This window comes from Struthio camelus, chromosome 24 (genome assembly GCF_040807025.1).
Source record: "Struthio camelus isolate bStrCam1 chromosome 24, bStrCam1.hap1, whole genome shotgun sequence".
NCBI classification, from domain to species: domain Eukaryota; kingdom Metazoa; phylum Chordata; class Aves; order Struthioniformes; family Struthionidae; genus Struthio; species Struthio camelus.
In genome coordinates this window covers 5,798,837-6,029,283 of record NC_090965.1, presented here as the reverse complement: position 1 = coordinate 6,029,283, position 230,447 = coordinate 5,798,837, and the positions used below count along the sequence as shown (strand labels likewise).

Sequence of the window (230,447 nt, the reverse complement as noted above, 5' to 3'; positions counted from 1 at the left end):
CCTTGGGCTGCCAGAGCTCGAGGCAGCTTTGCAGCTGCTTGCGAGCAGAGACGGCACTTTGCCATCAAAGCCACCCCCAGCCTGTGAAGCCCCCTCCTGCAGCACCCCGTCCCCTCGGCCCTACACCCCATTCCTGATCTTCCTCTGCCCTCTAGTGGTATCCCACCCCCAAAACTTCTTCCCTTCCTTTCCACCCTGAGGTCTCTGCACACCCAGCTCTGCAAACAGCACTCCAGCACTGCCCAGAAGCGCAGCCGGCTTTGCCTGCTGTCCCCAGGGGTTTCTGCAGACACGGGGACCAGTCCCTCTGCTGCTGCAACAGGGTCCCTCTGCCAGGTCACCATGCAACAGCCCAAAGTGTTCAGCAAGGACTGACAGATGGGTCAGGTAAATATCGAGTTAAGGCAGGGAAATCTCTTTAAGGCCACTGTGCAATCAAAAAAATATCTAAACCAAGGAGGTTTTTGTGGGTTTCATGGTAACAGAAGCAAATCTATAGGAAGTGAGAATTTCTGTAGAAGGCAACAGCAAAGTATACGGTTTCATCCTTGATTGGATGAAAACCTTAAAAGAATCTTCAGGGGGCTTGGGGGACTCCAAGCAGAGAGGGCAGAAAAGAGGTGGATTGACGAGAGAGTTCAGAGAAGAACAAGAGCGATCCAAGCTGTCAGAAACACAGTTTAGGAGGGAAAATGAGAAGAACTGGGGATGGTTAGTCTGGTGGGTAGGAGACTCCTACGCGTGGTAGGAGTCTTTGCGTACAAAGCAAGAGAAAGGGCTTCATTCTCTGTGTTCACAGTGGATACAGCAAGGAATGAGGGATTTAAATAGCAGGCAGACTCAGACATTAGGAAAAGCTTTCCAATGGCAAGGATATTGCAGCACCGCAACAGGTCGCCCGGAGAATGGTGCAACCTAAACTAGTTAAACTTTAGACTTTACATAGGAACCGGATACTACCTTGAGTCACTGGGATAGATTAAGTGACCTCCTGGGATCACACTCATCCTATTTTATATGATGCTATGATTAAAATCCATACTGATCCTCTGCCCAAGATGCAGCAAGAGGACAAACTTTACAACTTAGTGACCAACTAGGAGGCAATCTGGAAGCTGTAGCCCTTCTACTACCATGCTAGGTCCTATACAGCCATCTCCTCATGATATGTCCTGTCCCAAAGAGCTCATCTCCTCAAAGGCAGGACCTCCAATGGACATGGTAAATGCAGATGCCATGGGAAAGGATGAGGCATTGCAATGCAGCATAGCTTTTGGCTCAGTTTGTGGACAACCAGTTGCAGAAGTTGAAGTAATTGCAGACTCTTGGGATTTGTTCATAAGAGAACCAGTGCATTCCTCCTCCTTGTTACTGAGCATCAAGTGCCTGATGAGAGAGGGATTTAGGGAAAAGACAATGCGGAGATATCTAATACAAAATGATTAGCCAGAATGTATTGTTAATAAGCTGCTTATTCGTATAATTGGAAACTATTTGCAGCCAGGGTGTCTGTACAGTCTTTCTGCACCGCTCTGATGGAGCGAGGCAGGTAGGTCTGGCCCAGGGGACACCACTGCGAGCACATCCTCGGCGGGTGGGAAGGCGGTGGCTCCTATTCCTGCTTTACTTCTTTACTGCCACTGGCTTGAAGGGCAGAGAAGGGTATAGGGATTTCAGGGGAGGTGCAAGGGAATCTGCCAAGCCCCACTGATTGTTTCCCAGTATGGCAAGCACAAGGGGACATATCTGCAGGGCAGAGTGGAAGGACAGACAGTGTCCTTACAAGGGGTAGAATGAAAATAAGGCAAAGAAAGCCTGGAGTCAAGACAAATAAGACCTACAGCCTGCTTGGGCTTCCCAAGGCCGCTACCGGAGCTCGAACGAGCTGTGGAAGAGCCATGAGCGAGTCAGCCCCCAGCAGTGTGACAGCTATCGCCACAGGGAGACTTTGGCTGCGACTATGATGCGCACACTGTGGCCTGACGATTGAACCAGAGGTTTCCAAAGGTGGATTTGCTCGCCTTGAGGAGAGCTGGCTTTCTCCTGATTTCCAGGAGGTGGAATTCCCCTGGGAGGTCAAGGGAAAGGAGAGGAAAAGCTACAGAAGCCATTCCCCATTCCCTCCGTTAGCTCTGCCCAGTGCGTGCACAAACTTTGCACCACCCACATCTTTCCTTCCCTCATCTCCACTGCGGTTGAACTCAGGCCTGTGAAGTATCAAAGCTTAGAATCAGCCACATGGGCGTTCATGTGCTTCTCAAAACTGAAACTTTTTACCATTTTTCTTACGCCAAGGGCTGACTGATTGTAAATGATTTTGCTAGTGTGAGTGTAAAGCAGTCTTACTGAGTCTATCCCAGCTTTCTTCCAGGGACCACACTAGAAGTGCAGTGGGACAGTGGAGTGTGGCTTCTGTTGATGCAATGGGGAGAAGTGGACAGCTTTTCCCTGAACTCTATCTAATGCCTCTGTGTCTTCTGAACTGACCAAGCTCTGTTGATACGGACAATTAAATTATACAAGCATCAATCTGGTTGTAAAACAGCAGTGAAGGATTTCTGCAATGAGCCAAGTGGTAAGCCACTAAGCTCAGCCACTTCCTCCTGCAGTGCCAGTGTGGGACAGGAGGGTACAGAGAGAAAAACCTTACTAATTCTCTGTTCTGCCTTCGACACTGCCCTTTCTCTGGTCTCCAAGACATACATGGAGCTGAGATTCCTCCTGCTTCTGCTCTTCTTTTTTTCAGGTAAGAGAAGGGGTGAGGAGGTACAAGAGGCAAGAGGAGTTCGGGCACAATATTTCTCCTGCGTTTATCTAAGGTCTTGCACGTGGCATGATATTCCAGCACTGGGAGAGGAATTTTCTGAACGTTTTTTTTACCACCAAAGCAAGTTTCTCCTCAGCTGGAGAAACTCTCTTCGCAGCTGGGAAAGGAAATGGGCCAATTCCAGCTCCTATCACCTGGAGACTCTGGCTTGTCCAGGCTTGTAAGCCAAGCCACTCTGAGCACACAGAATTTCTTCCTCAAAAACAGCTACAAGTGTGTCATGCATTCAGCACTGCCTGGCTCAGCTCCATCATTCCCAGAAAGGACTCTGTAGTCACTGGCTCAGGGTGTGACTGTCCTGGTGGGGATTCCTTCTCTGCACATGCAATATTTAATAGAAACCATAGCTATTTAAGGAGAGGCTAGATCAGGGTGAATCAAGATAGGAATACCTTAAAGCATTTATTTCATGGCTGTTAAATGACACTTATGAGTCGATAATTAAGATGCATCTGCAGGATCCCAGGAACTGAGGCACACCAGACTAAGTGCACAGAGCACTGCACCTTTGGTCCAGCACAAAGAGCAACTCTGAGGGCAAGGATCCCTATAAAAGCCCCTATCCAGGAAGAGGAGAGACTTTGGGAGGCAGCAAGGAAACACAAATGCATGTTAAAGAGCTGACAGCAATTCTGGAACAGGGATCATTCAAATGGCAGCAGTGTAATAATATTTACATGGGCCCCAAGAAGGGTCAATCCAAGAAGGATTGACTATGACAGACAGAGGACTGACATCCTCTTCCATTTCTTCGCCAAGCCTTTTATATCCTCTCTCTTCTGAAGCCTCTGCAGAGCCAGTTCAGGTCTATTAACTATTCCATAGCAGGAATATAATTCCATATATATTTATGTTATCTGTATCTCTAGACACAAAGCTGGAATAAGTATGAAAAGATCTGTCCCTGAGCACAGTTCTAAGCTGTAACCAAAACTAGCAAATTCTCCATCTTTCATTGTCCACTGTTTTCTGCTTGATCTACACATAGTCTGTTCCCTCCCTTTCTCTCAAACACACACAGACCCCACCAGCTATCCTGGGGACCTGCACAGAACTACAGCAGAACTGGCGCTGAGCCACACAGTGTGATTTTTCTGTCGGTCAAGGGACTACTTCTAAATCATGCTAAAGTAAGACAGACCAAAACCAAGAAATTCCCCAACGCTACAACACAAAGAGCAGTTTCTACACCAGATTTTCAAATACAGTGTCAGCACCCTTTAGTCGGGTAAAACTATACTTTAGTGCAAAACTGTGATTTTAACCCAAAAACCTATTTGCTTCCTATGAAAGATCTAGTTTTTGACTTAAAAAGTAAATTTTTATTATCCTTTGATAATATAGTGAAAAAATGACTTTGAAATAAGGAAAAAACCCCATTTTCCTACTAGCAGTGCAGAGTGACTAGGAGATAGAAAGTTCCTTCTGTTCATTTTCAGTGGAGGTGCTAAATGCTAGAAAGGTTGAAAACACAGCTGGGAATCAGCCCTCCTTATACAGCATGTCACACCCTCTTGATGAAGCAAATGGTCATAAGCTAGTAGTGAAACAACAGTATCTCCACTGCCAACGTGGTGGTTATCCTCTCACCAAGCTCGTCGTGATGCTGCGTGGAGCATTGACCGACTGCTGCTCGCCACTGCAGAAACACTGCAGAACTGGCTTCTGCAAATGCTCCACTATCCATTCTCTTTACACTCCTTTTCCCTATCCTTTTTCTGTCTTATTTACTGCAAGATTTGCACTGGCAAACAAGTAGGTGGAACAGGAATATCTAATGCTTATAAAAGCTATGCATATGACAAATAAGACTGCATGAAACCTGGGGGAAACATTTGAATGACACATGGAGGAGAAAAATTTAAGTGTGGAGGAGCTTAGACAGGCACTGAAGAAAGGCAGGCTTGGTCTGACCCAACCCTTCCTTACACCTTTTGGTTTTGGGGCTGTCCATGAAACTCAGGAATCAGCACTTAACAAAAAGAGGCAGGCACATAGAAACAGCTGTCCAAAGTATTGTTCCCCCCTCTAGTGACTCCCTGGAGAGGATATTTTTGTGATAATAGCAACGGCTAATTTTTTTTTTCTTTAAGTCACCCACTCATTCTGCTAACACGTGAAAACTTTTGGTATACAAACATCCTGCAGCAGTAAATTCCACACCTTACGCATGCATGGAGAGTTTCCTTTTCTCCTTGTCTCTATAAGAAGCAGGGTACCTGCTTGTTATACAACAGACAGTGAATTGTTGTTCCTGTTCTCTCTCTACCTGCTACTCCCAATTTTATTGACTTCTGGTATATCACCCCATGTCATTTCCTTTCCTGGCTAAGAAGTTATTTTAGTCATTCCTTGTACATAAGGTGCTCCTGATCTTTGTCTTAGTTGTTTTTCTCTGATCGTTAACTCAGCTCACCAATTCAGACCAAAGAGTCCTAATGTTTCCGTTAAAATAAGCTTTGTTTTGTTTAAGGAGATGATTATATTATCCTAAACTCTCCTCAGAAGGACAGCATATTTTGGATTTTTTTTTTAAACTCAGTACTCCAGTTCAGCCCAGCCCTGTAGCTAAAATACATGTGAATTGGATTATAATATTGTGCCTATTCCAGCTGTGGGAAACTGATTTAATTGGGCTTGTTAGCTGAATCTTACTGACCAGTTTTGACCTTTTCCAGAGACCCAAGGATATACAATTAGGGAGATGCAGACTTTCTCTGGTGTGTGCCCATATAACACACAAGATTACGGGGCTGTGCAGAAAGCCTGGTGCAAAATGACAATTGGGAAAGAATGTGCTGTCTTGGTCAATGCAGAAAAGACAAGCAATCAGTATAACAATAAAGCTCAGCAAGGAAGATATAGCATAAAGGATGACACCCAGAGGGGACTTGTCAGCATCACTATGGAGAAGCTCACAGTACAAGACGCTGGAGAGCATTGGTGTGCCATTTATGATCATTTGCACCTCTTCTGAATAATGGAAATCAAGCTGGCTGTTTTCGTAGGTGAGGGGTTTTTTTTGTACAGGAGAAACTAGTTTCTCCTCATTTCCTTTGCAGGAGAATGCACTCTCCAGGCTTGTTGCCCCACCTTCTCCACCCACTGTCTCCTCTCTGTACTCCTCAATTCATTTTATTTACTAGGCTACTCCTGAATCCTAGTTCCCTCTCTCTATATCTCATCTCCAGTTCCTGAGTCATACCAAGAAACCAAAAGGATGCAAAGCCAGGAAGCCAGGTTCAGCTGCTGCCCATTTTCACAATGAGCCAAGAGTCAGCCGTGTTACGAGTTGCTTTCCATGGCTTATTTCAGTACTTCTGTATTGTTTCCCCTATATTTAAAATCACTTCAGTCGTGCCTGTAGGGACGTTACGGTCAATACACCACCTCAGAAGCTATGCACTTGGCTGTCCATGCTGTTCTGCTTTCTCTCCTGCTGCTGAAAAAGTCAATCCTTCCTCTGAATGTGTTTTATTTGCAGATGAAACACCAAACACCTTTTCTACCGGTTACGCAACTCTTCCCTTTAACTCCTCTGAAACAACAACTGTCAGTAAGGAGGAAGAAGCAAAACGAAACAGGTGAGTTGTCCCTCACTGCCAGTAACAGGGGCAGCACAGGCCGGTCTGAACTCCAAAGGGCAGAAAAGGGCAAGTTCTGCCAGGGAACGTCCTCTTTTCCTCTAAGCAAGGAAAGACTCCCCTTAGCTTGAAGTGAATAAGAGGGAATTTGCTGACCTAATTTATCTCATGTTTACAAAACTACTTGACAAAGTCCTTCACAAAAAGGTGACTAAGAAGCTGTGACATTATGGAGCAAAGAGAATATATTTCTCAGACTAGAAACCGGCAAGCAGAAAAGAATAGGAAAACTGTTAGTTCACCGCACATGGCAAAAGGCATACCTACAGCTGTAACGATCCTGTCCCAGAAGTATCGCCAGAGGGAGTATTTGGCTGGGTGCATTTGTATCTTCTCATAAGACAAAAAAAGGAAACAACAAAAACGTCAAATGTAATAAATTCACACTGGTAAAAAAAAACCCAAAAAACTCTTGATTCTTACTGGGAACCTAGGCTTCTGAAATAGGAGGGTGCCTAGATCATTTACTTTATTTAAGGTATAAATAATGTTTCTAAGGCTATTTAACAAAATGATAGTTGCCAAATAAATATCTGCTACCTTCCTTGCACACCACGAGACAATGAGTCCTCACATGTCCCACGTTCAGTAAAAATCTCAGCACTGTTTCCCGTTCTTTATCCTCTTCACTGATATAAATGAGATGTGAAATTCACTTCTTTTAGCAGTTTTCTATATGGGGAAGATACTTCAAAAGCAAGCTGCAGTATACAAACTCCTCATGGTTTGGGGAGCTATAAATCTTTCCTACTGCTAAACTGGCATCAGCAGAATGATGCTTGGGACAGATTTACATTCCTTTTTGAACTCATCTGGAATCTCATCTTGAATACCAGTTCCTGCTGGATTCTCCTTTTGGATGAAGAAAGCACTTGTGTTCCTTGAAATCCTTACCCTCATTGCAGAAACCCTCCATCGGTCCAGGCCAATTCTGCATCCCTTTTTTCTTGTGTGTTTTGTTTGTTTGCTTGCTTGTCTGCTAGGTTGCAGATCATCCTTTGGTTAGTCATTGGAATCGTGACCAGCAAGATCCTGGCCCTAGTGATCCTAGTGTTCCTCGTGAGAAGGAGAAATTCCAGAATGCAGGCATCTAGATGGTAGTAAGAAGCAGCAAAATTAGTCAAAAACAGAGCCAGTCCTTTCTCACTAGAGCTTTTCCACTGGGGGAAGGTCATGAAATTGAATCCTGCTCAGAGAAGCAATGAAATAGAGTCAGACTAGACACAGACACCCAGAGGCATGCAGGGATTGTGCCCCCGAGCACAGTGGTGAGAAAAGGAAAAGGAAGAGAGGGGTAAAGAGGCCTGGGGGAGAAAATTGTGCACGGCTGGGGGAGAAAAAAGACACGGCTTCCCGACTTTTTCCCTAGTGGCTCTGAATGCCTCGAAAGCAACTCCCCCCACCACATGGCTCTGGGTTGGTGCGGCTGACCCCTAATATAAGGCCTCCCTCTCACAAGGCTCAGCTGGCAGTTTGTATAACCAGTCGACCTGTTCCCTGCTCCTGGGAGTTTCTACAATGCTGTAAAGCATAGTAAGGTGTTTTCCCCGCTTCAGGAAACAGTAGCCTTCTCTTCTCCTCGCTGGAGTGAAGTACTTCCCTACATATAGATATTTCATGAAAGACCTTTCTGTCCTACCTTTCAGGGCAGGAGATATCAGAACAGGAGACAATTCTGAGAAGAGCTCGTGTGACACCCTGCAGCAACAGCATCTCTGTGCCCTGGCTCAAAGAGATCTCTTCCAGAAAGCTGGAGAACAAGCAAGCTGCTGCCCTCTGCCAGCATGACCAGAAGCAAGCCCTTACATGCCTTTCTGCATGTAGCACAGCAAAGCCAAAACCAACTCTGATGGAGGGGAAGAACAGCTTCGTTTTGCCTTAATTTTTGCTCCTTTTCCTCTTGCTCCGTCATCGCTTTCCTTCTCCAGCCCAGCCAACAGCCCTACATCCTCATTTACTCTTGAAAAAAGAGCTAAGGAGATGCAGGCTGAGAGCAGCGCACGGCTGGCATCTGCTGCCCGAAGCTGCCCTCAAAGCCTGGCTGGCCTCTGCCACCGACAATCCCAGCCACCAGGAGGAAGCACGACACCGCTTTGTGCCTCGGAGCAGCTCCACCAGCTCAGCAGGGCAGAGGCTCACGCCGCACCAGGGACCTATGACATTGCCTCACCACAAATAAAACATGCAAAAGCCAAGTGGTTCTGGTTTGGTTTCTTCAGCCAGGCACTCTGGGGGGAGGCACCCGGCCGTCTCTGTGCATGGCAGAGCACGAGGCACAAGCGGACTGGCTGTGGTGGTGGAGCACTAGGACTACAAACAGCACGGCCTGTGGGAGGCTGCCCGTGGACGCAGCCCTGGCCTGCTTGGCACTGTGCCTTTGAGAGGCCTTCCCAGCACAGCCCTGGGCAGGGGCACTTTGGGAGCCCAGAGAGAAGGGCTAGGTCAGACTAAAGGGCCTGCTCCGTCTCCCATGGCTCAGGGCAGGGAAAGGACTGCTCCGTTCCCACTGGTGCGGGGGGAGAGCAGGACAACGGCCACGGAGAGCAGCACAGGGCCCCACCCAGCGGGACGGGCCTGCAGAGCGGGAGAGCTCTGCTCTCAGTCACTTCCCCAAAAGCACCCTGAAACTAATCCTGATGCCAATCTTGTTGCAAAACATGGTGAAGGATTTCCGTGGGAAGGCAAGACCTCAGCCACTTCCTCCAGCAGCGTCAGTGAGAGGCAGGAGGGTGCACAGCGCAAGTGCTTTCCAACGGGGCCCCTTTGGGCAGCTCCCAGCAATGCCCCTTCCCTGGGCTTGAGGACGGCCATGGAGCTGAGAGTCCTCCTCCTGCTGCCGCTCTGCTGCCCAGGTAAGAGAGGGGCTGGGCATAGCTGAGGCTTCCCAGCACACCCTGGAGGAGCGGGAGACCCTTCCTCACCCTGGCCGCCTGGGGAGCTTTGCAGACCATGGGAATCTCACACCAGGATGACTCGAGCTGGGGAACTCGCTGCAGGGATGGGAAGGCAAGGCGACAGCCCTGATTCCTACCGCTGCACAGCTCGCTCCAGCGGCACCAAGGCATCCTGGGAGCACAGAGCTGCTGCCTCCAAGCAGTCACCAGAGCCTTCCCCAGCTGGCATTTCCCATGGCACAGCCTGGCCCTGCTCCGCTGCTCCCAGCAAAGGGGCCCACTGTAGTCCCAGCCTCAGGACAGAGCTGCCCTGGAGTACCTGCCTGCCTCTCCTGCCTTCCCAGCAGAAATCACAAAGCTCTCACCCAGTAGTAGCTTGGTGAAGTGGGGCAGGAAGGTCACCAGCTCCTTATTTCCCTGGCCAACAGCTTGTTTGTCTCTCGGCGCCCAACCCACACACGGCTGTGTACGCACAGCGCTCTGCGCCCTCCACCTGGGCACAGAGGAGCTCTAAGGACGACTCCACCAGGTGGGCTTTGCTCCCCTCTCCCTCTTCTTCTCCCTCTCCCTCAGCAATTCCCACCTTTCTCCCAGCTCTTCCGACCTGCTGAAACCTCTGCTGGGATCACTCAGCGCTAGTGCACAAACTCTTTGGTGCAGAGACTGCCTTTCCAGGCTCCCCTCAGTCGCTGGGCATCCTCCGAGGATGCAGTAAGGAGGGAAGCACAGGCTGCAGGGAGCGCAGCCTCAGGCCCGCCGGGAACACGGGTCAAGCTTTCACCCCCATGGCAAACACCGTCCCTGCTCCTTCCCTCTCCCCCGTTCCCACACCCAGTACAGTCGGCCACCCCGCTGCTGGGAGACTTGCCTGTAGCTCCTCCAGGGTGGCGCTGAGCCACACCGATTCGATCCCCCAGATATGGAGGGGTTCGGCCCCCATTTAGCCTGGAGCGAGAGGCACTAACAACGGTGCTGGGCTGCTGGGGCAGCTCCCAAGCACTGCCCCATGCACAGCACTAGTCTGGCTCTAAGGACAGATGCTTTTAGCACCTGCAAGTCACCAGGTCCCACATTTACCTCCAGAGGAATACTGTCATGTGAACTGGGTTTTAAACCAAAGATACTGGGTTTTAAACTGGAGTTGCGATCCCAGCTCAAATCTCAACACTTCACACCAAGCACCAACCTTCCTGTTTCCAAGATGGTGCATTTGGCAGGGCGAACAAATCCCTCTCTTCTCGGAGCCCCTCCAGCCACCCACTCCCTCGGAGGAAGGAGGGCAGAGTCTGCCAGGGCCCATCGGGAGGTGGTGGGCAGCCCTGCTTCGGCTTTCCTCTCCCTCACCACTCCTGGTGTTTGCAGGCCTCCAAGCCCAAACACCTCTTCCTGAGGAGAGCCGACGGGAAGGAAGCACTCTCACTGTCCTGTGTCCTTACACAATACAGACTGGCTCCCCTTCACAGAAAGTCTGGTGCCGGCTGAGGAATAGATTATGTGAACCTTTAGTAGAGACAACTTACTCAATGTTTTATGAGTACCAAAACCAGGCCACAGAGGGCACAGTTACAATAGAGGATGACATCGAACGTGGGACCATTTCCATCACCATGAGAAACCTCCAGGTACAGGACTCAGGCAAATACTCCTGTGGTTCCCATCTTAACACCGACAAATTCTTCCCACTAAAGACAATCTCACTGAATGTTTTCAAGGGTGAGTACGTTTCTCTCCATACAAACTCAAGTCTTGTCAAAAAGGAACATCCTTCCCTCCCCTGTGCCATCCCTCCTCTCCTACCCCAGTTCAATGGCTTCCCCTGAACCCCACAGTCCCCTCACCCTCCCCAGGCCTTGCTCACTGCCTTCCCCACTCACACAAGCCCAGTGTGAAGGAGCCCCACAGCCCCAGCTGGCCCTGGGGGCTCACGGCTCTGAAATGTCCTGCTCTAACTCACCCCTTCCCTCACTGCCCTGCAGGCCCTGAGCAGAGCTACCCCAGCGGAGATTTGGCCTGGGTGCCCAGCTCAGTCAGGGACACGGCCGCCCGCGTGCCCACGGCCGCCTGCCGGTGACCAGATTTGCTGTTTCACAGAGTTCCACAGTCAGGAGTTGGACACGCTCTCTGTGCAGTGCCCATACAGCGCCCAGACGTACAGCACAACAACAAAAGCCTGGTGCCGAAGGGAAGGTCACACTTTGTGCAAAACCATGGTCAGCACAAATTACCCATCCACACGGCATTACAGCAAAGCCCAGCAAAACAGAACCTCGATCCAGGACGACACCTGGGACAAGACTGTCACCATCACCATGCAGAAGCTGCAGGAACAGGACACTGGCGTGTACTGGTGTACACGCAACACATACACAGGTCCCATCCGAATAATGGAGGTCAGGCTCACCGTGTCCAAGAGTGAGTATCTATTTGAGGGGAAGTGCAGCTGCCCGCAGGTTTCAGCCCCATCTCCCCTGCTTGTTTTCCCCTCCCGTCCTGCGCCAGACCACCGAGGAGCCCAGAGCAGCCACCACCGGCAGAGTTACAGCCAGGAAGGGCTCAGCCCATGGCACATATTCCAGCCGTGGGGAGGCGATGCCATTATGCCTGTTTTGGGAGCTCACCAAACACGCCTCATGTTTTCCAGGGACTCAACAATACACAGCCAGGGAGTCAGACATGCTCCATGTCCAGTGTCTGTACAGCTCCCCAGACTACAGGGCTGTGACGAAAGCCTGGTGCAAAGTGGGAGCTGGGAAAGAATGTGCTGTCCTGGTCCGTACAGATCAGCAGCCCTCAGAGCATCACAGAACAGCTCAGCCAGGCACAACCACGATCCAGGATGACAGCCGGAGGGGGATTATCACCGTCACCATGGAGAAGCTGCAGGCACAGGACTCTGGCGTGTACTGGTGTGCGCTTTACGAACACCCACAACTCTTCCGAATAGTGGAGGTTACACTCGATATTTCTAATGGTGCGTATTCATCCGTAGGGAACCATAGTTGTCTGCAAACTCCAGACCCACTTTCCTGCTCTCTCTCCAGTCACTGTGCTGCCCAGCTTATATCACCTCCTAGGTTATACGTGGATTTTCTTCCCTGCCCAAACCCCACACAGTTTTACTTTCTCACACTTAGGATTGTGTTTAATTGCAAGAAGGATTGTAACTGGACTGCATGGATATGCTGTGTTGTTTCTCTTTTACATGAGAGAAGCTTCAGCCATCTTTACAGAGGTGCTTCTTTCACTCATGTTCTCATGCTACCAATTCTGTCTCTGTATAGTGTCTGACCCCTTCGCTTTCAAAGACTCTTAAGATTTTTACATTTGTTTGCAAAGGTGACAAATTCCATGCCTTTAGACCCATATTTTAAAGAAGTTGGACTTCTGTTTTTTCTTTCAGTGTGATGTTTAACAATAAGCGATAATATTTGGCCACCTGATTGTGGCAGACCAGTGCCGTTCTTTGCCCTGCCTTTCAGGAATTTGGCAGAGCAGTACTGAAGGGATACGGCAATCCAGGAGTCCAAAGGGGATGGCATAGTTCCTATATGAAAATCTTAACACTTGGGACTGAACGCACTTAAGTGAGCAGGATACTGCATGCACAGTCTCCGCTGGGGTACAGCAGCAGTCCTGGAAGCAATTCTTACCGCTGAGCCTTTATGCTCTTTGCTTATTTTTCACAGGCTTCTATCTGCTTATGCACAGTGTTGTTAAATACTTCATTGCTACCTGTAGATCTGTGCCTACAGATCCTATCCGCCTGCACCTGTAGTGCATACCCCTGCCACGTAGTGGGGAGGGAACACAAAGTAGGGCTCCTGTTGAACGCCTTCCCCCTCCCTCACACATTTTGATCCTTATGTTGCTTAGTCTGGATGACACTGGTTACAGCCTGGGCAACTTGTCCATGTTGTGTGTCACAGCATGAGTGGATTTATACCAGTGGTAGCAATAGCAGGAACGTTTAGCTGCTAAATGCTAAGTAGCCCAAGAATGATTCTTCTTCTCTTCATGGTTCTGACTGCAGGTTCAGATGAAACAACTTTGTCAGTTACTGCAAACACGAGTCAAACAACCCCTTCTGTCAACAATGCCAGTTTTACAACCACTGCACCACCAAAACGGTAAGGCCTAAAGAAAGTGTCTAAGTTTGAACACAAATAACAGTTATTAATGTCTCATCCATGATATGCCTCTCTTCCTGGGGCAGGCAATCTCTGGGCATTCCAAAGATTCCTGCTTAAAGAGATGTTAGGTTTGACAGGCATCCGTTCAAAAAGCACCCTCTCCTCTTCCAGCTCCTGTCCAGAATGCAATTACAAAGGGAGAAGTAAATTGACGAAATCAAGTCACAACTGTTCTGGGAATGTAGCTGCCTTTCCACTCTTTAACTATTTGGGTGGTGCTCTTTGCAGCAATAGAAACCTTCAGATTCTGCCCCAAAGCCTGCCTTGCCTTTGCTCATTCCTGGCCATGAATAGTTAACAGTGAAATAGTCTTCAGCTGCTATTGCATCCTTCTTCTATTTACCAGCTTATTAAATGTAAGGGATTTTCTTCCCCTTTTGACATCTGCTGTCATGCACAGGACAGCAACACCTGAGAGTATAACCATATATTGGCTCTCAATGTGCCAGGGGCAGAAAACCACAGGAGGTAAAGATAGTTCCTGCTCGAAAGAGCTTCGAATTGCACTTTGAACCTTGAACACTGGTTTGTTTTAAAAATTCAGAGAGCAGTTTAGCTCAAAAGGCACAGCCAAGTAATAACAATCTAGACAGCATTGCTCCATAAGAACTGGGCTCTCCTCCCAAGTACATAACAGCTATTCCTGCCCTGCCCATTGCTGGTCAACTTTTGGCAAAAGGCCACGCCAGCATCATGCTGCGCTGCCATCTAACACTGATAACTCCTTTGCTCCCTTAACTTCAGCTCCAGTGTAAATATCTTCATCCTCCTCTCTGTGTTCCTGGGCATCCTGCTCATCCTGGCACTTACCAGCGTGATAACACTGTGCATCAAGAAGCACAGGCAGCCGAGACAAGGTATGTGGAGACTGGCGATGTCTCCCATGTTCTAGTCAGTACTAAACAGGGTTGTCTCTGGCCATCAATTTTCCACTCCAACTGAGCTTATCCCCAGCTCACAATGCCCTGGAAAATATAAGACAGGTGCAGCCTGGGACGCCTCAAGGCAGGCTTAATGCTGTGATCTCCTCTCACAATAAATCAACCCCCTGCTCCTGTTTCTCCAGACTCTCCACAAGACACCTCCTAAATCCAACCAGGCTGCACGTTCTAGGGGAGAAGTAAAGTGAGAGCAACATGTTCACTGACAGATTCAGGTTAGATGGTCCTCACTGGCACACTCATCCCTCTCATCACGTCCATCCCTAGGCAATCCCACAGCTTCCCCCTACACTCCTATAGCGTAGTAAATGCCCAGGCATTCCATGGACTTCTCTACTTATAAAACCTCTGATTTTGGCTCATTCCTAAGGTAACAGACAAGCAGAAGACATCTATGACAAACCAGAGGACACAGCACAGGTAAGGAAAACAACAGATTTCCCATATGGTACCTGAATCCCCTACCAATAGCCTGTGAGGAGCTAGCTGACCCATGTGATAGGAAACTTCGTGTTCATTTTTGGTTTTGAGCAGGAGGGAAGGGGATATTTAATATGCCACCAGAGAGAGGAACGTTCTTAGGTGAACAGAAAGGGGTAACGTTAGGAAATTCCACTGGAAAAAAGGCCACTGGAGCAGATTCTATCAGTCTCTGAGAAATAACTCAACTACTTAGACTAGAAGCAAAGGTCGGAAGCTGAAGTCGTAATATGTATCAAGAAAGGAGCTGAAGGAAAGGGTTTGCTCTTCTTCCACCTCTGCCATGACAAAAGATAACTTTTTATATGACTCCCTTTCTTTCCCTCTGAGACAATTCCCTCTGTTCTTTTGACAACCGCTGTGGCCTGGCACTGAATCATGCTGAGAAGTGTTTTCCCTTTTTTTTTTTTCATAGTTTCAGAGCACTGAAAGAATGGAAAGTCCTGAGAACGACAGCAAAGACCTAAAATACGTTACCCTGAACTTTATAAACCAGCTCAGCCCTGAGGAACCTCTCTATGCTAATGTTGGACAAAGTCAGGCTGCCGAGAAACCCAAAGCTGAAACTGTGGAATATGCTAACATTGCACTGAAGCAATTACCAGCGAACAACAAAGGATGATGCACAGGACACAAACAATCCAGAAATGGGAGAAAATAAATGGAACACAGAGAGGGAATGGGGAGTAGAAGGCATCTGCAAGGACATGGGGAAAAGAGCTGAGGTTTTGCTACCATGTATACCCTGCATATACATTTTAAGGCCTCCCTCCTATGGGAGGCCTGTAGCAAATTTTGTCACTGCTGTGCAGATTCTTTCAGGTCAGAGAGAAGTGCTGGGTATCCCTGAGTGTGCTCAGGATCCCTTGCACATCAATTTTCTTGTATTCTATTAAAACGCAGATTCTTTTGGAGAGGCAGGTATGGAGGAGTGACCTTTTTAAAAAGAGCAGTACTTGCTTGGCCAAGGATGGGTCTGGTATGTCAACTATGTTCACTGGTAGAAGCCCTGTCCTGCTCCTAAGGGTTCAACAACTATGGCCGAGAAAACCCATCCCAATGCTGCTGTGACTGGGTTCATTTGCCACATAACGGGTCGGGGAGGGTATCAGCACTGGAGTTACAGGAATAAGCAGAACCAGCATCTGCCTAAAGGGAAATATCTAGAGGGTACATGGTAGCAAGCTGAAATGCTGCATTGCAAACTTTACAAACTGAGAAGGACCCTGTATGAATCAGACCATCAGAAAGTCTTCTAGCTACAAAACAACTGCATGTATGTACAAATCCCTGAACAGCCTAAATTTATCAGTCTGCTTAAGTAAGAGAAACAAGATGGTAAGAGGCTTTCAAATAAAAGTAAACTATAGCTGTAGCGTAAGAAATAGAGCATGCACACAGAAGCTTGGGGGGAGGAGAGAAAGGTAGGTGGCAATGTGATTTCTGAGTACACGCACAAGTATCCCATTATGGAGTGCAGAAAGTTGTGGGGTAGATTCACTGCACCTGCTGTGGATAGCACTAGTGAGAGCCTCCAACACTGCACCCTCTAAACAACTCAATTATTTCCAAATTCAAGGGCTGAATTTGCACTCAGGCAGGGTTGTCCACAGCTACAGCATATTTATGCAGTCTCTAAGGCCTGTACAATGAAAACAGAATGAAGCAGTGAGTGAAATCTACTCACTGGCATGGCTTCCAGTAGCTTGTGCAGGCTGCCCCATCCTTCCACCACCTCCTCAAAGGGCCTTACTCTGTTCAACTACTTCTGGCTGGTGTCCTGGCCTATACCCTCTCTTCCCCTAGGATGCAGAAATTGGCTGCTTAAACCAAAGCACTGTGGAATAAAAACAAGGTAGGGAGAAGAAAAAAATGATTATTTCTGAAACAGGAGGGAAGCAGCATGCAGTACTGCACAAGAGGAGCAGACAGGGCACAGGGACTTTCTGAATGGAATTTGCCTTACTGTGCCAACTGCAAGGACAAGTCCTGAGACAGATATGAGGAAGGTCTGTACAGACAGTGGTGCAGAGCAAGAAACTGGCAGGCTGAGCAAAGAAGCTGCAGGAAGTATGACAAAGACAGAAGAGGAAGAAGTATGAGCACAAGAGGGCTGGTTTCAACATCAGATGGTATAACAGAAGGGAAGCAGCAGTTTTTAAGAGTGGATTATTTACAAAAGTAGACATCCAAGTGGGTCAGACATGCAATACATTTATAGATCACCAGTGGAGGCAGGCAGTCTCCAAGACTTGCCACAGGAACAGAGGACTGGCAGGAACCTCATCAAATCCCTGCTATCATGAATAATCTTGCCACAGACTCTCAAACACCTTTTCACAATGCACTCAATTTCTTGCCCTCAGTGTTGTGAGACATCTCTGCATCTCTGCAGGAATGTCCACTCCAGCCAGTCTCAAATGAAGCTCTGTTTTCTTTTGCAGCACTATGCTGTAATTTTAGCAGCTCTTCCCAGACTATCCACCAGTGCAGCTGGAGAAATCCTGCATGCCTACTCCCAGCTTTTTTTTTTTTCTTCTTCTTCTTTTTTGGCTACACTTTAGGAAACTAAAAGCAAGCTGTTGTGGCTTCTTGCACAGTCGCAGGAAACCAGAATGCAGGCAGGACTTCATGGGAGAGCTCACTAGGGGTCTGGACAGTGGTATATCATTACCGCCCCAGCTCTGCTGGAAATACTCCACATGATACATTTGCTGCCTTTATGTAGTAATCATCTGGTAAGCAACGTGAAACGAGTTTGCTGGGGCTCAGCCCGGTTTCCCCAAAACACAAAAACCTGACACTTTATTTGTCCTCAACAAGCTCTGCAGACCCCACAGATAAGTAGCGAATTAAAGGGCCTGAACTACCCTTTCCCCACAGGCCAGTCAAATCCAGCTTTCCTATAGACCTCTCTTGCTATGGCTGCGGCAGGGAAGCCGATTTATTCTTTGAGGTTTTCAGAGTTGACACTTTTAACTTGAAATAAAAGAAGGAAAAAGAAAACAGTTCCAGAAATCTAACCCATGATTCCTCCCTAACTCTCTGCCATTCATGCAGTCAGTTACAGTGGGTCAAAATGCTACTAATCATCAAGAAACATGAGGTACGAGACAGCAGAGAATAAATCTTCTGATATACATGAGGGTCAGAACATGCCTGAGAGTGGAAGCTCAGGGAGAATAACGAGTGGGCAGACTCTGCAAAGCTTGAAAATGGAGCTAAGAGCAGGACTTCACTGTAATTTCAGAGTCCAAAATTAACTGAAAAATCCCTTACAGCGGAAAATGACTTTATGACAAAACAAGACTTTTTGTAGAAAGCGCCAATTTTGGTCAAGAATGTTTAGGTGTGCTTGCAAAGGTGAGACCATGGAACAAAAAGAAATAATTAAAAAAATTAAAAGGGGGGGAGGAAAATATACTTTCCTGACCAACTCTAACTGTAGCTCAAATGACACTCCAAAAGAAGCAAGACTTGAGAGAAATCTAGAAAAAGCACAGAAAGCTTGGGCAAAGTGACCAAAATAAGACAGTGGAAGAGTAAGACTAGAAGATGATTAAGTGGAAGAGATACATTTTCAGGGAGATAGTTCCTTCTGATCAAAGAGAAGCCAGATTTGTGCCCATTGTAGCAAGAACGAACACAAGCTGGAGTCAGTAAACCCCACAGAGAATTTCTGGATGCTGTAAGGGACCATTTCCTTAAACATAATTTACCAGAGAGAAAAAGATGGCTCATTTATTAATGGGTAGATCTGCATATTTATCTGCTTATTCCCATATGTTAAGAAGCCAGGATCCATTAGTACTTGCAGGGAAGATCTCCAAGAAAATATATTCAACCAAAAAAAATAGCAGCTCCTCCACAGTCTACCAGTTTGCTAATGCTTTAGAAGGCACCCTTCAGTGCAATCCTAACTTCTGTGTCAGCATGGCAATGACCACCGATGCAAGTTAAACCAATGCCCTGATCCCTCTTTCTTCTGGGTACAAAATAAAGATGTTACCTCTACTGCCTATTCTGCTTGTCTAGAGCACCTCACAGCTTCACCTCAACACAGTGCTCTCTTCCTGCCCTCAGTCATTTGTCAAATAGCAACGTCTCACACACAGTGTCTTCTAAGTCATCTGAAGATGACCTCCAAGATTATGCCCCTTCCTTCACTTCACTTTCTGGATGCTGACTGAGATACCTGGCAGCATCTTAATAAGCATGGCCCTTTACCTTTTGGCATTCCAGAAATTTACCCCATGCAAATCTTGCATGTAAAGCCTGGACTGATGGACAGGCACCACTGCTGAGCTCAGAGGGACTCCCAGTACCATGGTTTCAGGCCATCACATGATGCTCTCTTTCAGGCTGTCTAGACTAAATTCTGGCTGTGACTGGGCAATGCTGATGCCTGAATTTTCAGCCCGCAAGACAAATGCCTGCCCCTGGTGAATTGCTCAATGCGCAGGACGAAAAAGATGCCAAGTTCCTGCGCTCATTCCTTCCGGCTGAGCAAGAAGGGGGGAAAAGAAAGCTGCTCTTGGGCAAGAGTCCTTTTTACTTTTGTTCAGACTCCACTCTTGTCCCCTGCTCTGTTGGACAGACATGGAAAAGCTTGTGCACCTCATCTTCTTGGTTTTCTTGTCAGGTAAGAAAGCGTACAAGGCCTTGGGTTTCGGTTGAGGGAAAGGGTAAAGGACTGGTGCAAAACTTTATCTTTTCCTGCACCTAGTATGAGGTACCATAAGGCTATGGGAAAAGACTGCACAAGCCTTGAGACAAAATAGCTCGTTCTGGATGCAAAGATAATAACTTCATTGTAGCATACAGTTCTTCAGGAGAGCAATACAAACACTTACTATGGAAAAGAGTCTTGCTGCCTGTCAGCGCACTGCAAGATCCAGTGCAATGCAAACAGAGGGAAACTAGAGCATTACAGTGCATTTAGCACCCTAGTTATCCTCGCCAGCTGAATTACAGCAATATCAGACTCTTTCATCAGATTTGGTTCTTTTCCCTTGATTTAACGAAGGGCCAGTGGCGATCCAAGCGCTCTGCTCTTCTCACAGGAATCCTTTGAGTCAAAACAGGAAATAGTCTTGACAGAAGTCTTGTGTGCCTCCTCAGAAAGTGAAATTGCAAAATCCTATTTGTCTGGCATTTGTAGGGGTTTGCATGTAAATTGCAGCAGCTAGGGTTTAAGCAGAGCAAAACAAAGCTCAAAGAAGCAGGGACATCTCTGAAATCTTGAGGACAATGAAATGAATCCTTTAAACTGGGGAGCACATCTCTGTAGAGCATGACTCTCCCACTCGGAGAGCAACGTTCATCTGAAATGAGAAACGAGGCACAGGATCCAGCTGGTATTCTCAGCTGACACCTTTCTTTCTCCAGCCTCACTGTGGAGATCCCAGATACTTAGAGCAGTGCAAAGAAAGATAACAGATTCAGGCTTTGAGAGCACAGAAACCTGTTTCAATTACGACAACAAATCTGAATGAGTTCAGAAAAAGAAGTTCACTATACTTTTTTCAGTAGTGAAGAACATGGCAGGAAAAATACAAATAGTAAATGGCCTGTCAGCAAAATTGCTCAGCAATTTACTGACACAAAGTTTTCCATGGGGTCATCAGCAAATCTTTAAATGCTATGATTCTGATCAAGAGATTTTTGCAATGCTGTTTGTGGTTAAAAAAAGAAATACCTGGGGCCATCCCATATCAGGAATGAAGAATCTGGTAGAACTAGGGGCAGGGAGGGGACCACAATAGAAATAGGAGAAGGAGTTACAATGTTGTGATGGATTACACAGGACTGGACTGGACTTGCAGGGCTCAAACATATTGAAGACTTGTAGCTGTTGGCTACTTGGAGAGCAAAGACCCATTTTTATGCTTTCCTCTAGTCAAGCCTGAAAATCCTTTTTTTTTTTTTCCTTCAGTTTACAGTTCACTCAGAATGGTTGAAATTATTTTAAGAAGCGTTATTAAAAGGCTCAGCCAGCCCAAAGTCCTCATAATAACCTATTTTTCAATTTACTTGTTTTTAGCACTACCTAGAGTTTCATAGAAGCCACTAGTGCCTGAATTGTTTTCCCTTGAAATATAGAGATTTCCATAAATACCACATTGCATTTCTCTCTGGAAGTATTACTAGTTTTGACTGTCCCTTCTCCATTTGTCTACCGTAAAGCGGAATGGAAATTAGAAAGAAGGAACTAAGGCAAGAAAGCAAAGCAGCTGAACACAAGTTGTCAACAGGACTAAAATTAGTAGGATATTAAAAGATAGGGTGAAAAAAATTGCAAAGACCTAGCGTTAAACATCAAGATTTGGATTAGGACTTAACCTTTTAACAACTAACCGGACGCTGGTTTGTAGTTGTCACTTTAATTCCAGCTTTTGCTGGGGCTGTGTTGCTTCTCCCTGGCCCTGTGTAAAGAGCCTTAAAGTAGGGATAAAATTCATGGGCATTTACTGCAAAGGATATTTTCAGCAGCAGAGAGTACTCTCTTTTCAGAGCCAAATCTGCATGTACGAACATATGTGGAAGGCCACAAGGCTGCAACCTGAAGCAAGCTGCCTTGCCTGTATCCAAATAAGCAGCTTGGATGCTGCAAAGAAGTGGTGTGTTGTGACAGCAAGAACATGTCTACCTGAGAGTTACTCAGAAAAAGTTTGACGTTATTCGGGCAACCCATGTTTTTATGAGCTGCCTTGTATAAAGAGCTTTTGAAAAATCAAGACAACTTGCCTGGTCCCAAGACAATATACTTGAATGTCCAGCTTCATGCTCCTCAGGACCAGTGGAATACGCAGGTTTATATCTAATCCTTTAGTCAGGCTGACAAATTGCCTCCTCTTACTGGGCAGGATCCCAATAGCTACAGAAACCATGGCGTGGCTGAGTTCCAGACTGCAATCCAGGGCAGGCATCACAAGGCCAGAAGGGAAAGACAAGAACCAAAATTTGCTGAGCTTCAGAAAATCTGCAAATATTAATGAGGACGATACGTCCACCCTCCTTTAGTCCCTCACAAAAGAACGCCTTCCTGGCAAGAGCCTAATGACATACCCATTAGAGGGATCAGTGTAGAAATATTTCAAGAAAGTCTGAATAAAGACTCTGAATCTGGACACGTTCATCTTTCACAAGGGAGGTGGACAGGTGTCACAGCCCTACAATAAAGATTCTACTGTAGATAGCAGCCATCACTAGAGCTGTAGAAGAGGAAAAAAATATTTGTTTAGCATGAACATAGTGATAAGAGATAGGCATGAGAGAGACTTGGCTTATGGCTTCCTCCTTCTGTCCCAGCACCCTGTGCTGCAGAGAACATCACTGTGGTCTATGGAATGGAAGGTGGGACCGTTTCCATCAACTGCACCTATAACCCCTGGCAGCAGCGGTGGAGAGAAAAGAGCTGGTGCAAGCAGGTTGATGAAATCAAGTGCCAACATGTGGTGAGTGCCCGCCGCTTCTGGCTGCAATTCCTGAAGAACAGGAATGGCACCACTTCCATCAGTGACAATGTCCATGAAGGGGTCCTGACAGTGACCATGAAGAGACTCAAGAAGCAGGATACTGGGCTGTACCACTGCAAAACTGACTACTTAGGAGAAACAAAGACCTTAAGGAAGGTGCAAGTGGAAGTGCTGACAGGTAGGTCCTGGGGCTCTGAGTTTCATGAGTTCACAAGTTCCTACTTAAATTTCAGGCATGTCTGCAGATGCCAGTGCCTCGCTCTGGCAAACATCTACTGTTGTCTGACCTGTCTCTGTACTTCATATGCCTCTTTCTAGTACCTGATTTACAGCAACATGACCTCACTGTTGCAGGACATCCAATGCATGTCTCTCCCCTTATCAGCACCCAGATTAATCCTTTGGCACATAGCCCAGTGCCCAATCTCACCTTGGTTATCTATGCCTAGCTGAGATACTGGAGTTGGTAACATCAATGCATATCACCTTTAAACACTTGCAGACTAAACTTCTCTGTTTTCTAGTACCAGGTATAGTGCAGACTGAAATGCTAGAGGAGCCTAGTGCTGTGCAGAGCATCTCCAGGTAAATCATAAAACTCATTCTTATGCTGTGATCTCTAACCTTCCTAGGGCTGAAACAGATTAGCATTTGCACCTCCTTTGAAGCTGAGGAGAATGCACCATGTCATGTTCTCTACTTCTTCCTAATCCATGAAAACTTCCAGACCTGCTGTGTGGTTTCTAAGTAGCAGCTGTTTCCTAATCCTGAAAAAGCACCATTTCAATGCCAGGCAAAATAATTCCTGCAGATCATAATGAATCTATATGTGAAATCTTACAGTTAAAAACTATTATATTTGTTCTAACCTTCCAGATTCTGTTGTGCGCAGGTAGGGCTGCCTAGCGCAAGGGATGTTATTATCTTTGCATTGTATATTGCCAAAATGCAAGAGTTTCTTTAAAGGTTGAACCATGCCCTTCCTAGTTAAGCCTCACTGTTGTATTTATGGTTCCCCACAGCATCCCTCCTGAAGCTGATTTCACCGTCTTCTATGTCATTACCGGATTCCTGGTTACTAAGTTCCTGGTGGCTGTGCTGATCTTTACTGTTGCCAGCAGCAGGAAAAACAGAGACACCGACACAGAGGAGAAGAACCAGAGCCTCAATGAACAGCAGATCCTCCCTTTCCCTGCTGGCCTGGCTGAGCATGCACGGGATAGAATCAGCCCCTCCTGGCAAAACACTGCTTAGAGTTGATCCAAAGACAACAGGGAATTGCACGGCAAAGGACGTCAAACATTCACAGGCAAAGAAAGCTTTGCCACCAGCCATAAGGATCACCTACTAAACATAGGTAGCAATGAACCTATCACTCTGGTGAGGGAATGCCAGGACCTGCCACTTTTTCTCATTGCCTCTGACCCATATTTTTTTCAACACAACAGAACTGAAAAGATGCTGCCAGTAACCCCTGAACCTGATGGAAGGAGACGGGAGCGGGGGCTGGAGGGGAGGGATTATATAAAGTATTTCTGCCAAGAGATCCAGCACAGACTTGCCTGCATGCAGAAATGCTTCTGCAGGAACAGGAAAGGTGAGAGCGCACTTCTCGGTTCTCCTCTAGCCCAGTGCCAGGCCAGATAAACCTTTGCTGCTCTGCACAGCTACTGACAAATGCTTTGTTATAAATTATTACTTACAGACTACAGACACATCAGTGACTATAAACAGAAGTTCAAGTGATGCCTCTCAACCACCACATGTTTTTGGGAGCAGTTCACAAGCTCTGTAAAATACTCATCCATAAGATGTAAGAAAGGAAAAACCTTACTGTGTCTCAAATCTCCAAGGAATTTTAGATTAGTGTTAAAGAGCTAATATCTCTACAAAACCCCTGAATGTTTCCACCCAAAAGCATGAAATATAGCCAGTAGTGGATGGTTTGTATAAAAAACTAATATTACTATGTGTCTAGAAATCAGCTTTGTAACTGAGATTCCTCCCTCTAAAGGCTGAAGCCATTATCATAGCGATGGCAATGCAGTTCTGCAGAGGCGCCAGGAACTGCACCATACCACAGGCAGAGTTATTCCAGATGGTCATCCCTAGTATCGGTCCAGTAGGGTCTGAACAGAGACCCATCAAGTTCATGTCATCTCAGAGTCTTCAAGGTGTTGAATGGACTCGCTCCCAAAGATTACCTTGGACAGTGTGGATCTTTGCTGTATAGTTGCTATGGAAAGGCATAACGAACTGCAAAACATAACAGAATGAGATGTGAAATCTACACTTAGCTCTGAGCCTGCTTCCTAGTTTCTCAAGTGATTTTGCAAAGAATGAAGTGTTTTGCTGTATTTCTCCCTGAAATTTTTCCACTCGCTTAGGGGGATGTTACCAACATGTGATCATTGCTCATCGCTCCCAAAAGAGAAGCTACATTTGGAGCTACCAGGAAGAGTTCTCATTATATAATGCTGAACTTCACAAAAAAATTAAAAGTCAACAAGCATTCAACTAAGCCCACTTTTCTTCTCCAAACCCACATGTGTGCATTCACACTTCTTTTCCCTACATTGCTTGCAAAGCTAAATAAAATCAACTTTGATTATCCTGCTTCGTGTGACTTCATGATAAAGAGCTGGAGTTCATCAGATCATAATATATCAGCTACAGAAGAGGTAACCCTTAGAACACGCTGGTGTGTTTATAACATACAGATATGCTCTGAGACACCTCTGAGCAGCCTGACACATCCAACCAGCTCCATTTAGCAACATGCAGAAACAGCAGCTCAGCTGCTGTTCAGGGTTGTGTTCTGCCTAAACTAATTCCTTTGGCTTCCAGAGGGTAAATTAGCCCGTATAGAGTCACACGCCAATGCAGCTGTGCTGCCAACACAAAGCTAGCTTTGGTATTCCCAGATGGTACTGTAGTGCCCAGCGTAGACATATGCTATAAGACAAGGGAATTGCTCTTCTAACCAGGAGGTCTGGGTCCTATTCCCAGTTTCGATCTGTTGAGAGACCTCAGGTAGAGCCATTCACCACCTCTGCTGTGGCAGCGGGCATAACGTTGGTTCTCCACCACCACACAAATGCTTTGAGAAAGAGCGGTGGAAAACTTGCATGGAAGTGCAAAGCTGCAGCAATGAACAACATGTACAACTGAAAGCTGCTCTGTAATGTGTTAAGGTGGCACTAGAGACAGAAAGTGCCTATTTCTTTTCCAGCCATACAGCTTGATTGCTAAATATGGCTATCTAGACAGTGATACCTTTAAAGTGAAAAGCAACCAGTAAACATTACGCAGCCTTCCCACACTTAAAAGTATATTAAAATTGTGGTTAAAAGATCTTCTCAGCAACTCCCAACTGGCATCATCACTCTGGGGCAGCAGATGATAGTAAGTGACAAAGCAAATTAGCTTCCTCAACACTAGAGAATTTCTCAGTGATAAAGAAGCTGTGGGCTACATTTTTTTCCTCCATGACCTAAACTACTTTCTGCTTCAGGATGGGGGGTTTTCCAGCCCTGCTGCTCTTGCTGGCACTACCAGTTAAGGCTCAGAGAGCATCAATTTTCTTCTTTCTTTAGAAGGATCACGCATGGCAGGAGAGGACCTGCAAGTGTTTCTGCAAACAGAGGGAGAGTCCTTCAAAACTAACTGCTCATCTGACATGCACAAGAGTTTACATGAGATGAAATTCTGGTGCAAGGAGCTATCAGAGAAATCTTGTCCAGTCTTAGCCTCGAGTTCCCCTTTAACAGAAAGGATGAACCTTAACCATGCGCTGCGTCGTTCAGTCGACCAGACAGACATTGGACGTGGCTGGATTTCTGTGATCAAGAGAGCACTTCGAAGAGACGATTCTGGCATATGTTATTGTGAGGTTTGTGTTGATCTGCAGAATAATCTACTGCAAAGAATACAGATGATGGTTTCAGCTGAGGGTGAGCTATGAGGTCAATGTTTCTGACATGACTGAAAAACAGAAAAAATCACAAGTATCTTTTCTCTAAGAGATTTCATTTCTAACAGCATTCAATGCCCAAATAAGCACCTCAGTTTTCCTATCTTTTTCTCTAAAATGGTATGACCTTTCATAGCTTACTCTATCTCTTCTAAAATACTTGGCTCCTGCAGTAGCTGTCCTTTCCCTCTGATCTGTTACAGGATCCAAACTTGTAAAGGAAGCAGAAGCCAGATCTAATTTGTCCCTCTGGCCACGATATAATCATTGAATAGTTAGGTTTCCAAAGCATGATTCAGCCAAGCAGCAAATTTTTTGCAAGACTTAAAAAAACATCAGAGGACCACAACCCAAAGGATAGGAAACTGGATTCACATTATGTGCATTTTTGTCCTAACCCTGCTACTAGCCCTCTGGTTGGGCTTGCGCTAGATGTTCTCATTTAGACATTTGATAACAGGTACTATTCAACAACTTAAAACTCTCAGCTCTTTCCTGAGGAGCTGTTTGATTCCATTCAAGTGGCTCAACTGCATTAATAAAGATTCTTCTTTGGTAAATAGTAAAGGGTGAACATTCTTGAGCAGCTTCGCAGTTTCACGGCTAACAAGCAAGCAGCAACACTGGAGCATCCTGCAAGCCTCCAAAGCAGGATTTTTTAGTATGAGGGAAAGTCACCAGGGATGGAAGTATGTGGGAATGTCACCTGCTGTTGTGTTTTTTCAAGGGGAAAATTGGAATCTGGATGCAGATTCAGAGGCCATTTCATTTCCCACTAAGAAGTGGGGGACTGCCAAGCCCATAGATGAGAGCAATATAGACCAGCGGTTAAACAAACAAACAAGCAAGCAAACAAACAAAAATACACTGCAGAATTTGAGTACTCCTCAAGTACTATGAAAATCTGTAGAAGGCTCTATCGGTTTCAGAAGCACTAGTTGAGGCCTCAGCTGAAGATGCTCAGTTTGACCGTGTTCTTCCTTTCTGCCTACTTAAAAAGGGATGACTATATGGCCCATGCAGCACCGCAATGTCTCTGCCTCTTGTACGAGCAGCTTAGCCTGAGACCAACCCCAACTGAACAACATAGCAGGTCAGATGAGAGTCATTACCAAGCCTGATCAAAGGAGACCCTAACAGTGATCCTGATCAAAGACAGACCCTGAGAAGGGCTACTGCATCCTGATGAGGGATGCCTTTGAACTCTAGTAGCACTTCAAGTGAGTGCAGGAAGAGAATTTGAGCTCCCGAGTGCTCCTCAGACTTGCCACATCCCAGTTGGGCATGATCCTCTGTGGCAGTAGAACACTGCTGACCTCAATGGAACCATATCTGTTAGGGACAGCAAGAGTAGTATTTGCATGCTACATTTTTATCCTGGAACCATAATCCTTTTTCAAACACACAAAATCCCCTCCCAAATCAACCTAGTCACCTCTGGTGCTGTAAATAGTAATGTTGATATCATGCCCTTCCCTGCAGGAATCTTTATGCTGTCATGCTGCTGAGTTCCCTCCTGGCTACAACTGCTCTAATTGCTACTGTGTAGTCCTTGCCACCACTTACATCATAAGGAAAAAGGCAGGTAAAGCTCCCTAACCCTCTTGCCTAGTTTTCCTACCTTTAGGGGTTGTTTTCCCACCCCCCTGAATGTAAGGAAGGTCTATTCATAGGTGTCATTGTCCATGGAGGCAACGAGACTGAGCTGAAAGCAAAACGCAAGATGCAAGTTGAACATAAAGGGAGGGAGAGGGGGGTATTCACTTTTAAAGTGAAAAGGTAAAGGTGTGGTTTTACAATCAAAGAACATTCTCTCCTTCCTGCCAGGAAAAGGGATGGACTTTGAGAGACCTCCTGCTATCAGACAAGCAGCGCTGCAGGTAAGAGGGCATCAGAATTTCCACATTCTTTGTGCTTTGTTTCATCTCTGCCATGCGTAGTTAATAGACATAGAAGGGAGAGATGGAAGGACAGCGAGAAGGATTCCCATTGTCCGTGCTCACTTTTGCCATCAGTAAAGCAGCTATGCTCTGCAGTCTGAGTTACAAGGATAGATGTATCCAGCTCATTCTGGTCTAGCCAAGCTCACTGAATAATAGCAATGATGCTGGGGTCCTGTGGGCTTCACCTTGAGCTAGCCTTGCCAGCTCTGCGTTCACCACTCAGCAGGTGTTATAAAGCACGGAGCAGCATGCATCCTACAGTGGATGCATTGCTATGAACACTCAGGCTAGCAAGACTGAAGTTAGCTGTCTATACTTGTGATCATCTGACTTCTGGCTGCAAAGTGGACACGAGCTAACTCAATTGCTTGAGTAAGTCATATCCCTTCTGCACATCTTTATTTATATTACCCAGAAAATAAATATAATTACAAATAAATAACTTAAACATTTATTGGCCTTGGATCTTCAGTAACATCAGCAAAGTTTCATATCAAAGGAAAACTTCACTAGTTGCAATCCCCCTAAATACACAGTGTGCTAACTGTTGCTGCACCTTTCTACCCAGGCCTTTAAATATTAGGGAGCAGAGCGTTGTCTAAAAGAAGTTCTCTGAACTTCTCTGAGGATACTTTCCATTTTCCCAGGCATCCTCTCCCCTCTTCTGCCGTTTTAGGATATAAGGAATAAATATTTGTATTTGTAGATAAACTAAGACTAATAGTTGGAAGCAAAAAAAGCTAAATTTCTTTTTAACTTCTCATTCTTCATGATTTTTTAAAAGGATATAAGAAACAAAGCAAGCAGAATGCCAGATGGGGAACTGAAGCACAATGTAGTATATGCTGTGATAAGGCACCAACCTCAACCAAAGTCTGAAGATGTTATATACATCAACATACAGCCTTCCCCAAAAGTTTTCTTCCACCTTCAAGAACCACCAGGCAACTCAGTTTCCTCAGGGCCTGTGGAATATGCTACTGTTATTTTTCGAGCCACAACTTCTCATTCTGGAACCGAAAAAAAACAAACAGGTCCACCTAAACAAAGCAGCACGAAGCCTTGGACTTATTCATGACATTTTTCTGACCTGTGCTCAGAAACAAGCTATTTGTAAGCAATTGCTGAAGCAGGATACAAATGGAGTGCGAGGCAAAAGGCAGCAGAAAGGATGCAGCACACAGATGTACAGAATTGCCCTGAAGAAAATAACGACACTTTTCTAATTGCACAGCATCACAGTTCAACTGTTGATAAGCAAATCCAGTGGAAGGCTGGGATATATTTGCTTTCTTTAAATTGCTCTATTTTTAAACAACAGGCAACTATAAACCTAAATACAGGAAAACTGGCTTTCTCTGATACCAACTGCCACAATGTCCCAGCCAGCAAAGGACAGTGAGATATGGGAACACGATACACTTCCTTTCATGCTTGCAACTTCTCCAACAGCTCACTTACATATACATATATAAAATGTTAATCACCCCCCACGCTCACAAGGCCCAAAATAGCAAAGTATTAAGGAATCTGCTTAACTTCAAGCAGGAGTTCTTTGGCTGATTTCAGAAAGACAATTCACACAATCGACATGTCTTCATAAACAAGTGTCTTGTTGAAAAACATTTGTTTATATTATAATATCAAATGTCTTAAATTTAAATACATGGGTACAGAATTACTGGTACTAAGCATATAACTTTGTATTTCCGTAGACTTTGGTGGTTGCTGTTTTTTAATGTTATTTCCATGCTACAATATAAATTATCTTGACTTTATTGCAAATTACACATATTTTGATCAAACAGCTGAATCCCATTATCATGGTAATAGGTGCAAACATCTGTGAAGGATTACAGATCAATCTGAAAATTCATCTGACTGAGATTCTCATCTTAGCCTGTGAGTTGGGCCCAAGGCTGCTGAATATGATACAAAAATGCCCTTTTTGGGTATTAAAGATTAGAGGAAGAGTCCAACTTAGGTACTGGGTGGCATAGAAGGAAAGGATTGTGAAAACACAGAGAAAAGCAATCCATGAATTATGTAATTTGTGTACAAACTCCACTCTGCTCATGAGTTCTCATGCAACTCTGAGGAAGGAGGGAGGAAAGAAGGGAAGAGGGCAGGACGGAGAGAGAGAAAGAGAGAACCAACAAACAAACTTCTGTTGCCTGGGCTGATGGGGCTGTCAACATCTTTTCCATTTCATCCGAGATGGTTGTCTGGCAAATCATCCTTATCCATAGCTGATGTTGACCCTCTATTACAAACTCTCTGAAAACAAAGCTAGAAATAACATTACTATAATAGCTGAAGAGGTCAATTTTTGGCTTCCTAAACATAGAGTCTCGCATGATTGCATTCCTCACTTCCTGTCCTAACTTCCTATTTTCTGTTCTTGTATACTGCTATTTCCTTCCCCTCCCCCCCCGCATCACTGCATTGACCAACTCTGGAAAGAATTAATGACTGACACCCTTGTGCTTGGGGCCTTTTTGTGAGATGGCAAAACCGTTTGTGTGGGGACCATAACATTAGGGTCTGAAATGATACCACAATAAGAAAGAGCAATGGTTAATGTATTAGGCTTCAATACCCAAATTCAATTCCTTATTTAGTGTGCTTGCCTCTTTGAAAGCACCTAAAACTCCACGTACCCAAGTTGGTTATCTGGATGCAATGGCATACACAATAAAAGCTCTGAGGTGCTCAGATTCTAAGGCAATAGGAGTGAAATACCTAAGTCACAACAGAAAGGCAAAAACCAGTATACACCAGTAAGTCTACCAAGCTGAAAATTCACTGTCATATGAAGCTAAGGATATATCTAGGGGCAGTTTACCTCTATTGATGGCATCAGTTCTCTACCACAAAATCTAAATATGTAACTGCCTGTTCTAAAACAAGAGACACAAGAAATATTCTCAAGTCTTTCTCAACTTGAAGCATCTTACAAGTATTTTCCTCCTGTTCAAATGATGGAGATTTGCTAGTAACCTGAACAGCCTAAAACGAGGACAGAATTATCTGAAGACCTGGCTTAGATTTGCATGTTTGGTAGTTAAGATAGGAAAGCATTAGTAGCCCATCCAATCCACTTTTTAGACGTGGAACTGCATTCAGGAAAGCTCTAACTTACCTACAAGGAACCTCTGGACATCTGGGGCATTACAAACCTGCCACGTCCTCAGATGAGCCTGATGGATACAGCTAGTTGGTGACCTAGTTCTATATTGGCTGTCTGAATAACAATGTAGATTGGTGTCTGGATAATGTCTCAGAACTCTTCCCAGCTTATCCTTCATTTGATGGTACTGGAAATAAATTTGCAGTGTTCTAGAAACTGGGCACATGACATGGACATGGCACATCTAACAACGTAAGAGGACAGGAGATTTTAGGAGATCAAGGCTATTGGTCAATACACTTCACTCTAGTGCCTCCAGACATCTCTGTCCTTTTACAGGATGTAGTTAAAACTCACTCTAAATCTAAGCATTTTCAGCAGCCTTTGCTGAAATGTTAATCTGTTTCTTCTTTGTCTCCCTTCAACAGCAATACACAGTAACAGGACTGTTTTCAACTTTAATAGGCAGTAAAAGTACATCCATACCAGTAATGGCTGGGCTGCTACATCTTTTACCACCTGCTGAAGGCAAAGAGTTCTTGCCCTAAGTAGACTACAAAAACAAAACAATGATACAATAAACTACACTCTATAGATTCTGCAATACTCGTTGTTACTGTCATCTGAGTATCTTCCAGTAGCTGATTTGCAAACTGGGTAAATTTTGCCACATGCATAAGAAACCATAGAGACTTGAATAAGAGATACAGAGATGGAAAAGACAACGTTTTATTTGCCACTATATAAATCATCCAATTTTGCTCCATGTCTTCAAAGATCCAGAAAAAACAAAATGGGAAAGTAAGCTGCATTTTGGATCTACTGCCTGGGAACAAAATAATGGAGACCAAGGAGTCTCCTGCTAGACAAAGGAAAGTTAGCCCACTCCTCTTCCTCTGAACGGCACCAAAACTCGAGAACGTTTTTGGAACAAATGTTTGTCAGTAACTCCTTGAAGTACAAAGAAACCCTGAAGTTTTGTTGCATGGGGAACCTAAGGAACAGAGAAAAATCCATCACTCACCAGGCCTAGTTACCTCACATTAGTAGCACAGAATTTTATTCATTCTATTCACTTTTGAACACCTGATCAATTGTTCTCAACTTCCTGCCTTACTTCTCCCCCATCCCCAGCAATTGCAAAATATTGATTACCGAAAAACAAAACTAAGCAAGGACAAGATCCTGGCAACCGTGACTAGCTCAGGATTAGCAGATATAAGAACTTCTCTCCAAAGTAAGGGATCGCTTTAAATTAGTCTGCTCCTGGTCTTGTTAGGGAACTGAAAAGAATTTCAAATTTAAAAAAAAAAAAAAAAAGCTGTAAAAAGCAGTATCTGAATGACTTTGTAATCAGATAACCTATTATGATCAGAGGGCATTCTCTCCAAACCTATGATGCCTGTTTATTCCCTTGGGCACTGCCGTTTATGCTCTTCTGCATTCATGAATCTTCAGCTGTGCTGTCCTTGGGGATTTATTCTGCTCTATTTGCCAACAATCACATTTCCAGTATTTCTGCATTTCACCATGACTGCAGAGCTGCCAGCAATTCAGTGACCGAAAACCTGGCCAGCTTTCTTCAGGACCCATACTGATCATCAACTTGTGGGGCCTTTGCAGCACATAACGACAGTGTCTGAGTTAGGAGGCTAGACTGCCTTCTAAGACTGCCTAAGAGTTCTATATAGAAGATAACCCCAAACAGCGGGATCGAACTGGAAGCTCTGAACAGCCTGCTGGACGAGCTTCACTCCCAACTCCCCTAGAGGGACACTATCCTCTTAGCTTAGGCACTTAAAACCAAGCTGTTTTACAGATAGGGTAAAGATAGGCTGCTCAGTTCACTCTGAAAACACTATTAAGGCATCCACTGCAGGAGAGAGAAACACAATGATACTGGGGACACAAGTTTTCTTTTTTGTAGTCTGCTGCCAGCTGGTGATATTCAGGTAGGCTCTGAACCTCTGCTGGTGGAGAGATGATTTTTGCATCAGCAAAGGCAGAACCCAGCTCTAAGAACAGCAATAGCGACTACCGTTCTTTCTAAAGCGTATAGCTACAAATACCTGTGAGGTTCAACGTATCCCTTCTTGCAAGAACACAGAGAAGAAATTAGGTACAGCATGATGTTTTGTTTCTTACACAGTTGCTTTTATCCCAAAGAGCTTTAAAACTGTAAATACACACAAGAACTATTTCAATAATACTCTGATAACATACAACTACTTTCTAACACACAAAAAGACTGCCTAACTGTGCAGGACCTCATTCTTGATAATAGTATTTATCATATTCTTAATGTTTCAGTTACAATACTGCCAAGAGATCCTGAGCAGCATGCGTGGAAGAAATAGCATGCCCAAGAGGGATTAGTAGACAGACACAGAAGCTGAGTATCTCTTAAACCTTTGAAAGCCTGCCCAATCCTCTTAAGAGGAAAACTTCCTTTTGTACCAAACCATAAGAAATAAGGCCTTTGTAAGGGTGTCCATTCAGTTATATTTGGACAAAGAGGTAACAACATGATATTGAAGTTTGAGGACAAGAAAAGACGCCACCTTCGTGGAAGGTAACAAAGAACATAAAGGTAGGAATGTCTTGGGGGGGAAAAAAAGGCATTGGGGTAACAGGCAGTTCGACTGCCTTCGCTTACGCTTATGTGACTCTGAACAGATGCCGTTGCTGCACCAATTAGGCACTCCCTATGCTCCAGGGAAGCTTTCTATAATCACTGGATCCTCCTGCAATTCCTCCTGAATTATCCTTTCAGGGATAATTATTCAAGGTGTGCAATGAGTCCTCCAACAAAAGCATACACAAGATGGAATTGCCACCCCGAGGCACTTGGGCTGTTAGGCCAACGGATATCCAGAAGATGGTTAGCTAAGGAAGGGACATGCTGTGAGTACTGGGCACGTTTCTGTTATGAATTAAAATGTTAATTTTTCTTTTAAATAATAATTACAGCAGATCCTCTTTCCTCTCTGCCCAAAGACTCACCTAATGTTCATTTTCCCCACGCTCGGGCAGACACGTGAAAGCAACGTTGGCCAGCTTGACGCAGCCTTCTTTCCTCCCCCAGCTCAGCAAGGCCATTTCCTCAGCCAAGGGGGTGACAGCAGCTGTCCCAGCACCAGAGCAGTGAGGTCTGCAGAGGCCAGGCCTGCTCTCACCTTCCCCGGCTCCTGCCACCTGCCCAGCAGCCGCCATCTTGAGGTGCTGCTGCCCCAGCCTGGGAGGAAGAGCAGGGGGCCAAGATGGAAAACGGGCCTCTTCACTGGCCAATCAGCGCTGACCTAGGTCAACCCCCACCCAATGTGCATTCGTGGCTGGACAGCCCAGCTTCCCTCAGCCAATCAGCTTCCACTGCTCACTCACCAGCAGCCAGGCCTCGGGGGCAGAACAGTTGCCTCAGACACCACCTCAGGAGCGGGAGCTGCCATTTTGCTGCTGGAGAGCGACAGAAGAGAAAACAAAAAGGTATGTACCGGCTTCTGAAAGATGTCCAGGCCCTTCCTCATGGGGCATGAGAGCAGCTGGCAGCGCCCTGCGGCCCCCTTCCCCTCCCTGGGGTGAGGGAGGGCGGCAGAGCTGGAAACCGGCCTGCTGGCGCTGCCCTCTCCCTCCGTGCCGGCACTTGACTGGAAAGAGCAACAAGACTGGAAAACAGAGTTCAGGCTAGTTCTCAGTTTATAAATTTTTATTAGCTGGATAGTGTACACAGTACTTACAATTGCATCTATTAAAGACCAAAATACACTTGAAAAAATGCATCATATAAAAAAAATTATAAACTTTTAACTATATACAAACTTTGCCTTACATTATGCAAATCTCAGTACCCCCCCCCCCGTTCACAAAGTAAGAATTTTTTTCTCTCTCCTTTTTTTTTTTTTTAAAGCATGCAAAGCCTTGAAGCCATTTAACATCATCACACCCCATTCTTTACACTTGTATAAAACTGGGTTTTGATAGGTTCGCTGCTCCAGTGCTCTCCGGGTCAATCGACCAGGTTTTTTATTCTCCCCAAGACCATTCTTTTATCCTCATCACTCTTTTATGCACCTCCGAAGTGGAGTTTTTGCTCAAGTGTAGCCAATCCATGAAGAATTCTCATTTAATTACTAGAGGTTTGAACTTGGTGATGTTTCCAATCTTATAAATTTATCCAAGAAAAGAAAGACTTTTTTGGTAACACGGTATTGACTAATATCTCCAATCTCACCAAGCAAATACTACTTTTAGAAGTGAATACACGTAACCCAAAGTAAATGAAAAATATGACAGTAGCACTCAGGCTTTCACATCACTATTGAAAGTATTAACGATAAGACTTCCTACGTAACACAAATCCATAGGTCTTAATACATATTCTACAACAACAGATCAGAGAACCTATATATGAAGGGCTTACTGGGAAAAAAGTTCTAGATGTTTTGAAGAAGTTTACAGGTTAAGAAAACAAGTAATTACTCAGTTTAAAAAAAAAAAAAAATTCAGAGCAATAATCTCTGCTTCCCTAACTTCCAACTGTCAGAGGGGGTTCCTTCAGGACAGAGACTAGCTGTCAGGTGAAGAGCAGAAATCTTATGGAGATGCTGTCTTACTCCAGCACAGAAATATTCCTCCAGCACATGAATACTTTAGACTAACAAAATGTACAGATGCTCTTAAAAAGTATTTACAATAATGTCGTAAATTCAACTAAAGCAAAAGTTTCATTATTCCTTCACTAGAAGAGAGCTACATTTTTCCTGAAATGGGTGACCTCACATGAAATGCTAGGTGAGGATTTCATAGTCGCCAACTGAAGAAAATAAGCACCATGCTCTAATTGGCCAAGTATTTTAAGGCGGAAGCAACCAAAGGCACCAAAGATGCCAGCAATGCAATGGAGGTAACCAAATGCCTTTTGACTAATTAAAAAAAAAAAAAAACTCAAAATGTAAGATTTGTGAATAGAGTATTAGATTACTAATCTAATTTAAGACAAAATAACAAGGTTCCTTTATCTACAGATAGGACAAGGTTTCCACCTCCTCCCATAGCTGCAGGTCTCACTTGTGTGTAGAACAGCTTCTTGCTCAGCTTTAAGTTGCAATGTCAACTGTGGTAACGCTAAGAACATGAAACTGGAAATTCAGCAGAGGAGATCCTGAACTTAATTTAGAAAATCCAGCGGCCTAAACACACATGCCAAATCTGCATTTCTTCTTTGTACTTTCAATGGCAAGAGTCTGAGTACCTTCACAGATGGCTGACCTAAACATTGCCTTAACATCTAGGCAGGCATACTCTCCCTCCCAGAATGCAGCATCGTACATTTCTCCCTGTTCCTGCTTCCTGCTCTTGCATTCTATCCCATCTGCTTTTACTCTTTTAGGTTTAGTATTTTTGTCTTTTATCCAAAGTAAATACAATTTTGATGGCTCTGGTTTTTTGTACCCTTCCAGCCTTTTATCATCTGCTAATTTTTCCTCCAATCTGCATGAATTGTAACTTTAGCCGTAAGCTTTCAATGAATGGAAAAAAAACATGACCAGTATTCTCTCCCTCCTATATTTTTCCAGATTGCATTTGCTTTGTCACTTTAAGCAGGTTTTGCTGAATTTAAACTAGTCTCTCCCCTCTCTAGCTATTTTCCTCAGTAAAACCTCTCCCTCTGCTACTTTCCCTTTTCAGATTCATAATCTCCTCCCTCAGTCACAAAGCCTCGACATACTTCCAACTCCATACTTAACTGTAGTGATGCAGTTTTAATTGCAGAACTCAAAAATTGAAAGAGATGGGATTACAGCATGCAGGTGATATGTAGCCAGTCTACATAACTCATTCAAGGTGGGAGGAAATGGACAGGGAAAGATGCACGTACCACCTGTTAGGAGGCTTAAGAACTACAGGTTCCATTGCCAACTTTCAAGTCGATAAGAATGGACCAAGTTTAAAATTTGTAAATTAGCTACTGAATTAAAGACAAAGATTATGTATTGTCAAGGTATTCATCCAGAAGCCAGCTAAAGGTCATGAAAAATGCCTTTTTAAAAAGCAAGCATTCTTTCTTCATTCTTTAAGTGCCACTTTTATCTAAAATAGGGTATTCTGTTAGAAAGCCTGACAGGTTCATCAATATCTGCCTTCATTTGTTTAACAGTCCTTCAATTATATCAGGATGAGCTCAGTTGAATTGTACTGTGTTTCTGCTGTCATGAAACAATCCCTCACTCTGTGTAGAATCAGAGAATTGCAGAACTGGTATCAGGAAACACAGTCTCAAAGGTGGTCAAGTCGTATCAATTTGAGATTGCAGATTTTACTTCTTTTAGAAGAACCAAGCACTGCACTGGCAACTTAGAAGGAAGATTAAAAAAAAAAAAAAATCTTTAGAAGAGACTCGCTTAGAACATTTGATCCTTTTTATATTAGCATCTGCTTTTTCTTCCAAAGTGTCAATTACTGGCAATAAACATATCAAAAAATACCTATGCAGACTGCTTTTTCTAATTATATTTTCATACTCACATCCATGACCTTCTCCCCGTTTATTCCTTGAAACGGATATGCAATAGATCAAGTCTTGTAACAATCTTGAACTATTTCTATCGTTTTGACTGGATGGCTGAACTTTTCCCAGAGAAGGGCTTGCTGTTTACATATTTCACAGGATGGAGCTTGAAACCCCCTTCAGTTTTGCCAGTTTCAGAAGTGCAAATGCAACAGCAGTAAACAGTTCAGCTGACAGTAAGTCCAAAGTTGTAAGGAGTAGATGTAAATAACAAGTCTCTACTGGGAAAACAAAGCACCGTGGTGAAGCCATGTCAGTGCTGGTTGCTATAAACTGAATTATGTCTCTGTACAGAAGGGCCATAACTCCAACAGGTCTTTGCTGGCCCTGCTTCAGCATGCCAGAGTTATTGCTGATCATCAAGTCAGCGGCACTCTCACCCATGGCCAACCTTAATGCAAGAGATTACAAAAAAAAAACCCAAAACAAGGTATGAGCAGTCAGACTTTGAAATCCCTGCGCTGGATCAGAAGAGTATACCAATGAAGTCATTAAGTTTCTATTTGTTGAGTCCACTGCAGTTAAAATCTCAGCCACATACTGAAAAAGTGGTGTTTGTTCTGTAGAAAAGGATAGGCTGTGATATGGCGATTGTCCCATTGAAAGACTTGCTTGATACACTGGTAAGGTAAGACAGACTTGCAGAAGGGACAGGAATTGTATTCAGTTATTTTTTTCTTTAGGTAGTGGTTAAGAAACTCTTATCATCTGTGTCATTGCTTCTTCATTGGCCTGAGATGGATCCTACAGATACAAAATACATACAATGTTGTAACTTCAGCAGTTTTCCATACAGAATCACGCACAACTCCCTTTATCAAAAGATACATCTACTCTCTCCCTTGATCTCTGAGCACATCACATTTTCAGCTGGGTTTTATAGGTGAGTGGAAGAGAACTGGATTATATAAATCTTAACGGTTCCTAAGAACGCGTTGTTTCTGCTACCTGGGAAGACCTAGTATGGACCAGTATATGGAAGGATTTCACTTCAGAATAAGAAACATTCATCTGCTAGAGCCACAGGAATACTTTAAAGCACGAACGCACAACAGTATTTGCTATTTTCACTCTGTTATGTTCCCTCCTTTGAAAATTTATCTTGTACATTTTACTTAAAACAACATGCAACTAAGAATCAAATATTCACATTTTTCAATTTTTCATCAGATGCAAGGCAAGTTGCCTCTTCCTTTAATTCAAGTCCTAAGAGAAGACTTAATGGTATCCAATCAAAAAAGACGAGCTGACTGTATTTCTTAGGACAAACAACAAATACAAGCATTCTCTGTTTGTAAACCAAAATGAATAATTTTCTATTAAAGTTACTTTAATCTAACTGCTCGAGGCAAATAGATGCTTGGTCTCTACAAGAAGTAAGAGATAAGCTTTCTTGACAATGCCTGAAACAAATCCAGATGCAGAGAGGGACAAGGACCAGCAATCTAGCCCAAAAGAACAAAAACAGTAGAAAGACAACCCTGAAGTGTATTATTAAGAACTGAACGTGTCAGCTGTCCAAAGAACAAAGGTCTGCTTACCTGCATATGCGGACTGTCTTTTTCCTTTGGTGAGAAGAAACGTCCACCTTCTCCCCGCTTCCTGGCCATGGCATGACGATGCCGAGATTCGTGCAAGTATTTCTGTAACAATATGGAAGAAAAGACTAATGAAAGACCAGCCTACTCTTTCAAGTTCAGTACTTCCAGTAAATGAGACCATGGAAGAAGTTCCTGACCAGTGAAAAAGTCTGCCCAGTGCTTCCAGTAAATGCCTTATTGCAATGCAATACATACACATTCATACATATATATTCAACAATTAAAAGCAAGGAAAGCAAGCAGGACTGCCACTAAGGGACTTAATAGGAATTACTCTGATGTAGCTTATGAACACCACCACCGCCACAAACTGAAGAACACTTAAGATTGCAATCCCCGTTTTTCCAGCAGAGGTTTTCCATGTCTTCTCCATGCAGTATTAGATCTCAGTTACAGTCTCACCCTTCTTTCCTTGGGAATTTTTCCCTCGGCTTCCAGCTTAGCACGTGCCTGCCTCCTCTTTAAGATCCGGTGATACTGTTTGGCATTTACGTAGAGTGGCTCTTCTTCAAGCATTTCTGCTCCAGGCAAAGGTATTCTCTGGATAGCTGGTACCGATCCAGCTCCAGGTACCATCTGTACAGAGGAGAAGGTTTTTAGTACCTGTGGCTCAGAACAAGCAAAAACTACTACGTGCAACAATAAGTTAAAAGTTACATACTTTCAATTTTACTTCAGATAATGCAACTCTACTTTAAGTTAAAAGCTGTAATAAAGTTGGTCTCAAAGCAGAGAATAAATTTAAACAAATCAAATACACATAGCTTATGCTTGCTTTTTCCTGATAATGGTAACATTTCAGCACAATATACAGTTCAATGACCACATTACTGCTTCTTGTACAGTTAGGCATAGAGGATATGCCTATCTCTTCCTTTTCTGTTTGGTTAGCACTTATTTCATTTATATGATTATTTCCAAGAATTCCTTAAGCAAATACAACTTACAGAACTGCTGACATCTAGTGGAGATGAAAAATAAAATTCAAGTTAAAAATGCATCTCACGACAAAGAAGTAAGAACTTATGCAAAAAGCCTTCTTATGAGTCACAAAAACAAATACTAAGGCATCCTCAAAAAAGTAGTATTTTATTCAGTCTTTTCAAACCTCTGCTTATCAGTTAACAGCTTATTTTACTTTTCAGTTTCTAGATCTCTGAACTCCCTAATCCAATATAGGGAAAAGTACAGAATACATAGTTCACATTAGGAAACAGGTCATTAAAGCTGAAAGCATACATTGTTTAAACTTTAAACTAATGCTAGCTACTGAGAAGAGCAGCCGTCCTGAGTTGACGCGGATCTCAAACAATCATTTGTGCGCAGACATCTTAAAGCTCAACCTTTATAAAATAGAAAGTTAAGAACATACCATAACCATTCCACCTGAATTGACAACATTTCCAGCAACTGGTAGCGTCACTGTCACAGTCCCTTGTCCACTGCTGGTCGTATTGGTGTTGGCTCCCGTCTGGACAATTTGTGCTCCAGCCAAACTGGCTGCTGGAATGGTGATCATGCCTGTAACAGGGACTGTAACTTTAAGAAAATAAAACACAAAAGAAAAAAAAAACAAAAACACGCACACAGAAAGAAGGGAACACCATTAGTCCCGCTTCCATTTTCACTCATTCACCCTTCCATAACATGGAATAGGATTTTAAAAAGCATTGCAAATTATTAGTTGTTATTATTTATTACATCATCTGGTCCTCATAATTAAAAATTTTTCTTTTTTGAATTTTTGTCATCTGAACAATAATCCCAGCCAAAGATAAGAGATCACATATTCTAAGGCTCAACAGCAAACTTAAGTGCTTCTATTCTAATAGCCCTTGCTAGAGAGAGGAATTTTTTAAAATTATTTTTCTGTGGAAAAGAACTTCCGTATTCCGTTTAAAAGCTGGGAGAATAATGTAAACATTTTTTCTTCCATTCACTATGCCAACCTTTGGCCTGACAACAATCGTAGCACAGTCAGCACTGCATCTCCATTTTTTCTTTGACAATACATACAAGGCAGTAAAAACCTACAAAACAAGTATTAAGAGGTCATGATCTTTTTGACACCAAAGCTCATACCTTGTTGAAGAATGGTCCCATCAGCATTAACTGGCTGATAGACTATGGTCTGGCCTTCAGCTGTCTGCGCTACCTGTTGCCCTTGAACTGCTATTTGTTGCTGGGTCTAAACAAAACAAAGAACACAGTAAACTTACTAATTGCTTATTTCCCAAATTTTACAGTTCCTGTAAATTACATACAGTGTTTAAGGTGTTTCAGGCACGTATTTCTTTTGCTGTATTACCAGCATAAAGAAATAGGGTGGAACACAAGCCAATCGAACTGTAGATTAAGTACTTGAACAAACTTATTTTAACAGTGTGGTATTTAATATTGAAAAAAAAAAAAAAAACAAGTAAACAAGTTCGAGGTTTTGTATCTCACTACATGTTTGTTAAAGGAAGGACTGTTCTGCCCAAAAACTTAATTATGGTCCTGAACAGAAGAATCAACAGAAAACCCTGGTATGACTAGATGATTTCACAAAATGTGGGAAATATAAAATTAGCAGTACTTCATGTCTTTAAACTTCAACAAATAGACAAACAGCCATGAACCAATAATACAGAGAAACACAATGGATAAAAACATGCAATCTACTTATTCTGCCCCAGAGTTATGCTTGAAAATACCACAAAAATATTAATTTTATTCTCAAGTTCTCCTCAATATTAATAAATTCTTTTTTTTTTTCCTTTTTACTTAACCATATCTTAAGTTATTTGTCAAGTTTCTCTTCCTATTCCTCTCAAGAAAATCCTTTCATGCTGGTGCAGTTACCTGTGTCTGGCCAGCAGTAACTGCAGTCTGTGGCTGCTGTATAATGATCTGCTGGGTCTGGCCCTGCTGCCCCTGTACCTGCACAGCCTGCCCACCTTGAATCTGAATCTGACCTGGCTGGACCAACTGAATCTGTGGAAGAAAGAGTCAGAAAGGAACATTAACTATGCCTCTTGTTTCTCCCTCCTTGGCCTCAGCGTTACCAAATCATCTGTGAGGACGATTTACTGTTGCCAAGAAAAAGCAAGCACTGGTTCTTCTCTTTTTCTATTTTAAACTGAAAAGAGTTTTAATTTATTCCTCTCTGTGGCACAGTAATCACTGATACAACAGCAGGCAGGACCATACAGAATAGAGGAAATATAACATGCTAGTGTCATCATGCCCTAGCAGTTCTCCACTGCTTACACAATAAAACATTCAAAAGAAATAAATTATTCACATGAAACTAGGAATAATAATACCCAGGTCAGAGGAAGAAAAGAGGACTAAGATTTAAGGTATCTGTAGAGTGTTAATTATCCAGGATACAGAAGTAGCCATATATATGTATGCACCAAATCACTGTGTGTGTGTGTGTGTGTGTGTGTGTGTGTGTGTGTGTGTGTGTGTGTGTGTGTGTGTGTGTGTGTGTGTGTGTGTCTTCATATAAATAAAAATTATCTTCAGCTTTGCAGAGAAGTGTTTCCACCAATTTGGAACACTTCTTAGATAAAAAGAGAAACTGAAGTTTGTTTTGCAGCTTCTGCTTTAAAAAAAAGCAGTTATAAGCTTTCCTCCAACAACAGGCTATATAGAACCTAACACAAAGAATATTGTCTTTCAACCAAGGAAATTTAAACAATCACTAAATAAGCCTCTCAGAACACCAAGACATCATGTGCCTTCCTTGACTGTGCTGAACTTGATTCCTAAATCCCATTCTCAAATACCAGAAACACTTTCATTACGACACTATTATAGTTTGAGGAACACATATCGAGCACTTGCTCAAATTTAAAAACTCTCTATTAAATCAATGTTTCAAAATAATTACTTCTAATAAATCCATCATATATCTTTTTAAAGTCTTATTTTCTGCATAATGGGAAAGTTTAAATTCAGCTCCAGCCAGCATGTATTAGATGAACTCCAACACAAAAATTATTTTTAAGAAACTTTCTTTTTAAAAAACATCCTCTTTAGCGAGCCATATAGTGTAATAGCCAGTTAAACGCACACAAAAATCTCTAGTTGTATTTTAATGGACTACTTGTAAAAGGTTTGCACCATCCCATAAAATACAAAACTAAATACAGAAGGAAATTTAGTTTAATTTTGAATATGCAGCTCACTGTGACACTTCCATAGCTGGAGAACAATCATTTTTATCCAGCCTATTTTAACAGTGCTAAGGCGAATATAGTCTAGCTGACAAGGTGAGAACTTCACAGTTCATTCTTTTGTGATTTATCTTTAACAAAATTTGAGTTATCTCACCTGCTGCAGTCCTTGTGTTCCAGAAACCGGGACTTGCATGATTGTCTGGCCCTGACCCCCAGGTACAGCCTGCACCATGATGGGCTGACCAGTCGAGGTGATCAGCTGACCTCCGCTTACTTGTACCATTAATGGTTGACCCTGGACCTAGAAAACAGGAGAAAAAACAAACATAACAATGAAAAGAAGTCTGGTGACATGAAACCACATCAGGCTAAATGCTCACCTATTTTAATGCAGTCACCAGAGAAAGTGAGCAACAGTCACTAAACTGGTTTCATAATCAGCATCAAATATCTTTAATTTCTAAAACTTTCTCCATGTTATGCTGCTGGATTTTGTAAGCTATCTTTTTCTGCCACAGCCTAACCAAAACTTCCAAGTCCAATTGCAACAAAGCATGAAATATGTGGCTAAACTGTCCAAACACAGTAACTATCTTCATGCACAGCCTGAGAGTAAAGCAAAGTAAAAGAAACTTCATTATCCACATCACTATTATAAATCTTTAATTGGGCTTCTTAAGGAGAAAAAGCTCTAAAGAAGTTATCCTGACAGAGATTCTGAGGTAGCTTCAACTTTCTCCAATTACATTCTTGCAACATTTCCGTTTCCTAACTGATATATAGCATGTCACGTTCATAAGGAATCTTTTCATGGTTATGAAGTGAAATTATTAACGTTAACAGCCCAAACTGTAGTTCAGTAAGGAAGACTGAATGAAAACCAGCAGCAACCACTTCCTGGACCAGCAAGGTTTACAGAGAATTTATAAATTCAGCGAAACTCATTCAATAGTGTCTGCAATCACTCACTAGGAAAAAGGCTCATGAAATAAATGGCAAGAAGAAAATCCCTCCGTTTAAACATCCTTGTCTGCCAAGCCCCAAACATCCCAAAATACATCTTTGAAAAGAGTATGGAAAAACCAAACCTCCACAGCTTAAATGTAAATGATCTTATGAACTAGGCAATCACTCTTTACTATACTCTCCCTTATTTGGAAACAAGAGAAGACGAAAGAAAAGTCACCGAGCTCCTGGGTTTTCTACCTGAAAACATCAAGAGTATGCAATAGCCAAAGCTCACTCCACAGTCACCTTCATTACAGAACACAAGTCAAACTAAATATCAGTACAGATTTTCAGCATACACTGAACTACCTAAAAAAAAAAAAAAAAAAAAAAAAAAGCTTCACTTTGCATAGGTCAAAAATCATAGTGAATTATATGCTAACACATCTAAGGAAACAACCACAATGGTACCTCAATAATCAAGGCCCTAAATAGAATATTCTGGAGTTTACAGGTCACCTAATACCCCTGCTAGACTGTTTGGTTTCCCAAACACGTGAAAGCCACTAACATAATTGGCAGTACGTGTTTTGAATTACAACACAAGTAGAAAGATATAAGCATGCTCATGTCAACCACAGAGAAGCGCAGTCAGCAGTACAATATCCAGTAAGTAGAAAGAAAAATGATAAATTCTAGGATTCTTGTTAATGTATTAGAGCAAGCGAAAAGAAAAAAAAACAAGGAAAAGCAAACATTGCACTATGGGACTAGGAGGCCACAGAGCTCCAAGCAATCCACGTCAGCCAGTTTTTTCTATTTTAACTCTGAACATAAAAAATGCTGTGTTCAATTGTACATCTGGCAAGACCATGCTAGCCTCTCAGAACTTCCTTCCTCTGAAGAGTTTAAACAAACAAATACACAAACAAAAACAAAATACCAAGTGAAGAAAGCTCTACTAAATTGCTATGACTATCCAGGGTTTATCAACTCCTTTAAAAGCCTCCTACATGAGCTAATGAGATGAAGTTTGCAAGAGACAGTACTTCACATCAGAACCAATCAGGGTTTGAAATAACCTTGCATTTCTTTCCAATTTGTGACATATTTACTATTAGGATAAATGGCTCTCCTGGATTTTCCTGTTTTGTCCAAATATCAATAAGAAATCAGGTATCTCAATCCCACAGGATCTAATAAGGGGCTCAGTTGCCCTTTTTAATCACAGATGAAAAAGTTTCACTCTGCAGGCTGGTGGGTCACCCACCGCATCTCTGGCTTCTTTCCATGCAGCGAAGATACACAAATCCTATTCACCCTGGGTATCAGAAATCTCTTCTCCTTGAAACCGTACAAAAGTCAGTTTGTATCTCTTGAGTTATATCTCTGGACTGCAAGATGTTATTTCTTTTTGAGTTTGAGTTCCATTTCAATGACTATTCACTTTCGTAATTACAGCAGCAGAAATTCATGAATGCATTAGGGTTTCTGGCATCCATTTGAGATTCAATGAAAAGCTGTAACCTGTTCTTCATGAACAAACCCTTCAGCTAGCAGAAAAGCACAGCTGCTTTTGGCCACAAATTGTCCTGTCCCTATTTCAAACCCTGGTAGAAACACAGCATTAGATATGTGGCGACGGGGAGAGTCATGCAGTGCTCACAAACACAATTAGAGAGATCACCACTACCTGGAGGGTCTGGACTTGCTGGCCTGAGGCGGATGCCACCTGGGCCTCAGTCTGCAACTGGACAGCAGTGACACCACCCTGCTGCTGGGAATAGGAACAGGAATAGCTTGAAACACAGAAATGCATAGCTCAGACAAGAGACAACCACACTTTGCTGGAAGAGGATGAATTTAAAATTCATACACACTGCTCTTGAACATAAGGTATGCAAATATGTTTAGCAAACCTAAGAAAGGAATACGAGCAAAATTGCATATGCACACTGGCAGCTTTCACAACCCTAAACAAAAATCAGTTACAAATAGCATGATAGATTATTTTTCATTTTAGAATGTGCTACCTTTCCACTTGTGCTTTCCTTTCACTGTCCAAGCTTCTTATTGTGAAGGGGTTTCAGATTTTGTCTGACCTGTTAGTCACAATGAAGGCCATAAATTCCTTTATGCCCAGAACAGCAGCACAGATAACTGCAGACTAAGATACATCTAGGTCAGCTCCGCATCAAAATATTCCACCACTGACCTTGAAGGACAATCTTGAGAATTTGAAAGAGCAGTTAAATCTAAGAGCCTAGTCTATTTTTAGCCTCTTTAGCAAGAGTACTAAAACAATCTGTTAACTGCGTTAGCATTTTGGAAGATGAAGGACATCTCTAAAAACTGTACTACAATTGGCCGATTCAAAAGTTTCTCTTAGAAAAACAACTGTTTCGTGTATAATATAACACAGGCTTTGAGAGCACATACTACAACTGAAACAAGTCAAGGTATGTTTTTACCTCCCTTCTTGTTAAAAAAATACCAATAGAATCAAATACTTTATCTTTGGTCACCTGCTGGAAGCAGTACCAGAATTTTTGACAATTCTTAAATTGTAATTTTTTAACCTCAACTATAACCTTGTTCTTGCTGAAAGAGTTAACTTCCACTAAATTCAGCGGGAGAAGAACGCTGGTCCTGGCCTGTTCCCATCAAACACTCAAACAGACTAATAACAAAGCAAGCATAATATCTTATTACAAATATAACCCGCAGCATGTCATTCATTTGCATGGCTTAAGCAAAGAAACTCCTCTTGTCCTGAACTAAAACAAACATCAGATGCAACAACCCCAAATTCAGCCACAACACAGCTCATCTGAAAATACCTAACAATACGTGAATGGGTGTAACGTAATACCAACCAAAAATATATAAGCCCTTTAAAAAAAAAAAAAACAAACAGCTTTACTTGTCTGCACGTTGTAACACATGAACTAGAAATCTCTTTTCGGAATGAATTCACCCAAACTTTTGGGGTGAAGTTTTGTTGCGATTCCAGTGGTGTATGTTCATTCTGATCCATCTCCAGTAACAAAACAACAGATTTCAATAGATACTTGTTTTGAGAAAGTTGAATAAAGCCTCTCTTTGCTTGGACAAAACCTACTTCAATTTTGCGAGGGATCTACATTGTTCCTTGTGGAAAATCAACTATTCAGATTAATATTCTGTTCCCTCCATTTTCAGGATTTTTATTTGCCTCATGTCACTATCAGTTTATGAAGTCCCTACTCCACCAAAACTTGGTAACTTGCATACCTGTAATTTTATTAAATTAGATTAAAAAAATATTTACTCAGACTTCAATGACAAAACAAGACCACTGATTAAGTGACAGAAGTCAGGTAAACACGTATCCAGACAGCATCATGAAGCATTCTGCTGGCTCTGCGGAACGTATGGGCCGGGGTGGGAAGGAAAGGAAAAAAAAAAGTACAAAAAGGTTTATGGCTAAGTATTGGGAATGCCAGCTCACCCTTTATGATAACTTTCCATACCTGCTGCTGAATCTGTCCAGCCTGCACAACAATCTGCTCTGTGGAGCTGTTACTATTTGCTGTGTACTGCTCCATTGCTCTTCAGTTCCAATACTGTACACGGCACACCTCAGGCTGTGTATCTGACAAGACAAGAAAAAAAGCATGCGATTATTTTCCCAAGGTTTCAAGATCAGTACTATCTTGCAGTAACTGAAAAGCAAACCATCAATTGACACTGAGATGAGATGCCTTGGTCAGAACCACACAGTAAGCGCAGCTGTTTAACCTACCTCTTTCATAATGTCATCTTACTTTCATCTAGGAACAGATTTTTTGATTTCAGTAACACGTACCTTGACTGAGAATCAAAAGGACCTCAGTTTCAGTTCTGTCAGTAATCCTCAGCAAATCAAATAGAAGCTATGAACCTCTTTCTACTCCATGACTGTTTTATCTCGAGTGCACATACTCTGGGCTACGGGCAGTTGCCTTATGGGCAGTTGCCTACTGTGATTGGGAAGGGTCCTCTAAAAAGCTCACAACATACAAAAGTTTAAGTGTAAAACCAAGCTACCTTTCAAGAATTCAACGAGGCTAAGCGAAATAGTCTCTCCTTCCCAAGTATGCAGCACTCCTACCTTGTATCTCTCCCCTCTCCTCGCACTTTTGTATAATTTGAAAATAGCCAGCAGACTTCTCATTGCTTCTATCCTTTTACTACCTCTCCTTTCTTGGACCCTTGCCTAGACATATGAAGAACACACTGCTGAAATAAAATACTTAGTTCCATTACCTCTTTCTTCCCCACATTTCTTCTCTTCTTAGTTGAACAACAAAGAAAGAATTCTTACCATTACTTTTAATGAGGAATTTGATTTATGCTACAACTGGAAAAGTACCCGTTACACTAGTGAAAAAGCAGTCTTTGACCTTCATCTTCAAAGTTTAAAGCAATAAAAAAACAGGTCCTTTCAGCGTTCAAAGAAATGCATATAACATTTAGCCACAACTTCCACTAACCGTAATAGTTTTTGTGGTTACTACTGTAATGACACCTCTCTTACTTCCTGCTCTTTAATTTTAAAATATCCTTTGTACTTAAGTGTCTTGCATTCATCTTAAGAACATTTCAGTTTTCTCATAGAGTTATTCCTCACTGCGACCTAAGAAAACATGCTATGTTTTTACATTTCATTGATTTCTTGTTCATTAACACAAAGTATTGTTTACTCACAAAAAAAAAAAAAAAGATTAACCAATATGTATCAGGACAGATCAGAAGCAAGTTCACTGCAGGACACACAACTGCCATAATAATGTAAGCCTTCTCGGTCCCGATCAGGTATTTTGTTCAGAATTAAGATGCAAGAACACTAAAGCTGGAAACAACAAAAATAATCTGAGTCACAGCACAGAAATTTTGCTGCAATTTTAACTATCTTTGACCCATTAGCAACAGTTTTCCGCAGAATAAGAGGAGACAAATATTCTTTCTGAGTTGCTTCTGTCTATCAAGGTTTTCATTGCGCCCAGCATACTTAATCTCTTCCCTAAAAGTGTGTTGGCCTGTCAGAAAACAGCTCCCACATTTCATTCTTCATGGAAGCATTTCCAATAGCAAGCTCGGGATGCCACTAAATTACATTGGCCAAAACTTCTCTGGTTTCCCCAACGCCACAACCAGTAATTAAGCGCAGACCTACTTATATCCCAGAATACTTCTTCTCAGACCCTCACATCAAGCCCCTGTCCTGTTTACTTAAAACATAAGTAACATTGCAATCCTAAGGGTCGTAGCTAACCCGTCACAATGGAAGATTTCACATGTACTGGATCGCAGTCCTCCACAGGATTATGTTTCATTCTCTTCATTAAAACAGAGTCAGCGTTGCTCTGTCAAAGTTAAATTTTAAAGATCAGCGACAGCACGCCCCTCCCACAGCTGATCTCACTAGTGAGCTCCCTCCACATGCCTTACTGCCAGGCCCTTGTCCGCACTGGCCACGACTTAGTGCTCTAGTTCTATCAGTATATACATATATACACTCATCTACACACCATCCTAACAGCAGCTACATCGACAGCTCCCCACATGGATAAGCTGTGCTGAGACATTGCTCGTGTGATAATCTATGCCAGAGCTTGAGTTAGCATGAAAGCATCATTTTAAACTGTGTCACACCCTGAAGCAACATTACTAAACTGGCAGAAATTTCTAGGACGGACCCTGTCAACCTACCCCCGCGATCACTGTCCTCAACGGACAGGACACTCGCACAAAGCCAAGAACAGGATTTCACTTAAACAACAGCGCAGACAGGCCACAGCCTTATCTCCTGCTGTTCAACAGGAAACACCACGAGGTGTCCGTCTCTCGTTCCTGACCTCCTTATCAAACTTGTAAGTCGGGGAGTTCACCCAGAGACGTTTTCATTTTATTGCAGAGCCAGAGACGGGAGAATTTTCGCTGCGGGCAGAGGCCGCGCCGGGGCGGACGAAGCAGTGCCCCGCAGCCCGCCGAGGGGCGGCAGAGGCGGCGCCGAGGCCCCTCGCACCCGCAGCGAGGCGGTTTCTCCCCGCGGCCGGCGGCATTTGGCATCCAGGTCCTTTTCGCGATGGCCGGGGGGGGGGGGGGGGGCGGAACCCGGGGGACGCTGCCCCGGCGGAGGCAGCGACCTGCCCTTGGCGCACAGGCGGCGGCTCCCCCCGCCCCCGGGCACGGCGGGCGGCGGGGGGGGGGGGGGAGAGGAGGAGGAGGGGCAGCCCGGGCCGCCCGCGGCCCATCTGTCAGCGGGGCCAGCGGAGAGGCTCGCCCGCCCCGCTCCCCCCTCCCGGCCGCTCGAGGGCGGAGCCCTGCCGGCTCCCGTCCCAGCGGCCCCGCACGGGCAAGGCCAGGCCCGCCGAGGGAGGCCGGGCCCGCTGCCGCGCATCTCCCCTCAGCAGCCCGGGCCGCCGCAGCCCGCGGCGGCGCCTTCCCCTCCACGGCTGCCGCCCTTGGCCCCGCGCCCGCACCGCCCGGTACGCTCGCCCCGGCCCCCAGCCCAGGCACTCTCCTCCCGCGGCCCGGCCCACCCCGGCCCCTCTCCTCCCGGTTCACCCCCCCCCCCCGGCAGGAGCCGGGCCCCGGCCCCTCGCCTCCCCCAGCGCCCGGCCGGCCGGCCCCGGCCCTGCGAGCGGCCTCCTGACTGGCCACTCGGCCCCGCCAATCCCGGCGCTGGGGCCGGCGCTCGGGGGCTCCATATTGGCTGCTCGCACTCACCGTGCCTCGCTCCCCCGGTTCGGGTCCCGCGCTGATTGGCTCCGCTACCGGTCCCCGAAACCCAATCAGCGCCTCCACTCAGCCGCCGCGCAAAATGGCGCCCAACCCCGAACAAAGGCAGGGGAGGGGGCGGGCACGCGTTGCGCAGGCGCACCGGAGCGCCCGCGCCGCATCGCCCCGCCTCTTTCGTCGAGGCCCTTCGTACAAGGCACCGCCCACCCGCGCCCGGCCCCCCACCGCGACTACTGCGCCTGCGCCGAGGGGAGCGCGCGCGTCTCATCCGGCCCCTGCGGCCTGCAACGCGCACGCGCTGGCTGCTGCCCCACCCCCTCTTCTTGTCTTCTCCCTAGGCTCCGCCTCGGATCGATCTGCGCAGGCGCCTGTGGGACGGGTAGGTTGGCTTTCGGAATGTTCTCGGCGAGCATCATAGAGAGGGCGCTCCTCCAGCCTGCCTAGAGAGACAAGCAGGCAGGGGCGGCCATTTTTGTGTGACGATGAGCCTGCCCCAGTGGAGAGTACGGGTTGGTTTGGCTCATGTGGGGAGGACTGGGGAGGCTGTTCGTGGCACAAGGCCCGGCCCGGCGACTTCTTCGTGCTGTGCCTGCAGGTCTGGCCTACTGAAGGGCTTCCTGAAGAGGCCGGGGTGGCTTGAAGGAAGGTGCAAGGCCTGTGGGTGCTGATTATTGTGGTAACCCTAGGCTGGGGCCTGCCTTGCACCTCAGTAGGCTGGAGCTGTGGGGCTGCAGCAGGGAAGCTGGCTTCCTTTCCTCTCTCTTCCCAGGGGCTGTTTTGTCTGCCCCATGTATCCCATTAATAGGCAGTCTCAGCCTTGCGCCTTCTATCACACCAGCTTGTTTCCCAGTTTGGGGTTCCTAATAACTCTCTTTCTCTCTGTCATCTTTTCAGCTGAAGGAGTCTTCACCATAGCCCACGTTACCATGGCCACCCACTTCTTCAAGGATCAGGGGGAGAGAGTGCGTAGAAAATGGGTTATTTGAGCTGCTGTGATGTGTCTCTTTGTAAAGAGTCCTTCTTGTCCCCTAATAACAGGGCAGTTGTACCATGTTGCTTTTGTGGGGAAAGTGGCTGATATTAAAGTAATATATTGTCAACTTTACAGTGCTCCTGTGCTTGTATCGGTGATATGGATGATGTACATTAGCACAGAGCTTATCTGTTTAAGTAAACGTCTGGGGATATTGGGCACTGATGCACTAAAAGTGTGCTGAAGATGTGCACCAAAACAGTTGCGCTCTGTGTTATATCCTTTTCCTTATTCAGCCTTGATTTTGTAAAGTGAACTGAGTAGCTGGCTTGTGATACTTGTGACTGACTTTGTAGAAGAGAGCTATGTGTTGGGTTCATAATCCATACTAATTCATTTACTTGTAAGCGATCTTAATCTTACCCTCCTTATTGTACAGGCTTGCCCAATTCCAAAGATTCTCTTACCTGAATCGGCACCTGCCTTTTTTTTTAAATTCACCCTGGTGTTTGTGTTGTTTTTCAGATCAAGTGTGTTAAGGGGGACCTTTTCTCATGTCCCCAGACGGACTCGTTGGCTCATTGCATCAGCGAGGACTGTCGCATGGGTGCAGGCATAGCTGTTCTTTTTAAGAAGAAGTTTGGAGGTGTACAAGAGCTGTTAGATCAACGTGAGTGATACGCGTGTGATGGACACGCAGGACCGGATGGGCAGGCGTTGATTTCCAGCAATAAGAGTATTCCAAGCTACTTGGGGTGCAGGGGAGATTAGGTATTGACTTTTAATTGTTTTAAAAAGATCTTGTTGTTCTTCACTTTAGAAAAGAAAACTGGGGAGGTGGCAGTTCTACAAAGAGACGACCGATATATATACTACCTGGTAAGAGATGTATGCAACTCAGGTGTTTTCTTGTAACTAAGCTATATTAGATGTTATGGTGAGGGCAATAATAGCTGTGTTGTGTGTGGTTTTTTTTTTTTTGGTAGATGTTCTAAATAAAGTTTTTGGTAGACATTATAAATACGAAGTGTGAGATGGATTCAGTCTCCTTAGCTGATAAGAAGCCAAGCTAACTTGTGTACATGCATTTAGACTTTTAGTTAGTAAAACTAGCTGCTAAATTATGCTATTTTAACCTATGGCACGTAATTATTATTCCAAGTAACCATTTAAAGTAGCAAGTCTGGGTTTGCAGTTTTGGGGTTTAGTGGAGTGTATTTTTCAAAAAGAAAATATTTTGCAATGATCATGCCTAAAGCACGGTTGACCTTCTGTGTTTGTACTTAGATTACGAAGAAGAAAGTTTCCCACAAACCAACATATGAGAATATGCGAAAGAGTTTAGAAGCCATGAAAACTCACTGTCTCAACAATGGAGTTACTGACATTTCCATGCCTAGGTAAGAAAATTAGGTACTGGGATGTAAATATTTCAGTGTTTCTAGGGCAGAAGAACGTTTAAGAGATGACTCTCTAGCATCAAATAAGAGTTCAAGTATTTGCTTTGATGTAACTCTTCAGTTCAATTGTGCAAATACAATTTGTGTTTTTCACTGGAGTTAAATGATAGCACAACATTCAGGCTTGATTATTTCCACTTTCTCGCTGCCTTTTGTTGCTTTGTGGTGAGCTGAGTTAGTGCTGTATAAAATCGTAGCTGTTTGAAGGGCTGGTTGTTTCCAGTATGCTCCAAAAGAGCTCACGATAGCTGTTTTGGTGTCTTATTTTCCAGGATTGGATGTGGACTTGACCGCCTGGACTGGAGTAAAGTTTCAGCAATACTTGGGGAAGTGTTTGAAGACACAGATATTAAGATCACAGTTTACACTCTGTGATCAAAAGATTGTAAAGATAGCCTTATTTCCCCCGCTTTCAGGAGCGTCAACTTCTTAACCGGTCGGGGGAAAACTGCATGCTGAGCACATTCTTCTTCTGAGCATAGCTCACTGTTGTGTTGTCAGTGGCAGTAACTTTAAAAAGATAAAACCCAGAGCAGCTAGTTTGGAATGTAGTGTTTAGGGATCCTGTGAAGAAGGCGGGGGTCTTGTGGAAGCCCTTGGGGAGCTTACAGTGTGTCCTAGCAAACCACCAGATGTCACTGCTCTTCCACCAAGCACCTGCCTACGCCAGAGCCTCTGCTGCAAAGGTGGCAGTCCCCTTGTGGAGTGAAATTAGGGCTGTCTAGTGCTTAGGTGAATGTTTGTTGGTTTGTTGTTCTGGTTCATAATGATGAGCTGTGGAGCCCCTGACACTTTTGTTTTAAAGTTTCGCAATGTTCATATAAAGAACAGAGTAAGTAACCTGTATTCTGTAAAGGATTAAAAATTAATTTTTTATCTTCTGGGCACAGATACTTTTTTTTTTAATGAGATTGTACTTACTAAGAACTATGCTGTCAATATTAAGTAAATAGCTTTTCAGTACTCTGCTGTCAGATCAAATCGCAGTCCCTTGTGAAAAACCATACCTATGTCTGTACTTATTGTAGCTGTATTCTAGAGGAAAGCTGGGTTTTGAAAGAGAAAGCTGTAGATGTGGGGAAAATGCCTAGTAGGTGCATATAATTGGTGTAGTCTGCAGAACTCGCTTTGCTGAGAATCCTCACTCATGAAGTATTGATGTGCTGTAAAAGGTTGCAGTACTGAATATATGGGTTGGTGTTCCTATGGAATTTTTTACTGCCTTTGTAGTTTAGCTGTTATATGTGGGTTGGTGTCTGATGTTACCGAACTGCAAAAGCAAATCAGTTAAGTAGCACACTTAATGCATCAGACCATTGGTAAACGTTTGTTTCTTTGAAAAGTTTGGTTTCAGTACTGAAGAGCTGTCATATAATCTTACTATCTTTTATACTTGATTCCCCCCTACGCTGCCATAATAACAAATCTTCTGACTCCGTTATGCTCAATGCCTAGAAAAATGCCAGGCACTTCCAAATATGTTGAATAAACCTAACAGATGAGACGTAATGGTTAGAGAAGTTGTTAGCATAAAAGAGTGTTCCTAATAATTACTTCTCACTAAACGTTAAACGTATGGAGCCTTTTTTTTTTTTTTCTTAGCATTGTGGGTGAATATGTATTGTGTGTTTTCTTTGCTGATGTAACTCTGCAAATTCTGTTGGTGTCTTTAACAGCTTTGTGTTATTTCTCTCCCTGTTCATTGACCGTCCTTTATTTCTTTGTAAACTTGTTTTTGGTAGATAATTTCTGTAGCAGATATGCAATTGTAAAAAAAAAAAAAAAAAAAAAAAAACCTGAGTAAGACAAATAGGAGCTTGAGTATTGAGTTAATCAAGGATGGGCATCAAGACTGCTCATTCAGTCTCTGTACTTACTTATATTTGTTTTTTGCATCTAGTGGCAAAGAGATTAAATCCACAATGGCTCCACAAAGGTGCTCCCATTGCAGCTTGTTTTTTCTGCCTTGAAAGTTTATGCCAAAATTTAGTGCAGCTGACTGAGGTGAGAGACAAGTGCGTTCAGCAGTTTTGTGTGTGTCTGGCACCATTCAGCTTGTGACGATGCGACAGAAACTAATGTTAAGGACTGGTTGGAAGAGCAAACCCTATCTGACTCAGTTTCTTAGCTAATGAGCTTCCCTGTGATGTTTGTTTGGTCTGTGTCTTGTTTTCTATGGAAAGTCATATGCCCATATTTTCTTTCCCTGTGTGTCTCCCACGCTTGTACGCACTCCTGAAATTTTTTTGGCGTACAGTAATTCTCCCTTCTCATCACACTGCACTTCAGCTATGAAATATTTCATATGTGGCTGTCCCAGGATATCTTGCTTGTCAGATTAAATTTAGGACCTCCTTCAAAAAGAGAAGAAGAAACGCACTGCTATGCGTTTTTGCAGTGGCTACCAATTTTATTTCACTCATTTTACTTCCCCAGTTTTATATTGCAGAAATCTCTGAACAAGGGGAGAAAAGATTTGGTGTATTTTAAATCAAGTGCCTGTGTTACCCAAAGGGTTCCATCATAATCCTCTGCACTGGAATAGGCCAGTTAACCCTAATTTAAATCCCAGTTCTGAGTTTTGGGGATGACAGGAGACTAAATCCTCTAATTCTCTCCTTTTAAATCTCTTTCTCTCTAAGATTTATGAAGTACACACTTTCTAATTATTTTTTTTTTTTAAATTGGCAGCTTTGCTCCAAGATCTTTTTCTTACAGTTGTCCCAGTATGTGAGACCCACACTCTTTCCTGTAGATCCACTGCAATCCATTTAATTCAAGGATTTAACCACACAGTGTATTGCTTTCTCTTTTCCAATCAGCAGAGGCAATGCATATTTGTTTGGGAAAAAACAAACAAACAAAAAAACCCAAATCCTAAACACCAGAGAGCTGTGTGGTAGATGTATTTGTAGTTCATTAGGGCCCAGTTTTCCAGGAGTTGGTACTGCAACTGGCTGGAGTCAAAGCTTTGAAAAGCTGAAGGAGTGTCCCAGATGTCCAAGTCTGTCACATCTCTCTTCACAGATCTTTTCTAAATAGGTCCTGGGGGAGGGGAAGATAGGCACATTAGAAGCTACAAGTGCTTCCATATTTTATGACTTAAAATAGGTGACTAACCTCTTGAGAAAGAAATTCTGCAATGATGACTCTGACCTCCTTTTAGTGTTTCTTAGAGGGCTAGAATTTGGTGGTGGGGGAGAGGGAGAGTTTCCCCTTTTCTGTACGTTTCTCCACTGCTTCCACCCGTGTTCCGAGTGCTGTGCATGCAGGGAGCAGTGAGCATTCTTGTTGCGTCTAGTGACCCTGTGTTACAATTCTTATTCTTGGAGATGTTTACTCTGGGGAAAAAGAGCTCTGAATCCCTTGAGTGCCTGCTGTGGAGGAGCCTGTCCTAGTGTTACTCCCCTTCAAGGGGCAAGGCACTGCTAAGGAGAGTTTAGATATGCAGATACTAGCAATCCCAGCCAGGTACATATGGGAGCAGCAGTAGCTGAAAATGACTCCGTGTTGTGCCTTAAAAAACCTGAAGATAGAGAGGGGTCTGTAATACTAATGGAAGGAGCTAGGTGAGCAAATGGAAACGGTCACTCACGTGAGCTTCAGTGCAGAATCTCATTCAATTTTTCCTCGTAATACTGGAAGTTCTCTTGAATGTCCTCCCATGGCACGAAAGCCTTCGCTTCCTGTCCTTCCTCCTGTTCCACAAAGTTCTGCCAGACATACTCAAAGTCTTGAGGCTTCATAATCCTCAGCTTGCAGCCAGCTGCCTTCATTTTTTTCAGGGCAGCCTGCATTTCTGGCTCTTCCCACATGAAGAGGCGCCCTACCATGATGGTCAGACGCAGGTTCTTGTTCTTTCTCAGGGTCTCGGTTATCCGATCAGCACAAGTCACGCAAGGACTGGAGGAGACGTACCAGGTGATGTTGTAGCGGACGCTTGATTCACACTTTGGCAAAATTGTGTTAAAGAAAGCAATTTCTGCATGCGCTGCTGCATGTTCATCTTCCAGGTAACCCCGAGATGTTACTGACTCTCTGCCTTGGGTCTCCACAACATAACACAGGAAGGTTTTGTTCCTACCGGAGCTGTACTCCACATTCCTGAACTGGAATTTGAAAAATATGGCTGGGAGGCGTTCCCTGTAGAGAGGAGAGAATTATCTCACAGGCAGGTAGTAAAGGGTTATAACATTGTTTTAGTTCCTGTGTGATCTTGGACAAGTTGCTCAATGTACAAAGGCCATATTTCTCCATGTATTGAAATGAGATGCCTTCTCTGGGAGGACAAAAATTACATGAGAAGTTACAAAACGCTCAGCTACTTCTGCCACGGGGTGAGACTTCCAGGCCTGTTCTCACTTGCGAGTCTCTTTCACTTATTTTTGACAGAACTCTACTGGGAGTTTTTAGTACTATATATTCAGGTATTTGAAGAGGAACTTGCTGCTTAATAGTGTTTCTTGAGACTGTGCTATTTACTGTTGTCATGGTGGATCAGCAATTGGCTTTTTTCCAGGTTTAATGCACCTGAGGACTGAACCGCCCCTCTACTATTTTCTAGGCTGTTAACGCAGTTCTGCCACTATGTTGCAACGTTAATTTGCAGGATCTGTTGTTGTAAATTGCTAGGATGATAACTCTGGCATTGCCAATTTATGTTACTCTCAGTGCTTTTGCAATCTTGATTTCCTCTGAGTAGGGGCAGATGTGACTGACTATTTGCAGTATATGTGTGTTCCAGTTTTATTGTTCTACTAGCAGTTGAATACTAATATTCAGTAGAACTGTGTTCTGCTGGTTTAATGTGAATATCTGAGATCAAATTTAGCTTTGCTATGAACAAGTGTATTTCGGACTGAAGTGTGATTGTTTTCTCATGAACACTACTGATAAGTTTTGGTCACTTCTTTTCTGCATTTCTAAATTAGCATATTCCAAAGTAAAACATTGTTGCTATTAGTAACCTGTTTGCAGTCCTCTTTCACCCAAACTAGGTGGTCTGCTGTTATTTAGGGAAGTTAAAATTAGTTCCTTAAAATACTATGTATAGCTCTTACTTACTGTTGAGTGAAGACATTAACAAGGAAAGCTGCATCATCTCCTAGCACCTGTTTCTTTCTAATGGAGTACCAGGCTTTCCTGATTGGGCCCCCCCCCCCCCATAGCATCTAACTGGAGTTTCATCAGTACAGGAACTTGTGCTGAAAGGATGTCAGATGGAAAAATGAAAAACACACTGCTGACGAGGTGCCTTGTGACTTGGTAAATGCTACAAAGGATGTGAATGAAGACGGCACAGAGTAGCCAAAGCCAAAGTGAAATAATGAAAAGTAGTAACACTGCATTTCATTTATTGCATACTAGTAATCTTCCGGCATGTTGTACTCCTCTCATCTGAGCTTTAGGTGGACCTATAACCTTGATATTCCCAGGGAGGCAATAATGAATCTTTGTAAAACAGTAAGTGTCTTATTTGTCCCTGTCTCATCTCTAGTCAGATTATCATGTCAGGCCTCTCCAGGGGGTATGCTGAGCAAAGGTCAGGAGCGATTCTCAGACTCTTGGAAATCTTAATTGGGGAGAACAATGAGGCTGCAGGAGTCAGTGGTAGCGCGTTGTCCTGCTGAGAGGAAAGAATAATTTGAACTGCAGAATCTCACAAGGTGTCTGCAGAGCTCGTGGAAGTGTTCGGTATAGAAAAGAGTGAAGAGACTACAAAATCAGTACGTTATGCTCACTTGGTAGTGTAGGAACAGCAAGCGTACTGTGTATTTGGTATGGGAGATCCTGTTTTGGGTCACAGTGAAAATGTTGAGGTGGTTGTGGATCAGAATAAGGACTGTCCATGGAGGGCTGAATCTGATGCCTTTTAAAATTAGTGGGTGTCTTCCTATAGAGTACAATAAATAAGGCTGTGCTAGGACTGCATGAAATGTCCTAAACAGCATGATACTCTGGGCAAATCAGGATGATTGGCCGCGACAGAAAGACTAGCATGGCGAACAGCCGCTTTGGCGTTCTTCACTAATACCTAGTTGCAAGTATAGTGTTATATACTGTAAGCAAATGGCTTTTTACACAGAAAAGGATTGACAACATGTGCTTTCTCAATACATAGTTTGGAATAACTTACAGCTATCATCAAGCTTCTTTTGCTATGTTATTTTAAAAGTGTAAATACGATTTTCCATAAATGTTTAATTCCGCTTACAGAGTTTCAGGAATTTCTCGTTCCTATCTGTATGTTCCACTCTTGCCTTCTTAATGCAGCGAGGAATTTTCTTGCTGCCAAAGTCCTGTGGCATTTCTGGCTTTTGATAAGTTAAAACATAGAAGAACATCTTCCCTGTTTAATTTTTATGGTGCTGCAGTAGTATCTAAGGGTCCATTTGTGCCTGCTGCAAAGATTCACAGTAAAAGGCCTGGAGTTATAGTTCACAATTCTGGTTTGAATTTCTCAACAGTGTGATTTTACAGTCAAACAACTTCACTTAGAATATCAGTGTTCTATACCAGCCAAATGGTGAAAGTGTTGATGTGGCTAGATTGGCCAAGCTATACTTTGTACTGAGTGAGGAAGATCATCAGTCTTCCAGATGCAACAAGATAAATGACTCAGAAAATGTTGTTCTTTGAGTTGTATCTACATCAGGACTGTGTACTGCTGCTGCCAGTCAAGGACCACCATAATTCTTTGCAAGTATAATCGATTCATGGCAGTGAAAGTTCAGAGTATAAGTCTGGCTTTAAAATTCTGTTAGGAGCAGGTTTTCAGCTGTTTGTTAAACTATATTGTTAGCCCTTCTATTGTGCAGATCTTATCCAAGCAGAACTGAACAAGACAGGAATTAAACGGTAGAAAGCCTGTTTGGGAGCCTTGCATGCTATCACTGTTGTAGCTGGCACAGTATTAATGGGGTTGAGAAACAGTTGTAGATACAGCCTTTTATTTTGATTGATAGGCAGAGAAATCATACTGTTTTGGTATGTTTTTTATCTATGGTTCCCTAGTTTGCGCTGAGAGTTTGCACAAACCCCGATAATGGAAGTATGCACTGGCATGCACAAATTCTAAACTACCCAGCAAGACTACTTTTAACATCCTTTTCGTAGCATTTTGACCTCTCTTCCCCTACTTCAGATGACTTAAGTTACCTGGTAAGAGCTAGTCTTTTTTTTTTTTTTTTTTTTTTTTTTAAAGATGAATTGCAGAATTTCCACTGATTTCATTAAAGAGCATTGGAAGACTATAATTTAGCATAGTATCTCTTTTCCCCGAACTATGTAAGGTTCTTTCCTCTTACTCTTTGAGACTAAAAAAGTCTATATCCTCCTAAGAATAGCACTCTTTTTGCTTTATGTCCTAGATAATTAATGATTCTCTTTGAAAGTCCAGCTATGTTGGGTTTGACATAAGCCACCCATTGCGCTCTTTCGAAAGTAAGTTTGAGGCTGCAATCAATTATTTTAAAATAATGTTATATGTTCAAACATAGCACATCAGTCGCATGGATGTTCATTCCTAATTTAACTCTCTTGACTGCAGAGCAGTTACATTAGTGAGGAAATTGGGAGTGTTTGTTTTGATGAACTGTTTAAACATGAGTGATCTGATCCAGGATATATTGTCTCAATGGTGTGTTTAGTCAGGCCTTGTAGATAGATCTTACTGTTTATCATCTAGGCATCTGTCTAAGATGTCCACCTAAATCTGTCCTAGTGATATGGAATATGCATCAGCTCAATTAATAAGATTCCAATGAAGAAGACGGACAAAGCTAAGGGCTCTTTCCAAGCCTTTGAGTAGCTGGCTAAGAGCTTGGAAACTTTGCTGATCATGGATACATGAGGCAAACAATGAGCAGTATGTACTAGTCCACAAGAATCTGTTTAATCCCACGTAAACCAGAGCAGGGAGGACATTCCACTACAAGTGTGAATTGTAAACATCTGTCCTGACAGGACTTAGTTAAGTTCTTGCCCTGTGACTTGCTGCCTCTCTTCTCAGCAGTGGGTTTTTGGATGAATTGTCTCTGTCCCTCTCAGAAGCTGGACGTTTCATCCCATAGCTAGTGATTCAGCAGTGAAAGGTTGGGGAAGAACAAACTCTATGTACCGTAAGACTGCACATATACTTAGATGGTGTGTGTTGCGTAGTCTGGCCTTAGAGTTACAGCAGGTGATCCTAATGACTGATTCAAAAGCGAAGTACCACAATTGTAAAGTGTTTTTATCTACCCAGATGAACAATACAAGTAACTGAGCAACCTCAGTCCTGAAGAATGCTACTGGACTGCGCAGATAATGTGCTTTCAAGTTTGTTGCAATAAGGTAGGCTGGAGGAAGGCAGCAGCTGCCAATCTGTTCTGCCCAGCATGTCCCTCATGCTATTGCATTCTGATGGGAGAAGAGAATGAGAGCTTCTAATAACAGAATAAAAACGTGGAATTGTCTAAAAGATGCTATAAACTAGTAGGACGTATTCTTTAGATTTCAAGAGCTTTTTAAACCATTTATTTTTTCAATGTGTATTTGTACTGTGGTGTTAGGTTATTCAAGCCTATAAAAGCGTCCTCCTTTTGCTTGCTCTTTGACAGCTATTCACAAATAAATACGCTCATGGTGGGCTCATTGGTTATAGAAAGTCTGTAACGATCAATTGTAACAGGAGCCAAGGATTTATCACTTCTAGAAGGAGCCTCGTTTACACCGTGGGAGAAGTGTAAATAAATGGGGGGAGTGTAAATAAATGCGTCCACTTAAATGGCATGAAATTGGCACAAGCCAGGATTTTTATTTATCCAGGGCTGAGTTGAACCAAATGTTGACAAAAAGGAGATTAATATTCTTAAACAGGATGATTAGGTTCCTGCCGTTTTTTGTATATGCTGGACTCCTTAGAGCCATAAGCAACATGCTGAAAACTTGGCTGTGTGTCATGAAATGCTCATAATCCAAGGGCTAAAACTGAAATGCTTGAATAGTACATGGTGTAATTGAATTCAAGTGCTTGGAAAGTTGGAAGGAATGTTTTTTTCTCGTAATTCACATAACTGACTTTGTTGGCTATAAATCTCTAAATAATTAGAAAATCCAAACATTGATTACACCAGGTCAAGGCAACAGTCTATAGTCACAAGGTACGTACTAAAATGAAAGTAGAAATTGTTGGATTTTTCTGTACCTCTTAAAGGGTCCTTTGGTATTTCTGCTCTGCTTCCTCATTTCTCACCTTTAGTAGCTGGCATATCAGTAACAAACTAGTCATTAGAGGAGAGTTAGTTATGACTACTGCGGGAGTTCACCAGGTATCTGTAAGCAGTTTCCAAATAGATGTGATGAGCGCGGTATAAATACCCACGTACTGACAGCTCTGTGGTCCCTCACCAAAATATCAAAGTACTTTCATTTCAGCAACTTAGACTCCCCTCTAGCTTGGTATCAGTATATAGAATGTGAAAAGCAGCTAGTGCCAGCTTAATGTATGTAGATACCAAGTCACGGACTTTAACTCTTCCCTAGAAAACCTTATCTGAGACTTCCTAGCGTCAGCTTCCACTCTTAACTGTAGTACCTGTGCCGTGGTGCAGTTCCAGTAGTGCAGCTTACAGCTCCCTTCTAAGTCTCAGCAACTTTAGCTTTCCTGTTGTTACCCTTTCCCTCTGCAAACACGCATCATCCTTCACGTTCTCGCTATTGCCTTTCCAGAGTGGAAAGTCCTGGCAAGTTTCTCATCAGTTCAACAAATATTTTAATCAAAAGAATACACTAAAAGTTGTTTTCATGCATGATTAGCACACCAATTCCTACCCAGGTCTTTGAGGTTAGTAAGGAAGTTTGAAGATAACTCCCCAATTGCTTTGCAGTTCTAATAGTAAGCTGAATGCTACAAAGCTGAGCAAAATAATTTTCTCACCAAGATTCATTCAGTACATGTCAACAGCGAGTAGAAGCAGTCTCCATATGCATTGTTGGTCCAATGGCTAATATAAATGATTTGGGGGGGGGGGGGGGTCTTAGCTCAGTTCCTAGCAGAGGGGTGTGCTTTTCCTAAAAGTCACTGCTCCAGCAGGCATGTGTAATTTCCATGACTGTCTATGACAGTTACAGAACAAAGGCTGTGAACAAGTCTTACCCTAAGAGGTGGTTTCCAGAACAGCCACGTTTTAAGAGAACTGTTTTGTCACCCCTGCCAAGGGAAGTAACCCAGTTGTGAGAGAGGGGAGACGCAGGTGCTCTCCTGCTTTATGCATCGTTCTCAGATTTGTCAGCGAAGTTTTTTGCAGTATCTGTCTTATTGGTGGCAATGTCACAGGCAGAAAGTTTCCAAGCGGGATTTAAGAGTCTGGCCTGTGGTTTACAGCAAAGGCAGCTGGAAGAAATCACGGTCCTGGTTTGTGAACTGGGAACATTCCCTTGGTGACTACTGAGGGAGACCAGAGGGAGGAACTACACAGGGCATCTTGATACTACTACAGTGAGCATTTTGAAATGCTTAGAGATAGCAGATTATACAATTTTTTTTCTAGTTGCAGCTGTCCATTATGTGTTATTAGTGCACATTCATTCGTCTGTTGGCTAATAATTATTGAAAATAATCCTGTTATCGGTATGGTCCCTTGTATTAGAATTTTGTGAGAAGCTTTTAGGCAGGACTTTTCAGGAGGATTAAGAATTCACAAATGGGGCCAGATTTCTCAGAGACTTCAGCTTCCTGCTAGATCTCTGTCATATCTGCCTCTTTCAAAGGCCAGGCTCACTGGAACAAAAGGTGCTGCTTGCTGCTTTTCAGTCTTGAAAAATACCTATTGTTTGGGTGCCTTTATGCATGTTAGGCTCTTTTGAAAGTCATGTTCCAGCTGTAGGTGCGGAGCCCTTGAAAACATGCACTTTTAGCTCTCGAAAAATCTACCCTTTAGGTCCATAAACCAAATCAGCCGTAGCAGGGGTATTTTTCTAATCTACAGATAGAGAAACTTTCAGATGAGAGCCATTGATTACCCCAAGAAATCAATATTCAGTGTACATCAAGGGCCCATTTCTTCTCTCCTGATATTATCAGAAAAGGGATCCCATTGCAGTCAGTGCAACTACTTGCCCTGTAAGAGAGTTAAAACAATAGAAGCAGACCTGCTTGTATAGAACAGATTTAGCTGGCTGCCTGCCTGGTGCGAATCCATCCTGCATGAACTCAGTGCAACTTTTAACAAAATCTCACAATAATGAAAGCCCGTACTGAACACTGTTTAAGAATACTCAGAATTGCACTGGCTTAAGTTTTCACCTTGAATTACCTAACATTAGAGCTGAGGCAGAGACCCCTGAAGATCTCCACTTCAGTCCCTTGCACACTCTTTATAGCTAAACCTCTTACCCTGTCACAATTTCAAATGGTGGCAGGTCTTCCCGCTTCACCTTCTTCTTCTTCTTTTTCTCCTCGCTTTCTTCTGCGTTATCAGGTTCGCCGTTCTGGGTGTTGCTGGGCTCCTCCTGCTTTTCTGCCATCTTCTTAGATATAGGGATACTCGGTTACGGCCACTGGGAAAAAGAAAGAGCAATTTCTGAGAGCTCTCAGGGAGCAGAGGCAGCAGAGGGGGGCAGGGAAAAAACAGAGCTGGGAGTTCCTGCACTAGACACAGCTGTCAGGAGCTAAATATGGAACATAGCAGCAATGATAGAGATTGGATGGGGTAGGATGACCCAGGGCTCTCAGATGTTGCCTCCTTGCCTTGCTTTTGCTAGGACTTTTTAATGATCCTCCTTGCTCCCCTTTTAATTTAAAATTAAGTGACGACTTCACTGTGGGCGGGTTAAGCAAAGGATGGAAAATCCTGGAAGCATAAGTACCTATTTATCCATTAGTATGGCAGATAACTGGCAAGATGGACAGCCGGCAGCTTCTTCATCTGCCTTCATTTGCCAGTTTATTACATCGCTGACCTTGAAGGACCACTGTTTTGGCCAGGGCAAGAGGAGGAAGGGGCGTTCTCCGTTTGTTTTGTTGAAAAATCCCCCTTGTTGGTGGATTTAGCCAAGCTGAATCCTAATAGAGTCACCTGAAGCTTTTCAGCAGTGGTGCCCCGACGAGCAGGAAACCTGCCTTTCCTTCCACCCTGCTCTTCCATGAGGGGGACACTGAAAACAGGGCTTGAACAGGATGAAATCCTGGGCTTGTTGGAGTTAGCGTCACAGATCCTATTGATGTAAATGCAAGCCAGAACTTGCAAGTACTTTTAAGTTAGGCTTACAATTCACAGAGGGGCAGTATTTCTGGTGCAGGGCCATTCCAGTTACGTGTGCTGAGCATCTGCCCATTGTTCTCTATTTTTTTTCTCTCTGTTGCCTGAATGTTTGAAAAGCACACAGCATACTGGGGGGCGGTAGCATAAATAAGAGTAAGCATTTGGAAACTGCTCCGTTTAAGGACTATGGCAGTATTTCTTTGTTTCTTTTTGTTTCTTTCTTTGCTGTTGCTGAGGATTCAGATACTGGACAAACGATTGCACTGGGGCCAAAGAATCGGACAGATAGGAGCCTGTGCTGGAGGTGTGATGAGAAGTGCAGCGTGTGTGTGGACCTGAAGGTTATGCAGTAGTAACTGGGACTGGTGTGTGCAGTGTGCTGAGGACAGAGTACTGGAGACATTCTGGTAAGGTACTTATTGTGACTTGCCTGAACTAGTGTGGGTGTGGAACGTGTCTCTCATACAAAGAGAAATGAAATAACCATTAGGGGGACTATAAAGATTTTATGGACGCAAGTTTGGGGTGTTCGATTTGCTCGGCACTGAATCAAGCAAATCTCTGAAAGAGGCTGCGGTAACTTGGAAGGATACTCCAGATTAGTTTAGGTTTTACATTAGTGCTATAAAGGGGTCTATATATTTGGGTTTGGGGTGGTTGTATCCAGCATTGTGTGAAATCTTTCCAATTTCTCGCTCCCAATTTCAATCACTTAAAATTCATATAAAACCCCTGTGAACCAAGCTTAATGAAAACCTGAGTAAGACTTTTCTCAGAGACTAATCCTGTTATGACATTAGGGTGGAACTAAATGGAAAGCGTGTAGCCGTGCAGAACTCATGTCCTAGCCAAAGCATATTGGAAATCAGACTTCCAATATCTTGGGCTTTGCACTAATCTCAGAACCCACCATCATCATGGTTTGGATAAATATGAAATATTAAACTATACTTGGTTAAGTATTCAGTCTATACTTACTGGAAGACCTGCTTGTTAGTTTGAGGGGGATAGATTGTATTCCTCCTAGAAATCAGAGAGGCACAAATCCCTGCTTTCAGGCAAAACTCGTTCTTTATGATGTCATTGTAGCCAGCTCTTCTACAATTTTAGAGTGGTCCACGCTACCAAAAAGTTAAATAAACTTGTGCCTTTGGGTAGATAATTTGTCTTCTGGCTACTTGCTCTAGCCGCTTTGCTAACAACAGCCTAACCTTTCTATGTTTCTATGAGAATCACAGTTCCCTTTGTAGCTCTTCATTAGTAGCATCATTGAAATGCAGTTGTCCTGGGGACAGAGCACACCATCCATCCCCTTGCTCCCACACTGTTTACTAGTGATGAGAAGTTGTTTATTTGATGATTGACACAGCTGGCATGGGGAGTATTGTGATAACAGCACAATCAACGATTTGACAAGTTCCGAGACATCCTATCCATGGTACATATATCTTTCCTTTTCATGGTGCAGGAATTTATTTATTTTTAAGCTTAAAATACTTTTCCTGGAGGGCAGGTGTAGTGTTTTTCCTCTTGCCTGGTAACTATGCTCAAATTCCATCTCCCATGTCCAATTACTTTCACCTTTGACATTTCAGGCAGTGACTTGGGGGATGGTGATCCTCTCTTAATGGGTAATGGCTTGTCTCCTTCTTCCCCCTAAAGTTTAAAAAAAAAGCAACCCAGCCCCTCCTCAGTCCCTCTGACCCACTTTTCTTTATTTTTGGAAGCTCTTGACTGCTAGGGTCCCATCTTTCCTGCAGCCTTTAGCTTTCACTGGCCTGGCCTCTCTGCAGAGTTCTGTGCTGAGCTCTAATCTAATCTCCGGAATGTGGCACTGAGACGCTGCCTCTACCCAGCCATTACCCAGCTGCTTCACAGCTCCATCTAGGGCAGTGCACTAAATAGTCATGATTCACCCCCCTGCAGCGTCTGCCTACGCCAAAAATATAAAGGGACACCACCAAGTTGCTGTCAATCTGACATTTTGCATCAGGGACGAAAGCTTTGATCAATTTTGTTCAGTTGTTTTTAAATGACCCTAGTTCCCCCCCAAGCGGGTGCGTGTATATGAGAGTGTACATGCATGGGCCTAATGGCAGAAGCCAGTAATGGAAATTTTTTTCCATCAGCTAGTTCAGGGAAGGAGCTAGGGTACGGGTGCAGAGAGGTGCCTGAGAGGCAGCTAGTCGCACGTAAGGGCTTCCCAGTGGCACTTGGGTTAACTAAAATCATTGCACTTGCCAATCAGCATTCTCATAAAGGCTTCCTTCCACCCTGCCCCTCTCCCCACAGATTTAATGTTCTATTTAGTTGACTATGAATTTTGTGCTGCTCTGAGAGCAGTGGAATCTCTTTAGCCACAGAAGAGGCACAAGAGATCTGCATGCATGTCAGGTCTCGCGTGGTGAGAATGAGAATGAGCCGGCTGCCTCTCACCGGTTGTTCCCCCTGCTGCCTCTCACCGGTTGTTCCCCCTGCTGCCTCTCACCGGTTGTTCCCCCTGCTGCCTCTCACCGGTTGTTCCCCCTGCTGCCTCTCACCGGTTGTTCCCCCACAGCAAGGGCTAAGTCATGCTCATTTACAGCAGAACCCTGTAGCTTTTCCCTGTGACCCAGCGTGCCGAATGCAGCCGGTAGCTCTGAACTCTTCCCCAGTAGGTAATGCTGTTAGGCAGCTGCACCTTGCGTGAGGTAGCCTCCAACAGGAGGGACCAGGACCCTGCACTGTAGCCATGAGATGGGCCATGGAGCCACCTCCCTCTCAGTGGCACAATTCCAAGGTGTGGTTTCCTGCCAGAGGCTGTTCTCCCTCCTGTGACAGAAGTATCCTGCCACATCTGGCAGGCTGTCTCCCTGCCACGTAAAATGCTTGAATCCACTGTATCAGGGCATCATGGCCAGAATGCCTGAGCAGAGCTAGATGAAGTATTAGGGAGGGGAATGGGTAGGCCTCAAAGACACCAAATCTACGGTAAGACTTGAAGAGCTTTGTCTGCAAAAAGTGGGAATGCTGCCAGCAAAGTGCACCAGCAGGGCAAAGCTAAGATGGCAGCCTGTTCTGGGAAGACCTTTCTGGCTTTGTTGCGTTCTTGGATATTAAGATCTGATCCTGCATCCATCCTAAGTCCAGAAAGAGTTTTTCCACTGACTTTAGAGGCATCTTCAAACAATCTGGTGACTTGTCTCCTATCTTAAATGAGTATTTCCTGTAGGAAGTTAAAAACATTGTACCTCATTCCCTTGATCTATCTCCCAGCATAGTCATCTGCTGGTACTCTCCTAATTGCAGGAGTTACTTTCCTACATGCAAATGGTTGTTACCCTGTCCTGATCACAGAGCGGGAGTAGAGGAGACCTGGCTGCAAAAGTCCTTGCTAGGAAAGGGAGGCTTTATTGCATTCTCAGGCTGGAGGAACATTTTTGGATAGAGCCAAGAATGAAATAAGATACTGGCTGCATGAGTCATGGCTCAGACGTGCTCTCTATTCCAAGGGGACAGCTGGTGGCAGTAACAAAACATCTCCCTAGATACATTGTCTGGCAGTGATCCCCCTCCTGCTTTTTCCAGCTGTAACTACCGTTACGTGATAAATAAATAAACGCTCTGACAGTGATGTGCAGAGGCAGCTTTCCTTCCCTCAGCCCTGTAAGCCCTTACCTGCCTGTTCTACCCCTTCCAACCCACCGCAGGACCATAATGCCAAGATCTAAGAGAAGGGATAGGAAAACACTGCTTTCAGGCGCTGCAGAATCCAACAGGTATGCCCTGAATAGTGCGCATGTCCCCTTTTGTGCTGGATGTTAGTTCTCTGCGAAAGGCAGTACAGCAGAGCTGAAGTGAGTTGCGGTGCAGGGAGAGATAAGTGATGCTCTCACCTCCTTGCCTTCCTTATCTTCACTGCTAGAGCCTGGCCTCTCTGGCCCTCGATTCCCCAGTGCCCAACACACACACACCCATTAACCACACTGCTGTAGAGCAGGGACGGAGTCCATTCTGTTGGCAGACACTGCTGGCTGTCTGATTAATTGGAAGCCCAGTTTAAAGTTAATGACAGCTCCAGGCAGCACAACTGCCTTCCTGTTGAGTTTCTGCTGCTGCAGTTTTACTGGGAGCTGTTCAAGGGTAAGGTCAGCCCTAGCCATGCTGTGGGTGCTCAAAGCCACAGGAATGCATTTCTGCACCACCCAGTGCTATCGAAAGGGTAGCGGGGAGAGCTGGAGGCTTAGTTGGCAGTCTTCAGCTTGCATATGCACCCTAGCAAATCCTCTCTAGCGTTTAACTCTACGTTTTAACATAGCTCCACAGACATCAGCAACTCAATTATTAGGTTCCTTACCATTGGAGCCAGGGTGTTTTCTGAAACAGCTGGTGAATTATTAAGTGAGACAAGGGTTAGGAAAATAAGCTGGATTTTAAGTCAGGAAGATTTTGTTTATGCACAAATATTGTGTATCCAGCAGCCGGGGGTGTGCCCTTTGGGCTAAGATCAAGTGTACAATCAGTTTAATATCAGATATGTTGTTCTGGAAAGACTGGCTGAAGTTAGAAGAGAGGGATCATCATTAGACACGGTGTCTCCTCTCTAAATGCCACGACTCTGTGAAAGCTGTCACCAATGCATGGCCTTTGTCTGAGTCACTGCTGGATCACATGGACCACGACAGGTCCCCTCGTGGGTTATGAATGTTTTCTCACACAGGGATGGGACATGGTATCCACTCCAGAAGCTAGTCTAGAGGGGGCTGAACCAACACCTTGTGTGCCTGCTAAGGTGATAGGGATCCACTCAGCCAGCCGCCTGGTTAGTGCTGGCATAAGTGAAACTTCCCAGTGCTCCTTCTGGATTCAGTGGGAAAAAGAGCCCTTCAGAAAGACAATGTACAGCAGGGAATAGGGCCCTGAGCTCACGCAGACGAGACCTCAAGTGAAATACTCTCTCTCACAAACAGGCAAAGTTTCCCAGAATTCGATGAGCCAGGGTCCTAACCTTGAACTGGATTTCTAGCACCTCTCTAGGCCTTTCTTTCCTCTTCCATATTGTCTATTTGACTGTAGCACAGGGTCGGATCCAGGCAAGGTATGCAACAGAGGGCCGCATGGCCACGCGCTTGTTCCAGGCAGGATGTCACCGGGAACACGAGCCATTTCATGTCGCAGTAGTGGGAAACCTGGGCCCCTGCAGTTGCACTGGGGCAGAGACGCTCTTGCTCTGCACTGCACAATATAAATAAGAAATGTTCTAGATGGCTGACTGTGAAATGCTGTTAAAGTTATTTTAACACAAAGAGTTTTAGTATCTGTTTAAATAGCAAGAATGCTAGACAATGCTTTAAATATTAATGCAAGAGGGTGCTTTGTGGAATTTAGATTTGTCAATTGATTTTAGGCTATTGCCTATATTGTACATAATGTTTAGGAACATTTGCTATTTTTGCTGCCTGCAAGAAAGTGCAAATTGCAAAGAAAAACTCTCTGTAGATTTATAGGTGGACTGGAAGGAAGAGGAACTGAAATGATGTCAAGAACAAGTCAGCTAGTCGCACTGGTTGGAAAAATGGGGAGGTAGAGAGGGCAAGCATGAAAAGTTCCCCAAAGATCTGTTATTCTTAATTCAAGGCTTTACTTTACCTGGCTGAAAAAATGGGAAGAAGGGGAGAGAGGAGGAGTGTATGAAAGCTGATCACTTATGTATCCATGTATTTAATTTGGAATGTTATTAAAATATTGCAGATTTTAAGCAGATCTAGAGTCACTTACTGACTTAAATGTGATTTAAATAATAGCTTTCCCATTTTAGAAGCAGAGAACCGTATACAGACATGCATTTTTCCTCATGGCTTCACTAGATGGCTCTGCTTCTCTCTAGTCCTCGTGACTTTGCCATGCTAACTAGGAAAGGACAGGCATACCAGATGCCCTAAATCATTCTTAACTCCAAAGAACTGAATCTCCAGTGCAGATAGTAGTTTCTTTTTCAAAAGAGATAATTTATGTCTTCCTGTCCTTTGGCATGTGGCTCCCTGGGAGATACAAACTAGACATTACTATAAATAAGCGCAGTGGTAACATACAGCCATATAAAGCCCTGAGATATATAGGTGGGTGTTTTTGAGTAGCTTGTGATCTTTCTAGTGCTGTTTGCTGTGCTCAGTGCTTTATAGCCCTACTCCTGCTTACAGTCACATCTGTCCAGGGGCCTGTTCTTACGTATCCTTTACTTGGGAGATGTCAGCAATGTGCTTGCAACAGCAGTCCTGAGTAAAGGTGTCCTGTAGCCAGAAGGGAAAAGTAATGGATGGGATCAAAATGATAGAACAAGATATAATGCCAAATTTTAAAAGGATGCCACAACTTTCAAGTGCTCTGAACTATTGGTATTTGTTTCTCTTGGGCCTAGCTTTCAGCCATGCTGAGCACCCAGCTCTTCCACTTACGTTAGTTGGACCTGGGAAGATTCAGCCTGGAAATGAGGCTTGACATGACTCAGGAAGAACCTCCAAACCCAGAATCAAAGCTTATCAAAGGGACCAGCAAGAATTAGCTTCCTTAACTTAAACTGTGGATGAAGTATAACAGAGAGGCCTGTTATGGGGATGCATCCCCAAGTGAGCGTGTCTCTGCTCTGCAGGGGCGCTGACAGAAGGAACACTTATGACCTTTAGGCTTGAAACCCCACAGCTTTGCTCCTAACATGCACTCAAGAGTTTGGCTGCTGGAGCCGAGCCCTGCAGAGCCTTGTTGCCAATCCCCTTCTCTTTGCAGCCAGAGCACAGGCCATGGACTCCAGACAGGATCCCTTGAGCTTTTTCCAGTCCCTTTTGCAAACCTAGTGCCACACTAGTAAAGCAAGAATAACTTGGTTTTATTTATTTTCCAAACAAAAATGTCTTATTTTTATTAAAAGCAAATACAACTTATTTTACATCCCCAGCTAAGCCACCTCCCCCTCCCAAATAAACCTCTTCCTTTACCTACCCACCTTAACCTACAGTCAGCTGCCAGGAAGAAGATCCACTTACCACTTTTCTTTACATACATCGCTTCTTTCAATTAACAAAAATATTAGTAAATATTCCCCCAATAGACAGCAACATTTAAGTCTCAGATCTAGCAAATGCAAGGGCCAGAATAAAGGATGGAAAAGAGCTAATCCTTTCACCTTTTGTGTATGATTCTGTATCACGGGTTGGTCACATTCCTCTTGAATACTATGTATAGTTTAATCTTTCCTGATTAATTCCTGATTTCCTGATTAATTTTTAGGAATGGAAAGACTCTAGAGTATACCTGTACTGCACCTGACAGACTTTGCATGGGGCATTTGACAATCATGTAATTACAACCTTCAAGACAAGGTTAGCAAGCTTTTAATTTTACAAAAGTTCCTGTGTTTCAGTACTTAAAAATCTTTTAAGTATTTTTTCAAAGGCACTGATGTTAGTTTTTCTTTTCTGGTGAGGAATAGCACACAGAGGTAGAAGAGAGGAATTTCCTCTTGGGACAAGCATTTGCATTCTAATCATTGTTGCTTTATCCTGGAGCATGAAACTCAAGAAGTGTGATACTCCACAAATAGAAGAAGTCAAAGCGCCCAGTCTCCTTTACTGGCACAACAAGACAGAATTACTGCTTGCTCAGTAGTTGTCAGATAAAAAGGTAACGGTAAAAAGCGCAGACCAGAACGAAGCAACAGCAAGGATAGCAAAAAAACAAGTAAATTTTTAAAAATTGGTTTGCACGAGTGAAGGGCATTTTTGTTTGGTCCCAGAAGAAGAGATAAGATCTACTATGTGTGTGAACAAATTCTGCTCTCTTGGGGACTGGCAGCAGTTCTGAGGGGTTTCACTGATTCTAGGATTGCTACTCTGAATTACACTGGTATAAGAGATCCTAATTTGACTGATGGAATTTCACCTGGTACAATTAAGGTCACCATACAGCTGTAGCCCCCAAGCCTCTACAGTGCTGGAGGAAAAAGTTCCCAGGTTAAAGATGCATGGTTACCTTAAAGGAACACAGAGGTGCATGGCACAAACTTTTCTTTCACCCGGCCTTGATGAAAGGAGAGGAGGAGGTATGTTCTGATGCCTGTCCTAAAGTGAATGCCCCCAAATTATTAGATCTTGGTTCACATCAGCATAGTTTAATTTCACCGAATGCCTTCATTTCTGTCCAGGTCTTATTCGGTCTTTCCTGGTTTTTGCTCAGGGTTTTCCTTCCAGATGTGGATTGTCAGACAAGTCGCCATGGCCAGCCATCCCAAGTAAGGCACCATCAACAGCGTTGCTATCTTGTTAATGCGGTACCACGAGCACATCGTGCCTATCACCAGTCCATCTAAGCACAGGATGTCAATCAGTGCCTAGAGAGCAGAGAGAAGAAAATTACTCTGACACTCACTCTTGGGACCAGACCATAAACACTCCTACTAAAGGCAGTGAGGTAAAATAGCACTCAGGGAAATTTAGCACTGAAAAGCCACTTAGACTGGTCCTAAACCCCAGAACCTTGGCTCTGAACTTGAGTCAGTGAGACCTGAATGCATCACACCAGGAGGCAAGACCAATGTTAGTTGTTTTTGTGGTCAAGTTCCACAGATTAACAGACTGTTTATGATGATCGGTGGCCTCTCCTGCTGTTAATGCCTATGCAGACAGATCGGCAGCAATTGCTTATGATAGTACCAATAGCTGTTATCACTTAACAGACTTTCTAAACGTATCTTTCTTGCACAGAGTGACGAAATTCGGATGGAAGCATAAGCCCCACTTTGCGCCTCCATAATCCCCAGGCCTTGACACCTGAGCTAAGTGCTTTTTGAATACACCACCGTGTTAACGCCATGTCTTTCTTTGGTGTGTATCCTCCCACTGGCTCCACTAGGCGCGTTGCATTGTATTGCCCGATAAGCCACTCACAGCTAATACGCCTCTCGAGAGACCCTAACTTTGCTGCTTGCTGGGGCAGGGTGTGACTCTCAGAGAGACTTATCTCTAACCCTGAATCCTTAACTAGGAGATGCAGCAGCTGGACTACTGGCTCCCTGATCTGCCGCCCAGCTCCAGCAGAGCCAGCTATCTGAATGACAGAAACAGAGTGAGAAATGCAAGGGACTGATACCATTGTCTGGAACCACGTGCAACATGAACTATATCTGAGCAAAAGCCCTTCTTTGCAGCTCTGTTTACACTCCTCAGTTATATAATGTTAGTTAGAAACCCTCCAAACCCCCAGAACAGTAGTAGGGACTCCAGCAAACAAGCAGATCAATGTATGTATAGATACATTACCATCTTTAAGTTATGTATACCGAAGAAGAAGGGAGGCCAAGCCCAGTTCAACGCCAGCTGAGCCCCATAGAGGCCAAGCGGGATGATGGCTTTGCTATTGCAGCCACCCAGGTCATTCCAGATCAGATAAGAGGCATAGCTGTGAAGAGGAAAACCCACATCAGTATTTTGCTGTCCTGCAGTCAGTTCTAGCTCCCAGAGATTGGAATTACTGGAATTTAGTATCAGAGGGCATTTTTCACCTCTTTTGGACTAAGACAACTCTGAGAATGTGACTACAATGCTGTCAACCTCAAATTACATAGATTTTCTTTTCATGGAAGAGTGTCTTGCAAGGTGGGTTTGTATGAGAGTTTTATGTGAGTGAAAGTCTATGTCCCTCACTACTCTCAGACCCATGGTCCATGTCATACCCATGTGGCCCACCTTTTCCCCAGGACAGTTAATGCTTTTAGTATGTGCTCACAGTGGTAAGTGTGGGCTGCATCCCTGGCCAAAAGCATAGCCTGCAGTGTGACTCTGAGGAACTCAGCCCAGAAGTGCACTTCATCTGCTGGGAATAAGTATACGTGACATGCCTTGCTGATCCAGGGAAAAGGAATATCCCAAAAGTGAATGAGCAAAGAGCTTGAAATAACCGCTCTGTTAGGGATCAGAAACAGCAGGACGAGAGATGAAGTGGTATGCAGAACTTACCCCATGCCAGTGTACAGGATGGTCCAAGCAACAGGGAATACTTTGCGGGGTGGACACCAAGAAGGTTTCTTCAGCTTCTCATACCAAGTAGACACTTCTTTGCGATTAATGAACCAGCCAAGGAATCCTCCAACATGAGGCAGGACAATAAAACCAGCGGTATAAGGCCACATCCTTCTTTGGTGAGTTGAAGTAGCCTTTTGCCTGTTTGCGAAAGCAATAATTGATCATCACTGAAAAAGAGCATTTTTTTCCCATCTTAATCTTTCAAGCTTTCTCTCTAATTGCCTGTATTTCACTTTAGTGGCTAAGCCAGAAGATAAGTATTTAATGTTGTATTTAGCTCTGCCCCTGACTCCCCTCTGCCTAACTGTGACATGGGGGAAATTATTTTTGTCATGATTATATTTTCTCCTTGATCTGCTAAGCAAACTGGCTCCTCCCTGCTATTTTATCATTTCTTACAATATATGTGTGACAAGGTGCACCTAAGGTGGTTATATCCTTAGAAGACGAGACTGCAGTTACTTTTATCATTCCTCTTCTGAGTCGGCATGCAAAATTTAATGTGCATTCATGGAGGCTACACATCTCAGTAGAGCTGTTATCTCTCCTCTGCCTGCTACTCTGAGTATGGAAACTCAGATCATGGCCAGAAACCCCAGTCTCTTCTGACTTCAGCTAATTTTTCACCATGGATTTATATTTCAAATGGGATCTGTAGTAAGACAATGTTCGTTCACCAGAATTTAAGTGCTCTATGAACCTTGTCTGATCCTCTCCACAGTCCTAGCAGGCAGAGGTGAATTCTTACCTCTTTATCACAAATGGGTAAAACGAGGCACAGCAGCAGCTTCTTGATTTGCTCACAGTCTTACAACAACTTCATTGCATAAAAGGAAGGAACATTTACTTTAATAATTACATTATGCTCCCAGACAAAACAGTGGTGATAAGGATAACATCTAGCATTTCATTCTGTCCCATATCTTCCCCTGCCATCATCAATAGGCTTCTGAACCTGTTGGTGTTGTGTCCTTCCTCCATCTGTCACTGTATTGGCCTTCCCTTTGATCCATTCACGAACTAAAGCTGAATTAGCATTCATCTGGGATAATACATGGGATTCTGCAGGAGTGCAGCAGTTCTGTACTTGCTGTCAGCATCAGCGCAAAAGGCATCTGAGCACATGCACTTGGGAAAGAGTGTTGTTTTTAGTAATGCAAGAACGGAGAAGCAAACTCAGAAAATTCCCTCGTCCAGAGAAACGTCCCTGGGAACCTGATGGCTCTGAACGCTGGTCAGAGAAACAGAGAGCAGGAAAGAACTGATATGCATAGTCATCTCTGTCTGGGATTTGAATTCACAATTGACACATTGCTATATCCTGTGCTAATTATTATGATTATCATCATGCTACAAAGCATTCATCTTTAGAAACACACACCAGCAGTATAAGCCAATTTACACATCAATAAGGGACAAATACTCCAGACACCATCTCTCACAACTCCTTTACCAAAAAACGTATAGTACTATTAAAGTGTCTATGGAACCAGAAAATTCACCCTACACTGAGCAAAGCAATAGCTGTTAGTCCTGTTTTTAAAGGGTAAAACAGCATTTTAGTATAGCATCTATAGAAAAATAAAATGGGAAAAGTAGACTTTTACCCCCTCCCAACTCCTTTGTAGTTGCCGGACTAGCCTGATGGAGGCTGTAGAAGTAACCAAGGGTTGAAAATAACACATTATGATAACGCTCTCTTTTTGGCTCACAGGTGTTGTAACTGACAGGGTTTGAGCTACAAAAACCTTACCGTCTGTTACTGCCTTTCTCTCCCTTGCAAAGAAAAGGGGTTGGCTTTCCAAGGCCGGCTTCTGTCTCTAATGCTGGTGCTTCTATACAGTGAAGAAATTGCCAGCTGAGTTTTACCTAAATAGCAGAAGAAAGGGCGTGTGTGTGTGGCTCTATCAGATTACACAACAGAGCCTGAACTCTGCAAGAATTACAGGGGATCTTTTGGTGGTGATTGAGTAACCGTCTTCAGAGGGCGGATCCAGCTCCTCTGTTCGAACACCACATCGAAGGAACACATGAGGCTCTGCCTCTTGGCTTGGTTTGCTGACAAGCGTTTTGTCCGTAGGTCAGAGGGTGACTGTAGGTGACAGAGCAGCACCGAAGTATCTGGCTGGGAGTGCATCGCATGTGAGAAAGTATGTGCTGAAGTGTGGCATGTACAAATGAACATGATAACTGGGTAAGAGCTTGTGTCTAAGGAATGGTTGTATGTCAGGTCCATAATAGTATGACTTCTGTGCATGTTATAAGGGTATCAACAGAGCTCTACTGGCTTACTCCAGCTGAGCATCCGGCCCAGCACACGTGTTTATCTATGGCTATGAGTAAAAGACAGAAAGAGCCAGCTGGGTCTATGAGACTGTCTGCCATTTCAGTCCCCAGCGCATTGTTTAACAGAACATTGATTAACCAGATGCTTTCTGTGGTCTCCTGTACGCTAGCCTTTTGGCTAAAATCACTGGAAACCAGCAGAAACTAAAATAAAGACATTACATGAGCACCTTAAATGAAAAAGAAAAAAGCTAGAAATCAATTTCCATTAGTAAGCTGTCTGCAAGGAATGGGGAATTAAACACTAATTTACTTCAGTTATGGGTCATTACCTGAATTTCATGGCCAGAGGCAGGATTGCTGATTCCTAGCAGAACATAATACTGCTGTTATAACATAGAACCAGTGTGATCTTTTATTTTATTGTACTCAGAAGAAAATTATTTTTTGTGGGAAGAGAGAGACAAAAAACTATGTAAAGGGCCAGATTTTCAGTTAGCATAAAATCAATGTACTGTTACTGAGATGATGTGTTTTTATAGTGTAATTGCCACTTTGAAATAACAGATGCAACACACATTAGTCAAGCAGTAGCCACCTGCATATCCTTTCAGAGTCTGTTGTTATTTGCAATTAGAAACTCCTGTCATGCAACAGTGCAGCTACTGTATGTGACAGAGTGGTTTCCGTCACAGTCAGCCACTTCACTGCTGACTGGCAACTGAAGTAGTATTCATGCAGATTGCTGGTTAATATTACCTTCATGAGGCCTTGGCAACTTTGTCAGAAAGCAAGCAATTGTACAGTTTTTAGCTGGTAGTTTTTCCTTCCCTGGGCTTGAGTGCAACACCATGATTACTCAGTGGCATACAGCAGTGAAATTTCCAGGACATTGTGGCGTTTAATATGCTAGATGAATTAAAAATTAAGGGTCACATCACAAGAGTCTTTGTAAATTGGTGAAATTGGGGATGATACTTCCTGACTGGGGAATAGCAAATGCAAGGAGGAAGAAATGACAGAGACAACTACAGGCCTAAAAGTCACTATCAGTCTTGCTTGAGCTTTACAGCAAAGGAAGGGGTAACTGAAGACCCACGGAGGTACGTTGAAAAATGGAGTAATAGGTAACCGATCTGCCAAAGGTAGATTACGGAAGACTAGATCACAGCAGACTAACCGGACGTGTTTGCCTGGACAATGAAGATGAGAATGTTAAAAAGACAAGGATCAGGTTTTGGGAAAAGTCTTTGCTGGCCCTGACCAAGGATCAGTCCTGGGATCCAGACTGATTTTAAATATGGTTTGAGCATGTGCACGGACAAACCAACACAAGTGTGTGTACATACCCAAGGCCCCCCTTTTACATATTTGCACATTATTTGCAAGAACACTCTTGCAATGAACCGGAAAGACTTTCTCTAACACAGTGTTGTTTCTCTTTTGTTACCACAGGTTTATGTCTCAATATTTCCAGTTTGAATCATTTTACAGTAATACAAGATGAGGTAATATTACCTCTTAGTAAAATAGTTTCTATGCTATATGAGGCTACATTTCTACATATTTCAGTAATATTGGTGCTGCATTTTAGATCACTACCATATCACTGCAATATGTTTTCATGAAAGAAAAGAGAGGGAGAACTGAGTTATACAACTGTGTTTGTTTTCTTCTTAGCATCCTTTGCATATTGTCCCAAGAGGTTTTCAGTCAATGCAAGATTAATTTCTCAAATATAAAAGCCCTGTTAACCTGAATATATTATTGAAAAACAGCATATTTCAATCTGCCCTAGTTTTGAAAATAGAGATGCCAGGTCAGCTCTTGGCATAAATCTGCAGTACTCCACAGAAGGCAGCAGAGCTTCTTTGATTTACATCAGCAATAAACCTGGCCTGTTTTGTCTACCTCTGATCAGAGAGTATGTTTGCAGAGTTGCCACAAAGGACACAGAGGTGGCCACGGAGAAACCTTTGTGACAATCACCATGCATCTGAAAAATTCAAACCTGCTAGTGTTGACATTGCAAAATAAAACATTTCAGTTTTCAATTTGAAAGGTCTTTTTTATATTTTTGAAAAAAAAATTGCATTGAAAAGTTTTCCATTGTGTTGAAATAATAACTTTAGATAACTTGAAATGATTTAAGAAGTTTCAGCTGATCAATTGTTCTCTTACCTCCTGGTTGAGGTGGCCCTGGGGGATTGATACCCGTAACCCAGTCCAGTTCCACCTCTGCAATTAAGGGTATGAAACAGGCTGCAGAGAAACATTAGCCCTTCTGCCAGCCAGCGCAAGACGTCAGAGTTGCTCAAAACTTGGATGTGGATTTCTTGACCACCAGTCCCTTGCAGCTTGAATTTCCACCCTCTCTCCACTAGAGGGAATTTTAAAACAGACCTTTCTTAGGATCATAGTGCAATTTGCAGTGTGTTAGGAAGTATTACCTGCAGGACTCTTGTCTGTGTACAGCTTGGGCGCTATCTGGATGTACAGGGACACTTGCCCTTCTGTACGGTGTAAGCCCCTTTCTCTCTCTGCTGATTACAGCTGGTCACAGGAACAAACTCTGTCGTGAGATGAATAGTGGAAAATTCCCCTTCCTTTTCAGGGCTTGGCTTTTGATTTCTCATTGCCTGCGAGGAGGACCAGGCGTGCCCTCCTGGCTCCCACATCGCAGCTCTTCAGGGCTTGCCTGACACACTCCCATGGCTTGGGACTCTGCGTCCTCCTGGGCGAAGGGGCTCTGTTCGTGGCTAGCCGGGAAGTGGAAGGCCAGACTGAGTTTTGAGGTAAGTTTTGAATATTGGGGCCTCCCGTAGCATTGCTTGTTTGTTAGTAACATTCCTAGTGAAGGCTAGAAGGCTGCCCATTTGTGATAACCGTGAGTGAAATGGTTCAGCCTTATCTATATGCAGAAATTGCACCTCAGTAGCCAAAAGAATGAGTTTTAACAGATACAGTTCAACCCCTTCTTTCATTTTAAGAGTAGTTTAGCATGGGGATAGACAGATTACAGTAAAGAGTCAAATTACCGCAGCTTAGCAAGTTAACTGCTCTCTAGCCAAGCATCTTTTGATTAAACCATGTGCACAGACATAGCCCAGCACTAATGTGACAAAATATATCCCTTCAACTACCATAGCCGGTAATAACTGCTTTATTAGAATACTTGGTAGTGCTTCACTCAAGTCAGCAAGTGCCCATAACGCGGTGACTCTGATGTCCCTGACCACGCTGTGCCCTGTCCCTCACTAGTGCTGCCCCAGTGCATGGCAGGATGCTGGACTTCTGACACTATGAGGATACTACTTTGTGGCCGGGGGTAAAAGGGCTGACATTTTGTCTCTGAGCATGCAGCCTTTGCTTAAGAAAAAGCTGCAGAAGTGGCAGAAAGTCACTGGCAGGGTGCTGTATTGCAGTGGGTGAAGAGAGTTATCACAGCTCAGCTGCTTAGCCATGTCTCACTAAGTCATGGTCTCAACCATTGGATTTATGTTGGATCAGGGGTATCAGGTTTAAAGGGAACACCAATAATAATGATCACAAAGGATTTTATATTGTCTTAATATAGCAGTATAACATGCATTTCAAGGCCTTTCCTACATGCAGAGTTATTTGAGAAAAAGCTATTGCAGTTTCAAGTGATGCTCTGACTTAAATCGAGTTCACTTTCACATGCTGATATGCCCTAAATTATATTGGTGCCAAATTCTAGCTTGGGAAGACATTGCAGTAAGAGCATGATGTTTACCAGTTAAAATATAAATTGAGGTGGAGGTTTTCCTGTTGGCCTTTTCAGAGGACAGTCAGAAACTAAGGAACAGTACTTACCTCCCTGAGGTCTTAAAAAAGCAGCAGGTAACCTCTGGACCCTTAGCTGTGTTTTCTGCAACTTAAAGGAAAGCTCTCAGATATTTCCCCTCAGAGGAAGTTCAGGTGCTGAACTGGGAAGCTGCAACAATCATCAGCAACAGGGAATGAATGATCAACACTAGTAGACTGAACGGCTCTGTTTATTCCTAGTGCAGGATAGCATAACTCTTCCTATCGCACCTCCCGGCTAACCCTGCCTCCTGGCTGCAGCTGCAACATACCTTTCACTCCCGCTAATGCAGCATTCTAGGGCTGACTGCAGGAGAGGGGCCAGGATCCCGCTCAGGAGCTCATCCAGGCCTGAGAGCTGTACCAAGTTCTTGATCTGCCTAGGGCTCAGTAAGTACAGAACCTGGAGGCAAGGAGATTTGTTTAGGTGTTAGGGAGGGTGCTACTCCTGAAAAGTTTTTATTGCTGGTGATAATGCATAAAGAGGAAAGGGACCAGCTGGCTTGGATTTTCAGTGGAAGCAGGTGTCTACCCTAATTTATTAACGCAAGGCTTCCAGATGACCTGGGAAGTAACATTAGCTCTAAATCTGCATTTATTGACTTGTTATAGTTTGGGCAAAGATTAGATTGGCTGTGAAATTTATGTCAAAGTATGTTTGTTTTTCTTTGAATGAAAACAGCCTTTCTGCTAACAGGGAAACTTTAGTGACTGTTTCTTTTTTTGTCTAAATAATTTCACTGAGAAACGTGGATTTCTCAAAGTGTATCAAAACAATGCTTTCAGAAATTTCTGTTGGGATAAAAATAATTTTTCCCCATGTTTCTTTAATTTTAGCAGAAATAAAAAGTGAAAAGGTCATGGGGACCAGAAGGAATTCCTAGCAAAGGGAAAATAAAAGTAAAAACTCCACAGAAAACCAAGGTTTTATTAAAGAAAGAAGGAAAGAAAATTTTTGAATGTGTGAATTTTCTTCTTCATTTCTTCTTCATTTCTTATAAAGTGTGCATCCTTTTCTTTAGCTGAACAGCTCTAATCCTGGTTTTACTATTATTTTGGACCTCTGCTTGGTTTTTATTAGTGAGTCATTATAATTCTGTCTCTTTTTTTTTTATAGCTTTTCCAGCTGTAGAGATGTATGAATAAAGTGAATATCGCCTCTTGTGGAATCCTGGAAAAAAATGCCTTTTCCAGAAAGCTGCAGACACTTGTGAAGGAAAGTGGATGTTTCACATCTGAGCAACTTCCAGTCAGGAACAGTAATTGGATCACAGGAGAAGCGCACTATCCTTTCCTGATGCCCTTCTCTGGTGACTTTTAAGGTCGGTTCCTCAGCAGTTGGGGGAATTGTGGGTGGCATTTACTGTGGTTGCCTTACTCTTGGCATGATGGCCTACATGAGCCTGTCACAGCCACAGGCCTCTGTAGGAGCACAGTCTTCTATGTTCAGCAACAGAGGAGTTGCCAGCTGTGAGGTCTGGAAGGGACAGAGCACAATGCTTTGCTGGGAGTGCTGCTCAGTCACGTTTTCCCTCTGAAAACGTGCATCAGTGAGTAACAAAGATAGGGATGCAGCAGGAGTAACACTGTTTGCAAATAACAAAATGAGCATCTATAAACTACTTTAAGGACAAGGCTCACAGTCTGAACAAGCTGCAGAGTGCCAGAATTTTGCTGTCTTGGTGGGTCTGCCTTTCCCTCACTCACATATGCCAGCTGCTAAACATGACTCATTTCACCTCAGAAGGCTGTCTTGCTGCCTTGGCAAAGCCTTACTGCTTGGTACCTTGATGGTAGGGTTGCTTCATTTCTTAAGGAAAGGAAGCTGAGCCATGGCCGTTACATTTGTTGTTCTTGTTCAGCTACAGAGAGATTTTTTCAAGAAGTTCAAAAGGAAAAAGGGTTGTGAAACATCTCGTGCTATTTTGTGTGCTGCTGTAGAGCTCAAAAAGCGTCATCTGAGCTGTCTAGTCCTCATCTAGTTTCAGCTTTCTGACCTTTGGTCCTGGTGCTGCAGAGTAAGTGTAGAATGACCCCACTTCAATCACGGGTGTAAATCCCCCCAAATGAGCACAATTAGCATATGGTAAATGCCAGGGTACTTCCCTCAACTATTCTAGTGAACGAGTTGACTGGCAGTGACCTGGTGCAAGCAAATGTGAGGGCATTTTTGCAGAGGGGGAGTTATGAATTAGAAAGATAACTTGTATAAACACAGTGTTATGGTTTGGTCTCCTTTAATGACTGAAGTAAGGAGAAATGTGAATCTGTTGCTTGCTTTGTGCTGAATCAGGTCTTCTAATTTTAGTGGAAGAGGTTCCTCCTTTTACACCAGAGGTCCAACCAAGGGCATTGAATTACTGCAGTATCCCCCGTGGCCATCTGGTAATAGGAGTTTGTCTAAATGGTATATTGCATGCAGACATGCACTTGCTCTGCCAGAGCTCTTGATATCGGATATCTAGACCAGCTTTAATTGAAAAGCTACGTGACTGTCATGAAAGCAGAGCAGAATCCAACTTCATACATGTCAGCACCGTCATGTCTGCTGGAAGAAGCACACCTCAGCCCGTGGTATGCCTTATAGACATACCTCCAGGGTTGCCTTCTCTTGAATTTGCCCAGACCACAATTCATCAGGGAGATTACTCAGTGAAAGTCAGTCAGATTTGGGAACAAGGAGTAAACTGGAGAAGAATCTGGATCTGCTGGCTGCCAGTTCACAGGATGGAAGAAACACTGGCTTAGTAAACAGTTCACTGCAAGTTATTCTCACAGCACTGTCACAAAGGCACTATTGCTGTCAGAGATGCTAGTGAGAGTGCATGTCAATCATGGAGCTTTACTGCTGCACGTGTTCCCATTTCAGCTGGGAGATCAAAGTCTCTTTCCTTCAATTCATTTGTGTTAAGGCAGCCAGCTCCCATGTGAAATCCTAGATATCAGTGGTAGAAATGATGCACGAGATAAATGAATGTGAGTAAGCCCTCGGGAGGAAGTGTATCCCTGACATTGTAATGACAGTGTGCTGAGTTTTAGCCAAAGGGTGGAAATCTTGGAAACATATACTAAATGAAGGAAACCTGTCTGAGAGTCAAGTCTTTATATTTAAAAAATTATGATGATAAAAGCAAGTGTGATGCTGGAAATTAACTAGAAAAACCCTTATTTCCTCAAAACTCAGGGTGGTTCAGAGTTTGACCCAATTTTAGAGACAAGGTACTTGTCTTAAATACCAGATCTAGACTTAATTTGCCACCAGATCTTGGATTCTGGTTTATGGTCAGTTCTATATGAATGGCCAAAGGCAAATGCCTCAATAAAATTGTGGCCTTAATTTTTCCTGCTAATTTAATTAGGAGCTTGATTTAGTTTTGGGGCAGGACACAAAGTGGATTACAGGAGCAGCTGGCTTTTTAATTAGGGCCATTTATCTTTTGTTAAAGTTTAACCTTTACTTGCACAGAGAGAGGCAGTGACAGTGAGGGGTATAACTTCAGCAACGTGTGTTTGTGTGCAGGCTGTCTCTGTCAGGTCAACTAGGTATGCGCAAGACTGCGTGACTGGGAGCGCGAATCTCACTGCAGCGATCCCAAAGCACCAACTGGCAACTGTGCGATATGGTTATTTATAGAAGCCAGGAACTAGAGGGTAGAGTATTTAGTTAGACTCTTGATGCTGGCTGGTTGTGTGGAAAGCCTGAGCCCCCACCCTTTCTGCAGCAATTTATAACTAGAACCTTAATCTCTTCTCCTTCTCCCTCTGCTCACATACACATTCCCCAGGATTAATTCTGCTGAAAAGGGGCATGGCCTGGGTTCAGGCTCTCCGGCACCTTCTGGTCCCAGATCATCCCAGCAGGTGCCATCCCTTAGCATGCTCTGCCCTTGGCCTCTCATCCTTTATTTTAACAGAATGGCATTCAGAGATAGAAATCCTACACTCCTAGGGTGCGTGAAGGGTAGTGGGATGAAAATGCCATTGCTCTGATGGATAGATAGGCTTGTTTGCAATGACGTAGGATGGGACAAAGCAGTAGATGGGAGTTGTTGAGACACTTGGATTCATTGCTAAATTGGTTGAAAGATGACAACTGTGCTGTTCTGCCTGCTGACAAGGTACAGCCATCCCTACTGAAAAGCTACCTCTGTTATACTGCAGTAACTCTATAAATCCTGCCATCCCCCACTCCCTTACTTTTTTTTTAACCAGTAAAACAGATCTTTATCAAAGGAAACTGGAAGGATGCTGTGTGTTCATCAGCTCGGTGCCTCTCATCACAACCAGCAACTAAGAAACTCGTGCTCCAGGAGGAGGTTCCTCCTAGCCTAAATGTGGGAGCTGTAGCAACACCATGTGTTCTACTCCGGAGACTGGCTGGTATTAGCAGAAGTGGCTGCAGCCTGGGATGACTGGGTGGCAGTTAGCACTGGTGGGATGTATTAGCACTTGTTCATGAGGCATGTGCTCGTTAACAAGGCACACAGCCCTACCTGTTGCATCTTGTGGAATGGTTTTAGCGCACCATGTCCCTGTACTCTTCCCCCCCCCTCCCCCCCCAGCATCCCTTGCTTGCTCTCACCCATTATGGACACTGCTGGGGCCCTGCATCCCCAGTAGGAAGGACTGGGGGAAGCTGGCATCCAGGCTGGTCCTGTAAGTGGTGAAAGTCAGGTAAATGGCAAAGTTTGTCTCTGAGCAATAGAGAGTAGCGTGGGAAAGAGAACAAGGTCCTTTGTAGGATGGCTTGGTATGGGCATGTATACTGTTTTGGCATGTGAAAAGAGAGGGGTTAAAAGCAGCACAGCCTAGAGATTTCGTCTGGTATTTGGGAAAGGCAGTCTAGGGCAAACAGTGACTATTGCAGAAGTACTAAAGCCCCAGTTGCCCGTCTCTTTGCCAGCTGTAGTTCGGCTTAGCAGTGCGGCTTCTCTATGCAATTGGTGAGAACAGTTAGACAGCAGCAGGCATTGCTGTCATTCTAATCCTTCCGATCCAGGAAGGTAGTAGCACCTCCCTGTCTTGTGTATGTTGGACTTGTCTCTGATAAGAACGCAGGCCTTTTCCTTTGCTGGAGTATTTTATATGGCAGTTGAGAACCCTGTTGTCTGCCTCTGTAATGGATTTTTCTTTTGCAATTTCCTGTCCTTGTTGCTTCCTGCCAGGGAGAGGTGGACGCATCAGAGATAAGATCCTTAACTTCTGGGCAGGTTGAGCAGCTGATGGGACAGCAGATTTCCACAGGTGCCTCCTCTTCATTCCTGCAGCATCTGCTGTCAGGGCACTATCTCTCTGGGATGGCATGCCAAGGTTCAAGAGCAAATTTCTCTCTCCATCTTGCTCTTCAGCTGGAAGAGGTGTAAGAAGGTATCCCTATACTAATGGGAAAACTGAGGCTGAGACTAAGTAGCTCGTTCAAATTTGTGCAGGGGAACTTATCCTGCAGCCAAGAGCTAACTATAGGGCACCATGCAAAGGGATATATCTCCTGGAAGAAAATCCTCAGCACAGCCAGGCAAAAAGCTTGCACTGTATGTACCTTTTTATTCTCAAATATATATATATATATTACATCATTTTAAAACAGAATATTTGTGAAAGAAACTTTCTTCTGGTAAAAGCAACACACTGTGTTCCACACAGACCCCTTGCCTGCTGTTTAAAGATGGCTTGCACAGGGGGAGGACTGGCTTGCAGACAGAGCTCATTCCCCTTTTCCTCATCACCACTGGGACCACCTGGGGTCTACTTCCTTCCTCTCCTCCTCCTCCTACTGGAAAAGAAAGGCATTTACCAGTCCCTCCCCTCTGGAGTCAATGCAAAGCATGGTTTATTGTTCCATCATGTACCCTGTCCTCTTCCTGCAGGGCTGGGTGAGACAAGGGATTGCTGGAGGAGCACAGAAAGGAGCTGGGGAATGAGCTGTGTGGAACACCATGGACTTTCATACTGTGACAACAAGCAAGGCAGAACCAGAATTAATAGTGACAGTATGACTTCAAGTATACATGTAAAACCTATCACACACTCAGAGCTTCACAGAAGGGTGCCACCAGTCCTGACCACTAAGAGACTGGTCTCTCTTGGGCAGCGCTGGCCCCTGCCAGCCAGAGCTCCAGTACACCCAGTGTTTGGCAGGGATGGCTTGGCTCTTGTCTCACAGCATGAGAAATGGCTATAAAGAGGTGGAGGGGGCAGACAAGCAAACTCTTGGCTCAAGCAGCTTCCTCCATCCAGAAGGAAAGAGCTGGGAGAGAGTGGGAGTATAAAATGCCCTCAACTAGGCTCAGTAAATGAGACCCTTCAGACACTCATCTCTCTTCTATGCAATGATTATAACCTTCTGAATTAGATTCCCCCCCCCCATCCCCTTCAAATCACATGCACTTCTACTTGAACCAACAGTTTTCTGGACACCTCCCTGCACTTTGTTCCCTTTATACCTCTCCTGGGGTAGCCACTGGCACAGAGAAATCCTCAGCTGACAGGAACCCCTCTTTTTCTTCCTGCAGTCCTTGATGTGTAGGGACTCAGCAGAGAGAGCTACAAGCAACAGTGTGGGCATGTGGCCTCGAGTGGGGATGCCCTGACTTGCATCCATTTACAGCTCCTCCAGGGCAGAGAACTGCAGAGTGGAACCACCCGCACCCCTCTCTGCTGTTTCTCAGACACATCCCAGCCTTCGCTGGGCACCGGGATGCCAAATCCACCTCGTGTAATGGATTCTGGGAGTAAGAAGAGAAGGGAAATAGCACAAGCCTTTGGTTCCTCTCCCTTCCCAGAGATGCTGGTACCAGTGGGTGCAGCTAAGCTGTGAGCATCCCAGAGAGCCACTCCTTCCTTAAACACAACCCCAGCTTGCTCACTGATCCTAGCAAAATGGCATGCCTGTTCAGCAACTGTCCACTGACCCATTAGTGATTTAGGTAGCCTTGCTCTAAGTGGGAGTGCACTTTCCTTCCAACCTAAGTGATTTTGTGAACCGTCTGGGGTTATCCTCTCCTCACGAACAACCATGGCAGAGCCTTCTCCTCATCTCCTGCCCTCATTTTCCGGTTGAGGGTTGCCTGCTGCTGTTTCCCTTGCTCGCCAGGGGAACGAGCCAAAGCCCCAGGGGCAGCCATGCCCCAATAGCACCACAGTGACTAGGAAGGTGACAGTAGGAGAGCCCTGCTATTCAGTGCATCAGATGGTCTAGTTTTTGTACAAGGTGCAATATGTGATGAGGTTGATGGTTAAACCAAGTGTAGGTTGGATGAAAATATTATAGTTGATCAGGTCTTTATCCCATCCCTGTGAGGAAAGTCTGGGATTATTCTAAGAACCTAGTTTTATCTAGAGCTCTTATTTCTGTAGCAGAAACACTTTTTTTTTTTGTAAAAGGAACGCCTGGTTCCGTTCCCAGAAGTGAAAGCCTTCTGCATATAGTCAAGATGGCCTAACGTACCTCATCCAGGCCCCCTACCTGAACTCTGCCAAGTGGGGCTTCGAGGTAGATACACCTTGTGGCTCTCTAGAAAGGGCTCACCAACTCCTTCTGACATCATCAACTTCTGGGGAGAGCCAGGCCTTCTCATCTTAGTCTGCCTTGGGCCCACCAAATCCAGAGGGGAAGACCCTGCTTTAGCCTGTTCCTGAGCACTTGGTACTTTCCCAAACAGCAGTCAGATGCAAACCCAGTGATACTCCCTTTGCTGTGCGTCAGAGCACAGTGCAAGCTGGGTCGGAGCAGTAGAGCCCACAGCTGGTGAGCACCAAGGTCATCTGGGCAAAGAGGGGGACCTGCACAAGGGTTTGCTCCTTCGGTGAGAGTTCAACCCCTCTGCCCCTGGGAGCCAGCACCTGGGTGGCCTATATCTGCAATGCTGTTGCCATCCAGTGACAGGACACAGTACTACAGACTAGTCACCACATTCCCAGTTCAAGCTTTTCTCCACTTGGAAACCAGTGCCAGGGAGGGTTGTCCACTTAGGCTAGGAGAGGTGAGCAGAGCAAGACAACATGCTGATGTCCTGAGATAACCCTCCCTGCAAATCCCCTGAGAAAATGTGTACAAATGGAACCTTTCCTTTGTTACAGCACTTATTTTTAAAGTTTCCTTCTTCATTCTGGTATCATAGACTTTAGCAGGGCTTGATCATTTAACATAAAGCTGGAAAATTTCCATTTTTTTGAAAGTCTGCTAGCCTTACATCTGAATTTGGTTGGCAAGGTGAAACACCTTGTCTGGAAGATGACAGTAAGTTACAAGCAGCATGGCTTTCCATGGGAGCAGAAGTTCCCTCCAAACCGTTAGAGTTCTTGGAGTGTGTCAGTAAAGTAGTGAATGAAAGGACACGCTGATGTACTTCTCTTTTTTCTCTTTCCAAAGGCTTCTGACAAAGTCCTGCCAGAGACGACAGCTAGCCTAGAGGACAGTGGCATGTGTATAACGGGGCTGATTAAGAGAAAAGGAAAATAACTAGCAGTTCACTTTTGTTGTGGCAAAAAGGCTCCATCTGGTGGTGTTTTCACCCGGACCAGAAGGTAAGCTGTTGGGATGGGAAACTCTACAGGTGACACTAAGTTACTTAGACAAGTTCAAACCAGAGAAGAGCTGGGAAATCTCAAGACCTGTTAAAGACAGCTGAATAGGCAGCATGATGATAAATGAAGGGGTGTGTGGATAAATGCAAAGTAATGCACTTGTAAAAATGCAAAGTAATGCACTTGTAAGGGGACAAGTGAAATATGTGGATGGATGCTTTAGTACTCAAAAGTATCAGCCCAGCTGCAAAACCTGGGCACAGACAATCCACTGGAGATTTGTGCTGCTCAGCACAAAGGTATAGCAAAGAAAGCAACCGAAACAAAGAGATACATAGAAGAGGAATATTAGAGCAAATATTTTAATGCCTTTCTAGTGAGCACAGTCTGGGGCACTCCACCGGGAAAAGGGATACTGCAGAAACAGTCAGGGTCAAAAAGATAAGCATAGAAAGACCCTGGTACAGAAAAAGGCTGGAAAGTTTGCTAGTCTTATGTTAAAAATGGGCAGGAATGTGAGGGACATGATAAATGACAGAAAGTTATGGCTGGTCCTGCTAAGCCTCTGCAGCTGCAAAGAGAAAGGAAATAAGCTGTACTACATGTCCTATCCAAGCCCAGTAATAGGACAAGTTTAAACTGAAACCACGGATAGACATTGAGGAAAAATCTGCCTGAAGGTAAAGATTAAGGTAGGAATCAGTGACATACAGAGGCAATATTGGAGATTTTTAAAAATAGGTTAGACAAATGTCTATCAGGAATGCCTTTTTTACAGCGGGGCAGATGGGCTGCTCTCAAGATCTCTGAGATCCCCCCCCCCCACCTTTGCCCTTGGGATCTTACAGCAGTCATGCAGCAGGTGTCACCAGGCAAGGTGGGACTGGCTCTGCCCTGGCTTGGTGATCCCCATGCCATGGAGATGGTCATAGAGCAGTGTCAGTTGCAGTCATCCAGCCCACTCTGCAGCAGAAAAACCAGGCAAGGCCCCCAAAGGCAGGAGAGCTCAGTCTGTTTAGGGTTATGTTACTACTAGTCCCATTTGCCCAGTTCCAGGTTAGAAGTGCTCTGTCTGCATTTGGAGAGGAGGCCAGGCATTGGGCCACTGCTCCTTTCCTACTTCGGAGGTCCCCCTGGCTGGCTAAACTGCTTTAGGAGCACAGGGGTGCAGGAATAGGGTGAGTTTGGCTTAGACAGAGCTAGTCACAGTTTCAAACCTTACACAGTCACCTGGAGTAAGAAGAATAGACAGAGCTGAATCACATGTTTCACACTGGGACCTTCCCCCTGTTTTGCAAAAGTCATAAAGATTTGGGATGAGAGAGGGGCGCCTGCTTCCCTCCCTCCCCAAAAGTCATGTTCAAGCATCAGTCATGACCAGGACAAGGTCAAGTCACTTGCCAAAGAAACCATCCACAGAAGGGGCCGCATGCTGCACCCTGCTGTCTGTGCAGCTCAGACACTGCAGCCCTGAGCTTAAACAGGGCACGCCTGGACCATCCAGCCCAGCTAAAGGCAGAGCTGATGGAGGGATTGGATGTAATTCCAGTGCCTGCCACTGAGAGCAAGGGAGGCCAACTGTTCTTGCTCAGGCTGCTCTTTTGCCAGCACACCAGTCTGCTGGAGGGAAGGTGTGTTGCCTGCACTGGCTGTTAGTCACCCCAGAGCTTTTTAGTGTTTAGAAACCTGCTGGTGCTTCCTAGGCCTGCTTGCATGCAGCCTCTGAGCTCACAGGAGGGCTGAGGAGCAGGCAGTGGCCCCAGTACCTGTGTCAGCAATGGGAGAGCTGCAGGTCTCAAGTTCAGGTTGTGGAACACCTGCCTGCCAGCATTGCCAGATATTACCATCATTTGTCAGACGACAGGTAGTCAGCGTGTTTCTTTCAAAAGGGGCAGGGTTGCTGGTTAAGAGGAAAAGAGAAAGCTCAAGTATTTGGGCTCAGGAGCAGAGGGAAGGTAAAGGTAAACCCCTCACAGGTTTTCTGATGCTGGCTTGCCCCTCTGGTGACTTGCAAACAAGAATTGCAGAAACCAAAGCTGCAAACCCTCTTCAAATGCAGGCAGGGCCTGGGCTACAGCCATCAGCAAATGTATCAGCTCTACACCTGCCCCAAGGAGTGCTCTCAAGAACAGCACAGAGTGGACAAGACACACGCACACACACACATACACACAAACATTATCATAACGCATTCATTCCTCCAGTCTCTGCACTGGAGGAACCTGTTCTCCTGACACTCCTACATGCTAGGAGTGTCATAAAGATGCTCTTTCCTCAGCAGCTAAGTGAGGCATAAAACAGATGACAAAGTCAGACTTCCCCCCTTGCTGCCTCTCTCCGTAGCTCCTGGTGGTGTCTCCGTGAATGGTAGAGACCCTGGGCCCTGTGGTGGAAGGGTCACAGGTCCAAGCTGCTCTCTCTCAGAGGTTCTGTGAATCCCCCCCCCTCTTGGGAGACATCGTTATTGAAGAGCGGAGATTTGAGAGAGAGCTTAGCTGGACCCCCCAGCCTCTGTCCCCACGTCAGTCAGGGCCTGAAGAAGCGTCGTACCACTAAATGCCCCACCATGACCAGGGCCACCACTGCCAGCATATACTTCATGTAAACATTGTCCAGATCGAGTGCAGCCACCTGACAGGAAAAAAGAGAGTTACCAGAAAATCCATTAAATGCACCTGCGCTCTGCCTAGGCCAGGTTTCTCCTCTGCTCACATCAGTGTAATCCCACCATCCCCAGCATTACCATAGTCCTTGGTCTGCACTTTTCACCAGCTGACTCTCCTCACCCCTGAATTTCCCTGGGGCAGCCTGTGCCCCAGCTCACTCACCCATCCTCCCTGCTGAGCGATCCACCGGGCAATGCGGTTCTGGAGCATGAAAACCGCGACGTAGCGGGCGATCCGGCGGAGGAAACCTGTTATGCCTTGCTGATAGACGTGGATGGCCATGCGATAGCCAAAGCCCAGCAGTGCAATCACCCGGCCCCAGTTAATGCCACTCTCGAACAAGCTGAAACAAAGAGATGGTCTGCTCAAGTAACACGTCTGGAAAGAATACCTTGCCGTAGCTGGCTTGGACCTCCCTCGGCCCTCCATCCCTGCATTGCCCAGGCTGCCAGCTCCGGGGCAGTACTAGCTGCAAAGCAGGGCCTGGGATGCTGCACTGGCCCTTAAGCCACACTGACAAAGGAGTGATTTTGTGGCTAAGCAACACATGGTCACGAATAACAGGCTGTGCTTTCAGAGCAGAACAAGCATAGTCTCAATCACAACCAATTGTTGTTGTCACAAGCCTCAATTAGGTAGGTTAGAGCTATCCTAGGAAAAAGGAAATCTCCAAATCCAGTCTATACAGCTGCTGTCTCCAAATCACTAGAGTAGAAGCTTTGGGGTGGCTTTTGTGGTCCTGCCACTCTCCCATCCATGCTGCCTTTCCATCAGGTCCCTGCCTGAATCTGCAAGGCACATCCACTGCCTGTGGAATATCTCCTGAGCTACCCATGTTTTCATGGGCCAGGGTATTAAAACAAGTTAAGCTGGAACTGGTGCCAGTTTAAGCCATCAGGCTGCAGACTACAGCACATTCAGAGGTGCTACATGTGCAACCAGGAGCAGGAACTACAGTCCCTCTGTCCCACAGCATCCCTTGCTTGTGCAGTCATACTCAGAGGTCAGGAAGTTTAAATATAGGGCCCAAGTGTGTTAGAACAGGATCTTCCCTTTTCCAGCATAGACAAAGCCCTCCAGGGCCGAAACCTGATCTTGCTTTGGACTGACACTTCCAGGAAGGGCCAGGGGGCCCCCCAAATATGCCTTGTCGATACCTACTGCTCTGGATTGGGTTCTGGTTGCTATGGGCACAAACTGCATCACCAGGTGCAGGTCTTGCACAGGTTTAGCTAGACAAGTTTTTGAAGGTTTTTTTTTTTCCCTGTTTTTCAGCAAGGCAAAAAAGAAGAACAACAACAAAAAAAGACTAGACTCAGGCCCTATGTTTTACTCTGGTGCCCTGTCACAGCTGTTCCTGTCTGCAAAGCTGAAGGGAACTGTCTTCTTGGCAGAGCCTATGTGGGGAGCTGTCACCAAAGTGCATGTCACGCAGGGAGAGGAAAGTTAGAGCCCAGGGAAGGAACAACAACGGAACAGGTGGCACAAAGAGAGGGACAGAGGTTAATTTACCTGTTTGCGGTGCGTTAACCGCCTCAGGGTGGCAAAGCGGTGAAAACAGCGCAGCATGGCTTCCCAAGGACAGGGGAGCAGGAAAAGGACAGAAGAGAGGCAGTTAGACAACATACACCGAGCAGAGTGTGCACGGGGATGGGTCTGGGTCAGAGCCAGGCATGCTCAGAGGAGCAGTGAGGACTTGGGCCAAGGGTGCCACGCTGGGAACCCAGAGACGCAAGTTTCTCTCCTAGCTCTGCCTGAGGTTTCCTCGTGACCCTGGACAAACCATTTCATGTTCACCGTGTCTCAATTTCCCTATGGACAAAACACAGAGATGGAGGTGAGGATTAAACCCCTTGGAGCATAGTTTGACCTTCCTTGATGGAACCAGTGTGAACCTGCTCAAGACACAGATCCAAGCCTATGCCTCAAACGAGCAGGGCAAAACTTCTCTCTTTGTCTTCAGCCTGTTGCTGTGCTTCAGGTGAGAAATCTGGGCAGGCATCGCCTACGCTAGACAGCTGCAGACTCTGCAGGTCTGTGTGAGACTGCATCCTGAGTTAGTCTGATCCTGTTCTTAGCAGATAGTGTCAAGGATAGCAAGTACTGCCCCATGTCCCCACAGCCACGTTTTCTGTGTGCCTCTGGAAAGTCTGAATCATCAGGACTTCCTAGCTGGTAGCAGTGGGAACAGCAGCAGGTCTGTCTTCATCCAAGCTTGGTTTTATCCCTGAATGAGAAATGGGACTCTCACTTGGCTACTGATGTGCAAAGCCACATTTTCCAGCCATATCCCCCAAACTTTCTGACCCCAGTCAACTTGTGCAAGGACTGCTGCTATGCAGCCAAGATGATTTCCATGTGAAGACTGTCCAAACAGTGTGCAGCAGCAGGAGCAAGAGCAGACAGGCAGAAAACACAAGAACTGTAATGGTGAACTTATTTGAAGCTTGACCGAAGGGCAGGGGATGAAGCTTGAATTGACAGGCAGAGTCTGAGTGCTGGGGCAGAGTTTGGAGAGCGGCTGCTTTGGGGAGTGGCAAGGTTTTAAACAGACTACCTGGACACTGCTTTGTGCATTGCCCACAGTCTCACTTTTCCTTCTCGCTTCTTATAGGAGAAGGTGTCCTGCCCGCACCAAGGCAGCTGGCAGCCTTACCTGGAGGCTATCCTGGTGAAGTACTCATAGGCGTTTTCCTTGGTGGGCTGCAAGGATTTCAGCATGCAGCGAAACTCCGCGTCATACCGCTCATTAATGTCATCACCAATGATGGCCAGGCGTCTCCCCACCAGGCTCCCCGTGCTGCCAAGAGACAGCATAAGAGAGCAAGGCCAGTAAGCAGAACGGAAGGATGGGTCCATAACAGAGCCTGTCTCAGGACAGGGTTTAGTCAGTATCGGGGTTTCACCTGCTCGGCTCCTGCTGAATCTCCGCAATCTCTGGGTCCATGGGCACTTCCTCCCCTCTCTCTTCTCTCTCCTGTTGGTAGCGGTAGAAGGCATAGCTCCGAAACACCTCCTCGGTCTGCTCAGCCACCTGGTCTTCTGAGAGACAGACAAGGGGCAACATCCAGTGAGCAGCTTATCTCCCCACCCCTTCTCCAGGTCAGGAGGAGACCATTCCTTCATGTCCAGCCTAAATTTATGCTGTTTATACTAACATTGGCCTTCTGCTTAACCAGCTCTTAACTCCCTATGTATCCTTGGTGGTCCTCCTCTCCCTTTACTGCCTTCCTTCTGCAGGCTAATGAGGCAAGCTAATCTAGTGCAAGCTACCCCCACCCAGCATCCTTGCAGCTGGACTCTGCACCTGCTGTTAGACTTCCCCACGCTCTGCAGGGCAACAGGACCCCTCCCATCCCCACAAATTTCGCACACCCTTCCCCAGAGAGATCTGCATCCTTCCCCTTGCTGTGCAACCCCACGTCCTGCCCCCGGCCCCTCTCTCCCTGCATGAACGCCCAAAGAGTGCTCACGTTTCAGGCAGTTGCAGCTCTCATCAGCTGGCAAGACCCTTCTGCCAGGGCCCAGCTGCACAGCTTGGTGGCATTTCAGAAGTCACCAGGACACGTAAGAACTGCAGCTATGATTACCAGTATTTCTCCCCTTGCAGTTGCAGAACAACGCTTGGGGATGATGGCTCTAAACATTTGAACAGTGGAAGGTAAAACAAACAGAATCCAACATAAACTGACTTCAAACTGAGCTTTTTGAGAGCTAATCTTGATTTTTAGGGGCAAAGGCCCACATTTTAGATCCGTTTTTGGCAAGACAGTCCTAGGACTGTCATAAAACAAACCAGATGTTCAAATGCTTGCACTTGGCAGCTCTTTCCACGTGACAGCACCTCTTGGTAAGGGAACACCTCTGCACAAACATTTTCAGAAATCATAGAGCCAAACAAACTGGAGGCAAAGCTCAGTCCAGTGCAGCCCATCATTCCCCAGCAGACAATGTGGGGTTGTTTCCTATGGGATATTTCCTAACAATCTGGTCTTCTTTTTAAATATCTCCCATGAGCGTGCCTCTGTGAGTCCCACAGGGAATTCTTGCGCGCCATCAGCAATGATGTGGCAAGCAGAAGTTACGTTGGTCATTTTAAGATATCTCACTCATTCGATTACACACTGTCAGTCTCACATACACCCATCAGCCTGGCAGCAGCAGTATCAGGGCCGGGTCTGTGACTTCTGCACGGTCTATGGCAGGGACAGAAAGGACACGAGCTTTTGAAATAGCTCGTCAGCTGTGAGCCCCAGAGAGGTGACTCTCCATCCAGCCCCTTGAAAGCACATAAACAGCCAGGTGATGAGATTGGACAGAGTGCCCGCTCCTCCTCCAACACACCCGCCTGTCGCCGCTCTGCATGAGCGGACACCTAACTCCCCTGCTTTGATAACAAATATAAGTGGAAGCAATAAGCCCCTGGCAGGGCGCAGCGCGTGGAGGTACGAGGCTGCAACCGGGGCAGGGGGCGAGCTGGGGCTGTCGTGGGTGAGGCTGGGGTTGTTTCTGCGAGCCATGGCTTCCTCCCCTTGCTCTCATAAACAACTGAGGCTGGCACGCCAGGTATTCAGGGTTCAGCGAGGGAACGCGCCCGTGCAGTAATGTAACCCGGCTCTGACAGCGCGCGAAAACAGACCTGGCTCCGTGCACAAGCAGGAAGCGAGTCAGAAGGAACCAGCATCTGGCGTCAACAAATCTGAGACTGTCTGGAAACCGCACGCGAAGGGCACAAGGGCAAACGCTCCAGCGCAGACAAGCAGTCAGCGTTTCCCCTGTGCCCGCACCGCTGTGTTCTGCAACAGGGAAGGGAAAGGCCCAGATAGGTGTTTCAGTCCCTAAGGTACCATGGTGACAGACACCTTATCAAACTCATTACCTAGTTCTTGGGGAAAGTACCTAGGCTGTCATGTGACGATTTTGATTAGAGGTCACAGTTACTGCAGTCCTAGGGAGCGCAGCCTGGCTCGAGGAGCAACCTGGCCTAGAGCCAAGGCTCCTGACCAGTTGGCAGCCGGGCTACGTCACCTCGCAGGAGTCGGTGAATCAGCTCTGGGACTGGGAAATGAATGCAATTCTTCCTGGTCTCTTATCCACAGTGCAAAAGTTGTAGAAGACAGAAATAGCATGGACATATCACAGCCCTGCCCTTTTGACAGGGTATCCCCATACAGGGTGTAGCCCTCATGTTTCACAGACATTAAACAGGGTGCAAAGCACTGGGCCTAGGCCCCTTAAATGAACTAGCTACTCATGGGAATGTTGGAAGTGCACGGCCCTGCGGACCCCATGGCTTTGGGTGATCATCCTGCAAGGTGTGCTGGTAACATGGCTATGGCTTGAAAACACACGGCAAGCCCTGATCCCAGGCACCCATTACTGCAGTACAGCCTAGTCAGAGATCAGGCCTCGTCCAGAAACGTTTCTGGTGCAGAAACACCGATTGCTTCAGAAATGCTGGCTAGCACACGCGCTGTGCTGACATCGCTCCATTGGTATAAAGATATCTGCAGATCTGTACCAGCATCGCACTCTAACAGCAGTGCAGCTTATTTCAGCAAGCCCAACTAAAGCCCCTTTCCTAGCATCCCAGTATATCCACCCACTGGCACCAGCAGCCCCAGCCAGACTGGCTGTGCAGCTGCAAACTGCATTTCCAGCTCAGAGATGCTCCTGTCCAAGCTATGTCCCAGAGCTGGACCAAGCAGATCTGGCCTAGCATGCACACAGCTGTCCTGGCAACATCGCCCCGTAAAACCCTGCAAGTATCCAAAACATGCCATGCCAGCCACCGTGGAGTTTTTCCGGAATAGCCGCATCTACATGGCCCGTGTACGACTCCAGGGACATGGGCTTGGCCTCGGATGGGCTGCAGGAGCAGACCTGTCCTGCGGAGAGTCAGGTTACACAGAGTTCAGGTTGTGTAAATAAAGGTGAAGGGAAATGACAAGCCCTGGGACGCTGTGTTTTCAGGGGACTGTTTTTTTCTGTTTTGCAGGAACAGGTTTATTTGGCGGTAAACAAATCCCACCTTATGGAGGAGCCAAACGTGGAGCCTGTGAGGCTCCACCGAGAGCCAGAAAACGAAACCGACTGACTCACAGTTTCAGTGAGAGGCAGAGGAGTAAACAAACTGCAAGAACAAAAGAGGAAACGAGTACAAAAAAATCCCTGTTTTTGATAACCCAGGTGTTATTTTTAGTGACACAAGGACAGGAGAATATACATCTTTTTCCCCCAAATGCTAACCCACAGCACCTACTGGTACCATCTCTGAGTCTCTCCCTCTCCAAGAAAGATGCTCTGGATCAAGATTTGCCTTGTGGATTCCCAGTGCCGACAGCAGAGTGGGGGAAAGTGGAGCTCTGTTGGCATCTTTGTGCTCTGTGTGGGATCATCAGGGCGGCGTTAAGGTGCTCACAGGCTGCTTGGTGCTGCAGCACGGGATGAAACACCTGCCTCGCAAGGGAGAACCTGCTCCGTTCCCCAGCATGCTCTCGGCATCTGAACCAGACCTACTCCCAATAGCAGTGTCTTGCCTGGATTCACACCATAAATAACATTGCGTGTTTGAGACTGGTCGAGGTCTGGGTAATATCTGCATTTCTGTGCAAAATCCTTTATTTCTCACTGTTCCTATCTGTCAGGGCGCAGCTGCACTATGGTAGAAACTGGCAAGCCTCAGCAAAGATATCCATCAGACCTTGTTACAACTAAATTAAGTAGCCCTGCTGTAGACTGTAATAATGACAAATGTAACCTGGCAGCATCCCTTTGGAGCTCAGGAGATAGGCAATAACTACACTAAGAGGTGTATCTGTTTGCAGCCTGCAGGGTGCCGAGGCAGCGATGGTTGTGCGCTCACAGACCCACCGGCTCTGAGGGGGACAAGCCACCAGAGAATCCCAACATGCCAAGACACCAGGAGAGGTGCTCTTGACTTCACACAGGTTTAAACATGATTTGAACCAGGCCAGGGGTTTCAGATACCTTGCTTCCAGTGCCTCTATTTCCTATGTCTTGAGATCTTAAACATCTTGGCAATTAAGATCTGCCTTTCAACCTGTATCCAAAGGGAGAAGACAGTTCAGGGGACCAGGAACGGTCTCTGGAACGTTCTGCCTCCAGGGGAAGCTCAGCTTCACCTCATGTTAGTTGTAATTCAAGTGCGGGATGAGCAGCAGCTGCATGAATGGATTTGCGTTTGCTTCCAGTGAGCAAGGCAGCACCCTGTGAAACCCTTCGCCTGTCATTAGCAATGCCATCCAGGACCAAAGGCTGATCAACTTGATGGTGCATCATGCTGGCGTAATCCTGCACAGCTTGCACCCCATTAGAGCTTCTAGGCAGGTAAATCAGAAACTGTCTTCCCCAGAGACATCTGCAGAGCACAAAGCCCCTCCTTGTATTCTGCTCTTTGGAAAAAATACCTTTCCCACCCAAAAGAGGAGCGAGAGTCTCAAGCAGCCTCCCAGCAGAGCTATTGGACAAACGCCTTGGTTTTAAGATGGAACTTCATCAATCAGTAAGGGAGAGTCTCTAGTCCAGATCCTACTTTAATACTCATGTCCCTACACGCTGTTTTCTTGTGTATGTTTCCCCTCCAGTTACAGGTGTGAGCACAGATCCCTGACTGCCAAGGGGCTTCTTCAAAAAAGTCAGATTCTCTCTATTACTCCTCTGCTACCAGCAAGCCACCGCAGTGCTCAGTGACAGAGAAAACACGTGTTCAATGGCATCCCACCAGCACACCCAGAATTACAGACTTGCAGTGGGGACTGGGGGCTGCAGCACGGTTTTGCTCTGGTACTTTGCAGCCCCAGTGCTTGCTTAGCCACCAGACTGCAAAGGGAAGCTGCGTCCAGCACTCAAGGGGATGCCCACAGATGGGTGGCATCCCAGCTCTGGCAATGTGCCTCCCTCTGCTCCACCAGGTCTTTCAGAAAAGATGTTCTTGGAACATCCTTCGCTGGCCAGGATAAAGGAGCCATAAAGCAATTCCAGAGCAGGAATTCCCCAGCACAGCCATAAGAAGGATGACTATGTTTTTTTCTGTGAACCACACACAGCCATACCTATGGGAGATGCAGTTCAATGGGGAAGTCCAATACTGTATGCCTAGTTGTGCTAAGGATAGGAACTGCAAAGGCACCAGATGAGAGAAGAGCACGTTTGAATATTTTTGGTTGCTCTACAGAATCTGTGAGAGTCTAGACTTAAACAGGCAGGTCACATTTTTCTTACTCGTTTCACAGGTGGTCTTGGAGATGAAGACGTGGAGCCACTCAAGACGTGTGATCAACATCCCATAACAACTATTTATCAGTTCATGACTTCACTTCACATGCAACATCAAGTCCAGAGCGGAAGATAAACAACTAAGGACCAAGCCTTAATCCTCACTAGGTATGTTACATGAGTATCAAACAGACAGACAAATGAGAAAGCCCAGATAACCTGAGGAAGAAAACAGCTGCCACTTTAAAACTGCAAACTGGGAGTTGGGATGGCTAGGTTTCCATGCACAACTCTTACCATGCTGGACATCCTTGCAGAAAGTTGCATCAAATCTCTCACAATTTCCCTAGCAGTAAAAATGGATATAGCAATACTTACGCCTTTCATAAAGTGCTTTAGGATTGCAGCTAGCATGGTCCATATAGGAGCTAAGTATGACCACAGAAACAATATTATCATCACTGGTAAAGCAAAAGAAAAAGGGGCGGGGGGGAAACGGGAGGGAGAGAACAAAGAGAAGACTAGGAGGATTTTCCAGCCCAGAGCTGAGTCTAGTTCTGTCCAATGGCCCTGACACTCAGTAACATTTTAACAAGTTCCCACACATCAGCTGAGCCATAGTTACTGTCTTGGTGCACACTTTTAGCATGAAGCAAACGCAAAGTCATTTGGACTAGCCCCTCTTCATGTATGGGAGCTGAGCTGCTTTTCACAGGGCCTGCAAGTGTGAGGACAGCCATGGGAGCTCAGTTGCAGCCCACAGATCTGAACCTTGATGCACTTAACACAGACCGTTCCCATAGCTGTGCATGTACCCTGGCAATGTGTCTGAACAGGGAAGCACTACCATCCCCGTTTTACAGATGAGAACTGGAGTAGGGGAAGGTTAATGAGTTACTCTTCTGAAGTATGAACCTGTTTCCTGAGCTCAGTTAAGCACTCTTGGTGCTGAGCCTCCCACCCCTCCTTCTGCAATGTTTGTTCCCCTTCGCATGACTATCCATGGGCTAAGTTGCTCCTCCTCTTCATCACATACCGCCAGGAGTATGAAGCTTCTGCCTTTGTCTATAATGTTCTAAAAACAGAAGAAGTGCAAATTGCCACCCAGCCTAGGCAGGAACAGCAGCATCTTGTTCATGCCCTACGTAACAGCTGGCAGAACAAGGGCTCAGAACAACACTTGAATGAATCCTTGAGTAGCAGATAAATCTCTTCACTCCCTACTGCATCCAAAGATAAACAAACAAAGAAATAGAGCCCTAAATGAAAACCTGGCTCAGTATCTGTTGATGAAAGCTGTCTTCCGCCCAGTAATCCTATAGCACATGTTGGTAGAAGCTGCACATTTCTGCTTCCACTGCAGTCCATGCGGCTTCTGTCCAAGAGGTGCCCAGAGATCCCACCTCCAAATTCCAGGCGGACTCCTTGAATTTTGGAAAGCAGAGGGATGCCAGCGCTGCCAGTAAGTGTTTGCAAACGTGCAGGAAGTGCGACTGTGCAGCGGTGTGGTTAGAGTTTAGGGCCTGATCCTCTCACTGTTTTTCACATCAGCATCTCATCGGCCTCTACAGGAAATCAGCATATATAAACAACTACAACTGCTCTAATTTATTTATTTTCAGGCCTTACAGACTGGGGTAAGGGAGGGACATGTTTTTTCCTCTGATGTATTCATGCAGGATCCAGCACAAATGGTACTCCTAGATGGAGAGCAGTCTAGGCAATACCACAGCACAAGTAACATAATCAGGCCAATAAAACAGCTCCGAGCGGAATCTGAACTCAAATGCATAAACAGTTAGGTATAGCTTCTAATCTCCAGTATTGACAGAGCTGCAGTGACTCAGCCTTATTTACAAGTCCACCTGCAAAACAGGTTAAGAAGTCATCCATGCTTAAAAGCTCTCTGTGCAGTGGCATTTTATCATTTTGGGATGAAACGGGAGTTGAGGTTTTTCCCAGGTTTCTTTCGGCCCTGTTCCCAGTTTCACCCACTACTGGGAAATGCAATTACACAGTCTGCTGGGCTCACGGGAAACAGAAGGTATTGCTTCTTGCTTTTCTTGATCCGTAACTTTTCATCGCTGCTGTGCCAAGACACACTGGAGACCTGAGTTTATCCAGCAGCTGATGCAGCAAGACTGAAACCAACTGTCTGAGAACAGGCCCTGCTCAGCAAGGCGTATTCTTCTGCGTGTTTTAAACAACATGTACCTTTGGCTATCTTGGAAGGGAAAGTAAATGATACCAAGCACCTGTTGTACACCAGGCAACCAGCTGGGGCAACGCATCCCATACCCAAACCCCTGTTCCCTTCTGTACCTCCCCGTGCCTGCCTCAGCCTGTCCATGCAGAGAGTTGCCAGCATCCCTCAGTCCTCAACAGCTCCCTGCACACTCTTCTCTCCATGCCTTTCAAGTCCCCTTAGCTGCCACAGCACTAACCCAGTGCCAAGCATCTCCTGAGCAGAAATCATTTAGGCAAGACAAGTCTCAATTACAGCTAGCAGGTTGAGACCAGTTAACTCATGGCATATGTGATCTCAGAGTTCAATTCAGCCTAGCTTTCCTGAGCTGACTTGTTATCCTAGTCTTGCAAAAGGCCCTAGAGGTATAAAAAAAAAGTGTTCTTTTCAAATAAACAGCAGGAAAAAGAGAACCAACTGAAAATGCTTCCTCCCCTGGCCGCGAATATCACAGCAAACTTTTTACCTGAATTGACCTCTTGTGACAGTCTGCGCCCATCACTGTTCCAGCGTACAGGGGCGCCTGGTGAGTCACCGTCGTTCCCTGAGGCCATTGCAGAGAGATGCTTGGGAGTAACAGCTTTACCTGGAACAGTGAGAGACAATGTAAGTGAACCAGGTTATGACCAGTCAGCAGTGACACAGGAGGAGAGAACTGGAGACTCAAAGCCTCTTGCTCCTTCATGCACCTCTCAGGCCAGCACTTTGGCCAAGGCAAGGGCTCAGAGGAGAAACGCGCTGCCTGCTTTTATCTCTGCAGGCGCCCTGGCTTCTCCCTTCCCTGCACTCTCTCTCCCTGATTCCTGGCCAAACCAAGTTCCTTGGCTAAATTTCTCCCCACTTCCGGACCCTCCTCAGTAAGATCTTTGCAGCCACTAGTAGGCCAGAAAATATGCCCACTCCCTACCCCACTTCACCATCTCCCACTCTCACTGGAAACCTGCCAGCCTTCCTCTGGCCTGCTCAGCAAGTCCCATGGGGACTGTGCTGGCTCTCACTCAGCCTATACAACAGCATCATCTGCAGCGGCTTCAACGCTGGGGTGAAAGCAAAAGCACAGCACAAAAGGCTCTGAGACCCCCAGCTGCACCTGGAAGGCTCTCCTGGATGGCAGCACTTCTGCAGAGCTGTCCGGGAGCTGCGCTGTGGGGCTCCGCAGCTGGGCAAAATGCAGCTCCCCCAATCTGCAGTCACAACACTTCTGAGCATGGCAAATGCAGACCAACCTGTGAGCGCACTGAGTTGCCTCAGCTCCCTCGTGTCGCTCCCAGGGACAGTGCTGATTTCTCCTTTCAAGCACCTCCTACTTGTTTTCCACAACTTTTATGAGTTCTCTAATTTTTTATATCCAGAAGTTCTAATTTTCCCTGTTCTTCACATCTTCTGAGCTCCACTCAGAAGAAAATTAAACGAGAACCAAACGCAGAGTTCCAACTGTCCCCAGACTTCAGAGGCATACTAAATCCAGACTTGGGTTTTAGGCCTCTGCAAACTTCTCATTGCATTCCTCAGCTGCTTTATCCCTCTGCTAGTCACACTGACATCATCCCCTGCTTTTTGCTGGGAAGGAAGTGAGGCCACACTAAACGTCAGGGTTAGAGAAGAGATCACTGCAGTTCCTAGCTTTCTGTTTAACATGCCAGTACCCGCTCCTGGGTCAGACTTTCTGCAGGGCTAAACTGGCAGGTCTTCTATAGTCCTATTCTGATTTGTACCACCTTTAAATTCATGAAGACACGCTGACACCCAAAAGTTTAAATCACATCCTAGGCCAAAAAGCGGTAATGACCTATGTAATGACCTGAAAATAACCACCTACATCAAGATTAGGCGCACAACACGTGGTCCAAGCTTATAATCCCACACTGAAGATTATTCAGAAGAAAAAAACAAATTGAGACCATAAACAGCTGTGTGAAGTATAGTCTCCAGTCAAGGTGGGGATGGGGGGCTAGAAATGCAAAGTTTATCAGGATGGCTTAGGAAACCACCATTTATTTGCATATCTGCATCCAAAGAATCTGAGCCCTAGTAACAAACAGATGGAGGTGCTGTTCTTTCTTACAGGCCTTCCAGGACAGGACTTCCCTTTTCCTCCCCAGTAGCAAACATCCCCATCCCCAAGGGCATCAAGGAAAAGCTGCAAACAGGATGAGGAGCAGCAGCTGGGGCTGAGAGTATAGCTGGAAGGAGAACTGGCTTTCACTTGCCCAGATCAGCAGAGACCCAGCCTGCAGAGCAGCTTCTCTCCTTGCTAGTAGTCTCTGTTCTGGAACATAGTGAGTGAGTATTAATACACTGAGTACAGCTCGGTGAGTATTTGGGCCGGATGCATGTGCCCCTGTCCCCTCCTCCACAGAGGAAATCCTCCCTCACTTCCCCCGCTAGCATCCCCAGCCCCAGGCCCTCTTAGAGTGCTCAACAAGGCCTCAATGAATTGCAAGGGGAAGCAAGAACAGACTTAGGGCAGTTCTCTGAAGTTAGTGGGTGACCAAGGTGGTACAAATGCCTACCCTGCCTCATACTGTTACACTGCGGTACGACTGCACTTAGCCTGGTGCAGGATGCGGACACTTCCAGCCAAAGAACTGAACTGCCTCTGGAGCTGTTACAGTTTCATCTGTACATGCAGCTGACTCTGTTTAACATCAACCCCCTGCCCCGATCCAGTCCTCAGCCACAAATAACAGGGAATCTTTCTGATGTGGATCTGACTGTTGGATCTGAAGGGTGTCTGGTGAGCATAGGCCCTCAGGAGTCCTGTTCCTGAAAAGCAGCTGACTTGTGATTCTTCACGCTTAGTCTGCCAAACCCTTAGGAAGTGAGTGTGGCAGGCTGCGTCTGTGGCCATCATTTAAGAGGAACTTTCATTTTCAGTTTCCTTCTCCATATAGTTTCTTGCAGCGCTTTCTTCTGTTGCAACATGGGACACTTGAGGCCTTTTGCACATAGCACACATCCTGGGCCTGGCAGCTACGTCCCTGGCACACTCCCAGCCCGTGATCTGTTCCCAGTGACAGCGGGCTGAGTTCTGACTGCACCTCCCTGCTGCCCCAGGGCCCCCCAAACTCCCACTTTTGCAAGCCTAGTGAACTCCCAAGACAGGATCACTTCTAGTTTCTGTTGAGGGTCAAAGCCCCATTCTCTGCGGTAGCGAGAGCACTGCTGCCCCAGTTCCTCCCACTTCACAGCCCAGTGCCCTTTTGATTTGCCCCATTCCCCCTTTGTTACCAGAATATCATGCCAGGAGAGAGCTGGCAGGTGTTAAGGAGGGGTGTGAAGGAGGATGTGACATCCATGTACTTAAAAACAGCACAAGGCTGCAGAAGGTAAAGGCTCTCCAGCGCTTGAGTCAGGGCTAAAGAGAAGGGCTGAGGGAAGCTGCAGGTCCCCAGTATCATAGTGGGTTACTAGGAGTAGTGTCTAACTTTCAGCAGCTGCTGAAAGACTCATCTCCACCCTGACTTTTCATGGTTGCAGGAGGACATCAAGGGTTAAAAGCAGCAGGCAGCACTTAGGATATGGATTTAGCAGCACCTTTGAGATGGCACAGGAGTCTTATCTTTATTAATGAGCACATGCCACAAAGAATCAGCCTTCCTGGAGCCTTTTGCTGTCCCTCATAAAAAGGACCTTTGCCTCAACTGTTTTTTGTTTCACCCTCATCCCCTTTGCTTAAATGTCTCTGGCACATTTCCTGTGTGTCCGCATGATATACCCCTCACTTCACCTCCCTCAAGCTTTTCTCCAAAGGAAAGTGCCCGACCCTGGGCACAGGGGAGACGGGTTGGACTGGCCAAGGAAGGAAGGCAGACTTTCAAGCTACAGGAGGGGAGAGGACCTGCAGGAACAAGCAGGAGCAGCTGCAACCCCTGTGAATAAGCCTGGCTCTTCTGACGGGGCTCTGAAGTCACCCCTCAACATGTTACAAAGATCCTGTGCCAGGAAATGCACGGAGCATCCCCCGGGAAAGGCGATTCAGGCCTGGCCTCGGGCCCATGCACTGGAGCGCGAGGGTGATTCCCTCACAGGATGCAAAGCAAGCAGACACGGGACAAGAAGGCTGCCTGCCCTGGCGTGCCCAGCATCTAGCCCTCTCTGAGACAGAGATCCCACAGGACCCCTGGGCCCCGCTGCCATCCCTGGGTGGATAGTACAGAATGGGCCCTGCTCTCCTCAGCCTGGACTAGAAGAGCAAGCGAGTGAGTTTGCTCAGTTTTGCATTTACCCCCAGCCACTGGGCATTACATCAGGGTCAGCTGGCCAGCAAACCTCGGGCGACTCGCACCTCGCAGCCAGAGTCATGCCACAACCTGCGCGCCCGCGACCCACTGGGCTCCAGGGCTGCTGGGCGGGAAACTGTGCAGACAAGTCTCTGCAAAGTGACACGTGCAATGTCCGTGTCCAAGATCCAGCCCAGAGCAGAGCAAGACAAACCTCACCAGGGTCCTCAGCGTGGCACAGCTTTTCCCGCTGGCAATTCAAACCATCCTGTCCACCCTGAACCTCTAACCCCTACACATTTGCATGGGGGTGCCAGCTGGGGTGTGACCTCACAAGGGGAAAAAAAAACCCCACCTGGAGACCATATTTTTTAGAAGAGGCAATATTCCCTCTTTGGGGCAACAACCAGCTCAGAGTGAGACCTGTTGGCCCAGCAGCCAGCTACTGCAAACGCCTCAGTGCCACTCGGTGAGGTCCTGCTGCGCGTTTTAACCTTGTGCGCGCGTGTGGCTGGGTGAAGCCCACCCCAGGCGGTGCAGGATCCGGCCCTGCGGCTCAGCCCACCCCTCCTGCCCCGCCTGCGCTGCCCCGGAGCCCGCTGGCACCCCGGGGGCTGCCCTGCGTCCCCCCGCGGCTCTCGGAAGCCCCGGCCCGGCGAAGGGCGTCCCGGGGGGGGGGAGGGCCTGGGGGTCCCCGCTACTCACCGCGTCCCGGCGGGGACCAGGCGGGCCGGGGCGTCCCGGGGAGCTAGTGCATCCCGCCGGCGAGCTGCTCCATCCCCGCCGCCTACTTCCTGCCTCCTCGCCGGAGCGCAGCGGCGCGGGGGAAGGCAGCGAGCAGGGCCGGGGAGGAGGAGGAAAAAGAAGAAGAAGGAAAAAAAAAAAAAAAAAGAAACCCAACCCCAGACCATAGATGCAAACGCGGAGAACCGGGCAGGGCTCAGCTCCCTCTAGAGGCACCTTCCCCGGCCGGAGCGTGGGAACGTGGGAACGGGGCTGCGGCTGCGGCGCGGGGCTCCCGCTTCGTGCAGCGCCGTGCACCGCGCACCGTGCAGCGCCCGAGCGCTGGGGGCCTGGGGAAGAGGGGTGAGGGGGTGCGAAGGAGGCTGCCTGGGGGGATTAGAAGGGGATTGGGGTGAGGACGAGGGCAGAGGTGGTATTGTCCAGCTGCGGGATGCTGTGCAATGCAGGAGGCCTCACTGGGCACAGGGTCAGGGGCTGCCCTACCGCGCTGAGCAATGCAGGGATGGCACGGCACATCACGGCACCCCACGTGCCAGAACACCCCAGGAGACTTTCGCTTCTCTGCAGATTCTCCAGTGATTTTCTGGCCTTTCTGTCACCACAAACCTCTGGGATTATCTCCTGAGCTGATGGTTCCTTGCACATCCCTGCAGCTTCTTAACATGACTGGTTTGCCCTCCGTTGAGTTTCCCCAGCAAGTAAGGCCGGGAGGCCTGTTAGTCATTAGACTGATTCTGGTTACTACTAGGAAATTTCTGCATTGCTCTGCCAGGAAAAAAGTATTTGTGGCAGTGGAGATGGTTCACACCAAGTGACTTAGGAAATTCAAAATCCACTGAGATTTGCTTGGGGGAAATCACAGTGGCTGGAGGAAAGGAAGTGATTCACCTTGGAGAGATGGCAGCAAGATAGCATTGCTGGAGGTGGTTGTTTGGCAGAGCAAGCTGGTCCCAGCTGCTTTCTCTTCTCCTTGCAGCTTGGGAGACTGCCAGGAACTTTGCTGTCGGGGCTGAAAAATGCAAGGAGGTTTGGGATCAGTATCAATGCCTGACTGCTAATTGTCTAATTACCTGTCTGTCCAATGGTAGGAGCACTGTTTGTCTTCTGGGACAACATGCCCTGTGAGCAGATGTTCCCTGCCCCAGAAAGCTGAACAGAAGGATTTTTGAACCCTTGACTTAATTAGCTGAGTTTCAGTAGAGAAAATTGGCTCCTGGCTGCAGTGGGTCCAGCTCTGGCTCCAGAGAAGCCTGCTCCCATTGCACCTTCTCCTTGCACTTCCTGAGGTTGGGAACTTTGACTTCAGTGGTTCATTAATAGTGGCTGTGTCTGGTTCTTTCCCAGAAATCCCAAATCCTGCCTGCCAGCAGCAGGGGACACTTGCAGGCCAGCCCCAGAGCTGTAAGCCCTGAGAGGATGCACCGGGCTGCCGGGGGCCAGAGCTGGGGGGAGATCTTGGGATAAACCAGCCTGGGGGGCTGCCTTGGGAGTAGCACGAGCAGATGCTGCCTGATGCCAGACACCAGCGACATGCTCACAGAGTAACTCCTTGTCCTGGAAGGCCTCGAGGTCCTACCAAACAGCCTTAATTCTGCTTTGAACCTTGGAGTGATTTTTGTCTCTGAATGTAGCAATGGCAGTTGTTTGTCTCTGCCCAGGTGGCCTTTGGGTCTGACTGTCTCTGTCACTGCATTATCCCTGTGCTCCTGTTGCTTTGTGCTGGTGGTGGCCGTTCTTGTGCAGAGCTGCTGGCATGACAGCAGAGAGGCCAAATTTTAGGGTAAATACTAGCACAGACACAGCAGGACATGCCAACTGCTCCATTATGAAGCCTGTGCTTCTCGCAGCTGCATTATGTCCATGTTCCTGAGTTCGCAGCAATGCCCTGATGGTACCCACCATTTCAGATTTAGCATTCATCATTAGCGTTACCTCATTAGACAGCAGTGTTGATGAGAACTTCTGCAAAAGGGGATCTCATCTAAAAACCTTCCTCTTCTTTGCAGTCCTGCAAACCACTTCCCTTCTACCTCAAATGCGTTGCATAACACCTCTGCGGCTTGCCTGTAGAAGTGAGCTGGAAACGTGCTATTGGGTGAGCATCAGATATATGGTATTCATAGCTGCTTCTAATCACACGTAGCAGCAAAAGCCATGGAAAATAACCATGCAGAAGGCTTGGACAACTCTACAGTGTCCACAGCAAATAAAACAAAGAGCTTGTGTACCTCCACTTTGGGGCTGAGCTCTGTAGTTGGGCAGCTGGGACACAAACTGCAGGACTCTTTTTACACTGGTACTGCCGTGCATTTGCAAATGGATATTGGGGGTGTTAAAGAGAGGGGGAGATATCAGTGATAACAGAAAATTAGTTTGAAAGCTCTAGCTCTGTTATGGGAATGGCCATTGTAGACATCAAGAAATGACGGTGGCAACTAAGTATGCAGATCGTTTGATAGGTGGTCTAAATCCTGCCTATGGCTCTGCTGGTGCAGAGACAGCCTGCTTTGCCATTGCCGTGTTTTTAAGGTGTCAAGGCAATAGGGGAGAAATTCCTAGCTGGCTCTGCCGCACTGGCTTTTTGATCACTGATGCTAGTGAGAAATGTTCCTGGCTTGCACAGGCAGCCACCTTTTGCTGGTGTAAATAATGAGATGTAGACTTGCAGTCACAGAGAAAGATCCTCTGATTTCAGAATTCACATGGCATTTTAGGATGTGGTTTCACAAATTGCTCAATGTAGTCTAAATCTGTGCTGCTGCTAGAATGGGTGCTGCAGTCAGCTGCAGGTTTGCAGTCCCCCTCTTTTGCCAGCAAGAGCAAGGCACTGCCTTGAAAGCACATTTTGTGCAGAGAGAAGAGGTGAGGTCTGTGTTTTGCGGGAGCTGTGCCTTGCGCTGGCCGACCAGGTGGTCTCCCAGGCACCAGGAAAAGAAACGGAAGGATGTAGCTGTGGGGTGGGAGACTCTCTCAGTTTCAACCAGTCATGATGACAAGACAGTTATAGATGAGTTTGGGGGAAAAAACCCTTCCTCCAGCCAGCAGCTTGTGGGGGAGCTGAGCCAAGGATGAGCGGGTGCTAGCAGAGCTGGCGTAGCCAGCCAGAAGAAATTCCTAGTGTAGAGGCAAAAATGAACTCAAAAATGAACTTTTACCAGCGTGCCTCCATGACTGATATGTTACATCAGCAAAAGCAGCTTTATACCAATGTTACTGCAGCTATAACATGGCTTTGTCAAGCACAGGAACACTGCAGAAAAATCGTGCCCCAAACTGAGATTGCTGTACTAGGAAAATACTCCTTGAAAATGTGCCTTAATGGCTTAGTAACACGGGTGGCCGGGGTCCCCCTGAAACCTGAGTTTGCTGCTGTTGCTGTTTCTGCCGTGACTGTCGTGTATGTATGACATTGCAACGGCAAACGCAGACGCTGATTTTAAAAGCCATTTGCTCCGCTGCTGCCTGCAGAAGTAATATTTTAGCTTTCTCTCTTTGGCCATGATAGTGCATTGCTTGTGGGGCTGTCCCACATTTTCATGAGCCTTCTCCCTTCCTCCCACCCTCTCTTGCCATTGCAAAAGTTCAGGGCTAGGCCAAGCCATGGTGGAAGGTGGGACTGCTGCAGGGATGAGTCATTGCCGGTAGCGGGAGGCTTTGGCTTTTGGGGCCCCTCTTCTCCCCCAGCCCCGGGCTGCACGTGCCCTGCATCCCCCTCCCGGCCCCAGGCTGTGTGTATTTGGCCCCTGACTCCGGGTTCCAAGCAGTTTGGGACCGTTTGATTCAAATCCGGTTCTGAGCCGTTGAGCCGCCGACTGCCCCCCACAGCCCTGCTCCCAGTGCTGGCACGGATGGATGCCCCGAGGGCCACCCTGGCTCCCAGCCAGCCCTCCCTGCTCCAGCTCCTCAGGAGACTCTTTGGGCTCTGGCGAAGCGCACGGCGGGCGCAGGAGCCTGAAGCACGGGAGAAAGAGCTGGGTGGCGTGTGGGGCCATGGCCAAAACAGCCCCACGGCTCCCACTGTGGCCGTGCCAGAGCGGGTCCTGCCTTGCAGCAGGGAGCTCGCAGTCCAGCAGCACCCGTGCTGTGAGCCCCAGGAGGATGCCTTGGGGCCGAGCATGGAGGAGGTGCTGGGGGAGCTGCGGGAGATCAGCCTAGAGGGCTCCCTTGGGAGCAGCACGAGCCGAGGCTGCCTGACGCCGAGCACCAGCGACATGGAGCTGGATGCAGCTGGAGACGTGGCGGACGCTCCTGCGAGCAGCCCAGCCCTGGTGCAGAAGCACGTGGGCAGCGGGGTGGCCGGCAGGGAGGTGAAGGTCATGCCAGAAACTCTCGGTGACGCGGTTCTGGAGATGTAAGTTTGGCCAGCGACGCAAGGCCGAGGACCTGGGTCACTTCAGTGCTAGAGAGGGATGCCCCAGAGGGATGGGGCAAAGCCCGCTCAGCTCTGTCGGCTTCATCAGATCCTGAGCAGCAATTTTTTTGTGGAGGGTCCCTCATTTGGATTTTATTAACAGCCAGTAGCACTTTTTCCCCTACTCTCTTAGAACATTTAAATGAGCCCAGTGTTTCTAGTGCTGCTGCAGTTGGCTCCAAGAACCCGTGCAGTGCTTGGGGGCATCCTGCATCCACAGCTGACAGCCTCCGTTCCCAGCACCATCTGTCCTTTACCACCCCTAAAGGTCCCCAGGTTGCTCTGTGTGGACTGTGGCCCCCAGTAGAAATGTGAGTTACAGCCCTTTGCAGTTCTTGGCCTTTCTAGGCTGCTGACAAGGGACGCAATCAAATCCGACTCTGTTAGTGTTGCTAATAGAGGATCAGAAATTGCAGTGCTGGTCCTGCTGGCCTTCATTCAGTCATACCTAACTGTGCTTTGGGATCAGGACTGGGTTCCTTCAAGGTTCAGGTGCTGCTGATGAAGTTAGCTGCATTGCAAGCCCCACGCCGATGTTTCCTGTGGGCTTTGATGCTGAAAAGGAGAGAGAGCAGCTTCTGAAAGGTGAGAGGGAATCAGAGGGAAAGGGAATCCCTCCTCATCCCTGTGGACTTGAAAGCTGCCAAGGTGGCTGGTTGCTGGGAGAAGTCCTGAGGAATGACTGGTGGCCCTTCTCCCAGGCTCTATGCTGATTTTTGGGTAGGAGCCTTGGGGCTAGTGCTGCACACTGTCTTCCGGGTAAACGCTGGCATCAAAGCCACATGTTGGAGAAGAGCAATCAGGGTGATTGCCTAGGGAGTCAGATCACTGGGGAGAGGACGCCAGGGCCAAGGCAGAGAGCAGTGAAAGTTGCCCAGGATATGGGAGGGATGGGACACTTTAGCCTATTGCCCTCCTGAATTTAATGCCAGGCCTGCCTGGCAATAAGTCTGTTTGCTTTGCTGGAGGTATGGTAGCAGAGAATCTGGACCTCGCACAGTGTCTTCTTTCAGACACTCCAGCTGGGGCACCTTTCATTGCTTTGTCAAGGACAGTATGAAGGAAGGGAGGTGACAGCTCTAGAGAGTCATGGTTTTCTTTGGGCTTGTTTTAAACAACAGATCAGGGTGCAGGATCCCTGAAAGTAGAGCTATCTCTGTGGGACAGGCTTATCACCATGAACAGACATCAACGGACTTCAGATAAGGTGGGTGAAAGGACATGGAGCGTGGGCCTAAGGTAGTGATCAGCTGCTGGGAAGCATCTACGTGTGGGCAGATCTAAGTGCCCTCAGGCCTTAGAAAAGGCACAGGGAAAGATCAGCATGAGGGATGTTAACACTGACCCCTGGCATGTCACTGCCAAGGCACTACCACGTCAGAGGCTGTGGGTTTTCAGAGGCATCTTTGCGTTTCTTCCATATCACCATGGTCCCTTTGAGCTGAGCAGGAAACGGCCTCAGGGCACATCGGGGTATTGATGGCCAGCGTGTGGTGTTGGGGTGCTTGTTGAGCTGGGATGCATGGGGGCAAAAAAGAGGTAGTGGCAAGAGCCAGGCCTTTGGGATTCCCTTCTGGGTCTTGTTGCAGATCCCACTGTGACTGTGGTTGCGTAATGTGGGTAATTGGTCACCCAGCAGCACCGGAGCAAGCTGCGTGTGCAGAGTTACCTTGCTGTCTCCAGCAATCCCATTGCAATAGTTCCTGGATGGTCCAAAGCAGAACAAAAGATGACCCTGCCAACTTAGTCTTCATCTAAGGCCTTAGGGTTAGAACAGAGGTGTTGCTGAGTCCCCATGTATCTGCAAGAGAGCCCGAGCAAGCCGAGAGGAGGCCATGAACGGAGCGGGAGAGATCTCTCCAATCCAGACAACGTAAACTGGGGAGATTTGCAGCAGAGCGGAGACTCCAATTGCTTGGTCAGGGCTCTCTGAGCAACACTGAAAATGATGCAGGATCTGGTAGAGCTGCAGGAAGTAGCTGGGGTGGTGGAGGGGTTAGTGGTTTAATAGAGTAGCTCTTTTGAAGCGTGGGTGTGGGTATGGGAATGGTGCAGCATGTAAATACAAGACAAATTAGGGCCCCTCTCTGCTAGATGGTGCAGTGCATTAAATCAGCTCTTTGAGAAATGATCAATATTTTGTTCCAGACAGCAATGAGTGACTCCAGGGCAGCATTTTAACAGTAGCCCTGGGGAACTGCCTGAAGTTGTTTAAAAAGTTTTTAATAGCTTTCCTTTTCCAGCCAGCATAACCATATTATGGGTCCTAACACTACCTGGAAAAATATGGGAGACGAGCTAGATTAATGGTTAGGGAATGGGAACCTGGAGACCAGGCATCTATTGGATTTTGTCACTTGCTCCCTCCATGACCCTGGGCCAGCCTTTCCCCTACCTGCCAAGACGACAGTCATCTGCCCAATAGCATGAAGTACTCTGAGATCCCTGGATGGCAAATTGCTATGGGGGGAGTAGCATTTTTTTCAAGATCAGCTAGTAGAAATGATGTTATATCAGAGTCAAACTGTTGTTCAGAGAGACATTTTGTTGATTCTGACTGCATCTTTTTTTTTCATTGCAGCCTCACGTCCTAGGAAGCTTGAGGCAATGGGAAAGGGGAGAGGAATCTCCTTTGAACAGAGCTGTCAATGGACCTGCAGCACTCGTTCTCCCCCTCCTGCCTGTAAAACCCTCTGATGTGGTCCCTGTCTACAGGTGAGCTCCTCCGCTCTCTCTGGCTAAGGATGGGAGCATAAACCCACCGCCCATCCTCACGCCCAGCCCATCCGGGAGCCCCTGTGCTTGTCTGCGGGGCGCTGGCATCCCCTTCGGCACAGAAGCATGGGAGCTGAGGGGACCAGCCGGAGAGAGAAATTTCCTCGGAGCGCCAGATGGCACTCTCTGACTTCAAACCATCCCGAGCCGGGCTAACCCAGCCAGGTGGTGGGGAGACCCATGCAAGCGGTGCCATGCTGGGTCCTGCCCCAGACCTGGATCTAGGCTGTGGGGAGCAGGGGGCAGCAGGCGCAGCAAGAGGGGGCACGCCGACCCGGTCCGCCAAATCTGCACGGGCCAAACAAGTTTTCTCTCATTCTACGTAGTCAGTCTAAATATCCCGCAGTGGACAAAACAGCACAGCACGCGTATGGAGGGGGTGAGCAGAGTCGCCTCCTGCTGACTCTTGGCAACAACAAGACTCAAACCCAGCCGAGATCTTCCTGCTCCAAAGTCGGTGCAGCACGGCTGGACGGTGGGTTGTGCAGTCCGGACATGGGACCAGGGCCAGTGGTGCCGGCAGAGTGCAGCAGCGTGCACTTGCCGCCCACATCTCAGTCCGGCTCACCGCAGCATTGCTTAACTGTCCAGAGGATGTGACTAAGGGAAAGTTGCTCTCCACTCCCCTTATTGCTCTGAAGTCCCACTTCATTGCAGTCCCGGTCCCATGACAGGCAGGAGTGAGTTGGATGCTGATCTCTGCAGCACCCAGCCCAGCAGGGAGCTGGGCGTGACGGCTCTCCAGGGCTTCTCCAATATGGAAACTGCAAAAAGGAACAGCTAAACCTCTGTGTTCATCAGGTTTTGCCCACAGAATTCCCTGCTGCTCCTTTCCAGGGGTTCCTGGGAGTTGCAAGGTGCCTCTTCCAGCCAGGCAGGGTGAGGCTGCGGGAGGATGCAGGCAGTGGCAGTGCTGGTGGCTCTGGGGCTGAGCTTGGTACTCAGATGCCCAGATCTCTGCAGAGCCCTGCACCATGCTGAGGCCGCGGAGCAGGGGTGTCTCCACACTGAGTTTGTCACAGTTATGCTGTCTCTGGGCTCTGGATGAAGAGAGAATATGAGGCTCCAGGCAAAGCACTTCTCACACTCACCAGATTTATCAAACTGATTACAAAAGCCAGCAGATCTAGGTCTTGTTCCTATAATAGCTATTGGAGCATGTTAGACATTAATCAATCTGTTTGCCATGTCTGAAGAACCCAGTGTAAGCCAGCTTGTGTTTTTCAGCCGTGGAAGAGCTGTCAAACTGTAATGTGCTTAGAACAAAATAACTTACAAATACACTTTCTGATAGTTTGTTGTATAAATACCGGAGGAGAGAGGTTTCTGCAACTGCACGTGTCTATCAGCGGGCTGATAAATTTGTGCGTGCGGTCCAAGTGTCATCATATGGACTCTTAGCAAGTGGGGAGGGAAGAGGCTCACAGACTCACCTCCTTTTCACAAAGTTGTCTCCAACTTTGCCCATTGGATTTGAAATGGGTTGACTTTGCCCATTGATATTTGAGATACTTCAAATAATGGAGCTCCCACCCCTTCTTTTTTGAAGGCAAACCAAGGTCTCCTTGATCTTTTCCCTAATTAAGTAAAAAAGCTAACCTGTCACATTTTGGGGCATCTACGTGAGTCCTGAGGCACAGGGCTCCTGCAAGTGCCCTGAGAAAATTCTCAGATCCTCGGCCACAGAGAACGTTCAAACAAGCTAGCAAACCTTTCTATAGGCAATATGGTTGCAACAACCTGGTTATAAGCTCCTGCAGGTCTATGATGATGTTGCCAAGCTGTTAATGTCTGCGGTGGTTTCCTAGCTCTGAGGACACATTTGCCTTAATACACAGGGGTGACTATCTCTTTGATGAACTTCTTTCTCCAACCAAGGTTTCCTGAAAACAGAGCAGAAGAAACTATAGGCTGCTTTGGGAGAAGCCAGGTAGAACTGGGAGCAAATGGCGCAGGAACCCCTGGAGAAGGCTAAGGTCAGTCCAGAAGAGAAAAACACCATTGATACACTGACATGGGATGTCTCTCCTAGAGCCATGTACTACCATGGCATGTTTTGGCTGCTGGGTTGCTGGTTGTCACCTGGAGCTCCTACACCAGCTGGCACCTGGAGTGTGCTCTGGGCTAAGCATGGGCAGACATTGGGGCTGTATTTCTGCATCTTCCATCAAATCTTTGTGGGACCATGGTCAGGACGCTTTGGCCTGTACGTTTGAAATTGGATAGTGTCAGGCCTATAAATCCATTGTGGTAGAGTTGGTGATTTCTGCAGAAATTCAGCACCTGTCAGAAAGGTTATTTATTAAGGAGCTTGGTTTGAAGTCTCTGCCTTTGAGAAGTCTGGCTCTTCAATCCCTGCCTCAGTTTCTCCTTTTGCACAACGGTTTGGGTACAAACTGTTCAATTCCAGAGAACTGCATGGATCAGTGCCCCATTTCTAAACACCTCTGAAATCCAGGCTGGCAAGGGCTCTGGGCAGTACCAAACAACTGGCTAAGGAAGCCCTCAATCACTATGAGGCGGAAACGCAGGGAGTTTTCAAGCCTCACTCTGCAAAGGCAGATCTGCACGCTACTTATCACTCCTATCGCCCGAGCTTGGCGTGAGTGTGAGACCAGGGCAGCTGAACACCAGCACGCGCCTCCCGAGGCCAGAGACAGCCTGAGAGAGAGGAAAAAGCTACTTCCTCCACTCCGTGCACAGGAAGAGCATGTCTGGGAGGTGGGGAAGGGGCTGCTGCACTCTGGGGGGCTGCGTGCCCTCGCTGCCCGGTGGGTGCTTGGGCGCGGGGGTCACATTGCAACCTCCTGTCTTCTCCTTTGTGCAAAGACAAGTTGTATTGTCTTTTCTTCAGTAGCTGCAATGGGGGGATGGGAAACTCCCAAATAGCAACAGAAAACTGTGTGTGGAGGCGGTTTCTTTGTCTCACACCGTGCAGGCCAGGAGTTTTAGTGAATTGTTTGCTTGGTTGGGCTCTTTTCCTCCTTGCTCAGCTCTTTGTACAGCCACTTCGCTCTGCAGTGTGTGGGCAGGCACAGATTTCGAGCGTTTAGGAAGGCACCTGGAGTTTGACGGGGACGCCTGGGGCTCTCCATCCTTCTCTGTCTGAGCCCAGCTGCTACGAGCTGTAGGGCGCAGGTCTGATCCCGAGGGCCTGCACAGTAGCTCCTTTCAGCCTCCGAGGGGGCGTCTGCAAACAGACGCCGATTCATAAGCTCGGTCTTCATGGGCAGATAAAAGAAGGGACATGCCTGGCACAGCTCCCGGAGGCCTGGAAGTCGGCAGGGAGTTGCTGGTGTCTGACTTCTCTGAGGCAGTAAATGGTGCTGGAAACTGGCAGGCTCCAGGGAGGAGCAGAGCAAGCAGGAGGGAGGTGTCGGAGCAACCTTGCTTCACGTTAATGGTCATAAGGTGCCGGCCTGGGCCGTGGTCTCCTGCGCCGTAGTATCGAGCCATGCTGGAGGTGCCCAGATCCGCATACATCAGGGCCCTGTGCTGCCCAGCAGCTGCAGGTAGTGGAAAGGAGGAGCCCGTTTCAGGGCAGGAGGCCAGTCAGGCCGTGGAGCGGGGGTCCCGGCAGCAGGTCTAGTCGGAGGCAGTGCCGCTCTGCGGTGGCTGCTTCTCTCGCTAAGGTGCATCCTTCCCTCCCTCCCTAGATCCTGCTCCTCGGAGAGATGGGGAGCAGCCCCGGCAGATCGCCCTGCGTCGGCAGCCCTCCTGCACCCTCCCCAGAGGAGAGATCGGCTTCTCCTTCGCTCCCCACCGTGGTTCGGTCGGGGCCCTAATAGCCCCTCAGCTCCAGCTTTTTCTTCTGCTTTCCCCTGTGTTTCTCTTTAATGAATGTACCATGATTCCCTCTTGTTTCTCTCCTTCCTGTTCCTTGGAGAAGGACCTCTAAGTCTCACTGGACTGACTGTCTGGGTTTGTTTTGAATTTTTTTAGATTAAACATTTAATGTGAATAGATTGTTCTCACTTCTCCTTCTGATTCTTCACTTTCTCTTATTTAACAGTTCTATGTTGAATTACTTTTCCTCCTTCTTTTCTTCGCCTCTCCTTCTTTTCATGTTCTCCACATTAATTCTCTCTCAGGCTTTTAAGCTTTTAAAATTATTATTTTTGAGGTGAGACGAGACAGGTCTCTGCCTCTGTTCCCCACCCACTGCAAAAGGAGACGTGAGGTCGCCTTGTCCGATTTGGCCTCGGGTGGTCTCCGTCCCCTGCGGCTGGGGCCGGAAGGTAGAGCAAACCTTTTACAGGAGTATCAGAGAAGGGCTGTGCCGGGGTGTCCTATCCCTCTGCAGTGGAGAAACGCCGCCCTACCCCTGCACTCTCCCCGTGGGCGCCTGGAAAGAGAGGTGTCCCATCCCCTCACGCTCCGGGCATCCCCCCTCCGGCTCCAGCCAGGCTCGCCCGCTCCGTGCGGCTCCCGCGGATGCCTCTGCCCGCGGAGCGCTGCAGCTTGCATGCACGTGCTGCGCCGCAGCCCGACTTCATCTCACCCCCTGCTTCCGCCCCGAATCTTTCAGCAGCGCCGGGTGCTTGAACCAGTGACCTCAGGCAGCGGTTCTCAGCTCATTCACAGTCGGGCCGTGTGAGCCGGGCTGGAGGAGCTGCTGGCAGCCCGGCTCCTGCTAATCTGGGAATTGTATGCCAGGAAGCACACACCCAGCCGACCTGCCCGAGACAAAGCCGGCAGTGTACGCACCAGTCTCCCGAGGCGTTCCTCTGCAGAGCTCTGCAGGGCTATTTCTGAGCGGTCCCCAGCGTGTGGGGCCACGCTGGTTCCCTTCCCGGACTTCCCTGGAGGGTCGGGCACCGGGGAGCCACGCATCTGCTTTGGCTGTGGCACCAGAGCTCGGTCGTCTCGCGCGCAGACAGGGCCTGGCATGGCGCGAGTGGCTGTCTCAGCCATTGGGCTGCTTTCCACGGACAGTCCTGCTGGTCTCCAAGGCTCATCACAAAATGGGGCTGTAGCATCTGAACTTTCGTGACTAAATTGAAACAGAGGCTGTGAAAGAGATGAACCCCCTCCCCATTTCCCTCTAGGATGTTTACTCTGGACCCAAACAAGGGCAAAATAACTGGAGCCATCATTACCTTCTTTGCTAGATTGGTTGAGCAGAAGTATCATGGCAGCATATAGCAATGGCCCCTTTCCACATTGCCTTCCTGGGTACCAAAAGTCTGTGTCCATGAGATGTCCCTAGAGCCCTTGAGCTCCAAATAGACTAGATTTCTGTGTAAATCGCTCTGAGATCTCCCAAAGTGCTATATAAAACGTAGATATTATTAGCAATCTCCCTCTGCCGGGTCATATGTCAAACACCAGCACAAGGCTAGAAGGTGTTAGGAGGAAGGGTTTGCCTTGGCTGAGTCACTTGTAGCTGCTCATTTCAGGGTTATGCACACCTCTTTGGGAAGCAGCTGGAGTTATCCGGTAAACTAGGTCTGGCAAAGATGACAAAGTCATTTCCACAGCGTCCAACACCCCTGGTCAGCGTGGTTGTGCTCTTCATGCCTGCGGCGCAGGACAGTGCTACTCCCACTGTGTAGGGGAGAAGTGGAGATGCAGGGAGGCAACTGGTGCCTACACTGAGCTCTCCTTGTTAGGTCCAGGATGGCAATAATGAACCCAGTAAGTTATTTTGCTCTACCTTTTGAGGGCAGAGTTGGGCCCATCTCCTTGAGAAGGAGCTGCAGGTTCACGTGATGCTCCCACATCCTGTTCAATGTATTTTAAGAATGCTGCTGACAAATACTGTTGTGGTGCTAGAGCAAACCAGGATGCTCACAAATTGTGTGAGATACAAAAACCTCTGCACACCTCATTATTTTCTTACGTGCTGATAGAAGATGATCCAGCCCTGGAGCATTATAACCACTGCAACTCTTCCAATTGCAAAGATGGATGGGCCAGTGGGACTGCTGTGGCACCGAGAGGCTCAGTCCAATTTCCTGTGCTGTCCTGTGCTTCCAGGGCAACCTTGCCCTGAGATGTGTGGTGTCTCTCAGCTTATTATGTGTCTTACTGTGCCACCAAGAAGCCCCAGTCCTGGATGAAGACTCCTTTGTGCAAGCTGCTGCATGAGCACAGAGTAAAATAGATGGCCTGTGCCTGAAATAACTTTCAGTCTGAGATTTCCAGGTCTCACTAAGCTGTTGTAAAGTTGCATTACAAATGTGAGGCACTCAAATATTACAATGATATGAGCCAACATAATAGAATGTTTTAAATGAAATATTCATGTGGATCTTCAGCCTGTAAAATGGATAGAGCTCTGCTGGCTTCTGTGGACTCACACTAATTTATTTTTTATTACGACCCATTTGTGTTATGATAGTGGCTAGGAGATTCTAGGAGATCGCCTCCAGCCTCAGATCCCATTTTTTCAGGTGCTCTAAAATCACAGAACAACTAGACAATCTATGCCCCAATTCAAAACCGCTAAGGATGTAGCCTGGTATTTTTCAAAAATAAGCCTATTCTCTAGCACACGCAGCATTTTCTCCTTGCAGGGCATCTGTATAGAAAGAGACTCTTCCTTAGCAATTCAGACAGACCTCAAAAGTCATATCGCTCAGCTGATAGTATCACACTGGCTGTGAAAGAGATTGTAATTTAATCAACAAAGAGTGCTTAGAGCCCCAGTCCAGATGGGAGAAATGTTTGCGAAACAAAGACTCTATTTTTGAGAAAATCCTTCGTCTTGTTCATCGAATGAGAGAAATAATTCAAACCCCAGAGGCAAGTGGCTGAAACAGCCTGTTGGTAGGAAATTCTTGTGTCACGTGCTGACCGGTTCTCCTGGCTTGTCTATAGTAGGAGCAACTGCTTTAACAAGCAGATATAATTCTTGCTTTACATTTATAAATTATTTGATTCCCTTTGTGGACATAGGCTATCGCTGCACCTCTTTGCTGTTTGCACCCATCCTTGGCACTCCCAGCGGGATGCCTCGGGCTCCCGCGATGGGGTCTGCCCACTAGCAAAGCAGCAGAGACCCGGAGAAACCCTGGTGCGCTGCCGGCAGAGCCCCAGAGACGCTCCCGACCAGGACGAGGAACAAAACCGGCAGCCCGGCCACTCTGGAAAAATCCAGTGCAGTGTTTCAGCAAGCTGCACCCTGTGCAGGGCTTGGGGACGAGTTGCTGCTGGGGTGCGGCGGGGTGGCTACGTGCTCCTCGGCCAGGGCACTTGCACACCTCCCTCCCAGCAGCGTTGGAGCACTTTGCTAGCAAAAGCTGTGATTCTGATCAAAGGAAACATTAGTCATTGGAGATTTGGGTCTTTGCTGTTAAAGTTAAATGTTAGGCATTCAGCTGGCATCTATGATAAAGAAAACGCCCGTTTACCAGCACGAGCACGCTTTGGGTCCCCATTTAAAAGTCCAATGAGGCAATTGTGGCCTGCCTCTGTAGTCTTTTCGTTAGCTGCACTAAACTAGCATTTTTCTTGGGCACATCAGTTCTGGGACAGCCCAGACAATTTTCAAGCCATGAGCTCCCTAGTTACAGCTGGCTTTTCACAACTCCTCAGCCTCTGCTGCAAGCCCAGCCCCAGCTACGTTGCTGATGTCTTCAGAAATCACGGCCCAGCTGCTGCTCTGAATCGGACAGGAAGGAGTTGTCTTCCACAGCGTATAAAAGAGCTTTTGGGGTCTGACGGTGGTATATAAAATGCAATATAGTGTTACCTGTAAGTTTTTAAAACCAACTCTGGTTCTGCAAATAAAACAGCCTCTATAGTTTCTTTTTCTTGAACAGCTATAGACTGTGGGCATCTATTCTTCCTCCCTCTTAGTTTGTGACTGTCTTGGTTTATAGCGTAGTCAGAACCTCCCGACTGATTTACATGTAAAGGCAGTAAACAGTCGCTCCCGCTCTCTCCAGTCCCTTATCCCAGCTCCGGGCTGCTCGGTGACTCAGCAGCGTGGAGCACAAGCGTGACTAACTCTTCCCTCTACAGCAAACAGGGATTTTTGGGTCTTTGTTCAGTGCATTCCTCCGTGGTGGTGGAAGCTGGCTAACAAACCGCCCTGGCATAGCTGCATGACTCATCCGAAGGAAGAGTGCCCTGATTGCCGGGCACCAGGGCTTCAGCTCTGGCTGTAACCTTCTGCAGGACTTCGGGCTGTGCCACTGGGCGCGTATCTGCACCACGATGTGCACCGCTCACGGCAGGTCTGGCTGGGCACAGGGCTTTCTGCTGCCCCAGGCGGGATCAGCTCTCTCCGGCTCACATCTGGAAAACATGTGTTTAATCTGTTTGGAAGGATGTCCCAGACAGCAGTTGCAACCCCTCCACAGCTGGTATCGCCTGGCATCCAGTTGTTTGCAGAACTGGATGGTTTTTCAGGTGTCTAGTTCCAGAGTGCAGGCTGTCACAGCCCAGTTATTATAAATCCTCCCGTTATCTGGGCTGTTTCCTCTCCAGTGACTTTTGGACTCACAAGAGGATTTGTCCACTGTAAAGCTCTGCAGAATAATTCCTGCTGGTGTCTGTATCTGGCCTCTTTTCATCCTCCAAACATGATGAGGTCAATTTAATAGGGAAGATCTCTCCACTCACCTGTGCAAAGTCCATTGCCGTGATGGTAGAAAGCTGTTAAATGAAGCATCGTTACTGCACACCTGATCTTTTCCTGCTCACTTTGCAGAGCAAATTCTAAGCAGGAGGAAGCCCAGAGCTTACTTCTTGGGTGCAGCAGCACCCAGGTGGGACCCCCACCCTTGGGCCCCTGGCCCTTTAATTGCAGGTGCTGGGGAGTGCCTTTAAGAGGAGGGATTTCCCGTGGGGCTGGTGATTTCCTTCTGCAGGGGCTGGGGTGCTGCTGCTGCTCTGGGGCTGATGGGGCTTGTTGTGCCTGGTCCTGGGTGAGGAGGTGGCAGTGGATGCCTGAACTGTAAGTGCTCATCCTGTGGCTCTGAAGGACTCTGATGCTGCTGTTTCTGAAGCAGCTGGTGTATCTGGGGTTTGCTGTGTTGGGACACATCCAAGTGGGGTGGGAGCTTGGAAAGCTGTTCCACCACCCCTGAGCAGGGCTGGGCTCTGAGGGCTTTGGGGGCTTGTGTCCAAGCTTCTGCCTGTCCTGCCCTGTTGACAGGTCCCTGTTGGAGTGAAAGCAGAGGTTGTGGTTTGTAGGCTTGAATGGTAACTTATGTGTTGGCTGCTCCTGGGGGTGTCTCTCTGTATTTCCAGCCCTGGCCCCTAGTTGTGTTCCTTACTCTCTGCTGCAGGTTTTCTGCTGCCCAGAGGTGGCCTGTGCCCCTTGGTGGGTTTAGCACTGGCAGTGTGCAGTGCTTCTGCTTGGGGCCCATGTTTAAGGGCATTGAGGTTAGGGAGCCCTGCTTGGGACCTGCCACATTGGGTGCCTGTGAGCCCTGGGTCAGCCCCCCAGACATGGGGGCCCCAGGTTGCAGAATGGCTCCTGCAATCTTGGGCACACAAAACCTCTCCTGGTTTCTAGTGCAGCAGCTGGTCTGCAGCCTGTGGCAGCAGTGGGCTGCACCTGGGGCCTCCCTCATGTGTGATGCAGGGATGGGGGCATGTGCTGGTGTGGTAGGGATGTCCCTGATCTCCCTCCCATTGCTGAGCTTGCCCTGAGTATCTCCTTTTATCTTGGAGCTATAAAACCAGCAGGGCAGCATGGTCACTCTTGCAGCGTGTTTCCTTTCGTTGTCATGTTAAGCAAGCCTGTAATACTGACTCCAAGCAAGGAGCAGGCTCCTGGAGGCTTGAACGAGTGTTCCAGGTGCTGTTCTCAGCACCTCGTCACCGGAGGGAAGTAGTGTCTGCTCGTCCCCCCTGATCTCACAGTGAGGCACTGGCCAAGTGACTGATGTGACGGAGGGAGAGATGAGGGGGACGGTGGCCTGGCCCAGATGAGGTGGCAGCTAGCTCAAGCCCCAACCCAGCCTCTCATTGAGCAGCAAAGCATGTGGTTATCTCGGCAAAGACTGTAATTAGGCTGCTTGGCACTAACTTGTCTCAAAAAGCTGGAGAGGAGGCAAGAAACTCAGATCAACCATTTTATATGCAACTTTACAGAGAGAAATGGAGGCCAGGGCAGGAGAAGTCTGTAACGGGAAGCTGGTTCTTCTTTGTTCTGTCCTGTCTGCTCTCCATGGCCAGCCCATGAGGCCCTGTGTCCTTCAGGCCAGACCCAACACAAGACAAGCTGGACTGGGTGCTTTAGTACCTGTGGCTCCCTGTTTAAAATTGATCCCTCTCCCCTGCTCACGTGAACCTCTCGCTGCCCCCTGTGTCGGCTATCAGAACATCCCTGTCCACGACATGGCGGGATGGAGCTGGAGCCTGTCCCACCACTGGCAGCACGTGGCGGCGGGCACTGTGCCCAAAGCTGAAGCTGGAGTGCGTTTCCTGTCCACTCTCTGATAAGCTGTGTCATTCATTCATTGCTGTGTGTTGACCGCAAGCCAGGCAATAGGACCTGCGTGGTCCACTTGGAGGCAGAGGAAACGCTGCTTGGCATGGTAATCAATCTCCAAAAGAGCTATTGAAGGAAGAGGCTGTGTTGTTAGCTCCTCCGTGCTGGAGCACAGTTTCTGGCATGTTTCTCTGGGTTTCTCCAGAGGGACGAGACATGCTGGTATGAGTGTGAAGGGGTAGGAGTTCAGCTGAGCTTGTAGTTGTCAGATAGAGGTAATTTGGTTTCAGAAGTGCTCAAGGTAGCTCTGGAGCTGCCTTGAAAATCCTCCCCTTGACAGGAGGCTGTCTGGTCTGTGCCCCTGCCCTGATGGACAGGGGTAAGGAGAGCTCAAGGAAGTAAAGAGACACTTTGTTCGAGGTGTAAATCTGTGCCTGCCCTTGGGGCTGAGCCCACAAAGCAGACAGTGATACTCTCACATGGGCATGAACGTAGTGGATGGTGGGCAGCAAACTAGCTGATTTGGTGCAAAACTGTTGTGCAACTGTGGAGAAGTTTGCAGCATCGCCGCAAATGGACGATGAACAAGGTGTGGGTCAGCAGCCAGCTGAGCGAAAGAGCGTTGTGCAATGTAGAAACCTCTTGGGCAACGCACCCGAAGGGATGGGGAATGGGGCTCTCTGCTCTCCTGCTGCCTGCCCTCCTGGCCCACGTGGGGGTATGGCTGGCAGCTCCAGCACCAGCTCCACCCAACAGTTAACCTGCATTTGCCTATTAGGGAAGTTACAAAATTGTGCAAACATTACCATTTGCTTTTGATAAAACAAATGCAGAAAAACCGTGTCCATTAGGTATGGCTGGTCCTGGCAGGCTGCTCGTGTGGGTCAGGGTTGCACCAGGGTTGGGCACCCAAGGGCCATCTGCCAGGTCAGTTTGGCCACAGACCACAAGCACCTCCCTGCCCGGAGCACCCTGGCTGGTTTCCGCTCTGTTAGAGAGCAGCTCTGGTTGCTTCCCCCGGCCTTGCTGCTCTCCAGACAACTGCGGCGTTTGTCCCAAACTTGGCCCGGCGTCGCTAACGGCAACTGCTAATTGTTCTCTCGTTCTGTACTATATTTAATTCCCCACTATTATTTTTCCCCTTTTAATCATAAAAAGCCTAAATTTCCCTCGGGGAAGGTTATTGGCTCAACTGTGGAAATATACCTGCCACTTGCACGGAGCTGAACCACCAGGGGACTGGCTATATTTTTAAATCCAAGTACAAAGTGTCTTCGATGCTAACTTCACTTAACCCTTCTTGAAGAAGGTTGCTGCGTGGGGAAGGGGGCCTCTTCTCCCTCTCCGGGGCTCCAGCCGCTCTCCCTGCCCACCCCCGGGGTGGCTGACCCGCTGCTTGGTGCGGCTGGTCCTGCCCAAGGGACGTGCGGGCAGGGGGAATCGCTCCGTGTTGCCCTCTTTCCCTCCGGCTGCGGACCTGGAGCGGGAGCAGCGTGCAGGCATCCTGGTGAGGGTCAGTCTGAGCAGGGCGATGCCGAAGCAGGGAGAGGTCCCTTGCAAAGGGCTTGGGATCCTGAGAGTTCATCCCATGGGCGTGAACGTGCCGAGGGGTGAGGTTCTGGGCACGTGTTGCTTGGAGGTGCCTGTCCCCTCGGCTCGCTGCACGGGCAAGCGTGAAGCAGCGTTTTCTGTCTCCTAAGCCAGCTCCTCCCGGCTCGGCTGGGACAGAGGCTCAGGTTCTCCGAGGTAACCAAGTGCCTCAATACCTTTGAGGATGTGGGCCAAAGTCATCTTGTCTGACAGCTATTTCAGGGGAGCGTGGCTGTTCCCGTGAGACCGTTCGCACAGCAACAGTCTGACACGGTTGGTTGCCACAGGCGTGAGCACAGAGGCACAGATGGGACAGCCAGGAGGGACCTGGCCCTTGTCTCTGGTTAATAAAGTGGCCCCAGGGGGGTTTCATCCCATGCACAGCAGGCCTTGGGTCACCTTTCCAAACGCTGCTGTGGAGGAGGCTGGCTTCGGTTTGACTTTGCAACTCAAGCAAGCCTTGCTCACCAACGGTGCACACGCCATCTCCTGTGCCGAAGGAGCAGTTTTATTCAGGGGTGGCTGCTCAGGGCTCTGAAATCCTAACCTGGAAGGAGGAACCAGGTTAAAACAACCTCCTCTTTTTCCTGAGTAGCTTTAGCCTGGGCTCAGTTCTGCCCTGACATTGTGCTGCTCTCCGTGGGGTGGCTGGTGTGGGAGGGTGGCACAGTGGCATGCAAAGCACCATAGAGAGCCCAGCTGGTCTTTGTATCGCGTCTGTGGGCAGCAGCGGGTCGGGGGTAACTGAAGCCAGTGGACGAGGGGGAAAACTTGCCTCCTGGCCAAAGAATCTCCCCTTTTATGTGAGTTTATCTGCAGAGCATTCCTGCATCCCTGCCTCTGCTCCGCGCACAAGGGCCCGAGTGTCTCCCTTTCTCCTCTTCGAACAAAGGAGGCTGCAGTTATTTTTCGCTTTCCCATTCCAGGCAGCTTCACCCTTGAGTTCCCGGCTGCAGCTCCAGGATTTGGTTTGGCTCTGATGGGCTGTACCAGATGGTGACAGCTTGTGTGGAGCTTCCCTGAGTGAGGCTGGGGCTGTCCTGCACGTCTTGGGTGCCGTCATGCCCCCTGCGTCCTAGGTGGAAGGTGAAGAGACTGGTTAAGAGCAGCGCCCACGAGAGTGGGAGCGAGAGAGCCAGGGCTGCTGCCATGGCGTCCCTGCGAATGGGCACCTGGGAAGGCTCTGGGATGCTCTCAGGGTACCACCAGCCTGTCCTGCCCCCCAAACCAGGTCGGACCATGGTGGGAACATGCACTTGAGTGTCCATCCAGCGGCCTTGCTCGCCGGTGCGTGTTTGCTCCTGGAGCCTCTGGACGAACTCGAGCTCCAGCTGGGCTCCCTGCCAGCTCGGGGGCTAGGAGCCCAGTTGGCCTTTTGGAAGGTCCCAGCCCAGCCTGCAGGGATGGGGCGCAAAGCCCTGCAGCCAGCATGTGTTTAGCGAGTGGCGACAAGGGCGAAGGTGATGGCGCAAAGGGCCCACGGAAGGTGTGGGTGGAGAGGAGCCCTTGCCAAAGGGAGCATCCTGTGGACAAGGCTGGGGGGCCCGGGGGAAGGAGGCGGCCCCGCAGCTTGAGCGGCTGCCCGCAAAGGAGCGATTTCAGCATGTGAAAGGAATGTGACTTCAGCCCCGCCAGAGATGAAGGCTGGGCCGTGGAGACAGGGAAGGCTGCTGTACTGACTCACCGGCCTCCTCTCCGCAGCCGCTTCCTCTCTGGGAGGCAGAAACTCCCAGTTTTTATTTATCATATGGCTTAAAGTAGGGGGTAAGGAAGGAAACGCTCTTATTTTTAACTCCTCTATCTCCCCTGAGCCATGGGGCACAGGGAGCTGCGAGGGGGGAGCCCCGGCCAGCATGAGCATCCCTGTGATGAGGAGCTGCTCCACGGCACGTGCTCATGGGCTGCAGGCCCCTTTTTTGGGGCACGGGCTCTCCACAAAATGCTTTGGTGCAAGAGTCTACATGCAAATGGCTCTGCAGGTTTGGGGCAGCCCAGAGCCACCCTTGCTGGGCTGGAGCCTTGCACAGGGTAGCAGCTGGGACTTGTGCCCTGGGGTGATGACAGCTCGGGTTGTGGCTGCACTGCAGGCAGCTGACAGTGACTGAAATGCAATTTTCTCCTAGAAACTGCCTGTGCCAGCAAGTTGCTCTTTTATAGGTGCTCAGGGTCCTGTGCTGCACATTGTGGGGACAGAGCTGCTCCGATGTCCTGGCCAGCCGGAGCTTCGTGTCGCCTTCCCAGGGCTGCAGGGCAGGGAGCGTTTTGCCCATCCCCGCTCAGTCCCGGGAGGGTTTGGAGGCCCAGAGATGTAGTGCTGGGGTCAGAACTGGCAGGCCAGGTTGCTCCCCTGAAATGTTACACGTTCCCCAACTTTCTCAGGTCTGAGCTGGGATGTGCAGCCTGGAGCGTGGGAGCGCTGGGCACGATGTCTGCTGGCCTGAGCGTGGGGGAAAGGGTGTGCTGTCTGCTGTTCTTTCGAAAGGAGACTTGGAGTGGGTTCGTCTCGCTGTTGTGGCTCTGCTGGGTGGAAGAAATCAGGCCAGATATGTTTAGCATGATGTTTTTTGCACTTCCAGATTACTTTTACTGCCAGGCTCTCAGCATGGTCTGCAGTTGCAAGCCGTCCCCAGTGGTGCGGGAGGATGGGCAGCACCACGAGCCCAGTTTGGGCAAGGCAGGGAGGTTGTGGCAGTCCAGCTGTGCACACGAGGGTGCTGGAGCCGGAGAAGCCACGGGGCCACGGCGGTGCCCCTTGGCTGAGACACTGGCACTGCCTTTGATCAGAGCAGCTGATCTGTGCGTGAAGTTTGTCTTGGATTCCTGGGGGCTTTCTTTTAGCTCCTGTTTTGAAACCTTCATTGCTTTTAGCAGCAGCGAGTTTTTTTTTTCTTACGATCTTTTCTTTTCCCCCTCTGTTGCCCTGAGATAAAGGCTTCTAAATTTGTCCTGTACTGAAAATGCAGCTAATCCTGATGGACCTGAATTCACATCTCCCTCGAAGGAATTGCACTAATTTTTTTTCCTTTGTTCTGCCAGGGGACCTGTCCATTTCCTAGTGGAAAAAAAAAAATCACTATTTAGGGCAAGGTTTAGATTCCAAAACCTGTGTGTTTGTTTGCAAGAAAAGAGGACAGGAGGGAAATCAATCCAAAAAAGCATCACATTTTTTTTCCTTCCAATATTGTTTTTACAGCAGGCAAGTTTAATTAAAGTGCGGAACTAGGACAGTTGTACTGTCCAGAAGATGCTCTGAGGGTGCAGTCCTTTTCCACTGGCATTATATCAGGAGCACAGGCACTGCCAGGCAGGTCAGACCTGCCATCCGGGCAGTCTGGTATCCTGTTGGATAACAGCCAGCAACAGACGCCCCTGTGGAGGCAAATTGCCCCTGCAAAAGCCTCCCCCTGGCTCTGACCTGCTGTGTCAGGGTCCCTGAGGAAAGGGTCCCTCTGGGCTGGGAGGGACCTGGCAAGCTTGGGGGATACTTTGGGTGCATGGGGATCTGGAGAGAGCCCTCCCCTCTCTCCTCTCCTGGTCATTTTGGGCAGCTTGGATGCTGGTGTCTTGTGTGTGTGCTGGGCTCTGTGAGCCCTGCTGCATCTGGAGTTGGCTGGTGCTGGTCATGGCCGTGGATGGGGCTGGGGACCATAGCTGAAACTGCATCCTGGCTTGGGAAAGGCTGGTGCATCAAACTGTGGGAAAGACCTGGGAGCAGGGAGGTTTGCAGAGGATGGACTGGGGTGGGCAGGAGAGCTGGCAAGAAGCAAACGGGGAGCATACTGGCCTGAGCCAGCCAAGAGCCTTGGGGCTGGCAGGAGGCAGCTGGGCTGAAGCTTTACTGCCGCAAGCGCTTGCCTGGGGCAGAAAAATCCAGCGGGAGCTGTGCTGTCCTGGCCCGGGCTGAGCGGGTGGCACTGTTTCCCAGGATCCCTGCACCTGCACTGGGGCTGGGAGGAACCACTGGCAAAACAGCACGTTTATTGTGGTACAGGAGAGCCAGGGCACCTGATCCCGCTGCAGAGCCGGGGGGAGCAAACGGCAGGAGCAGAAAGGCGGGCAGTGGGCGCTGGGGTGGGAAGGGGCTGGCTCGCCTGGCCTGGGGCTAGAGCCGGGGAGCAGGAACCGGGTGCTGGAGCTTGCCCCTGCGAGAGGGGGACGGGGGGCATCTGGGCTGCGTCCCTCGCTTGTCGTCGATGCCTGCCAAGTGTTGCTTTGCCGTCCCCTGGCTGCACCCTGCCCTCTGCCTCCGTGCAGGGAATGGGGAAGAAAGGGCCCCGGTGCCTGTCCAAGACGCCGGCGGGCGAGGAGGAGCCCTGGCCGAGGGGAGCGAGCCCGGGGGGGTGGGTGCGCGGCCGGGCCGGCCCGGCGAGGGAGGCGGGCAGCGGAGGGTGGGGCCTCTGTTTTGGGCATCCCCCCAGCGGCTCCGGTTCCCCTCCCCGGCCAAAAATATTTGCATGCTTTTTTTTTTTTTTTTTTTTTTGCGAGCGGGACTTCCTGATCGCTCTCCATTGGCTGCAGGTAGAAAGCCGTGGTGCCGAGGCGGAGGCGCGGGCAGAGCCCGGGCGAGCCGCCGGCTGAGCCTGTCGCCCCTCGCACCGCCCGCCGCCCCGCCGCGCTCCCTTGGCTCGCGTCCTGCGCGGCACATGTAAAAGTTGTGCGGGTGCCGCTGCCGGCCGGGACCGGGGCCGGGGAGAGCCGGAGAGCGGCTGCCGAAAGCCCCCCGAGCGCCGCTTCCCAGCCGCTCGGCGTGCCGCATGCTGGGTTTCTTGCAAAGGGAGGTGATTTGGGGAAGAAGAGGCGCAGCGCCGGGGCGAGGGCAGTCATGAATGAGATGTCGAGTTTCCTGCACGTTGGGGACATCGTCTCCCTGTACGCCGAGGGCTCGGTCAATGGCTTCATCAGCACTTTGGGGTGAGTAAACCAACGTCCCGGCGCCCGCCGGCATCTCCCCACGGCCGGCCGGCTAAAGTGGGTTTATTTATCCCCCTTAGAAAGGGAAGCGAAGGTATCGCTAAGGTGGAGACTGCGGGCAGAGGGGGCTGGAAACCTCCAGGTGTTGCAGCCGGGCCGTATCGGGGAGGCTTCGCCGTCCCGTCCCCGGGGGCAGGATGCTGCCCTGGGGCGACCCTGCAGCCAGCAGCCCCGGGCTTAAACTTCTCCTGCCTCGAGACAGGCTTAAACAGCAGCTCCGAGGAGCCGGCGGTGGCGTGGGGAGCTTTGTAGCTGGTCGGGGAGCTCGGCACTGGGCAGCGTGAGGGGTCGGTGGGAGGAGGAAGGGGCTATGCATGTGTCTGAGCTGGGGCGCTTAGGCAGTTGTGCTGCCTCCTTGGGGCACAGGGTGACTAAATGACTTTTCAAAGTGCTTTCAGCCCTGTTTGGTGCGGCTGAAGGCTGCCGTCTGCTGGGACGGTGCCTGGCTTTTGCTTGCCGCCTCGCACAGCGCTGCCGGCGCCTCCGGGTGCAGGGGTCCACTTCGCCCTGCTGCGCCTTGTCAAGGCTCGCAGGAGGCATCAGCACGGGGCCAGGCTGGTGCTGGGTGGCTGCCTGTGAGGGTCCAGGCTGAGCCCCCTCCTTGCAGCCCCTTGAACACATCAGCTGCCAATGAATGGATCTGGGGAGACGGGCAGAAACCTTAGGGACCTGTCTCTTGTTCCTGGTGTTTCCATGCAAGCGAACGGTGTTGGTAAAGCAACAGGTGGGCAAAGCCAGAATAAGACCTTTAAATGTGCCTTTCCCCATACACGGGCTTCCCACGCTCCCTCCACGAGCATCTGCACTGTGGTGCCAGGAGAGGCCCTCTCCCCGATGCGGTGAGGTCTGCTGGGTGTTCCCAGGGGTGGGTGGGTTTTTCCTTAGTGTAATCCTTAGGGGATTACCGCTTGTGTGGCTGGGAACACTGCTGCTTCCAGGGGTGTCCAGCTTCCCAAAGCCGGGACCCAAACCTTGCCCTACAGCCCCGGCTGGTGCTGGTGGTGCTTCGAGGAGGTGGGTCTGTGCCAGTGTGCCTGCCCCACGTTGCATGTGCGAGTGCGAGATCAGCCAGGAATGTGGACTTGGATGGGATTCCTGGGGTAAGAACTGCCCAAGTGTATAATTGGAGATGAATGCACTTGCTCCCACATGCCTGCATATAACCAAAGACATGCATACCTTCGCCTACACGCGTTCACGCAGCCACTGCTAGGCACATGCAGTCTCTCGCTTAATGCACACAGAAGTCTGCATCTGGCCATCTGTATGAGGCTGCCCCAAATTGTGCTGGCGTGCATGGATGGGTGCGTGCACAGACACAAATATCTCTGTGCATGCAGCGTTGAGTTTAAGGTTCCCCTCCTGCAAGTGCAAACCACGAGCCTGTCTGCACCCAGACCCCTGTGCCCACACAGGCACCTGGCTTGTGGCCCTGAATGGGTGGGAAAACTTCCCAAAGGTCATTTTTGGAGAGGTCTCCTCATCACTGGCCTGCTTTCTCAACAAGATGTTACAAGGAGGGTCTGTAACCACAATAGCTCAGCACTGAACACCCTCTGAGCCAGTCTGTGAAATCAGAGGCAGAGGATGATCCAGTGGGACCTGATGCTGGATATCAGCCTGTGCAGCATGTCCTAATAACTTTCCAGGAGCCGAATCTAGAGGTGTTTAGATGCTTTGGAGCTCCAGTCTCTTTGTAGCTCTGACCCCCAGGTCCCCTTTTTGCAAAGTACTTCTCTAATCTTATTTATAAGCATTTGAAAAGCAGGGCTGCTTTTGAGAGACTCAGGCTGCACCACTGGCTTTTGCTGGCCAGCCCCACTTTTCTGCAGCTCTGTTTTATCCAGGTTGTTTCCCACCCTTTGCAACTGTTCTCCCTTGTGCCCAGTGACCTGGGAGACCCAACCACACCTTAAATCACTCCTATGATAAGGGCCTGGATGACTCACTAAGAGTGCTTCTCCCTAGCTCTCTCACCATCGGGGATCTTGTTTGGCTCATTTGCAAGGCAAATAGCTCAGCTAACCCCAAGCTGGTGCTGCACACCTGGCTGAGCACCCTACCGGAAGCGTCCATCCGTGCTGCTGTCCTTTCTCGCGGCTGGGAGAGGCAAGGGGCAGTCAAGGCTGGGGAAATGCTGAGGCGGGGATCTGCAGTGGGATCCTCGGTTGAACTGGAGAGATCCAGAGTGTTTCCAGGTGCCGGCTGCGAGCGCCCTGTGCAGTGATGTACCCTGATTTACCCACAAAGTGCTGGTGTCCTGGCAGCCCAACGGAGCTCTTGCACCAGCTCCGCTTCTTGACGTGGCTATGAGCAAGACCTAAATATAAACCTGGTGGTGCTTGCAGGAGGTGCCACCAGGGCTCTGTCTGTCCCAGGTGTCCATGCTGAGGATGCATGGTTGGTAGGAGGAGCAGCTGGTCTTAGAGCCCTTAAACACCAGTGGGAGGGTGAAGCCCAGCCTTGGTCTGCAGGGAAATGAGCTGGACAAGGAAGGTCCTTCACCATGGGACCTCTGGTAAAGGGGCTGTTTGACCCCTGGACGTGTGTCCTTCAGAGGTGGCAAGCTGGAGTCCTGTCTGCTGTGGGAACTTGCCGGGCTCTTAACAGCTCCATGACGAAAGCATCAGCCCAGCGTTGTGTTGGCCATTGGGTGCACAGAGGAATATTTGTCGGGAGTGCGCAGCCCTGTGCTGCTCTCCAGCCCGTGTCGGGAAGCCGAGCGGTTGGGGCTGGACTGGCAGCTCGTGTGGGACCAAACTTGGCTCTGCAGATAGGTTTCCTGAGACCGGGGTTGGGGGGGGGGGGGTCCCTTGCAAACCAGAGGCCTGGCACGAGCAGCATAGCCAAATCGGGCCCCTCATTAATACTAATCTCAAAAATTTCCGTCGTCTTAAGTGGTCACTTTCCTCCTTTTGTAAAGGGAATCTGTCGAGGGCAATGGAGGGGACTGGTGGCAGAGGCAGGGCAGCTCCCAGGGTTGAACCTTGCCGGCCATTGAGCCTCTGATGCCTGCGGCCTCCTGTCCCCCGAATTGCACTGGGAAAGACCCTGGGGCAGAAACCTTTCCTCCCACGAAGGCTATCTGCAGCAGGCATGCGCTTTTAAGGAGGAAAAGCATCCTGCTGAAGGGTGGGGAATGCTTGTGTGCGCTCCAGGGCTCAGCTGGATGGGCACGCACTGAGCCAAAATACCCAAACTAGCTAAAATGCTAAAGATAGACCAAACAGAAGTTACTGAAGGGATCTCATGGAAGTGCACTGCAAGACCTAACGGCTCCAGAGCAGCAGCAACCAAATGTGGCAGGAGACCTGCGTTAAGGGCAACCACGTTGCTGGTTGCGTCTCGGGAGCTTCATGTTCCCTTGGAAAAGACATATCGGAGTTGCCAAAAGTGGTTTTTATGGCATAGGATGCTGCCCAAGAGGAATTTGCTGGATGTGGGGACCCGAGCGTGGTCTCATCTTCCCTCTTGACTGGATCAGCGGCTCCTGCTCTGCTGGGAGGTGGGGGACAGCCCCGCAGGATGGCCTGGCTTCACTGCTGCCAATAAAAGGTGTCCGAGGAAAGGGCAGTTTCAAGTGGCTCTGGACAAAAGTGGCTGCCAAGGTCAGGGACATGCGGGTCTCATGCTGTGTAGCGCGGTGGTGGTGCGGGAGAGCTGGCTTCATCCAGACACAGGCACCTTGCTGCATGATGTTACCACCTGCATGAGGGACTGTGTCGTGGCTTAGGAGATCTCTCAGGAATTAGAGATATCTGTGCTCAGGGAGCAGGAACTTTTGGGTTTAAAAGACCGGAAAAGCATCCAGGTGCCACTGACTTGGGGCACCCGATTCCCTCGGCAAGTCATATTCCCCAGCCGCGCTCGCATCTCCAATGTCCCCGTCAGTAAACCCTGCTAGATTTGCTCCAGGAAATCTGGTTCTTTGGGAGCTGGATAAGGAAATGCCTGTTTGAAAGGGGCCCGGATCCCGCTCCAGGATGGAGCAGTAGGTGCTGACCCAGGGCACGCTGCGGGGATTATCTGCGCAAAGCAAATCTGTAGCCAAGCAGGAAGAGGAGCTCGGAAGCCTCAATTTGATCCCTGCTCTGGCTTGATCGATGTGATGATGCTGTGAGCCTGAGGAGAAACCTCTGTCACGAGCGGCATGTTCTCTCACCTTGTGTCCGCTGGAGCCGGAGCGGCGCCTTCAGCCTGTACGCTCGCCGGAGAGCTGTCCTGTCCCCGACCAGCGTGCAGGACCCCGGGGCGCCCTGCGGGCTCGGGGACCGGCAGCCTGGCGCCGCGGGCTTGCAGAGGGGAAGCACCGGTGGCAAACGTGGGAGCCGGCTGTTTAATGTAAAACAACACCTTTGATAGCTGTAATTGTGATTGCAGGTGGATTTGCAGGGTGGAGCAGTTCAGGGAAACACAGCTGGTTAAAGGGTAACTTCAGCCCTGCTGGGTCAGAAAGAGCTTGCATCTGTTCAAAGGAGAAATGCAGGAGGCCCAGAGCCGTTTCCTCCTCCCGACGTCGGGACAGCGGGTTAAAAGGCTGCATTTTTGTGGCCGCCCTGCGTTTGCTCACTTTATTTTTACTACCGTCGCCCTGCCAGGGCACCCGCGGGCTTCCCCGTGGCCCTTTGCCCGTCCCGCACGAGGACAGCCCCAGCCTTAGGGCAGCTCCCGTCGGGTCCGCGGCTCCGGCAGGCAGTGCAGCGGGGTTCGCCCGGCCGGGCGCTCCTCCGCTTTCCTGGGAGTGACGTGCCGAGATGGGAGCGCTGCCCCCCATCCCGGATGGCGGCTGCACCCACCCCCAGGGGTGGCATTACCGCTTCCCGCGGCATCTAATCCGCCCTTGGCATGGGTGGTGAAAAGCTCACTTTTCTTCCTAAGAGCCAGGTTAGCTTTTTTTTTTTTTTTTTTTTTTTTTTAAAAACATGCACTGCTCTTCCACGTCAGCCCCAGCTGGCTGCCGTCCCCGGGGAGGGCGAGGGGTGTCCGATCGATGCGGATTCCAGCACTGGGAAAGCTGCTTCCCCTGACCTCCGGCGAAGGCTCTGCCTCGCGCGAGGCCAAGCACGCTGGCCCCGGTCCAGGAGATCACTTTGTGCTTGATTGCAAGCACGCAGAAAGCCCCCTGGAACCACTTGCGCTGACTTGCACGGTTTAAAGCTAACCAGATGCTCGCGTGTGCTTTGCTGCGCCGAGGGCGGCAGGGCTCGGCGACGCACGGGATCAGGCCCCGAACGCTCCCCGGGGGTAACTGCAAAAGGGGAAACGTGAGGTTTTTATTGATACCTCCAGCCTGCTGCTTCTCCCAGGGTCTTCCTCCAGGTGTTCAGACATTAAGAGCCTGTTTTTTCATTAACACCTGAGAAAAGGTTGGCGCTGTTATCTCTGTGCCCAGTATCCTGCCCGCAATTCAGAGCAGCAGAGAGCTCCTGCTGCCCTAGTAGCAGAGGGAGCTCTGCTTTATACCACCCCGCTGCGCTAATGCGGATTATTAGTCGAATCGCATCCTGGCCCCAGCAGCAACACAGGTGACTCATGTCCACCGTGTCAGAATCCTTTTATTTTCGGCAATTTTTCTTGAAGAATGTTAGTCTGGAGTGTTAGTTTAATAAAAATAATACTTTGCAATCCTGCAAAGCATGTAATCCTGGGATTAAAGACACTGAAACTGCTTTGAGATCATTAACTAATTAAGACTTCTAGCCTGGCAGGTCACTATCTCCCGTTCTGTGTTATGGATCAGTAATACTGGGCATGGAGATGTTACAGGCAAACTTTCAAGTCAGAGCTGGTGTGGGTGGAAGATTCCTGAACTTTACAAATTGACGCTGTTTACTTCGATGCTGGAAATGGGCCACGCAGGTCAAACGCTTCCTCAGGGACCCCTAGTCATGATGGAAGACTTTTTCTTTTTTTTGAGTGCATAAGCGAACATGAAATGTTCTGCTTTTGTAGGCGCTGGAGGGAACGGGGCACTTGCTGAAGGTCGATGCTGTGCTGCTCAAACTCGGCACGGGAGGCTGCTGCAGCCCCGGTCCTGGGTGGGCGACTTGCCCATCTCCATCAATAGCCCGAGTGGGGCAGAGCGGGCTGGAGAAGCTGTGATCGGGGACCTCTATGAGGGGAGCCTGGTTTCCAGATCCGGAGGGGGAAGCCCTCATATTTGTTCTCGTTTGACTGCGGCAACATTTGTGCAACCCAGGCTTTTTAAAAGTAATAATAGTGGAAACCAAAACTGCTGACAACTGGAATCGGGGCTGGGCCAAAGCTTTGCACATCTGCTGCACCTCTCGCCTGGTGGGTGCCTGCGGTATGGCCCTTTGCTCCAGCTGCCTTGTCTCTCTGCTCTGGTTTCCCCCCTACACACCTCTTTCTTCACCTCTTTCCCTGCCTTTCCAAGTCTCTGCCCCGCAGAAGTTTGGGAATGTGCCTGACGCTTTCCTTGTGTCGTAGCCCATGGAAAAAGCACTGTATTTTTGGGCAGTCCCTGGTCTCAAGCCCAGCACCCTCTGCGCTGCCAACCACAAATGCTTGCAAAGCCAAGGCAGGCCCTGTCCAACAAAAAACTCGCTTTGAGTTTACTGAAACCTCATGATTTCTGGTTCTTAAAATCTTTTGGGTCCTTGTTAGTTGTTTTTAAGCTTCTCCTGCCACCAGAAGGATTAGAGGAAATTGCTGGGACTTTCAAGAGTTTGTTGAAATGGATATTTCTCCTAGGAGCCCTGAAGCTCCTAGATGCTGTGTCGCAAGGTCCACCTGGCTGCTCCTTGCTTCAGGGCCTGATGCAAACATAAATGTGGTGCAGGACACTTGGAGAAACAAGCCAGGAGAAATAACTCAAGAAGCGACGGACAGAGGGTGAAAGATGAAGGTCCCAAAGGTGCTGCTGGCATCTCCTTGGGGTGTTCCCAGGGCCTGGAGGAGGCACAGTGGGACACGGGCTCCCGCTTGTCCCCCTTCTGCTGTTGCTCCCCGCCAGCCCCAGACCCCGTCCCGCTGCTTTGGGGTCCCGCAGTCCCCAATCCGTCAGAGCAGAACGCTTGTCTCGTTCACGAACCCTTGTTGTGTGGTCTGCGGAGTTTGCTCCCAAACCAGTTTCCCTGCTAGGATAGTGCTGCAAGAGCCACGAGACGCCCACTTGAAACTGGGGAGCTCAAAGTCTCTTCCCCCACTCTGAGCTCCCAAGGTGTCACCCCACGTTGCTGTCGGAAGCGGCCGTTTTGCACGCGCGTGATGGTATATTCGACACACGGCCTGGCAGCACGAGCCCTGGGCTGGATGCGAGCTCGCGTCCTGCTCCCACGGTGCGTGCCCGCTCCGTTTCTCCATGCCTTGTCCTGCCTCCAGTTCCAGGGAAACGGCTTCCCCCACGATGCTCCGGACGGGATCATGTCCTGGGTTCGCTCCTTCCTCTGCCCGCGGGCTTACCAGCTGCCCGGATCCAGCCCTCCGCAGGTCGGACGAGCTCCTCGCTTCCTAGCCCCCAGCGGGGAGGTGGCCCCTGCAGCAGTTTCTCTCCGTGCAAAGCGGTCGAGCGGGTAGATCCTGTCTCGCTGGAGCACCTTGTTCCCTTCAAAGCTTTGCTGGGTTGTCTGGCCGTCTCCCACGCACCAGGCTCCACCAGGCAGAGGGGAGAGGCCGACGGGACCTGGCCCGGCCAGTTCCTTGACTCGGCAGCATCCCGTTCATCCCAAAATCGCGGGAAGCTCCTCAGCATCTAGGGCAGGACCCATGGGATTTTGCCCAACACTGGGAAAACAAGGTAGTGGGTGGGGGGGACAGGGAGGAGATGCAACATGCCTGATGGGCAGAGCTGGCACCGCCGATGGGATAACGATTAACGAAGGGTTTCCGGGAGCCCCCGCTACCTCCGGCAGCGTTGTGCCCCGTGGCCGGGGAATCGTTGCGTGAAAGTTGAACGTGGCCCGTATTGCCGGATTAAGAGTGAAATGGTGAGAAGGGGAAGGGGTCAGCGTGGGCAGCCTGCGGCACCGAGCCCTGCTGCCCTGTAGCTGCATTGTCTCTTTGACACCCAGTAACGGAGCCAGCTCGGCGGTGCCGGTGGCTCTGCCCTCCCGGCAAGGGGCCCCGGTGAGCTCGGCCGAGAGCTGGGCGAAGCTTTGCCGGGGCAGGCTTGCTCCCGCCGGCCAGCCGCGCTGCGTCCGGGGTTCCTGTGCTGCCGATTTGTATCCGCTGCTGTTTGCCCTGAGGGACAATAATGAAGAATCAAACCCGGGTGGCTCCAAACAGTGGATGGGGAGGAAAAGGGGCAGCATGTTCGGAGAAAGCTCCCCAGAGCGGCTGCTTGCCGAGTGCTGTCGAGATACGTAGGTATAGAGTGCAAACGGGTAGAAAGCAGGGGACGAGGCTTTTTGGCATTGCCGATTCGGGCCGGGTGACGATTGCCTTCGTGGCGAGGCCGCTGCGCTCGCTGCCCTCTCTGAACCTTCTGCTCCCGCTTTTGTCCCCTGTGCAGGCTGGTGGACGACCGATGCGTGGTGGAGCCGGCCGCCGGCGACCTGGACAACCCGCCCAAGAAGTTTCGAGGTGAGACTGGGGCCCGTGCGCGTCCTCCCTCTCCGAAGGCTGATCCGACCCTCCTGAAGCGCATCCCTGGGGATGCCTGCGGCCGAGCATCCTACCTGCCAGGAGCAGCGGTGGGGAGAGGGCAGGAGGGGACAGGCGGAGGGGCAGCTGCTCCCGGCATGTTATTTCGTGGCAAGCCCGTTAGCGTTAAGCACTAATTATGGTTGCCGTGCTTGGCCGCACCTCAGAGAGAGCAGGGGGAATTAAGCTGCACTTTCACAGGGCGGGTAGGGCTTAGGGAGGGATGTTAAATCCCTGCACGTTCCCAGCTGCCGTCCACGGAGCCGTGCTCCCTCTTCCCCAGCGCCAGCCAGGGCCAGCCCCGTTTTCGCATCGTTTTGCGAGCCCCGCGGCAGGCCTGCGAGGTGCCGAGCGCCCGCGGCTGCCGGCGCAGCTCGGGATGGGGGCGAATATTTGAGATGGGGCTTCCCGTGCTGTGCCTGGGCAAGGAGGAGGAGAGCCGGCGAGGCCAACAGGACGGTGTCGGTGCTCCTCCCGCAGCCTCGACCTTCGGGCTCCCCGGGTTGCCGTGAGCAAACTGCTGCTCTGAGCCCGGACGGTCTCGTTTCTGCCCTACATCGCACCGAGCTGGGCGACGTGGCTGGTGTTTGTGGGGTGCCCCGTGTGCGCGGCACGCTGCAAAACACAGAGGCGGCAGCTTTTCCCAAGAAGCTTCCCGAGCTGGTTTGATTCCCGGTGCCCGGAGCACCCCACGCCCCTGCACGGGCTGTGGACGGTGTTGTGGGCATGGGATGAACCTACAGCCAGTGGGTTTTTCCTACAGCCAGTGATCTGGTCGGATTTGGGATTTTTGATTTGGTTTATTGAGCGGTCAGAGCAGCAATGCAGCCGTTGCCGTTATTTGGTGCATGGGGCTGATCAATTGGGTGTTGTACGCGCGCACGTGGACTCACGGCGAGTCCTGCGGCCTTGGGAGCCGTCGCGCTCCTGGGCATCCGCGGACTTTTTCCTGTGGCTGGATGGGAGCAGCTGGGAGCAGTTGCAGGGCGGCTTGTGCTACCGTCGCGGTGTCGAGCAGCTTCCCCGTCCCAGCGCCCCGCTATCTCCCTTCCCGGACATGGGCGGGTGTCGAATCTCTTTTCCAGACTCAGGTCTGGTCTAGACTCCGCTCTGCTCCATGCAAACCCTATCAGGATATCCAGCCGCTTGTTTTAATGGCCGGAAAAGTAGTGGTCTCCCTTCTCGATAGCTATCGCTGCGAGGAAGGTAAAAACAACAGACCAATTCTGTTTCCCTGCAGCAGCAGCAAGAGGCTTGAGAGGATTTTAATGTGCGGTTGCCGTCCCCATATCCTGTGGCTGGACCCTGCCCTATCCTGCGCCGCCGTAGCGCGGCCGCGGGTCCCGGCTCAGCTGGGGACGGGGGGGACGGGGCCCGTCTCCTGCAGCAGAAGGGGCGATTGCTCCCTCCATCCCTCGATGTTGCGTCGAAAGGGAGAGTCGGGCCCAAATGGCTTTTGGAAATGCCGAAACCCACCGTGGGAGCCTGTCCCTGCAGGGTGAGGAACGCTCGGCTCGGCTGCCTGCACCTCCAAAAGCCGCCTGGCACCACTTGTGTTTGCTTTTCCTGCGGTTTCTTTCCCCCTCCACAAGGCTCTTCTCAACCCTGTGTTCAGGCACGTTAGGGAAGAGCAAAAAGGCCCTAAAATCCTGCGCTTCGCGGGGTGGATGCCAGCAGCGGGGCTCGGGAAACCGCTGGTTCGGTTTCCTGTGGCCTTTTGCACGCGAGCGAATGCAGCAGCCGACGCGTCCCAGGGCCGGAGCGGCGCAGCCTGCGCCCCGACCCGACCCGGCGGTGCTGCGCGCTCTCCGGTCCCCGCAGCGCCTTGCACGGTGCAGGATGCTTTTGTTCTGCTTCTGCCGGAAACGTGCCGGTTCCTCCCCTGCGGGTTCACAGGGCGGCTTTACCTCTGTGGCTGTGCTGGTCCCCGACAGCTTAGCCCCAGCCCTGACCTACTTCAGAGCGTGTGCGCTCTCCTACGCTCCCTCTCCTCGCTGGGCAGCGCTAACGTGGGAGCTTTCCTCGGCCCCCGGCTTTTCCACCCACCACCCGCCTCGCAGAAGATCGTCAACGCTGAGGCCGGGGTGCCAAAGTCTTCAGCGTCCAACGCGAGCTTTGCTGGAGCTTTTCTTTGTGCAAACTGCTGGCCTTGCTCTGTGCCTCAGTTTCCCCACTTGCAAAACAAGGCTCTATATTAAGAGACAGGGAGCAGCAATGTTCAGCCCTGGCTATCAGAGCTGCTCTGGGTAGGGTGTGCTCAGAGCCAGGGGCTGGTTTTGCACCTGCCTCTTAATAGCTCTATTTTTTCCCCCTCTCCCCCACACCCCAGTTTCTACTTTCTACCAGGTCCTTTTGCAGCCTAATTAACAATTTAATGAAAATGATTTAAGGTGCTGCAGGTGGCCCAAGCGTTTCTCTAGCCCCAGTTGGAGTCGCCTTGCTGTGGGAGAATGCAGCAAAGCATTACAGCAGCTACACTCGAGTCCCTTATTAAAAGTCCAGCGTCACAAAGGCTCCTTGGCACGGGATCTGCCATTAGCAAATAGACCTGTAAAACGAAATGTGAAACTTGGCTTCTTCCCAGCAGCCCGAGCCGGTGAGAACTGTGCTCGGCACTTGTTTGTTCGTCACTCCCAGGTAAATAAATACTCGCTTGCCAGCGACTCGGTCCCGCGGCCAGAGATGGAAGTGATTTTCTTCTTGTGTCTGAAGTTTCTGGGCTGCTATTTCAGGTGTAATTAGGGCGACCCAGGCTAAAGAGCCCTTCCTACCCTCGCCCTCTACCCTGCAGAGCTTCTGATCTGGATCCGAATTAGGACTCTGGTTCAGAATTTCCCGAGATCTGGAGTCGTGCTCCCGCTCACAGGTCCTGGACCTGGGTGTTGGGACTGCTGCAGAGGGAGTCCCTGCTGTACCCCCGCCCTGGCCAGAGCAGTGTGGAGAAAAATGGGCAAATTGGGGCCATCTAGCGCAATACAGAAATGCTTGCAAGTGTTTTGGGGACCTGGGATCCAGACTTGTGCCCTTCAGATCCAAACAGGGTTTCTTATAGGCCTTGAAATGCAGCTGTTTGCATACAGATTTTTAGGAGCAGTTGCTTATAGCTTCCAGCACTGGTAATTAAGTCTCTTTATAAGTAGTCACGGGAAAGCAACGGTGTGTTTGCAAAGCTGGCATATCCCAATGGCACGGCCACTATGGGGGCTAGTAACCTTCAGTCCTCCTGGCTCAGGTATCTGATCTTTCGGACAATAAATGAGAGGGGGAGATGTTCCCTCTTTACCGTCTCACAGCACCTGCATGCTGCTGGCTTCGCCTCCTTTCCAGAGGGATCCTCTTACTTGTTTGTTACTCCCTTCATCAATGCTTTTGATCCCCCTAAAAGTTTTCCTTCCCAAATTGCATGGCTGTTTCCAATGGAAACACTTCTGTCAGTAGACCAAGAAGTGGAGTTACTCTTAGACTCATTATTTAGTCTGATTGGAAACTAATCCTCTAGAAAATATGAAGTGATGTGACCCTCCAGCAGCCCTGGCCAGGTCTGGTTTGGACCTCCAAAAGCCCGCGTTGTTCTGGGTTACAAGGGCCTTCTCCCAGGGATGCTCCTGGGATGGGAGCCATGTCCTGGAGGTGAACGTGCTCCTGCCCCTCTAAGTTGGTCCCGCAGGAGGCAGACCGCTTGCTGTCTGCTGTGCCCATGGTGCAGCCTAACACTCAGCTTCCTCTCATTGCAGATTGCCTCTTCAAAGTGTGTCCCATGAACCGCTACTCTGCCCAGAAGCAGTACTGGAAGGCCAAGCAAACCAAGCAGGACAAGGAGAAGATCGCTGATGTGGTGCTGCTGCAGAAACTCCAGGTGAGCAGAGCTTGCATGGGGCGAGGGACCGTCTTCCCCCGAGGCGGAGAGCCCAGTGGGTTGGTTGGCTGACAGCCTCTTGCTGTGCAGCTCCTGATGCTCAGCCTGGCCAGGCTACCTCTGCTCTGTGACAGCGAGCAGCAAATACAGCTGTGGCCAGGGAGCCACTGACCCTTTTATTGCTCCTGGTGCAGCTAGAAAAACATGGCCAAGCTGCAATGCTTGCTGCCCACTAACACTGATGGTGCATCTGGCCTGGGAGTCCCTAGTTTTGTGGCTCCTTTGGTGCCAAAGTGGAGCCTCTGCAGCTCGGGCTGCAAGATAAGGAAGGGACCATGTGTGACACAGACCTGCGGTCTGGTCAGTGCCCACCATTCACATGGTTCCCACTCTGTCCTTGGGGAAAGTCAAGAAACAACAATTTCCTGCAGAGTTTTTTGGCCTGAGCATCTGGTGGGCATGGGGGTGCTCGGGGCAGGTCTGAGAAGCAAGAGCTTTCCTGCTTCTCCTGAGGCTTATCCAGGGCTGCTGCAAATGTCTAGGGGCAAAAGAGCTTGCCAGGGACACCTGTGCCTTAAAAACATCGTGGCTGGGCACTGGGGGCTTGCCAGGTCTTTCCAGCTAAGGAGTGTCAGGTTTGGGCATTGCTTACAAAGGAGCTTTCCCAGGGAAAACCTTTTTTTTCTTAAAAAAAAAAAAAAAAAAAAAGGATCCAAGTGACCAAGCAGGTAGGGAGAGAAAGGGAGGGTAGCAATGCTGATTTTGGGGTGAGACATGCTGGTATTGTGCCCTTCCACCCCACCAGCTCTCCCAGCCTTTGCCATGGCTGTCTCAGCCTTTCTACTGCTCCCTTCGAAGGAGCTGCTCTGTTTCCTCTCCCCACCGCTGTCTGCTGCTGCCTCTACCTGCTTCCTCCCTGCTGAAAGGTGACAGAGGTTTCCAGCGAGCTCAGGCAGCAGCAGCATCTCTGCAGAAATCGGAGCTGGCAGCCCACAGCTGGGCTGGGAGCGGTGCACCACCACGCAGCGAGCAGCATAGCCCAGCACCTCCCCAGGGCAAAACAGCACCGAGAGGTGCCTGGAGGAAGGGAAAAAGGGCAACGGAGAGCTGAGCTGGTGGAGCCATGCCGGGGCAAGAGGGCTGAGAGCAGCCCTGCAGCGGCAGGTCCCGGCGCTCTGGCCCCTCGCTGCTGGCAGGTGCCTTTTTAAATGCCGCGGCCTTGCCATAAATAAACCAGGCTGTCCCAGCTCTCGAGCCTGCACTGGCCGGCCTGGGAGACGCTGGGAAGAGGACCTGCTCCAAAGGGCCTGTGGAAGTTAAAGGCTCCTGTTGACTTCCACGAGGTTTGGAAAAGGCCCATGCTAAACATTGCATAATCGCGCCAGACAGCTGGCAAGGCTGCAAGGATGATTCATAGAGCTGAAGTTCAGGAGAGATTCGTTAAATCATCTAAGGAGATTTCAAGCACAGCACAGGCCCCGCAGTTCCCCCAGTTTTGCCTGCGCTGAGCCTGGCGAGCGAGGTCTAATAAAGCATCTGGAAAGAGCATCCCAGCTCGCTTTGGAGATGCCAAGACCTGGTCAGTGCATCCTGCCGTGTCTAACCACGTAACATTAACTTCGCACAGAGACGCTCTCTATTTTCCTGCTTTCAGTTAGAATATAACTTGTAATGTCAACACCTGTGCTCACCGTGCATGGACAGAGGGCTCATTTCTGAGCCTGACTGAACCTTGGCTTTATTTGTCTTAAACTTTCCCTGTTCCTGTGCCCTGCTGCTGATGTTGCCCTTTTGGGAAATGCAGCAGAGCATTTGAAGTGCCATCAGTAAGCGAGCCCAAGAGTTTATGCAATTTGCTTCCTGTGCTGGCTCTGCTGCGAAGCCCCTTGATATCCTGGCAGGGAGTTGAAATCCAGCCTTTAATTTATCAGCGTCTCCTGCGGGCTGAAAGCATCTTTCAACCCGAGGAGATAATTTCCTGAAATAGAAGCAGCCCAGGTGTCACGAGGAGAAACCCTGCCCAGCGGTCTGAGATGCCTGCTGTTGCCTTTCCAAGCTCGTGCTCTTGTGCCTTTGTTTTTAAGTGGGTTTAAGGCTTGATGTTTTCTCGGCTGACTAATTGTAGGTGCAGCCGGACGCAGCTGGGGGAGCCGCCGCGGTGATTGGTCTCTCGCCGGAGCCGTGTTGCTCCGTGGTGTTGTTCCTTTCCGCTCTCAAACTTGCTGCTCTGCTTCAGTGTGGTTTTTCCTCGCTAAACAGACTAAGCGCGGTGGCACCCAGGGCTGTTGGTTTTGGTTTCCTGCCGTCGCTGATGGTCCGAGCGGGCCTGGACCTCCGAGGCCAGGCTGGCTCGTGTCCCCGGGGTGGGAGCCGACAGACGTTCGCCCAGAGCTGCGTGCGGACGGAGAGCTAAAGCTGCAGCAGTGCTCAAGGCAGCCAAGCATTCGCAACGCAGCAACGTGTGCCAGACAGATTTGAAGCCCTGACTCCACCTGCTTGGGCAATCGTGTAAAACTGCTGTTTTAAGGGCACCAGCCCCGGGCACAGGGGGTCTCCGAGCCGCTGCTCCATCTGGCTGCGCTCCGCAGCGGCACAGCAACACCTTTGGACCTCTGCAAGGTGCAGAGCACGGCTCAGCTTATTTCCCAGTTCTTCATATGAACAGAGGAGCAAATAGGACAGGAGGGGTTAGATACTCTGCCAGCTTCATCCCTTGCCGTGGTTGCTTCCTTGCCAGGGCTGTCCCAGGCTCCCCTAAACCTGAGAGCTGCCCTTGCATTCGCTCCGCGCCGGCAGCTGCAGGATGGGGCCTTCTTCGCCCCCATCTCTGGCTGCCGGAGCAGCCTCTGCTCGAGCAGCCGTGGCTGCCAGCGTGCGTGCCAGGTTCGGCACTGCCCCGGGGCTGTGCCGCGGCTGGCGCTCGGTCCGGGAGCCGGTGGGCCGGCAGGCATGCCCTCGGCATCCCCGCACGGATCCGTCCCGGGAGCGAATTCCTGCCTCGCGCCGCGTGCGTCGACAACGCCCCACCGGCTGCTGGAGCCAGACGCGCGGAAAACCTCTGTGGTTTTGGGGAGAGGGGCTGGCTGGCGCGGGCCGGCGCACGCCCACGGAGGTGGTGAGCAACCGCCTCGCGGGGTGTCTTGGCCAGCGGGTGCTGTCGGCTCCCGCCGTGGCGGGCCAGAACCTGCCACGTCTCCGGGCACTGCCAGCGTGGCTCCCTTCACTGCTAGGTCTCAGCCCAGCAGCAAGTCCCCGGTTCCCATGGCCGCGCTGGCTGGGAATAACTGGCATTTCCCCAGCCCTTTGCCTGTGCGCAGGGTCCCTTTTTGGTGCTTCACCATCAGACCTGCCCAGCTGGGGCTCTCGGGGAGTTTCGGTGCTGTCTTCTCCCTGTGCAAATGTTGAAGTCCTTGGCCTTGGGTGGCAGAAATGCAGAGCTGCCCCAGCTCGTTCAGCTTCGTATGGCTGCTCGGGGTCACGCGGGGCTCCTGGACTGAGCCCTCCGACTCTGAGGACCTCGTATTATATTTCTGGGCCATTCAGTGATATAACTGTGCTGGGGTATTTGGGGGACAGAGGGGTGCTGATGTGTCCCAGCCTGTCTCCTCTGCCCTCACCACAGCTGAGGGTGAGGTGGCCTCTCCAGGGCTGGCTCCTGGTGGGGGGCTGGTACTCACCAAGCTCTGATCTTCTCCTCTTGGTGGACAGCATGCGGCCCAGATGGAGCAGAAGCAGAACGAGACGGAGAACAAGAAAGTGCATGGGGACGTGGTGAAATACGGCAGCGTCATACAGGTATGGGCGCTTGCTCTCCCCTCCGGTGGGCTCGACGCTCTGCTTTTGGGCCCAGGCTGCTCCTACTGATGGGGTTTTGGGGGAGATGCATGGATCCAAGCAAACATGAGCAGAACAGAGTCGGGCAGTGCTGGAATGGGCTCACAGCATCACTCCCGGGCAGGGACCAGCCCTGAGGTCCCTTGTAGCCCCCAGGCTTTGTTGCTGCGGGGAGCTCAGCTGCGGCGTTTGGCTTTGCAGCTCCTCCACATGAAGAGTAACAAGTACCTAACGGTGAACAAGCGCCTGCCAGCCCTGCTCGAGAAGAATGCGATGCGGGTGACGCTGGACGCCACCGGCAATGAAGGGTCCTGGCTCTTCATCCAGCCCTTCTGGAAGCTGAGGAGCAACGGAGATAACGTGAGTGCCGGGCCAAAGCTGGGGAGAAACGTCCCCAAGCGAAGACGTCGGGGTCTAGCATGAAGAGCTCTGAGCTGAACAGCAGTGGGGCACGTGTGCCACCGGCCCAGGGTGCCTGGTCTCATCCTCACTCCCCCTCTTCCTCGTTTTGCCCTCCCCAGGTAGTGGTGGGGGACAAAGTGATCCTGAACCCCGTGAACGCCGGGCAGCCACTGCACGCCAGCAACTACGAGCTTGCTGACAACGCCGGCTGCAAAGAGGTACTGGGAGCTGGGGGAGCCGGGGCTGGGGCCAGGCTGTGAAAGTGGGATCTGGCTTTCAGGGCTTGCCTGGCTTTTGGCAGGGGTTAGGGTTTTTTTTTTTTTTTGCCTTTTTTCTAGTTCCTTCTCTAGTATTGTGAGCTCTCTCTCTTGCTCCGCAGGTGAACTCAGTTAATTGTAACACCAGCTGGAAAATCAACCTCTTCATGCAGTTCTGCGACCACCTGGAGGAAGTGCTGAAGGGGGTAAGGAAGGGGTGTTTGTCCTGCTGCTGCCGGCTGCTAGGGACCTGGCCCGGTCCCCCTGCTCTGTCAGGACGTGTGACGAGCTGTTTGGCTGTGTGACAAGGCTAGAGGAAGGAGACACCAGATCTGCTTTTGGGAGTCTTCATTTCTAGGAGAACTCATCACTCAGAGCACTTAACAGCAAGTTAGAGTGGGATATTTTAGTATCTACTGGCAGGAGGTACCCAGGAGGGCATCAAATTACCCTCTGCCTTATTACATTAAATCTGCTCTTGAGGACAATACGTGACACAGTGCCGACAGTGGCTTCCATCTATGTGGACAATTTTGGGAGCAGTAAGAGGCGGTTTAGCCGTGCAGCGGTGCTGACTGTTGCCTGGGAAAGGAACTTTCCCTACAGAGCTATTGTTCAGGTCTGAGGTCCTCCAGGAAGCAGCTGGCTGGATATTGATTGTGATGATCTTACAGGTCCTCGTCCCCAGGCGCACGCTTCTCCCTGCCTTCCCACATGCACCACATTCTCCTCCTGGAGGCATTAATGCCTTAAACACATTGGTGAGCTGAGCCTCTGCCTGCTCCAAGGGCATAAAGTAGTTGGTTTTGCTCCCATTTTACAGCTTGGGGAGTGGAAGCACAGAGCAGTGATTTGCACGAGCAGGGCAATGCCATTGCAGAGGATGCGGGGTGCCCCCGTGCCCGCAGTCCCTGCTGCAGCCATGAGACGAGGTGCCCTCCCATGGCACTCAGAGGAGCATTTGTGTTGGGAAAGGCAAGTTTTGTCTGCTGGGCTTCACCACCGTTTCCCTGTGCCAGGGGGACGTGGTGAGGCTCTTCCACGCCGAGCAGGAGAAGTTTCTCACCTGCGACGAGTACAAGGGCAAGCTGCACGTCTTCCTCCGCACCACCCTGAGGCAGTCGGCCACTTCGGCCACCAGCTCCAACGCCCTGTGGGAGGTGGAGGTGAGCTGGGATGGGACAGGATGGGATGCAGAGCGTGTCGGTGTCCTAGCATCCAGCCCGGCTATCTTTGGGCACGTGGGTTGCTGTGTTTGCAAGAAGCAGCGGTTATTTCTGTGCCTTTCAAGCCTTGAGTTTCCACCGGGTTTGGCAGCCTGGGCTGTGCCAGCAAAAGCCAGTGCCAAGCTCAAACTCCGCCAGAGGGCTGGAAAGGGCAGCGGGCGCGGGTTTCTGCAGCACAAACAGCCCGCGCTCTGCCCAGCGCGCCCACGAGGGGACGAGCCTCCCTCCGGCTTGTCCCTGTCTGTCTCCCCGCCGTCCGCGCCCCGAGTATATTTGCTCACAGCTGCCTTCGAGATAGGGCAGGGCTCTTATCGCCGGTGTATCTGCCCAAGGTCAGGCGGAGCGTCGGAGGCAGGAATGGCATCCCGGCGCACCCCGGCCGTGTGCGCCGCCGGCTGAGTCTCCTGTGCTTCTTCCAGGTGGTCCATCACGATCCGTGCCGAGGAGGAGCTGGGCACTGGAACGGCTTGTACCGCTTCAAGCACCTCGCCACCGGCAACTACCTGGCAGCAGAGGTAAGGGGCGAGCAGAGAGCGCAGACACCTGCTGCTACCGCCCCGCGCAAAGGGAGCGTGAGGCCGCCCTTAGAGCAGCGATGTCCCTCCAGAGCAGCAAATGCCCCATCCTGCAGCTGCCCGGGGATGCTCTCAGGACCACCTCGGCCCTGCTCTGTTTTGCATTCAGAGCCTCCCGCCTGGGTAGCGTCTGGACCCTGACGGCTCCTGCTCGCTCGCAGGAGGCAGAGACGCCGTGTGCTGGGACCGGGGCCATGAACAATGTTGTTATTTGCCCGTTTGCAGGGCTAGGCTATCTCTGCTGAAACCCCCTACCCCGCAGTGCCGGGGTTTGCTGGCCAGACTCATTGTTCACGGCTCCCTCCTTGGCCCACGGCGTGTTCGGTCCAGGGGCGGCAGGCAGCGGGGAGGCTGGGGCTTTCCTATAATTTACTTGCTCCAGGCCAAGCGATTGTACCAGTACAGCCTCCTTGTGCACTGGGACTGGGAGACAGTTTGGCTGCATTTAACTCTTTCTGATCAAGTTTTGCACTTCCCCATCCTCTGGTCTGTGGAGGCATCTAGAATTATCCTGGGCTGCAGGAGGTTTTGGCAAAATCCAGGCCTGGAAACATCATCTGTTGAATTTTTTTGCTCCTCTTTGAGGCTGGTGCAAAGTCTCCTGGTAGTGGCACAGAGAGGTTTCAGCACTCACAAAATGCGGTCAGTGCATCAGAGATGAGCTGCCACAGCCAAGGGAGAAACAGTCCTTTGGCGTTACCTGCTGCGGTCGGGGGAGCATGGACACATCTGGGGGGATCGCAGCGCGTGCAAGTGCCAGAGGTGCTCCCTAACTTGAAGATGGCTAAATAGAGCCGCCTGGGGCCCTGCCTATCAGTGCCAGGATGGAAAAGAGCAAATAGCGGGGCTGCTGCCAAACTTCTGAAATGGCTGCTGAATGTGGGTGCCTTAAAACAAGACACGTTCAGGTAGGATCTGCAGAGGAAAGAAGGTCTCCATCCAGGGCTGGTGTTGTCCAACTTACCTTGCTCAGTGAAACCTCCACCTGGGGCCTCAAAGGATTTACAGCAAGAGCTCACCTTGCTGTAATGAAGAGTCCCAGGGTCTGCTAGCCACGGCTCACCCCGTCCTGGTCCTGGCTAGTGGGGATGCTGCGATGTGCTGGTGGGTCATGTCCTCTGTGCTGGTCTCCTCTCTCTGTTCCAGGCTGCTGGCGATGTGATCGAGGAAGGCAGGACTAGAGATAATCCCTCCCCACCCCCCACCTCATGCTCAGGGTTTTGGAGGGACCAAGTCAGAGGATTGATAGCTGTCTCTCATCTCCCTCTTTAACTTTTCAGGAAAACCCAAGTTATAAAGGAGACGTGGCTGAGCCCAAAGCAGCACCCACGGTGAGCTGTGTGCAGCCTTGCTAGCAGAAACGCTGCTGCTGCTGCCTGAAATCACGCCGTCTCTTAGCCCCTGTCCGAGAGCAGGGCATCGTCCCGTAGCAGAGCACGCCGCAGGGACGGGGAGCTGCTTGGTGCTGAAGCTGCTACTCAGGGCAACCCCGGAGGCTGCTATGCAGCTGGGCTGCCGAGCAGTGCGTCCCCGTGCCTGGCGCTGTAGAGTAGCATCCCTATTTTTGCGCTTGCAAGAGGACCCGGCTGAGAGCCATTGGAGCGGTCCCAGTGCCCGGTGCATGTTGCATCCCAGGCCAGAGGGGTGTGCAGATGAAGTGCTGGTAGAAGAGAGACTTGGACTTTCAGGGGATTTTTCTCTTTGCACTGGTAAGGTTTGGAGATGGGGTGGTCTCATAGCTCAGGTGCATCACGCCATGCTTGTGCTCTTCCAGCCCCTTGTTCATCTCCATGCTGCTAAGCCCGGCCCAGTGTCCGAGCGAAAGCTTCTGCTCTGAACGTAGCTGCTGCGTGTCCCTTCTGATCCCGCGTGCGCGGGGAGGCTGGGCTCGTCGGGGCAGTCGCTCTGTGCCGTGCTCAGAGCCGCTTTCCCCTGCACAGGGGAGCAGCAGCCGCTCCAGCCGCAGGAACACAGGGGAGAAGATCAAATACCGCCTGGTGGCCGTGCCTCATGGCAATGACATTGCCTCCCTCTTTGAGCTGGACCCTACAACGCTGCAGAAGACTGACTCCTTCGTCCCACGGTACGTGAGCACGTGTGTGCCCTTCAGCCCATGGTGAAGGCAGAGCTGTGAATTTGAGCCTCGTTTGCTGCCTGTAGTCTGGGCTTCTCTCCCTGGGAAAGTCCCAAGGCTGTGTCTAAGAGGGAGAGATTTGAGGGACTGCAAAAAAGCAGGGAGAGACCAGCGGATTAATCACGTGGCATCAAGTCTTGGTGCTGGGGCCCAGCCTGTTCTCGGCAGAGGTTTGCCCAGTGCGGGGGAAGCGGTGGGGTGACAGTTTGCCCACGTGGGGCTGCTCACAGCCATGCTGTGCTGTTTGCAGGAACTCCTATGTGAGGCTGCGCCACCTCTGCACCAACACATGGATCCAGAGCACCAACGTTCCCATTGACATCGATGAGGAGAGACCCATCCGCCTCATGGTAGGGCCAGCACTCCATCCTCCAGCGTGCAGGTCCTCCCCCTGGGCTCTGCCCGCTTGCTTCTTCCTCCTTTGCACCCTGATCTGCCTGGAGATCCCTTCACCTGGGGGCTGAAATATCCTGGTAATCCAAGGGGGCAGGAGGAAACCAACCTGGAGCCCACTGGTGGGGAGAAACTGGGTCCCTGACTTCACCCCTGGGTGGGTGGCAGAGGTGGAGGATGAGCCCAGGCCAGCACGGACATGTCCAGCTGTGCCCCACCAGCATGATGCCGGGTTCCCCTTTGCTTTCCAGCTCGGCACCTGCCCCACCAAGGAAGACAAAGAAGCTTTTGCCATTGTCTCCGTGCCCGTGTCTGAAATCCGGGACTTGGACTTTGCTAATGATGCCAGCTCCATGCTGGCCAACGTGGTGGAGAAGATGAACGAAGGTTTTCTCAGCCAGAATGACCGGAGGTAAAAAGAATCATTTCCCTTTGGGGATGGGGCCATGCCAGGCTCCTCCAGAGCCCTAAACCATCGCTGCCACTCCGGGCCCCTGCCTGGGTCTTGGTGCCAGCGCTGTCTTGCTTTCCTGCTGGTGACCCAACTCCCTGCCTGCTACTCCCAGGGGTCTGACAAGGAAATCAGATAACGTCAGACCTGCTCTGGCCTCTCCTTTGCCGCTAGAAAAATAACTGAGGGGGAGATGGCCCCACGATAGGGGCAGCCTGGTTAGTCACAGTGTTATTTTTAGGTGGGTGGGTTCTTGGTGTTTCCTGAGCAAACACAGATACTCCGTGGGACAGAACAAGTCGATTCCGCCCTGCCACCCCTTGCAATGCTGGTGCTGCCGCACTGGTGCTGCCGCAAAGGTGACTAAAGGGACAGAGAGGTTCAATGCAAAATTCCCAGCATGAATCACGAGCGAAGGCCCGTGGTGTTTACCCAGGGTACCTGACTCAGGAAGATAGTTTCCTTAGGAACCGCAAGGGCTGTAAAAGTCTCAGGCTTCAGGGCAGCAAGCAGCCTCTAGCAGGAGGCGGGAGAAAAGATCAGCTAGCAAGCTCTCCCTGGCAGGAGTTTGAAGCCTAAGCGTGGGCTTGTTGGCCCTCCAAAACGTGCCTGAAGCCTCACCAGCTGCGTTGCAGGGGCTCTAGTCTAGATGGGCAAGTGGCCTCCTGCCATGCTGGCCCTGCAGGGTGGAGGATCCTGCTGCCCGACTGGCACCATGCCCCTTCGGCAGGTTCGTGATCCAGCTGCTGGAAGACTTGGTGTTTTTCGTCAGTGACGTCCCCAACAATGGCCAGAACGTGCTGGACATTGTGGTGACCAAGCCCAACCGGGAGCGGCAGAAGCTTATGCGGGAGCAGAACATCCTCAAGCAGGTGAGCGGCCCTGAGCTATATGCTCAAGCAGGGCTGAGCTCTGGCAGAGACGCTTTGCTCTGCCCGGGGCCACGCCAGAGGCCAGGGCTTCCAAAAAGCCCTGTGGAAGAGGCTTAGCTGGCCTTGAGCTCATGCTATGGTGGTGTAATGGGCCCTCCTGCCAAGCACGGCCAGTGTCCAGCACAGAGAGGAGGAGAGGACAATGGGGAGAGGGATGCAGCACCTCATCATCTCCAATTTTGGGCAGATCTTTGGGATCCTGAAAGCCCCTTTCAAGGACAAAGGCGGGGAAGGGCCCCTGGTGCGGCTAGAGGAGCTGTCGGACCAGAAAAACGCTCCCTACCAGTATATGTTTCGCCTGTGCTACCGTGTGCTCCGGCACTCCCAGGAGGACTATCGCAAGAACCAGGTGTGTTGGGTCACCTTGGTCTCCATCCCGGGAGCCGCATCCCAGCCCATGTTGCATGGCCCTTGGGGGTTTGCGGAGGCCTCAGAGGGGCATTGTCAGACCCCGGCACCCCCACAGGGATGCAGCCCTGTCTGCTGCCTCATCTCCTCTCTGCCTACTGCAGGAGCACATCGCCAAGCAGTTCGGCATGATGCAGTCTCAGATCGGCTATGACATTCTGGCCGAAGATACCATCACGGCCCTGCTGCACAACAACCGCAAGCTGCTGGAGAAGCACATCACAAAGACCGAGGTGGAGACCTTCGTCAGCCTGGTGCGCAAGAACCGCGAGCCACGGTGGGTGTCCAGACGCACTCTGTCCCAGGGCAGGGCTGGAAAAGCGTTTTATGCAACCTGATGGGTGGGGGTTAGGGGCAGAAAGAGCCTCTGTTGTCAAACCCCCCCCCCCTTGACCGTGAGCTATCTCTGCTCTGCCCTTGCCTCACAGGTTTTTGGACTACCTCTCAGACCTGTGTGTGTCCAACCACATTGCCATCCCTGTCACCCAGGAGCTGATCTGCAAGTGTGTGCTGGACCCAAAGAATAGCGACATCCTCATCAAAACGGAGTGAGTAACCATGGGTCTTCTGGGGTTGGGATTGCATCTGGGTTGGGTGCCTAGCCCTGCCTGCAGCCAGTTTCCTCGGTGCCCCGTTTCCTGGCTGTAAAACCCCCATTGTCCTATAGGCAGTGTGCCTCTGTGGTTACAGCGTGAGATGAGGGGTAGGATCCTGCCTCTGGGATGAGGTGTGGCCGTTCCCAGTCAAGGGAAGTGTCCCTAGTTTTATCCCTTTTCCACCCCTAGGCTGAGGCCGGTGAAGGAGATGTCCCAGACCCATGAATACCTAAGCATTGAGTACTCGGAGGAGGAGGTCTGGCTCACCTGGACGGACAAGAACAACGACCACCACGAGAAAAGCATCCGGCAGCTGGCACAGGAGGCACGAGCAGGCAATGCCCATGACGAGAATGTCCTGAGTTACTACAGGTGATGATGCCATGCCCTCTTCTCCCCAGGCTCCGGGGGGTGGGGGACAGAGTGAGGCTGTCAAGGTCACGTGGCCTCACTCCCTCACCCCTAAACAGGTACCAGCTGAAGCTGTTTGCCCGCATGTGCCTGGACCGCCAGTACTTGGCCATCAAGGAGATCTCCCAGCAGCTGGGTGTAGACCTGATCTTCCTCTGCATGGCAGATGAAATGCTGCCCTTTGATCTCCGGGCATCCTTCTGCCACCTCATGTTGCACGTGCACGTGGACAGGGACCCCCAGGAGCTGGTGATGCCTGTGAAGTTTGCACGGCTCTGGACTGAGATCCCCACAGCTATCACTATCAAAGAGTGAGATATTTCGAGGCTCGCAGGGGCTTTGAGGGGCAAAGCAGGAGGCACGAAGCCAGATGCCGTGCCCCTCTAGGGGACTGGGACTGGGGGTGTGGGTGTTTGTGGAATGAGTTTGACAGGTCTCAGTCTGGGAAGGAAAAAGTCTCTATCCATGACCGTCAATTCTGGCTGTGACAGCTCTCAGTGACTGCTTGGACAGTGCTCCTTCCAGGCTGAGTGAGAGGAGGCTTGCTGCCTCGCTTCTCTCCAGCTCACCCCCACTATCTCCCCTTGCAGCTACGATTCCAACCTCAACGTCTCCCGTGATGACAAGAAGAACAAGTTTGCCAGCACCATGGAGTTTGTGGAGGACTACCTCAACAACGTGGTGAGCGAGGCGGTGCCCTTCGCCAACGAGGAGAAGAACAAGCTCACTTTCGAGGTGCGAGACCTGTGCAGGGGGCAACAGTGCTCCTGAGGCTGCGGTAGATGGCCCTGCTGGCTATAGCGTAGGTGTTGCTGGCACCTTGCAGGGTGCAGCTTGGTTTGGCCAGTGCCCCTTAGGAGACCGCATCCAGTCCTTGAGGCTGCCTCTGGCTGATGAGGGCAGCCGCCTTGGCATCCCTTTCCCCATGCATTTGTTTCTTCTCCACCTGAGTGTGGAGAGGTCTGGAGTTTCCTTGTCCTCCCCCCAGGTCGTCAGCCTTGCCCACAACCTCATCTACTTCGGCTTCTACAGCTTCAGCGAGTTGCTGCGCCTGACGCGGACGCTGCTGGGCATCATTGACTGTGTCCAAAACCCCCAGCTGATGATGCAGGCAGTGTATAGCGATGAGGTGACCGGTGAGTCCCTGCTCCATCAGCAAGGTCGCTTGGCATGGTCCCATGGGAAAGTGTTTTCCATGGTCCATCCAGCACTTACCAGTTTTGGTTACAAGGAAAAAAAATCACAAGTTTGATCATGTGAAAGCTAGGCCTGCACTGAGAAGCAAGAGCTGTCAAGCCTTTGGCCTTTCCCAGTGTAGGATGCAAAGTGAGCAAGAAATGCTGCAAACGTCCCAGCAATAACAAAGGCTTGGCCGTGCCAGAGGAATAGCAAGTCCCTTCTGCTCGTTCTCTGGTTAATGTCTAAAGCATTTTCCTGTTTAAGTGGGTCCTAACGTCAGTTCTCTCCCACCTTCCTTTCCCCATGTGATAACTCTGCACTCTGTGGCCACCTCTCTAGGAAAGAATGTGCGGAGATCAATCCAGGGCGTTGGGCAGATAATGTCCACCATGGTGCTGAGCAGGAAACAGTCCATCTTCAGCGCGCCAAGCCTCAGCACTGGGTCCACCCCAGAGCCAGTGGACAGAGGGAGGAGCATCGAGAATGAGAACATTGTGGTGATGGAGACCAAGCTGAAGATCCTGGAGATCTTGCAGGTGGGAGCCATGGAGAGGGAGAAACCAGGTTGGTGATGCTTGGAAGGAGGGAGGGAAGCGTTGGGGAGCTGCAGGGGGGACCCCTGGCTGGGAAAGGATGGTGAGGGAAAGGAGCAGTTGTCTGATACAGAGGCAGCTGGCATGAAAAGGACTCACTTTTGCTTTCTTCCCTCCCTGCTGCTACCAGTTCATCCTGAATGTGCGGCTGGACTATAGGATTTCCTACCTACTTTCTGTCTTCAAGAAGGAGTTTGTAGAAGTCTACCCCATGCAGGACAGCGCAGCTGATGGGACAGCTCCAGCCTTTGACTCCACAAGTAACTCTTCCCCTTTGTTTCTGGTACCAGATAAACTCGGCAAACCGCACAGGCCGTGTAAATACTGGTGACGGAGGCAACAGCTTCAGCAGCTTTGGCGGCTGCTGCTGCTGTGGGGGACACAAGGGGTTGGAGTTTGTGCAGGAGGGAGAAGGAATCCTGTGTTCATTGAGGGCTGAGAGCTGCAGACGTGCTGTTCCCATGCGCCAGCCCCTGGAGAGACGGGCCAGCGCTTGGCATGTGCCTACCCGGGGAGCTAGGATAGTTCCTGCGGGGTTTCCGCCAAAGCGCAAAGATCACATCTGCTGCCCTGTTCACCTCCTGCATTCCCTCTCCCTTCAGCTGCAGCAATGAACCTGGACCGGATCGGCGAGCACGCAGAAGCCATGTTTGGTGTGGGGTGAGTCCCCTGGCCCCTCTGGTGCCCAGTTAGCCAGGCCATAGGGCTCTTCCCTCTCCTATACGTACTCACTGCTGAGTCTGAAAGCTGCAGGTGATGAGGAAGATCAGGCTATAAAGGCTAATGCAGCTGTCCCTATCAGCCCCGAGGGAGTAAGCACCCTGTGGAGTGCTTACAACCTCCCATGCGGCTGCTAATGCCAAGCGCTTTCATCTCGGCTTCAGGAAGACGAGCAGCATGCTGGAGGTAGATGATGAAGGAGGGAGGATGTTTCTCCGGGTGCTGATCCACCTGACGATGCACGACTACCCGCCGCTCATCTCTGGTTCCCTGCAGCTCCTCTTCAAACACTTCAGCCAGAGGCAGGAGGTCTTGCATACCTTCAAACAGGTAACACTGGCGGGGGAAGCTCCCCTGGAGCATCTGTAAGCCCGTGCTGGGCTGCCTGTGCAGGACGTGGGATGCCTCCCAGCCGAGGTGACTATCTGATGGCTCCTTTTCTTGTGAGGGAGATCTGGGAGAGGAGGGGAGCTGGGTTCATGCCCCAGACTGGTTGTTCAGGAACCCCTCTGGGAATGTCATTGCAGGTTCAGCTCCTGATCTCAGCCCAGGATGTTGAGAACTACAAGGTAATCAAGTCAGAGCTGGACAAACTCCGCACCATGGTAGAGAAATCAGAGCTCTGGGTGGACAAGAAAGGCAGCACCAAAGGAGACAGCACAGTGGAGGGGAACAAGAAGGAGAAGAAAGAGGTGAGAAGCCTGAGCAAGACTCTGGGAAGTGGGGTGGGAAAAGAGCAGGGAGCAGAGGTATAGCTCATTTAAATCCAATATGCATCACCCCTTGATGGGTCACACATGCCTCCCTGGAAGAGGAGAGTCAAAAGGTCCTGTGAGTGCACTAATTGCCCGGCATCAGAGAGGCTGAGGGGGAGGTGCAGTGGGACCTTGACCCGTTTCTCTCCCCTTGCAGCACACTGCCGATGAAGAGGTCATTGCTCCGGGAGAGAAGAGCAGCGAGAACTATCAGATAGTCAAGGGGGTAAGTGGCCCCCAATCCCACCTCTGGCAGCATCCCCAGGGCCACCCAGGTAAAGAGACGGACAGCCAGGGATGCCAGTCTGGCCTGGGTTAGCATGGCACGTACCAGCGAGAAGGAGATGGGAGAAGCTGTGGGGACACTCCTAACTTCTTCTACAGTTGAATTGGAAATGAGTCAAGCTGGGGCTTGTTCCTACGGCTCAGTGCAAGGAGCAGCCCTGTTAAATTACCAGAGCTCATGAGTGAGGAACGCAAGGGAGACTCCCACTGTGGGGGATTGAAGGGGAGAGGATCTGTGGTTGGCTCGAGAGCTCTCTCTGCATTGCACTGCCTGAAGGATGAGTCTGTGGAGAGTGCCTTTGGATTTTAAGCAGGCCCCCAGCGCTGATGGATGTCCTTATGGACTCACAGTCTCAATTCCCTTCCGGGCCACGGTTGTTCTCTCCCCAGATCCTGGAACGGCTGAATAAGATGTGTGGGGTCGGAGAGCAGGTGCGCAAGAAACAGCAGCGCCTGCTGAAGAACATGGACGCCCACAAAGTGATGCTGGATCTGCTGCAGATCCCTTACGAAAAGGTGGGCAAGCAGAAGCAGGCTGGGCTCGGCTCCTCCCAAAGTGCCTGGGGAGAGGGTGGAAGGTGCAGGGCCTTCTGGACTCTTGCAGCTCAGCCAGGGCAGGAGCCACAGCAGCCTGCTTCCCGCTCTCCATCCCTTGCCAACTCAGGCTGTTTCTCTACTCTGCTCTTCCTCAGGGTGATGCCAAGATGATGGAGATCCTGAAATTCACCCACCAGTTCCTGCAGAAGTTTTGTGCTGGCAATCAGGAAAACCAGGCGCTCTTGCACAAACACCTCAACCTCTTCCTGACACCAGGGGTAAAGAGAGGGGATTGAAGGGCTGTCATAGCCAGTAGCATAGGGAGAGATGATGGCACGCTGGGAGGTTGTAGGCCTGCAGCGGGCAAGGGCAAGAGTTAGAAAAGGCAGGACGAGATCTTTGGGAGAGGAAGGAGGATGGGAGGCAACAGGCAGCTGTTCTTCAGAGCCCTGCACAGTCCCCTGGTCTCACTTTGCCTCCCCCCATCCCACAGCTCTTGGAGGCCGAGACGATGCAGCACATCTTCCTCAACAACTACCAGCTCTGCTCGGAGATCAACGAGACGGTGCCGCAGCACTTCATCCACTGTGTGGCCACCCACGGCCGCCACGTGCAGTACCTCGACTTCCTGCACACCATCATCAAGGCTGAGGGCAAGTACGTCAAGAAGTGCCAGGACATGATCATGACCGAGGTGAGAGCCCCTCTCCCTGCCTGTGGGGCACGAGCACAGGGGGATGGCAGGACACGGCTCCCAGGAGCAGCAGGGTTGGCTTTTTCTGCAGGGAAGAGTCCTTTCTGGCTGCCCTGGTATATTGCAAAGAGCTCTGAGGTCTTGAAGTGAGGTCCAAGAGTCAATAACCATTTTGGAGAACATGGGCTGATCCCTTAGATTGGGATTTTTTTCCTTTCTGTGTGTCTTGGTAATGTGCTGCAGCAGGGCATCCCACAGGTTTTGAGTTTAATTGCGTTGCAAATGCTGTGTATTCCCTGTAAACACATGGTGCTTTCATCCCCCAACCCTGCCCAAGCAGTCCTTCTGTTTGCCCTGGGGCAGAGGAAGTGGTTTGTTGCCTGCTGAGGTTTTTCATCCTCCTTCTCTGGAACGGTGACTACTGAGCCTCCTCTGCAGCTCACCAACGCTGGGGACGACGTGGTGGTTTTCTACAATGACAAGGCCTCACTGGCCACCCTCCTGGAGATGATGACGGCAGCCAGGGACGGGGTGGAGGAGAACAGCCCCCTTATGTACCACATCTCGCTAGTAGACCTGCTGGCTGCCTGCGCTGAGGGCAAGAACGTGTACACAGAAATCAAGTGCACGTCCCTGCTGCCTTTGGAGGATGTGGTGCGGGTGGTGACGCATGAGGACTGCATCACCGAGGTATGGGGTGCCCAGCGAGGAGGGTGCCAGGGGGCTCAGGGGGTAACACACGAGGCAGAGGGCTGGAGGGAGGTGTTGTCGCTCTAGAGCTGCATGCTGCCAGGAGGGAGGAGGGAGACGCACAAGGGTCTCCCTGTCAGAGATGGAGAGCTGGGTTTGTCTTCTCACTGCGTCTGTGCCCTCTTGCCTTCTTCCCTTGGCAGGTGAAGATGGCCTATGTGAACTTTGTCAACCACTGCTATGTGGACACAGAGGTGGAGATGAAGGAGATCTACACCAGCAACCACATCTGGACTCTCTTCGAGAACTTCACCCTGGACATGGCCCGGGTGTGTGAGGAGGGCTGGGTGGGAGGGACACGGCAGAAACAGCCACTGCCCTGGCATGGGGACAGGTTGGCCTCATTGAGGCTTCCTCGAAGCCTGAGGACTTCCCCAGGGCCAGACATGCAGCTCGGACGCCACGAGGACTCGTGCAGCCTGGAGGGCTGCCCCATTATGGGCTGAGGATCAATCAGGGCTCTAAGGCATAGATCTAGGAGCTGTTTCACTGGGCATGTCCTCCCTGCTCAGCAAAGCTGCTGCATGCCAGCGGGCATCCAGCCAGGATGCTTGCTAATGCCACTGCAATACCTAGGTGCCATCAGCAGCCTTCCTTTTCCTTGCAGATGTGCAAGAAGCGAGAGAAGCGCCTCCCGGACCCCACCCTGGAGAAGTATGTGCTCACGGTGGTGCTGGACACCATCAACGCTTTCTTCAGCTCCCCTTTCTCAGAGAACAGCACCTCACTGCAGGTAACAGGACACTGTGTGGCTGAGCCCTGGCTGGACACTTCCCTTAGGAAGCATGACCTGTGCCAAGGAGACTTGGGGAGGAAGGGGGCTCACCCAAACAAGGAACTGCCCTAGGTCTGGAAGGGCCTTGCTGCAGTACAGACCTGCCCACTCTCTCCTTCAGACCCATCAGACCATTGTTGTGCAGCTTCTCCAGTCCACCATGAGGCTGCTGGAGTGCCCCTGGCTGCAGCAGCAGCACAAGAGCTCAGTGGAGGCCTGTATCCGGACGCTGGCCATGGTCGGTAAGGAGCTGTGCCACAGGGATGCTCTGCCTCCCCGCTGGAGAGGTGGACGCAGCCACCCTTGGCTGCCTCCACTCCCGGCAGCGAGCAAGAGCTGGCTGTCTTGTCTACTGCGAGTCTTGGCAGGGTGCCCTGGTGAGGGGCTACTGGCTGGGAACAGGGAGGTCTGGCTTGGAGACGTGCATTTTGAACTAGGTCTCTAGGGACTACCGGGGTGGTCTGGGAATAGCCAAAGCCTGGGTTTATCTGGGAGATTCCTGGTGTGTCCCTACTGGCAAAGGGCCCGGAAATAAAGTCAGGGTTTATGGCGGTTTTCCCTCTCCAGGACTTTGCCCTCAGCCCGCCCGTGGCTGTTTGACTCAGGACATGGGTTGTTAGCACTGAGTCACTGTATGGAAAGGATTGCTCGGTGGTTAGATGCTGGGTGGGGATGTGAGCTGGAATCTTAGGATTCCCCTTCGTAATTTTAGGCAGGGCACTTACAACCTCTCTGTGCTGTGCTTTCCCAACTGAAAACCGGCAGCAGTGCTGCCTCCTGTCCTACTGCAGGTGGCAGGCCAAGTTTCTAGGCAACGTTGTGCTGCAGTGGGGAGGGATGGATGGAAATACTCAACTCTTCACTAACCTGGGGGAGTTTTGTATTTAACCTAAATCTTCTTTACCGCAAACAAAGAGCTGGTAAAGGGGTGCCCAGCCCAAGGCAGTGTGGTAGGATCCAGCTGATGGCTTGGGCTGCCTCCCCACCGCCGTCATGGCTGGCCCCAACCCCAGCTCTCTCTCCTCGCAGCCAAGAGCCGCTCCATTGCCCTGCCCATGGATCTGGATGCCCATGTCAGCTCACTGCTGAACAGCAGCTCCACCAGCACTGTGCAGAGGAACACGTCCAGCTACAAGACAGCCACGCGGACCTTCCCTCGTGTCTCCACCACCCCCAACCAGTGGGACTACAAGAACATCATAGAGAAGCTGCAGGTATGGAGCAGGGGGTGGCGCAATCAGCGGTGCAGTGTGGCTCTGCTGTGGTGAAAGCAAGCAGCTGTTGGCATTGCATGGGTCCCTCTCCCATGCTCATGTTTCCTAGGCATGAATTGGCCCTCAAGGTGTGTGCTGTGATTTGTAGGACATCATCAACGCCCTGGAGGATCGCTTGAAACCCCTGGTGGAGGCTGAGTTGTCTGTCCTGGTGGATGTTCTACACCGGCCAGAGCTGCTTTTCATGGAAGGGACGGAGGCCTACCAGCGATGTGAGAGTGGAGGGTTCCTGTCCAAGTAAGGATGCTTTGCAATTGCCCAGGGGTTGCTGAGAGTATTAGGAAGGGCTGGAGCCTTTCATCCCTTGTGGTGCTGGTCGGATGTGTGTCTGCAGAGTTGGGGGGAGGTGGGACCCTCTTGTCCCTCTGGGCTGCGTAATGGTGGCTCTGTTGTGCTTGGCCAGGCTGGTGCAGCACACCAAGGACCTCATGGAGACAGAAGAGAAGCTCTGCATCAAAGTGCTGAGGACATTGCAACAGATGCTGGTGAAGAGGAACAAGTATGGCGAGAGGGTGAGCATCACTGCCCTGCAACACATCCCCAGCCCTTCTCCTCTACCATGCACCTCCCGCTCTTCAGCCTGGCAGCGTGCTTCCTGCTGTGGCCCGTGGGCCCTCAGCCTCGTTCCGCTCTAGCGCTGGCCCTGGAGTTGGGAGCCTCATGACGTTTATTTGTCTTGGCAGGGCAACCTGCTGCGGAAAATGCTCCTGAACAATTACCTGCAGAACAAGAAGTCCAGCTCCAAAGGGGAAATTGTGGATGCTGCTGGGGGAGGTGAGTGCCCCTCTCCTGTGCTTTCCCTGTCTTTCTGTGCTGCTCATGCGCACTTTGAACACTCAGCTCCTAAGCCATGATGTGGTCAGGTTTGTAGCTGGTCTCCATGCTCCCAGCGCCACCAGAAGACAGGATTTGGGCAGATGAAGGATTGAAGGTCCTATTGGGAGTTATTTTGCTCAGATGCCCCTGCACAAAGACACCCTGTTAACTGTACTCGTTCTCCCACATGACCGCAGTGTCACGGCCTCACATCCGTTTGGGTCCTCTTGTGTAGGCCAAGACCAGGACTGGTCCGCTATCGCTGCTGTCCAGTGCCGGCTGGACCGAGAAGGGGCCACCAAGTTGGTGGCTGACCTCATCATGAACACCAAGAACGAGAAGATTTTCCAAGAGAGCATCCTGCTTGCCATTCGGCTGCTGGACGGAGGCAACACGGAGATCCAGGTGCTGAGCTCTGGCTGTGCAGTGGGCATCCATCCCAGGGGACCCTGGGGAGCTGCAGTTTGATTTGTGTAGCGCTATGGTCCCAGCACTTGGAAGATGGGGTGTGCAGGGCATTCCTTGGTCCCTGGCTCGGCTCCTGGACAGCAGGCTTTGCCAAAACGTCAGTTAGCAGGATAGTTGCATGTGTTTGCTGGCCATCCAGAAGAGGAACTTCAGAAGTCTCTGTCAGCTTGAATTTTCTGACTCAGTGTCTGGATGCTGTGAAAGGGGCAGGTTGTTGCTGGCAGGTTTCTGGAGTAATGCTGATGCCCTCTGCCGGGTATTGCTAAAATGACTCAAGAGTTGCAGCTCTTGGTTGGTAACTCTTAAGCTATTTTGAATCCCTTACCACAGGAAAGCCAGCAAATGATACATGCAAAGACCGGTTTTCCAGGCCTAGATCTGCTGTAGTCCCTGCTCATCAGGCTCTGCGCCTAACCTTGCTTATGGTAAAGGAGAGCCCAGGGTAGGGACTGATCCACTTCTGTAAATCTAAGACGACTGTTAGCTCTAGCGCTGTTGCATGGAAATAAACCTGCTCATTATATTATAAGCAAGATCTTGAGTGCTGGTGGCTAGCAAATCAGAGGGACAGGCTGGGACAGGCTGGACACTCAAATGCCATGAGAACGTCTCATGGTGGACACTCAAATTGCCATCCTCACTTCTCTCAGAAATCCTTTTACAACCTCATGACAAGTGACAAGAAGTCTGAGAAGTTCTTCAAAGTTTTACATGACCGGATGAAGAAGGCGCAGCAGGAGACCAAGTCTACGGTGTCTGTGAACATGAGTGACATTGGGAACAAGCCTCGTGAGGACAAAGATGAGCCTGACCCTGGCCTCAAAGGTATGGGGTCGCGGTTTCCCTGGTGTGGCCAAAGGGCTGTCTTGCTGGATAGCCCGATGCTAATGAGGTTGGGTTTCCCTCTAGGACGAGGAGAGACTTTTGTGATGCCTGGCACCCCCTCCCGATACCCAATGGCGATAGGGTTTCGGAAAGGCCATGACGCTGGGGAGCAGGGCCAGAACAATGAAATGGGAGTGACAGTCCTGATTATGGAGCCTATTCTGCGATTTCTGCAACTGCTATGCGAGAACCACAACAGGGACCTTCAGGTTGGTTATGGGGGCTGCTAGGATCAGCAGGGCTAGGGCAGAGGCCACAGGACTGGGTTGCAGGAAAGCTGGGCTCTAGCTCTGATGGGGCTCCAAAGTAGGCTGTGCACCAGCCTCAGTTTCCCCATCTGCAAATGCAGTGCTCTCCCTTATGAATAACTTTGCTTGGCTGTGTTGGCCATGGACACAACTGTGTCCATGGAGCTGAGTGCTGCTCTTGGAGGTCTCTGTACTTTACAGGGGTGGCCCCTAGCCAAATTCTCCACCGAAGCGCACCCATCAGCAGGGAGCTGGAGGCCAGGAAGGGGTTGTCTGGATGGGGATCATAACCTGGACCCCATGTCAGAGTCCCCGGTGATGCCGCTTAGGCCAGTAACTGCAGGCTTTGCTCAACAGAACTTCCTTCGGTGTCAAAACAACAAGACCAACTACAACCTGGTGTGCGAGACACTGCAGTTCCTTGATATCATGTGTGGCAGTACAACGGGAGGGCTGGGGCTGCTGGGCCTCTACATCAACGAGTACAATGTGGCCCTCATCACGCAGACCCTAGAGACTCTGACTGAGTACTGCCAAGGGCCCTGCCACGAGAACCAGGTGGGTGCCCGGGGGCGATGCCTCCGAGGGGTCTGCAAGTATCACTGTAGCTCTGGGTTGTTCCCATGCCTGGGTTTTTTTGGGGGGAATGCCTGGGAAAGCAGCAGGCAAATAGGGCTAGCTCTTGATTTCAGGGTGTAAAAGGGAGCAGAACAGCAGTGGGGTCAAGGGAAGCAAAGATGCTGCATGAATTATGAGCTACTCCTTGGCTAAATTATGTGGTGATGCAGATGGTGTCATTGCCAGGGAGAAAAGGGATTTGGGGCTCCTGGAGTAATCAAGTCAGTCAGTGCTGTAGGCAGGGCACCTTTTCATCCTCTGGGCATGTGTGTGGGAAGCTGGGCTGTGCTGGAGGGGAGCATGGGTGAACCCAGAGGGACAGCAGTATCCATGGGAAAACAAATGCTTGTCTCCCCTAGAGCTGCATCGTGACCCATGAGTCCAACGGGATCGACATCATCACAGCCCTTATCCTCAATGACATCAGCCCCCTCTGCAAGTACCGGATGGACCTGGTTCTGCAGCTGAAGGTAGGCAGAGCCTCCAGCTGGGATGGAGGGCAGGTGCCTGTGCACACACTGCTGCATGGGCTCAACCATAGGACATGTACAGATCAGCTGAGGCGGGTGCCTGCTTGTTCGCCTGGGTGAAACGGTCACTGTAGCGGGAGCTGTGCGTGAGTCTGGTCCTCCAGGCCCTCAGCAAAGGCAGGGCATAGTTCCCCTTAGCAAGGGCCTCTCTCCTCACCAGGACAACGCCTCCAAGCTCCTCTTGGCCCTGATGGAGAGCAGACATGACAGCGAGAATGCCGAGCGGATCCTCATCAGCCTCCGCCCGCAGGAACTGGTAAGGGCTGAGCAGAGGCAGCATGGCTGGTGTGCGGCTGTCTTTGAGACACCATTGCGGAGAGGGCTTTGGGGATGGGGGAGAGCTCGCATCACCAGAACACACCCCGAACGCCAGGAAGGTCTGCAGCTAGGATAACCCTCCCCGCCTGGCAGCTCCCATGTAAGGTTTGACTCCAGAGGTGGCTGCACAGCCAGTCACAAGGTTTGCACCTCTCTGGTGCAAGGCAGGCCCAGGTTCCCCAAGCCTCCCTGCTCAGCCAGCACCTCCTTGCTCCAATACGCCACAACTGTCTGCTGCGCAGGCCTGATGGGGCTGGTCGAAGCCACAGGGGGTGAAGCACCCCACCAGCCCTCCCCCAATGAGCCCCCTGTCCTCCCCTGTTTCACACCCATTGCCTGGACCCCCAGGCCTGTGGGTTCTAATGACGTTTCTGATTTACAACCCAAAAAACGCCTCAGCTGTTGCAGTAGTACTAGCCATACACTGCCTCATGCGCAAGTGTTCTTTACCCAATGGTGTTCCCAAAACATTTATGGCTGGAGGAGGAAAACGAGCCAGGGAGATGGCGAGAAGCTCACCTGCCCCTCTTGTGCTGGTGCCTTCCAGGTTGATGTCATTAAGAAGGCCTATCTGCAAGAGGAAGAGTGTGAGAACGCTGAAGTCTCCCCCCGGGAAGTTGGCCACAACATTTATATACTGGCTCTGCAGGTACTGACGCTGCAATCTTGTGTCTGCTGTGGCAGCAGGGTCCCCCGGCAGGCTGGGGCTCCCCACCTCTCCCCACTGTGCTGCACTGCAGCTTCTGCTTGCCGATTTGCACGTTTTTCTCCATGTTTATTTATGTGTTTTCTCCAGCCAGGCTGGCCTCCCTGGGGAGCCACAGCTGGGAAATTTGCTTTTATCTCCCATGAAAACTCAGGTCTCCAGCTTGTCGGCTGTCCGTCTCTCCCTGTGGTGCATGTGGCACTGCAGAGGCTGCTCACAAGCCTTTACTTAACTCGGCTATTGTCGTCCCTCTTCCAGCTGTCCCGACACAACAAGTCCCTGCAGCAGCTCCTGAAGCCAGTGAAGAGAATCCAGGAGGAGGAAGAGGAAGGCATCTCATCTATGGTATGGAAAGTCCTTGGGAACAAAGGCAGAGCTCCCACATCCGCTCTAATCCTGACCAGAGACCGCAAAAAGCTGCTTCTCCTAGCCTGGCTAATCTGCCCTGTTTTTTGTCATTTAAGATTTGATGGTTTTGCTATTGCCAGGGGGATTAAAGAAAAACTTAAGCATGCCCTAGTAGCCAAAACTACAAACACAATGGCATGTGCATCTCTTATAACCCAGCTAGGAGAGCAGTAGTTGCCATGCTCTGTAATGCTCCCTCAGGAAGGCCCAGGCTGTAGGGTGACGGCCAGCTCGCTATAGGGAAGGGCTTGTGTCCCTTACTGTCTGTGGAGGGTGGCTTTCCTGTAGTACCTGCTTTCTCCTCTTCCCTTTAGAAAAGGAAGGTCTGAGTCCTTTGCTGTCATTTCTTGCCTGTGTACTTTAGATTCTGAATGAGATTCGGCAGTAATATGATTTCCCTGGGGTTTATAGGCATTGATTTGCAATTTGTGGATTAGCAGTTTTGGGATGTAATTATTGTAGGGAATTGAATGTCTGCCACCTCAAGGAGCTCTTGTATCCCTTTAGGAAGCTTTAATTCATTTGCTTTTCCCTGAAACCTCATCAGGTTTGGTACATTTTGAGGAACGGCACTGTCAGTGCAAAGAGTTAGATCTGAATCCCCCTGGCCATTACTAGCTGAAGCCTTCTCATCCTTTCTCCCTCTCCCTGCATCCTAGCTCAGTCTGAATAATAAGCAGCTGACGCAGATGCTGAAGTCAACGGCCCCAGTCCAGGAAGAAGAGGAGGACCCACTGGCCTATTATGAGAAACACACCTCCCAGATTGAGGCAAGACCTGTTATCTGCTGCATTTCCAGTATGCTCATGGTTGATGAATCTCACCTGTGTTCAGGCCTGTTTCATGCCTGGTTATTTTATGCTAAGAGCCTTCCCATCCCTGTACCTGCTGTAAGCAGACGGGCACTTTGCACTGCAGTGAGCTGGAGGCATTAGTAAAGCTCGCTGGAAACCAGGCGGGTTCCCTGGAACAAGTGGCTCCCTGACCCTTTCCTTCTCTTTCAGCAGCAGCAGCTGGGAAGCAGCCATTTCGGCAACCTCATCCTTGCTTGTTGGGATAGTTTTCCTTGCAGATGGGCCAGCAAGGATTCGTGGGCTGTGAGCTTTCCTCCCAGCACAGCCAGGGAGGGCTGCATTTGCTGGATCGATCTGTAGTGTTATATGAGTCGCCAGTGCTTTTGATCCCATGGGAACTGGAGGAAAGGAAGGGAATGTAAGATTGAGGCTAAGAAAGAAGAAATAAAAGCATGATGCTGGCAGGATCTAAGTGCACCCCGCTCTTGCCCTGCTTCCTGCAGATTGTGCGCTTGGACCGAAGCATGGAGCAGATAATCTTTCCAGTGCCTGGCATCTGTGAGTTCCTCACCAAGGAGACCAAGTACCGGCTCTTTACCACTACCGAGCAAGATGAGCAGGGCAGCAAAGTCAGTGATTTCTTTGACCAGTCATCCTTCCTCCACAACGAGATGGAATGGCAGAAGAAACTGCGCAGTAAGAGCAAACCAGACCTTTCCTTGGACCGCCCCCCTCCCCCCCCCCGGCCACAATGGGCATTTTGAATCGCCTGTCTTTTGAAACTTGGAGGCCAGCAGTGCTTTGAAATGCCTGTGAATGCTGACAGCAGCCTGGAGATCAGGTCTCCAGGCCCCTTGTACCCCTTACTCTGTAGAGCATAGCTTACCCAGCTGTTTGTGAGAAGTAGAGGGTAATCAAGGCTTTCCAGCCCAGGGATGGGTTTTCTTCATGCCTGTTGCAAAATTCCTAAGGAGTTTAAAATGCATCTTAGAGCACATTCGTTTGGATTACCTGTTCAGATGTTTTCCTCTAGAAGGCCCTCTCTTCATCTGTTTTCAGTTGCCTTCTCCTAAGCCAGGATCTAGTAGCTACGTGTGGGAACCAACAACTTGGTTCTTTGCACCATCCAGACCTTTCTAGGTGCTTTCAGGGCTATACTAGGACTGACTTCCTGGCTTAAAAGAACAGGAGATCAGTAAACAGTTAGGAGTCCTATGAATATTATAAATACTGTTATGCAGCTAAAAGGTGGTGTAGCAGCACTGAAAATACTTGCAGATCCAGTCAAAACTATCTTAGGAATTCAACAGGAGACAAGTTTCCAGTATGGATGGGAAATTGCTGGCTGGGTCTCCTCTGGAACAGAGAATCAGTGCTGAAAACACAAAGACACTGTTGTTTTGAAGGATGCAAGCAGTGAGGATGTAGAAGATGGGAGACAGGGAGGAAAGTGAAGTGAAGAGTGAAGCCAATCTGTTTCCAAGGTGCCAGAGCAAGTCAAAGGGCTGAGAAGCCAAGAAATGTGAGCCCATAACACTTTGAACTTATATTCCCATTTCAGTAGATGAGGAGAGAGCTTTTACTAATGGTTGGAAGGAAGAGGGAGGCAAGGGTCCCTCCAGGCCCATTAGCTGTACTGAGTTGTTTGGATATCTGAGAGGACAAAGCCTTACCCAGTTGGCACAAAGCTGAGATTTGTGTTTCTCGCCTCTTCCTGCAGGCATGCCGCTGATGTACTGGTTCTCCCGCAGAATGACTCTCTGGGGAAGCATTTCCTTCAACCTGGCTGTTTTCATCAACATAATCATTGCTTTCTTCTACCCCTATGTTGAAGCCACTTCTATGGGTAAGTGCCCCAGCAGCCACTGCTCCTTGAGATGAAGGAAAAGGGGGGGTCCTCAAGTATAAGGAAAACTGGTCCCCTTACTGATACTCTCCCAACCCTTAGTCTCCTCTTGACTCAGCCCTAAGTCCTTTCTGCTAGTCAAAGTAAGGGATTGAGCCAAGATTTCTGTTCCCAACTCTCCCACTACTTTCGCTTTAGGGAAAAGGCTCTTTTCCCTGGGATGCACTTTCCTGTTTGTAAAATGAGGGAAGACAGAATATATACCGACTGCTTTGCAAAGTCTGAATAATTTACAATGTTTTTGAGATCTCGAAAAAAGATGCTAGAAAAATGTATTAGTAAGGACCACCTTAGTCAATACTAAGGCTTTGCAGTCAAATGTATTTTCTTTCCTCCCTCTGATAATCAGCTCATTAGTTTTTTTTTTTTTCTTTTTTTTGGACAGTTCTTCTCCAGTCTTTACTCTCAATGGGCAGCACAGTGTGTCCAATTGGTAGTATGCATTTAATTTCATTGCCATGGGTCTTCTCTTCCCAGGAGTGCTGGATTCTCCACTGATCTCCCTGCTATTCTGGATTCTGATCTGCTTCTCCATCATGGCCTTGTTTACTAAGCGCTATGGTGTCAGACCGCTCCTCGTGGCACTGATCTTGCGATCAATCTATTACTTAGGGATTGGACTCACTCTGAATATACTAGGAGCTCTCAATGTAAGTTCTCTTTGTGCTGGAAAAGTAGTGTAACACCCCATAACACAAAAGGCTGTTCTAGATTCGTAAAGTGTGCCAATCCACGCTCCATTCCGTTTCTCCTGGTTGTTTCCTAGCTAACCAACAAGATTGTGTTTGTGGTGAGCTTCGTGGGAAATCGTGGGACCTTCATTCGAGGCTACAAGGCCATGATCATGGATGTAGAGTTTCTTTACCATGTTGGCTACATCCTGACCAGTGTTCTGGGCCTCTTTGTGCATGAACTCTTCTACAGCATCCTGGTATAGTAAACTCAGATATTTGGGGAACCTTCTAACCAGTTAGATGCTAGAAGGTTCCTGCGAAGTGTTGCAGGGATTGACTGATAATGGCAATGAGCACAATTCACTGTGCTCTAATCTTTCCAGTTAGATGCTAGAAGGTTCCTGCGAAGCGTTGCAGGGATTGACTGATAATGGCAATGAGAACAATTCACTGTGCTCTAATCTTTGCATAGGCTGATCTTTCTGCCTTCTGACAATGTCTATTACTGTCTCTGTCCAGGTCTTGCTATCTCTCTATTTCTAATCTCTACTGTGTACCTTTATCTGGGTCAGCTGGGAGGCAACGTGAGCTGGTGAGGGTAACGGCTGGGTGCATGTGTCCTATTCTTGTCTCTCCTGCTGTGCATAAGTCACTTCATTCTTCTCTGCTTCCGTACAGCAAGATGGGAAACTTAAAATGCTTTATGTGAAATTTAGTCAATATCTGCTGACTGCACCAAGACCTCAGGATAAAAGAGGATATAGGTAGGCCAGGCATTATCACAGAAAAGCACCCTGCTGCATTTCTTTGCCCCTGGGTCCTTTCAGCTGTTTGACTTGATCTACCGTGAGGAGACCTTGTTTAATGTCATCAAAAGCGTGACGCGGAACGGGCGCTCCATCCTGCTGACAGCCCTCCTGGCTCTCATCCTTGTCTACCTCTTCTCCATCGTGGGCTTCCTGTTCCTGAAAGATGACTTCATTCTGGAGGTGGACCGACTGCCAGACAACAAACCAAAAGGTTGTTGAGGCCTTGCTGTCACTGGCTGCAGCACTTGGGCTAGGGAGGGCCTAACTGGTTCCCTATGTGTAACTTGATCATTGCATGATCCAGGGCAGGTTAAGAACCCTGCTCCCTCTCACCTTTAAAGGTGTGTGAGCATGTGTGTGAGGGTGTATGTGTTTACCTCAGGGGTTTTAGCACTGCTTTTGGGATTGCTAGAGCGGACAACTGCCTGTGCTGACTTAGGAACCTAGTGCTGCAGAGAACAGGGTTTTTGGGGACTAGGAGAGATTGCAGAGAGGGCGATGTTCAGCTACAAGCAGGTCTTACTGAAACTTGAGCAAAAGATTCAAACCCTATAAAAGGCCAGGAGACTATGAAGAAACCTTTTGCAAATAGCATTCAAGCTACAAGAATGCAGCTGAAGAGCATTTGTGACAGGATCAAAGAGCTTTACTAAGACAAGCTGAGGCACTGACAAGGCTGTGGTCTCTTGTACTTGCAGGTGACCCCTTGGGGATGCAAAGGAACATGGAGACTTTCATGGAGTCGTGCAGTGGTGACAAAATTAGCTGCTCTGCTGTACCCACTGCCCTGGAAGGTAAGTGAGCTCATTAAAAAGACTGACCCTGTTAGCAACAGAGTAGGCTGGCTGCCTTATTTGTCAGCGAACATGGAAAAATCCTACAGTACTTTTTTGAAAGACAGACAGAAACAGCCCACTCTCTCGCATCTAGTTAAGCAAGAGCCTGCAAAATCTGCACAGACCCCCAGCATAAAAATGTTGATGTGGATTCAGTTCAGTCATAAAGGAAAGCAGGAGCTTCAGGAGTGCTCAACCACCTCCACAGCAAGAAGCAAGCTAGAGGAGTCACTGGAAAGTTGCTGATCAGCTACACAACAAGCACAAGCTTCTAGGAAATTGGGCCACTGAACCCCTGTAGCAGGTGTCATTGCTGTAGCTTTGGGTTCATTGCAATAGCCTGATAGTTCTGCCTTGTCTATACTGATTTTTTTTTTTTTTTTTTGCTTTTATTTCCCCAACGGTATTGTAGAAACAGACATTGATCAGTGGGAACGTGCCTGTGACACACTGCTCATGTGCATTGTCACTGTCCTGAACCACGGCCTGAGGAATGGCGGGGGTGTAGGTGACATTTTGCGGAAGCCATCGAAGGATGTGAGTTCAGGCAGCGCGTGGGTCCCCTCTCTTCCACACAGCCCTGTTGCATTTACCACTGTGTAGCTGCCCTTCTTCCCTGGAAATGTTGACACTTTCAGCTTTATTCCCCTCAGCTGTCTCTTATTGCTTTCCACCTCTCTTCCCCTATCACATTGCTATTATTCTTCCTCACCTTGCACCCTCAGTCTCTGGCCCCTGTTGGGAGTGGCTAGAGAAAAGGTGTGGAAGAGATGCACATTTTTCCCTTGTGTCCCTTGCAGGAGTCCTTGTTTCCTGCTCGGGTTGTCTACGACCTCCTTTTCTTCTTCATTGTCATTATCATTGTCCTTAACCTCATCTTTGGGGTCATTATTGACACCTTTGCTGATCTGAGGAGCGAGAAGCAGAAGAAGGAAGAAATACTGAAGACCACTTGCTTCATATGTGGTGAGTGCTAGAACCCTGACTCACTATGTATATAGGACTTCCTTCCCCAAGGTTCCTCTTGGAGACAAGCTTTCTTTTAAGGTTGACCTAAACATAAGGGAAGGAATGAAGTTTCAGATGGCTTTGGGTTTCATTGGGTTTGCGGCAGAAACATAAATCTGGCTACCAGTGGGTCACTGCAGTATGAGCAGGCTTAAACAAGGATGCCAACTGAGAGGGGAAATTATCTGTATTCTTACTTGTCTTCCATTAATGAGGTGTTAAACTAAATGCTGCATTGTGATGTTCTCAGTGATGTGCATCTATCACTCCTGAGGCCATCACTTACCAAGTGGAAAAAAAAAGCACCACATTACTAAGGAAATAAAATTCAGGAAAACATCTCAGAATGCTCTTGGTTGTAGGCAGGCAGCCAAACAAAGGAAAAAAAAAAACACCCCATAAGACTAGCTGTTTTTTTCTTAAGAGCTCCACTGGGTGCCTTTTATGCTTTTAGGTATGTATGCAGGAAACATAGCTAGTAGCACTTTAAATAGAAGCATCCTGAATACACAACTGGGTTATTTTCCCCCTGTTTTGGATGCTTGTTTTGTGCTAAATGCCAACTAATGATTAAAAGCACCTTTTGAAAGTCACACCTGAGACAGGATGCAATTATCTGTACTTCCTTTCACATTTGTTTGCTTGCTCACTGCTTACCTTCTCCCCTCCCCATCTTCTCTTTCTTGATTGCCTCTCCCAGGTCTTGAAAGGGACAAGTTTGACAACAAGACAGTGTCCTTTGAGGAGCATATTAAATATGAGCACAACATGTGGAACTACTTGTACTTCATAGTGCTGGTGCGAGTGAAGAACAAGACTGACTACACAGGGCCAGAGAGTTATGTGGCACAGATGATAAAGGTACGTGTCCTCTCGGGCAGGGCAGCTTTCACACATTGCACCCTGCCTACCCCTGGGGAAACATTTGAGAACAATGGGCTTGCTAAAGAAAAACAAACAAACAGTTTTAGACAGAACTTTTGGAAAATATTTAATTATGTAGTTGTCCCTTAATTCTTTCTTACCTGATTATTTCCACTTTGCAATCTCAGCCAAAAACATGTTGTCTAGATGTTTTGTACTGGGCATTTAAGGATTGGATCAAGGGCAAGAACAGTGGTAGAGAGAGTAGATACAAGGCAGGAGAGGAGAACAAGGAGATCTGGAAAAGAAAAAACTCTGAACTTGAACCCAGAAGGCTGTAATAAAAAAGCTGGAAAATAAACAGGCCATTAATGAAAAATTTGCAAAGATCCAGACAAGCCAACCTTTTGAGGATTTCTTCTAATCCCTTAGCATAGCAGGCTTGCAAAAGCTTCCTGTTAAATCTTACTGGGTCTCTTTCCTTCTCTTCACCATCTCTCCAACTTCACTACTTCAGAATAAGAACCTTGACTGGTTCCCCCGGATGCGAGCCATGTCACTGGTCAGCAATGAAGGGGAAGGGGAACAGAACGAGATTCGAAATCTTCAAGACAAACTCAACTCCACGATGAAGCTGGTGTCCCATCTTACCTCCCAGCTGAATGAGCTGAAGGAGCAGGTAAAAACAGGAACACTTGAGGAACGCCTGGCTGTAGAAAGCCACTGTACTTACCAAAATAGACACCGATTCCAAGGAACAGGAGACAGTAGCAGCCCAATGCTGTACAGCTTCAGATACAAAGAAAAGGGCTCTTGCAGCTCTTTGGGGTCAGGCACAGTTGGGACATGTGCTTTTTTGATAGTTTAGTTCCTTATCAGCTAGAGTGTAACTCATAGGGCTTTCTGGCAGATGCTTAAAGCAGCCTAGTCAGTCAAGCGTGTGGGTGACTAGAAAGGCAGCCTGGTTTCCTACCTCACTTCTGTCCTTGTTTGAACTCTAGATGACAGAGCAAAGGAAGCGCAGACAAAGGATGGGGTTTGTGGATGTCCAGAATACCATGAACCACTAAAACACAGTGCAAACATCGGCTTCACCCACCAAGGGACTAAATACATGTATCAGCTAACGAGGGCTGCTTGTTCCTGGGGGTCCATACGTGGACATCACAGTCAGAGAAAGCCGGACCACGCTGAGGGGGCTTCAAAGTCAACATTTTCCTTAGAGCGCTTCTAAGCGGTTCCACCCAGCAACAAACAGGAACCAGTGAATGGCGAGGATTCCTTAGGATACCTGGACCCACAACTTACTCTAATGCCCTTGTAGGAAGATAAATTATACAGGACTTTTATTCCTCATTGCAATAACTCTGCATTTTGCAAATGTGGGTTGTATCTTTATCTCCATGCACTACATTCTGGTGGCCTGCACCATGGGTAAGGATACCACTTGTAGTGTAACTAGCTGTAGGGCTGCAATATTTAACTTATTCCAAGAGCGTCAGTAGTAAATGTGGATCGTTGCAAACCAGCCATTGTATCTGCCGTACCTGCTCCATGCTGCTGCTTCTCCATTTAAAGAATTCTGTCCATCACTGTGGTGCAGTAACGAGGCGCTAAACTCAAGGAAAGGCATTGATAATTTAACTCACCAGATAAGGATGAGCAGCAAAGCTCTTACTAGTATGAACTGGTCTTTTGCCATCTGTGGACAAAGAATATCTGGGCAGGAGTAGGAGACTGCAGGTTTACAGGAGTTCACTGTGAAGGGGTATCCTGTGTTTTAATTTCATCTCTGGTGTAATGTTTTACTTTGTTGTTGTTGTTGTTACTCTATGAACTAAAGTGTAAATTGCCTTAAACTAAATTAAATACAAAAGCAAGTTATAATAAAAACTGAAACATGCTAAAGAAAGCGCCCTTCCTGTGTGCTCTGGTATGTAATGTGGCTATTATTATTTAAAAAAAAAAAAAAAAAGTGCACAAAAGCAGAACAAGCCAAAGACCTGAAAGCTTGTACACTACAACTCAATGATCTCAGTTCCAGATTTTAAATGTTAAAATATAGTATGAAATTCAAGTCAGAAGGTGAAAAAGAATGCTACCATGAAGAACTACCTCGAACACCAGCCTTGTTTTCTGAAGCTTTGGATTAGAGCCTGCTGCAAAGTTTCAGCTTCTTTCACTACTTGCCAGGAAAACGCTGTTCAAATACAGAAAAAAGAGCAGCTGTTGGTGCTTCCTGGAGCCAAGCAGAGTCCTGGCATAGCTCTGTTCTAGACACTCATCCTCCCCAAGCCAAGCAGCTCTGTAGCCCTCCCAAATACAACTCTGTGCTCTGCTAACACATTCCAGCCCCCCCACCTCCCCCAAACAGACACTGATGCAAGCATTAAAGCTTCAAAAAGGAATTAAAAATAGGCCACAGCACGGACTGATCCCACTTGAACTTTGTTTATGGCAGCCTTCTCAGTAACACACCATTAAAACCTAACCGTTTCTGTCAGCAAACCATATAGCACCTTTTTTTTGCTCCGCCCAAGGAAATCTGCATAGAGCTAGCCAGCACAGTGACACACCACTGCAGCATTAGAGATAAGGTACTAGACTGAGAGCTCAGTTTAAAAAAAGAAAAAGAAAAAAAAAAATTCTTACACTGCTCCACATCACCATGGCAAATAGTCACCTTCAGCTCTCCTGCATCTTTCCAGATATATAGGACTGATGAAAACCAAAAAATAAAGGTGATCCCTACTGCAGTTTCATTGTTACCAGTGTTAACACACATACGTACAAGCCAAGACTATAGCTCAACTTCTTCATTATTAGGATTTGACTGTCTTCACAATCAAGTTTAACGGTAACATGATTTTACCTATTTGCTCTGTACGTTTCCTGGTTGTTCAGGTTATTCTAATACAAGGTCTCTGGTCTAACAAAACAAAGCTCTTTCGTCTACAGGCAATTGCTCCAAACCGATTTCAGCACAGCTGTGTTTACCTATGTCCTAGAGCCCCAACTGCCACCCCCCCCCCCCGAAAGGTGGGGGAGAGGGCTAAAAATGAAGGGTGCAAGGTGTATGGCTGAATAAAAATGTTGTTGCTAAGAGGACTGAATGGCTTTATTCATTATGGCAGCATACAGTGCTTTAGGAATATATACAGTGGAGAATCTGGGAGATAGCCTATCACTTTGAATCCTCTTCAGCTTTCTTGGCATAAAACCTTTCTCGCAATTTTTTCCATGTCCCTTTTTTCATTTCCTCCATCTGTTTCAGAATGTCTGCAAAAGGAGAAGGGGGAGAGATGGGGAAAGAGGAAGAAAAGCAAAGGAATGAAAGCTCTCTTATAAGAGCTTTGCCTTGCATCTATTTTCCTTGTTGATGTTGCATCTTAATGAATTTCTAGTTTAGTGCTTGAGGCAAGTTTGTTTTCCCATCCAATCAATTGTGCGGCGAGTCCCTTATCACTAACAACTAATATTCAGTTTCCCCACACTGCAATCAAAGTTAGGAATTGGAGCAGAACAAAACTGCACTAGATTCCTACGCTGCACTTAATAAATGACTTGGCTGAGTGTATTTGTGCATAGTGGTACCCTGTGTTCTCTGAAAGTCTCATATAAGGGAAGAACTACCAAAGGGAATTTGAATATAGTAAAATAGAAACTGAGCATTCTTAGAATGAGGTGATATACCTCATATACCGTAGTATACCGTGTTTTTCTTTCCCATAGCTCCTGCGGGTCATTCTCAAATAGCCCTTGCAAAACTCTTTGCTTTCTCCATCCAGTGCAAAATACAGTCAATGCCTTGCCCTGATAAATTAATAATTAAGAGCTCCTCAATAATGCCTGACCTTAGTCCTCTTTAAGCATCCTAATACAGTTGCATGGCAATCCCATTCTGTCCTTTAGGCACAGGTGTTTAGCAGAAGTCATGCAGTGACCACTACAACGTGGCATGTACTTTGTCTCCTGCAAAGAGTTACTCCCAAATTAAGCAGCATGTTAGTACCTGTTGCTAGGATCATCTTGCAATCGTCTACTGTCACTCCAGTGAAGGTTGTATCTTTCAGGCGTGGATACTTACATGTATTCAAGTAGACAAGAAAAGGAGAGAGAGAGAAAAAAAGAGAATTTGAGTTGCAGTGCATTAAAGCAAATAATAATATCACCACATAATAGAGTTCAAGCTCATTTTCAGTCAAGCTCTAAGAATTCTTTCATCCACAGCAAGAACTATCTATCATCCGCATTGTTCATACATGTTATACAGGCCAAGACATCTGCAGCTTTCCTGGAGAGACCAAAAGCACCAGGTAGTGCTACATCCAGCTCACTGGTCAGTTGTCTACTATAAATTCCCAGAAACCCTGCTGGGATGATGCAGCCTAATGCCATAGCTGGTGGCTTGCCACCCCAAAACAACAATAGCTAATGCCAAAGCTCACCTTGTTTTTGTAGTAGTTGGTGTGGATTCTGACTAAGCTCTCATACATCTGGTCACAGGTCGCAGGGTCAGCGATCTGAAAAGGGATGCAAGTATCACTCAACTCTTACTTTAAACCTTCTTAGAGAAAACTTCTCATTTGAACTAAAAGGTTGTGTGAAGAACAGTGAAGGAACAGTTTAGGTGACTTCTCAGGACAATGTAGGATGCTGGTGGCCCCTATTATGCTGCTCAAGAACGCAAAGCATGTTCTTTCCCCTCCACTTCTGCCCAGCTTGGCCTACAAGAGTAACGAAGCATGTAATCTCCAGAACAGACCTTAAATTCTGCTTGAGAAAATTTGACAGATCAACTGTGAACACACACTTAATGAGAATAGAGCTGGACAGTTTTCTTCTCATGTTTACTGGCCAGTGCTGTGAACTCTACAAGACTTCTTTGCTCAAAGGCCAGTTTTGCCTCCTGTTTTATTCTGAAAGATCAGACAGGATAAAGTACTATAGGATAAGGATAGAAGGTAGAAAATCCTGATGAAGGCTAAAAATAGTTTATAATTGATTAGGGAAAAGTAGCATGAAAGACTTGTGAAGGGTAAATGGATGTCTATTTTGGTCTAGTAAGTTGGAAAGATTTCCCTAATACACCAACCACTCTCAGGTGCCCCCACAGGTGCCTCTGCCTTGCAGTGCCATCTATTTAGCAGCATGTATGGCACATTGGGTTTTTTTTCCCCCCCATTTTAAAATGGAGACCAACTTGATCAGAACTCTGCATTGCTGTTCAATGACATCAAACATAAATGATTAAAACAGATGGATACATGACTAAGACCAGTATCAACAGCTAACAAATTAGGATAAAATGACATGGCTAATCCTCCCTTGGGACATTGGCACAGGTTCAGCACAAGGCAGGTAATGTCTCCCCTATGCAAACAAGGGAAAGGCTTTCCTTCCTCAGTAGATAATGGCTGCTGCAGGAAAGAGAAAATCAGGACAGACAGACCATCAAAAGGGAGCATCATCATGCTGCAAGTAATCTTCAGCTTAACATACTCTGCCGTCACATTTCAAATGACTCTGTTGGTGTTTTAGAAATGATAGTGGCAATAGCTATTAAACAGGTAGCAGAAATAGTATTGCAAAAAAAAAAAAATCAGCAAATCTTATTGTGTGTGAATAAAATAGACATTACACTGATAAAGTATCCTTTATAGTCCTAGTTCTTTTCTCATATATTCCTCCTGCTGTCTGCCAGTACATTTCCCTTTACTGTATTAAGCCTTTATAGATACAAATTGACATCAGTGCCGCAGGCATCAATTTAGATTTTCAAGATGAGTGGCAGCTTTGGGCTCTTGTAGCCAATTGGTGTAGCATATTCAGCGGTCCTAAGCATATGAAAAAGCAGTAAGCACTTTCTGAAATGTCTGCTGCAGATTATTCTGGTGACCGATATAAAATTAGGTGCTTACAATGGCACATTCAAGTAGAAAATCCACATCTGGAACAGCCTCCAACACCGTTTTTAAGGTAAGAAAGCGCATATCTACATTCCAGAGCACCACCTCCAAATCTTTAGTGCAGCCCAAGTCAAGCATTAACTTTTCCAATTTATTTTCGTACCAAAGTCTAAATTCCAATAAAATTACAACTGTAGTCAGAGCCCAACTTTAAAAACACTGCATCCTAATGCCATTAGACAATTTTGGACTTCCCTATGTAATCCACACTATCATACCGTTGCGTCATCATAGGACCACAGCAAGCAACACATGCTAATAAAACCGATCGCACCACTGTGCTGACAAATTTGCAGTGTGTCCCACTTCCATCATCACTGTAACAGGATTCTCCAACGCGTGTGTTGCAAATGGTGCAAGAATTTAGGAAAAACTGAGGCTTGTGCTCCTGCTAAGCTGGGAATAAGCTATGCAGCTGGCTAGGGCAAACTTAGAAGGCCTAGATTTCAAAGGAGAGCAAAATATTTGTATCAATCCATCCTGGGCTCTGAAAAGACCCAAAGGAAACTTTACAATAGGAAGCAGCCCAAATCATTTCTGGTACGTTGTAGACAGCAGCTTAACATCCAGCTTTAACTGAATCAAGTCTAAGGCACGCGAAACAAAGATAGCGACTGTTTGGAGAAGAATACGTGTTGAGAACGTTAATAGCAAAAAAGCCAGATTGCCAGCCAGGCAGGGAACACACCAGACCCTCAGTACTGTCAGCACCAGGGTCCTGACACTTGTGTCCAGAAACCGAGGCAACCACCTCAGAGCGAGCCTCAAACAGCACGACAGGCCCCCGCTGCCCAAGCGGCGCAGGGGCAGCGCTGCAGGCTAGGCGACACCAGGGCCCCACGGCGGCGGCCGGAAGACACCCGCAGGGGTGTGTAATAGGCTACTCCGGCAGGAGCCGCCGCCGCCGCCGCTGCTGCTGCCGCCATCTCGACACCCACTTCTGCGGGAGAGGCGCGAAGCCGCTGTGGAAAGAAAAAAGGCGGGCTGCCGCCGCGCGCATGCGCCCTGCGCCGCCCCGCCCCCGCCCCGCGAGGCCGCTCCACGGCGCACGGCGGCGGCCCCTCCCCCCACGGAGCGAGCGTTAAAGAGCGCGCGGCGCCTCCCTCCGCCCCCCCCCTCCAACGGAGTGACCGTTAAAGAGCGCGCGGCGCCCTCCTTCCCCCGCCGCGGCCGTTACAATGCGCGCGGCGGCCCCTTCCCCCCCACCCGCGGGCAGGTCGCCTTCCCGCCCGCCCGCCCTCACCTGCGTGTTCTCGCCCTCGCGGAAGGCCTGCGCCACCCGCTGCCGCAGGAAGACGCCCAGGTCCCGCTGCCGCTTCGTCTCCTCCACCGGCCACTCCTCGCAGAGCTTCAGGAACCGCCGGTACCTGGTAGCCGCCATCGCGGCCCTCGGCGGGGAGGGGGAGAGGCCACGTGACGCTTCTTACGCTAATAAGCTCTACGGCAGGCGAGAGGGGCCATGCGCGGCAGCTGCCGGCAGCGCATGCGCGCCTCGCCGCCCCGGCCCCGGGACGGTGGCCGGCGGGGAAGGGGGCGGGTTCGGGAGGGGGCGCTCCCTGGCTCTGCCCCTTCGCGGGGGGCCTTGTGGGGGGCCGGCACCCAAAAACAGGGCTGGGAGGGCTCCTCAGGGGCTGCCTCACCCGCCCGCCTCAACGGGCACTCTTCCCTCCCCGCCGGTGGCTGCTGTGCCGCGGCCTGGCAGCAGGCCGCTGAGGCGGGGCAGCGACGAGCCTGAACCGGCGCTCGGGGGCTGCCGCCAAGGGACTTACAGCCTACCTCATTATAGCGTTATAGACTACAGCTTATAGTGTTTCTGAAAGGCAGCTGATGAGCAGCCTGGCTTTGCCCGTTCATTTGCTAGTTTGCTGCCCACGCTGCCAAGCGCGGGGCTTTGTGTGGCTGGCAAAGGGATCTTGCTCCTGCAGTGCTGCAAGTATCTGGGCCAGGCAACCTGCTGCGCGCTGCATAATAGCTACTGTAATGCTTGGTTTGTGGCCATTTTAAAACCTAGAAAGTCTTACCGTTTCCCCCCCCTCCCCCCTTTTCCACGTGGAGTACCTAAGGTTGCACTCTGGCTCAGTGCCCCTCCTCTCTGCAGACAAAAGATTGCATAAATACTTTATAAGGGGTAAAAAAGGAGGGAGCAGGATGCCTCCTGTTGTTATGCAAGCGCCAGGGTGGCATTTTTTTTTTGTGGGAGAAATGGCAGGTAAGGCACCCAGCCAAGGGCTGCTGATGTCTTCCACTGCTGCTTGGCGTCTGCCACGTGCTCTGCTGCTGGCCTCATTCTCAGTCCCTTCTTCACCCTTTTCTGCTTTGAGACTTGCTAGCCTGCAGTGTGCATCCAGCAAGAGGCTCAGCACTGGTGCTAATGCTGCACATGCAGAGATAAGTACTAAACTATAAACTATATCAGTATAAGCTATAGCAGTAGTTAGTAATCTAAGCTGTATTAGCTTAGATTAGCATTGATCACCGGAGTATGCTGCACACAAGTGAGCCAAGGCAATTGATGGCTTGATCCTTTCACAACTGAAGTAGAGTGTAATCATCTGAGTTTGGAGGCAAGAAATATGCAACGCTATGAATAACTTCCAGTAAATAATGAGCTCTTCCCAGATGCAGTTTAGGCCAAGTAAAATATGCAACTGGGCCAGATGACTTAAAATTTCCAGCTATAAATTGTAGCAATTCACCAGCTGCATGCAGTAAAATACAAGTGAAAGGATCTCTCTTGAGATCTGGTATTTAAACCTGTGGAAATAATGACTGTTTTCAAAACACAGCTCTAAACAAAAGATAACTTAAGGATGCTCTGGAAGTGGAAAAGAAGAGATGGACAACAAGTGAGGGTTACTTAGACAATTTTATTCATGCTCCGGCTCCCCAGTAACTGGGGGGTTCTGTAGCGCTATTCCAGTGTAAAGATTTCTCTTTCAAGTTTCCCACACCATGCAGGAAGGAATTATATTGTTGTTCCATAATTAAAATCTGTCCACAAAAGCTGTAAACATTGTTGTATCAAGTTTGTTGTTGTTATTGTCTCCTCCAAACACATACAATATTTTTACCAAAGAATTTCTAGGTGACCTTTAGTGTCTAGTTGCTGACTCAATCTCACATGCCTTTTTGAAGCAAAAATACCGTGATGTGAATTTTTTCATGACTGGTATCTGGCAGAATCATCACATTCTCATAGCTCCAGCTCCTATGGAGCCCTTGCTTAGAAAATTACCGAAATATGCCCTGTTATGTCCCACAGGGATATTAAACCTTGGCAATGTACAGTTCTTGGTCTGAGGTCCAGCTGCTTTTACACCTAAGTTCTATAGAGCCGGGGCCTCTGCAGGATCTAATACGTTTGTGTTTGAACAAAGTACCGTATACCCACACTGTACAGAGAACGCCCTACGCTCTTGCAGCGCTGGGCATCTGTACCGTGAATGTCAGGGGGTGTATTATTCTTCTGCTTGCGTCTTTGAGCGTGCTCAGCCCATAGCACTGAGCAGGAGTTGAAAGTAATGCTGCAATCTGTTAAGACCTGCCAGCTCATTTAAATAGTCTCACTCAAATGCACAATATCTTCTTAGCCTGCATGGCTTTGTGAGTGTGGTGGAGGTGAGCAGGTCCTATTTTATCATTAAGACTCTTTCAAGTAATGCTTTCTTCTGGCTCACAAATAAATCAAGGATAGCAGTAAAACAAGAAAGGAAAATAAATCTTCTGATTGATTGCAGACAAGAACAGATTCTTTCAGCTCTTTGCTTTTTATGCTTGAGTTCAGTAATGGCACGTAGCATTTTTGCACTTTCCTAGCAAGCTGTCCATGCTCTCATTCCAAACCGTGCACGTGACGTTTAGCCACTGTGAGTGAGGGTCCCATACAACTGACCCAGTGCAGTACTTGTCAAGGATATGACTAGTAGATCCAGGCTATTTCACAGAATTTGTCATTTTCCTTCTGAGATATTCTGAAGGATTTTGATGAGATTCTCTAGGCCAAAAATATAGCCATGATCTGGCCCGTCGTAAGTGGTGTGATTGCATTTTGAGCCTTTAAAAGTGGTGTGGGCAAAGTCTATCATGCGGACATCGACTTTGGAGTGACCAGTGCTGTTCGACGTGGTGCAGTTTGTTCTTTGGAAGTGCCCCTGAAGGTGAGTATCCAGCGGTGCCGTGTTCTCCTTGTTCTCCAGTCCATCATAGATGATAAGAAGTGAGCTGGAATAGAACCTATAAGAACTTTGCTTCCTAATGACTGAAAGCAGAGCTTTTAGCTGCAAGATGACGGGCTCCAAGAGCTCCATTCTGAGGTGGTTACCGTTGCAAAGGAACTGGCGCAAGGTTTGCCTGAATCCCTCAGGTGTGAGTTTTCTTCCATAATATTTATCTTTGCAGAGAAACTGGCCAGTGTCAGCTTGATAAACCTTGAGGAAAGAGAACAACAATCCAGATTCAGTGCATGTCTTATTGTTCAGTTTTCCAGTGTTCTAGACTGTGTCTTAATCTAAAAACTTCAGACCCAAGCTGAGAAATAGGACACACAGATCCTCTGCAGTCTAGCAATGCTGGCAATGTACTGCAGGCTTCTGACTGAATCTGCAGATTTAAACTATTCTATTTAAACTACTGGTGCGGATTCTTCCTGTACTGTTATAAATTACTCCTTCATGAAACCCAAACAGCTATAAGTCATAGGCATGTCCCTAGTGATTTAGAGCATTTTCCCTCTGTCTCTGTTAGGAGTTTGCAGTAGTACAGGAATACCCCTGTTATTGCACCTTCTCAGTATGCAACCCACGGGCAGCAATCATCTTGCTTTCTTAAACACCGAATGACAAGAATATGTGGACAGATATATTTGTGGGGATCTGGTAACACTGGTAAGAATGGGGGAATGGATTCAGAATTGGCTCACGTGCCAGCTGTAATTTAAGGGAAAATCTGCTCAATCGAAGGATAGCGGAGACCAGAAAGGAGCAGAGTTTTTGACACTAAATGTTTATACTGCTATGTATGTGCTTTGTAATCATCATTGTCATAATTATCCTTCAGGCAAAGGAGGACAACATTTTAAAACCTGCTTGGGAAGTATAAATGGAACAAATATATGGTTTCAGTTTCTAGGAGGAAGGGGAGTGATTTTGATCAAGAGGAGCCTTAGCACTCAGCACAAAATAAATCCCTCATGCTTGCACTTATCTGATAAGATAGCTCCGTGAAGGAATGAGTATGGCAAATGATCCTTTTTTTTCTTTTTGTTTTTGCTTTTCTTCTTGTGCAGCAGGCTAGAGCTGAGCATGAGACCAGAATCTGGTTTCATGTACCAGCAGATGCTCAGCTGCTGTAAATTGGTTTCAGCTGTTTATATTGGTGGCTATTGAACATGGCTGACCTTATGGAGGCACCACTTACAAAAGCAGCCACATCTCCAGAAGACAGAGGATATGAGGGAAGGATTATCCTGTAAATGCCATATTCTTATACCCCTAAGCATGCACTTCTGGTTGAGGACAGGATACACAGTGAAATGGCCAGAAGCTCAGTGGGAAACAGGAACGAAACTATCTTAATTAACAACAGTGAAGGAAACGGTCCCTTTAGATTTCCAACGTGGTTTCAAGTTGTGTGTCAAACATAGACCAAAAGGACTGAGGCTCCACCTTACCTGCATTCCACAGATGCGAACACCCAGAGACCCAGAGGTGCTTTGTTCGCACTTCTTGATGTGACGTGCTTTCTTCTCCTCTGAGGCATCATCTCCGTGCTGCCGGGTTCCCATCTTTAGGTCCAGAATGCAGGGATAGTTGTACTTTGATACCACATTTTCAAGCAAGAGAAACTCTAAACGTGAGTTAAGGGAAACCCAATATTTTTAAATTCTAATTGAAAGAGGTCTTAAATCACAGCAACTGCTGACGTTCTTCATAATAGCTCACAACTGTAACGAGACTTTCTGAGCCAATTTTACCAACATGTCATTGCTATAGGCCCCTTGCTGCCAATTTCAGTTAATTTACTGTAGTACAGTCCTACCAATTAAAGTACCAACAGCTCCATTCTCTAGTGACACGATAGCCCTGGGCTGTCAATCCAACACCTTGCCTTAGTTCTAAATTCACTCCAGTGGGTGTGGGAGAAGTTGTTAAACTGTATTATTCACATGACTGGTGGGTAATGAAGTGTAATAGAAAAATAAAAGGCAAGGCAGCTGCTAATTCCTATACGGTTGTGTTTTTACATGCATGCCAAGAGGATCCTTGACTTATGCTGAACACTCTTTCTTGAGAAGTGTTTTTTGGTGTGGAGTGTTTGTTTTGTTTTTTTAAAATAGTGGGATAAGATACAGGGGAATTATATTCTGTATTTGCCCAGGGACTGGGCAGATGAGGGATGCATACCCCTGCAATAAAACATATATTCATTTTTACTGGTTATTTGCGGTCAAGACTATGCTGGGGGGAAGTGGAGAGAGAAAAAGGATACGATGAAGTTTGTTCTCGTTATATTTGGAGGACATGCGGTTCAGGTGCTGCCTGTGACAGTGCAGTCCCCAGGGGTTGTAGTTGTTTCTTTCAGGCTGATTTCCATTTGCATCTTCCAAGAGTGAATCTGTACAGTATTGAAGGTCTGTCCTCAATAGCATTTTCCCTGGGCAGCTAGACAAAACACACAAAAGAACACGTTTGGTTTATAAGCTCCAGAAGAGAATATTCCCTCCCCCCTCTTTTGTAGAGCCTCAAACTTGATAAGGTAAATTTTCGGGGACTCTCAAGGGAAACATATTCATCATGTCCAACCTGCAGAGATCCTTTGTTACTCCTAAAAGTAATTTTCAGAAAGTGAGCTATTGCTGGGTGCCAATACTTTCTTTCGTTATAATTTCAAAGTGTGCTTGGCTTCCCTGAAAAGCGCCATTCATAGTACCAATGACCAGGAATCTCTATTTATCTAACAGGCACAACACAGGCAAATTGTCCAACAATGGGAATGTTTCCCATTTTAGAGGGGCTGGCCTCGAGGAAGGGAAGGAGGGAGCAAAGAGGATATTTGTTCTCCTCGTAGGGTCATTTGTTGGTCTCGCTCATCTGAAAGCCATAATTCTGTTCTCACTGAGGGCAGCAGTTTCACAGTAGCAATATTGTACCCTTCAGTCACAGCTGACCTAGGTCTTTTCCAAAACAATTTGAGATGAAAGATGTCTTGTTGAAAGCCTCCGCAAGTCCAAAGGTCAGAGTATGCCTGCGAGCACCATAATGCCTCTCAGACAGCTCTCCCCGGGACAAGGACGGGATCGAACCACCCTCAAGTGTGCAGTTACTGTATGTCTGCTACTTCTGGCCAGTTCCCACTGGAAGGGCATTACGTGCTGAGCATGTTTGGTGGCTGTTCTCACAGGGGCTGATGGCCTCCCCTCCTTGTCACTCCTCTTGGAGCATGCTGCACCCAAAGGGAACAGATGGAGAGCAGTGTTCGGGGCATAAATCTAAGTGACGTCATCTCAACAATAGCCAGATCTGCCCTGCTCCATCCACAGGCAGAGGGAGAGGTGAGCCATGAAGCCAACCAGCTGGACTTTGCTTCTGTTCACCTCACCTTAAACCAGGAATCATGCCATGGAACCAGCCTGGTTAGACCCTGCTCAAATCAGCAGGGGGGGTCCCACTGCTGAAGCGGGAGGACGTTTGCAGCATTATGCCCACGCCAGGCCCTCACCTGTCTTTAAGGGTCTTGGAGAGCTGTGTGTGACTCCACTTGACGAGCGCATGCTCACTGCTGTTGCTGCTGCTGGCGGCCCACTTGCACTTGTGCCATATCGTTACTGACGACTCGCTGATCGTGTTATCCAGCAGGCTACAGTTCTCCGTCTGCAGGCTGGGGCTGGCGATCAGGGTCAGGTTGCCAAGGCTGTCCTTTTTGAGGTGCACAGAAATGATACCTGCAGAAAAGAGGGAAGACCAAACTAGACTCAGTTCCTGGGCAGCAGATTAACCTGTGTGTTATCATACAGGCTTGGGCCACTGTCTGCACCAGCTCAAGGTGCTCCTGAGAGGGTTGGCACTTAGCAGGACAGCTGCCTCCTTGTATTTCAGTGGCCTCTCGCTATGATCCCAGTCTGATTCTAGGCCCAATAAACACCGTTAGTCTGAGACCCTGAAAAACAGCCACAAATTTTCTAAAATTCCCTCTTCTTCTCCAGATATGGCTGCCTCACTCCCTTTTGTGGTCTCCACTTGAAAGCTGCCTCATCTGAGCATCACGTTCCTTCGGTCTCCGTTCCTGTCTGGACATCTAGGCTCTGCTACGCAACAGTTGACCCTGCAGAGACCCCCCCTCCCCCCCCCCAGCGTAGGATCAGGAGCTCCTGGCTCCTGGTAATGGGAGTCAGGTCTCCCTTTTAATACCTTCTATTGGCAGGAAGCAAAGAGAGAGTTGGGGGACAAGGAAGGACTTTTCCAAAGACAACTGACATGTCAACGCTTTAATCAGAGAGAGCACAGTGGCACCACAGCAGCAGGGAAGCTGTAGCACACTCCCAAGAGGAGGTGGCAAGGGAAGAGGAAGGGAAGTGCCTTATTTTAACAATTTTCTGTGGCCATCCAGAACTGGCAGTTCTGCATGGTGTCATCCATGTCACAGGTTTCAAGCACTAGGTCTCACTTTCCACCGTTGCAGCAATGGTGGTGGTTCAGTTGCTAACCTTGGAGACAGGGCTCTAGTCCCAGCTCTTCTCTGACTCATCGTGTGACCCTCAGCAAGACATTTTGACCAAAGAGCGTGAGGCTCACAAATGCCTTTGAGGAGCTGCACCTTACATGAGCGTTGGCCTCTATTTTTAGATGCTTCTGTCTCCAGGAGACCACCCTGAGGCCTCCTTTGCAAAGCAGTTAAGCTCAGTGAAGTCTCCTGCTAAAGGCAGGAGGAGCTGTGAGGGCTCAGCAGCCCTGAGTGGCCTCAAATTGCAGGAGTTTAACCTGGCAAGTTCACCTTCCCCATCCATAGGATGAAGATAACATGATGGCACTTCCCAGGCGATAAAACCAAGCTGTTTCCACACACACAGAGCTCACAGCATTTTGCAAAGGAGGGCCTTATCAGGATCTTCATTTTAGAGACAGGAAGACTGAGACACAGAAAGACATGACTTACCCACAGACTAGTGGCAGAGGTGGAAATAAAAGCCAGATCTCCTGAGTATCAGTCAGTACTTTGCCTGTTTGCCCCTATTGCAGCAGCTAGTCCTGAAGATGGAAAGCTCTGTGCATATGCCAAGTAATGTCTCTCTAGGGTCGCTAGAGATGGCAAACAGGGACTTGGAGTTTTAATGTTGGGACAAAGGGGAAATTACACTGAAAATACTGAGAAAACCTGACTACTCAGCCAGTTTTTTGCTGGAATATTATATCAGATGATCTTTGAAAGGAAGGCAATTGGGCAACCTACTGTAGCTGGACTGAAGGAGAGGCCAGCTTGTGCCTTATGCTTTCCAAGACCCAAAGTGTGTGCTTGCCTTTTTTTTTGTTTTGTTTTGTTTTGTTTTTTTCCTCCTCTCTCTCTCTGGTTTGTTTTGCTGACACAATCACACCCAGAGAACTCACTGACCACCAACAGCCCAGCAAAACCAGAGCAGGTCTAATCTCCAAAAGCAGGTGTATGGGCTGGCAGTGCTGCCTCTATACATGGTGTCTGCACATTGTCATGGACGTGTCCTTCCCCAAGTGCCAAGGACCAGCACCGGAACGGCAGTCACCCTGGGCCAATAGGAGGGAATGGACCTTTATGTGTCCAGTGTTCATACACGAGGAGGGACACGATACCCATTCCTGAAAGCTGAGAGAGGTGATTAGTATTTTCCACTATATATTTACTGTATTAGCATTGCAATTTTCCCTGACTTTATGGGAATCACAGGGCTCAAATGCCATTAAGCCTGCCATGTATTTACCCCAGTCTCAGCCCAGCTCTGGCAGCAGGACTGCTGCCTCTGCGTGTCAAATGACAGAGCAGAAATGGCCATGGCTCCCACAGGAGACAGCTCTGACCTTTCTGGAAAAGGTTGATAACAGCAGTCCTTTGCTCAGGGCAGCACTGTTCTTGCAGTGAGCAGCCCTCTGTCAGGGCTTTCTGAGCCTCTCAAAGCAGGACAGGCATTTTTAGAGCATCACCCTTTCAGGCTCAGATAGGATGCCAGCTGCACGAGTTGTCCGCAGCAGTACCCTGCTGCTTTCAAGTCTAGCTGCAGTAGGACAGAGCCAAAAGAGGATGGTCAGGGCTGTTGGACCAACAAAACTCGTCACCAGAAAGAGCCTCAGATGTTGGCAATACACAGAGCTGGGTTTTACCCCACAAGCGCTAGGGCATCCTCACTTGGTCTGTTAGTCACTGCAAGGAGATGCATTTCTACAGTTTACAAAGAAGGGAGCTCTTCTCCCAAGCAAATTTGCCAGAGCAAATAAATATGCAAACTCCCTTCTCGCCGTTTAAAGTGAGATTACAATAAGTAAACACAGACACAAAGGATTTGCCCTCACTATGTATGCGCAGAGTTCTAGCTGCTGACTAAGAGAAGTTTTTACAGCCTGAATTTCAGAAGTCCTGTGTGTCCGCAGCCCCCTTCCACTTCCGTTAGATGTGGGGTGCCTGGCAGTTCCCCAGGCCTGCATCTCATAACCCTGTGGATCCAGCTGTGTTTGGGCATTAGGTGCTGCCTTCCTGCCCTCTGTATGATCCCTCTGCTCAGGTACCTCTTTGCAGGTGGGACCCCAGGACAAGCTGCACAAGCATTTCTGTTCCATTTCAGTGTAAAAATCTGTGTTAGAATGAACGCTTTGTAGAGGCAGGCTCAGCCAAAACAGCTAATTTCACACTGAAATGAGTGAGGAACACAGGCGGCTGCTCTGCTGAGGGAGTTGTGGGAGGGGAACCCTTAAGTAGGAGGCTCTTTTAGCTGTTTCCACTTTTTGCTCATGGTCATCACGAGCAAAGGGAGATCTATTTTCTTCTGGCTCCTACATCAACCGCATGATCTTAAGTTGCTTCCCATTTGTAAAAATCCATATTACAGATAACTAAGAGCAAGCAGAAATCCTATCAACTCAGATGCCTGCTTTGAATTTTCAGGGGAGGTAGGCATGAAAAACCTCAACATATCTTTTGCCTAAATCAAAGCCTTTTTATTTTTAAAAAGTCACTGAGAGGCAAACAGAGTGCTCACTTCCAAATCTAGCGCTATGCCTCAGCGCCTGTAACCTTAAAAACTGTCCCAATTACATATCTGCAAGTCAATGGAGCTGTGCTGATTTGCATAGTGCTGACAATCTGGCCCTAAAAACGTTATATATAGCATGAAACTAAGAGGTCTTAAATATCTTACATTAATATGAAAATTAATGGGGAGATTTTCAAAGGCAAAAAATGAGCAATTAAATTGCAAGGAAACATGATCATCGTACCTCCTTCCAACTGAAAATTCTGCCTGTGTAAGCTTACCTCTCAGCCTTAAAAAGTTCTTTTGCTTCCTGTTGTACTTCATTAAGGGATGGAGTGGTTTTGCATATGTCCTGTAAGTGACCTACGTGTGCAAAACAAATATATAACACGTAGCTTTAGCATGGTGATGGCTACTGACCTTCTCTTTTATTACAACAAGAAAACTTCTCTCTGGGATCAAAGGTGTATATAGGTATTTGTCTTTGCTGGCCTTTCATTTGCACCAAAAATGTAGTCCTATTCTGTCTGAAGCAGGCGAGGCAGACAGTGGATATTTACAGATGCTATCACCATGCTAGTGGCATCCTGGTGAGTCTCAGGAACGTTTTGCTATGTAGCTCTTCCCTCATGGATGTATTTTTAAATTTACAAGTGCATTTATTTACTACCATGTGCAATAGAGCTGGTGCAGAACTGGGCCTGAAAATAAGTCCATAATCCCACTGCAAGCTCTGAACTAAGCAGGCAGAGTTTTGGAAGAAGATCATGGGGAGGATAGCCGGTCTCAAGGTCACCAACATGCCTGAAATGGTTAAGTGAGCGGCAGACATTTTTTAAGCAGCCAGCTCGGTGTTAGGTTTGAATTATGATATTTGATCAACATTGCACATAATGTCATCATTTCATAATGGTCCCTGAGCCCCACCACAGACTAAGAATAGAGATGAGGAACATCAACATGTGTGAACGGGTGATAAAGACCTCAGCAATTTTCCCCTGACGCTCAGCCCCTCGTGGGAAAACGTTCCACCTCTTTTTAATTTGTGTGGCCTTTGGGCTGGGTCAGTTACAAGTAGAAAAAAATTGTGTGCCTGATGACAAATTGGAGAACTCTTATTTAATTACCCCTCATTGCAAAACTCACTGGGACTTCCAATAGAAAGGAAAAAGGAGACAAAAAGGTATTTATAACCAGGCCACCCCTGAAGTGATAGTTTGTGACTGCTTAACATCTTTATTAAAGAGACAAAGTAGGGCTCAGGTCTCCAGCGCTGAACCCTGGGCCCTGCTTGTTGATGAGCTAAAGAAAATTGCTTAGAGGAAGGCTTGTTTTTTTTTCTTAAGCATCTTTTTAATATTGTCCCATAAATCTAAAAAGGCCTCTGACTTTCTGGGAAAGGGAGAGATTGAATTGGAAGTGCATCAAAACCTCAGCTGACATTCTGAGCTCTTCTTTGTAATGCTGAAGGACCAAAAGATATTTTAGTTTTTAAGTGACAGCTGAGCTTCTTGCCTCCCACAAAAATCCAGGGTCAGGAGCTTTATGAACAGCACAAGTCTGGCAGTAAAAGCAAAAATAGTGGGGAAATAAAGGAAGGGAGGGAGGACTTCTTAAAAAAAAAAAAAAAATGCCAAGACACCCATGGATACCAAGTGCTGCTTTTTAATAGCTAAGCCAAGAGATTCAGCTGACAAAGTGGTTCAGGGCAGGGAGTTACAGACGGCCACTGCTCTGCTTCACGCCAGTTCACGTTCCCAGCCTCCGTCTTTCTGTGTCTGTCCCTTTTCAGCCCCATTTGACATAATGGGAGGCCTCCATGTTACTGAGTCCCACGAGTCCCATGTCGGCAGGTGGGTGGACATAGGGGAAGAACTCCTGGTGCTGCTCCCTTATTAGACATGAGAGAGTCCACCCAGCTGCACCACCATGGAGACACAGGAAACCATTCCCTTCTCACAGACCTGCTTGTATGCACAGCATACGAGATGTCCTGGAAATGCCCTTGCTCAGCAAAACACGATCTACACGAGTGAAAGAGGAACTAGGGACTTCACAGCTTGGACTGCACTAGCCGGCCAGTATCTCCTCTGTGCTGCCACTTCATCACCCCCGCCTTTATCCCAAGCTCAGCAGCAGCCTGCCTAATTCTAATGAAAACATTACTAGCTGTTAGCACCTTTCCAAAATAACGTTTCAAGGAACACCACTTCACAGCTGGAAGCAAGAAGCTGGCTCTCGGCTTCGCCACTGGTCTTAGTGCTCCTGAACAAGTTTCCTCGCTTCTCCCATCAACCATCTGCCCGGGTCTTACCTTTGTACTGAGGTGTGAACTGCCTCATGGCCAGGGGCAGCGATTCGTAGAACCATTGCTCCTGGGAGACGAGGGGTTTGCAGACCGTGTGCTCGTCGTACTTCATCATGCTCATGTGGCCCCCAACTTGGTGGACGAAAGGCTCCAAGAGAACCGCTTTCCTGGTGTCACTAGGGTCCAGGGGGCTCTTCCCCACCATGGTGCTTGGTCTGCTTCGTGCTCAGATAAATATGAATGTCTCCCTCTCGTTTAATAACAGCGAGGGGGGATCAGAAGAGGGTTTCAGAGCGTTCTGCACTGGGGCAGTGAATGCCAAGTCTGGATCTTGACCATATCAGTCCAAGATGCCTTCTGGCTTCTCAGCTTGATGCCCTCTCTGCAAAACAAAGGATATTCAGGAGGGTGAGAGAGGTGGCACAAGTCACTGCAAAGCCACCTTCCTGTGCTGGGATGCCAACAGGGGTGAGAATACAGCCCTGCCTGAGGTGCTCTCAACGCCATCCCTCCAGCAACCGACACCTGCAGGGAGCGTTATACATCGAAGGCAAGTGCCAAGTGCACCCATATAGGGCGAGATCTTTGCATGCACAGGTACTGGCAGGGAGCCACAGCTTGAAATGCAGTTTCCAGAAGAGACCCCCCACTTACACTTGGTGGAGGCAAAAGAAACAGAGGCGGGCAAAGGAGAAGAGCTATCAAGTTCATGCGTCTGCCTTTTCAAACCAGTTGTATCAGGACAGTCCTTGGGCCAGTAAGGCTGGGTTACTAATCCGATACACCTTTCTCCTCATGAGAAGGACACCCCTTGCTGTCAAACAATCCCAGTTTGCCCCATGAGAGATTGCTAATGATGTACTTAGTCTTTCCTCAAGCCAGGACATTCCTTGTGAAGGAGATTTATTAATAAGACCTCTGCAAGTTCATGTCCTTGGGCAGTTCCCTGCCTCTTAGCACTGCTGATGGCATTAGCAACATTTTCTACATCTTCTAAAGAAACCTCAGATTGAGACATTCCCTGTCAGTTAACACCAGGGCATTAGGAAGAGCATTTCCTCCATCAGGCTAACGTACATGGCATGAGGGCATGTCAAAACAGCACCGACACAGCTCCCACCCAGGCTGCAAACCAAACACTAACTCCACCTGACCTCTCCAAATGCTGTGCAACAAGGCGAGCCGTGTTCTCTGCTAAAGCACAAGGGAGCATTCAGCTAACAGATTTGTTTCCCGATTCTAGCCCCAGAGAAAAATTCATCCTTGATTTTGACAGGAACAAGATCTGGCTCTAAAATGATCAGGTAGCAAAAACACACACACACACTCCACATCTGTGCTGTACTGCCTCAGCAGAAGCACCCTGGTTTCTCTTGCAAGCACCCTGCAAAAACCCCTTTTCACTTCACTCTCTGCATGAAGCTCATAGATGGCACTTGCACTGGTGGACATTGGGCAGAGGTTCCTGTAGCCAGGGAGGAAGATGAAAAGGCAGCTGAGCTAAAATGTGCATTGCAAAAGCAGCCTTGTTTCATACCATCAAGGCAGTAAAATCAGAGGAAGATAATCCAGATCCCAAAGTATAAGTGATGGGAAAAAATTCATCCTTCTTTTGAGGGTTGGTCCATGTTCCTACAGCCATGAAAAGGGAGTGTGCAGAGCCCTGGTCTTGCCTGACCCTGTTAACACAGGTGACTTTCTCCTTGTTCCTGCCACGTTACCATAGCTTAGGGCAAATTTGCTTCGGTAGTGTTTGCTATAAGAAAACCAGTTCAGTAGATAATAAGGTCTTTAGAAGATCCTTTTTGTTGTATCAAAGCCTGCATCACCTGTGTGGCCCACTGTGAGCAGGGCTGGTATTCCCACTGCCTCTGCAGCCCCAAAGCCTCCCTGGGACCTGGGCTGCACCACCATTCCCTCTTTAAAGAAGAGGCATGGAATAGCAGAAGGAACACAGCACCTTCCCTGGTCACACTAAAAGTCTCTGGGAAAGCAGGGAACTAAACCTGGAGTTTTCACATCCTGGGACACTGGCCACAGGGTCGCTTTTTGGGGTCCACTGTAAGGCAGGCAGGCACAGCCTTTCTTCTAATGTTAGCATTTACATTATTGCCCTACCTGGGACCTTCAAAGAGTGAAATCTAGCGTATTCCCCAATCTCAAACAAAGAGTCAAAGCTCTGATGCTTGAATTTCTCCTTCACATTCCTCCCGGTGTAATTAAATCACTGAGCAAGCAAGCACTTAACTCAGGGGCCCGTTTTGTTTCTTGCATGGAGGAGTTAGATGAAATGAACTGAAGGAACAGACGCACCTCCCCAGAGAGGAAGGGGAAAGCAGAAACACTCCTACCTCCAAAATACACATAGCAGCTCCTTTAACATCCCCCAAGGTTTTTTTTCACCCCCCCCCCTTTTTTTATTCCTTCGTCACTGCGCACTTCAGAAAGGAATTTCTACTCTACAATTATCAGCCTGTACCAGCGCTGGAGGAACAATACCAGGCCACTTAGATGAGTGGTTTTCAGCCTAGGAAGAATGCAGCTTTTTAGAGCCTTTCTAGAAGTTAATAAAAGCATTTAGCATTTTGTTAAGTTGCAGCAACTTTTAAAGAGGATTTCTCCCTTCACAGCTGTAGGGTTTTTTCTCTCCCCTCCTTAAAAAGGAGAAAAGAAAAAAGAAAAAAGCGAGCAGATTTGTCATAACACCTCTTTGGAGCAGAGAGCACAACATGACTTCAATCCAGTATTTATTGCTTTAGAGACATTCCAAGGCTGAAACACAGCTGACATAACACACTTACAATTCTGGCAACCTTGGCATTGCAAAGAGAGTCAGGGAAAAAAAAACACAATTTGATAAGGCTCTTATTGTTTACTCTTAAGCAAAACTCCAAGCAAGATTTGCACTAAGGAGAAAGGAGCTTTTTTTTTTTTTCATTTACTTTTTGTTCTGAAGCATCTTGTTCATTCTGAGCAGACACATGTTACTGCAAACACTTACTGAGCTGGGCTGAGCTGCTCTGAAACAAGACACTCTTGAAATAAATCACCTCCCTGGCTCAAGTTATCATGAATGCCAAAAGATATTTACGTCACTAAAAAAACACAGAATTACAGATAAATCTGTATCCTCAAAACCCCTTTGTCTCAAAAACAAAACAAAGAAAATCCTTGAATATTTTTCCCCTAGCAAAAATTAATAATAAAAAACACAACCCAGGCGCTGCAGATGAAAATGAGTCAGAAATTAGGGGGGAAGGAAAATGCTTTCTTCTCTCTCTTTATAGAGAGCTCCCCACTCCAGAAAAAACACCTAAGATACTTTAAAACATCTGCAAACAACCATTTCCCTGACTCTTCTCCCTGCTTATTGTCAGAATACATCAGCTTTCCTTCTAACAAATCTCAGCTTCTTGTCCTGGTCTGAGAAATATTTGCATCTCAAATGGTCACAATGCTAGGCTGATCCACACCAAGTCTAGCCATGGGCTTTCGCAATCAGCGTTGCACAGTCGTGCCCGGGGAGCACAAGCCAGTGGTTTCGGCAGCCGAGAGCGCTGATTGCCGAGTACCGTTACTCCGCACACGGATCTCATTTATGGCTGGCCAAACGTCAAAAGACACTGGCTTGCGCTAAACAGCTTATTTACTCCCAACTCTAACCACGGCCAAAAGAAAGTAAGTAGACGTCATTTTCCAATCTTTAATTGATGTCCACGCCATCCTGTCCAAGGCAGAAGCTCTTACAGCTCTGAGTCAAGCAGGCTGGGGGCAAAACAGGGAGACAGACAGACCCACCCAAGGAGAAAACTACTTCTCATAAACAGTTATGTTCATTGACTCCTGTTAACAGAAATAGTTTGGAACATTAAAAAGTGATATCACTTTTAAAACAAGTGCTCTGTCAGCAAGGGAGCATGTTCTTCTTAGTTTTATCCGTCATGGTCAGTACCTTCATTGCTCAGGGACCCTGCTCTCAGAAGCTTCTCAAAGCATCATGCCGCAAAGTCTGATTTCAAACACTGCAGGTTGCTGCTATTTTTTTGCTTTAATTAAAAGGCAAGAAAATAACGTATCTGTTAATTTGAAGAGATCTGTTAATTTGTATGGCCATAGCTCTTGATATCAGAGCTGGCCTAGATTCAAAGCCAGACAGTCAGCTCACACAAGTCAGCTGGGGATCCGCTGCAGGCTGCGCTGAATGCGAACACGGCCTGCACATCAGCGATGGAAATGCACAACTGTGTTTTTCAAAACCCAGTTGCCACATTTCCTTTCAACGTTTTGGCCTCATCCCTCAAAACACATCCAAGGCTTTGCATAGAGTGTACCCTCCTGGTTCCAGCTCAGCCTCCCCTCCTGGGGGGCCAGTCCCTCAAAGCAGGCGCAGACCCCCACGGCTGGTGCAACATGGTGAAAACTTACCGCGGTGCCGTCCCTGCGCTGCAGATCAGCCGAGGACTCCTGCCTCCGTGGCCTCCTGTCCATCAGGCCTTTATTCCCCCTGGGGAAATGCTATTAAAATAGCCAATTCTCTCTCTCCTCTTTCACACAGTTGGGTTTCTTGTTACAGCTGCTGAGTTATTTATACATACAGCTCCTTCTTTCCTCAGATGGGGCTGCCTTTGGGCCAGGCCAAAGTCCACTGCAGTCAGGAAGAGCCTTTCCCACTGACTTTAAGTCACTCGAGATCAGGCCCTCCGTGCATTTCCACACAGCCGTTTTCACATGTCATCAAGCAGCTGCAATATTAGTTCTCAATGAATTTTCAAATCTGCCTTTTCTACTCTTCCCTCAACTACAGCCAAACGAGGCAAAAATAGTTGTAGGGCAGCCATGTGCTGGGAGTGAAAAGCTTGGCGCCCTGCAAGAAACCTAGCTCTAACCATTCTCCCATAAATCCTTATGTGCAGAAACCTGGAGCTCTTTTATCTTGTATTTCCTTTCCTGAAAGAAAATGATGTTCATAAAGTTTATGACTGGTCCCCACATCCCTCACGAATAAGATGCAAAGATACACTTTGCTGCACTGAAGGATTTATTTGACTGCTTTGCAAAGCAGCAGGATCTAGGGGGGAGGGATGGGAACCACATTAACTTGGATTGATAGGCTGCTAAAAACCCCATTTCCTCTGCCTGTGATGGCCTGAGCATCCGGGAGATGGTGCAAAGCAGCAGCATCGCCGCGGCGATGAGCAAGGGCTGGGTTTTCTCCGCAAGGCACAGGAGCACACCTTAGATCATGCGGCAGCAGCCTCGGGGCTGGGGGTTTCAGTGCTCTCTGGGCTCAGCAGCCTTAGACCTGCTGGAGCCTTAAACCTTTCGCTCTATTTTAGCTGCCCCTCGCTCCCAGACTGCCCCCAGCGCTCACCGCCCTGGAATGACACTTCATGCAGCCACGCGGAGAGGGTCTGCTCTGCTCTGCTGCCAGCGGCACCCCGGGGCCAGAAAAGGACACGGTGCCGCCGGGTCCTGAAGGAAAGGTTACGGCCGCGCCGCTTGCTCCCCTCCCTGCCGCCGTCCTAATTCTGCATATCACACCTAGCCGGGATCTCAGGGAAGCGGGATTTTACGCTCTCCTTGCCATTGCAGAGATGTGGGAATTACAGCCCCAGAAAGTGAGGCTGGATTCTGGTCATCGCTGTAAAAACACTGTGTGCCACCGGCACCGCCTGTTCCCTCCTCCAGGCTGCCTCCCTCGGGCGTGCTCTAAATCAAAGCTCCTGAAAGCCCAGCTCATTTAGCATTTCAGCTGCCGCATCTACACAAAATGCACTAATCGATAATAACGTTAACAACAAAGAAAGGGCAGCAATTTGCAGCTTCCTGATCAAACGCTAGTCTTCATAGGGCCCCATGGACGGGCAAGATTAGATGAGGACAGCCAGCCGTTCATGCAGACGCTTAGTGCCACAGGACGCGCGCGTCGAGGAGACTCCTTATTGGCTCCCGAACCCAAGGGAAATAATTAGTTTTTCTGCAAACACCAGTTATTTATTAGAAACAGGCCCAGACTGGCAGGTAACTTGAGGTGCAAATCAGCAACCAGAGGCTTACATCCAGTTATCTCAGCTCAAGGCTTTGACCTGGAAGTAGCAAGGTAATTTTTCTTACCTTTCTACCAGATATTTTTAGGAACTATGCATAAACTGAGACCCGGCTCCCAACTGTCCTTCGCTTTGCCACGCTCCTTCCCGCCCAGCAGAGCCTCCACGGCCCGCTCCGGCTCCGGCTCACGTCTGGCTGGCCTCGAAGCCGCGTCGGCCTCCCCGGGACTTTACACCAGACGGCGTGAGCCCTCTCGCCAGCCAGCCACGCGGTTTCCAGCAGCGCCACGAGCGCGACGGAGAACCGAACACCACGAGGCTCGTTTCTGCACGCCACAATTCGCTCTCCGCGCAGCTTTAGCGCCGGCCCCACCGCACTGCAGCTGTCCTCCTCGCTCCCGTCCCTTCCCACCCCGCAAGGCACATCCACCTTTACACAGTTACTAATAACATCCCGCTTGTTCTCCAAAATCAAGTGCTTGTTCATCCTGCTCTGGAAGGCGGCCAGCGCTGATGCAAAAGGTGTCCCTGGACCCTCACCTGCTGGCTCGGCCGGCGGAGCGCTGAGTCCCGACGGGCTTCGGCTCGTAGCCCGGGTCGCCGTCTCGGTCGGGGTGCTGTCCGGGCTGCTCTTCTCGCCGCTTTACAGCCTCGGCACGGCGGTCTTGCTCCAGTAGGAGGACTGAGGGAGCGGGGGGGAGCCCGCGGACGCACGGGGCCATCACCTGACCACCTCAGACGTTTCTGGCAAGCTCCTGGTATGTCCAGCTGACAGCTGAGATTTAAAGGGGAGAGAAAACACACTAGACATTAAAGAAAAACAAACCTGTGGGCGCGAGAGGGTTAAGGAGCCGAGGGAGAGGGTGCTGGCGGCCACGTCCCCTGGGCTGCGTGCTCGGGGTTCCCAGAAAGCACGGCTGTGTCCTGGCTCCCTTGTGCCATTGGCTCTCCAGGAAAACAACTGCTGCTTTTTTTCCCGGTGGTGATTTCCACATTACCTTGCGCAAAAGCCGCCCCAGCTTTGCCAGAACGTTGTTTATCGCCTTCATACGGCCCGTCGAGAGCGGGCTGGGGAGCCCGGCTGCAGCCAGGAAGGGAGGGGGCAAGGGGGCTCCCACGGCCCCACCACCCCACGTGGGGCTGGAGGGGGACAGGGATGGAGTTGCCGGCTTCCCACAGCTCACAGGCACCCAAGCAACCAAAACCTCCGCTCGTTTGCTGGAGAAAGGTGTCGGGGCATGGGAGGCCTGGTTCACGCCGGGGCAACGCGGGCAAGGATCAGGCAAAGAGGCTGCAATCGCCAAAAGGAGCAGGGATGCTCGGGGCCAGCCGCAACCACTGCGCCAGCCTAAAGCTGCTTACGGGCAGGGGGGTCAAGGCACGGGGAGAGATCGTGATTTGCCTGGAGTCTCGCAGCAGGTGAGTGGCTGAAGCGGGAATAAGGAAACCAAGTCTCCTGCCACCCAGCCCTGAATCCTGCCAATGGCCTCGTGCAGGGAAAGCTGACACCCGGCTTTTTGGGACCGACAAGGGAGTGGAAAAGTCCCGGAGAGCTTTCTGCCAGGGCTGAATTGTCTCCTCCAGTGGAGTCAAGGACAGTGTGTGCCTCCCCTCCGAACCGCCTCCGTGCACAGGTAAAAATAGGGAGATGGATGGCTCTGCAGGCCCAGACCTCCCCGCTGCCGGCATCCTCTTGCAGCGCAACAAGGGCAGTCGCTGTCTCGACAAGCAGCAGCCGGCTTGCACGAGCCTTCGGGCCCTGGGCATCCCAGCAAGGACAGCAGCAAGCGGCCAGATGAGGGGCTGGTTGGCAGCGGGTTCACCCCACCCAGCAGGCAGGTGCTGAGACGAGGTTGCTTGCCCATGCTTGCACTTCAAAGAGATTTTCTTAGAGGGCGACCACAGATTTGCAGTACGTCGGGACAGGTCGCTGCACTCCGCGGGACTCCTTCCCCCTCCTCCCTCCCTGCCTCCTCTGTTTGCCAGCCCATCCCTCAGCAGCAGGACCCGATATCGTGCAGGGGAACGGGCTCCCCGATCTCCGCCCCGGCGTTATGCACAGCCCACATGGTGCAGGCAGCGGTCGCTGGGACCCCAAGGAGGTGGCGCCTGCTCTCCCGCCTGTGGGGCACCCGACTCGGCGCCCAGCAATAACTCGGGGGACATTAGCAAATCACTGCTCACAACCGCGGCCCTGCAGGCTGCAATGGTGAAGAAGCTGAAAGAGCTTTGGGTCAAAACGGCAGGAGGTTGGGAAGAAAATCTTGCTGCTGAGATAACGATTGACGGATGCGATAATTCTCTCTAACTGAAAGGGAGAAAACAGGATCACAGAGCCCAGGGGGATTGAACCAATGGTCGGGGCCAGAGGCTAAGATTAAGGATAAGGATAAAACAAAGACCCTTCTTCCCCACAACCTGAGCCCTGACAGCACTCAGCTTTATGCTGATATTTTAGCTCTGGAAACTGTTTTTTACCTTGCTTTCCTAGGGAAGCAATGTTACATGGTTGCTCTCTGAAGCCGGCTGGTGGTACATCCCCCTCCAACAACTTCTGAAGCCGTTGGCCAATTTCAGCAAAATGCAACAGAAGGGGTAGAGAATTCAGGGAGTAAAGTCCCAAAAGGTTTACAAAGGTGGGGAGCCACGTGGAGGAGAGAGAGAGAGAGACGCGTCCGCTCTCTGCTGAAGGGCCAGCATCACCAGGAACTCAACCACCCTAGCAGCCAGCAGAAAACCCACATAGGAGGGGCCGTGGGGACCTCGGCCTTCCCGAGCCCTGCTGCTCACAGCTTTGGTTTTGAACTGCCCTAGGGAGACACAAGGCTTTTTACCTCTTCTGCACCCATATCACATCACCAGTCTCGAGGACCTCTCTCGCTGGGGTGAGGTGGAAACTTGCCCTTGCAGTGTTTCACTGGTCCTCAGCACCATCTGCAAAGCCGGCCAAATGCAGCTGCGAGTCAGGCCCCTGCTTTGGAGAGACCAGCGCAAGAGGAGAGGAAAGATCATCCCTAAAACACAGCATTTAGAGAGATGAAACAACCTTTTCAACTAGGATGCCTTGTTCGTTCATTGGGAAACCATACCCGCCCGTCTTTTCCTTCTTCTGTATGGCCCAAAGTGTCTCCCTCACACAAACGTCATTGCTGCTCTTGTCCCTTCATCCGAATGGCTGGACTACAAATTACTCCTTAAACATCTCTGCTCTGGGGTGGCGGAGAACTCGGGTCGAGCAGCCCGCAGACACCACCAGGGCAGTTGCACACCTTGCACAGGCATCTGCCCGGCTTCCCGCGGCAGAGAAGGGCGCAGTCTCTTCACCGAGGGCCTTGGGCACATGCTACGGCCCCGAGCCTGTCCCCGCTTTCCGCAGGGACCTCTGCCTTCCCCCACATCCCCGCAGGAGCCCCGGCTCTGCCGCAGCCTCCCGAGCTGCTTTGCCTCCCGCGTCGCCTGGGCGCCGGGAACCCTCCCTGCCTCGTCGCTAAGATTTACGCCGGAGCCCGCGGCTGCGCGGGCGCTGCGGCAGCTGGGAGCCAGCAAGCACGAATCCCAGGGCTGCTGGCATCCCGCGGCGACATAACTGATGCCGCTAGCGCCCAGGGAAGGGAATAAACGAGAGGGAACCGCTGGGGCGGCTGCTGCCACCAGCCAGCCGGGGAGGGAGGCGAGAGCGCCCCGGAAAGGCAGGTCGCCCCCGACACGGGCTCGCCCGCTCCCGGAAACAGGTCCACCGGGGAAACCGCTTCCACCGCCACTCGAGAGAGGAGAAATCACCTCCCTGGGGAAAAAAACAGCTGCTCGCCGACACTGTCACAAATCACGCTCCGTAGGAAAACCGCGAGACACGTTGAGCAGCACCCAATAAATCAGGGAGCAGGGACTGAATAGCGAAATGTACTGATTAACCAGCTGCTTCAGCACCGGAAGGCTCCCAAAGAGCCACCGAAGCCCCTGCCCACGCTCAGGGTGTCAGGACGCAGCCAGGACAGGCTGGGAGGCTGCGAGACGGCTGCACCAGCGGGAGCCTAGGCAGAAACCGTCCCTGCGCGGCACCGTCTCACTCCCCCGACGCGCAGGTACGGGGCTCTCTCTTGGCTCGTTTCTGAATTGCAGCCCTGGACACCTACACCCATAACCTTCTGCCACAGGTGGCTCCTGCCTGGATTGATTCCTGGTTTATAAAAAATACCAATTTGCTTCCAATCACTTTGAATAGGGAGTTTTTTTTTCTTTTTTTTTTTTTTTAAGGAACCCTACAGCCTCCAGGAAAAGGAACAGTTGTCTGGCACCCAGCTCAGGTGACCCAGACGTTGCCCCACAGGAAAGGCTGATTTGCTTCCTATCATGCTGTGATTCATCCATCCTCCGCCCAAGAGAAATTCGCTTGTTTAAGGAGAGGACTGTCCACGAGCCATGGGCCGAGCGGCTCTCCCGGCGCTGGGCTGCTGCAGCCTCCAGCACCACGACGACAGAGGGACTGAAGAGTCTGCATCAATATTGGGCTTGGATCAAAGACATGCAGAGACAGGCTAGAGCTAGCGCAAACTCCGGTGAAGCCAAGAAGCAAGTAAAGGCGCCCAAGGCACAAAAAGAAAAATCACAACCATGTCCTTGAAACTCATCTCTCCACTCACTTTATTATGTTTCTCCCTGCAGCAAATCACGGGAACTGCAGTGCTCTATGAATTTAATCACTCTTAACTCCCCATCTCCCCAGGGCAGCTGCTGGTTCTCCCAAGACCAAATCCCTGGTCATCCAACAGAGGTGGCTGCAGACAGCAGCAGCCTCTCCAGACCGTGATTGCTCTTTGCAGAAGGCCACATCTGCACGAGGGGCCCCCGGGGACGCCAGTCCCACGCTTGGCTGCCCAGCCAGCACGGCGAGCAGGGCCACGGGGCCTCACCAGGCTCCCCCAGGGCAGCTATGCGGTGGTAGCAGGATCCCACAGGAGCGCGAAGGCTTGGCTCGGTCCCTGCCCATGCAGAGAAGGAGCCTTTTAATCCCACCTGGGCTGTGGTCCCAGCCAGCCTTACCTGGATAGCGATTAGCGCCAAACTCCCCGGTTCTCCCGCAATCGGTGGGAGCCAAGCGATGCGGCCAAGAGCTGTCCTAGGGCCGGAGCATCTCTTGCCCTTCAGCAAGCGGGGCGGCGATCGTCATAGGCACCAGCCATCTCTCCTGTCCTAGCTGGAAAGGGCTCAGCATCGCAGGAGAGGACCTTGCGGACCACGGTTCTGCATCACGGGCATCCTGGCAGTGGGACCGCGCTGGGTCCCAGCATCGGCTTCTCCGTTTCTCCTGTGCCCCGACTGAGGCCGGTGGTGGCGTTGATCCCGCAGCGGCGACAGCAGCACGATGCTCTGGCCAGCCCCTGCCTTCCCCGCGTGGGTGCCGGGTGCGGGCGCAGCAGCAGCCCCGGCGCGTCCGTCCAGCGCCGGGAGCCCGCTGCGGGGCAGCCAGCTGTCTGGCGGAGAGGCCGGGGGGTGCCTCTGCCCCCTGCCCGCCTTGCCGGCCGCAGCAGGGTCGGCTCCCCGCCGCGACCCCACGGCAGCCGGGCAGGGGACGGCCGCAGCGCCCTTAGCTCTGCGCCACGCGACGCGGCCACGATCGCTAACGCACAGGCGCGTTTCCTCCTCCTTTCTCTCTCCCCTCTCCAGGGCAGATGGGAGGGCCAGCGAGGGCAAGCAGCGCTCGAGCAGACGCTCCAGCAAGCCCTGACGTCCCTAATTCTCTCCTTTGCGTGCGTTATAGCACGTTGCTCCAAAGGTGCCTGAAAACAGAATCCAAGACAGTACAGGATCCTCAAATACACAAAGTTTTAAGTCTAATCATTAGCTGCTGAGGACGAGGCCAGGCCCACGATGCCGGGACGATACCTCGGCGAGGGTGCAGGCGTTGGCCCCGCGCGCAGCCCCGGGGAGACCCGGCGCAGCGGCCGGCTGCTGCAGCACCGCTGCTGCACGTCTCTCCCTCGCAGCAGCCTGTCCTGCTGGATATCGCATGCGTTTTTAGCGCGAGCGTTAATTGCAGCCATCTCATTTTTATGCCAGGCGTATCGCTGGGCCGGGAGGCATGTCCTTTGCTGTTATCGCTCCATTAAAACAAGCGCGTCGAGGCTGCCTGAATAGGAGCCGGCGAACAATTGCGAGGCCACAGCCTCGCGCAAGGTCCCAGAGCAGGCAGCCGGGCTGATTGCCTCTGCCGAGCGGGCCGCAGAGGCAATTACTCAGCCTCTTGTAAAAGGCAGAGCCCTCTAAGGGGAGGGCAGCCCTGTCTCATATTAAAACTATGCTAATTAAGAACTAATTATGGGCACAAAGATATTATTACCCTTGGCCAACCCGAAGGTTGCAGCCTCTGTTGACCGGAGATGCGGTGCTGGTACCCACACGTGTCCCTGCCAGGCTCGTGCTCAGCGCTTCCCTGGGGAGGCTGCGCAGGCCGGCCAAGGGCTTCGAGGGTGGCCGCCGTGCGAAAGCCACACTCGGTCGCTCTTCGGCCGCCGAGGCCGCGGCCCCGGCAGCCTGAGCAATGCCCTGCAGCCCCGGAGACCTCCCGCGCGCTCGGCCTCCATGCGAGGCATTTCCCCGACGGCCCTGCGCTTGCCCCGGTGCGTCCTCCCCGCCACCCGCTCTCCTCCTCTCGCGCCGCCTACCGCTCTCTCCCGCGGTTCCCGTCCTCCCCTTCGCAGGCCGCGGGGCAGGATACGGGCTGGGGGCTGCGCATGGAGCTGCACCCTCCTTGCACCCCAGCCGTCGCTCTCAGAGGGGGGCGTCGAGACCCCCGGCCCGCGCGCGGGTGCACAGGGCGGCCTTTACGGCAAGGCGCCGTACCCCGGGCTGTCGCCGCCGGGTGGCTCTTCGCCTCGCTCCCCAGCCCCGCGCTCCCCGCGTGCCGCCCTCCACCGGCACCGCTGGGCCACACGCTAGCCCCGGCCCCGGCCCCCTTTAAAACAAACAAGCCAGCGCTTTGCATCAAACCGCAGCAACGTCGAGGAAATTAAATAGGGCAACAACTGTGCAAACTCGCTGCAGGTGGATAAGGGCCCCTTTCCCCCTGCCACCTCCTGCGGGGACACCGGATCTCCGCTCCCAGCGCTCGGGCAGCTCCAACACGCTCCCTTGCTAAGGAGGGGCCGCGTCTCGGGCCAGGCAGGCGCTGCGGAGCGGGTCCCCCCCCCACCCCCGGGTGCGCGGCCGCCGCTCCTGGGTAACCCGAGCACCGGCTGCACCCAGGGCTCATCCTGACGTGACCTGGGCTGGGTCCTTCTCATATCAAAGGACTAATTTTATCTGTGCGAGAGCTAGAGTGAAATTATGCGAGCGTGAGCTTGGACTTTAAAATAAAGCAGCAGAAGACCAAAAAAAACCCCTTCAAAATAAACAACAGGGGAGGGAAGGGCAGAAGACGGGTCAGCCGAGCCCTGCCACAGGCTCCTGCCCACGCGAACGGCGTTGACAGCGTCAACTTCCCTCCTCTCCTGCGTTGATACTAGCGGTCTAGGTTTTTCCCTCTTTTGGGCCATCCTTCAGTTGCTCTTTCATTTTTCTCTCCCCGTTCTTGCAGCTGGGGGGCAGCTAAGGCGTCCCACCCGCCCGCTGACGACCCCACGACACACAACGCCCCACGCCTGCGCCAAGCCAGCACCTCTGGGCCCCGCGGCTGAACCTGCTGCTGAATCCATCCCCAACCCGCTTCTGAGCCGCTCCAACAGGGCAGCGGCTTAGCTGCACCCAGCTCGTCCCCTTTAAGCCGGCGGCAGGGTAGCAGCTCCTGCCTGCTCCACGCGCTTTGCTCTGTTGTTGCTGCCGCCGGGTGCTGTTTTGGAGCAGGGACATAAACAACCTGAAGGCAGCCCTAAAGACGATCGCTCTGACACGAGTCAGGCACTTCTCCCCCGTCACAGCAGATCAGTTAGGGCTCTGGTATCTGCACACCCGCAGGGCAGTCACGCAGCCCGGGGCAGCGACGCCTCTGCCGGGAGAGGGAAGAGGCGCAAGGGGCTCCCAGCAGCACCCCGGCTGCCCCCGAGGCGCCCGGCAGCGCTCAGGCCCAAAGCTCGCTCCAGCCAACGGCACGACCCCAGCCCCGAGCGCTAGCTCTAAGCCAAGCGAGGTTTCCACAAGCCGTGGAGGCCTGCTCGTACCGTAGAGCCAACGCAAAGACGTCCAGAGACGCCCGCAGGCCCTGGGTCAGAGCTTAGCACCAACCTCTCCCATTACACAAGTGTCCGCACAAAACTCATTTGCTACTTTGAGGTTGGTTGGTCAAACGGTCACAGCAGCAGCCAGGCAGTCCAGAGATCTGGTTTCCATGGTTGGCTCTGCAGTTGCTGGCAAAGCACCGGCGAGGGTAAAGAGGTGACTACAGGACTCGCGCCTCGTGCTCTGCTGCGGGGAGGTTCGGTTCGTCAGTGGGTATAAAGCCTTTTGCAGCACCTGCCTGGAGGCAACTGTCCAAGTGCAAGGGCCGTTCTTTAAAGGTTGAACAAAGTTGTGGCGGAAAGCCCAGGAGAGGCACGCTGGAGTGATTGCTTTGGACAGGGGGCAGCGCCGGAAGGAGGGTCCTTCGGGCAGGACTCACTGGCCGTTCTTTTTATTCTCTAGCTCATGTTGATCTTTCCAGTAGAACTGGCACAGCGCCCTAGCTCTGCTTCCCATAAATAAGCACAGCATCATCTGTCATGTCAGCAGGAGACAAAACATTTAATATGAAAGCCTTTAAATGGAAGCAGGAAATAAAAAGATAAAGGGCAAATTTTATTTTAGATTCCTTGTTGGTACATATTTTTCTTTCTGACAGTGAGGGGATGCGATGGCTTTATCAGCCCACCAGTTGCGAACTTATTTATAGCATCCTAATACTTTACAAGAAAGTGGGAAGGGGGGTGTTAGCAACTTTGGTGGAGTTGATGCAAGTTGTAAGCAGAGCAGAGAGCAGGGAAGGAAGATCGAGAACCCAGCTATTCCCCCTTCTTTGAATGGGCCTGTGGTTCTGGGAAAACTGCTAGTTCTGTAGAAATCATCAAGACAATTTGTACAGAGCAAGCAGGAGCAAGGCAGCAAGCGCAGCATTAACTAGTCTCTGCTCCCAAGATAGCAAATGAAAGGACAGACACGGGGGGAAGACTATCACAGAACATATCTTGGCAACTTGGTTCAAAGCAAACATCCACTGGCGCATGTAATTACACCAACCTGAAGACTATTTCCTAACCTTGAATATTTTCCAGCTGTAACTTAGCAACCTAGACTGGGTAAAAGCATCTACCCAGGAACGCAGGTTCAGAGGAGAGATTTAGCCTTGCATTTCCTTTTGTCCCCATACCCTAGCAACAACTCTCGCACCGGAGAGGAGGCAGCCAGCTCCCACCGACTTCCAACAGGAGCTGTGTCGCTAACCACCCTTCGTGCTGGTGGAAATCTCACCCCTTTGTAATCCAGACCTACGTTAGGAGATTAAACATCTCTCCAACCAAACATGAGTGAGTCAACCATGTCCACAGAAGTTACACAATGATGATTCACAGACTCCACACTCACCGTTTCATGAGCAGACTTTGCAGGAAGCTAAAAATTGCAGTAGCACATGTTCTGAGTCACTGTCACCCAGGTAAGAGAAAGGAATTGAAAACACTCAGGCAAACGGACCCAAAAGACAACTCACACTTGCTAGCGCTCATGCAGGATTTGCGTGTCTTCTACCCACCAGACAACCTTGGAAACTCAGGTACCTAGTAAATAACCTAAGACTTGACTTTCTGCCTCTACCCTTGACACAAATATCCTCCCTTTTGCAATGCTTTTTAATAGCCTTGTTTGATGCCTATTAACCCTTGAGGCACCATGAGGGAAGGGACGTGTCCCATGACACGGGACAGGACAGAATGGAGCACCAGTTCCACCCAGCACTACACTCCAGCACCCTCACCCACTTCCCACTCTTCCTATACCATGATTTGGACTTCATATCACGTCCCAAAACACTCTGTAAAGGCAAGCTCACCATGGCCTGAGGATGCCATGACACACAGCATTGGCAACAGCCTGCAACAGAGTCAAGATTCACTGAAGAGCCTGTTGACTTCAGACACCCCAACATGCGAGAGACCTATCCAAAAGAGCAAGTACAAACCACCTGAAGCTCGAAGCACTCTCAGCCAATTCCCATAGACTTATTGTTCCATCCCATTCCCTGCTTTAAATAAATGCTTTATACCCTAGCAATACCAACCAACCTGCTAGACTAATATTTATAATACCACAGTCCTCAAAGCTGTCAGTCTCATCAAAATGCAGCTAAACAAGGTAACTGCTTTTCACACACCTTCTCTGCTTAATGCCAACTAGTCCCAAAACAGATTTAACTCGCAACCAAACACTTGAGACAGCTGGCTACTATGCCAAGATCACCGAGTATCACACGGATCCGTATTGTCTCATTAGGCCGTCAGGTAATCCCCATGCTATCTTCAGTCTTATTCTTAGAAAGTGAGCTCTCTGGAGCAGGACCTATTTCATCTGCATGAGCAAAACACTTAACACAACCTGCGACTCCTCAACACAAACAAAGGTAACAATCATTTGTAATAAATTTATTCCATATATTGATGTACAGAGCTAAATTGAGCATATAATAAATAGCACCAAACCAGTGAAATTTAGTCTACAAAAACAAGTTGAATACAAAGTGATTGCAACACTTCACTTTTCACCTTAGATCTGGACGGTTAAAAAAAGTCAACCCAAACCCCGCAAGCATTTTAAAGAGGCCTAAAAATGTAGGCACTGGTGTTTGCAAAAATGTTTACAACAGCACTGAAGATCTTGTTACAAGACTTGAGAAGAATCAAGGCTGCCTTCATTTTATCCCCTATTTTAAAAACAGTGGAAGAAGCTGGTTATTGTCTCAGAGACAGCTGTTGAGTTTCCTTTTTTGTTCAAACACCCTACCTTGGCAACCAAAAAGAACATATGGGGATAAAAATCAACTCCATGCAGGATATCTCCCACTTAACGTACAAGACCTCCTAGTGTTTTGTTCTTGGAGAAAGCTGCTCTACCCACGTGTTTTGGCTGATGAGCCAGCAGGAGGTATGTGAGCAGTCTCTGCAGCCTACGGGGTGCATAGGCAGAAAACCCCACCAAAGCCAGCAGCGGGGGGAGAAGTGCAGACTCCACAACTGGGAGGAGAGCAGGGACCCAGCACAAGGAACTCACCTTGTGCGCGGCATCATCAACCTGCCAGCCGGCGAGCAGGGCTCTGGCAGCCCTCCCAGGCTGAACCAGGACCTGGAGAGGAAGCTCTCCATACATCCAGCATCAGAGATGAATGCAACCATTTACATCGCACCCGTGATGCCAAGGAGAACATCATCTACTAATTACATGGGTTCAAATTAACTGCTGGCTTCTCTCTGCAGGTTTTACTAGCTTATGCCAGAAATGAATTTGGTCCCTGCTGTCTTAGTAGTGAGCTGGACAGCAGTTTTATGACATTGGGAAAAGCAGATTAACAGTGTCTCTGCTCAGCCTAAGCTGTCACACAATGGTGCTATTTTCTTTGAAACAAACATTCCTTTGCTGGACATAAAAAACAAACTTAAGTAACCAAATGATTATAGACGCAAAATACGATGCCTGAAGCATGAACAGAGGATTGATCACCAAACCTTGTACCTCTTGTGAGGCTGCAGAAAAATTAACGTGGCAAACAATCCCTGTACCAACGCTCCACGCAGTGTATCTCTGCTTTGACACACAGCACACACATTGCAGCTGCCCAGGATAAACATGTACATTCATCCCTAATAGCCTTTCCAAAGCTGCTCTTTAATAACCCATGAAGCAGTCCCTTTGGCCGCAGCTGTTAAGAAAGAGCTTTCTATAGCTTCCTAGATCCTTCACTTTCCAGATTCTGCCCTCCCTCCCCCCCATAACATAAAGCGCAGAGATTGCAGACTTACAAAGCGTAATCAGGGTCACAAGCACTCCTCCCTACCATCCAGCCCAAACGACTCAAGGCACATCAGACTGCCCTTCCTCTAGGACCACCTTCCCCCAATTTTTTTCCCCCGCTCCAATTTTAAAGGGTGAAGCAGATGCAAACAGTTTCCTTGTTAGGAATTAGTTACGTGCTTTTGGCACAGTCTCTGTACTGATAAAAACAAGCTCTAACAAAACGCATCTTAACTGCCACCCAGATGTTTCCATGGGAAATGTTAGTCTTTTCTTTAAAAAACATTCCCTGATGGACATTGCCACCGGTTGGCCTTTGCAGGATTGAGGTCAAATTTTAAACAGCTAACTCTTGTCACAGAGACCCCAAGTCCCTCCCTATTAGGTAGGCTTCTTTTTTTTTTTTTTCTGTCTAGATAGTTGTTCTAGGTTTGCTTGCCTGTGGAAGCCAGACATCCGCTGGAAGTCTAACTTTGGTGCAGTTTGAGCTTCCCACCAGCTCAAGCCCATCTTCCTTACAAGCCAAGATTATTGCCCTGAATTTTTTGTGTGAAGATTTTCTGAAAGAAGAGCAGAGATGCGTGCAATCCCCAGCCTGAGGGGATTAGGACCTTGACCTGCTCTTTCCCACCATCCGAAGAGGGAGCGTCCCTTTGCAGAGGTCCACATCAACAGCTCAGCTTTTGCTCCTCTTTAGTGTTCCGAGTCTGAGAGGTAAGAAGGTTGAGTCCATCTCCACACTAGCATATCCTCTCCCGCTACTCTGTGCGACTCTGTCTGAATCCGTGACTCATTTGAAGCCAGAAAATCCACAGCTCTGTCCCAGACCCGCTTCATTTTTTTTCTAGAAGAAACAACAACAAAAGAAAAGAAAATAGAATCAAATCCTCATTGTGCTTTCCGGCTTACAGCAATTGGGGCTGCTGAGCAAGCTACTGCTAGCTTCTTCCTGTTCCCCATGCAGGCAGTGAAGGAGATTAAACCAAAATTTTGGCTTAAAGCTAATTTCAGACCAGGACACAAAGACAAAACTCCTGCCAGTGGAGAACGTGAGACCCTCTGGCAGTACAAAAAGATTGGTGAATGCCCTCAATTTCAAACCTGATTCATGCTGGGAAAAGACTCAGTTGGCAAACTGCCCCCACCCTTCCAGCATGCAGAAAGATCTCAGATCGGGGAACACAGACTGGAGTTCACCCCAGTTCTGAATTGGAGCCCAGTAATTCTGGACACCACATGCACTGAGATCAGTTCAAAACAGCTGAAATAGCTTTTTCCTGCTGGTAGTGCCATGACCAGTTAAAGGTGAGAACTTTCAAGACTTTGTCCTCTTAACAGCACAGAATGCTATGTATACTGCAGAGCAGCTCCAAGTGCAAGAAACAGGCCTGTAAAGATGAAACAGATAGCACACAGTCACCAAGAACCAGGCTCCTATCCACAGCTCCATCAGCTGTGGAACAACTATCTTGACCATGCTTCCTTTCAGAAAAAGCACAAGAACAGCCATCTTGCTGTTTTTCCAAAAGCTTTTCAAAGCTGCCCGACTCAAACAGGTAATTTTCCAGGCAGGCAACACACGCAGCCACTTCAGAAAAGCATCATGATACCCTTTTCCACTCACGGAAAGGTTCATTCTGAAAAGCGCAGCCCCTGCCTGGAGAACAAGGTAGGACAGCTGAGAAACAGGATAGCATCCAACTCAGATTAGACGGGAAGAAAATAAGGTACTCCATGCCCAGGCAAAACAAAATCCAATTACTGTTTGACAGAACAATGACAGTACACCTGTGCAACTGCTCCAAATATCAGCCCCAGGACTGTCACATTAATCTGCAGCAGGTTAAGACACAGCCTGAGTTATGTCAAAATCCTTTATAAACCGAAAGGCCAGACAGATTCTGCTTCCACTCCAGCTTCCCATCAATTGCCTGCTCATGGTCCGTTACCCCCTAACTGAGGTTCTGAGCTGAATAATGTCAAGCTGACAGCCCTCCTTCAAGAAGGAAACTCAGCTCACCTGCTCTGAGGAGGGATGAGGCTGTCTCGAACGTGGAGGATGCCAACGTAGGGGTAACGCTCCAGATTCCGTTCCCATTCCTTATAGTGGTCCTGGACAACAGCTGCGAGGGCAGAAGAACAAACAGTGAGAAGCCTCAACATTGCAGAGGAGAACAGTGCTACTTGGCTTACAGAGTTACCAGAGTCTACCTATGATCTTCTTCACCATTTCATACATGGCTTGTTCCTCTTCTGCCATCTTCCGCCAGCGATACTTAAGGAAGATCAGGATCCCCCAAAGAGTTATCAGACCTGGGAGAAGAATAAAAACAAAGGGCATTCAGTACTGACATATATGCTCTTGCTGGATGCTAGCTGTTTTATTTCTGACTCTGCCTCTTCTCCGAGGCACCTTCCACTCCCTGCCACCCAGAGCCTGCTTGGAACTGAATCCAAGCAATTCATTTGTTCATTACGGCAGCTGTGCCCCACAAAAACCTTGGTACTGACAACGCCTGCAGCAGAAGAGCATGCGTACATGGGGGAAGAGCTGGTCAGAGGGCCTCATCACGGGCTTTTTTCTACCAGAAACCTCTGGATGACCACAGGACTCTTAATTCTCTAAATCCCAGGACCATCTCTTTGCTAGAGGCCTCCCCCACAATAACGACTTAGGAAAACTGTCAAGCTCCACTGCTCTGAAAATAGGTGCTTGATAAGGAAATAAAGGCCAGGGCTCTAGCCCACAATTCAGGAGCTCTCTATTCAAGGTTTAGCCTTGACAAAGGCCCCCATTACGACATCAGTAACTTTAGTATCTTGGCCTCTGCAATAAACTTAACCATTTCCTTTCAGCCTCACCTTGCCTGGTGAGATTATAAACTCTTCCAGTCAACATCCATCTCTCGTTATCAACTATCTCAGTAAGACCTCTGTCTCAGCTGGGGCATGACGGACTGTTGCCATAAAGTCTAACACTGAAACGCTACAAGTCATTACTAAAGAGGCCAGAAGACTTCGTAGCTTCGTCCAAGAAAAGAAAGAGAAACCAAATCTTTTAGGCAGGCTAAAATACTCATTTTGCAGACCACAGTAATGGGTGCCTGAGGAATACTCAGAGAGCTAATCAGCTTGCTGATTTAAAATAAGTGTTAAGCACTCACAGAACAAGAGCAGGTCTACAGGTCTCTCTCTGCTGCCAGAACAAAGGTTAATTAGAAATTAACTCATCAGCAGATTTATTTCACCTCTGTTAGTAATTTCATATGGTTAGGAGAATGTGTGTGTGTGTGTGTGTGCACATGCATGTTTATCCGTACAGCTAAAGAGAGGAGAAGCTGATTACTATGATTACTAACACTACAGACTTACTCCAGAAAAACAGGAAAAGGTTCATAATGGCAGTGATCACTGCCCGACGGAAACGGCAGCCAAGCCCCATCTGAGGATGGGCTGATTCGAGACAGACCACCTCCTCCACTCTGGTGACTGGTTCAGAAGGGTCTCTGCCTTTCAACCTAATGGGAAGAGGCAGGAAATCTTCACTGAAGAGAACAGACACTCCAACTGCAGACTTTAATCAAGAAAGGGAGAACAAACAGACTGCAGAGGCACTAACTTGTTCAGTACACCACACAGAAAATACACCACATCCTTGCAGCTCCTCTTTCCAGAATATTTTGGAACTGGCTGCTTAGCAAGGAATGGATATGGCTGTAGAAAAGGCAGCAGGGCTGGAGCTCCCACTGGTAAACCAAAGTCTCCCTCTGCAGACTCTCTGACAGCACCTCTCAGCGTGCAGAAGATTAAACTTTAAATTGGATTCCCACCTCCCAGCACACAGAAATGGAAATGTTTACTGAGTCACTCATCAGCAATTGCAGAGAGCAGTTGAGGGAGACTGCATATGTCCATGGAGGTTGCACTGTTTTCCTCAGTATGGATGAGCATAAACGGTTTAGCTAGAAAAGTGACAACACATCAACTGTATCTGCAGTAGAAAACAGGCACACCCTTGGCAAGCATTCATGGCAAAATCGATAGCACATCCTCCTGCAAAATCACTTGTGCACACCTGCTGTGCTATCCGATATGCTTTTAACTCACTTCTTTATATACAGATCCACACTGATGCGGTTTCCTTATTAGCTACTCTAGGCCAACAGGCATCAAGTAATCCAAGTGAGAGCCATCAGATTCAGAGGAATTGGAATAAAGGGGATTTTATTTTTTAAAGCTATTAATTCATTCTAGGTTTGCCATGAATAACCTATTAGACAACGACACTTTCTCAGTTTACTAGGGTGAGATCACAGACTGCTGACAGCTTGTATTTGGTTACTGCATTCTACAGTAACCAAAGAGACACCCAATTGTTTCCCACTCCCCTGTCTTATTTACAATCCAAATTCCAGGAAAATGTTTAAAATATGCAACAGAATCACCCAGTGCAGAGCTCATTTTCAGTTCTGCCTCTCCGACTAGCACCTAGGGAAAAAACCTCACGTACTGTTTGCTAAAATGCCACCTGCAGGTTTTTAAAGTACGCTCAACACATTCTGCACGCTACATAGGCTTCTTGGAAGTAGATCCATTTGGTGAAAAGCTGGCAGAACTGCTAATTATGAAAATCAAAAAAGGGAGTATATAGTGTCACACAGCTCTTGACTTGAACAGTGCTCCTGTACAAAAATGTATTTGAAAACTCTGGATCTCAACCCACCCACAAATCCAAACTTGCCACTAGGGAAACAATGTCCTGTCCTGGGAAATGACCACATACCAAGAGTCAAAGTAGTAGCTGCTCTCTGACCATCAGATCACAGAAACAGCTATACAAATTTATAAGGGAAAATAAAGCACAGGGAATTTATGCAAGCTACGCCCACAAACTCTAGTGTTACTGTTGTTACAAGTCATTTAATCAGAGATACAATTAGCAATGCTAAAATGCAAACAAATGTTAGTTAACACGGAGTGGAGGCAGTGCACGCTTTCCGGAAGATACTGATGTCGGCAGACTCTGAGTAAGTCTTTCATTGGGTAACGATCTGAATGTTGTATTTTTCACTCAAAGAGACTAGCATTCCTGCCACTTCTCGTGAACTGTAGCAACTGGTAGCCAAGAAACCAAAGAGAGAAGCCCTTCCTGTGACTGACCTACATAGTCAGTGGGAGTCCTTCCGTTCATTTTAATACGTATATGTTTTTGTTAGAAAAGCAACTAACACTAAAGAAAAGATACCATTCAACAGACTATTTCCCCCTCTTCCTCATAAATACTGGTCCGAAAGGTTCCTGAAGCATGTTACTTATCAAATCCAATTCCTTTGGCCAAAGAACCTAACTCCACTCTGAAGCACTGCCTACAACAACAGTACTGAATAAAACAGTCGTCTAGGGAAAAGCGTTTGAGTACGTGGGAAAGTTTAAAAAGCAGATTGTAGTCACAAGGCCACGGGCAGAACACCAGGACTAGCACTGCTGAACCTCACAGCAAGCGTGACATAATGGTTGATAGCCACAAGCAGCCAGGACCTCAGATTTATGCTTCATCTGAAAGACAGCGCCTTTGTGAGCGCAACATCCCCTAGCACGAAGGCTGGGACAGACTGAGAAGGAACGCCCTCAGTTGCCAATTTTTGCTGCAGGACCTTACCTTCTACGCAGAAGCTTGCCTGGCCAGTACCGACAAAGCTGATTCCAGATTATTTTATGAAATCTAAAAAGGGAGGTATCGTAGCTTTTAGAGCACACCACACAGGACGACAAACCACATAACGTCAACCAACGCAGAGAGACACCACTTTGACGTAGCAGGCTTCCACTTACCATATTCCTAAATCCTTGTTACTCTTCAGTATCCATTCCAGGGCAGCTTCAAACTTTGGTGGAGAACTAGCAGTTACATTCTGTATGGGAGAATCCATAAGAAGATTAGTTCTCTATTCATTTAAGAGACTGCAATAACATTATTTCATTACGTTAGGGGGAGAATTCATTCTGTGGTCTGCCCCTAGGTTAATTCTTATCATAATCCTGCAAAGGGAAGAAGGAAAAAGCTAAACCTGAAGGTTGGTCTGGACCAAAATCTTATGACTACGGTAGATGATGCATGAAGCATGCTGTAAAATAACACTGTCCCCAGACTGCTAAGACTAACCACTAAATACAACATAATCTTACTGACAGTTTACCATGAAAGAATTGGAACGTTAGATCAAAGCAGTCTGTCTTCTGACACTTTGGGGTATGGAAAAATCTTTCTTCTGCCCAGCCCTCAGTCCAGGGAAATTTCTGGTTTCAGAAGACTGATGACTATACTGAAACAACACACCATTAAGTTAGATTTACAGGGGCTGAATCAGAGATGTAGGAGAAGATTATTTTCAAAAGAACTGCTGAGAACAGAACTGCCCAAAGGGGAAGCAAGAGATATGGGGAAGAATCAAAACAGGATGAGGAAGTAAAACAGATGGTGAATTGCTTGAGTATCTATTATTTATGGCCTTGTAAGAGACTAAGCACTGTGTTATAACAATAGGTGTTCACAGCCTACTCACCACCACGTGATCCCTTGCTTCACTAACCCAAATGCATTTGCTTTTTAGATTCTCAGGATTTCCACACTCAAAATTACCTGGTAAGAAAGTAAAAGAGACAGAAGTCATTTTAGAAAAAAAGCCCTCAAACAGTTCAGAAATACGATGAACTGCCTGGAAACGCTAGCCTTTAAAAAAAAATCAGCTACAGCTCTGGGTAAAATAATTCCTAGGTAAGATTTATACTGTAGGCAGATAATCTTATGATTATTAATAAAATGTTCAACCACTGTATATAGGTTACCTAAGGACAATCAAATCTCGTGCTTCAGCGTGGAGCTACTCAATACAGAATCAGGGGAAAAAAAACAACTATTTCTTCCCCTGGCTAAGTACATAACAACCTCTCTGACCTAATGTCCTGCACAGGTGCCTCTTCCATCAGGCATCACAGATGGTGACACTGGAGTTAAGGATCAGCATTCAAAATGCTACAAAAGGAGCCTACTCCCCAGCTCTACCTCATCTGCTACCCAGGCACACAGGTACTGGCCAGAAACTCAGGCTTCTCAATCTTGCTTCACAAAGATGACTAAACAAATGTGCTAAGAGACTATGTAAAACCGATGGAAATTTCACAGGTGCTGAAGTCTGATTTGAAAAGATTTAGAAATTCTGTGAAGTTTCAGTGCCTAAAAGACTCGCCTCGTTAATGCGTGAAGTCTTAAAGAAAATGGAACATAAGCACTTTCAACAATTAACATTATTATGTATGTTACTGGAAAAGTAAAAAGACATCCACTGAACTTCTAACAACTCTTTCCATCACAAAATACTAGTCATGGATTGATTCCCATATATGTAGTAGAGACTGGCAACAGTACTGAGTTCAGCTAGCTCCTGAGCTAAGTAAGCCTGTTTTACCTAGCAATGGAAAAAACCAGAGGCACTCACATAATCAGTTACCACACTTTAGCAGAGAGATGGCAATTTCTTAAGTCGTTTCAAATCTATTTGCAAGAGTACATCAGTTTACACTTACTGGCTCTGAGCGTCTTGAGGACTGTTTTAAGATGCAGGTAGAAAAGGACCATAAAGCTGAATATTTGCACCTCAAATTCCCAATATATGAAGTGCAAATAAGGACCACTCCACAAGAACACAGTGATATCAGTGCATTAGCTAAGCACTATTCTGATTAAAAATAAACTCATCTTTTTTTAATTCTTCTATTACCTGACTTTCCCAGAGCTCTTCAAGTGGAACTCACTGTTCCATAAACTCCTCTCTTCAGAGTAAGGTTAAAAGTGTCCAGACAGCTGGCAGAGGCAGTTTGCTGAATGCTCATAAGTGCTTTATAATGACAATTGGAACTTACCAGCTTGTACTGACAAGTAGTTATACAACTCATGCAGCACGTTCATTATAATCTCCTTCTGTTGAGCTCGACAGAACTGAAAGCCAGAAACAGGTAACAAACATCAATAGATCAGCAGCAACAGCACAGCGGTCAGACTAGCCAAAAATACGAAAACAAATTAGCAATAGGGTTTTGCTCAGCTATGCATCACTTCACTAGTTCAAATTAAACACTTCTGCAGCAAAGATCTACAGCTTCCGAGTTAAAGGTTAGCTAGTACACATGCTTCGAAAGCGCCACCAACTCCCACATCTCAACAGCCCAGAACTGCACCACCAGCCGCCAAAGGAGCAGGTCCTCTCAGACAGGCTGCCGAGTGACTCTCTCCAGAAACCTCACAAGAGAGTAACCTAACTCTGAATCCAACATAAAGTTTCCTTCCATCCTAATAATGCGTTAAGAAAAAAAAAAAAATCAGGACTGTACAAACACTATAATGGAGTTCAAGGAATTAGCTGCACTCAATCATGCAATGTTAAGGCTGAACATAGGCACAGCCTCTTCTGCAAGCCAATATTACTTATGCTACAACTACTACAGAAACGGATTTTCAGAGTCTCATACACAGTCCTGTGTAATCTGGCCTATTAATTCCAACTCAGCAAATCAGAACTTTTTAATAACATGACAGAACCAATAATTTTACAGTGATGCTGATAGTGGTGGAAGCTACCTAGCCATAATTAGTCTTCTGTGAGATTCCCCTGTCCATAATATTTTAAGATAAATAAATGTATGCTTACATCATCTGTTCTTTGGTCACAATCCACAGGCAAGAGATTAACTATGAGAAAGAAGGGAAAGGAAGAGTTAGCTGGCTGCAAAACAAGAGCTTTGATCAAGAAGGTAATTATATGTTTAAAAAAAGCTCTACTTCCGAGTCCGATCCTGCTATTCCTAATCTCACTACACAGTACCTCGCTACGCAAATCGTGCACTCAATGCACTCCTTCGATAGGCAGTATTGAAAGCAAAACAAATAAAATGTGTTCTGTATCAGGGTGCAAATGATGAACCCTGTTCAGCTGGCAAGTAAAAATCGTGGTCTGAATGTTTTAACCGCTCCTGTTGAAGTAGATGTTTCATGCTCTTGTGCTATCTACTGCTCCACACTGGAAGTTTGCACTGATCTTTGACAATCTAGTGGTGTCATTTGCTGCAGGCCATGGTCACCTGATATATCACGGTGATAAAAGAGATTTAAATCAAACCTCCTCAAGGCAAAAGCAGAGGAGGTATTTCAGCTAAAGGAGCTGTCTGCTTGGCAGATTACGGCCTCTGGTTTAACAGCTCTTCCTCTCCCCCCAACCATTGGGTATATACCACCCACAGGTCTATGATACAGCGCTTTTTACCAATCTTAACTATCTGAGAATTGATTTACAGCTGGACTGCAAGATTTCTTGCTTTAAAATAACATTGGCTTAGAAATATCTAAAAGAGTTCAACATGTGCACCAGAAATTCATGTCAATGATATCGGCCAGTTTTATTTTGACTTTGAGAAAGCACGAAACAGCCTTCCTAGCCTGTGCAAAATGCACAAACACCTATACAATACAGCGCACTGAGTTTCAGGACTCGCACCTTCCAAACCACCCACCAAGCCTCTTTTTTTCAGTTCAAAGACATGAAGCAACAATATTTCTGTGTGCTCTAGCTAGGAGCTTTGTGTTAAACACAGGGTGATGGGAAAGTCCCTTTTCGTTTCCTGTTGAAGCTCTACCACACTTGAAGTACAGAGGTACCAATTCAAACACCATACTTGGGATGCGGCTAGGATAAAGGACACCGAATGGCTGTGCTTTGTAGAGGCCAACATTAAAACACACAATGGGCAATTACACAGACATTAGGTTACACAACGGGCAATCACAAAACACATCCTTGGCCTAGCAGGAATTTCACTCTCCATAAAATCCATGGTTTTGAAGAACTGGAGGCCGAATTCATTGGAAAAGAAACACACTTGACTTACTTTCCATGACTAACAAGGTTTCCCACAGGCAAGGGGAGAGGGAAATGGGGACAGAGACAGAGATGTCAAGTTATGGTAACGAGAAGAATAATAAATCTGATGGAGATGGAAGGGATAAAGGTAAAGCAGGAAAGAAAGGTGAAGAACACAGCTTAAAAACAGAATTAAATCAGTGCACGTACAACTCTCCTCTGTCCTGTCAAGCCAGCCTGATCCAATCATCTTCACCATGAGGATGCCCAAAAAAATCATCAGCAACACAAAGCTGGCAAGGCAGAGGAACTGGGAGAGGTAGTATTCAAGGCCCTTGCCCTTTCCTTCCAGCCGCGGCTTGGGGGCTGACCGCCACAGCTGAGTCCGGGAGGTTGTTCCCTGTCCTGCTGCCGCTGTTCCCCAGCGGGTCCCTGAGGCTAACCCCGCATCGCCTGCTGTCCTCCACGGGAACCTACGCGTTAACCCCCCTGCCAGGGTGCTGGGTTTCAGCTCCCTTTCTGTCTCCTTCCGAACGCTGGAAGCCAAGTCCCCTTCTCCTCTCCCAAACTGCGTCTGGTGACTGAACCTGCCAAGCCCCGCGGATGCTGCTGTGGTGCCCCAGTGGGTGCTGGGCATTAACTCGCTTTCTCGTCTCCATGAGCTGCTAGAAGATAACCCCTTCTTTTCCCCCACTGTCTCCCATGGAGACCGGGAGCTCAGGCCCCCGGCACCTCCTCCTGACGTGCCCCACTGGCTCCTGGGCGTCAGCCCCCCGCTCCCTTCGCCGGAGTGAGGTTTGGTGCCGAGCCCCGCGCTCCTGCCGGGGGACGCGCCCCACGGGGACGCGGCGCTCAGGCCCCCAGCCCCATCCGAGGCTGTCCCCAACCCAGCCCTGGTGCTGAGCCCCCCGCTCCTCTCTACGGACGTGTACCAGTAGGACGGGGAGCTCGAATCCCCAAAGCCGTCCAGGGACGGCCTCGACTCCGCGCCGAAGCCCTCGCTCCTCTCCGCGGACGCTCCCCAACGGGATGAGGGACTCGAACTGCCAAAGCTGTCCAAGGACAGCCTCGACCCGCTGCTGAGGCCCCCGCTCCTCTCTGCGGACGCGTCCCACTGGGACGTGGCGCTCGGCGCCCTCAACCCGTCCAGGGACGACGGCCCTGAGCCGGCGCCGAGGCCCCCGCTCCGCTCTATGGAGGTGCTCCACGGGGACAGGGCGCCGGAGCCGTCCAGGGCCGGCCTCGAGGCCGCGCTCAACCCCCTGCTCCTCTCTGCGGACGCGCCCCACTGGGACGCGGCGCTCGGCGCCCTCAACCCCTCCAGCGACAGCCCCGAGCCGGCGCCGAGCCCCGCGGCCGGGCCCCGGCGGGACGGCGAGCCCGGTGCCGCAGCTACGTGCCCGGCCGTCCCCCAGCGGGCGGCGGGCGGCTGCCCCCCTGCTTGCGGCCCGCCTTCCTCCTCCTCCTCCTCCTCCTCTTCCTCCTCCTCGCTGTCGCGGGCGGCGCCGGCGGGGCTGTAGCCGAGGCGCGGCGGCGAGGCCTGCTGCGGCCTGGCGGAGGGGCGGGCCGGGCTCGGCGGGGCGCCGCGGCCCCTGCGCTTCGCCGCCGCCATCTCGGCGCGCAGGCAGTTGAGCTTCTTGGCGTAGACCTTGCGGGTAGTCTCGGTGATGGGCCCCGGCCGGTAGCCGAGCGCCATCAGCTCCCTCCGGAGCTCCGCGTCCGTCAGCTCCGCCATGGCCGCGGCCCTGAGACTAGGCCCCAGCCGGAAGCGCCCCGCGAGCAGGGAAGCGCGGCCGCCATCTTGGGAGGGGCCTGCGGCCCCACTAGGGCGGCCATTTTGGGAAGGGCAAACGCTGGGCTTATATAGCCTCCGTCCGCCCGCGCAGCCGGCGCCATGTTGTTGGGGGAGCAGAGGCGGGGCGGGAATGAGCGCCATATCAGGAAGGTCGAGAAAAGCCGCCACCCCCCGGATCCCGCCACCCGCCATCTTGTGAAGGCGGGGGTCGCTGGTTCCGCCATGTTGGGGAGGTCAGGAACCCCTCTCCCCTCAGAGAGAGAATAGCGCCGGGAGAGAGCTGGTGCCCATCTCCGGAGAGGGGAAAGGCCGAGGGAAAAGGGAGAAATAGAGAGGGCGAGGGGCAAAAGCAGCCTCAGCTTCTTGGGCCAGCCAGTCCCACCGCCTGCTCACTTTGGGGGCACTCTGCCCTCGCATGAGGCTGCCGGGCTGGAGCAAGCAGGGAGGTCGAGCTCCTCTTGCCCTCGCTCGGGCCAGGCTGTGCCGACTTTTGACACGTATAGGGGCATTCATGAGGAGAAAAGTGTCTTTCTCAGCCACCTGCCACCCCCCCCTACACATTTTTCTCCTCCCTCCTGTCTCTGCCAAGTCGTAGCTGGCACCAGGCAAACGAGCTGGAGCGTTGCCACCGCCTTCGGCAGGATCAGGATCTGGGTCCTCGGGATATTTGCTGGGGAAGGAGGTTCCTTACATACTTGCAGCCTAAAAAAGCAAAATCAAGTGTCGACTTGAAAATTTATTTTGGCAAGGCAGTGATGTACAGTAATTGCTTTTTTCTGTTGCTGCCTATAAAGAAAGTAATGAAAGTGGCTGAAATACTGTGGCGTGATATTGGAATTTAATTAAAGATAATGAAAAGGTAGTGATGAATGCACACAGGCCGTCTCTGCATCACGGTTTTTATGATAGACGCATGATACCAGAGTCATGGAAACTTTACCGTCTCTCCCGTAGCACATCTCCAAAAGAGCAGGACGTGCCACGAGAAGGAGCAGGGAAGGGGCTCCGGGAAGTGCTCTGATGGACACCCCTAGACTTGCTGCCGTGAGGCTAGCGACACTAGACTGCATCCGTGCACGGGACAAACCTTTAAGGACACTCTGATATTTAGAGCGGCCGGTCAGCCGGCCGGTTGGGTCCCGTGAGGACCTTTTGCTGCTCCTCCTCCCAGAGCACGTGAGGTGCACCCGGCCTGATGGGCTGCCGTGGGCTCCTCGGGCGGCGCTGCTGCTTTGCGTTATCACCGTGATATTTGCATGGCATAGGTGCCCTTTTACCTCCAAAGGGTGAGAAATTCGGCTGGCTTCCACCAGGTACAGCTGTCAGGGGCAGAACGCATAAACCTCCGCAGAGCCATGCCGTCCGATTAGACGTTGTCTTGTACAGTCTCGGCAAGTGAAGGCATCTTTGATTTTAATGGGTGCATTAAATGCAAGGCAAGCCAGGCAGGCTGCCTTGCTTCCTCTGGCCCTCCTTTCACGCTCACTTTGCTGTCATGCCCTTCTTCTAATTCAGGGCATCAGACAAAGCTCTCCTTGCTCTTCCTGATTTATGCAAGAAAGCAGCAACAAAATACACTGAGATTTGTTCATCTGGTTAGCAACAACAAATATACACTTAGTAGAGGCCAGGGAGCCCATTAAAAGAGCATACTCAGTTCCGATGGGAAGCGTGAACGTGCTAAGCTGAGCCTCCCTTGCTCACTAACTGGAAAGCACAACTGACAGCTAATAATTGGGAGTGGTGTCTAATGTAAATACAGAATTAGAATATGCTCTTAGTACACAGTTTCTGTAAGCTCACAGCTTTTAGACAGTCTGGAGAAGCTCTGCCTAGACATGCAGATGCATGCTGGCATCCAAGCCCAAGCTGATATAAGCTCATGAATTAAGTGAACTCCCCTTGCTCTGGAGAAAAAAACAAAAACAAAAAAAAAACCCTAAAGAAAACGCTTCAACTTCTTGCATTTCTGGAGATCAGGGAAGTTACACCAGCATACAGCTTGGCCCAGCGTTGCTGTCAGATGACCTTCTGAAATGGAAGGGAGAACATGAGAGTGGTGTTGCAGAACTGGAGGGCTGGGGAAAAGCTGCGATTCCTTCGCAGAAGGGAGGTTGGCGGTGCTGACACTCAGCAGGAACAGATGTCCCTTCTTTGTGGAGAGAAATCAGCAACCCTTCTCCCTTCGTTCCTCGCAAGACAACCCTCTGGGAACATCCTTACCGTTCCTGGAGGTACCTGGACATCACGGAGATGAGCACAGGAGAAGACAGCCCTCTGTTTCCGAGGTGACAGAGCCTATAGCCCTATGGACAAGCACCTAATTTTTCCCATTATCCTGCCCACAGTGCCAGCGATGAGGCTGACAGTGGAGTTTCACTGGGAGAGTCTAGATTCCTGCTGACACTGCTTTGTGCAGCCCCCTTAGTTATCCACACAACTCTGGGCAGTGGGGAAGGCTGCCACGGGCGGGCACAGGCCGGCTGGAAATGCTCTGCTGATGCAGACAGGCTGTGATGCTCAGAGATCGCTGGCTATGGAAAGCCAGTTCCCAGTCCAGTGGGCAGCTCTGGAAAATCTTGGCTGTAAATATTCTGAGCTGGATATGGGAAGATAGGACAGCAAGGAGGGGACAGCCTCCACCTTTCCTGCCATCCTAGCAGCTGCCTTAGGTCTGCTGGCAGTGACTCAGCAGTAGCATGGGAAGAGGAGGAGTGCCGTGCCTTCTGCTTCTCCTCCTGAAGCACCAAGACAGACTTGGCATAAGCAGAAGGGTAGAACTAGACCTTCACAAGGCTCTGGAAGAGAGGTGCATTTTGCATCCCCCAAAACAGGGCAGTGGATGAACCTTCCCACCCCTGACCCTGGCTATGCTGGAAAAATTGCAAGTGCATCCCCCCACCTCTTATCCCATGGCATTTGGACAACAGTCCTGCATATGTCACCAGGGAAAGTGTCAAATCTTATTTAAGCGCTGACTGTGCCAGTATAACACCCTGTCACTCACAGCCACAGCACAGGTGTGACCCAAGAGCACCACTCTTGTCCTCCTGATCGTATGTCATGTCCGCAGCCTGCCTAGCTTCTTATTAGGTTAGACACTGTACAAAGTTAGCATCTCTCTTGGTCTTTTCTCGCTTCCTCCTCTTTTCCCTGCCTGTCTGCCCCTGCTGTTCAGCTGTTCATCCAGCCACAAAACCCTGCGGAGTAAGGATGGCTGAGATCAGTTTCTGCTTTCATTCCCACTACTCCAGCCCACTGAGTCTGGAGGGAATTTACTTCCAAAAGCCAAAGGTCCCCTTGCCTTTAGTGGCTTATTTAGACAGCACAGCTCTGGCTGCAGGTTCATGTGCTTACCATCACCACCAGCCATACATCCCAGACCTCATTTATGGCTGGGTCAACTGAGAAGAGCTATTGACACAACTGAGGGCTAGGGTAAAAGCAGACCTTTGCTGCTCTGGCCCAGCAGTGGCAGTTTGTCCTGGTCAAAATGTACGAGCAGGGGAAAGACAACCCAGCAAAGTCACATTCATGGCCCTCCTCTATGGAAGTCTCCACAGCACCAGCCCCACTATCAGCCCAGTGGGAAACGATCCAGGAAGCAAATTCCAGAGGCTCACATTCACTTTCTTATTTATTGTCTTTGGGCAATGTTCCTTCCCACCGTAGGGGAACTGTCAGCCGGGGAAACCCCTTCAGTGAAAGAGCTGGACATAAGAGGATGATGTAGGGACAGCTCTGACCCGAAGTGGATCTCATGTAGGGTTTTTAGGAGCAATTTGCCCTTCAAGGGGAAACTGTCCTTGTTTTCCTGTGGCAGGACAAAATTAAACCCGGGGTAACGGTTTGAGCCTGTCAGAATTAATGAGCCAATAGTTCCTCCTTTGATGCAAACAGACTTGTCTCTGATCTGCCGACAATGGTGTAAATCTGGCGCAACTCCTCCAAGCCTCATCTCCAATGGGTATCACTCAACATGCCACTGGAGCCTGCTTTGCATTGGCTGAGCTTCTAGCCCAGCAAGACATAGTTGCTTTCATTTTCAGCCTAATGGGATGTATTATTTTCTGTCTTCTTCCTGTTTGCACCCATTTACTAGTGATTTCATAGCTCAACCTGCCATAGCAATAATCCCTGCAAACTTCCAGTTACACTGAACTGATCAGTCTGTGCAATAGGAATATGCCTTTGAATCATATGTTAAAGCTGGAATCCACTCCTTGCTGGATGTTGCATTATACATTGGCAAATTTCTTTTCTCCTAAGGGATGGCTTTCAGCAGAGAGTGTACAGAAGAGTTAGAAGCGCATATGTGCTGTTCTAGCACAAACACAGCTATTTAAGTGAGCCACAGTGAGAACAGAATTTATGTTAGGTTGGGAGGATAAAATTGGATTGGAATCGGATATACTCACATACATACCATTGGTCTCATCGGCCCTTACTTTACATATGTTGGGTTTCCCCTGCCAATAGAGAGGAGCAGTTCTAAAATAGGCCAGAAGTATGTAAATGGAGAGCGATATGTTCAAGTGGAATTA

At 48.9% G+C, this 230,447-nt stretch overlaps 12 protein-coding genes and 3 long non-coding RNA genes across 60 annotated transcripts; 8 read left to right on the top strand and 7 right to left on the bottom strand.

The window, feature by feature from the left end:
* Positions 1-206: 206 nt before the first annotated feature.
* LOC138062096 (uncharacterized) lies at positions 207-8,664 on the top strand. The gene is made up of 3 exons (XR_011136111.1): positions 207-387; positions 6,312-6,411; positions 8,118-8,664. It is a non-coding gene; the product is annotated as an uncharacterized lncRNA (long non-coding RNA).
* Positions 8,665-9,089: 425 nt separating this feature from the next.
* Positions 9,090-15,888, top strand: LOC104142084 (CMRF35-like molecule 1). 3 transcript variants are annotated; one of them, XM_068917994.1, is made up of 8 exons: positions 9,090-9,323; positions 10,811-11,078; positions 11,457-11,777; positions 12,007-12,336; positions 13,396-13,492; positions 14,300-14,412; positions 14,867-14,916; positions 15,392-15,888. In XM_068917994.1, exons 2-8 carry the CDS (start codon positions 10,889-10,891, stop codon positions 15,596-15,598), a joined length of 1,308 nt encoding a protein of 435 aa, XP_068774095.1. In that variant the 5' UTR covers positions 9,090-9,323; positions 10,811-10,888; the 3' UTR covers positions 15,599-15,888. The 3 variants fall into 3 exon arrangements, with proteins under 3 accessions (XP_068774095.1, XP_009670094.2, XP_068774096.1); XM_009671799.2 differs by having other exon boundaries at positions 10,728-11,078; XM_068917995.1 differs by lacking the exon at positions 9,090-9,323 and having other exon boundaries at positions 10,934-11,078; positions 11,342-11,777.
* Positions 15,889-19,381: 3,493 nt separating this feature from the next.
* On the top strand, positions 19,382-25,067 carry LOC104142085 (triggering receptor expressed on myeloid cells 2). The gene is made up of 4 exons (XM_009671801.2): positions 19,382-19,618; positions 22,288-22,632; positions 22,979-23,039; positions 23,477-25,067. Exons 1-4 carry the CDS (start codon positions 19,576-19,578, stop codon positions 23,706-23,708), a joined length of 681 nt encoding a protein of 226 aa, XP_009670096.2. The 5' UTR covers positions 19,382-19,575; the 3' UTR covers positions 23,709-25,067.
* Positions 25,068-25,808: 741 nt separating this feature from the next.
* Positions 25,809-31,274, top strand: LOC104142107 (uncharacterized). Its single transcript, XM_068918240.1, has 5 exons — positions 25,809-25,859; positions 26,051-26,346; positions 27,910-28,012; positions 28,255-28,307; positions 29,155-31,274. Exons 2-5 carry the CDS (start codon positions 26,062-26,064, stop codon positions 29,446-29,448), a joined length of 735 nt encoding a protein of 244 aa, XP_068774341.1. The 5' UTR covers positions 25,809-25,859; positions 26,051-26,061; the 3' UTR covers positions 29,449-31,274.
* A 3,911-nt stretch (positions 31,275-35,185) lies between these two features.
* NFYA (nuclear transcription factor Y subunit alpha) lies at positions 35,186-51,879 on the bottom strand. 33 transcript variants are annotated; one of them, XM_068918004.1, is made up of 10 exons: positions 51,537-51,879; positions 48,296-48,417; positions 46,474-46,560; positions 43,990-44,136; positions 42,511-42,642; positions 41,749-41,854; positions 41,039-41,187; positions 40,069-40,242; positions 39,607-39,708; positions 35,186-38,809 (listed from the first exon to the last, which is right to left on the bottom strand). In XM_068918004.1, exons 2-10 carry the CDS (start codon positions 48,368-48,370, stop codon positions 38,756-38,758), a joined length of 1,026 nt encoding a protein of 341 aa, XP_068774105.1. In that variant the 5' UTR covers positions 48,371-48,417; positions 51,537-51,879; the 3' UTR covers positions 35,186-38,755. The 33 variants fall into 33 exon arrangements, with proteins under 33 accessions (XP_068774105.1, XP_068774097.1, XP_068774103.1 ...); XM_068917996.1 differs by having other exon boundaries at positions 41,039-41,205; positions 51,537-51,667; XM_068918002.1 differs by having other exon boundaries at positions 41,039-41,199; positions 51,537-51,667.
* OARD1 (O-acyl-ADP-ribose deacylase 1) lies at positions 50,545-54,857 on the top strand. 7 transcript variants are annotated; one of them, XM_009671805.2, is made up of 7 exons: positions 50,545-50,677; positions 51,887-51,927; positions 52,443-52,510; positions 53,047-53,191; positions 53,342-53,400; positions 53,809-53,921; positions 54,254-54,857. In XM_009671805.2, the coding sequence occupies exons 3-7, from the start codon at positions 52,475-52,477 to the stop codon at positions 54,354-54,356; spliced, it is 456 nt and encodes a 151-aa protein (XP_009670100.1). In that variant the 5' UTR covers positions 50,545-50,677; positions 51,887-51,927; positions 52,443-52,474; the 3' UTR covers positions 54,357-54,857. The 7 variants fall into 7 exon arrangements, with proteins under 7 accessions (XP_009670100.1, XP_068774134.1, XP_068774133.1 ...); XM_068918033.1 differs by lacking the exon at positions 50,545-50,677 and adding an exon at positions 50,732-50,880; XM_068918032.1 differs by lacking the exon at positions 50,545-50,677 and adding an exon at positions 51,117-51,295.
* A 134-nt stretch (positions 54,858-54,991) lies between these two features.
* Positions 54,992-71,920, bottom strand: APOBEC2 (apolipoprotein B mRNA editing enzyme catalytic subunit 2). Its single transcript, XM_009671822.2, has 3 exons — positions 65,359-71,920; positions 57,577-58,124; positions 54,992-57,026 (listed from the first exon to the last, which is right to left on the bottom strand). Exons 1-2 carry the CDS (start codon positions 65,487-65,489, stop codon positions 57,584-57,586), a joined length of 672 nt encoding a protein of 223 aa, XP_009670117.1. The 5' UTR covers positions 65,490-71,920; the 3' UTR covers positions 54,992-57,026; positions 57,577-57,583.
* A 1,147-nt stretch (positions 71,921-73,067) lies between these two features.
* Positions 73,068-78,318, bottom strand: TSPO2 (translocator protein 2). 2 transcript variants are annotated; one of them, XM_068918036.1, is made up of 5 exons: positions 78,032-78,202; positions 77,027-77,095; positions 76,213-76,416; positions 75,517-75,655; positions 73,068-74,588 (listed from the first exon to the last, which is right to left on the bottom strand). In XM_068918036.1, the coding sequence occupies exons 3-5, from the start codon at positions 76,383-76,385 to the stop codon at positions 74,406-74,408; spliced, it is 495 nt and encodes a 164-aa protein (XP_068774137.1). In that variant the 5' UTR covers positions 76,386-76,416; positions 77,027-77,095; positions 78,032-78,202; the 3' UTR covers positions 73,068-74,405. The 2 variants fall into 2 exon arrangements, with proteins under 2 accessions (XP_068774137.1, XP_009670115.1); XM_009671820.2 differs by lacking the exon at positions 77,027-77,095 and having other exon boundaries at positions 78,032-78,318.
* A 201-nt stretch (positions 78,319-78,519) lies between these two features.
* On the top strand, positions 78,520-83,695 carry LOC104142091 (uncharacterized). Its single transcript, XR_011136110.1, has 3 exons — positions 78,520-80,072; positions 81,179-81,359; positions 83,510-83,695. It is a non-coding gene; the product is annotated as an uncharacterized lncRNA (long non-coding RNA).
* Positions 83,696-87,912: 4,217 nt separating this feature from the next.
* On the bottom strand, positions 87,913-109,163 carry BAK1 (BCL2 antagonist/killer 1). Of its 2 annotated transcripts, none has more exons than XM_068918031.1 (6): positions 108,996-109,163; positions 104,534-104,653; positions 96,491-96,623; positions 96,241-96,384; positions 93,747-93,927; positions 87,913-93,549 (listed from the first exon to the last, which is right to left on the bottom strand). In XM_068918031.1, the coding sequence occupies exons 2-6, from the start codon at positions 104,619-104,621 to the stop codon at positions 93,445-93,447; spliced, it is 651 nt and encodes a 216-aa protein (XP_068774132.1). In that variant the 5' UTR covers positions 104,622-104,653; positions 108,996-109,163; the 3' UTR covers positions 87,913-93,444. The 2 variants fall into 2 exon arrangements, with proteins under 2 accessions (XP_068774132.1, XP_068774131.1); XM_068918030.1 differs by having other exon boundaries at positions 96,491-96,626; positions 108,996-109,162.
* LOC138062095 (uncharacterized) lies at positions 96,283-104,520 on the top strand. Its single transcript, XR_011136109.1, has 3 exons — positions 96,283-96,416; positions 99,583-101,109; positions 101,840-104,520. It is a non-coding gene; the product is annotated as an uncharacterized lncRNA (long non-coding RNA).
* A 23,429-nt stretch (positions 109,164-132,592) lies between the features above and the next one.
* ITPR3 (inositol 1,4,5-trisphosphate receptor type 3) lies at positions 132,593-178,685 on the top strand. Of its 3 annotated transcripts, XM_068917958.1 has the most exons (58): positions 132,593-133,111; positions 141,645-141,715; positions 145,510-145,631; positions 149,340-149,426; positions 149,667-149,825; positions 149,987-150,085; positions 150,247-150,330; positions 151,144-151,290; positions 151,770-151,865; positions 153,206-153,256; positions 153,866-154,008; positions 154,310-154,409; positions 154,704-154,864; positions 155,634-155,775; positions 156,023-156,184; positions 156,348-156,520; positions 156,672-156,791; positions 157,029-157,211; positions 157,310-157,561; positions 157,841-157,985; positions 158,239-158,386; positions 158,769-158,965; positions 159,153-159,282; positions 159,625-159,682; positions 159,907-160,072; positions 160,270-160,434; positions 160,655-160,723; positions 161,173-161,298; positions 161,475-161,597; positions 161,813-162,013; positions 162,452-162,703; positions 162,907-163,032; positions 163,371-163,496; positions 163,660-163,780; positions 164,568-164,752; positions 164,901-165,049; positions 165,216-165,324; positions 165,496-165,586; positions 165,864-166,033; positions 166,747-166,921; positions 167,006-167,190; positions 167,587-167,787; positions 168,207-168,317; positions 168,538-168,633; positions 169,243-169,344; positions 169,660-169,746; positions 170,469-170,579; positions 171,107-171,299; positions 172,324-172,449; positions 172,987-173,159; positions 173,276-173,440; positions 174,011-174,203; positions 174,691-174,786; positions 175,241-175,365; positions 175,629-175,794; positions 176,537-176,697; positions 177,218-177,379; positions 177,702-178,685. In XM_068917958.1, the coding sequence occupies exons 1-58, from the start codon at positions 133,023-133,025 to the stop codon at positions 177,768-177,770; spliced, it is 7,995 nt and encodes a 2,664-aa protein (XP_068774059.1). In that variant the 5' UTR covers positions 132,593-133,022; the 3' UTR covers positions 177,771-178,685. The 3 variants fall into 3 exon arrangements, with proteins under 3 accessions (XP_068774059.1, XP_068774057.1, XP_068774058.1); XM_068917956.1 differs by having other exon boundaries at positions 166,747-167,190; XM_068917957.1 differs by lacking the exon at positions 153,206-153,256 and having other exon boundaries at positions 166,747-167,190.
* A 1,106-nt stretch (positions 178,686-179,791) lies between these two features.
* On the bottom strand, positions 179,792-185,552 carry UQCC2 (ubiquinol-cytochrome c reductase complex assembly factor 2). The gene is made up of 4 exons (XM_068917961.1): positions 183,913-185,552; positions 181,149-181,223; positions 180,713-180,782; positions 179,792-179,979 (listed from the first exon to the last, which is right to left on the bottom strand). Exons 1-4 carry the CDS (start codon positions 184,048-184,050, stop codon positions 179,885-179,887), a joined length of 378 nt encoding a protein of 125 aa, XP_068774062.1. The 5' UTR covers positions 184,051-185,552; the 3' UTR covers positions 179,792-179,884.
* IP6K3 (inositol hexakisphosphate kinase 3) lies at positions 185,518-202,923 on the bottom strand. Of its 2 annotated transcripts, none has more exons than XM_009671826.2 (6): positions 200,612-201,872; positions 196,193-196,568; positions 190,386-190,608; positions 189,156-189,328; positions 188,338-188,513; positions 185,518-187,096 (listed from the first exon to the last, which is right to left on the bottom strand). In XM_009671826.2, exons 2-6 carry the CDS (start codon positions 196,389-196,391, stop codon positions 186,620-186,622), a joined length of 1,248 nt encoding a protein of 415 aa, XP_009670121.1. In that variant the 5' UTR covers positions 196,392-196,568; positions 200,612-201,872; the 3' UTR covers positions 185,518-186,619. The 2 variants fall into 2 exon arrangements, with proteins under 2 accessions (XP_009670121.1, XP_068774061.1); XM_068917960.1 differs by lacking the exon at positions 200,612-201,872 and adding an exon at positions 202,774-202,923 and having other exon boundaries at positions 185,653-187,096.
* Positions 202,924-212,819: 9,896 nt separating this feature from the next.
* LEMD2 (LEM domain nuclear envelope protein 2) lies at positions 212,820-225,908 on the bottom strand. The gene is made up of 9 exons (XM_009671827.2): positions 224,319-225,908; positions 222,903-222,943; positions 222,118-222,193; positions 220,761-220,837; positions 220,030-220,109; positions 217,570-217,715; positions 216,409-216,510; positions 216,218-216,320; positions 212,820-215,041 (listed from the first exon to the last, which is right to left on the bottom strand). The coding sequence occupies exons 1-9, from the start codon at positions 225,841-225,843 to the stop codon at positions 214,891-214,893; spliced, it is 2,301 nt and encodes a 766-aa protein (XP_009670122.2). The 5' UTR covers positions 225,844-225,908; the 3' UTR covers positions 212,820-214,890.
* Positions 225,909-230,447: the final 4,539 nt, after the last annotated feature.

Coding starts and splice junctions, on each gene's coding strand:
- LOC104142084 (XM_009671799.2), top strand. CDS start 9,281: ATGGAGCTGAGAGTCCTCCTCCTGCTGCCGCTCTGCTGCCCAG. Junction 11,079..11,456: donor CTCACTGAATGTTTTCAAGG/GTGAGTACGTTT, acceptor GCTGTTTCACAG/AGTTCCACAGTCAGGAGTTG. Junction 12,337..13,395: donor TACACTCGATATTTCTAATG/GTGCGTATTCAT, acceptor TTCTGACTGCAG/GTTCAGATGAAACAACTTTG.
- APOBEC2 (XM_009671822.2), bottom strand. CDS start 65,489: ATGGCAGAAAAGCAGGAGGAGCCCAGCAACACCCAGAACGGCGAACCT. Junction 58,125..65,358: donor CCATTTGAAATTGTGACAGG/GTAAGAGGTTTA, acceptor TCCTCTCTACAG/GGAACGCCTCCCAGCCATAT.
- UQCC2 (XM_068917961.1), bottom strand. CDS start 184,050: ATGGCGGCTACCAGGTACCGGCGGTTCCTGAAGCTCTGCGAGGAGTGG. Junction 180,783..181,148: donor CCAACTACTACAAAAACAAG/GTGAGCTTTGGC, acceptor AATACATGTAAG/TATCCACGCCTGAAAGATAC. Junction 179,980..180,712: donor CAAGATGATCCTAGCAACAG/GTACTAACATGC, acceptor CTCCTTTTGCAG/ACATTCTGAAACAGATGGAG.
- ITPR3 (XM_068917956.1), top strand. CDS start 133,023: ATGAATGAGATGTCGAGTTTCCTGCACGTTGGGGACATCGTCTCCCTG. Junction 151,866..153,205: donor GCAACTACCTGGCAGCAGAG/GTAAGGGGCGAG, acceptor TTAACTTTTCAG/GAAAACCCAAGTTATAAAGG. Junction 160,073..160,269: donor TCTTGCATACCTTCAAACAG/GTAACACTGGCG, acceptor ATGTCATTGCAG/GTTCAGCTCCTGATCTCAGC.
- OARD1 (XM_009671802.2), top strand. CDS start 52,071: ATGTGGGGAGGACTGGGGAGGCTGTTCGTGGCACAAGGCCCGGCCCGG. Junction 53,192..53,341: donor ACAAGAGCTGTTAGATCAAC/GTGAGTGATACG, acceptor TCTTCACTTTAG/AAAAGAAAACTGGGGAGGTG. Junction 53,401..53,808: donor ACCGATATATATACTACCTG/GTAAGAGATGTA, acceptor GTTTGTACTTAG/ATTACGAAGAAGAAAGTTTC.
- BAK1 (XM_068918030.1), bottom strand. CDS start 104,621: ATGGCCTCAGGGAACGACGGTGACTCACCAGGCGCCCCTGTACGCTGG. Junction 96,385..96,490: donor ATTCAGCAGGAGCCGAGCAG/GTGAAACCCCGA, acceptor GTCTCTTGGCAG/CACGGGGAGCCTGGTGGGGA. Junction 93,550..93,746: donor TCGCTCAGCAGGGAGGATGG/GTGAGTGAGCTG, acceptor TTTTCCTGTCAG/GTGGCTGCACTCGATCTGGA.
- LOC104142085 (XM_009671801.2), top strand. CDS start 19,576: ATGGAAAAGCTTGTGCACCTCATCTTCTTGGTTTTCTTGTCAG. Junction 22,633..22,978: donor GCAAGTGGAAGTGCTGACAG/GTAGGTCCTGGG, acceptor TCTGTTTTCTAG/TACCAGGTATAGTGCAGACT. Junction 23,040..23,476: donor GCTGTGCAGAGCATCTCCAG/GTAAATCATAAA, acceptor GGTTCCCCACAG/CATCCCTCCTGAAGCTGATT.
- IP6K3 (XM_068917960.1), bottom strand. CDS start 196,391: ATGGTGGGGAAGAGCCCCCTGGACCCTAGTGACACCAGGAAAGCGGTT. Junction 190,609..196,192: donor GTTCACACCTCAGTACAAAG/GTAAGACCCGGG, acceptor TCTTTTCTGCAG/GTATCATTTCTGTGCACCTC. Junction 189,329..190,385: donor TCCAAGACCCTTAAAGACAG/GTGAGGGCCTGG, acceptor TGTTTTGTCTAG/CTGCCCAGGGAAAATGCTAT.
- NFYA (XM_068917996.1), bottom strand. CDS start 48,370: ATGGAGCAGTACACAGCAAATAGTAACAGCTCCACAGAGCAGATTGTT. Junction 41,855..42,510: donor TTACTGCTGGCCAGACACAG/GTAACTGCACCA, acceptor TGTTTTGTTTAG/ACCCAGCAACAAATAGCAGT. Junction 41,206..41,748: donor TGGGACCATTCTTCAACAAG/GTATGAGCTTTG, acceptor ATTTTCTTAAAG/TTACAGTCCCTGTTACAGGC.
- LOC104142107 (XM_068918240.1), top strand. CDS start 26,062: ATGGCAGGAGAGGACCTGCAAGTGTTTCTGCAAACAGAGGGAGAGTCC. Junction 28,013..28,254: donor CATCATAAGGAAAAAGGCAG/GTAAAGCTCCCT, acceptor CCTTCCTGCCAG/GAAAAGGGATGGACTTTGAG. Junction 28,308..29,154: donor TCAGACAAGCAGCGCTGCAG/GTAAGAGGGCAT, acceptor ATTTTTTAAAAG/GATATAAGAAACAAAGCAAG.
- LEMD2 (XM_009671827.2), bottom strand. CDS start 225,843: ATGGCGGAGCTGACGGACGCGGAGCTCCGGAGGGAGCTGATGGCGCTC. Junction 222,194..222,902: donor GTGACCAAAGAACAGATGAT/GTAAGCATACAT, acceptor TCTGGCTTTCAG/TTCTGTCGAGCTCAACAGAA. Junction 220,110..220,760: donor AAGCAAGGGATCACGTGGTG/GTGAGTAGGCTG, acceptor TCTCCCATACAG/AATGTAACTGCTAGTTCTCC.
- TSPO2 (XM_009671820.2), bottom strand. CDS start 76,385: ATGTGGCCTTATACCGCTGGTTTTATTGTCCTGCCTCATGTTGGAGGA. Junction 75,656..76,212: donor ATCCTGTACACTGGCATGGG/GTAAGTTCTGCA, acceptor TCCTCTTCACAG/CTATGCCTCTTATCTGATCT. Junction 74,589..75,516: donor GTATACATAACTTAAAGATG/GTAATGTATCTA, acceptor TCTGCTCTCTAG/GCACTGATTGACATCCTGTG.